At 41.9% G+C, this 288,358-nt stretch overlaps 1 protein-coding gene across 4 annotated transcripts; it reads left to right on the top strand.

The window, feature by feature from the left end:
- Positions 1-135,733: 135,733 nt before the first annotated feature.
- Positions 135,734-264,282, top strand: SMARCA2 (SWI/SNF related, matrix associated, actin dependent regulator of chromatin, subfamily a, member 2). 4 transcript variants are annotated; one of them, XM_063129294.1, is made up of 34 exons: positions 135,734-135,860; positions 148,561-148,819; positions 157,525-157,654; positions 165,213-165,533; positions 166,741-166,824; positions 170,912-171,161; positions 180,628-180,754; positions 183,825-183,998; positions 185,354-185,527; positions 188,213-188,387; positions 195,046-195,095; positions 200,554-200,684; positions 200,897-200,957; positions 202,616-202,716; positions 202,864-203,011; positions 205,184-205,347; positions 207,400-207,466; positions 208,356-208,466; positions 211,111-211,353; positions 211,606-211,719; positions 213,404-213,511; positions 214,635-214,721; positions 217,034-217,080; positions 219,151-219,317; positions 221,368-221,531; positions 222,460-222,687; positions 224,275-224,352; positions 227,589-227,807; positions 237,812-238,029; positions 253,473-253,578; positions 255,299-255,400; positions 259,553-259,682; positions 260,247-260,389; positions 263,375-264,282. In XM_063129294.1, exons 2-34 carry the CDS (start codon positions 148,595-148,597, stop codon positions 263,408-263,410), a joined length of 4,683 nt encoding a protein of 1,560 aa, XP_062985364.1. In that variant the 5' UTR covers positions 135,734-135,860; positions 148,561-148,594; the 3' UTR covers positions 263,411-264,282. The 4 variants fall into 4 exon arrangements, with proteins under 4 accessions (XP_062985364.1, XP_062985362.1, XP_062985363.1 ...); XM_063129292.1 differs by having other exon boundaries at positions 135,735-135,860; positions 188,213-188,383; positions 195,042-195,095; XM_063129293.1 differs by lacking the exon at positions 135,734-135,860 and adding an exon at positions 137,492-137,888 and having other exon boundaries at positions 188,213-188,383; positions 195,042-195,095.
- The last annotated feature ends 24,076 nt before the right edge of the window (positions 264,283-288,358 follow it).

Genomic DNA, 288,358 nt, shown 5'->3' with positions numbered 1-288,358 from the left:
TTTTCCTTTTCAGAGGGTTTATCTCGCTATTATCCCTCTCCCTCCCCAATAGGTTATCTCGACTTTACCGACCGGCAGACTGTTGACAATTCAGTTGTTTAGGAATGTTAACCTGTTTTGCCATCATTATCAGTCCTTACAAATTGTTATGAGTTTTGTAAATTATTATAAACTCTCGTGAGTTATGTCTATCTGAATACCCAAGGAATATTTCCTGTTTGAAATGGAATTTCACTGGGGGTCTGTAGCAGGAAACTGCCAGATACAACTGGTGCCCTGGAGACCTGGAGCCCGTCTACACTTGTCTAGATGAAACGTAACAAGCTGGCAGAGATGACGTCAGCAGTCACATGATGCTGTTGTTGTTACGTTTCTTCTGACTTTTAAAACCGTTCCACTTTCTGTTAAAATCGTTTTAAAACTAACAATGTGCCCCAACCTTTCGTTGTATTCAATGCCGTCTTTCAAAGTCATGTCTCGTGACCATGGTCTTTGCTTCCTGATTAGGACGTGAGGGCTTTTCTAGGGGAGGGAGAGCTGGCACAACGCGACGAGGGGGAGGGGGAGGGAGGGCGGTGAAAGAGGGGACAGAGGCTTAATTTTTTTAAAAAACCGCTGGCTTCCCTCGTCCCTACGCGTGGCCCCGCCTCCCTGCCGGCTTATCCCGGCAGGTCTAGCTCAGAGTCACCGGAAGAAGGAGGTTTACTTCAGAGCCAGTATGAGCATAATGAAGAACGTTCTAAAGAAGAGTGTGCCCGGGTAAAACGATAGAAGAAAAGGTATTTCGATTGACTGGGCTCAAGTTGCATTTTGTAACGTAGCAAGGGAGGACGCAACAATGCACTTAAACAACGGTGTAATGAATAGTGTAGATCCTGCACTGGGGGACCCTTTGGAGTGGCAAGAGAGGGGTTGCAGAGGTCTGCACTGGAAAGGGGGAATTGCTGAATATCTCTTCCCCAAGCCCTTCTGGATCAAACCTCACATCTTTATATACAAGTAGGTAAACCTACCTAATAAAGACATGCAGGGGTCACTAGACTACTACAAAATCCCTGCACTTTTGTTTAGCATACTTAGTAAAAGAATCCTGTTGCACCTTCCAAACTAACCGAAATAAACTTCTTGAAAGAGATTACACAGGCAATTATCTCGGGTCTGTTTGCTTGCTTGTTCCTTTATTTACAGAAATTAATATCCTCCTATTCTAGTCAGATGACAAGCCAAGGCACAATATTAAAACAACAAAACAACAAATCAAAGCATACTAAATTGGGCAAAACAAGCGCAATAAACCCTAGCAAAAATCAAAACAGTCCCCCAAATGCAAACTGCCAAGCAAAACAAGCTGTGGAATTCCGTCCCTAGAGATGCCCACTTAGTCACCTCTTTGATGTCGTTCCACCGACAGGCGAAGATGTTTTTATTTAGACAGGCCTTTGACCTGACAAGCTCACATAGCTTTTGAATGTCTGGCTCCTATGTTTTAATGTGGCTTCTGTTAGTGTCTTTAATTGGTTTTATTTCTTCTTTTTCTATATTTTATTGATTTTAGTAAAATATTGTCGTTGACTTTTTAAAACAACAACAACAACGGCCTTAGCTAGACCTAAGGTTTATCCCGGGATCGTCCCGGGGCCATCCCTGTTCATGTAAATGACACACAGGATATCCCGGGAGCAGGCAGGGACGACCCCGGGATAAACTTTAGGTTTAGCTAAGGCCAACATGTAGTTATATTTTTTATTATTACTGTCGCAAGCCACATGGGTATTATATGCAGGACAGTGCAATATAAAGGTAATTAATAAATGAATGCATGAATAAAACAAGACCACCCCTCCCCCCAAATAGGGGCTAAAGGAAACCAACAGCACAACTGATACCAATTCAGCCCCAAAGCCTTACAAAAACAGCCAGGTTTTAACCTGCCTTCTGAATCAATGGAGCGTATAGAAAAGCACAGACCTAAAAGCTGTCAAGATTACTTTCCACACTCTAAATTGATATTTAAAAGTAATTTGTGGGTTGAGGCTTAGATAGATCTTCTGGAACAATCCAGGCTCAAACACAAGACGTCTTGAGACACCTTCTCTGCCCATAGAGCAGGGCTAAATAAGGAATGGATCCTGTAGGAAAACACTAGGTCTATACTATCCAATCTGTGTTAACAGGACTGTATCAGATATTTGCTAGTGTGGAATATGCTAGACAATATGGGACAGATCAAAAGGAAAATAGTTCTTTAATAAATCAGTGTGAGTTATAATAACATTAAATTCCATCTCAGACAATAAACATCTGCCTGAATATCTGATGGTTACATAACATTAGAACTTGTTACACAGTGTAGTGCCACGAGTTAAATACATGTGCAGTTGGGAAAAACCTTTACAGTTGTGAATCTAAGTAAAACTTTCATTAATTATAACAAGAATAGAACGCACACACACACACACACACACACACACACACATATGAACTGAAAAAGCCTTAGCAATTGTAACCAAAGAAAACATAGAAGACTTTCATTAATTATAACTCTGCAATTGTAGACAGGAGAAAATGTAGAAAGCTTCCATTAATTATAACTAGATGGTAATTCCGGATAATATACCATTTCCAAACTTCATCAGTAATCAAAATTGCAACATTTTCTGAATAGCAGTTTCATCAGGGTATAGATCACAGGCTGGTTATAAATTTTAGAGGCACTGACTCCGGTGGTAGACAAGATGCTTCCTGAATCAAAGTTATCTATCTCTGAGTATTCCTGAATAGAATCTCATCTTCTGGTACTGCCTTATAACGACAGCGAAAGCCTAAACGTCCCGGAGGTTCCTTCCCATATCAGTTGTTGTTGTTGTTATTATTATTATTATTATTATTATTATTATTATTATTATTATTGATATTTATATACTACTAAACATAATAAAGTGCCTAAGGTTTACAACTAAATATTAACATCACATTTAAAATAAATACCAAATTAAAAACAAAACAAAATCGCATTCAAAATATAATATTAAAAGCGGAAAACCAAGTTAATCATCATATATAGTTTTAATAATTATAATCATAGGGTTATATTATTAAAATCAGGACCAGGGAGCTTTATTCCCTACTTCAGTAAGAGAAGTGAGAAATTGAAATCTACTGTGACTTCAGGACAAGCAATGGGTTTTCGCTATCTACCCCCAATGTCTGTCTTACCTGGAACTATTGCTATCAGCTGATCCATATACAACCAATGGCTGAATATTGGTTTCTGTTTCTAATTGTCTGAGCACCTCGCCAAAAACTCTATGCACATGTTGAGAAGGGGGCAGGACCAGTGTGACCCCCCTGGCATCGTGCACCCTGCTGGCCCCTCTCTAATGATGTGCAGACTGCATGCCCTGATCTTGAACTTTGTGCATAAATCCAAAGGTCTGAAAACCCCAAAGGCACCTACAATGCATGCACGTGTGTGCTCCACATGACCAGGAACCTTATGCAGTTGGGGTTTCCAAGGCCTTAGCTAGACCTAAGGTTTATCCTGGGATTGTCCTGGGGTCATCCCTGTTCATGTAAATGACACACAGGATATCCCGGGAGCAGGCAGGGAGGACCCTGGGACGATCCCAGGATAAACCTTAGGTCTAGCTAAGGCCCAACTCTTGGAATGCCTACGTTTGTACAGGTGTATGTGTGTAGATATCATTTTTCCAGACATTTAGGTTCTATGCATGAAGGTCAGGGGTGGGGCCAGCAGGGTGTATGACATTCCCAAGGGAGTAGCAAACCAGTCTCCACTTCTCCACATGAACATTGTATGTGTGGAGAATGTCTGAAGAGAGCTCCTAGCATACCGGGATGGACAAAGGACCAATGGCTCCTCTGGAGGAAAAAGCAAACCTCTTATTTGGGGGTGCGGGAATGCTCACCTGTAACCCAATGTTGGACATGGACTTGCGAGAACAATGGTGCACATTCGTCTTGGCTATGGAGGTTAGAATTCACAATTTCTCAACATCAGTTCCCTAACATTAAAATGGGAATTATAATGGACTATTTTATACAGCACTGAGGGTGAACCTGACAAAAGCTAGAGAAAGTCAGTTGTTCATAAGAGTGGGATTGCTTCCCATGAGGTACACACATGCTCCTTTTTGTCCCACTGCTGCCTCTGGTCAAGCAGGTTTGGGCGGTTTTGAAAACATAACACTCTGGAAAAACCTGTGAACCAGAGATGAAAGTGAGATGAGCATACAACACCACGAAGGATTGTAAATTATTTCCCACATCAGACTGGGTGCATGAATGAGGGGAACATGCCCCTTATTGCCACAAGCCCTGAAGCTGCTGAACCTGGCTATAGAAACTACCATTGACTTCGGAGGAATGGCTTGAATGCACTTTCTCACACGGATCATGACTTCATCTCATTCATTACAGCGTGCTTCCAAGGCTGGCAGTCTCCAGAAGGCAGTCATGATTTAGATTTATAGCTTCCTTGGCCAGTCTGTGCCAGAAGAAAAATGTTAACACTTGTAATTCAGGACTGCTGTATCCTCCAAGAAGGGGATCGGCAGGGCCTGGAGAAGAAGCTGACGACGTTTGAAACGGCATGCCTGGCCAGAGAGCCTGCCTCCTAGTGCAAAAAACAACAACTCCCCAATACTTTGAGGTCTAAAGAGCATGACCTCAGATATTGGGTCAATGAAAATAGGTACACATGGGAGAGCAGCAAGCAAGGTGAAAAGGGTTTTTTCTTCTTCCAGCAGACAGTGTATTCAGGGCCGGCGCTACCACTAGGCCAACTAGGCAGCTGCCTAGGGCGCAGACCTCAGAGGGGTGCAGTACTGACCTTTAAGGGTCACAGTTTTATACAAATTAGCTGTTTTAAGAAAAAACGTAATAAAAGGGAAAAATGTAATAAATAAATAAAATAAATAAATAAAATAATAGTTCAGAAACTCTTCTTGAACAGCTGAATCAAAGTTGGCAATTTTTGGGGGTGGTAGTGGAAGTAGCTCGCCTTGCCTAGGGCACAAAATAGTCTGGCACCGGCCCTGAGTGTATTCCCACCTGGGAAAACTTAACTTCAACAGATGACTAAGACCTCTGCAATGACTACTTTTTAATTTTAAAACAATCCCATTATCATCCCATCTTTCCTCCAAAGGCCTCAAGTCAGCATACACACTTCTTTCTTCCTCCACTCCTTTGATTTCACACCATGCCATGTCTTCGGACTGGAAGCAAGGGTGGGGGGTTACCTTACTTTTTAGGAAAAAGTGGCTGAGGGTTTTATTTATTATCTCTCTTTAACACTTAAAAAGAAAAAATAGCCTCCTTGGCTGCTCCTTGCAGCCTGTTCCTCTTCCAAGCACAGCTATGCGTGTATGTGCAATTGACTTACCTCAGGCTAAGCACGTTCCCCCACCCCCCAAATCAGGACAATGGTGATTTGAGGGGCAGGATTCAAGATTCTTCCTCCCTGTTTACATTCCGAAATCCTGCCCTCACAGGGAATGGTTAAAAAAATAGAACAAATTGAGGCATTTTTCTTTTTTTTAAACCCCCTCCACAGGTCAGGGGAATTTTGGCAAGAAAAAAGGAGTGGACACTTAACCCCTGCCCCGAATCACCATGATCCCGAATTGGGGGTGTGCATGCTTACCCAGACGTAAGTCATTCATACATGCATACATGCGTAGCTGTGCTAATTCATCTCACAAGGCGATAAAACCTGTTGCTGTCAAATGAAGTGCTGAGTTGGAGGAGGAGGTGCTGAGAGCACTGCAAGTTTGCCACTCTTGCCAGGCAACTCTGTAGCCTTTTCTGACAAAACATGCACAAGCCACTCTGCTTGTTCAGATGTCATGACAAGCCACCCTGAAAACAGGTCAACCTGAACAAACGAACAGCAAGCCACAGGTTCGCAAGGTGGCTTGTGCTTGGTTAACAAACCATCCTGAGGGAACTACACTGAATTTGGACTTTATGAGAAGTCACCCTGAAAGAAACAAGGGTGGCAGCCCACCATGGTATATTGTATCATGCAAACTAGGCCATTGAGTTTATAAACCCTTGGTCTGATCTGCAAGGCTGTTCTTACAAATGAATGGACTTTCTTACAGATGTCAAGCTACTAATAGCACAATGGTAGCAAAAGGCTCCTTGTTCTCACGAAAGCAGTTTTATGCCTTTTTAACGACACAATCCTATGCATGTTTATATTGAAAAAAGGCCTACAACTCCCAGCATTCCCCAGTCAAATCATTTTTTTCTGTAATGAGGAAGGAAAATGATTATTGCTAAAGGTATGTTTGTAAGGACACCTGGCTATAAATATTTTTATTCCCAGATAATGAATTCCGAAGCACTGTGGCTCCAAACAAGTTATTTTTAGCACCCTTTGAGTCAGGTTTGTTTGTGTTCAATGTTCGATGCATGTCAGTGCTGTTTTGAGGCATCTGTGACATGCACAGTAGTTCACATCTGCCCTGCATCTGCCTGGTATTATCAGACACAATAACAGTAGCATATGCGGCTCAGCATTAGCATATTGTAGACAGTGTCATGTCTCTGTACTGTCTGAAGGATGCGGTTGTTACTAATATCAAAATGGATCCACTAGCTGCTTCTGACACTTGTACAACTCATGCCAGCATCCTGAAATTATAATGGCGATAATGCATATCTGTGAGAGATATGGCATTTTTCTAGGTATAAAATTTAGGGCTTAGACTTTTTATTCTCCCAGTATTTTAACACTTAATTTTAACTTAAATTTAAATTTTACTGTTTTAACTCTGTATTTTAATTTTATATCAATTTTGCTGCGTGGTTTTTATTCTGGTTGTGCTTTTTATATTGTATTGTGTATTTGTGCTTTTAACCTGTTGGTTGTCTTACTATGATTTTAATTTTTGTGAACCGCCCAGAGAGCTTCGGCTATTGGGCGGTATAGAAATGTAATAAATAAATAAATAAATAAATAAATAAATAAATAAATAAATAGACTACTAAGAAAATGCAGCATCTCCAAACTCTGTAGTCATTTCATGGGAGAAAAATGGAGGGACTGTATGCTGCAATTAAACAAATAGTAATTATAAATAAGGGATCATGTAGAAAAGACTAAGTTACAACCACAGAGAGTAAAATCACATAGGCTGCAATCCTAAACACACTTACTAGGAAGTAAGCGTCATTGAACACAATGAGAATTACTTCCAAGTAAACATGTACAGCACGATTGCACTGTTACTAATGTAAATATTTTATTATTATTATTATTATTATTATTATTATTATTATTATTATTATTATTTATTTATTTATTTATATAGCACCATCAATGTACATGGTGCTGTACAGATAACACAGTAAATAGCAAGACCCTGCCGCATAGGCTTACAATCTAATAAGTTGTAGCATAGCCACAAAACATATTTACAGAAAAAATAACCGTTCATTATTCAGATTCTTTTTACTCCACTGGTCGAAGGATTTCTCTCAGGCTTGCTCCCTATGTTTCAAAATGACTACATCAAAACCATTGTAAGAAGTAACTTGTAATGCTTAGGTTGCAATCATATGCACACTTCTCTAGAAGGAAACCCCACTGAACTCAATGGGATGTATTACTTAGTTGATATACATAGGGTCACATGTAGATAATCACATGTAGCAATCTTGGGATATCACACATTGGATTGGATTTAACTTTAGTCATGTTTAGAAAAGACCCATTGAAATCAATGGGACAAATTAGTCATAGTTAACTCAGGTCCAGTCTAAACATGCCTAAGTCTGGATCCAACCCATTCACTACTACCTAAAAAAGTTTATTTCCCAGAGAGTATGCATAGGTTTGCAGCCTGGATTTATTATTTTACATCAGCACGCACATACAAGGAAAAGAGGAAAAAAGAAAGAAAGAAAAGGCAGCATGAGTAGAGAGATGAACCTGACGGATTTCTTTGCCAATATTGATTACTCATCACAATGAAGTGGTACACCTTGAGATCTGATCATCTATTTATACCCAATTTATTTGGGTGCAGGAAAGAGAGTTATAAACTATGGTATCTCCTTAGGGTGACCATATGGAAAGGAGGACAGGGCTCCTGTATATTTAACAGTTGTATAGAAAAGGGAATTTCAGCAGGTGTCCATTGTATGCATGCAGCATATCTGGTCAAGAGGGCAGGGCTCCTGAAGCTTTAGCTGTTGTGATGAAGACGGAATTTCACCAGGTGCCGCATGTATTCTCTTTTCTATTCAACTGTTAAAGATACAGGAGCCCTGTCCTCCTTTTCATATGGTCACCCTAATCTCCTTTATATCATTAGGGAAGAGCTGTAGCTCAGCGCTAGAGCTCATGTGATGTATGTGGAAGGCCCCAGGTTCAGTCTTCCAGTATCTTCAGTCAGGAAGGGAGGAAAAGGCTCCTGCCTCCTGCCCTGAAGCCGAGGAGAACCACTGTCAATCAGTGTAAACTAGGGTTGTCTAACCGCTTTCAGCCCAAGGGCAAAATTCCTTTCTAGAGGAGCTTTCAGGGGCAGCATTCCAGTGGTAGGCAGGGACAAAGGCAAAAAGGGGCAGGGGCAGAAGTCCCCCAAATACCTGAATATTTTAGCTTAATGGTCTTACTGCTCTTAACTAAGCCCTAGGAGAGGCATTTCAACATTTTAGAATGGAGAAAAACTGTGCAGAAGACAAAGAATCGCCCAGGGATCAGTGATGTGGGAAAGCTGGAGTGGCCCTCTGGGGAACCCGGGATGAAGTGGGGTAGATTGGGCCACAGGCCTGAGGTTCAACACCCCTGGTGGAGACAAGAATGAACTAAATGGGCCAATGGTCTGGCTTGGTACAATGCTACTTCCTGTCCCCTATTTCTTACTACCCAAACCTTCCCAGTGCTGGAAGGAAAAATGGACCCATGTACAGTACACACCTTTTAAAACTGTAAAATTTGCAAAGTGCAGCAAACTTCAGCCTCCTTCTTGCAGTGAACTGCATTTGAGTTTTACGCACCAGACATTCTGCACCTTGCTTGTTTTGATTTATTAAGAGTATATAAGATGATCCAATATTTGCCCACTGCCTTTAAATCAGTGGGGTTTTCATTCTAAATGACAACCTTTGCATTTTATTAGTATGGCTTAGTCTTTAATAAGCCTTTACTGTGCCAATATATCACATCAGCAGTGTAAGAACAAGCCCTTGTACCAGATATAAATTACCCAGAGGCAGTGGCACAACCCAGTTTCCCAGATCACTCACGGAGGGGATGCCGAGAAAGGAAGCCTATATTGTTACATGAAAAAGAGCCAGGGGTGTGATCATGGCTCACGCACATATGAAATCTACCATTTCCTATCAATGGGTTAAATTTGATGTTAGTTTCTGCCTGGAGTAGACCCATTGAAATGAATGGGAAGTCCCATTCTTTTCAATCAATCTATTCTTAATGGGACTAACATTGGATCTGTGCAAATAGAGGGGAACCAGTACCTCGCGCGGTTTGGGAGCTAGACTTCTATTAATGCAGCCCAAAATAGCATTTGCTTTTTTTTTGCAGCCACATCACACCATGGGCTCCTATTCAGTTTGTGATCTGCAACAATTCCAAGATGCTTCTCGCTTGTAGTATTGCTGAGCCAAGTATTCCCCATCTTGTAACTGGAAGAAACTCTGCTGGGCAACACTGAGCAGATCCAATGGTGGTGGGAGAAATAAGATTTCTTTGCCACCATCACTACCACAGAATAGGATCACAAATAGATTTATTTATTTATTACATTTATATACCGTCCCATAGCAGAAGCTCTTTGGGCGGTTCACAAAAGTTAAAAACAGTAAACATTAAAAATTTAAAACCATCAAAAACATAAAAACAACAGTATAAAAAAATAGCATCCATTTAAAAACAACATGTGTTGAATCATATTCGTGTGTTAACCTCAAATGGGCAGATGTTGTGGGGGTATGTAAACTGTATTGTGAAAGGGAACTGAAATGCAGAAAGTACCGACAATGATAATTACCTTCACACATGCCAATCACAAACGTTTTTTGGTGTGATAGATATAATTTCAATGGTGAGCAAACAAACAAAATCACTCTGACAACTGTGTTGCCCCAGGACAAGACAGTTTACATCCCACCTCACCCTGGCAGTGTATGTAGATAGATCTGCCCATGTGAGATGAACACTTCATGCACCTGATGAAGTGGAGAGTGTCCATGAAAATTTACGCCAGAATAAATTTGTTAGTTTTTAAGGTGCCACAACGAGGCTTTTTGTTGATAAAAAGCAGTATGACAATAAAAAGTAAGATACTGCATAGCTAACTTTTCACGGTTCCCCTAAGAGGGTGTGTTGAGAAAATAGAATGAAAATACTTTCTTACCTCAGCGTGAGAATGTTTAGGGTCTCAGTTCAGTCCTTTGTTTTGTGCTTTAGGGACTGGTTTATTTTTATTTTTTTCATATAGCCCCTATAGAAGGAATAGACACACTTAACAGGTAAGGCACGCAGCTGTGTGCCGGAAAATTATAGCTCAGAAGGAAGTCCCTCAGTAAATGAGATCACAGTCTCTCATGCTCTAGTCCTTGGTTCTGTCCTTACTACGTAGCCTTGCAGAAACTCTTATTACCTCATTTGTGAAATGAGGCAACAAATCAAGCTTATGGTCTAAATTATGGAAGAAAGGTCTTGGTCAAAAGGAAGGCTGAGTGAACGGCAGCAGAAGAAATAATAATAATAATAATAATAATAATAATAATAATAATAATAATAATAATATCCTGGAAGTAATTTTACTGGTTGAGCCTGTTTTTCTCAAGCCTTCTAAACACAGGGGAACTTCATCTGTGAGGCAATTTGCAGCATGCCCCACTTGCTAGCTCATTCTGTTAGGGCGGAAATTGTAGTCAGTGGAGGCTGGTAGCTATGGTGTCACTGGGACGGTGAATCAGCTTTGGGTTTCAGTCAGAACCAGGGGTCCAACACACCTACTCCCCACCCCCAGGTATGATCCATGGTTTCCATCTCCATTTCATTAGCACGTCAAGCTCTGGTCCCTTCCACGTGCCTTCCTGGTATCGCCATTGTATCGCCATTGTATCGGGACAGCTCAATGAAAACCCAGTGTGGGGCCACTGTAAAGAAGGCAAACTCCATGTTCGGCATTATAGGAATTGAGAATAAAACGGCCAGTATCATACTGCCCTTATACAAATCGATGGTGCGATCACACTTAAAATACTGTGTACAGTTCTGGTCACCACACCTAAAAGAGGATATCATAGAGCTGGAAAAAATGAAGAAAAGGGCAACTAAAACGATTAAGGGGCTGGAGCATCTCCCCTATGAGGGAAGGTTATGTCAACTGGGATTGTTTAGCTTGGCAAAAAGGAGACATGATATAGGTGTACAAAATTGTGCATGGTATGGAGAATGTGGATAGGGAGACCTTTTTCTCCCTCTCTCAAAATACTAGAACCAGGGGTCATCCCATGAAGCTGATTGGTGGGAGATCCAGGACAAATAAAAGGAAGAACTTCTTCACACAGCACATAGTTAAATTATGGAACTTGCTACCACAGGATGTAGTGATGGCCACCTATTTGGATGGCTTTAAAAGGGGGTTGGATAAATTCCTGGAGGCGAAGGCTATCAATGGCTACTAGCCCTGATGGTTGTGTGCTATCTCCAGTATTCGAGGCAGTAAGCCTGTGTGCACCAGTTGCTGGGGAACATGGGTGGGAGGGTGCTGTTGCACCATGTCCTGCCTTGTTGGTCCCTGGCCAATGGCTGGTTGGCCACTGTGTGATCAGAGTGCTGGACTGGATGGACCCTTTGTCTGATCCAGCATGACACTTCTTAAGTTATGTTCTTTTCACTTGTTCGCTCTTTTGCTATTGTGCCTCGTCTCCTTCTCCACGTCTCCACCTCGTCTCCTTCTATTCCCCCCTCCAGTTTATTGGTTCTTGTGGTTGATGGACATTGTGATGGGCATGGTCACCTCCCCCCCCCCGGTCTTGTTGCCTAGTGTTTTAGTGATTTAGCATTTTATTGGTGTCGTTTCTGCCTTTAGAGGTGAGATGATGCTCCCTTCTGGATAGGCTATTCACGCCTCCCTCTCTCCCTCCCTCCCCCTTCCCAGTTAAGCAGTTCTATGGATTGGGGAGAACTGCCCCTGCCCTCCTCTTTCATCAGCAAGACCGCCCTTCAACGCACATGCCCCCAAGAAGGGACGTTCTCCAACATAGCGCAAGGTCAGCAATGCATGGGGATGGAAGTTTTATCCTGCATGGAGGAAAAAATACTGCACTTTCCCCAGCCCAGAAAAACATGGAAAATGGAGGGGAAGAGGTGAGATGACTGCAAGACAGGGACAACGTCATGTGAGGGTTACGGGGCAAAATGGTAAACAAGGCAGGACAACAGTGCAATAAAATGCTGGTTTGATGGAGCCCCCAGTCAGAACACTAAACGAGCTATCCAAGGTTCAAAGGCCTGAGTGGGTTCACCGTTCCACTGACATTGGAGCCACCAGCCTTCACTTGTTGTAGTCCAACACATGTGGAGAGCACCAGGTTGGAAAAGGCTGTTTTATATTTTCCCATTCATTTTATATTTAGTGACTCTCTTTCTCTTGATACAAGAATTGGGGGGTGGGTTTTTAAAAAGATTTTATTTCCTTAAATACACTAATTTCTTCAGCGTCTACTCTGTCCACCTATCACTGCTCTTTTCCACTGGGACAAACTATGAAAACTACCTAAGGATATCTAAGTGAATTAAGGTGTCCTTAGCTTTCCTATTGACATCGATTGCCCTTAAAAGTTTTAATTGGACTGTGCTCATAATTTGCTCATGGATGGATATGTGACTGTTTTAATTGAAGCCTTTTCAAATTTACATTTATTATGGTATCCCCTTCCTGACTTTTCTGAGCACACTAAATTATCTCTCAGTATAATGAAGGACTACATTTCACATAGTATGCCATACCACTGATCCCATGGATAACACACAGGTGTATGCAACAAGCAAAGGGCTGGAGCTCAGTAGAGCACATGCAGAAGGCATGCTTTGCTTGCAAAATGGTTGCAGATTCAATCCCTGGAATCTCCAGGTAGGGCTGGGAAAGTCTGAGATCCTGGCAAGCCACTGCCAATCAGTGGAGTCAATACTGAGCTAGATGGACCAATAATCTGACAGGATATAAAGTTCCTATGATCACTAGAATGAGGGGCGTGTTGCAACTGTTGCTATTTTAAACCATGATGTACATAAAACGGGATGAATTCCTATTGAAAGGTTGTGCCAGATGTCTACCTGGTTTGTAATTTAGATGAGTCCTGCAACACAGCTTTATTGCTTTGTGAAGAAGAACCTTTATTATTATAATTGACAAAACTAGTTAGGAAAATCTCACTTTTTTTGTTTGATTAAACATAAATAAATCAAAACCTGAAAAATTATACTATGCCTCATGCCTACTTTTTCAGGCCAAAAATTAGGTCAGAATAAAAATTTCTAGAATTTCAGATATTATGTTTTCATCATATGAGGATGGAGCTGTATGCAATATATATTGCAAAGCACCAAATCTATCTTTCTCTTTCTCTCTCAATAGAAATTAGATGGTTCACTCAGATATTCATAAAGCTAACTGAACTTAGGTCTACCTAGTCTGGATCCAACATTCAATCTATTACTCCACATTTTCTGGCACTCTTGTGGGGGAAGGTTTTTTTGGGGTTTGTGTGTCAATCGGATTTAGAATTAGGAGGAGGAGGAGGAATTTACCAGCCAGCATAGGAAGCAGGGAAGGAGATTCTCCAAGACTCTTCAGAAGTCAAAGATGAATCTTCCTAGGAGCTTATTGCAGAGAATGCAGGTGGCTCAAAGATCCCCCCCACTCCTGAGAACTCAGCCTCTCTCTGACAGGGAGGGGGCATCGGAGTTGACAGATCCCAGAGTCTGCCGCAGGGTCAAACGAGCATAGTTGAAAGGAGGTGGGAGGTGGTTCCTTAGGGTAGCAGCTCATGAGAGGCTCCTCCCAAAAGACCCTCCCTGACCTAAAGTGCCCGTTGGACTATAGGAAACAGTTCTGCTTTAGTTGAAAGCAACTGCCTAACTTTGTTAGCCAAATTAACCTTAGCGGATACCTCCTAGCATTCACCCTCCTTTCAGATGTGAAGAGATGTTTATTTGTTGAAAGAGCTTTGTGGATCACACAGCAGACATCTTTATTGCGTCGCATCAGCGGCAGGGCTTAAAACCATGACATTTCTCTAGAGCTTCTCTACATGAGTGATTTATTGCACACTCATGACTGCTCACTCACGGAAGATTGCAGGTCTGTTACATGACATTGTCAACCTCCGGGAGATCTCCTGTGCTCACCCCCACCCATGATCTTGCTTTCGAAAAGATTAAAGATAATGCAGTAATTAAAACTATTATGGGATATCTGCATTGTGTAAAGGCGGTGTTGTTCTATAATACAGCCACTAGATGGTGCTGTTTCAGTGATTATATAGAGCATTACTGAGAGGGGAAGTTTTTTATTCCAAATCACACAGTCGCTATCTAAACGAACCCATCGTAAACCCAGAAAGATTCCTGAAGAAGAAAGCCTGGTAAGAGTGCAGGGTTTTCTTTAATGTAGAGACAGTCATAATGTCACCTTAAATGGGGCTGGTTATAGCTGTTATCTTGAATGCTAAAGGAAGGAATTGCATACACATTTAAATAATCACCTCTTAAAGCTAATCCATGATTCTTCCATAAAAACTGTGGAGCACAATTTATGGAAACCTGATAGTCCCAGAACATGCATGTTCATTTAAAGGAAAATAACTGGGATTGGGGGCAACTCAAAAGCCCCTTTGTTCATAGATACAACGTAGTTCAATAAAACAACATTCATGTCTGTTCTGGCTTTGAATAGCATTTCCTTCACATGTTAGTCACTATGAAAATGTAAACAGGTGTTGGGAGCTAGTGTTACATTTGGAGAAAAATCTATTCAAATAACATGCCTACGCTTGTCATAGTTTGGTGAAAATAGCCTTAGCTGTAATAAAATGAAAATAATAGACTGGTTCTCCTCCTGAAAGCCACTAAGAGTTTGGATGTGTTTTTCTGAGTTTTGCAAAATACCATACTGCAACTCCAAGACCATGGAACAGAGGTCCCACATTTCAAACGAGATTCTGTTGAAAAGCATTTTTTTTCACGAAGTCAGATTCCCTCCTCTCATGGCACACCCAGCCAATTAAAGTGGGGTCTTTCCCCCCACCCTGCAAAAAAAGAAAAAAAGAACCAGTTTTGTTTGGTAGACTGTGGAGTCTTATGACATCAACAAACTTCCTAAAACAAAAATGTCATCGGTTCCCTCCCACTCTCTTAGCCCCGTTTTTAAGTGCAGGAGAAGTCAATGTCTGAATCGAGGGAGGGGAGTGTGCCCGTGCCTGCATGCACCTTCCTCTCCTCCAGCAGCCCAAACAGTATACTCAGCAGGATCAGCCAGGCCATGGAAGCGGAGTGGGCAGTGCAATGGACGACCCGTTGCACTACTCTCTCCCTATAGCAGCAGCGGCACCCTGGGTTCCACAGAGGCCCTTCCCTGGAAGGAGGAGGAAAATTCAGCTGCACCCCAGCCTGACTGTTTTCTTTTCATTCCTCCCCTACCCCATGCTCGCACCTCCGTAGATGCGAAGAGGCGGAACTTCAGTGGAAGTCAATAAGAAAGCATGTTGAAGTCACTAACATTATGTAAAGGTGGCTACTAGCCCTGATGGTTGTGTGCTACCTCCAGTACCCAAGGCAGTAAGTCTATGTGCACCATGGGCAGGAGGCTGCTTTTGCACCCATGTCGTACTTGTGGGTTCCTGGTTGACAGCTGGTTGGCCACTGTGTGAACAGAGTGCTGGACTAGATGGACCCTTGGTCTGATCCAGCATGGCTCTTCTTATGTTCTTAAGGTGCTGAGCTCTTCCAGAAAAGCAAAGCTTCAAAGCAATAGGCATCCCCACCCCTCTCAGCTCTGTGTTGAATAAGTGCAGTAGAACTCAATGGGAATTACTTCTGAGTTGGCATGTTTAGTGGACTGTTTTCAGGGCAGAAGTGGAGATTTCAAAAGAACAAAAGTCACCCCACAGCCATGCGCTGATTTTAAGGCTCGTTTGTGGAAAAACAAAGCACGAACATGCACAGGTCTGGTCCTCCGATATGACACAGCTTTCCCTTCTTCCCATCAGTGTTGCACCTCGCAGTACACACCAAGGCAATATTGCTACTTGAGGTCACACGGACTCCCAAACCACACTGAAGCTGGTGTGAAAAGCTGTCACAAAATAACTTTGCAAAAATGTGGGTTTTACAGCATGAAAAACATGTATGTTCCTGTAGGGAGGGGCAAATGTCACATACCACGATCGTCTATGAGAACCAGAGTAAATCCCCTGTGTAGATGGGGCCAGAAATCTTCCAAAAGAGACAACATTTCAGTTTCTTTAGGAGTTCTGAAGTAGAGCAAAGTTCAGCAGCATCACTGCAACCCTCAGCAATTGCTGAACCTACAGCCGTAGAACTTGTGTCTGTCTTCACCAGAGCTCTTATAGGAGCACAACTCTTGTCACTTTAGGAAAGCTATCGTATTGACAAGACACTGTTGCAAGAGCCACTGGCATCTGGTGAGTCTAAACACAGCAGCAGGATTAGTCCTTTTGGCACCTGAACAATTGCTTTGCACTACTTTTGCTAGCATGATAGCGAGTAAGCCTGTTTTGACGCAGGCAAAAATTCTCTGTTTTGAAGAGGGCCAGAGGAGTTTGATGTTACTCAGCTGTGCTAACAGCTTTTTCCACTGACAGGTCTTCGAATGTGCACAAGACATTTGTAATCAGTGGTGTAGTGGTCAATTTTGAAGTGCAGCCACTCATCATGACATTCCCCATAGCCCCAACCCACAAGCAGAGTCCAAAAATGCAGGCAGCTGTGTCGATCCCTATCAACAAACCTGGTCTAGCAGTTTTCATTTCCACCAGATGTAGGTCTTTTGTAAAGTTAATGGGACTGAATTGCCCATTCAAGACTAAGCCACCCCAAAATACCTTGGATTACAATAGGGAACAATATATTGTTGCTGGGAAAATTAATTTCCTTCTAGCTGTCGTGAGGATTGCAACGTCCCCACTCATAAAAATGCATCGGTGCTGGGTCCCTGAGCCGTGGCTCCACTACACGACGGTTTGTAATTTCCTTCTTTCAAGCAGCCCCTGGGATCCAGCCACTGTGATGACAAGGCAGAGTCCACTTCCTGAGAGTGACTCATGTGAACACCACTGCACACTTTCAGCCACCTTGCAGGCATGCCAGTCATTGACAGAGAGCACTGGTTGTTTCTGTCGGCTGTTGGCCTCACAGCTGCATTCCCCAACCTGGCCCTGGGACTGCACAGGCTGCTTTCCTTTTCAGGTCCCTGTAACCATCAGAATATAAATGTCTTATAAAGGCATTTCAGCCATATATATGGAAGAAAATGACATTTTTGTGAAATTTGCTTCCCTTCCCGAATATATCTTCATTCTCAAGTGTTGCAGTACTTCCGATAATGGTAGAAAAGATAGTCACACTTTACCATAATGTTCTGGGAGATGTATGTTGAATTGCAGCACACATTTTAGAAACGAGCTGAGTTATAATTCCTTTCATTCACTGTGAACAAGTTTAGGGCGATTAATCTTGTTAAAATGCCAGCAGAATCCTTTATAACCAGACCATTAATTTCACATCTTTCAACCGGTAAGCTGTGGGTATATTTGTGCAGGCCTTGGTTTCTACGTGACCGTTCTCCATGTTCATGTGCTGTCTGAAAACACCATGAAGCACGTGTATCCCTTTGGTGGTCCACATAATATGCCACACTCCTGACTATGAGCACCGTCACACCTACTTTTTCCCCCTGGGTACGATCTGTGATTTCCACCTCCGGTTCATTAGTGCAACAACTGCTGGTCCTTTTCACATGCTTTCATTATTGCGCTATTTCACCATTGTTTATCTTTTCACTTGCGCCAGCTCGCACTTCCTTTTATCCCCACTGTCCCAGCGAAATGTCGTTTCACTTGTTCCCTCTCCCACTATTGCACACACCCCACCCCGCCCCTTCTCCTTCCCCCTGCAGTTCATTGGTTGTTGTGTTTGTGATGGACATTGTGATGGACGTGGGCACCCCTCTTGTACAGTGGAGGGGAAAAAGAAGGAAGTTGAAACAGGTGAATGAGAGAGCAGTGAGAGTGGGGTTGGAGCAGCGAAAGTCTGTTTGACTGACTCAGCACACTTCCCCAAACAGAATGAGAGATGGAATTCAAAGGGTACGCTGGAGGAGAACTGCCCCTGCTTCCTCTTTCATCAGCAAGACTGCCCTTCAAGAACACCACCTGCTAAAAGTGGGATGTTCCGCCATAGTGCAGGGATGGCAATACATGGGGACAGAAGAGTGGTTTTATCCCATGTGGAGAAAAAAATTCTGCACTTTCCCCACCCTAGAAAACATGGAAAATGGAGGGAAAGAGGCAAGATGAATGCAGGATAGGGAATGACATTGTGTGAGGGTTGCGGGGCAAAATGGTAAACAAGGCAGGATGACAGTGAGATGAAATGTTGGTTGATGGAGCTCCATATATAAAACCCTAAGACTTCATGGTTTTAAGTCCTGGTACTATTTAAATTGATTGCATTTCTATATGGTCCTTTGAAGAACCTTTGGCCACGAATATCAACTATGTATTTTTTGGAGGATATTGGAACTCTGTTGGGGAAGGCATTTAGAGTGAAGAAATGATGGGCCAAGAAAGGGTTAACTATTGTCTGCTTCTCTAAGGCACGATCCTATGCATGTTTAGACAGAAAAAGGACAGAGGAATGCTGGCTGTTTAAATATGCATAGAATTACATCCTAAATGTGATTTTCTTTGCTCCACATTCTCTTTCTCAAAGCTGTTTTTTTTAAAAAAAGCATTGGAGTTTTCTTCAGGACTAGTCCTACCATTAGACAAAATGAGCAAGATGCCTCAGGCAGATTATTGGTGCAATGAAAAGGCAGCAAATTGTCAGTTGTTATTATTGCATTTTTATTGCCAGGGATGTGGAGAGGCACTTGTGGGATTTTCTGCCTGAGACGCCAAAATAACTTTGTTGCCCCTGGGTACTAAGCACCTTGACTTTGGGTGCAAGTGGGACCATTGACTGTTCTGCCTTTGGCACCAAAATGTCATTGGCTGGCCCTGGTTTTCTTATAACTAACGTACAATTATCCTCTCAGCAAACAAATGATGCCAAAGTAGTTTTGGGACGAGTATCTTGGCAAAATTCAGTCAACACATTAGTTAGTACTTTATTGACAAAAAGCTATTCTTTAAATTGTTCAGCTTATTCTTGTGTATTGATTTTAGCATACAAAAAACTTGTTTACTTAAGGAAGGCTATTGAAAAAGAAGTAAGAATGTAAAAAAGAAAAAGAATGCCAGACTTTCCTCTTTATGGAAACAAAACAAAACATGTGATAATGGTTGCAAGCATAAGAGAGGCCCTGGAGGATGAAAACATCATGTAAAGGACCCACAAACTATCGTAAATGAGGAATCCCAAGTCACAATAAAGGCCTTGTGTAGAAAGATATCTATACTGAAAGCATAACAGAATAACATTGGGGTTTTTTTTAACCTGGTGCTGAAACAAAGAAAGGGCCAACCAAACCTCAGAGCAGAGAGTTCCATAGCCTGGGAATTTCAACCTGTCTTGTGTTCCCAACAATAGTAACTGACTGTGGCAGGACATGGACCATGCTCTCCATCAAAATCCTGACACGGAATGTGGGAGGAGGCCATCATTTAAGCGTCCAAAACTATTTAGGACAGGGATGGGGAATGGGTGGCCTCCAGAGCCCAGATGTTGCTCCCTCACCATTGGTGATGCTGGCTAGAGCGGATGGGAGTTGCTGTCCATCAACATCTGGAGGGCCATACTTTCCTCATCAGTGATTTAGGGCTTTAAGGCTGCAATCCTATACACAAATTACCTAGGAGTAAATCTCATTTAACTCAATGACAGTCACTTCTGAGTTGATATGCACTAAATAGAATGCTTCAAAAAAGCATCTTGGCTAGATCTACACCAAGTAGGATATTGCACAAAATGGTATGAAAACAGTATATAAGAGGCAGGACCCACACGACTGTTTTATAGAAGTATTGAAGTTCATTGACAACTGTTGGGGCGCATTGACACATAACATATACCACTTTCATACCACTATATTTTACTTGGTGAGGCTGCTGCCTCTTATAGTGCTTTCATACCGCTTTCATAGTGCAATATCCTGCTTGATGTAGATCTGGCCCTTGAAAAAGAAAACGGCAATGAAGTGTCACACCTCGAGTTTAAAAGGAAATCTGACTCTTTAGTAAATTGTTTGATTAAATTAACCAAGAAAGTCATAAAATGTACAAGAACAGTAAAGCAGTTCTCAAAATTAGCTATTCCAAATACTTGGCATTGCTTTTGCGGTATCATTTTCGAGCCTTGGCTTACCTTGGCATCTACCTACAAATTGTTTTGACATATTGGACCAATTTGTAATTATTCATCATATTCATTCCCATATTACATGGATAATGGTGACTAGACTTTGTGATAGCACAGACTGAAAAATCTGAATTAGCTGGTTTCCTAGAAGTGTTATGTTGTTTTCCTATGAATTTGATTTTTGTTCTGGCTTGGTATACTGGGCAGTATCCAATTAATTAATTAATTAATTACATTTCTATACTGCCCAATAGCCAGAGCTCTCTTCCAATGAAGTGAATGGGCCTAGTCTGGGTGGGACTACCATTGCATACTGCCCACTGTATTGAGTTTAGACAGTTTGTTACATGCAAAGATGAAAAGGTGATCTCCACCCAATTAGGAAACCAATTGGGGACTCTTTGAAAGGGGGCAGGTAAAAACAAGTAGTTCAACATTTCCTCTTAATGTGCTTTTTTATATATTAGACAAATTACCAGCTATTTGTGTGATGTGCAAGGAACGTTTACATTCCTATCCTTGTTCAGCCTAAACAAACTTGTTCTTGTGATGCCCCTTCTTTTATCATGTTACGTTGTGAGTTATGGGGTTTTGCTTCTCACTGTGCAATTGCTCAATGTGGTTTCAGAAGCATCTTTGTAGTAGATATTTGTGCTGCAATCTGGGCACAAAGTGAGCCAGTCAAAGGGCCTTTCTGGGTCCAGTGTTCATCATAAGCCCAGTAGCTCATGTTCTTGCCATACTAAAACGAATCTGTCATCAGTGACAACTTTTACCAGGTTTTTTCATCAGTGTCGATGGATTCATCAATGCTATCTTATATTTCCATGATTAGCTTCCCAAGAATTACTTCTTGTGCTAGCCCCTCTATGTGAGGGATCATCAGTAATGAGAATCTGACAGTTCAAGATAATCCTAAAATTCAACACCCTTTGAAAGGAAGAAAAAAAAAACTTGGTTCCTGTATGGGAATGAATGAGCGCCATCACACGGGGGGAAATCGCATTTGCTTATAGTTGCTTCTCCGCCTGCACGTTTGCTCCTCATTACTTCCTCCAACCCTATCCATCTATACCAGAGGTCCTCAAACTGTGGTCCATGAGCTCCATTCAGGTGGTCTACAAAAAGATTGTAGAACAGTCAAGAATATCTATACTTGGCTCTGCGCTTGACTTTTTTTCTCTCGCCCTGAGTTGAGATCAAGGCACTTTTGACCAAGATCTGGTTATCAGCCTAAGAAAGCCATTTGATAATCAGACGGTGGTGCAGTCTAATGATTTTTACTTAAAAAAATTACTTGTAAAATGGACTTTTCTCAGCATCCTGGCCTATAGGGTTGCCATATCCTGTATCCACAAAACCAGGATAATTTTTTTTTTGGGGGGGGGGACTTTTCTTTCTCCCTTCTCTCCTTTCCTCTCCTTCACCCCCTCACCTCCCCCTCACCCCCACAAAACTCTCTTTCTTCCCCCACAAATAACCCAGCAGCTCTGCCTGGCGCTTACCCTAAAGCTGTGACTGCAACCAGCCAAGCTCACCAAACTCCTTTGCATTGCATGAGACTCAGGCAGCCTGAGGAGAGCACGTTCAGCTTTCCCTACTGTTGTTCCTTTTCTATGCAGCCGCAGGCACAGTAAGGTGAATCGTGGTGAGAGATTGAGCTGAGCCTGTGGAGGAGCGGCAGCACTCTGGAAAAGGCACCAGATTGATGCATCTTTTTCTCTGCTGCTGCCACTCCACTGAGCAGGCTCAAGGCACCATTTCGGAGGTTGGAATTTCTCTGGCAGGCTGAACCAGGAATCCGGGATTCTTGACTGATCAGCTGGAACATTTTGGAAATGCTTGGAAACTGTGACATTCCCAGTTTTCCAGGATGTATGACAACCCTACTGGCCTAGCATCTGTGACTTTCATAATATGATAATGGGTTTGATGCTAATGATGGTTCTGAAGGGGGGGGGCGTTATTAAATGAGTTATGTGCTTTGATTTATAGAATAAAAAAGTTTATTAAGTGGTCTGCAGAGACCGCTAGCCATTTTCATCCAGTCTGGGTGTGTGTGTGTGTGTGTGTGTTGGGGGACGACAACTGGTGCACAATATGCATGCTAGTTTAAGTTTTGCATTGTTATGAAATGCAGTATCTTAGAATTGCTGAGATAACCAACAGCTTTAGTTCTTTTAAACTGGATAAATACAGACACTAACATTAACTTGAAATGCTACGTCTCTGCTATGGCTACACATTCTTATAACCTTGCCCAATTACCATAAAGCAATAGTTGGCTCTTCATATAGTTCCCACCGGGTTCCCTTTGTAAAAGATATTGCCATTTATATCTGTGTTGCCTAATTAAAGGGACAAGCTTGATAACCCTTGAACGAGTAATAACTGGAAACTAATGGTTAGACACATTAAATCCCTGACAACATGGACTGCACACTCTGCCAAATAGCTGATGAGATTTGGGTCATGAAGGGGTGGTGGTGAAATAATGCATAATTAACACTCGGGTCACACAACACTAGAATCATATGCATGAATGTGCCCCATATTCTGGGGTTGTTGCCGCTGTGGTGACCCTTCAGATAGGCTCTCATTTGCTGGGATCTAAATAGGTACAACGAAGCAACCATAGAGAGGCAGAGGCAGCCCTAATCATAGTCTTCACGGGATTTCTGTTTACACACATTTTGTTGTGCCCATAACCAGCGTTTGCAGTTTAAGGTAAAGGCAGGCGTAAACATTTTAGCAGTGGTCTCAGTGGCTTTTTCAGCTATGTGGTGTGAGCCACAGATCATAGCATGCTTTGCATGTGTACATACCATACAACCACACTCTGGTTTGGTTACCAGTCTTTTCCCTCCCTTCCTTCTTGGCTCACCTTTGGGTTTTTGTTATTAGCTGTTAATTCGATTTTCATTCTTCAATACCATACAAACAATAAACACTTCCCTCTTTCCTGACCTCCTTCTTCTTATTCCATCTTCTTTAGGTTTTCCCTTCCCCTGTCCAGTATTGAAACAGTATGTTTAAAGAGTTTCATGTATATAAGCAAAATCTTTTAGCAAAAACTGGATAAATAGTTACACAGAAATGAAGGGTTTGGTGTCCTGGACATCTATTTGCAGACCTGTCCTGGTTTTGCGGTGCACCACAATACTCTGCATATAATTCAAGACCATTTCCAGATATAAATTGGAATTTGTATTTTCTTTTGACAATTTAGTGCAATATACCTTTTTGTGGCTGGCTAAGGGCAATAGATCTTGAAACCAATTGTGTATATTTGAGATTTTACTGTTTTCAAGTCTTGTAGAATAATATGTGTGGCATAGCTTCACTTCTCTCTTTATTATACACCTATATGGGGGAGTCTACACCAGCCATTTATTGCAGGATTGTATCACAGTCATCACTAATGGGGCACATGACGTTCACCTGCTCCCGCAGTGATCTTGGCTCCACCTCTCAGTTTTCCCAGAATATCCCTGACTGCTTTGGCCGCGTTTTTTTTCCTGGCTCTATCATGTCCATTCTGTAGAACGTTTGCAGTGTGCCCCCCCTTTCCGAGATCATTGCTGTTTGCTGTAAGTTCCGGGCTCAGCAAATAGCCAATCAGCTGTAAGGGGCATGTGCGTGGGTATTGGGGGTGTGCAGGAATGGACCTGTCCGCCATTGCCACATATTTTGGATGGGTATTGGCATGTTTTACCACTGAGTGTGTGTGTGTGTTTTAAAATACAAACATATCTCTGCACAGGAGCGCATATTTGATGGAGTTCCTATCCCCCCATGTGTTGCTGTGCATCTGCGCTCATGCGCAAGCCTCATGAGTCATTAAAAAAACCTCTGCCCCATAGCCGCATCACCTGCCCACTTCTGCTGATCCACATGTGCAAGGGGCATAACAGAACACACGTGCTCCCGCAACAGCACTCCTGAAATTGCAGAACACATCAGTGCCGTGTGCCCCGTGAGCGATGATTGCGGAAGTGGGGAACGTTCGGAAGCAGCCCTCTTCCGTGCCAAAATACCTGCAGGTGTAGATTAGCCCTATATCACCTTATTTTTTAATTATTTTTAAAGGCAAGCGAAAATCACTTTTTCAAGCTGTTGCAATATTGCTCTGGGGATTCGTGTGCCTGTGTGCTGCTCATGGCACATACTGGTGTTCACAGTCAGCGAAATTGAAACATTCCCCTAAAACTGTAACACTGGTCTTTGCAGAGCTTGTCCCAGAAGAGATAAATGGTACATATCAGATCATCACAATGACGGCACTTCCAAGCAGCACTGCTCCCCCATCTCTAGCCCCATTCTACAAATATTATGTCCCTCTTCACACTTGATGTTCAGCTCAGGTAAACCAACTTACTTGGAACTTGACTGCATTACACTAGCTGCAGGTTCATCTTGATTCCTTTTTGTCTCCCTCTGAGACCATTTTAAGGTATATTAGTTTTAATTGCCAGCAGTATCCCAGTGCTATGCAGATGTGTGTTGTATTAAAGTAAATACAATAAAATGCCTGTTTGTTTCCTAAGCAGAGCTCTTAAATGAGATCTCTGCGAATTCAAAGGCAGAATGACAAACAGAAATACATCTCCAGATGGCAGTAAAGTTCGTTCAGTGTGAGCACCTGAGGCAGAAAATCAAGCTAAGAAAATTGTAACATTAAGAGCGTAGCACATGGCTGCAATTATTGTGCTGAGACAAATGCAAAATGGCATCATCAGAGGTAAAAGAAAACCTGCAAGACAGCTGAGAAATTTTAAGAGTGATTAAAATAGAATTTACTGGCTGTGTAATAAATACAAGGGAATGAGTAAATAATCATATTTAAGGGTGAGTTAATTATGCTATCCATGTGATAAATACAGATGTGACTTCAAAACAGGGCAGTCAGCTTTCAAAACAAGACCTTGGGGTTTCACTACCAAAGAGTGAGCCAACCAGTGGAACCCACTTGAGGCTGTGGGACCCACTTGTGGACTCTAGCAATAGGGGAGATTTTAACACTGCTTTACTGTCCTACAATGGGGATGAGCCCATTCAGTGGGCATTTTGATTGCACCGCTTTTCCTGCACACAGCAGGAAATGGTAGCAAGTTCCACTTTAATAATAATAAAAAAGGATTTTCTGGGTCTTATTTTGTCACAGAAAATAGAGCTGAAGAAGCAGGAGATGCGCGGGAGGCAGACAGCATCATCAAAGGGACCTGGGAACATCCGTAAGTGGCCAGTAACGAGTGTGCTATAAAATGCTTGTCTGATGATGCTCACTGGTAAAAAGATGAGTCCTGATTGGCCAACTGTATGACTTTTACCAATGGTCCAATTGTTGAGCTTATCCTGGACAACAGAGCCATAATTTGTCATCTGCTTCTCAGGTTGGTGGCCGGTTCTATCTGCCTGATGCTCTGTGATGAAGGAAAACATTAGCTGGATTCAGGAGCTGCCTTCTGTGGATGGGAAGGTCAATTTTCAGATAACCCCTTCTTCTTTATGGGCAATTCATGCCCAGAATCTGTTAATCATGGATGAAAATACGTCAGTGGCCTCACTCATGTGGTTCCTTCATGTACACTTTACTAGAAAACTCTGGAAAGAAGCCACAAGGAAGCAACCTTCATGCTGCTGTTTTCCAGCCCTCACCCTGGAAAATGGGAAATGACATGTCACAAATACATCTGGGCCCCTAAACAGTAGAGTACTTAGCATATGGATTAATCCAGCCTTGCCACTACACCAAATATGATATTCCTTTGGCTCAGGGAGGAGGGAGATGATTCAGCTGTTCAGGCTATTTGGATGTGACTGACATTCTGCTGATGCACTTTCCAATTTGACATAAACTGCACATCCGATGGCTGAAAGGCTCTGCAATCACACTGGCTGGTCATTTCAGAAGGAGTCAAGGGCATTATTGCATACAGCTTGACAACTAATCAACAATCCAGACTACCAGTGTCATCCTGTATCAGCTACGTGTGTGTGTGTGTGTTTGTGACAAGCCTTTGCTAACTGCCCACTAGCAATTGTTGAGCGACAACACATGTTAAGTTACCCACATGTTTATGTAACGATTCAGATTTATCTGACAGTTTTACACCCAAAGGCATGATGCACAGTAATTAAAATTAAAAATGTTTTGACAACTTAAACAAATGGCTATATAAATTACAAAGTTGTTTTTTTAAAAAAAATCACAGTGTCAAAATAAAGATCTATAGATAAATAAATCTGAATTTTACAGAGGGACCTTTTTTTAAATACAAGCATGTTGATAGGCAAGCAGGTCTTAAAAACCAGTTTTGCTTCTAGCTGGAGAAAATTCAAGGAAAACGAAGCATTCAGAGTTACAGAGTGAATCTATTAAAATTTAGTTGCTAAATGGAATTTTCCAAATAATAATAACCCATTCTAAGCCTCTTCCTCTGTCTTGACAGAGGAAGGGGCCCAGAATAGAACTTTATTTGAAAAATTCCATTTAGCAACTAAATTTTAGCTCAATTCCTCTATCCGCACTCTCTACTGATGTTCTTCTATGTGGATTTATCTTTGCCATGGGATCAGAAACTGATATAACATGAAAAAAAGATTCCTGTTTTCTTTCTTGCTCAGCCCCTATGTTATCCAGGCCTTGGTTACACCATGCTTAGACTGCTGCCATGTTCTCTACATGGGACTACCCCTGAAGAGTATCCAGAAGCTTCAATTGGTGCATAATACAGCAGCTAGGTTGCTAACTGATGCATAGTACCAGGACCACATTACACCTGTCTTTAAAGGCCTGCACTGGTTGCCAATGGCTTTCTGGGCTCAATTCAAGGTGTTTGTTTTAACCTTTAAAGTCCTAAACAACTTAGGATCTGGCCATCTAGGAGATTGCCTGTCTTGTTGTGAACATACCTGGTGATTAAGACCTGTAGGAGAAACCCTCTTGAGGGAACCATTAACTGTAGAGGCCTATTTTGTGAGGCACGTGTGAAAGGGCTTTCTCCTATGCAACTCTGAAATTGTGGAAGGTGTCCCTCAAGAACTACAATTGGCTCCCACTAGAAAGGCTGTGAAGATGCATTGTTTTAATTTTAAATTATGTAGTTGTTTTAACATTCTAGGGCTGGATCCAGGATATGCCATCTGCTAGAGGAAGGGAACATCTACAAGAGGAAGGGCTTCATTTGAGGAGGCTCCCTCTGCTCATTTTTGTGGGATCTGCTCTCTCTCCCCACATCACAGTTCATCCCATTCAGCAGGGTCTCCTACATGTAGCATTTCAGGGGGGCTGGATGGGCTGCCATGGGAAGGAGGGGGCAGGGAGGTCTACGTCCATCACTGCAGTTGATCCAGCTTAAATCTGGACCCAACCCCTAATATCTTACTGTTTTAATGGTCTGATTTTTTATTGTTTTAAGATTTTATTGTTTTAAATTGTTGTGCACCATCTTGATGACTTTTTAGCCACTAAGGATGTACATATATGTTAATAATAAATAAAAGTTTAAAATGGCAGCTCGTAGCCACCAGCCGCTGCCTCCAATAAACCTGTAGCTAGGCACCCACCGACGTGGAAGGACTCCCTCTCCTCAAACCTGGATCTGGTCCTGTGTGTTGCCTAGGATTCCTGTGGGGCTAATGGGTGGGACAAATATTTAATCTGTCCAGTGGGCTCATCCCAAACTAGAACAGAGCCCCTGTACTCTCGTCAGTGAACCAGAAACCACTTGTTCAACACCAGTTCAAACCCACTGGTAAATAGTTTCCACAGCTCTGTGATTAATTGCAGACACATTTATCTTCTTGCACCTATTTGAGTTTCTTCTTCTCTTAATAAGGGGCAATGATAGGCATAATAATATAGGCACTACAAGGTTAGGTGGTACTGGATAACCTCTAATAAATTTAAGGCACCATTATTTAAAGCAGTATTCAAATTATTTCAAGATTAAATTCCAGACAGAACATTAAAATGCATAATTCTCCACCTGCATAATGTCTTTGAAAATCACTCTTCCTGCTTATGAACTGCTTCTGTTTAGTAAGGATAAAAAATATGCCCGTTTTTAATTCTCCAGACAGGAACTGCTGAATAAATGCACATCACAAAGCAAAAGAAACAGGGTTTTTTTAAGCCTGTGTAAAAGTTAATAACAGCATGCTGATATACTTGACATTAATCAGTGTTTATTTAAAAGCAACCAAAATGATTGAAAATGTTAAAAGTGTCAAGAGGTAAATTATAGGGAATAGACAGATTGAAAAATGAAATGATATAAGCCAGAATGTAATAATGTAAATCCAATACACATACATACACATTGGGCTGCCTGATTAATATTTCCTGTGGAAGGCTTTCAAGTTTTAAAATATAATCTGATTTGCATGTTGGTTTTTCGATATAAGAAAATAATAAATGAATACGTAATTCTAAAAACATCTCCTTACTTGTAGTACAATTATAATCAGACTAATAAACCTAGACCTGACAATACTGCAGCTCGGCTTAGTTTTATCTACGTTCATGTCAGAGCACGTAATTATGATAATGCTTAAGGAACCAAGCTATAACCCATGTCTTCTCACAAGGTGATTGTAATATATGTGACATTATCAGAAAATCCTGTATGGTAAATGATAACACACATTTGAACTTCACTTTCCAAATCCAAGTGATGGGATATATGCAACACAGTCAGTTCTTCCCATATTCATTCCACTGGGAGTGAATACACTACAGATGTTCATTTACCAAGTGGCAATCTACCACAGTGTGAATACAACCATGTGGGAAACCAGTATTTCATACCACCCACCCACATGGCGTTCTGCTATAAATCACATGATTCCTTTGAAATTATTCAAGCTGCAAGTCAATTTTTTCTGTCATCTCTAATTCCTATTATCTTTAGTTCCTATTTTGGAACTTGATTTATTCTCCATTTCTTTCAACCCAGTCCTTGCATCAGGGCATGAAATCTTTGGGCACTTCTGGAGGCTCCCACACCCCAGCAGGGCTACCGCTGCTGGCACTTTTCATCTGGGGCTCCCTATAAACTCCCCCCCCCCAATGCTACAATGAGCACCAAGAGGCAAGGGGCCATCATTTAAATTTCCCATGGTGCACTGGAGCAATGCTACATTGGAGCATTGTGGGAAATTAAAATGGTGGTTCCATATGAGTTCTGGTGCTGTCTCTAGATAAACCTTCTCAGGGTGCACTGATGTAAAAGAGGAATCACCACTGGGCACTTTCTTCAGGGCTCTCTTAACCTGTTCTAGTTCTTAATCGGCGTCTGATGTCAGTAAAGGACTGGATGATGACAGACAAACTGAAACATAGGCCCTTTCTACACCTCCCAGCGTTCCGGGATGGAGGGAGGAGGCTCTTGCGATATCCTGATTGCGAGAGCCTCCCCCAGCATACACACGCAGTGCGTGACAACCCAGGAGGAAGCAGGGATGTCACGGGTACCATTTTTTTTAAAGCAGTGGGGCTGGTCGCGCAAGAGTGAGGTCCCACTCCATTGAAAAGGTAGGTTGTTTTTTTCTAAATTCCCCCTGAAATTGTGGCCCTTACCCTCCCCTGCCATCCCATGGATGGTGAAAATGTAATCCCCCTCAACCCTGATGGGCATGGAGCTGTGCGACATGGCTCCATGCCCATTTCTGGTGCGAGTAAGTGGGCATCAGGTGGGATGGGCGCCCACACCTCCCGCAGTTTCAGGTCAGTCCTGGGAATGCTGGAAGAATTGGGTTTTCCCAGGAAAACCTGTGCCCATCCCCCCTGCCCCCGGGAGTCCCTGTGCATCATTTGGATGCACTGGAACACCCAGGGACAACCCCGGGGAAAAAGGTTGGTGTAGAAACGGCCTTAATCTAGACAAGACAGAGGTGCTCCTTGTTAGTTGAAAGGCAGAGCAGGGAACAGGGATTCAACCTTTGCTGGATGGGGTTACAGTCCCCGAAGACTAAGGCTCATAGTTGGAGTGCACACCTGGACTTGGCCCTGAATCTGGATGCCCAGAATTTAGTGGTGGCTAGGAGTGCATTTGTACAGTTGAGGCTTAATACACCAACTGCACCCATTCCTAGAGATGTCTCCACTGGCCATACTCATGTATGCCTTAGTTACATCCTGTTTGGACTACTGTAATATGCTCTATGTGGGGCTGTCTTTGAAAAGTGTTTGGAAAGTTCAACTGGTTCAGATGTTCACCAGGGCCAGTTACAGGGAGCACATGACTCCCTTGTTACCATAGCTACCAGTCTGTTTCTTAGCACTTGTAAATATTTATTTATTTATTTATTTATTTATTTAATTACATTTATATACCGCCCCACAGCCGAAGCTCTCTGGGCGGTTTACAACAATTTAAAATAGTAAACATTAAAAGTATACAAAAATTTAAAAAACATAAAAGCAGTATAAAATAAATGGTCACGAGTCACCCAGTGAGTATCGTGATGGTAATTTGAACCTGGGTATCCCCAGTCGTAGCCCAACACTCTAACCACTACACCATGTTGACTAATCTCGCACAGTATACATTTGCTCCCATCTCATCTCACACATGCAGTTTACTATGCATGCATTCAGTCCACACAACGCAGTGCAGCAAATGCTGAGTACTGCACCAATTGAAAGAAGCCCAAGAGCTGTTTGTGAAAATCAGCCTTTTGTCAGCACCATCTTCCTCCTCCTCCTGTGGCAAGGGGTAGGACTTGGAGATATTCTGAGTGAACTGCCAGTTGGAGGTGTCAGGAAATGTAGCTTCAGGTGTCCACGTATGCTTCAGGTGCCCTCATATGACTGTAGCAGGGCGATATCCAAGAAAGGCCTGATGCCTTCACTACAACTTGTGCAAGGTTCCTTCCATCAGCTTTGTAGTAAGGGTAGAGAGCAGGAGAGAGAACAGAACATCAATAACCCAGAGTGGGACCAATGAGGAGGGAGGGGCCATGGCCTGGGGGGAGTCTGGAGGTCCAGCATGAGAGGCCTGGAGGTCCACATTTGATCCATGGGCTGGCGGATGGTTACCACTAAGGCCAGATCTACACCTTGTGTCAAATCATTACGAATGTGGCATAAAAAGCAGGAAACAGCACTATGAAAATGGTCTATGGAATGTGGATTGTGCCCCAACAGTTATCAATACTGCTATAAAGCAGTAGTGTAGATCTAGCCTTAGTGATGGTGGAAAGATTGTGAGCATTCAGAATTTCTACTTGCTTTAGCCCTCTTTGGTCTTGTCTACACAAGCAATTTATTCCAGAATAATATCGAAGTCGTCCCTACCAGGCTGCATGACGCACAGCTGATCCCGCTGTGATCTCGAGTCCACTGCTCAGTTATTCCGGGATATGCCTGACTGGATTTGACACCGTTTTCTCCCTCTTTTGCAACAATCCCAAGGCCTGCAACCCCCACGAAGTTGTTGCTGTTCATCGCGAGTTCAAGACTCAGCAAACAGCCAACCAGATGTGAGGGGCCTGTGCATGGGTTCAAGAGGTGTGCCGATCGCAGAAGAGGGGAACATTTGGAAGCAGCCCTCTTCCGTTGCAAAAGGGCTGCAGATGTAGATGAGCCCTTTGTCTCAGGGCAAGCTCTTTGTCACGAATGGTGCCCATCTCACGACTTCTCTCTTTCTACAATTTAAACCACCCCTCCTTTCACCCCCAACATGTTCTTCCACTCTCAGTAGCCATTCTTGTGGAGGAGAAATTGATTGAGAAGCAGATGCCAAGATGGAAAGGATGAGAATCCTGCACCAGAGCTAAGATAGAAGGAGAGACTTCAAGTCTCTTTCTCTTTGTATTTGATCACCAAGTTCAAGGGGCTTTGCTCTATAGGCTTGGGGCTCCATTCCCTGGGACTCAGAAACTTTGGGCAACCTAACCAGCCTTCCCCAACTTGGTTCCCCTCCAGATGTGTTGGACTACAATGGTCATGATCATTGTGGATGATGGGGTTTGTAGTCCAACACTTCTGAAGGGCACCAGGTTGGGGCAGATTTCCCTAGGTGGAAAGGATTGCTCCTGGGTACCCCTGTGGCTAAAACAGATCCATTTTGACCAGCCCACCCTACAGAGTGATCTGCGTCCAACCCCAAATGGATTTGAAGGGGAGAATTGCAGAAATGTGGTGTCGATATGGATGGGGGAATATCTTAGTAACATACTCTTTCATTGCCATGTGGTCTGAAACCAAGGTAGGGGCAGAGGGCATCACGATTAAATTGTTAGCAAGTACTCACAAATGTTTCTTTTGTTCTAAGCATTCAAACTCAGTAGGCTATCGCTTTTTTATATCTTCTGCATCTGTTCTGATTATCTCTTTCTTTGTAAATGTACGCCGTGTTCTGAAGCAGGGCAGCCTGTTTGTTGCTGACAGTGGGAAATTACAGGCACAACCTACCAAGCTCTGCTTCTGGACCGGCCCGTTGTCAGGAAGCACTTCAAGAATCTCAGCTTCTACAGCTTTCTCTTCCTGTCAATTTCATTCATTAATCTATAGTTTTATTTTATGAGATCTAGACCTAAGGTTTATCCTGGGATCATCCAGGGTTCGCCCCTGCCTGAGCACTGGATTCCCTGTGTGTCACCTAGATGAACAGGTTTGACCCCTGGACAATCCAGGGATAGACCTTAGGTCTAGCTATGGCCTTAATGGCCTGGGTTTGATGAAACATTAAACCATAGCTTAGCACTCCATGAATGAATCTCGGACTCATGCAGTCCTTTCGCACACTTCTCCAGTGTAGCCATGAGAAGATTGGAAACATTTGCTTCCTTGTTTTAACTGATTGCAGTATTTATTTATTTATTACATTTATATATTGCCCCATAGCTGAAGCTCTCTGGGCGGTTTTCATCTTATACCAGCTCCTTTATCTGAGACGACGTGAGCCTGTATGGAATTGATGTTCCTTGTGTATATCCTGCCTTTTGAAGTATAGTAAATTTCTCTCAAAGAGGACAAACGGTGATTACAGTTACAAACCACCCGTTTACAAATCAGAGGTGAGCAGTAGGTAGAACTGAATCTACTGGTAGATTCCTGGTGATTTACAATAGATCAGCATGGATTTCTGATCCCAATAGTTTAACAAAAGCAGCAACTAAATGACTCCCCCACCCTAAATTATTATGGGTGTGCACAGAGTGGGTTTTTCCTGAGACCGGCGAAAATGTAGGCTACAACTGTAGGGTGATATCCTGGGGCCAGGGAGGGATCATCCCTCCCTGCTCCTGGAATGCCCTGTGCGTCATTTGGGAGCACAGGGACGATCCTGGGGCGGTCACCGGGATATCGCCCTGTCTAGCTATGGCCAAGGACACCGTGAGAAAAATTATTGGCATTCCCTCCCCCAACACTGCGATTGGAGGAGAACGTGGTCACAGACAGCGCTGTGGCAATTCCTAATTGTTTAGCCACAGATGTCAATATCAATTATCAAAACTACCCTACCCCATTCACCCCATGTTCCTTATTGGGAGGTTTTCAATTAGACACCACACACACAGACACACACACACACACACACACACACTAAACGGTCAAATAATTTCAGAGATGTTAGAAGCTCTGATTGGGTGCGTCTCCACTCTGAAATTCTTCTATGGTTTTAGAGGCAGCCAATCTCTGCTCCATGGTTATCAGATATTTCCGGTGTGGAGTGCACACCCCTATAAATTATACTGTTGAAATGAAGAAAATGTGTGGTTACCCTGAGTAGATTTTTGTGTGTAAGGACAGAGAACTCAATTCAGTTCTTGTACTCAAAACAGATTTCTGAACTCAAAATCCTTTAATTTCATTCTAAGTGTATATCTTTTGCATTTAGCTCTGCTTGGTGGGTCTCAGGTGGATCTCAACATTATAAAAAAAATGTAGGTCCCACAAGCTTGAAATCTACTCCCTAACCCAAGATTAAATTGTGGTTTATTGAAACAAGCCAGGATGAAACCATGGTTAATAACCCTGGCTTATTTCAACAAACCACAACTAACCAGAGTTCACAGTTCAGATGTAACCAGTGCTCTTCAACATTTTTATTAATGACTTTGATAAGGAGGTGCAGGGAACGCTAATCAAATTTGCAGATGACACAAAATTGGTTGGGATAGCTAATACCCTGGAAGACAGAAGCAAACTTCAAAGTGATCTTGATAGGCCGGAGCGCTGGGCTGAAAACAACAGAATGAAATTTAACAGGGATAAATGCCAAGTTCTACACCTAGGAAAAAGAAACCAAATGCACAGTTACAAGATGGGGGACACTTGGCTCAGTAATACTATAAGTGTGAAAGATCTTGGATTTGTTGTAGATCACAAGCTGAATATGAGCCAACAGTGTGATGTGGCTGCAAGCAAAGCAAATGCTATTTTGGGATGCATTAATAGAAGTATAGCTTCCAAATTATGTGAAGTACTGGTTCCCCTCTATTCGGCACTGATTAGGTCTCATCTTGAGTATTGCATCCAGTTCTGGGCACCACACTTCAAGAAGGAGGCAGCCAAGCTGGAGGGGATTCAGAGGAGGGCAACAAAGATGATCAGGGGTCTAGAAACAAAGCCCTATAAGGAGAGACTGAAAGAACTGGGCATGTTTAGCCTGGAGAAGAGAAGACTGAGGGGAGACATGATAGCACTCTTCAAATACTCAAAAGGCTGTCACACAGGGGAGGGCCAGGATCCTGTCTCGATCATCCCAGAGTGCAGGACATGGACTAATGGGCTCAAGTTAAAGGAAGCCAGATTCTGGCTGGACATCAGGCAAAACTTCCTGACTGTTAGAGCAATATGACAATGGAAACAATTGTCTAGGGAAGTCGTGGGCTCTCCCATACTAGGGGCATTCAAGAGGCAGCCGTACAATCATCTGTCAGGTATGCTTTAGGGTGGATTCCTGCATTGTGCAGGGGGTTGGACTCGATGGCCTTATAGGCCTCTTCCAATTCTACTATTCTATGATTCTATGAAAGCACTCTGGTTAGTTTAAAACTGGATCGTAGATTTAATTTACTTCAGTTTAGTCTGGACGCTTCACAGCCTCCTTGTGGCTGTGCCAGAGGGACTGTGGTGCAATTAGGGCTGGACCTCAGGGGCCCTCCTAAAACCAATAAGTCCAAGGTCTAAAATTACCTAGCTACACCACCGCAAGTGGGGAAGTGGATGGGAGCACGCAAAGCTGAGGCTCATTCACATAGTGCTAAATTATGATTTAGTTTCTCATCCAAACTGAGCCAAAGAACACTCCAGCCTTGGGGTCTCAGAGAAAGAGCGACTCTCTGCTGCTGCTACTACTACTGTGACTACTGGTGAGGAAAGGCAGAAGGAGGTCAGGCAGGAGAGTAGGCTAGGAAAGGTTACCTGTGTGGTCACTTCTGCTTGACTAGGGCCTTAGCTAGACCTAAGGTTTATCCCGGGATCGTCCCAGGGTCACCCCTGTTCATGTAAATGACACACAGGATATCCCGGGAGCAGGCAAGGACGACCCCGGGACGATCCTGGGATAAACCTTAGGTCTAGCTAAGGCCTTGGAGCATGGGGGAGGAGAGGCCAGGAAAGGCTCTGGACGGCTGCTTTTTTTTTACTCACGGCAGGGAGGCCCCACATGCCTGCTGTGCTGCCACTTTGGTGGGGGCAGGAGGCCAAGTTGAGGAGAGTGGAGAAGTCTCATAATGCTCCACAGGGCTGCCACCTTGTGCAGAGGTTGCGTGGGAGGAGAGAGGCCTGAAAAGGTTCTGCACAATGTTCCTCCATAGAATATAAAATGATTGACTGCAATCTGTGAACACTTGGGGCCTTCCTAGACGAGGCCTTAGTGCGCCTTCTGTCCCGGCTTCCCTGCTGTGCATCCAGATGACGCACAGGGGAATCCGGAGACAGGCTGCGCTGAGACCTCCTCCAACGCACCATAAGCGAATTCGCTTATGGCGTGCCTTTTCCCCAGCTCCGGCCTCAGGCCGGAGCTGGGGAACGTCTAGGGACTTCCGCAGCTTTTCGCGGCTCCTCGCTTACTCGCAAGGAGCCACGAAAAGCCGCGGACCTGGCACAGCGCTCATAGGAGCGCTGTGCCCATCGGCGGGGGGGGCGAAAGCTGGGAGGGTGGGTGCCAGGGTGGGTGGCACGGGGGGAGGGCGGGTGCGATCACGCCGCGCGCCGCCCGGGCAATGCCTGGCGTGGGGCGGCAATGCCGCCCCATGCCAGGCATTGCCCAGGCTCGGGTGGCGTGCGGCGCGATCGCACCCGCCCTCCCTCCGTGCCACCCACCCTGGCACCCACCCTCCCAGCCTTCGCCCCCCCCCTGGTAAAAAAAACCAAAAAAAACCACACTTACCTCTCCGGAGTCTTTGGGCCACACCCGGCCCCTTTAAAATTAAAAAAAAAATGGCGGACGCCGCAGGGACGCAACGTCCCTGCGCGTCGTGCGTGTGCTAGCCTGGGGGAGGCGCGCTAACTTCAGCGCGCCTTGGCCCCGCCTCCCTGCCGGCGTAAGCCGGCAGGTCTAGCAAGGCCCTTAGAGCTTCATCCCATGTACCTGTTTCCCTCGAATTATCCCCTACAGCGCTAAGCTGTTGCCGTTGTTGTTGTTGCTACTGGGAGGCTAGATCCGTTGCATACCAGGAAATGGGTTTAAGGGGGGAAATGTAAAACAATCATAAAAAATCAACAGATGACCCAATCTGATTCAAATTTGGTATGCTTAAAGCTCTCCTTAATATCTATTACTGTGCCAATTTTGATGGCTTTATCTTTAAAGCTTACGCAGATGAAAGCATTTGTTTAATTTTTCTTTAAAATCCTGCTCCTACTCGGAAAACAGCAAATGATACGCTTGAAAACTAGTAGCAAAATATTGCACTTCTTTTGGTTAAGAAGCGCAATTAAAGCAGGATGCACGGGAGTACTTCACAATAAAAGCAGAATATAAACTGGAAAACTTTGGAGTCCTTTGCATGCAATTCGCAGTGATTGCACAGTATAACGCTGGTGTGATAAAGCTCTTAGTTGGCCGTATATTGCAGCAAATATAAATCTAAAAATGGGACTTACTTCTGAGGAATCAAGCAAAGTATGACTATAAACACCTTACTCAGAATATTGCTTTGTTTTTTGTAATGGAGTTACTTCTGAGTTGTGAACAGTGTCCAGCATCACAGTATTGAAAACATTTTTTAAAGTTGAAAAGTATAAATTCTTGAATTTAAATCAAGGACTACAAGCCACCAATGGCTGCACTTTCTGGTTCATCCTTCCTTGTTAAGCAGGTGGATTTGGACTTGGGAGATCTTGGTTTGAATCCTTTATTACTCATGGAAAGGTGGCTTTCCTTGGTCTCAATCTTTCCCTCCTTCCCCTTTCATAGCCTATCCTACCTCATAGGATTGTTGCTATAAGGATAAAATGTGATAACACATTTACATGTTTTTGAAAAAGGGACCTGGGTTCAAGTTTCTAATCCCTCGTGATGTTCAGAGAAGATGACTTTCCTTGGTCTCCCGCCCTCCAACCCTGTTCTTTTTCTCCCTTTCTCTCCTGCCTTATAGGGCTGTAAAGGTAAAATAAGAAACAAGAGGTCACGTTCACATATTTCCGAGAAGGAGGCTATGGCTTGAATCCCAAATTCCTCATGGGATTCACAAGAGAGAGCCTTCTCTCTTGTGGCATATTCAATCAATTATTAATCATTTTCCTCGCTAGACCAGGAGTTGGAGAAGGACCATGTCGGCCTACAGATGAACATCTGCCTCTTTGAGCCATATGCTTTGCTTTCTGCAAAGGAAAACCTTGAGAATGGAGATGAGGCGTTGAGCTTTGGCTGGAAACCAAGGTCTAAATGACAACAAACCACATTCCCCTCTCCTGAAGAGAAAAGACTTTGGCCTTAGCTAGACCAGGCTATATCCCGGCGCAAACCCCGGGATCGTCCCTGTGCGTCCAGACGACACACAGGGGATCCTGGGATCAGCGAGGGATCATCCCTCCCTTGCCCTGGGATACAGCCCTCCCCTTTGGGCCCAGGTTCTCCGCAGTCTTGGGCTGAGCATGTGGCCCGTTTCCGCAGGTTTACTCGGCTCTGCGCAATTACTCTCGTGGAGCCGGGAGCTGCGCCCATCGGGGGTAGGGGGGGGGAACGGGGAAAGTAGTTAATTTTTTTAAAAAAACCTCTTACCTTTGCGCATGAGCGTTCATGCACTCCGTCCCCTTTAAAAAAATTTAAAAATGGCGGGTGCGACGCCTCTGCATTGGTGTGGAATACCATTAAGAACTGCATACCCTTGCTCCTTAGCTAGGAAGTTATAAGAATTGCGAAAGGGGAAGGATGGATTTAAGGGAAGATGTGGTGCTTCATAGGTTGCTAATCTGGTCTGTCAGTTTTCACAAGCCTGCTGTAATGGAAGACATGGGGGCAAGGTGCTTTTTAGATGCTTGTTGAGGCACAGTTGATTTGAGGAGAAGAGAGACTATTTTGTTATACATGTTTAAGTGAAGAAGGGGAAACAACAGACAAATAGATAATCGTTGTAACCATAATACCTTGGATTGTTATTTGGCTGTTATGTTGGTTTTAGCTGGTTTTATGATGGGTATTTGCCTTCAAGTTATTAAATGGGTATCTTGAATTTGAACATGTTCTTACTTGGGTTGCTTTTAGCCCCCTCTGAGGTTATTTATTACTGTAAATGAAACAGCATAAAATGAAGATTTTCATAGGAGTGAAAGCCATAAAAATGCATGCAAAATCATGGGAGGTTATCAGTTACTAAAAGCCACACAGCCATCTCTATTTAACAAAAAACAAAAATCTACAGATAAACAAGTAACTTTAGTTTGCAACATATTCGTCGTATTTGTTTTCAAGGGAAGGTTATAAATATTGGGGGTTGGAGTTGGGTGGGCCAGTATGTATTTAGCAAATGAGCACAGATGGAAAACCAACAGATGGTCCTGCACTTTATTTTGTATGCTCAGCCCTACATTTAAATTTTAAAATTTTCATAATTAAGATGAAGGTCTGTTGCAACACTAGCTAGTTTTCCTATGATGGCATCATATATCACAGGTATCATTATGCAACATTTCCCTAACATGGTCTATAAACCAATACAAATTTTGCTACTTGCCTGATATAAACACAGAAAGGGAATATAATGCGGCTTAAGGAAGCCAATGGTGGAAGGAAATACACAAGCATACTTAATCTCTTGTGTAATGGAATAATCTGCCACTTGAGGAGGAGGAGGAGGAGGAGAAGCTAATTTAAATGTATTTGAACTGATTTTCAAGAGAAAAGCTACCCATAGACCACCCCCATTTTATAATCCAAATTAGATGGGCTTCATTCAGTTATCAAAATGCTCATTATTATGACAAGTGGGACATGTGTAGGACTTGCATACTGCAAGGTACCGAGGAGGCAACAATGGGTCTTTGTGCCCAGACACATAGTATACCCCTTTGTGGGCTCTCCATCCAGGGTTGGTTCTAGGATTTGATGGGATTTTATTTATTTATTGAATTTATATCCCACCTATATACAAAATACTCTAGGCGGCAATACTCGTCCAACAATACTTAAACCTGGTCTGTGCATAATGCTAACCCATAGTTATTTAATCCATGGTTAACCCATGGTTGGTTGCTCTACTCAGGGTTTGTCTGGCAGATGGTCGAAGAAAGCATGGTTCGTTTTCCCAATTCCTGCGCTGTTTGTTTCCCTCCTCCTTTGCCTGCTCCCTCCCTGACCTTTGTGCCCTCTTTACCTGGAAGAGCTGGAGTGTGCAGACCATGCCGGCTGCAGGCCCCACATAGCCCTCAGCTGTCTTTTGTGTGGCCTGCACTCCTCTCCCTGCTTCCCAGCTAATTAGAGCTGGAGACAGCTCTAAAACTGAATGGAGGAGAAGGTTGTGTGAAAGTGTGGTGGAGAGGGGAGAAGCACAGGGAAAGAATCCACTGTTGGATCCAGCCATGCACTCCACTAACATGCAGCCCAACCCACTGCCCACCACCACATGTGGCCCTTGGGGACAAAAAGGGCTGCCTATCCCTGGTGCAGACCATGAAGTGACTCCTGCCGTTGTTTGGGGGTGGCCTGTGCAAAGCGCGCATGGCATGCAGTTGGAGCAGGGGGCCTTGGCAACTGTCCAACGGCACCACTCTCTGGGAAATATTTGGGTTCTCTGGAAGCAGCCCTTTCAGTACAGCTCTTTAATTCCAGGCATTGATAGCCATCGATAGAACAGCTTTACTGGTCAATTTATTTTTTTTAAAAAAAGTCCACTCTACCAACTTCAAAAGAAGTGTGTAACCACAGGGCACATAGTGAAGAGGACACTCACTCATTGTTGTTCACTATGTACTTCAGGCGGTCCAAGAGCTACACTGTACCTGATGGGCAGTTCCATGGTGCCTCCTCCCAATTTATTTTGAATGAAAAGCAACCATGGGAAGCTGAAGTCCAGACTGGAGGACCAGCAGGGAGGGGCGAGGCTCTTTAGCCCTTTCCCCTCCTGCTGATCTGTTGAAAATCTGCTTTTCAAACCACAAGGAAAATGATAAGGGCTCCCTGTATGTTCTCCCACATGGGCAAGAAAGCAGCTGGTGGGGGGCAGTTTTCAGCAAGCAAATAGGAGGATGGGAACGTGTAAGGCAGACCCTTTTCCCTGCCAGTCCTCCACTCCTGCTTTTAGCCTCCTGCGGCTGCTTTTCGTATTGGCTGTTGCTGCTATTAAAAGTATGGCTGCTTTTCATTCTTCATCCTGTATTTCCTATGTAAGAGACGGTTCTAGTATTGTCAGTAACCAGAATGCTCCTTTGGATTTTTTACACGTATTTGACATTTAGAGTCGTGTATTTTAAAAGAACTATCCCCCCGCTTTTTTTTTAATCCCCATCTACCTGTGCCATCCCCGCTGATCAAATGGTTACAAAAACATCTGCTTCGTGCTGTGCACTCTGAATGTTAAAATCATGAAAAGGAATTCCCAAACATCTGAGCTTACATTTAGATTTCTGCCCTGAAGCACCTACACGTCCAGAAGACACACATGTATGTATATAAGCTCTCTCTCTCTCTCTCTCTCTCTGGCCAGATCTCTCTCTCTCTCTCTCTCTCTCTCTCTCTCTCTCTCTCTCACACACACACACACACACACACACACACACAGAGAGAGAGAGAGAGAGAGAGAGAGAGAGAGAGAGAGAGTGCTCAGATTTCATGATATTAAACTTTCACTCAACATTTTCTTTTTTCCATTAGTTTGGTAAGACAGGAACAATTTTTTCCTTACAGTTATTTATTTATTTATTTATTTATTTTTATTCCGAGGCTTGCCTGGCACCAACATTGTTATCTTATTGGTGCCAGGTGAAGACTTTTTGGTGCCAGGCATTTAACAGCTTATGCTGAGTTTTTTTAACTGATCCCAGAATAGTTGTTTTAAATGGATATTGTCTTTTGTTTGTTTGTATTTATGCTTTGTATCATTTTAAATTTTGTATATTTGTTTTTGATATTCACTGTTTTTAACCTTTGTAAACCGCCCAGAGAGCTTCAGCTATCGGGCAGTATATAAATATAATAAATAATAAATAAAATAATAATACCTCTTGGACAATTTATACTAATTCCTGTCAGATTAGTTATCTGTTTCCTTACCTGCCACAGGAGTACTTCTCATTTATTCATACTGGGACATATTGGATATAGACATATGATAAATTTTAAAAGAAAAATATATTTTAGTATAACTTTTTCCCTCTAGTTTTTCCTGTCTTTCTTGGTTGAAATAGTTGCTACTCCGAAACCATGAATTCAGAATAGGTGACTTGAAAGCATTAGAAACAAGATCACCTTACTCACAACACCCAGTTTTTGAGCTCTGTTCTCCCAACACCAAATGTGGTTTTATTACCTCTCTTGCCTTCATATTTTTGTCAACTTCAATGTCTAATCTTTGTATGGAATCTTTCTACACTTTTGACCTGAGACAACAGCTCCAACATAATTGCAGGTTGTGCAGAAAAAGACAAAGAAAAAGAAGAAAAATGCCCATTTTACAAATGCAAGTGTTCAAAAGCTTCGGCTTATTCATTCTTTTGTGTGTGTTTTGGCAGAGTTAATAAACTTTAAAAGCTTGGAATTGTAAATAAATAAATAAATCAAAGTTGTTTTTTCTAACCCTCTTGGGAAAAAGTACATCTTTGATTTGCTTTGCTTATCTTGAAATGTAAATTGGACATTCACTTGGATAAATCACATCTTTGAATATATGAGAATGTTATTGTACAGAACAGAATCATACAACTGTTGCATGATTTTGAATTTCACATTGTCTAATTGCACTGAGGCAGGTGCCTCATGAGCCTGACACAGGACAGCCTCTTTAAAGCAGCCCTGCATTCAGATTTAAAGACCAACTTCATGCTCATAGGGCAGGATAGGAAAAGCAAATCCAGACAGTGAGCTTCAGTTAAATTTGGACATTGAATGAGCAAAAGGCACTTAGTACTAGTCCAGGGGTCTCCAACCTTTTTGGGCCTATGGGAACATTTGGCATTCTGAAAAAGTTCTTTGGGCACCACCAAAATTGGTTGCTGTAGCGGGTAGAAGGACAATCAGAAACAATGTTGGGAGCACCTCCTTTATCTCTCTGTTTGCATGAATGTGCACCTTTGGTGTGTGTGATCACACAGACCATTTTCTCTGTTCTAATTACCCACATGTTTAGTTTTTAATCGGTTTTTAATTGCTTTATGTGTGTATGTTCTGTGTTTTAGAGTTTTAAATTTTGTATACTTGTTTTTACCTCAATTTTAGAATTTCTGTAAACCGCCCAGAGAGCCCTGGCTATGGGAGCGGTATATAAGTGTAATAAATAAATAAATAAAATAAATAAATTCTCTCTGGCTCCTCCTTCCTTCCTTCCTTCCTTCCTTCCTTCTTTCTGACTTGCTTCTCTCTGTCTCTCTGTCTCTCTCTCTCTCTCACACACACACACTTTTATATATTTTATTGATGTAAGTCACCTTGTTAGGGCTTCTGCCCAGAAAGACATCCAAGAAAAATAATAATAATAATAATAATAATAATAATAATAATAATAATAAGTGAAGGAAGTATTTCTTCACTCGTTGCACAGTTAAACGATGGAATTTGCTGCTACAAGATGCAACAATGGCCCACAACCTGGATGACTTTAAAGGGGGACTAGACAAATTCATGGAGACTTGTGGGCTTCCCATGGGCATGTGGTTGGCCACCCTGGGGACAGAACACTGGACTAAAGAAGCCTTTGGTCTGATCCAGCTTGGTTCTTCTATCTTTAACAGATAGTCAAAAAGTGTTTGTTGTTTTGTGTAACATTATCAGGTTGACAATCAACACACACTCCAATCTGAGCTTTCAAGGCAGGCAAATTTGACTGTAAATCGTGGCTCTGCCCAGAGGTTTGTATTTTCTATTCTTAATTACATCTGTGCAAATCTTCATTTGTTTATGGATGCCTAATATATTGTGTGGGCTATTTGCATTCCCAGATGGCACATTTCCATGGTGTGCAATATGGTGAGACAGAAAATGGCTCAAGTATTAATACAAATGAACTAAAATAACAATGAAAGTTTATCCTTAGTGAGAGCTGTCTGATTTATTCAACATTAGTTGTGAAAGATTATATTCAAACAAAATGATGTACCACATTTTCCTACTCCCCAGCCATGGCAGGCAATGACGTGGAGCAGAGGTGGATAAATCTGATACACTGTAACATCATGATATGAATAAAGTGTACAAGACATTAGGGAAAGGGAGCAGGCAGTGTGGTGTAGTTGTTAGAGTGCTGTACTGGGACTGGGAGGCCTGGGTTCAAGTCCCCACTTGGCCATGAAGCTGACTGAGTTGTGAGGATAAAATCATGCACACTGCCTTAGGCTCTGTGGGGGAAAGGCAGGATATAACTATAACAAACAAACAATAAATAAACTCACTGTCTAGTTTAGCCTTAAGCTTCTTGTAATCTCTCATCTATCTCTTCATTTTACTGAATCCTTGTTACAGAGGTGAGAAAAAGTTTGTGAACCCTAATGATAATGATAGAAAATCCACAGTTTTACCATGATAGCCTTTGTGAATCAAAACCAGTCCTTTTCTAAATATCCAATAGGGTTTATATTAACAAATTATTTAATTTATTTAACATTTGTGAAATAAAATGGTGTATAAATTAGGCAAACAATGAGAACTTAAGAGTCAGAATTTGTGCAAAAGTAAGAGAACCCCTGGTTGGAACAGCTTAATTAAAGGGAATGATTAGAATCAGGTGTTTAAGTAATTAGGTAGATCTTTAGGGGTTAGTTTGGGAGACCGCACCATATTAAAAGGTAAGAAACTTCATGAGTTTGTTCTTCACCATACAGTTGTCTGGAAACACATCATGCCATGTTCCAAAAATAACTCTGAGAACCTCAGAAAAGCAGTTATTGCAGCTCATCAGTCTACAAAGAGTTGCAAAGCCATTTCTAAGGATTTGGGATTCCACTAATCCTTTATCAGAGAAGGTCGAAGACCATAGTCACTCTACCCAGGAGAGATTGTCCTACCAAAATCTCTCCAAGAACAAACCAGTGCATTATCCAGGAAGTAAAAAAGAACCCCAGAGTAACATCCAAGGATCTGCAGGCCATTCTCGCCTTGGCTAATGTGAGTGTTCATGGCTCAATGATCACAAAATGACTGAACAAGAATGGTATTCATGGGAGGATAGCCAGGATGAAACCACTGCTCTCTAAAAAGAAAATTGTTGCCTATCTGAAGTTTGCTAAAGATCATTTAGATGTTCCTCAAGGCTTCTGGAACAATGCTCTCTGGATAGACAAGTCAAAGGTAGAACTTTTTTGGCCTCAATGAGAAATGTTATGTTTGGCGAAAAACAAGCACTGAGTTTGAACAGTAGAACCTCATCCCAACTGTCTAGCATGGCAGTGGGAATGTGATGGCATGGGCCTACTTTGCTGCCTCAAGACATGGATGGCTTGCCATTCTTGACACAACCATGAATTCTGCAGTGTATCAGAAGATTCTAGGGAATGTTAGGCCATCCATCCATGAGCTGAACCTGAATTGAGAGTGGGTCATGCATCAAGACAATGATCCTAAACATATAAGCAGATCTACAAAAGAATGGCTGCAGAAGAAGAAATTCTGTGTTTTAGAATGGCCTAATCCAAGTCTGGACCTAAACCCCATCTAAATGTTGTGGCAGGACCTGCAGTGACCTGAAGCCCTCAAACATCACTGAGTTGAGAAGCAGTTCTGCAAGGAGGAAACACTTGCTGCTCGAGGGGGTGCCACCAGGTATTGAATCTAAAGGTTCATTTACTTTTTCACACAAAGATATTGAATGTTGAATCAGTTGTGGATGAATACATGTTGAAAAAGTATCATATTTGTGTGTCATTTGTTTAATCAGGTTATCTGTTGCTCTTTATCTAGGATTATGGGGTTAGGTTAAGATCTATCAAAATTTTGACCCTTTTCAGACAACAAGGTTAAGCATTTTGAACTAAGCACTATGGCTTATAGTGTCGTGTCAACCATGACTTAGCCTGTTGTGTGAACCATTCCTAACCACGGTTTATACACACTCAGGGCTTTGCTAGACCTGCCGGGATAAGCCGGCAGGGAGGCGGGGCGACGGCGCGCTGACGTTAGCAAGCGCCGCCTCAGCTTCCAGACGCAGGACGTGCAAGGACTTCGGGATCCCTGCAGCATCCGCCATTTTTTTTTTTTTTTTTTAGTTTAAAGGGGCCACGTGTGGCCCGAAGACTCCGGACCAGGTAAGTCTGTTTTTTTTAAAAAACCGAAGCCCCCCCTCCCTGTCCCCGGCCTTGCCCTGGCAGCGCCGCTCGCCTGCTTGCTTAGGCGGCAGCGCCCGGCGCTCTCTCTCACCCGCCCTCCCCCCTTGCCATCCCCCCTTGCCATCCTTCCCCCTGCCCCTCTCTTCCCCCCCCCGGGCCGATGGGCACAGCGCTCGTATGAGCGCTGTGCCAGGTCCGTGGCTTTTCGCGGCTACTCGTGTAAGCGAGTAGCCGCAAAAAGCCACGGACCTTCCTAGACGTTTCGCAGCTCCGGCCTGGGACTTTGCTTATGGCGCGTTAGAGGAGGCCACACTGCGGCCTGGGCCCGGATTCCCCTGTGCGTCATCTGGACACACTGCAGGGAAACCGAGTCTCAAGGCGCGCTAAGGCCTCGTCTAGGAACGCCCTCACTAACCATTTGCTGCAAAAAGGTTAGTGGCCTAACCATGGCTTAGTGTGTTGTCTGAACAGGCCCATTTGATTGGAAATATGTGACAATCCTATGGGGTTCACAAACTTTTTCTCACCACTGTACATCTTCTTAAGGATGCCAGTCTCTGACATATGGTTGGAAAAGCTTTCTTTGTATAACAAAAGTGTTGGAGGGAGTCGGTAGATAGATTGGCATGTTCCTTTTCTTGGCTTGAATGGCAGATTTACAAGTCTTTTCTGTGTTGGTATTTATTGCTGAGAAGTGGGAGGCAACTGAATCATAAACATCCCAGTGATTTTGAATAGAAAGCAAAATAAATAAATAAAAATAAAATGTTGAGGTCATTATAACAGCTTGTGTTTGCAGAGAGCAGCAGAAGGTGTTAAAAAAGACAAATACCTTCTTCAGTAGAATCCTTGAAAGTTATTCATCATTATTTGTGACAGAGAAAGGGAGTAGGGGAAAATATGTGCTTTTTGTAGCTTGGAAGAACAATCAACCTGCTACCTTAAGGCAGGATACAAAGTACTTTAAACACTAATGCCTTGGCAGCCTTTCCTTGAGAACCTTCACAGAGATTTCAAATGTTCCTGAACAGATGCTCATTCAGCTGAACAACACATTACCTTTAATACATAGCCTGCAATTACACCTGTTCTTTCCCCCTATTCATAAGTAAATATGGGGACCCTACTGTAAGTGGGTGTGGGTGTTAAGGCAGGCTTTAGCCCTTTGCGTCCTGCTGTTGTCCTAAGCTGGATTGGGTGCACAACCCTTACTTCTGAGTAAGGGTTGAGAACAGACGTAGCTGCATCCTAAATATTAAAGGCAACATGTAATTTAGCAGTTAGAATCAGGACTGGTCTGTGCAGGGGTGACTGTGTGAATGAACCCATGTATTTTCTGGCCTATATTGTTGAGCAATAATTGAGGGGCAACTGGGGATGGGAGGGAGTAAGATGCACAGACATGGTGCCATGCAGAAGTTTTTAGCAGTCTGTGAAGGACAATGGTGATGTTACAGACTTGCTCCTGCGCAAGCTAAGGTTTTGTATCACAGTACCTACATCCTGTGAACCAGATCTCCCTCATCCTCATTTACAGTCAGTAGTGCCAGCTGGTAAGTGCACTGGTCCAGCTCTCTCCTAGGCCTCTGTTTGATAGAAGCACCCTGGAAGTACAGAGAGCCCTTGTGCACGAAGGGTCACACAATTGGTTTTAGTTATAAGGTATTTCTGATAGTTAATCTAAATCTAGTGACCTGGTACATTGACATCTGTTTGGGTGGAGGCATCTCTGAAGCTTCTTTGAGAAGCCTAGGGACATCCCTTAACTCCCTCATTTGCAGTTCAAAAAAGAGTAACAGAGAGGGATGGGATGAGACCCTCAGACAATAAACATAGACAAATTGTCCAAGGAATGAAAACATCCATGCATCTGATGGAACTTACATCTGGAGTAACTATTGGAGTGGCCATAGATCAGTAGAGCTCATACTTTGATTACAGAAGGTCCAAGTTCCAAACCCCTGCATCTCCAGGTAGGGCTAGGAAAGAATCCTGCCTGAAACCTTGGGGAGCTGCTGCCAGTCAGTGTCGGCAATACCAGGCTTAGATGGACTCAGTATAAGAAAGTTTCCTATGTTCCTATCTGTGAGTATATTCACATTTAGGGCAAATGTAATTTCTGCTAACCCTAACATATCAAGCCTAAACATATATACATTCATTCCCATAGAAATTGTGTCTCTCCACATGAGTTACCAAAAGCAACTAGTAGAAGTATATTTATGTGTTTACAAATATATTTACATCTGAATGAAACCTAGCTTAGAGAATTGAAGAAAATCCCATAATTAGATAGTATGTTGGGCTGGAACCAGATTTAGTTATGCTTGGAGGAGAAATTACATGGGACAAATAAGTAATGACTTGGGCCGTTGCTAGACGAGGACTGTGCATGCAGACGATGCACAGGGGATCCTGGGGTCAGGCCGGGCTAAATCCTCCATTGACCCGGGATAAATGGATCCGCTTGTGGCCCAGTTTTTCCGCAGCCCCGGGCTGAGCCTAGGGCTGCAGAAGGTCTAGCTACTTCCATGGCTTTTCCCGGCTGCTCGCTTACTCGAAAGTAGCTGGGAGAAGCTGCGCACTGGGCACAGCACTCCATAGGAGCGCTGTGCCCATCGGACCAGGGGGAGTGAAATCACGGGGGGGGGGGAGATGGGGGCCAGGGGGGAAAGAGTGGACTTAGCAGGAGAGATGGGGGGAAGAGCGGAGCCAGGGTAGGGAGAGCATGGAGGGGGGCGTGGTGCCGGCATCGGACATGGCGGGTGGGTGATCAGGCAGGCATGGCGAGTGGACTGGCGAGCGGGCAGGGGGGGCATCAGACATGGCAGATGGGGGGAAGAAGAACGGGGCCAGGGCAAGGAGATCGGGGACGGGCGAGTGAGCGGGGGGGTGGACATGGAGAGCAGGGGGAGGACGAGCGAGCGAGCGGGCAGGGGGGCATCAGACATTGTGGGGGGGAATCGGGGGCAGGGGGAGTGAGGAACCCTTAATTTTTTTAAAAAAAGACTTATTTTTCCGTTGGTGCGCTCCTGCGCACATGGCCCCTTTAAGATTAAAAAAATGGCCGACGCGACGGGGCTTTCCCTTACCCCATTGCGTGTTATGTCTAGCTAGGGGCAACGGCCCGCGCTATCTGCAGCAGGGCCTCGCCCCGACTCCCCACCGGATTATCAGGTAGGTCTAGCAAGGCCCTAAGTTAAGTTCCATTGGTTTCAATAGATCTTCTCTAAGAGCCACTGTGGTTTAGTGGTTAGAGTTTTGGACTGGGAGTCAGGAGATCTGGGTTCTAGTCCTCACTTGGCCATGGAAGTTCATTGTGTGACTTTGGAGCAGGCACAGGCTCTCAGTTCAATCTTCCCCACAGGGTTGTTGTGAGGATAAAGTGGAGAGGAAGAGGATCATGTATGCCACCTGGGTTAATTGGAGGGGAAAGACAGGATATAAATGTAATAAATAAATAAAGAAGTCTAAGTTTGGATTGAATATGTATGGGAGCAGAAAGAAGTCTCTATATTCAGAACTGAATATAAATAGTCTGTAGCCTTTAAATGCCCCAGGTCTAGTTTGGGGCTTTACTTTAACTGCCCAAGGTCATCTGTGCTCTTTAGTTGGGTATTGGTTTTCTTCCCAGTTCTCTGGAGGATCTTCGTTCTTCAATCAAAGTGCTCTTTAACCTTTCCAAAATTCATTGCTCAGTAATATTAAATGCAATCACCTGTCCTGACATTTGTTTAGACTTTGGCAAAAAGGTATACAAAGGTAAATAAGTTATTGATCTCTCATGGCATCTGGTGCCTCTGCAAATCCAAAGTTTTCAAGATTTATAGTCACCGAGGTTTGTGCATGATTTGTAATATGTATTCACAACATCTACTATAATCATTCTGAAGAAGCCCATATGTCAACTATTGTGCAACTGTCATGCCAAAGGAAAAAAAAAGTTAGTGTGAATTTTTCCATCAGTTCTTCACCACTCAATCAGTATGCTCATGCTCCCACCAGTATGAAGCTTTTTTTTAAAGTGTCATCCATGCTGAGATTGGCTGGCAGAGAGATAATTTGTTTCTCCACACTGGAATGTACCATGTATATAGTTCCAATAGGGAAGCTTTTCATTCTTCTAATTCCTTAGTTTTAAAGCAATACAAAATATACATCAGAACCACTTGATATATTTTTAAATGTTGGTGTTCGTTATTAACTACTGGTAGGACAAAGGAATTGAGCTTCCGTTTCTTTAAGAGCTCTGTGGAAGACAGAAGTTCAAAAGATGCAGCTTCCACCACATGATCCTGAGCCAGTCTCTGCATTATCCCCACAAGCAAACTGAAAATGAATATTGGTTAAACCCAACGTTAGTCCTACTTAGAGTAGAGCTACTGAAATGAATGGGATTTATGTTAGTCATGACTAATGTAAGTCCCATTCATTTCAATGACTCCACACTAAGTAGGACTTACGTTGGATTTAACTCTATATCTTAAAAGTGTTTTACTGTTAAGAAATCCTTGATACCTTTTGAAAAGGAATACTGATTTAAGAGTGCTTAATCAAAACACAATGTTAGGCAGATGATGGGTTGAACTAAGTTATTAACACTTTAATTCCTTTGAAATCAATGGGGAAAGTTAAGTAGGGTGACCATATGAAAAGCAGGACAGGGCTCCTGTATCTTTAAAAGTTGCATAGAAAAGGGACATTCAGCAGGTGCCATTTGTATGTATGGAGAACCTGATGAAATTCCATCTTTATCACAACAGTTAAAGGTGCCGGAGCTATACTAGAGTGACCACATTTGACACCTGCTGAAATTTCCTTTTCTATGCACCTGTTAAAGATACAGGAGCCCTGTCCTCTTTTTCATATGGTCACCCTAAAGTTAAGTGGCACTGAGTTAAAGCCCATTGATTTCAGGGCTACTAAAGCTTGACTAATGTAGTCTGGACCTAGCCCAATATTTCTAAGTCATGGTTCAATTGTTAACCATGGGTTGTTTGTGAGCATGTGGGGGTGACCCCTCTGTAATATTCCGTGTTTGAGGCAGGGTAAAAAGCCTTGCCTGAACGAAGCCTAACAATTTTCATGCTGGGTTCATAATTTTCATGCTCACACTGCAAAATCTGGGAATATTGAATTTATGTGTGGCGCAGAGTGGTAAGTGGCAGTTACTGCAGCCGAAACTCTCCCCACAGCCTGAGTTCGATCCCAGCGGAAGCTGGTTCTCAGGCAGCCGGCTCAGGTTGACTCAGCCTTCCATCCTTCCGAGGTCGGTAAAATGAGTACCCAGCTAGCTGGGGGAAAAGTAACTGTGACTGGGGAAGGCAATGGCAAACCACCCCGCTACAAAGTCTGCCAAGAAAACGTCAGCGAAAGCAGGCATCCCTCTAGGAGTCAGTAATGACTCAGGTGCTTGCACGAGAGGGTCCTTTCCTTTTTCCTTCAGTTTACCAATGATTCATGAATATGTGCAGGTCGGGAGCAAGGGCACTGTGTGTGATCCTGCTCCTCTTCCATATGTTCAGTATCCCCAGATTTCAACAGTGTAAACAGCATGAAAATAAAAGGGAAATCTTATTCTTTTCCTATTGAAATTAATGAAAATCAATGTGCTAAATACAGAATGAAGTTGCCATTTCTTGTTCTTTTCTCAAATCCCCTCAAAGTAATTTTCTACTTATTGTTTTAGCAACTGAAATCAAAGCTTCCCTGGAGAGAAAAAAATCAGAGTAGAATCACAGCTGGGAACAGCAAAAGAGTTCATGGGTGCTGCACACTTGTTTAGTGTAGTATAACTGTGCTTTGTTCACTCACTTTTTACAGGGCTTTTGTATAACACCATCACTAAATTGTTGTTCTGCATTTTCTCTGTTCTGTATTTTCCCTCTCCAGACCACAGAAAATCTGATTTTGGGGGGAAGAACAAACAGTGTCACAATCTCCACATGTGTAATTTGTCTTTGCGTTACTCTTCAACCTTTTCTAAGAGACAGGAGGTGGATTTTTTTTGACATGCAGTAACGTATTGGGCAGGTAAGACTGCTGTATGCATCTAATTCTGCATCTAATATATATGCCATTTTTTGGTGAGTTTATTTTTCATTGTTCTTTTCATTTGCACCAAAATAATGTTTTACCATGAAAGAAAAATTCATACAATAATGAAAAAGTATTTTAATGCAAAAATAAAACACTGAATTTAAAAATCAGTACTATTTTAGCATTTTTGCTGATCTTTAATTAATACTAAAATACCTTTTAGCCTACCTTTTAAAATTAATTATTAAAGGGATTCTGTAATAATGCCTAAATTGAACACAATAACAAATTGAAAAACTTATTTAAAAATAATTGGAAAATTTTCAGTTTAAAAAATGGCATGCTTAGAATTGTCCCCTTACCCACCCACTCAACTATGTCACACCCACTAGTGTTGGCTGAATAGAGGTGATGCACACATATTTACAAAGCAGTAACACCCCTGAAATGTGGTGCAGGTCAATTGCAGTTCCATGCGTAGATGATGATGATGATGATGATGATAATGATGATGATTGCATTTATATCCCACCTTTTTTCCTGCAAGGAACCCAAGGAGGCGTATGTAATCCTCCTCCTCCTCCTCCTCCTCCTCCTCCTCTCCATTTTATCCTCACAACTACAACCCTGTGAGGTGGTTGGGCTGAGAGTCTGTGACTGGCCCAAAGTCACCCAGTGGGTTTCTATGGCCAACTGGGGACTAGAACCCGGATCTCCCAACTCCCAGTCTGACACTCTAGCCACTACACCACACTAGTTTAGTCTGGAAGAGCAATGAGTCGCAAGCTCCAGGCATTCATTCTCTCTGAGAATTGTATGACCCCATACACTTCTAATTTCATTTATTGATTTATTATATTTCTCTACTACCCATTGGCCGAGGCTCTCCGGACAGTTCACAACATTTTAATCGTGTTGTATTTTAACCTATTTTGTCATGTTGTATTTTTAAACCATAAAATACAACAAGATAATAATATAAAACGTTTAAAAGTTTAAAAGGACCGTGTAAAACCAAAGCAAAACCCAGCAGCAGTTACAGCCCACAGAAAGCCTGGGTGAAAAGGTGTGTTTTCAGGAGGTGTTTAAAAGGCGCCACATTTTCTGCTTCCCAAACTGTACGAGAGTTTTCTAGAGGGAGGGTGACGCTATTGAGAAGGGCCTGCTGTTGGGGTTCTTCATGGTGACGTTCTGTTTATGTTGGAATGACCAGCAAGGCCTCCTCTGAGGTTCTTAAATACAAGGGAAGGCGGTCTGCTGGGTATCCCTGGTCCCAAATTGGCAGAGGAACTGCCCCATGCTGGGAGTTTTCTAACAGTCTCTCTTTTCCAACACAGTCGCACAAGGGATGGCCAAACTACATGCTACATTTTAATATTGTATTGGTAATTATATGCTCTTTTAACTAGTTTTATGTATTATATTTAATGTTGTTTCCTGCCTCAATCCAGAGGGAGAGGTGGGTAATAAATAAATGTATTATTATTATTATTATTATTATTATTATTATTATTATTATTAGAAATACATAGCTTGTAGCTCCTTTACTTCTTATTTTGCTCACAATCAGGTGTACAGGACTACTGCACATGGGGGAAGTGAGGTTTAAACTTCCCCTTCACTCCTCTTCACATATTCATATCTATCCCTCTGCGCAGGGCCCTAAAATGAAAAGAAAAGGAACAACCCTCTGTTGGTGCAAATTGCGGTGAGGTGTGTGTGTGTGTAGGGCAAATATTAGGGGAAAGTTCAAAACTCCCCTCCCTATGTAAAGTGATCCCAAACCAGATCAGGGGCCCATGTACTTACGTGTGAGTACTAGAGTTTTCCCCAGCCAGGTGGCGTCCAAATGCTTTGGATGTCAATCCCATCATCCCCGGCCAGCACGGCTATTGATCCGGAATGCTGTGAGTTGTATTCCAAAACATCTGAAGGCCACCAGGTTGGGGAAGGTTCTAACTTGAGGCAGAATCTCTGAGGTGAACAGAATGGCTTTAGAAAGACAATTAGACATTGTCAGCAGAGGCTGGTGGCTCCAATTTCGATGGGTCTGTGAATCTATTTTGGGTTTCAGTGAGAGCCAGCCAGAATTCTAAAGACACTATCCAAGGTGCTGAACCTTACCCCCAAAACAGGTTCAGCCCCTCGGATAGCTCCATTAGAGTTTTTTTGCTGGTTATGAATGAAACCAGAGGGGGGGCGGAGCTTGGCAGCCATGAAGCTGGTAAGAGTTTCTTAGAGTTCTCACCGGCTATGCCGGAAAAGTCAATTATCTCTTTTAAAAGGGCATAAATCTTAAATGAGTAGGTTGGAAAAAGACTATAAATATTATCTGTTGGTGTTGTTGACATTTGAGAAGTGGAAATGAGATAAGAAGTGTGAAAATTGATGCGGTCTTGGCTGTGGGACAGCGTCTCAAAGACTGGAAAGTGAAAGTAAGCTGTCTGTGTGCCGGGACTGTGAAAACTGCTTGTTATAGTAATGAGATTTCACAGCGAATGTTGACTTGATTATGGTGAATCTCATTCTTTATTTGAGAAGAATAAGTTGTTAATCACCGGAATTACAATAAGATAAAAGCACCCGGGCAGGATTGATAGACTGTGTTGACTACGGAGAGATAAAAATAGCCCGGACAAGGAGGAGAGCCCTGACGTTAAGAAACAGATTTATGCCCTATGTAGAGTACAAAGAAAAAAATTAAAACCGAATGTGCAAAAGTATTTTGGTCAAGGAAAAAACCCAGTAACCACAACCTCACACGCCTGGAGAACTTGGCTTCGGAAGAAGTGCAGGGAGAGACAGAGAAAGCAGCGGCAGATTTTAAAATGGCGGAAGGTGGCAAGGCACCAGTTGGCAGGGAGCCAGCCACCATGGCTGAAATTAAAAGCTTTATATTAGAAAACAATGAAAGTATCTTCAAGAAAATAGATCAACAGGCAGAGAGATCAGATAAGCGATTAGCAGTGCTTGCAGAGAAAATTGCCCAGAACGTTAAAAGTATAAAAGAATTGGAAGCAGGAGCAAATTTGATGGAGAAGAGACAGGACCTTTTGGAAGAAACCTCTAATGTGCAATTCCAGGACCATGAATTAAGGCTGATCCAATTAGAAGACCAGAATCGTCGTTCATCAATATGCGTTAAACATCTTATTCAAGCACCAGGAGAAAACTTAAGAGATATAATCCTGCAATGGTTCAAAGATATGATGCCTGATTTGGAAATAGAGGACTGCGATTTCGACAGAATTCATAGAGTGGGGGGCAAAATTATAAAGGAGCTAGTAGAGACATTCTGGTAAAATTTGGCAATTATTATAAGAAAGAGCAAGTTATGAAGAAATTGAGATCCATGGCCCTGCTACAATATAAGGGTAAACCAGTGCAAATTTACAACGATCTTTCTCAGCACACACTTAATTGGAGACGCAGTGTCAAGCAGATAATGGAAATACTAGTGAAAAAAACAATTATATATGCATGGGGATATCCTGTATTCTTAAGATTTACATATGGTGGGGGAGAGCACAGAGTAACCTCTTTGGATCAGGGTAAAGAGCTGCTGAAGAGCTTGGGTCTCTATGATGATGCAACTTTGGCTGGAACAGGCGGGGGGGAAGTGAGGCTGGGGCATCTGGGATATAATAGAACTGATAAATGCATTATGAGATAATTGTTGATGGAATTGTTAAAGTATAGAGACCTTGCCGGCCAGGCGAAGCGCTGCCTCCCCCCTCCCCCCTAAGTGATAGACTTGCGGGGATATGGGGGGGAAGAGGTGGGGGTGGGGTGGGGGGAAGGGGGGTGGAGCGGGTTGGAGTAAGGGAATGGAGGGTTGTTGTTTTTATTATGGTGTTTGTGTTTTTATGTATGTGAATTTGAGTTACAGAGCACAAGGGATTGGAAGAGGCATCAAAAGGGTGATTATGGATAAAAAAATAAAAGTATCAACACTCAATGTTAAAGGTTTGGGGGCAGTTGTGAAAAGGAGGAGAATAGAACAAATGTTAAATAAAGAAGGATCTGACATAATTATGTTGCAAGAAACACATCAGGGCTTCGATAATGTAAATCAGATAAAAACAAAGTGGTCAGTTTATTATGAAATGTCATTGGGGACTTCAAAAAAATTGGTGTGGCTACTTTGATCTAAAAAAAAAGTGGATTTACATTAGAAACTATAAAAAAGGATGACAATGGTAGATTCCTTATGATAAAAGGAAAAATGGAAGGTAAAGTATATACACTAATTAATGTTTACGCCCCAAATGAGAGACATAGAGAGTTTTTTATGAAATTATTTAAAGAAATAGAAGAATTCAAGGAGGGGTATGTTATCTTAGCTGGGGATTTTAATATGGTTATGGACAATAGATGGGACAGATCAAACCCCACTAACGTTGAAAAGAGAAATAATCTCACTATACTGAATAAATTAGTAAAAGAAAATGACTATGTGGATTGTTGGCGTTTACTTAATGGGGCTAAGCCTGGGTTCTCATATTATTCCCCAGTTCATCATACATACTCCAGGATAGATCATATATTTGTCTCAAAAGACTTTACAACTAAGATTTGTAAAATGGAAATGGGGGCAATAAAGGTAACAGATCACGCATTGTTAAATTTAGAATTTTCAGTTAAGAAGAATTACAAAGAAGCGTATAGGTGGAAAATGAACACAAAAATATTGAAATATAATAAAGTGGTAGAAAAAATTCAGAGGGAATTGTCAGAGTCCTGGGAAATTAATGAAAAGGGAGGAACAGCAGGGTCAATGGTTTGGGACACCATGAAGGCTGTAGCAAGAGGAATTTGTATTAGAGAAATGTGTAACTTAAGAAGACAACAGTATGCAGAGCAGGAGAAGTTAGAGATAGAGATTAGGAGTTTGGAGGAAGAATATTGGCAGGGTAAAAATAAATACAAATTAATAGAAATACAAGCTGAGAAAAAACAATTCAAAAATTTAAATTTAGAGGAAGTTCAGAAAAATTTAATATATATGAAAAGGGAGTATTTTGAAAACAGCAATAGAAATTCCAGATTGCTTGCCAGACTCACACAAAAGGAAAAAGCGAGAAATGGGATAGGAGCATTGAAGGATAATCAAGGGAATTATTGTCATTCAATGAAGGATAAAATAAAAAAAATTCAAAAATTTTATCAGGAATTATATAAGGGTAAAGATATTCAAAAAAAGGTGGAGGATTATATAGGAAGGTATATAAAGAAGGGAATAAAAATAGAGCATAAAGAGCTAATGGAGAACGTAATAACTCAAAGAGAAGTTGAAGATGTAATCGATAATCTGAAAGTGGGTAAATCACCGGGAGCAGATGGCTTAGGATCAGAATATTATAAAGTCTTTAAAGGGTTTTTAGCTCCGAAATTACTGAAACTTTATAACGCTATATCACAAGGAGAGAAGATACCAGAATCATGGGAACATTCACTGATAATATAAATTCCAAAACCAGATAAAGATTTGACTATCCCTGACTCATATAGACCCATCTCATTAATAAATCAAGATGCTAAAAAAATTTCTTCTATTTTGGCGAAACGGTTAAATAAATTTATATCTGAATATATAGAAGAAGACCAATGTGGATTTGTGGTGGGGAGGCAGATGCATAGTCTAGTGGGAAGAGTTTTAAATGCAATATATATGATAAAAAAATCTAAGATCAAGGCAGGAATTTTGGCATTGGATATTTTCAAGGCTTTTGATTGTGTGAGCTGGCAGGCATTAAAGATTATTCTAGATAAAATGGGATTTGGAAATAAATTTAAAATCATAATAGAACAGTTATATTCCCAAAATAAAGCTGTAGTGGTGGTAAACGACGGACTCACCGATAAGATACGACTAGCCAGAGGTACAAGACAAGGATGTCCGCTCTCGCCGGTCCTGTTTGTAATGGTTATGGAAGTATTGGCGAACGCAATAAGAGATGATGGAGAGATAGAAGGAATTGGTGATGTAAGAAAAATAAAAGTGAATATGTTTGCAGACGATACCTTATTGACTATTAAGAATCCAATAAGAAAAATAGATAGAATTAAACAACAATTGAGAGAATTTGAAGAGGCTACTGGATTAAGAATAAATTGGTCCAAATCAGAAATGATTTTGTTTAATTATACTAAGAAGGAAGAAAAGGAATGGGAATGAAAGGGAATAGAAATGAGAGTTAAGGAACAGATTAGATATTTGGGAATTAAAATTACAAAAAACTTAGATAATTTAGAAAAGGAGAATTTAACGAGGTTAAAAAAGAGGTTTTAGCAAAATTGGAAAAATATAAAAGATTAAATTTATCCTGGTTTGGAAGGATAGCATTAATAAAAATGAAGATTTTAGCAAAGATTAATTTTGTGTTTAGGATGTTACCAATAAAAATTTCAGAATCAGAGATAAAAAGTTGGCAAAATATTATAAACAAATATTGTAACGGAGATAAGAAAGCGAGGGTAAATAAGAGTAAATGGTATTTAAGCCAAAAAAAGGGAGGAATGGGTCTCCCAAATATAAAATTATATTATGTAGCAAATAGGTTAAGACACATCGTAGAAGCAATTATAGGAATAGGAGATTTAGATTGGATGGAGGATAAAACTACAAGTAATGTAGAGATGAGATTGGAAAATGTTTTTTTTAAGGAAGGAGGGAGAAAATGGGTGGAAAGTATAGATAATCCACTCCTGAGGTCTCAATGGGAAATTTGGAGTAAATGTAAAGGGGAGCTGCATCCGAGCAACTCTCCTTTGTCACCGGTAATAATGTTAAAGAATTTCCCGGAGGAACTGAAGGGTAGATTAAGTAAAATATTAAAAGAGAAAAATAAAATGAAATTAAAGGATTGGTTAAGAGAAATAAATACAAGAGAAGATATGGAAGAGCTTTTAAAGGAGAAAAAATTAACTTGGTTAGAGTATAGGCAATTAGAACAGTGGAATAAAAAGTGGATTAGAGAAAATAGAGTTTGTAGAGAAATGACGAAGTTTGAGGAATTAATAGTCAAAAGGGAAAAATGTAAGGGAGGAAGTTTAGCATTAAAAGGGTTAATGAGTGAAATATATAAAATATTGCTAGAGGAAGGGCTAATGGATAGTGCAGGAAAACTGGTATGGGAGACAGACTTGAAGGTACAAATAGGACGACAGAGCTGGGAGGGACTTTGGAAACAAAGAGTGTTGAGAAGTATGTCAGTGAGAATAAAAGAGAATTATTTTAAAATTTTGTGGAGGTGGTACCGAACCCCGATTAGATTGAATAAGATAAATAATCAGCATTCAGCAAACTGTTGGAGAGGATGTGGGGAAAAAGGAACGTATTTACATATGTGGTGGGAATGCAAATATGTACAAAGATTATGGAAGATGGTGTTTTTGGAAATTGAAGAAATAATGGGAATGAAAATAGAACAAACACCAAAAATTGCATTACTGTCACTATATGAAGATTTAAAATGTGGAAAAGAAATTAAAGAATTAATATCGAGTTTGCTGACTGTAGCACGATTGATGGTAGCTAGGAACTGGAAGATTCAAGGGGAATATTCTATTGAAGAATAGTACAAAGAAGTATGGGATATAGCTATTAATGATAAATTGACTTGTAATATTAAGTGGAGGAAAGGTATAACTAAAATAAACGAGTTTGAAGGAATTTGGAAACAGTTCCTAATATTTGTGTTTTCTAAGGGAAGTGGGAAACCACCAGCAGAAGACAGTATGAGATTTTGGAAGCAGGATTAGATCCCGGGGTGGTGGGTGCACTTATATATTAAGAATGATTATGATTATGTTATGATATGTTATGTTATAGTTAATATCTAATCAATATATATCTATTCAACATTTACTCATGTATGTAGTATGTTGTTGTTGTTGTTTCTTTATTGTAATGGTGTATGTTTAATTATGTGGAAAAGCAATAAAAAAAATTATATATATATATATATATATATATATATATATATATATATGAATGAAACCAGAATCTCTGAGGTAAACACAACGGCTTTAGAAAGACAATTAAACATTATCAGCAGAGCCTGCTGGCTTTGATTTTGATGGGGCTGTGAATCCATTCTGGTTTTCAGTGAGAACCACCCAGAACCCTAAAGGAGCTATCCAAGGTGCTGAACCCTGCCCCCCCCAAGTAGGTTCAGCACCTTGGATAGCTGTGTTAGAGGGTTTTTTTTGTTTTTTTTTTTTTTGCTGATTATGACTGAAAACCTGAATGGATTCACAGCTCCACCAAAATTGGAGCCACCAGCCTCCACTGGATGTTATTGCTAGTTACTGGAATAACTACAGAGAGATTAATGCCTCAGAGTGAAACTACCCATTATATGGGGTTCATACAGGCCTCATGTTTGCTTCTTTTATCTAACATAGCTGTTAAGGCTGCAGTTTGGAGAAGGCCAGGGGTACATCCTGATGAGGGGAAATCCCCGGGGTGGATCCGCAGTGGCAGCAGGTAATTTATATTTTATTTATTTATTTATTTATTTATTACATTTCTATACCGCCCAATAGCCGGAGCTCTGTGGGCGGTTCACAAAAATTAAAACCATTCAAAGTATAAAACAACAGTATAAAACCATAATATAAAATACAATATAAAAGCTCAATATATTATATGACGCAGCCGCCATTGTGGAGCCATCCCAGGGCTTTCCCCTGAAGCTCCGGTTTAAAATAATTGGCTACTTACCCTGACTTTTTTGGCTTGGGGCGAGGTGACGGCAGCATCTGCCACCTGTCGCCTTGATCTGGAGCTGCGTCAGGGCATGCCCCAGCCAGTGCCGATCCCTGATTGGTTGTAACGGCTGAACAGGACAGATTGCAGGCCAGCAAGCATGCTCCCCAGAGTTTTGCATTGAAAGGAAAATGTAAATAAATAAATAAATTATGACATGAAATGAGGCACTGGGTCACTGGGACACAGGGCAGAGGTGCCCAGCTTCACAAAGAAAGAAAAAATGAAGGAAAAAAAGAAATTATAGTGAGGTGCTGGCATGCACCTAGACATGGAGAAGGGGTGCCAGCAAGCCAAATGGGTGCTGGGTTGCCCACAGACAATCGCACAATTGCACAGCTAAACTCAAACGAGGAAAAACATTAAATGGTCCATGGTGCAGATTCCTTACAAACCTTGCATTTGTGCTCCTTGTCATTAGGATATTTATTTATTTATTACATTTTTATACCGCCCAATAGCCGAAGCTCTCTGGGCAGTTCTGGGCGGATACTGCTGGAGGAGGGGAAATGCAACCTCATATAGACATGGCCGAGGAAGGAGAAGGGCGTCTTAACTCTTTCCCCTAGTGCCCTTTCCCTCTGAAAATTACTCCGCAGGCTGCATTTACCCCTGCTGAGAAAAAGCTACAGCTATCTGTATCTTTCCCTCCTCAGGGTTCAAAGGAGATTGAGGAAGAAGCACCTCTCCTTCATGTTAGTGTTCCGCTTCAAATTGCAGCCTCAGCAGTGCCACTGGATGAAAGCAAGCAAAGCGAATCTCACGGAACTGCACATAGCATGCAGTTGTGTCCTAAGTGAACTTGTTGCAATGACTTTAGATTATCTTTGTAATATTTTCTGTAGATTTTCTTTGTAATATTTTCTGTAGGTTTTCTTTGTAATATTTCCCTTCACATAAGATTGCCTTTCCAGCGGAAAATTCCCCTCCAGGTGTATATTATGGGCATGGGAACTTGCTTTATGCACAAAAAATGGCAAAATAGGCACACACAAAAAAGATCATTGCAACCCCCACCAGAATTCAACAAGTACACACACCTGCTCACTCTTCTAGTAGAAGTATCTCTCAATTTGAGGGGCAGAGGATTGCCTAGAGAGTAAAGTAGGATTCACTCAGAATTCAATTCTGGAAAGATACAGGAACAAGCAATGTTGAAATGGGGTGTTGAAATGGGCCCTATGTTGAAATGGGGTGTGGGGAGTTTAGTTATTACATGCATGTTGTTTCCTCAGGAATTAAATAAAAATCGCTCCCCTTCTTTCTGTCAGAATTTCCCTATACCAGTGAAGATTTGGGGCTGTTGCATATAACATAATGTGGACTTTATGTTCAGGCTGAAATGAAGGACATTAGCTATGGCAAAGGATCTACATGACAAACTCTACAGTGGTCATTAATGTGGCTTCTCTGGATATTTTGAAGCATATGTCAAGGAGATGGCTAGGGCCAAATTTGGGATGCCAGAAGAGATGGAGAACATCATTTATCTTTAGGATTCCCAACAGTGGTTCTTTAAAATAGAGAGTAACGAGTCTTATTCTGCAATAGTTTGTTCAGTAATGTTATGTCTCTCCCTGGTATATAATATATCCAATCCAGTATTCACATTAGCCATGCCAGTAATGGTGTATGAAGAACAATATCTATGTTGCCTGCTATGAATCATTAACCAGAAAGTGGAGATGGAGTGGCACAAAGGGAAGAAAAAAGAATCCGAAGGATGAAATGAAATCGTTTCCTGTATGCCATAGTTTAGCACAGTAGGTCACACAAAATGTGCTGCCTTTAGTTGTCCATGGGAGGCCTCCTACCCATTGATCTTGTGTCCTTCAAATGCCCTCTAGTGGTTAAAGTTCTGCATGGGAGTTGTCATCGTCCCTCACGCCAAAGAATAACTGAGCACTTACGTGATTTAAGTCTTTGAGTGAGTGAGCAAAGTATTCTCTGAAAAGTTGTTTCAGAAAATTGTCCATGCATGTTGAAAGCCCCCTACCCTCTACCTGTTGTCTGTGATTTATATAATGCAATACACAACAGTGCAGCTTTCTGCTTCATGGAGCAGAGCACAGAAGCAGAAGAGAGCAGGCATACCAATGAAAGTGGATGTAAAGTTGGCACCTTGCTGGTTTTCCCCAGGAGAGGTTCTTCTGCTAAAAGTGATAATTTTAAATTTTCTTTCTTTCTTTCTTTCTTTCTTTCTTTCTTTCTTTCTTTCTTTCTTATCCCCCAAATGTATTGCTACAAAAGAAGCAAACAAAGTGTTAAAAAAATATACAAGATATGAACCACATTACCACAAGTAGCAGAGGTCAAAGGTTGAGAGACAAAGACTTTCTAGAGTTAAAAGGGAACTTGAGATATCCATAATGGATAATCATGTATAGATTGTATAGCGCGTTGCTATGGGAAGTGTTTAACACGGTGCACCATAACTAAGGTGCAGATAGATGAAGCAAACATTTCACGTAAAATATACAGATGACTTAAGCAACCCACCCATGCCAAATGCAACAGAGAAAGCAAATAAACTCCAGTCATCATTGCTGTGCATATTCTGCCATTTGGTGTAACTGTTGATTTTAGTGTTGGGTGCTGAACTCAACAACCTGAGGACCTTAACCTTCTGTTTACGAAAGGATGTTTCTAGCTGTCATGACCACCAAGATAGGCTTAGGAGTGAAAAAGGGGCCTTATACCAGGGGGCTGTCTAGATGTGCTGAAAGCCCCTCAGTGGCTGCAAATCTGCACTGTGTCAGTTATATGATGCAGCTGCAGATTCACAGCCACTATGGGGCTTTTCCGTGAAGCTGCACTGTTAAAAACGTCAGGGACTTACCCAACTTTTTTGGAGGGAACAAGGTCACCATGGCTCTTCTGCCATCTGACCTCGCTCCATGGCTGATCTGTGTGTGTGTGTGTGTGTGTGTCTTGGTGGCTGGTGTTTGGTCTCCGGAAGCCAGGAAGAGGGTGGGAGCGTAGCTCCAGTACCCAGATGACTTCCAGAAACCCTGCACTCCCTCCTTTGTATTGGGATTACCTGATGCCACCCTGGATAAATGAAACCATGGGGATAAAGGGGAGCGTGGCATCAACTCAGTGCAGTGAAGATAGCCCCAGGATAGGCTATTACCTATTCACCTAGCCCAGCACTATTTATTCTAAGTAGCAGCAGCTATTCCGGGTCTCTCAGGCAGCGTTCTTTCCTATCAACTGTTCTTTAAAAAAACAAAAAGAAAAAGAAGAATTCACATGCTTGGGATTGAACTTGTGACCTTCTGTGTGCAAAACATGTGCTCTACCACTGAGCTATGCTCTCTCCCCTTGATTTTGAAAATGTATGTGAGCAATGTCTGGTGAAATCTCAGAAGAAGAACATTAGCTAGGCAGGATTGTTATGGGGCAGAGCTTTGGTAGTTCCATTCTGTGCTTGGGAAGGCCTCCCAGGTCTGAACATAACACAATCCCACGTAGTTTACTAGGGTAAACGTGGGCTTCTTTGGAGTCCTGAAGGGGGTCACCACTCCACTTGGCTAAGAAACCCATTTGCATTTCATATTCATAAAGCAACTGTGACTGTAATAAAAGTTTAAGGAATTAAGAGGAAGGGCACCATGGGCCTGTTCAGACAACACACTAAGCCATGGTTAGGCCACTTACCCTTTTGCAACAAATGGTTTGTGAGCATTCATAAACCATAGTTATGTGCTCGAAATGGTTCACACAACCTGCTATATCATGGTTCACATGACACGCTAATGCATAATGTTTAGCTCAAAATGCTTAACCACTATGGATAAGCATTAGTGTGTCATCTGAACAGGGTCCATATATGTCTGATTTAGAAAGGTCTCAAATCTCCATGGACTTAGGCTGTTGCTAGACGAGGAGTTAGCCCCGTGTGAGGCCCGATCTCCCTCCTGTGCATCCAGATGACGCACAGGGGATCCTGGGGTCAGGCCGGGCTAAGTCCTCGCTTGAACCGGGATAAGCGGATCCTCTTATGGTCTGGCTTTTCCACAGCCCCAGCCTGAGGCCAGGGCTGCGGAAGGTCTAGCAGGGTCCGTGGCTTTTGCTGGCTGATTGCTTACTCATGAGTAGCCGGGAGAAGCCATGGACTGGGCACAGCATTCCATAGGAGCACTGTGCCCATTGGGCCGGGGGGGGGGAATCACGGGGGGGGGGGGAGATGGGGGCCGGGGGAAAGAACGGACATGGCAGGAGAGATGGGGGGAGAAGAACGGAGATGGGCATGGCAGACAGGGGATGGGCATGGCGAGCGGCGACAGGGGACAGGCATGGCGGACAGGGGACGGGTATGGCGGATGGGAGGAAGAACGGGGACAGGGCATGGCGGACGGGGGAAGAAAGGGGACAGGGCATGGCAGTCGGGGGGAAGAACGGGGACAGGGCATGGCAGACGGGGGGAAGAATGGGGACAGGGCATGGCAGACGGGGGGAAGAACGGGGACACGGCATGGCAGACGGGGAAGAACGGGGACAGGGCATGGCGGACGGGGGGAAGAACGGGGACAGAGCATGGCAGATGGGGGGAAGAACGGGGATGGGGCATGGCGGACGGGGGGAAGAACAGGGACAGGGCATGGCGGACAGGGGGAAGAACGGGGACAGGGCATGGCAGACGGGGGGAAGAACGGGGACAGGGCATGGCGGACGGGGGGAAGAATGGGGATAGGGCATGGCGGACGGGGGGAAGAACGGGGACAGGGCATGGCGGACGGGGGGAAGAACGGGGTCAGGGCATGGCAGACGGGGGGAAGAACGGGGACGGGGCATGGCGGATGGGGGGAAGAACAGGGACAGGGCATGGCGGATAGGGGGAAGAACGGGGACAGGGCATGGTGGACGGGGGGAAGAACGGGGACAGGGCATGGCAGACGGGGGGAAGAACGGGGATAGGGCATGGCGGACGGGGGGAAGAACGGGGACAGGGCATGGCGGACGGGGGGACTTCTTCAGGAGACTTTCTGCATTTACTAGGGGCTTCTTTATATGGTGATGACATGATTTTGAATTGAAAACTTCCCCTCTCAGCAAAGAAACACCATCTAGTAGTGAAATTATAGTGCTATGCCAGCTTTACACACTCTGGACACCCCACAAAATACTGCATTATCTTTTTTTTTTTTTAAGTGAGATTTTTGGGGGAAAGTGTGGGACATGTCCTGGAGTTTAACAGCATTGTGCAAAGGACACGCAAACTTCCATGAGTGGCCAATCACAAGCGTGCAATAAATCACTCATGTAGAGCAGCTCTTAGACACAAAAGCCTGATGTTTTTGGATCTGACTTTGGCTAATCTTTCCTCATGAAGCAAGGAGAAGTGTTAGAATTATTTTTTTCTCTGCTCTTCTTGCAGCGTTTAGCTTTTCAAAAGGCTTTTCCTGGACAAGAGACTTCTAAATGCTTCTATGGATTACTTTTACAGACTCTGCCCACACCTCTGACTAGATTCCCCTCTTAAACCCTTAAGGTTTAAGTTCTAAGTTTACCATTTAGCACCACTGAGTTTAAATTCTTTTCAAAGATCCGATAGATGCTTTTGGGAACACTTTGACTGGAAGCCATGTAAGAATCCTGACTTCTCCATTAGAGTGATAGCTATGAATTTCTCTTATAGCTAGGAATGAAGAAAACTTAGCTGGACTGGAGAATGTGCTAGACCAAGTTAAAGTTTAATACGGTTTTTGTTATATTCCATTTGCTGTCTATTATGCCTTAATTAGTTGATGCAATCGGTTTTATTTTTCATTTATTCTATTATCATTACTCATACCGTAGTCACATTGTAACGGCTCCATTTATTATGCTTTAATCATTTTCATGCAATGTATTGTTTATTTTCTACCATGCATTCACTCGTTTTCATGAATATTTATAACTCTTCACCATCTTGTTTGTTATTTCAATAAATTGTAAATTAATTTTATTTTTTTGTGTGGTTCTGACTATGACTTACTCTCTATAGGCCCACTGGAGCAACATAATATAGAGGGAACAATAAACCCACCATTTAGTGTGGGCTTTTTGTTGCCTGCACTTTAAACTTTATTTTACAATAAATTAAAATTCCAGGGGCCATGTTGGCTGGGTATGTTGGGGGTTCTAGTCCAATAACTAATACATCTGTAGGGCACCAGGTTAAGGAAGGCAGATATACATGAACCTGCTTATGAAAGGAGGACATCTTTAGAAACTGCCCATTATCTGAAATGATAGCAGGGTCACTGGGAAAAGGGCCTGCTTGGTTTTGGTACCCTGCCTGAGGAAAGCTCTCGGAAGGGATGCTCACCTGGTGGCCACTCTCTGTTTATTTTTAAGTGCCAGATGACGACCATTTGATTTCCCCAGGATTTAAATCTTCTGTTTACATTAATGCTTTAACTTTAACTCTTCTTTTATCTTTTTGTTTTTTATTTTATTTTATTTTTGACACTGAATGTCACCATGGAAATATTTATATTGAAGGGTGGGATATACATCTATAAAACAAATAAATAAATACAAGAAAGATGAGCATTGTGAGAAATTTCTCAACTGTGTAGCAGATTCAAAGTCTAAATGGACTTTACGTTTAAGTAGGCTTTACTGCACACCTTTCTGAAGACTGCTTTTAAAAGCAGTATAAGGTCTTCTTGCCTTCGGCTTCAGTGCTGTATTTATTCACTATTCTGTGAATCACCATCCAAATGTTATTACACCCCACAATACTCACACATTACCTTGGAGTATATGGAGGCATTTTTTCTTTTCTTTTTTAACCCTCCCATGGGGGGATTGCAGAAAAATGGCAGGGGGGAATTTAATCCTCCCCTCCTGGTGCACTGTGGCATCAGTCCAAATTGGAACCACATGCACTTACTCTAGAATTAAAAAAAAAAAAGATTATACTCAGCTACATGCTAAGCAATTAATTTAACATGTAGTTTGACCTGTAGTTTCAACACTTCTTCTATGGGGTGTCTGGGAACTATTATAAGATTCATCATTTGTGCATGACCTTCCTGATTTTAAGCTGTGGTTGTGTGTTTTCTTTGTGTTGTGGTAGCTTCCCTCAACTTGATAACCTCCAGTTGTGTTGGACTACAGCTCCCTGCATCTCCCAACTAGCATGGAATTATAGTCCAACACAACTGGAGGGCACCATATTGGGGAAGGCCGCTCTATGGTATGGCAGGACAAATAGGCCCATTTTTGGTACGTTAGCATTCACAAGTTGATAGTCTTGCACATTAAAATGCTTTAAATTAGGAAGCACTGCTTGGTAGCACAGTAGCCTGCCAATGGAAGCGATATAATTCCCTCCTTCGCCATCTCAAATCTAGAAGGGATTGAAAGACAGTAACTCAATGGCTGGTGTGCTGATTCCAGCTGGGCTTCATGTAGGCATAATCAGTAAAATGTGCATTAAATTTACACATCAAATTGAGGGTGATATTTGGCAAAACAGAAGCACTGACAAGCCCTGAGTCAGTCTCACAGCCCAGGTCTTCTAAACTGAGGTTGGAATGGGTAAGAGAGAGCAGGAAAGAGGCGAACGTACTCTCTTCCCTTCCCCACCACATATTACGCCTCTCCTCGTCCTTGAATGCAAAGTGCATTGTGCACTGCACTGAGCGGTAACCACTGTGAATGGTGCCGTGAATTAAAATTGTCTCAGCAAGCACCATGCTGCTATCCTTTTGCTGTCTCAGCCTTGACAGAGTTTCTGTGGAGAGAAATAATAGACCATCAGAGGAGAAAAAGCCAGCACACCAGAGCACTGCAGAAAAGTTGTTTTAATGCGTTTCCCTACCACCACCATGGACAAGATTATTTGCAAATTACATCTACTTTATCTGGACTTAGTAGCGTAATGTAGTACCTGATAATATTCTCTCTCTCTCTCTCTCTCTCTCTCTCTCTCTCTCTCTCTCTCTCTCTCTCTCTCTGTGTGTGTGTGTTTTAGGTGTACAGTGAAAACATGTAACATGTGCATACAAGAAATCCACAGTTACTACTGTGTCTGTCATACAGGTGCATGTGTTAGGGAGCTGTGAGAAGTTCTGGCTCCCTGCCACATGTAAACATTTACCACCACATAATGCATAGAGCAAGCAACCTTAAACCATCTTTTTTTAAAAGATCCACAGAGCCACAGAAAGGCTGGTTATATCTTAACCAGTCTTTCCCTTCTATTCAAGCCAACAACAACACAGTTAAAGGGCAGCTTTTCCTATGCTACTAGTAAATAACATTTTCTACTCAGCTCCTCTAACCTATTATTGAGCAAATAATCAAGAATAACTAAAGCAAAATGAAAACAAAAGATAAACCAAAGACTGTGAGAATGTCCACATAAACATGTACTGAGGAGTGAAATATCTCTCACCCCTTTTATCTTGATTAGATCCCCCTAAAAGTGTAAGCTAAGGAGCAGGTAAAATATATTAAGGGAATGGTTCATTAATTCAGATTCGGTGATGTTGAGAACACATCCTAAGGAGTGGAGTTGGTGAGTTTAGTGAGCACTATTGCTTCTAAGTAAGGATAGAGGGATGATATTTAACCCAGATTAATTAATTTAGAATAAAAAGAATGTTCACTTTTTAATGCTTTTTAAACCCTGTAGGACATCTACCTACGCACATTTTCAGTTGATATTCCAAACATCATTAGTAAAAGCATATATATATACATAACTGTCTCTTCCAAACTTACGTTCAGTCAACATTTGTTTTCATCACCTCTGATGTCACCACTACTGTAAAGTGCTGACATTAGGTTATTCATCTCCTTTTAAAAAAATGAAAAACAGGCCACTGAAAGAGAGAACAAGCCAGGTTTTCTACAGTAAAGGAACAGTGATGTCAAGGTCACCTTGTATGTGTGTTTTTGTACCCACTGAATTTGAAACTAGCTATGTGGGAGTTGTAGTCCAACACCTTTGAAGGGTACCAGGTTGGGGAAGGGCTGCTCTAAACAAAAAAAGAGAAGTAGGTGGCCCTAAGTTGTTCGTCATCAGTTTTCCACAACCCCACAGTCACCTCTGCATATCCTATTCTCCATCCTGTCCTCATGGTTTATCTGCTTTGGGAGAATGAGAATTTCACTGGCACTTTCTGCCTCCTTAGGGAGGATGTGACGTTAAGGCTTGTGAACTCCCAATTTCCCTGCCTTTTGGTGCTTAGTTGAAATCTATAGAGCCTTAACGTTGTTTTGTAAACTGTAGGTTTTTTGTTTAAAGAATAGGACCATGGATGGTGGGGTAATGTGTAAACTATCATAATATTATGATTAAAATGTAATATTTTTGTTGAGTACTTGTTATTTTGATATGTAGCTTTAAACACACTAGAATCCATTGTGGATGGAGGATAGTTTCAAAAAATAGAAATATATACATAAATGTAAACAAATAAGCCTACCCCCCTTTTCCAAGTTTAGCCCCATGCCCCCCCCCTGAAAAATTGAGAAGTCTACGCCCCTGTCTACACTACTGCTTTAAAATGGTTTTAATGGTTTTGAACACTGTTGGGGCCATGATACATGCCATATATAGTTCTCGAACCATTTATAACCTGTTTGGTGTAGATCTGGCTTTTGGGTGGATTTCTCCTCTCTTTTTATACTTTCTTTCCCCAAAACAGAAAGCACTATTTGAACCTGGAAGAAATGAAACTTAGGCCACAGCTAGACCTAAGGTTTATCCTGGGATCATCCAGGGTTCGCCCCTGCCTGAGCACTGGATCCCATGTGTGTCACCTAGATGAACAGGTTTGACCCCTGGATGATCCAGGGATAAACCTTAGGTCTAGCTATGGCCTTAGCTGGAGAAATGAATCTTAACTGGAAAATGAAACTACTCCTCTGAGGGACACCACCTCCCAACAGAATAACCTCAGTCTTCTAAGGCCTGTCCATGTTATTTTGCCTCTGTAAGCTTCAAATCTTCACAGTGGCTATTTCAGAATAGATGTAATAAGATAAATACCAACTTACACCCAAACTGAACCTAGCAGCAGCATTCAGAATCAGCTGAAATCTCTGGATTGTCTCTGTGTAGAGCCTCATCTAGAACTTATCACAATTGTCTACTTGAGAATATGTGAATCATAGTGGCCACCATGTCCCTGTCTATTCAACAACAGGATTGCTCCTCATTAAATATAAACCTGATTTTTTGTTGATTCAAATCTAGGTAAAGAACGTCACACTGCAGCAGCAACAGCGATTTATTTCCTGAATATTTTTTTTATAGTGCAGTTATAAATGCTCACATGCACATATATGCATATACGATGCTACAGAGTAGAGATGATGGAAACTATAAATTTCATATGTGGAGCTCCACAGATTCATGGTATAGAGAAACCAGGAGTGGGGGGCGGGGAGGAATGAGGCAGCAGAGAAGGATGCCCATTTGCCCTCTTTGTTTTAATAAGCTTTCTCTGCGGAGCTCTGCAGAATCAGAGAATTCAAAGGAAAAACGACATGAAGGAATGAGGCAGCCAATCGGTGGGAAATCAGGAAACTGGCCAATCTTACCCTCAAAGCTCCTCCCACATATCAAAATGCGATTTAACTCCCCCAAAGACACATAACCATAACGTGGTGCAAACTCGGATGTGATCTAAAAGTCACAGTAAATCGCAAATGTGAATATGCACATTATCGCGGTTAAAACCTGGCGCGGGGACGAATGGACGGCTGTGTCATGTGTCCTAAAATGCGAATCTGCGCATTTACTTCAGGGTAAAGAACCCATATAGACAAGCCCCATGTCTCTCTATTCAAACATTGGTCACATCTGATGAAGTTGGAGAAAGGAATTCTAAGCCACAGCAATGTTGGATCAAGAAGTATGCTCAAGCTAGGCTGCCCCTTAAGGGAGGTATGACACCATCCAAGTCAGATATGCCCAGTGGCTGATGCACTGAATGCTATACTGAATATTTACTGGCAACTTTCTGTAAAGCGATATGATGGTCAAATCACTGTACAGTCAACCAAGTCTTACTTGGTCCTGTATTAGATAACACAGAGGATTGCTGAAGCATTGCCATACACATGCTCTTTTCTGTAAAACACACTCTACATCTTCAATGTGCTCCGTGGCCTTTACACTGGTACTCCACATTTATTTAACACCTAGTGTGCCTTCTCAGAAAGACAATGGACATTACAGACAGTTTTTATGGTGGACAATCACATGTCATCTAGATGGATACTTGGAAGGTTTGTACAAATATAAGAACAATGAAAACCATATTTTACCAGATTAAGCAACCCTGGTATCCCTGAAGAATACCCAGGAGTGTGTAGTTACCAAGTAACCATGCATTCCAGTTTTCTGGCTTTTAATTTACAAGCACTTGTAGAATATGCAAGTAAAGGGTGAGTGATAAATGGCAGCAAATTACTCCTAAAGGCAATGACAGTAAATTCATGGTAATCTGTCATTCCATACATGGCTTTAAACAGTTGAGTGCTTAAGGGCAAAGAGGTATGACAGTATAAGTGGAAGGGTTGAGATATTCAGGCACCAGATATCCCTCTACCACACATTTTTGTTCCTCTCACCATAACATTTGTTGGACATTGCTGAATCACAAAGCAGGAAGTTGGCCAGTGGCTGAAAAATTAAAAGCTTCAAAATACAATGCCAACATGTCTGGATGCCTGTTCACATGTCTGAACTGGCACTCTCTATACTAGTAGCTAATGAAATACCTTTTAAAAATCAAAATCAAAAATCAAATGAAGAGTACATTATGTCAGCCATCTCCCAATCTAGTGCCCTCCAAATGTGTTCATGGTGGTTGGGAATGGTGGGAGTTTTAGTCGACACACCTGGAGCACACCAGATTGGGAGATGGCAGACATAATGGAATTCATGTGTTTTAGGGCCCAATCCTATGCCTGTTTAGACAGGGTTGGGGGAAAGGCCTACAACTCCCAGGAAGCCCCAGCTAGCTATGCTGCCTAGGGCTACATCGAGCAGGATATCTTTGAAAAAGAAAACGGTTTGAAAAAGGTATATGGAATGTGTCCTGGGCTGAAACAGTTGTCAAAATCGTTATAAACCATTATAAGCAGTAGTGTGGATCCTGCCCAGGAAATGGAGTCTCAAGTTCTGCATAGAAAAGAAAGATTTGGAGTCATCAAGCATGAGGAAATATGATACTTGCTGGGCAGTACTTTTGAACTAACAATGATAAGGGTACAAATTGTCATAAATATGACATCTGATTTTAACGGTTTCATTTGGGGTGGGGTCTTTTTGGAAAAATACCCTACTCCTAATTTTATCTGCCATTGTTTTAATATTTTTATGATTTTGTTTTTACAGTTTTATCATTTTAATTGCATTTTTTAAATATAATGTATTTTGTTCTTTATCTTGGGAGCCGCTTTGAAGATGGAGTATTAGAAAGGAATAAACAAATAAATACAGTGCCTAGTATGCTGAGTCAATATGCTCTCTCTCTCTCTCTCTCTCTCTCTCTCTCTCTCTCTGTGTGTGTGTGTGTGTGTGTGTGTGTGTGTGTGTGTGTGTGTGAGAGAGAGAGAGAGAGAGAGAGAGAGAGAGAGAGAGAGATGAGAGATTTCCATGATTGGATAGAAGCACACTGTCTCGCTCGCAAACATATAGAACAAAGGGGAAATGGTGGGGGGAAAGTTTTGAAATGGTGTGGAGGGAAGAATTTGTACAGTGATGTCACAACATCCAATAGGATCCTGTGACATTAGCACAGCCATTTTCACCATTTATTTTATTCATTTATAACCCACCTTGTTCCTCCAAGGAACCCAAACTGGCTTGTATGGTCCTCTTCCTCTTCATTTTATCCTACAACAACCCGGTTAGGTTGGTTAGGTTGAGAGTCAGTGATTGACCAAAGTCACCCATTGAACTTCATGGCTGACTGGGGACTAGAACCTGAGTCTCCCAAATCCCAGTCCCACACTCTAACTACTACACCACACTCATATCAGCGATTTAAGGCTTAAAAGGAAAAGGAACATGAGAACATGTAACTGTCGATCTAGATCCACAAACAAATATATTCACACAGAGAGACACACAGAGGTGTATATGATTCGGTCTGCATCTAGAACACAAAAATGGTAATGATAATGGAGCTAGTTACTCTGAAAACTGGCACTTGCAATGTATATCCAAGTTTGTACATACCACCATAGAGAGTTGTCAGTTGCAGCTGTGCATCCATGTCCCAGTATTTTGTTCCATACAGAGTTGTATATTTAATTCAGGTTTGGCAAAGGAAGAAAAACTCTGCATCTGTCAGGGATAGCAGTAGAATCTAGGAGTGTTCTAAACAGATTGCTCATTATCTGGAGGGAAACACAGTCCCCGATGTCTAATTGAAGTATTAATAATGAAAATGAATTGTGTGCATTCCTGTTTTCTGAGTAATTATCCTAAAGCAGGGCTTAATTCTGGCTCTCTTCCTCCTCCCTGGTGGAATGGCAAAGCAGGGAGTAGCTAGATAGTTATTTGTAAATCATGTCTATCTTTGACCTGGACAAAATGTCAGAAGCTTGATGCATTTCAAGAAGTACAGCAATATTCCTCCCCTCCCCACACACATACACAATACCCTACCACCACCAATAGAGCCACATCTTTCATTGCCCATTTCATTTCTCAGGTGAGAGGGAAAGACAGACAGACAGACAGAGAGAGAGAGAGAGAGAGAGAGAAAGAGAGAGAAGGGTGCTTCTAATTAATGTGAGATGTGCTAAATTATGAAATATGTTTATTTAAAAAGACACTTGATCAGAACTATAGTCGAAAATCAGAAGCTCTAGTGAGGACATTGTCTGCTGATGCTTAGTGGATATGCTGTTCAGATGGACATATTGCACAAAATGAATGCACAAGTAAGAGGTGTTAGCAGAGATTCCTGCTGAAATGATATGGTTGTGTATGTCAGTCATGCTGGCTCTGCTTGCCTGACAGCAGCTTCTAGTCCCATCCCAGCTGTCTCATAGGCAAAAGGAGTGGAGCTGCTTTCATCTTTGCTTCCCTCTTCCCCACAGAATTCAGGGTGCCTTTGTGCTCCTAAGCTTTTAGGGTGCAGCAAACATGGCTCATAATTCCACAAACACACAGGAGGAAGCTCTCATGTGTCTGTCCACTTGGCATGTGCCCTGCTCTCAACTCAAGCCACATTTCCTATACCATTGCCAGAATGGCCACTTATGCCTCATCATTGAAAAAAGGAAAGGCATCACCCAAAAAAGAGGGTATAAGAGGACATCCATTAACATAACATTTCTATGTGGACATTTAGAGAAATGCTGTATATGTTTCCACATATTTATTTTTTTATTACATTTTTATCCTACTTTCCCCCCTCTTGTAAGGAACTCAAGGTGGCTTGTTTGTCCTCACAACAACCCTGTGAGGTCTGTTAGGCTGATAGTCAGTGAGTGGCCCAAAGTCACCCAGTGAGCTTCATGACCAAATGGGGACTAAAACCCACATCTCCTGAATCCCAGTCCAACACTCTTCTCAGTTCACTGCACTGGCTGTCCATATCTCACCACCACTAAGTTTTTCCTAAGGTGAAACTTCTATAGTTTTGGGGGAAGTTAAAACAGTTTTGATAAAATGGATGACATTTCTTAGGGATGCTCCATGCACCCATTGTTAATATGTATACTTGAATGATTGCCCTAAGCGTCATGATGGATCACAGAGGAAGGATCACTTTCTAGAGATCAATTCTTTTCAATTCTGTATCCCATCCTTCTGGAAGAACCAGTGTCCCTCCTGCTTTGAATGGTGCAGAATAATATGGTGGGGACGGGGTTACCACCCAGTGGGTGGTTTGCTTTTTAAACTGCACCAGCTCATTCTCTTGTCTAATTATCTGCAGCTCTCACAGCCACAAGCCTCTTATTCCTTCTCTCAAAAGTGGGGTTGCTATTGCTTTATTGATTTATTTAAACTATTTGTATCCTGCTCCTCATCCAAAATAGTCCAGGAGTGACATACATATAATCAGTGAAGCAAGACACTTCCTAACTGCAAGCTTACAATATAAAAAGACAGGACACACAAGGAAAAAGGAACTGGGAAGGAAGAGGAAAAGGAAGCAGCCGCATGCATTGATCCTCCAGTTGCTTCCTGATTCTTCTTCCTCTAAAATAGCCATCGGTATTCACCCATTCCAGATGTCATTGTTGCCTGCCCATTGCATCCCTAGGGTGGCTACTTGCTGTCACCCCCCCCCAAAAAAAGAGGAAACACATCACCAAAAAGAGATCAAAGGAGGATACAGCACTGCATAAAAATTGCCTATGCTCACTTATGGGCAGTATCCAACAGGGTGCAACAGCTAATATAAATTACATTATGGTAGTGGAAATTACTCTAGCACAATGCCAATTGTGTTAGCTGGTGTGCTGATTTACTCTGTAATTCAGCATGCCAGCTAAGGCTATTGGCGTTGCACTAGGGTAGTAAACGCAATGTAATTTTCATCAGCAGTTGTGCCCCATTGTATGCTACCCAATGTTTACAAGTTTGTGCTGCAGAATAGTAAAACACTCCTTAAATGGCAGGGTGTGCAGGAATTCTGAAGGCAAATCCAACTTGCACCATTATAATTTTTAAAAGGCATTGGAACAGGGCAATGTCCATTGTGACTAATGAGTAAAATGAGCTGGAAAACTGGTCTGGAGCTGCATCATGCACAATTTCCAAAGAATATGCTTGGAGACACTCACTTCTCCCCCCCCCAACCTTAAATTCACAGATAACACTAACTGACATTAAAAATAATAATTCTGGCTTGCATGAATAAATCACAAAATGTGATCTAATCTCAGTGCTGGAAGCAGATGGCAAACCCAGCTGACGGTGACAGTAGCAGTAAGTAAGGCAGGAACAGTGGGGATAACAGAGGAATTTGGGCAGAGACAAGTGCCACCAAGCCAGTAAGGAGCTGATTTGATTTTCAAGGAACAGGAGAACAATACAAGACAAGGAGGATGGCTTTAATACCACCCCCAAATCAGTGCAAGTCCGATGTTCAGGATTACTTCCCTGGGGAAGAAATAATATTAAACATCAGAGTGTTAAACCGAGGCAGGAGAAAAAGAATAGTGATATGTTGAATTGTATTGGACACCTCAAAATCTGACCTAGGACAGAGGTAAGCCTGGATTTTTCAAACCATGGAAACATAAACATCCCCCTTCCCAATTAAAATCCCTTATACTAGGTTTGAGGATTAAATTAAAGCTGGAAAAAGCTCCTTGACTGATCTTGGGGGCTGTCTTCCTTCCTGATTATATGTCACCCTTCCTTTAGCTAGGTCAGAGCAGGGTGCTGACTAGACTGAGGACTGCATGGCGTTAACAAGGCACCTTCCTTTAGTGCTTCTTCCTGATAATTTGGAGCCGTAGCCCTGCATTATGGCATCACATGACTCTTCAAAACAAGAGGCTTTGCAAAAGGAATGCGTATCATGCCCCTTTAGATCCACTTGATATTTTCTTTCTACCTTTCACCTGCCTGCCTGGCACTAAAGAGTTAAGCGACAGCACCGAAATCACAAAAGACTCGCCGCATCTTTTCTCTTCCTTCTTTTTTTCTTTCCTTTCCCCCCCAAAATAGCATACATCAAAGTAAAAAACTGACATGTGGTGCCCCGAAGCACTCTCCTGCATGCTTTTAGGTTTGGGAAATTTCATTTTCTACCTTATGATGATTACATGAGAGAGGATGAAATGCTTGCTTTGAGGTCCGTTTTAGACAGGGATGTAATAAATGTTGTGGCTTTCCAGTGCAATGGAACTAGTTCTTTGTAGCCAGGGAGGAAGATTATATATATATATATATATATATATATATATATATATATATATGAATGTGTATGTGGCTTAGTTTGTATTCAGGTGGCTTGATGCAGGTGGGGACGTCATGTGTAAAATGGGGAGGAGGCAGAGGGAAAAGGAGGACTTGGTACCTCAGCAGATAATCTTCAGACGCTGCGATGAATATGGTCCCTCCTAAGTGAAAATGAGTTTCCCGGTCTCGGTCCCTGCTGAATGGCAGTCCACAAAAAAACAAAACCCATCATAAATAATTCACTTCAGGTTGACACAGTTTACAGCTTCTCCTCCACAAAGGCCCAGGAGCAAACCAGCCAGGAGAGTGAATTATCTCTTGCCCCTGAACAAGAAGTCAGTTCCTTCAGGGGGGCAAGACAAGATGGAGATCATTTTAATCATGCCACGCTGTGCAGAATTACATGTTTGTTTTTCAGTCTTTTGAGGCCCCCACGCTATATTCCCTCAGGACTGGAGTGAAGCTGAAAAGCTCAACTTGGTTTTTCGCAACTGTAGCAAAGCAAGAGGAATGAATAACTTCTTGGACTCCTGATGCTTTTATTCACAGGGCTTATTTAAACATTTAAAAATATGGGGGTGGGTAATCCACTAATTAAGTGAACTCTGTGGTATGAAAGAGAGGGGAACTTTGGGGAAACCATTCAGCTCATTTCTGAGTTGCATATTAATGGGATACTGCTGGGTGAAAGGTCGCCTTTTGGGTAAGCAAAAGGCATTGCTGTAGAAATGAATTTTTTCCATCCAGTACATCTAGTACGATATTCCTTGGCCCCTCTACCTGTACCTGAAACAGTGAAACACACTTTTGCTGTGCATGAGTTGCCTACAGAGAGACATCTTTACCCTTCATTTTTACTGTTTAAACTACAGACGTAAACTAGTTTAATAAGTATATTCTCTCCCCTAATACACACTGGAACTATAATTTTATGAGGAGAGTTGAAATTTCTAACAGAATTTTCAGCACCCTCAAAAAATTACAATTCCCAAGACTCTTTGTAGAAAACCATGGTATAAAACCAATATAAAGGTGAGGTGTAGATTTGCCCTGAGTGTAGCACACTACAGTCTGGAGGCTGGTGGCTCTTATTTCAGTGGGGCAGTGAATCTGCTCCAGGTTTCGGCCAGAACCAGTCAGAACTCTAAAGGAGCTATCCAAAGTGCTGATCCTACTCTCTAAAATGGGTTCAGCACCTTGAATAGGTCCTTCAGAGTTCTGAGTGGTTCTGTCTGAAACCCAGCTAGAATGTATAGTGCATGCAGGAAAGGTAGCACGAATTCCAAGAGGTCACCAGCATGGCTAATGGGCACTGTCAAGGAAGCTATTAGAAAAAAGGAGGCTTCCTTCAGAAAATGGAAGTCTTGCTCAAATGAGGAGAAGAAAAAGGAACACAAACTTGCACAAAGGAAATTCAAATTGACAAGATGGGATGCAAAATTATTTTGAGGAGCATATTGCTAATAACATGATGGCCTTCTGGTATATTTAAATAAAGAATTATTTAAAATAATTAAATAAAGAATTATTTAAGTATACCAGAAGCAGGAAACTGGCTAGGGAAGCAGTTGAACTGTTGGATGATAGCAATATGCTCCTCAAAATAGTTTCCCATCTCTTATTGTTTGCTTGCATTCCCTTTATATATTTTTGTATTGTTTTTTTCCTCCTCATTTGTGCAAGACTTCTATTTTGGCCTAGGGCAGGAGGCTTCAGGGGTGGAGAGTCAAGAGACCTGTGTGGGGTGGGGGTGGGGAGTGCATGAAATCAGCCCATGCGCTGTGATGGGGGAGCAGCAACGAAGCAAAGAGCAGCGTGATAGGCAAGGTTAGGGTGACCAACTGTCAGGATTTCCCCAGATTTGTCCTGGTTTTTGTTCTTTCCATAGTGTCAGGGAAGATTTTCTATAATTTTCAATAATGTCCTGGAATGACACACCTTCCCCTTTAAGGCTGCCATTAGCATGGCAGGAGGGAATGACATGCTTTCTTGAGGCACATCATTCCCCCACCCCGAGCTCCAATTGAGGTCTTAAAGGGGAAAGTGGGTCATTCGTGGATATTATAGAAAAGGCCCCAATTGGAGTGGATGGTGGTGGTGCAGAATGAAATCCTTTCCTCTCCTCCACTCCAATCGGGTTCTTTAAGGTGGCGGGGGAATAACGTACTTTTTGCAGGACTCAGAAAGCTGCTTCCCCACACACACACTAGGTGTCCTCTTTTTTGGTTTCCCAAATATGGTCACCCTAGGCAAGGTGCAGTGGTGCACGGCGCAGACGCTGGAAGGGAAATTGGAAGAGAGCAATGTGGGCCTGCACTGGGAGATTGGGCTGGCTGGGGGATTCTCAAAGTTGTAGTCCAACACATCTGAAAGGCACCAGACTGGGAAAGGCTGCTTTAACTTTTAGAGATAAGTATTCCTTTGGTCAGTTTTCACTAGAGCACTACTATCTTGTGTTAGGTTCTATTTTTGATGCTTTATTATACCGCATTATTTATTGGGGCTTACTCCCAAGGCAATATGCATAGGATTGCAGTCTTAATGTTACGAAAGGGCTAGTTCAGTGCTAGAGTCCACGCTTTTCATGCCAAAGGGCAGATATTCATTATCTATGACTCTGAGCACTGATTCTACAGTAGGCAGGATATAAACAACTTAACTAACAATTCTAGGTAGAAGGGCTAGAAATCACCCTGCCAGAGCTGGGGTCAGGCTGGAACGATGCATGATAGCAATAATGTGCAGTCCCTGTACCTATGCTGACTTTCGCACTGTGTGGGAACAAGGACCAGACATCTATATCTTTCCCCCACAAGACTAAAATTTGGGAACCTCCAGAAGGGCAGATTGGGACCCCAGGTGGTCCAGATTTGGCTCACAGGCTCAACACCTCAGCTTGAGAGAGAGAGAGAGAACATTTGGGAGAGGAACTATACATGATGTCATGTATAGTCTGAACCTATTGGCCACAATTGTGACAGTCACTCCCTGCCCAAAATCAGGTCTAAACAACAACATGGGATACAACACTGATAACACTGGGATGCAACAGTTTAATAACAATGTCCCTTAAAACGTCCCTGGTTTTATCCCTGTAAAAGGGGCGTGAACAAAGGATGGTAATTCCAGAGCAAGGGTCTAGTGTAGCAGCAACTTGGCACATTTTGTTTCTTGTTATTAAAACTATTCTGCGATTAGTAATAGTCATCGCAATGAAGGTTTAATAAGAAAGTTATTAGCAGAGTAGATGGAGCAATGGTCTCTCTGATTCATTGAGCCTGTTCAGATTACACACTAAGCCACAGTGGTTAAGCATTTTGAGCTAAACATTATGGCTTAGCATGTCATGTGAACCATGACTTAGTGTGTCAAGTGAACCATTCCTCACCACGGTAGCTACATAACCATGGTTTAAACATGCTCATTAACCATTTGCTGCAAAAGGGTTAGCGGCCTAACCATGGCTTAGTGTGTTGTCTGAACAGGGCCATTATGTCAGTCCATACATATAAGAAATCCTGAAAAATGAAAGCACTGCATTCTGAAATTCTGAAAAGGCAAACTAACCAATGGAAGTGTATTGACCATGATCCAGCGAGGTGCTTACTGCAGGGGCACTCTGTAGCCCAGGTAGTGATTATTTCTTTGAGATGAACATTTTTTTGATGCAGAACAGGCAATGCTAAAGAAGATTCACTTGTAAGAATTAGTTTATTTATTGCTTGTGCTAGGCCAGCATATTTAACACATGAAATGCAATCTCATTATATTTCCCTCCCGGAAGGGAATATTGCAGAAAGCATTGTTTAGATGAAAACTTTTCTATCATCTTAGCCAGGTTCTATCAGGTGCTTCAAATTAAGTCATCTCTCTATGGCATAATTGTATGCTGTGAAACAAAATGAAACAAATGTATGTAGTAGACTGTTAACATATCCTAACTTCCTTAACTCTGAGCCTTCCACAGCTAAATCCGTATCCAAATTCCGATGCACTGAAATTGTTCAGCTGCAGTATGGAGTCATAGGGCAGTAAGGGACACAAAGGTGAGATATATGTCAGTGCAAAAGGCTGATATAAATATATGCTAGACATCATGGAAGAGTGTCAGGGAATCCCATCTGCAGTTATGACAACTAGCCAAGGCCGTTCACATGGCAGTAACCATGTTGCTGGCTCTGCTCACATGTTAAAACTTAATAAGACTTAACATTTGTATAACTTTGGGATCTCCAATGTGTTGGCCAAGGGCACCTCTCTTGACACCCATGAGGCTCTCTGCCCTTCTTTTTAGGAGATGATGATGATGATGATGATGATGATGATGATGATGATGATGATGATGATGATGATTTAAAAACAAATGGAAAGCTGGCATGCTGCAAAGCAAAATATCAGCTACGGCTTCATCTTTATTTGGGAGGTTCAGGATAGATAAAAGGATAAAAGGAAGAACTTCTTCACACAGTACATCATTAAACTATGGAATTCACTACCACAAGATGTGGCGATGGCCACCAATTTGGATGGCTTTAAAAGGGGGTTGGATAAATTCCTGGAGGAGAAGGCTATCAAGGGCTACTAGTCCTCATGGCTCTATGCTACCACCAGTGTTAGAGGCAGTATGCCAAAGTACACCAGGTTCTGGGGAACAAGGGCAGGAGGGTGCTGTTGCACTTATGTTCTGCTTATGAGTTTCCTGTGGGCAGCTGGTTGGCCACTGTGTGAACAGACTTCCAGACTAGGTGGATCTTGGCCTGATTCAGTGCAGTTTTTTCTTAAGTTCTATGTTCTTATACTCAAGAATGCCTCTAGGTCCCACAGTCTCAGTGGTTTGCCTTCTGTGAAATGAGTGTTGGGGCAGAAAAATGTGGGCTCAAAAGAGTAGTTTTATGTTTTGGACTGCAAGTTTTATGTTTTGGACTGCACCTCTGCCATTTTGTGAATGGGCAAGCCCTCCATGGCAGCCATTTTGTGAGAACCCACATGACACTGTCTCAACCTTCCAGATGTGCCCATTGACCCCAAAAGGTTGCGGTCCCCTGGTATGTTGCTTTGAAGAATTCAAAGCCCTTCACATACATTATCTATTTGTTATCTTTACAACACCTAAGTAAAGTAAATCAGTGTTATTATTCCCAATATTAAATATTGGGTGAGGGGGCTGAGCCTGAGAGAGAGTGGCTTGCCTAGGGCCACCTAGGCAGTTCATGGCAAATGTGAGATTCCTGATTCAGAGTTCAGCCTCTTAACCACTACACTTCACACCAGCATTCAAGCATTTCCAGCAGCCAGCAACATGGGAGCAGCTACCACCACAGCAACGCCAACGCCATTGAAGGTAATGTACAAGCTGAGCCTGGAGCTGAGGTTCATGAGGATTTGAAGTTTGAAGTTGAGCATGGTGCGACTCAGTTTGTATCACAATGGGGACTTGCCTGCATTACAACTACCTTCATAGATGTCATTGCTAGCAGATTGTAAAAAGAATACTCACTTTGTGAAGGTTTTCTGGGTTTTTCCTAAGAGGATTATGAAAATGGATTTCTGCATGTGATTGCATTATTAATGTTGCATGGCTGTAGGACTATTGGAGAACTGTGATGCGATATTGAATATTTATCTTTGTAAGGCATTCTGTGATTATTTTTTTAATAACACATCTGGTTTTGAATATAGGATGGCCTGAACTTTTGCAGGGATCACAGCATCAGTACATATGCAACCATGATAGGAGAGACACACATGTGGACTTTTAACTATTTAAATTAACTATTTAACATTCTTATCTAAAGAAGCCTTCCCTGACTAATCAGCCACAGTTTTATTGGCATAATAAAATATCTAAGTCGTTCTGGAAATCTTAAACCTGGATGGTCCAAGGAATTGTGCCACTAGTTCTGTGTACTCAAGAAGGCTTTGGACCTCTGTTTCCCAAGCTGCAGTCTTTCTGTCACGTCATGATTCTCTTGAAACTCTTTTGAGAGAAGAGGTCTGTAGCTCAGTGGTAGAGCACCTGAAGAAGGTCCCGAGTTCAATCCCCAGAATCTCCAGGTAGGGCTGGAAAAATGCCTGTCTGAAACCCTGGAGAGCCATTGCTGCCAGTAGTGTTGACAATACTGGCTAGGTGGACCAATGGCCTGACTCAATATAAGGCAGCTTTCAATGTTCCTATGAGAGGGGTTTGTTTCAAAAGTGGTTGTTGTTGTTGTTGCTGCTGCTGCTGCTGTTTTGCACCCTACTCTTCCTCCAAGAGGCTGAAATCAGCATATCTGGAGGTTGTCCTATGTTACCCTCACAATGATCCTGTGGAGTACGTAAGGCTTAAAAAAGCATAACTGACCCAGAGCAATCCACTGAGTATTAATCTCATCTGTACTTCAATAGTTAGGGTGTCTCTATTCTACCTCCAGGATCAGATGGAGCCCATCTCCAAATACCAGCTGCTGGAGAACGTCAGTAAAGGGCTATTGTTTGTTTGGTTTTGTATGATTTTGCGATTTCAAATTTTTGTATATTGTTTTAAAGTGTTTTTATCCTATGTAAACTGCCCAGTTTGGCTATGGAGCGGTATACAAATGTAAATAATAATAATAATAATAATAATAATAATAATAATAATAATAATAATAATAATACTCTCAGGTCCTGCTTGTGGGCTTCCCAACACACATCTGGCTGGCCACTGTGAAAAAAAGGATGATGGTCTGAATAGGATTTTGGGCTGATCCAGCAGGGCTCCTCTTCCATTCTTAACATGGGGCTTCTTTCTCCAAGACCAACATTCTATCCACTACACATAAATATGTCTTTGGATCCTGCCATTAAGTTATTCAGAAGCTACTATTTTGAAACTGAAATGCAAATATATTTCAATATAACTCCAACCCAAAATCCCGGCTTCCATTTTATGGCTGCAATATAACAAGGTGTAGTCATCATGAGCAAACACAGCTAGTGGATTTTCATCTACTTGAATCCAAATAATAAGAATAGTTCTGTAGTTCAAGGATACAGTAGGAAGGGGCACAATCCCAGAGGCTACGCCACAATCTCAGTTTATATAACTTTTCATAAATCATACTCCCTCTTTTCCCCTTTCTTTCAAACACCACCCACACACTTAATTTGTTTGCTGCTTTTTAAAGAACACTGGCACCCTCCGTCAGAAAGCACTGAAGAAACTAAAGTATTGTTAAAGCAAGTTATTGTGCATGACAGATGCCTCCTGATGACTAGCGATGACTAATAATTTCATTTACTTTGAGGGCATTACTCATTGGCTGACAAAATGGATGAAAAAAAGTAAACTTGTCTTTGCTCAAACATTTTGGTAAGCCAGATTGAGCTCTGATAGATAAAAGCAGAGTAAAAATAGTTAATAAATATGGAAAGTAAGAGAAAGACAGAAGTGGAAAATAACTGTTTTGGTTGTTCTTGTACAATCTTCTGCACTAGGACAGAATTCCCTTATGCCTGAAGCATCCTTGGCTAATCTTTGCCCAATTTCCCCTTAAAAGTATCCCTTTTTCATACATTGTTGGAACATTTCCCCCTAATTTTGCGCCTAAACATGTGTTCGTATCACTGAGATCAGTTGCTTCTTTATATCCAATTAAATGAAGGGGAAATAGTTCTTCTTCAACATTTACATTTTGTCAAAATATCTGCTTCTGTTCCCTTTCTTCTTTTTTCCATCTCACTTTATCCTAGTCCCATTCACAATTCCTTCATGTCGCCTGCTTTCTAAAACCTTTCTCACCCTCATCATTCTTTTCTGACATTTTCCCATTTTGTCAACCCTCTTCAGAAACACTGGCACCTTTAAATGTGCGCAATACTCTAGTTAGTGAGATCATTCCATTGCACTCGCACTTCTGCTTTCCATTATGGTTGTTGCCAGATTTCATCATTTCCAGGTTTAGAATATTAATTTGTTTAGCTTGTAATGCTCAGATGTATTCCAATAATTGAGTATCATTTTCCCCAGAAGTTCTTTTCCAGTTTGGAATGTAAAATGAGATTCTGTACATGTGCCACCAGCATTTAGCAGACCAGTTGCCTAAAACCAGCTGCTTTGTAGGTGTATACAGAAAAATGCTTTCATGTTAGCCCCTTATTCTCAATGAAACTCTTGTTGATTGCTGTGAAAACATGTGAACTACAAAGCCAGTGGCTTTGTAGGCACATGCACAGATTTTTTTTTGGCATTAACTCCTTGCTTTTCATGCAGCTCCCATTGATAGCTGTGTAACTACATGGCCATGCATTGGGCTGGATTAAGACATCCTGGGGCCCTAAACCATAAGAATCTGACCCCCTCCATGTGTGTTGCAGTGCAAGTCCCATCATTCCTGGGAGTGCTGGGAGTTGCAGTCAGTGGAGGCTGATGGCTCCAAGCATTCTTTTGGTGAGGCTGTGACTCCACTCTGGGTTTTAGTCAGAACCAGCCAGAACTTTAAAAAAGCTTTCTACGGTGCTGAACAACTCTTTTGAAAGCTCACAGCCCCACCAAAACCAGAGCCACCAGCCTCCACTGGTTGCAGTACAGCACATTTGGAAGCCACCAGGTGGGAGAAGATCAACAGACAGTCAAAAGAAGCCCGTGGTCTTATATGGTGTACCCTTTTGCCCCTCCAAGAGATGAGTGGCAAGGCCAACGTGCATTATTTCCTGATACGCTGTCACCTCTTTTCTTCTGGCAAGCCACGCTGTTTAAGGTGAATGGGCAGCTCAGCAATTAACGCGCAGGCATCGCCGCAAAGAGGAATCCTATCTAAAGGCATTTTTAAAATGACTATAATGTGAAGTGATTCTAGGAAGCAGGCCCAGCGTAGGAGAAGCTTGCTGGCTGCTGTGTTGAGGCCATTAAAAATAAGCAGTTGCCGCGCCAGACGTGGGCCCAGGACCCTTCTTTTTCTGTCACAGTCACGGCTTTGAATGTAGCAGCTACCCCCTCTTCCCCAGATTCCTCTCTGGCAGATATCGCTGACAGACGAGAGCCACTGGAATAATTGCTGTCCTGCTGAAACATGGTGGTCATTGTCACTTTTGTAATTATTCCTCAACCATGCCATTTTGTTATGTCTTTTATGGAATTCCCAACGTATTACTGCTTGCTTGTATTTACTGGTATTTCCCGCTGTTTACAGCTATTGTACAGCCCTGATTAATCCTCTCTTTTCTATGTCGTACCAAAATGGTGGCATTCTAATATAGTTTTCATTATTTTGCTGCACATCCCCCTACTATTGCATGCCCCCCTCCAAAAGTGTAAATCATGGAAGTAGTCCAGGAGGTCCATAAAAATATAAGACTATGAATATTTCATCACCCTATATTTTATTTTCCCGTCTACCCTGAATCTTCCAAAATGTTGTTAGTTCATTTATGAGTCTACAGTTCATTTGAGATACCAGGTTTCTAACATGGGCTTTGGCCCAGACTTCCAGCTTCTTTCCTGGGTCTATCATTATATTTGATTGGTTATTTTAGCTGCCTTTCTCTGATAGGAATTCATCCCCCTCCTCCGTGTCTCACTGGCAAGTTCACCCAGTAGAATATGCTGATTCTTCTGCCTCATGAAAATTACTTGCTTATATTGCTTCAGTTCTATTTCTTGTTGGGCAAAGTAGAAAGTTGCATACTTGCGTTACAATTTCTCAGTACTGTATATCAGACAGCACAATTATTTTCAGTCCTGGCCTTGCAGTGAGCAATACAAATGAATCATTTAATCGTAGAGTTAGATACAGTCATTATAGGCTCTTGTTTGGTTGTTTGTGTGTTTTAAATACAGCACAATTCAGACTAGGGGTGTGATCCGCTTCGCTTAGAATCAGAGAAGCAACAGTGAATTGGGGTGATCCGCCTCCGCCTGAGGCGGAGGAGAAGCAAATGGGGGGGCTGGAGAAGCATGGTGAAGAGAAGTGACCATAAGCGGAGCGCTCCTCTTTTCGCGGAGTGCTCCGCCCGCCATTTTGGATTTTTTCACCCATAGGATTGCATTGCGGAAAAGATTAGTGGATAACTTTTTTGTTTTTCAAGCTATCTATTTGAAACTTGGTGTGCTTAGAGAGTCGTGGGTGGGGGTCATTTTGAGCCTATTTTTAGTACTCTGTGTGGTGCGGTTTGCTTGCTATGATTTTTTTAAAAATAGGGTAAAAAAAGCGGAAAAGGTACCTTTTTGAAGTGCTGAGAGGCAGGTTCGACTCCCAGTCATGATAACCTGATGAAGCATCCTCCAATCCCAAAGTTGGAGGGGGGGATAGGCAAAACAGGATACTTAATAACTTGGGATACTGGGAAACTTTTCTTTCTTAGTCTCTGAACGGACTTTTCATAGTGTTTTTTTAAACAGTAGCCCCACCAAACGCACAAATACAACCTGAAATCATATACTAAGCAAATAAATAACAGATAGGAAACACAGCACTGCTACCCACCCTAACCTTGGTGAACAACTGAATAGATGTGGTGCAAGGGGATGAGGTCCCCTAGGACACATGGACGTGCCCAGTGCACACACTGCCCTGCCCTTGGAGGATCATCCGAGCCCTCCAAAGATTAACCAGTGGAGACTGGAGTGGAGAAGCTAATGCCTGTCATGAGTTGAAGTGTCAGGTAGCTTCTTAAACACTGGTAGTTACTTAGGGCCAGGCAAATTGGCATATTCCCCTCCCCCTGGGCACGTCCACTTTCCTCTTACTGGTAAAAGACAGACATAGCCTTTTTTAAAAAAATCTTCTTGTTTATTCAGCAACACTGCTGCTTTTAATTCCACCCTCCTTTGTTTGTTTGTTTATTTATTTATTTATTACATTTTATATTTATACACCCCATAGTCCAAGCTCTCCTGGCTTTTCCTCTTCAGTGAAGTCAGGCAGGCTTTCATTGTGGTTCAACTCCTTATTGTTGTTGTTGTTGTTATTGTTATTATTGCTATTAATATTAATTAGTACTGCTATTATTAACATTATTATTTTGTTGTTGTTTAATAATGGCTGTGATCACAATGCAGTCAATCAACTCTGAAGCAAGGATCACAAAGCTTTACTCTTATCCTCCTAGCCTCCTAGTTATGGAATGCAAAAGAAAAGGCATCTCTCTGTGCTGCTCCCGCCTCACAGGGATGGTTTGCATTACTGGCTTTGAAACAATCCTTGGCTCACTTGCTTGTGCCCCCAGAAATGTCTGCTCCATGCCTGCCTTCCCGCCTCCGCCTGTGTGCTGTTGTTTTGGGGTATCTGCTGGGACTGACTCCCCCATAGATCTATGGCATCTCTGCCTGCCTCTCTGCCCGCCTGGTGCCTGGGAACTGTACTACATGATGGGCTTTGTGGTTCAACCCCACAAGCCTCTGGCATGCTTGATCCCAGTGCTGCCTGCCCTCCTCACAGGGATGGTTTGTGTGTGTGTTGCTTTGACTCAGGGGATAAGTCCTTCCTGCGCTCACTTAGACTTTTTGAAGTTTCAAATAAATTTTTCAAGTGTGGGAGAAGATTCATATTTAGGTTTATCTACTCCCCAATTCATGGCATGTTGGGATTTCCTTTGAAATGGCCCCATTGAGCTGTCTGCAGCTTTTTGTATTTGTGTTTTTAACCTGTTGGTTGTTTTATGATGGTTTTAATTTTTGTGAACCACCCAGAGAGCTTCGGCTATTGGGAGGTATAAAAATGTAATAAATAAATAAATAAATAAATAAATAAATAATAAATCCCTGAGATACTGGGGTGCCCGATTTTCAAAAATTCCCCCAAAATCAGGGGAGGCTTGGATTTGCTTGAGGCTTGGTATGCATGTGTATACATGCATCAGGTGTCATGGTGCCTAATTTGACATTTCTAACATGAAAATTGATGGAGTTCTAGCATGGGATTTGATTTGGGGTGAGTTAAAAGGTTAAAGCCCCGCCAAAAATCAGGGGATGATGGGATTTGCTTGAAACTTGCCATGAATGTGGATCTAGATGACATCTGTGAGGTTGCCTACTTCAAAGTTTTTTATCTGTCAAAATGTCAGAGAAAATCCCATGTCTGAAAATGGGGTGTTCGATTTTCAAAAATCCCCCAAATATCAGGGGAGGCTTGGATTTGCTTGGCATGCATGTGTATACATGCATCAGGTGTCATGGTGCCTAATTTGACATTTCTAACGTGGAAATTGACGGAGATATCAAAAGGGGTGTGAATTGGGGTTAGGGGTGATGCTTTAGAGGTTAAAGCCCCGCCATCAGGGGATGATAGGATTTGCTTGAAACTTGCCATGAATGTGAATCTAGATGGCATCTGTGAGGGTGCCTGCTTCCAAGATTTTATCTGTCAAAATGTCGGAGTAAATCCCATTTCTGAAAATGGGGTGTCCGATTTTCAAAATTTCCCCGAGAATCAGGGGATGCTTGGATTTGTTTGAGGCTTGGCATGCATGTGTATACATGGATAAGCTATCATGGTGCTGAATTTGAGGTTTCTAACGTTAACAGAAAAAAAGTTGTAGGCTTTTTTGGATTTCAATGCAAGTCTATGGGGGGGGGGGGAAGCGGAGCTCCGATCCGGATCCGGAGCTTCACAGTGAACCAGAGCGGACTATAGGCGGAGCAGAGCAGAGTGGAGCGGCCCCGATCCGGAAGTTGCGAATCTGGAAGAGAAGCGGATCGGGGGGTCCGTGCACATCCCTAATTCAGACCAGTTAGTAGATGGAGATATTTAATACCTGTTTCAACTAAACTATAGTAGGGGCGGAAGGAAGGAAGATCCAGATATAATGGTAGTTATCTGGGTAATTTGCAGTATATCAGCAAGGATTTCTGTCTCCCAGTTGTTTAGCAATAGCAGCAACAAAATGACTCTCTCTCTCTGTGTGTGTGTGTGTGTGTTTGTGTTTGTGTGTGTGTGTGTGTGTGTGTCTGTCTGTCTCTGTCTCTCTCATTCACACATACACATTTATACTGCAGAAAATAAGAAATCTTAGGGGAAACAGATGTGGGTTGTTGTTGCTGTTTGTATGGAAGGGTTCTGAGGGCTCTTCCACACGTCGTACTGAAAGCGCTTCCATCCGCCCCTAGTGCACCCCGAAAACGATCGTGTAGCTTGCCTGTAAAAGAGACGAGGAAGAGGCGTCCTTGCCGGCGCTGGCGCCGCCACCGCCACCCACCTCCCTCCTCGCCCGCCAGGACGGAGAGCTCGGCAGAAGACGGCGGGGCTCCACCCCGCCGTCTTCCGCTGAGCTCTCCATCCTGGCGGGCGAGGAGGGAGGTGGGTGCCGGCGCCGGCAACGGCGCCTCTTCCTCATCTCTTTTACAGGCAAGCTACACGATCGTTTTCGGGGTGCACTGGGGGCGGATGGAAGCGCTTTCAGTACGACGTGTGGAAGAGCCCTGAGTTCCATTCAGTTCCAGTACTCAGAATTCTTTCATTTGAAACGTCTGTCTTTTGCACTAGGCTCCATTTGGCAGATCTCAGGGTTCTACGAAAAAGCGAAGTATATGCCATGACCCCAGAATCTAGCAGGGGCCTGGACACAGACTCTGGGGCTGAAGAGACAGCAGTGCCAGCAGAGGAGGCACTGGGCCCAAGCACCACTCTGGAACTAGACACCCCCCCTCCCTGAGTCCTAGACTCTTGAGCCTGGACCAACAACTGCAGCCCCTGAGGCTAGCTCCAGCATTGGCCCAACACCACCCCCTCCAAAGCACCACAATCCCTGGACCCAGGTTAGCAACGCTGGCAGTGTGCACAGCATGAGCTTTTAGAGAGAGAGAGGAGTGCTAGGTTGCAGGAGAGAGGCCTGTCCCTTTAAGGCTTTCCAGTGTGCAGGAAGGGGTGCAGTTTGAGAAGGGATTTCTGGAATGAAGGATAAAAGGGCTCAGTCTAGGTTCAGACCTTGACAGAGCAAGTTGCTCACTAGGAGCTCTGCTTGGTGCTGCAGTATCTGGCCTGTCTTGAGCCCCTGCACAAAATGAGTAGATCCCCCAAATCTGAGCTACACTTTAACTGAGCTACTCCTGAGCTACAGTTCAACTCAGCGACTGACTTCCCCTTTGGTATTATAAGCACTCAATGGAAGTTAAATGTATGTCACCTAGATCTCATTGAACTGTGTCTGGGCTGTGCCACTGTAGACTATAGATGGGTAATCACATGATATAAAGCTTCCCCGGTTTTAACAACACAAACACACACACACACACACACACACACACACAGAGAGGAGGCTGGTGGCTCTGATGTCAGTAGGGTGGTGAATCTGCTCTGGGTTTCAGTCAGAACTCTAAAGGAACTTTCCAAGGTGTGCTGGATAGCTCCTTTAGGAGCAGATTCACTGCGCCACTGACATTGGAGTCATGAGACGAAGAAAGTGGGGCAAGGAGCCTTCTCCTTTCATTTAGAACCCATCCCCCTGCCAGGTGCTGTGATCTGCTTACATGAAGAAATATTAATCAATGTCCATTGCTGTCATTCAGGGATGGGCAACTTGTGGCCCTCCAGATGTTTTGGTTTTCATCTCCTCCTGGATCCCTCAACCTTGGCTGTGCTGGCTAGGTGTGATGGGAATCTGCTCACTAGGGACCATTAAAATAATCACCATTGCATTGGACTAAATTCTGGAGATCATCTTCAGCTCCTATTCAAATCTGGAGTTGGAGAATAAGGAAGAGAAGCAGGCAAGTTGTAACCAATCACGCAGTTTCATGTTGATTTAATGATCCAGAACTGCTTGAGCTGCTTGAGAGGAGAAGCTGCCACATTCAAAAAGACGGAATGTGGAAGCAGGACCTTTTGCATGGTCTGCTGGGGTGGCAGGGGGTGGGGGAATTTTGAGTTAACGTTGAGGTATATTTTTAAAAGTTAGCTGGGTGTTTATCTGGTTCTTCCTGTAAAAAATAATGTATGTTATCTCTTTGTGTTACAGTTGTGGGGACAATTTGCTGGTGCCTTTTCTCAGTGTTATTTGAAGCCCAAAGGACTTGTGACATCCAAATTTTTTGACAATGGCTCTATACAAAACAATTTAGGGACTTAGAAAGTTGCCTCATAGTGAGTCAGATCATTGGTCAGTCAATTTAGCCCAGTATCAATGACTAGAAACCTCTCTCCAGGAGCTTTTCCAACCTTACCCGGGGGCTGTCTATACACCCTGTATACCCTGTGGTGGCAGCACAGTGGCACTGCATAATTTATACAATGCAGTTGCGAATTTGCACCCATCATGGGCTTCCCCTCCCCCAAAACTATGCAGTTAAAAAGTTGTTGACTTTTTGTGACTTTTTCATTTACTCCAGGTTATCTGTGGGCGTTGTGAAAAAGTTCCAGTCTGGAGAGAGAGAGAAGCCATCCTTTGTTGGGATGGGAAGGCACGTGAATGCCCCCATCTAAATTTATTGCACTAGGGACCATTAAAATAATCACCATTGCATTGGACTAAATTCTGGAGATCATCTTCAGCTCCAATTCAGCTCCTTGCGGCAGTGATTCTATGCGCTTTTGACCTGAGGCCCTTCCAAGGCACTGTTGTGCTGACACCCCCCTGGTGATGCTAGGGATTGAATCCCAGAACTTCTGCATGCAAAACATGTGCTCCATCACTGAGCTACAGCCCTTCCCCTTAACATCTGGTAGAGAGACAAGCTTTCTTCTTTCTAATCCAGCTGAAAATGCAGGAAACTTCGTTTTGCTAACTCTGAAAGGACTTCTTACCAGAGAGTGGAAAGCAACATGCTTCCAACTCAGTTGCCATCTTTTAAATGCATGGGGTGTGGAATAGACCCGTTTTCTTTTCTGAAAGTTCAGTTGGTTCCATAGGGTTTAAATAGCAGTTTTAATATTAGGGACTTCAAGCTTGAAATATTGGGGACCTTCCTCCCCTATACAGGATGGAACCTGCATCATATTTATTTATTTATTTATTTATTTATTTATTTATTTATTACATTTCTATACCGCCCAATAGCCGGAGCTCTCTGGGCGGTTCAAAAAAATTAAAAACATTCAAAGTATAAAACAACAGTATAAAGCCATAATATAAAATACAATATAAAAGCTCAACCAGATAAAAACAGCAGCAATGCAAAATTACAAATTTAAAACACCAAGTTAAAATTTATTCATAGACAGTTAGCTACATAAGCCAGGGTGTGTGTGATCTTTAATAATAATAATAATAATAATAATAATAATAATAATAATAATAATAATAATTTATTTATTTATTTCTTACCCATCTCTCCACTTGGATCAGAGTTCGCAAGTGTAATCTGATGGACGAATCTCGCATTTATTCTTTTTGCCTGTGCAACGCCCATGCTGATGCAACTCCAGTTTTTGTCTGATATTTAATGGATCATTTTTCACTACACACCCAGCAATATCTTCAAATACAGAAATAATTACTCAGCTCTCAGAATACTTCTTGGAGAGCCATAGGCCGATGGGAAAATTACAGGAATAATGAAATCAAATGGACAGTGGCCCACTCTTGGAAAGTTAGGCAAATTCATGCATAAGATATTCTAAGTGAATTTTGGAGCCTTTCTATTTTGAAAGCTAAGACAAATATCGCCACTCACACCTAGCATTTGAAAAGCAGGCCCACATAAACATATAGATTAATCAGGTCAAAAGCACAATAATGGGGAGAAAATAGAATACGGGTAAGATGGTGGAGTCGATCTCAGGAATAGAATGAAGTTTAATTGGAAATAGAAAAATAGGAAATAGAAAACCAATGTGATAATGATCTCATTGAAAAAAGAAATCAGTCTGTTTAACTTAAATGTGGTGTGCAGTCCTATACAAGTCTACTCAGAAGTAAGCCCCACTGAGTTCCATGGGACTTGCTTCCACTTAAATGAGTATAGGAATGCATCCTTAAGCTATTAATTCAACTAATATTGCTTCGACTTGTTAATTGTACTTCATGGAAGATCTTCACACAATTATTGCTTAAAACCTGCTCTATGGGAAATAATGTAGGGAACATATACTGTATACACCTTCATAATTTCTAATAATATTGTGGGCACATTTGTATTCACTATGGATATGATGGAGTTAATTCAGTACTTTCTGCATGAACTGTTATAATACCCAAAGCAGTACATTATCAAGAAGGGATGTTCTGATATAAAATCCAGTGTTGCAGAGTTCATTTATATAGGAATATATCACTTCATGTTCTGTGTGCGTGAGAGAGAGAGAGAGAGAGAGAGAGAGAGAGAGAGAGAGAGAGAGAGAGAGGAGTTGCAATTGTCCCTCCTATCAAAAACGATGCCTTATGGGGTATTTTGGATTTTGAAACTATAGGAATGCAAAGAAACACAAGGCACCATTTTGAACTGCTTAATCCTGTGAAATGCTTAATGAAAAAAGAGGATGCTAAAAATCAAACTTTATCGCTTTGGGGGAAAAAACCCTAGATAGTTTATTGCATATAAGCATTTTGCAAATGCCATGTAAATGCTGCAATAGCAAGAATGATGGACTGAAATAAGCCCTGCCATGAAACTAATCATGTTTCCACCTCTCTTCCCCTCGTCCCCTTTACTAGTGATTGTAAATGCCTACCCAGTTATTTACCCTAACTAGACTGGAAACAGATTTTTGAGATGATTCTTTTTTTTTCTTTTCTTTTTTAATGGCAAACATCATTGTTGCCACTGTGAGATCGTATTGAATTAACTTGGGCAGTTCTTAAACAGAGAGTTTATTCCAGGCTGTTCGCAAGCTTTATTTATTTATTTGTTACATGTAGATCCCACCTGTCTTCAAAGGGAGCCAAGGCGGCACATACATGATTCTCCTCCTCTCCATTTTATCCTCACAACGACAATCCTGTGAGGTAGGTTGGGCTGAGAGTCAGTGATTGATGCAAAGGCAGTGGGAAAGATGTATGGATGAAAGTCCAATGGGCTCACTGAGGAACGTGGTGCTCTCTCTTGTCATTTGTTTGGAAAGAGAAGAGTTAGAATTGACAGCAGTGGTCTAGTGATATTTTTTTTTAAGTGCAGGCACTCATCATGACCATCCCAATAGCCACAGAAAAGTTCAAGCAGCTATGTTTATCCATATAAAAAAAAACAGTAAGGCCAAAAACCTGGAGGGCTTCTACCCAGAAGCATAGGGCATGTCTAGATGAGGGCTTATCCCGGGGATCACCCCTGGATCATCCCTGTACATCCACATGATGCACAGAGGATCCTGGGGGTAGGGAGGGATGAGCGCTCCCTTTCCCCAGAATAAGCAGGACAGCTTTAATCCCAACTTTTCCTGTGGTCTCGGGATCGTCCCGAGACTGCGGGATGTGTAGGCAGCTGTTCCGGTTTCTTCCTGGCTCCTTGTGAGTAAACGCAAGGAGCCGGGCATGGGGCTCAGGAGCTCCGTGCCCATCGGGGGGGGGGAGTTTTTTTTTTTTTTTTTTTAAAGCCTACCTTTTTGATGGAGTGCTCAAGTGTTAATTTCCGATTTAAAAAAAAATCCAAAATGGCGGGCATGTCGTCCTCTTCCTCCCGGGATGTCACGTGCCGCATGTGGACTGAGGGGGAGCATCTTGCGATCACCATATTGTGAGATCCTGCCCCTCCACTGGTAGGTCTAGCCATGCCCCCAGTCAACAGACCCTTATAGACTTCCAAAGTAGGAGTCACTAGCTTGGAGTTACACCAGCTGTGGGCAGACCTTGGCTTATTGAAGACTGCAGTCCTAAGCACACATTCTAGAATCAAATGAGATTCACTTCTCTATAAATGGCTCTTGATTTTGGGATGCAATAGGAGAGACAGACATTGCAGGATTATTATAGGTCATCCTTCCCCAACCTGGTGCCCTCCTGATATGTTGCTCTTCAAGGCCCAGCATTCCTCATTACTGGTCGCGCTGGATGGGGCTGATGGGAGTTGAAGTCCCAAGGATCTGGAGAGTACCAGGTTGGGGACAGCTGTTGTTGGCAATATAGCACTAAGCCAAATGCCCTGTAGATCCATGGTTTTAATTCCAAGTTAGCTGATAGAAAAGGAGCAACCCTTAAGCAGCACCAAAGGCAGTGGTGTAATGCAGCAAGGGCTCACAGGGATGCAGCAACGGCAACTTTTTATTACCAGGGGATGCTTAGGTCATCTCACACTTCCCTGCTCCCTCTGAGCTTAGCTACAATCCTCACCATAGTGGGGTTGTTCCCTGTTGAAATGCAAAGTATTTTAGGGTGGTTTGGTCTTAACTAGTGCTGTACCGATTTTTTTCCCCACGAAAATTTTGACCATTCTCATTCATTTTGATAGAAAAGAATTTGCTGTCGAAAAGAAATTGAAAGGAGGAGATATTTTTTTTGGGGGGGGGAAATCACATGGGCTTGGTTCTGGGTTCTTGTGCTTGCCTGACTTATGAGATGACTCTGTGTGTGTGTGTCCTGTCTTTCATTGTACAATTATCTCTCTGACAACTTGTAGCCTCATCGGCTTCCTGCACTTTCTGCCCAGGGGAAGACGTTATGAATTTATTCCTCCCATAGGGCCTTTTCAGATCAGGAAGTGCAGGCAGCCTGGGAGACTATAGAGCAATAGTGAGCTGTGTAATAGAAAGAAAGGTACCAACAGTACCCTCAGCCAACTCACAGTGATTAAGTAAGATCAAAAACACCACCAACACACATTCAAAATAAATTATGTATAAAACGACCTGAGAATGATGTAGAAAAATGGAGGCTTCTTTCATGGGGGAAGAAATCTTTCAGGAAATTGGAGGATGAATTTTGGCACAGCATTAGCTCCACCCTTTTTCTGGAACTGGATGCAACACTGCCCCCCCCTGCCCCCACACCTATGGCTTTCAGGTGTTGCCAGCACCTGCATTAGAGACAAGATGTAGCCACAATCACCTCGCAGAAATGTAACATTTGGAAGACCCTAGGGAAGGTGCTGAACCCTGAAGAATGACAACTAGAACTGAGCCGAAATTTCTCAGAATACATGTTTCGCAGAAAAGTCCTGAGATTTTTCTTTTCTTAACCCCTAGAAATAAAAGGACAGTTTGCAGAATTTTCTCCAAATTGTCTTCACCATTGTTTTGTTTGTGGTGGCTGCATTCCCTTCTCCACTGCCTGCCATGCCCTGGAATGATGAGGTATTGTGGAAGATGCAAAATGGGGGCCAGGCTGCCAACACAGTTGATGCTGTTGGCATTTGCAGTGGCAGTGCAGGGGTGAGGGGTGGGGAGCCATAGGGAAAAAACAAAGAAGCTGTTCTACAGCCCTTGCCAATGGTGATGCCTACCTGTGAGAAATCATCTGAGAATTTCTCCTCAACCTGGAGAAATTCGGTGAAAGTTTCTTCCCGATTTCTCTGCCCACAAACAGGGTGGAGAATTTCAAGATGCCACTTGCACACAGCTCTTGTCTTAATGGAGCAATTAAGTCCTATTGATTTTACTAAAGGTCTGCTCCTGGTGGAGATGAAAACTGCTTGAACTGGTTTGTTGATATGGGTCAACAGAACTGCTTGTTGTTTTGGACTCTCCTTGGGGGTGTGGCTATGAGGACTGTTATGATGAGCACTTGCATTTCAAAGTCACCACTGTGCCACTGGTCAAAGGGCTATAATGTGGAAGGGATGCAACTGATTCTGCACTTGGTTACTAGCCCTTCTCATGCTGAAGTGAAGTTTCCTTTGCAATAATAGTCTTGATTTATTTTATTGTTCAAATGCAAGGCAAAAACAGTGCTGCAGATAGAAGCATAACTGCAGGTGTGTTTGCAAATGCAGATTGCACTGCCGATGTTAATATAAGAAAGCCCATCTTCAGGATACATTGCATCCATTTTTACCAGAGGGGTAAAACCTTGAAAGATGCTGTTCAAGATTTCACATCAGCGTTGCCATTTAGCTCAGGTCGTTTCAGAAACGAGGGTGCTTAAAAATACAGCACGTCATAACTGAAGTGAGAGGAAGGAAGGGAGGGAGGCATGAAGCAGATGGGATGTGTTTTACAGAACTAAAGCCAACAGTACCAGGAGCGAAAATGGACTCCGGGAATGTTCACACAAAACATTGCTCCAGTTTAACAACCTGTTAATGGGTTTCCTTTTCTTTTCTCTCAGTGAGAGGTTATAAAGTGAGGGGGAGCAGTGATAGATAGGTAGATAGCTCTTTTCAGAAGAGCAGACACCACTTCCTCAGAAGTTCTTGCTCCTGTCTGGAGTAGGATTCTCAGCGCTCTTGTATTGAGAAAGATGAGAATAGCGTGGCTTAATTGAATGCAAGGAAAGTGTACACAGGTAGGCAGCTCTTGACTTCTCCTTAAAAAGGTATGGAATTGGCTGCACATCAAGAGTCCATGAACTGTACAGAACAACTAAGGTGCTTTCTCTTGAGTAACCACTATATAATTATCCATTTTCCTTTTGCTTATACACAGGGGTGTTCTCAACCTCTGGCCTTATTTTTTATAAAACAAACAGACTCAGCTGACAACTCAACTCCAATTCAGCTGTGTTGACAGTGAGCATCTCTACATTAAGGGGAAATCACATTGCTTACTCGTGGCTTTGTGCTCCTGCTTCTTGGGCAAGATTGTTCTGGGCTGGATTACACGGGCTGAGAGCAGCGACCATGAGGCTTGAATTGAATACTTCCCCTCTGTTCACTTCAATTGCGACAGCACCATCTAGTGGTAGAACATCCTTCTTTTTTTCTAAATATTACCACATTAAAAGTGGTTCTTTTAATAGTAGGATTTTCCAGGGAATAGCACAGGAGAAGTCCTGGTTGTTGACAATGTAGTGTAATAAACCCGCAAACTTCTGTGACTGGCCAATTATGAGCGTGCAATAAATTGCTTGTTAGGATCAAAGGAAGCTGCATTATCCTGACTCAAACCATTCATCCATCTAGCCCAGTATTGTTGACACTGCCTGGCCGCGGCTTTTCAGGGTTTCAGGCAAGATTTTTTTCCTAATCGTACCTGGAGATGCCAGGGATTGAAGTTGGGACCTACTGCATGCATAGCAGGTGTTCTATCACCGCACTACAACCCTACTTTTTATTGTTATGTCCCACTTTTTGGCCAACAGTCCTCAAAACACCTAGCAATAATTTCAAGCTGAGCCACAATATTACTAAAACAGTAATACAATTCAAAGCTATCTTTGTGACATGGCAAACAACAGATGACACTATTTACTTATTTATTTGAAACGGCTTTAAAACCTCAAGGTTCAGATATCTGGTAAAACAGGAACATCTTTTTACTGCCCTCCTAAAAGGGCCAATGACATGGATCTGACATTCTCTCAGTGGTGGACATACAATGGCCCTGATGCATTTCCTGTGTGTGTGACCTCTTTCATCATAATCAACAATGCAGACTTAATGGTCCATTATTTTCCACAAAGATGATGTCTTCCTGAATGCTGTGGTACTTGAATAGGCCATATATTTCAAGCTCCAGAGCCACCTGATCTTGTCCAATTCAGCCAGATGTGCTGTTCTGACAGTATATTGGTCTTCTCATGTGACTGTAACACATCTGAATGCACATGGGGATCACTTACTTGGAAGTGTTTCTGTTCCAAACGGCTTTTCTACATGAGGCTTTCAACCTGCCATCTTACCAAGGCTTCTGCTTCCAAATTTTTAACTGCTTCAGAACTAAAAAAAAAAAAAAAAAAAAACCACACAAATACAATCTGTATTAGAAAGAGCATGGACATCTGTCCTTATTGTTCATTTTTATTTTGGAGGTTGTGTCCATTCATGGCTATGTTAAAATCCTGGATTCTTCCATTGATTTCTATGGGTATTTCTTTCACTTCTGATCAGGAGGGATTTAAACATGGCTTCCAATATGAACCTGGAAGTTCTCAATGAGATAGGTTACTCTACCCTTTTCTTATCTTTGTGGGCTGAACTCCCTGCAGTTCCTTCATCTGAGGAAGCAGGAAACCAGCGCATGATCTGATGGGGGGCTGGAGCTGGGGGGCTGGTTTGAGCCCTGAAGTGCTTCACACTGGTTTTTATTCTTTGACAGTGTGTGGTTTGCTGCATTTGCTTTGCTCACATGGCACTGAATACCTCTTCTAAAGCTTACTGACTGTCAGTAAGAGCTTCATGCTAAAATATCATGCCTTTTAAAATTTTGGTTCCACTCACCACTGAAATAATCTCCCCAAGTGTTTTTTTTTTTTCAAAATGGAATTTGGCCCATGAGCTGAAAGAGGTTTTGTACCCCTTCCTTACAGTGTGGTGTGCTGTGGCGTGGATTGTGCACTTTTCTGTAGAGGGAAGGGAAGGGGAAAACACACTGGCAAGTAGTTAGTCTTGCTTTGTAGCAAAGTTTTGGACTTTTTCCAGCTCTATGGTTCTTTCACTCCACAGACCTTGTCGCTTCGCTTCTGCCTGGCTGAACATACATCAAACCAGGGCTCTTTAACACAACACACTTTTTTTGTGCAATGGGAGAGGACTGTCATGTTCTGAAAATGGAGGATTCCTGGGATCTGAGGCACTCCCGTGGAATGGCAGCCCACGATTCCTGCCATTCATCTCTCCCATTATATTATATTATTAATCATTAGCCGTGTCTAACTTGCCGTCTTTGGATTTGGCACCATAAAGGGAATGGATGACTGAGGGATTGTGGATGTGTGGCTTTCTAGTAAATGACCCCCCTGTGACTATTAAATCATTAGCCATCCTTTTCCGGCTCTCTTTTGCGCACATGTTGGTCTCAGATTGTATAATGAAAGCCATGCAGCATCTTGTGCATAGCACTGCAGTTCAGTTTGCAGCCATTATGCTGTTCTGAAGTTCCCCGTCTATTTCTGGAACTTTCTGATGTGTGACAGCTGTTCCCTTCCCCCGCCCCCCCCCAGCCCGCAACAATTCTAGCTCACCATATGAAAGTAATCACAAACATTAACAAGGCAATGTCTGCTGCTCTGAAGAGGTACTTCCTGCACTTAATACTTTGTAGGCAATAATACTAACCTATTAACGTATTCCCCCCTTTTTCCTCAAGAGTGTAGAAATATATGTTTACTGTTCTTATTTCCCAATAATATCTTTATTCAGGTGGCAATTTGACTACAGTACATTAATCCAGTCAGCATAAAGGTACCATGATTTCAGAGTTTTCCCCTCCCCCACCCCAAGGGAGGAAATAGTTAATTTTTAGTGTTTTCTTCCTGATATAGTGCACCCCGGGTAGTGCATTAATGGCTAACAACTTTGCAACACTAATGTAAGCAGTTACTGGGAAATGTTTCTTATATAGTACTTTATTATGGTAAGATTGTACTCTGTGTAAAGTAAATACTCTTGGCTTCCCTCCAGAAAGGGTAGAACATGGCTGAATTTCAGAAATTGCTCAGTCAGCATTGGTGTCCAACAATAAATTAGAGCTAAAATAAATCGGGCTTTGTTTACTGCAGCTATATCCCTAAGCACACTTACTGGGAAGGAAATCCCATTGAACTCAGGGGGTCTTTACTCAGGGTAAATGTGCAAAGAGTTGCTCTGTAAAGAGGGTGGGAGCTAAACTTATTAACAACGCCTGATAACAGTGCTAGGAGTCCCCTTTAGGTGACCCCCCTCCTAATAGCACTGCATGGCACAGAGTGGGGAGGAGCAGGCTAGGTGCACCCTCATTTGTCGTTACCCTCCACCAGTTGGAGGGTGAATGTCTGCAGCCGGGAACCTATTCTAGTTATGTAGGGTCCCTGCATGATTGGGAAGCCTGGAAGACCTAAGTTCTAAATCCCACGAGGAGCCTACATGAGTAGAAAAAGCTCCCCACTGGAGAAGTTCACTCTCCAGCTGGGGAAGAGTGACCAGGGGGGGTGTCTCCCCTCCCTTTGGGTGGCATCAGGTAATCCCAAAGCCGAGGAAGGAGCATGGGGTTTCTGGGCAGCCATCTTGGGATTAGAGCTGCCCCCACCTTATTCCTGGTGGAAGGCGACCAATTGCAGGTCTCCTTCCACCAGGCACCACCCAGCCACTCTGGTGGGACTCCAGAGCAAGGCTTTGGGGCTGTCTTGACGTCGTCTTGAGCGTCCTTGCCTTGCTCTGGAGAAAAAAGTCAGGGTAAGTCCCCAACTTTTTTTCCTGCAGCTTTGGCGGAAATCCCTGGGTGGGTGCACGATTGCAGCTGCGTCGTATAATCGATGCTGCGCCACCACGCACCCCCACCCCGGGGCTTTCCGAGCATCTAGACAGCTGCCATGACAACAATGGGGTGGGTGCTCACTCCCACTCTTCCTCATGCGATTCTACTCACATGGGGGGAATCAGCCTACCTGAAAGGGACTGTGGAATAATATTCCAATAGGGGCTAGTATGGCACAATTCAGATTTCCATTCACTGCTAACAAGAACAATTGAAATGGTTTTAGATATATGTTGTCTGCAGTTCAATGTAAATGCTTGTCTTTTTGTATTTTATATAATGTGTTTTTATTTTAATTTTTAATTTTTGTAAACTACCCAGAGAGCTTTGGCTATTGGGCAGTATAAAAATGTAATAAATGAACCAATGAAATTGTCTAAAAATTCCATCCTTAGCACATGAGTAGCTTTTTGAGACCCTCAACCAGTGTTGTAGTGGAGCCAGCTAGCACTTTTTGATGAGCAGGGATGCTGACGTCTTCCCCCTCGGACTTCCTTCCCTTTGAGTTTAGCTGCAATAATCATCACAGCAACTGGGGAGGGGGAATACATTTTGTCAGCAACAATAACTTGTCCCCTCTTGTCACGCAGAGTATTTTGGCGTGGCTCAGCCTTGCCTGGGCAACTAAGGCCTTAGCTAGACCTACCTGCTATCCCATGATGGAGGAGGGAAGATCTCGCGTTGTGTTTAATGTGAGATCCCTCCTCTGTCTACATGTGACACCCGACGACCTCAGCAGGAGAGGCATCGCGTCCGCTATTTTTTTTAAAGGAACAGCAGCGCACAAACGCTTGTGCGCTAAAGGTAAGTCTTTTTTTAAATTTAAATTATTTTCCCCACTCCCCCCACCATACCCCTGATGGGCGCAGCTCCCAGCTCTGCACGAGTAATCACGCAGAGCTGGGTCAACCCGCGGCACCTGGCCACACTTTCCGCAGTCTCGGGCTCAGCCTAGGACTATGGAAAAACCAGGGCCAAAGGGGAGGGCTATATCCCAGGGCAAGGGAGGGATGATCCCTCCCTGATCCCGGGATCCCCTGTGCGTCATGTGGATGCACAGAGATGATCCCGGGGTTCACCCCGGGATAAAGCCCCGTCTAGCTAAGGCCTAAGACCCATTTGCTTTACAAAAGACCTGACCCTAGTGGAGAAGAAAATGTCTAATACTGTTTTTTTTTATATATATATGGATAAACCGAGCTGCTTTAACCTTTCTGTGGCTATTGGGATGATCATGATGAGTGCCTGCACTTAAAAAAAAATACCACTAGACCACTGTTCTCATCTAACTCTTCTCTTTCCAAACAAATGACAAGAGAGAGCACCAGGTTCCTCAGTGAGCCCACTGGACTTTCATTAATACATCTTTCCCACTGCCCTTTAGTGTGGAGAGAATCTGCATGCCTAGGCTTAAAGTCTTCTCAAAATCACTCTTAATTTATTTATTTGTGACATTTATATCCTACCTTTCTTCCATGGAGCCCGAGATGGCAGACATGATCTGGTTCCTCTCCATTTTATCTTCACAATAAGCTTGTAAGGCAAGTTAGGCTGAGAGTCAGTGACTGGCCCAAAGTCACCCAGTGAGCTTCCATGGCCAATTGGAGGATAGAACCTGGGACTACTGAAACCCAGTCCTACACTCTAAACACTACACCACACTGGCTGTGTTATTGTTTGGCTATCTGAAACTTGTGTCTAGAATTTGCTAAGCTAAGATCTATCTCTGCTAAGCAATCTGTGGCAGAGCTTTGAGCTAACCAAGTTATTTATAATCACTTGCAGTTATGGGGGGGGGGAGGACACCAGACTTGTCCATTCCAAATGACTTAATTACAAGTAAGTAATAAGTAAATTGCTGTGCATACATGGACATCTCAGTCTCTTGGAGCTCTTTGGAGACAGAGCCAATTTATCTTCAAGCAGAAAGGAAATGTTGGAAATCCATGAAACTGATAAGAGCTCCATCAATCATTATCTTTCTTTCTATGCAATTTTCGTTCTCGCCAGTTGAATACTAGGGGTGCGCATGGACCCCCCACTCCGCTTCACTTCCAGATCCGCCATTTTCGGATCGGGCTGCTCCGCCCCGCCCCCACTCCGTCTATGCCCACTCCGCTCCGCTCGGAGCTCCGGATCTGGATTGGAGCTCCGTTCCCCCCCCATAGGGGGGGTTACCGGGCCCTGCCGCCATCGCCGCCCATGCCGCGACGGCGGCAGAGCCCGGTAAGGGACCAACGGGGAGGGGGGCCTTACCTGCCTCCGTCCGCGGTCCGTCAGCTTCTTCAATTGAGCCCGCGGTTCAACCAGGAAGTCTGGGCCGCAAGTGCAGCCTAGACTTCCTGGTTGAACTGCGGGCTCAATTGAAGAAGCTGAGGGACCGTGGACAGAGGCAGGTAAGGGAGAGGAGGGCGGGGGGGGGGGGTTACCGGGCCCTGCCGCTGTCGCCGCATGGGCGACAGCGACAGCGGCAGGGCCCGGTAAACCCCACTTACCTTTCCAGCAGAGCTCCGGATCGAGGCGAAGGATCTGCCTTCACCTCGATCCTCTTCGCCATGCTCCGCCAGCCCCCCAATCCTCTTCGCCTCCGCCTTAAGGGGAGGCGAAGCACCCCGCTCCGCTTCTAATTCGCCGGTCCGATTAGAAGCGGAGCACATCCCTATTGAATACCCAGTGAATGGCAATACCTTCTAACCCCAATTTAGTAGGTTTTCTTGGGGAAATGTCATGTGGGAAGAGTTTGGAAGTCCTGCTGTCCAGCAATATCAAAGAACAGATATTACTGGAATTGCTTGCCTATTAAACCACATTTCCTTTTCTGACATTTGTAAAATGGCACCTCGTGCCAGGCTGGGCTTGTTCCAGCCTCTCTAGAAAGGCATTCATTATTGTGAGTATAGAATTGGAGGGTCTGGTAGATATTCTGGATGAATTAATCTGGAATAGAAAAGTGAGTTGAGGGATATGCCGAGCAAGTCCTGGTGTTGATGGATTTCCCTTTTGGCCACTAGAGGCCACTGCCATGCGTGCCAACCTGACTTTGCTTTATCTCTCTCCCCTCTCATCTCCCCTTCAAATCCAAAGTAGGAGTGTGGGAGATCCCCTCCAGGGGAATGCATGTGCCACACTGGAGAAAATGGATGCTGCATAAACAAGCAGGCCAGAAAGTAGGAGGAAAGAGAACCAGCCCCCTAGACCTTGAATAGGGTGTAGAAGAAGGAATGTTGGAAGCTGCTCCTTTTCTCAAGATGCGCTTGACTAAATTGTCTTTTCAATGTAGCTGTTTATTTATTTATTTATTCAATTTATATACCGCCCCATAGCTGAAGCTCTCTGGGTAGTTTACAAAAGTTAAAAACAGTGGACATTAAAAAAAAAAAAAGTATACAAAATTTTAAACCATCAAAAATATATAAAAACAACGGTATAAAACAGTATCTATTTTAAACAGCAACAGCAACATTTTAAACAACAACATGACGAGATCAAGAGCCTTCCTTTGCATCTGTTTACTTGAAGATCTACACGCTTTCAGAAAACGTCCCCAATCCGGATCTTCTTGAGGTTGCCCCAGATATGCATTTATAACAGGCTTATAATGAAAAGTTACTTCCCCAGCTTCTATACTCACTCAATGTGATTGTCACCAACTAATATTCCTCCTCCTCTTTCTCATCACTGCTACCACTTGCTTGCTTGACAGTTAGGTAGCCAGTGAGCAAGTGGGCAGGGGCATCTACTAATTCCTCCTTCTCACCACCACCATTATCTGGGCCGGAGCAAGAGGCAGGTGAACAAGCAGGCTGCAGTGGTGAAGAAGACAAGCAACTCCAGCAGATTCTTGTCAGTGGGCCCCCACTGGGGCATGGACCAATCATGCCTCCCCTTGATGCCAGCATGATAACCAGTATTACATTTCCCCCTTCATTAACACTTTTGTCCTTTAAAGTGCTCCTCAGATGCCTTCATTTGAAACTTGTAACCCAGTTTGGAATGGCTGCCAAACACTATCAATTGGGTGTGAATGTTGTACAATAAAGACACAATTGTTTCTCAGTTGTTATGGAAAATTCAGATGCATTCCCATAAAAAAGCAGTTTTTATGTCCCAGAAAAATCATGCTTTGCAGTAATCACAGTATTTTGTTGCTGAGGAAATGTGACACCTCTTTTCCTCCACTCACCCACTCCCCCCAAAATACCTTACGGGGCAACAGGTTGAATGGTGATTGCACTGGTATTAAAAGCTGTGTGGCTTATTTTTCTCAGAAACCCCACATTAAGAACCCATGGTTTGTTCAGGGTGGATAACAAGCCACCCTGCAGAAAATGTCCTGGGTTCAGACAATTGTTTATATATAGCGCCATCAATTCACATGACACTGTGCAAAATAAATTAAAAACAAACAAACAAACAGCAAGTCCTTGACACAAAGTGTACATTCAAATAAAATAACAAAATAAAACCAAACCCATGGTTCAGGAAACAACCCATACTCAACCACTGAAAGTGGGTTACCATGGGAACAACTCCAAAGTGAGTGAGCTGGGATAGGCCTTTGCTATAGTGGCCTCAGCCTGTGGAACTCACTCCCTATGAAAATTCGCCTGCCCCTATTTCTGCTATTTTTTCAGTGCTAAGTGAAGAGTTTTTAATGTTTTATTCAAGCTTTTCAGGGTGTTTAGTTTTGCCTGTTAGGTTCATCTAATAGGTTCATTTAAATGCTGCAGTATTGTTCTGTTGCATTCTGTATATTTTTATGGATACTGTATCATTTTCAATGTTTTGTAAACTGCTTTTGGAAGTTGCATGCCTGACAAGTGGTATATAAATGTTTAAAATATGAATAAATAAATCATTTGCCTTATTTATGCTGGTAGATGAGAAAATGTTGTGTACATATCCAAGGGTTATATGACTGTGGTTAGGTGATAACTTGGTCAATCCATTTGGTTATGATTTTGAACCCTATTGACTTTTAACATCTCACAGTGCTGTGATCCTCTACAAGAAATGCAGTAAACATTTGTTTCTGCAGATTGGGAGTCTGGAAATCACCTGATGACTTCCACAATCATTCACATTGTTGTTGGTTCTTGAAAGCTGAGAAATTTCTCTTTGTACCTTCTAAACCAAGGAGGTTTGGGGGCTTTTTTCTAACCCCCATTCATCGCCTGCAAAAAAAAAGAAAGAAAAAAAAGCCAACTTCTGCTGATATTGTGCATATGCAATAGTAATAAATATATTGACATGCATTCAGTACAATCTCTTCCTGCTATTCACTTTCATAACATTGTCCTCCACATCTTGGTTGTGAGTGTTCTCTTCAAACTGCCATGAAGTTTGGAAAGCTAGTTGAAAGAACTGCAGATGACAGATCTTCAGACGGTTTTCAAGGTTTATTCAAATTGCCTCTTAGGAAGAGAGTCCTCTAGTACTAAATGACACAAGAAAAGAGACGGTCAAGGCGATGAACAGAGATGGGGAAAGTATCTAACATGTGTACAGACTTGGGCTCATCTACACCAAGCAGGATATTCCACTATGAAAGTGGTATATAAAAGGCAAGATCCACACTACTGCTTTATAGCGGTACTGAAGTGCACTGACAACTGTTGGGGCCCGTTGACACATACCATATACTGATTTCATACCACTTTCATGGTGTTATATCCTGCTTGTGTAGATGTGTCATGGGGCCCAACAGTTGTCAGTGCACTTCAGTACCACTATAAAGCAGTAGTGTAGATTCTGCAGTGCACTTCAATATTGCTATAAAGCAGTAGTGTGGCTCCTGCCTTTTATATACTGCTTTCATACCACTTTCATAATGGAATATCCTGCTTGGATTGTCTTTCTCTGTGTACACCAGCCTTCCCCTGCCCTCCAGAGGTGTTAGTCTACAATCCCCAATATCCCCCAGACAGACAGACAGGTCAGGGAAGAGAGGTGTAAACAAAGCCCATTCCAGCAATGGGAGAGGATTGGTTAACAACATGGTAGGTAGGGTTGTCTAATGCTGACAGACTAATGACAATATATGGCAAAAAAGGTATCCACTGATTGCCCTCAGTGTGCTTAGCCATCTTTTTGAAGTGAAACTGTTTTAGAAATGGTTTGTGCCTCATTAGGCTGCCTCAGTCTCTGCAAACGAGAAATTTGCTTTAATGGCATTGTTTTGAATTGCTGAGGGAAGAATCTATCAACCGCAAGGTGCCCTGCTGCTGAACTCAGCCAAAAGGCTGTTAATAACTCCAGCAGATGTTTCGGCTTTTTAGGCCAACAGAGTCCTCCCTTCCCCTTTTGAAGAATCTTTTGCCAATATGACACAAACCCAGAAGACGCTGCTGCTACAGCATAACGGAGGATCTTTCACCCGCCACTGACGACAGATGCTAAGACAAGAGAAGCAAAACCCCTCAATGTATTGTTTACGTCCCTGAAATTAACATTTTAGGTGTGAAAATAATATAGAGCAGCCTCATTCTCTCAATATACGTATCATCTTTATAATGCAGCATTACTGAACAGGAAGCATTGATAAAGTACAGCCCTCTTTTAAAGGTCTTTTTAAACCCTACTCTCCCCTTTTAAAAAACCTTGTTACCAATTCAAGCAATACCCAGTCCCTCTTTTGATATCAGTTTGGTATCTTTTTCCTCCCTCTCCATGTGTGACATATTCTACAGAGGGTCCCATCCATGCAAAGGTTTGGTGTGCAGCACTTTATTTCCTTTTTCAATGACTCTGGTTGCAATTGAGTGAAAGATAGCTGGGAGCACGTCAGCCCCGCTAAAATCAATTGATTTCTGTAGGACTTAAGCACATCTATATCTTTCGGGATTGTTACCCCTTCAAATGATGGGGTTACTTGTGAAACTGTACTGCAAGGGAAGATGAATTTTCATTATCAATGGTCTAGCAAAGCAAAATTTGCTTTTACCAGCTGAACAAGTAGAAAGCTGATAGCAAAAATCACTCTCCCAAAGTACTATTTTCTTTCTATTGTTTGGCAATTGGTTATTCACTCGTCTGATATAGAATGGACTCTGTTAGATTCCCTGTATAATGTCGCTGTTTTCTTTTAGCACTGCATGGTATTAAGTGCTCTGACCTTCGCAGTTCTTCAATATTAGAAGTGTGCTTTATAAATACCACTGTATCATTGTGTTGTGCATACAGTGCCAAAAAGGCCTTGACTTTCCAGTGCCTGAATAGATTTTTGCCATCATCTTTATGCTGTTGTGAACTTGAAATCTTAAATTACATCTATATTCTGAGCTTTTCCTAAGAATAATAACAGTGTCTTCATTTGGAAGGTAAGAGCTTGAAAGATAGCCCTTTTGGCAAGAGTAATGAACATGAATAGACCAGTGTGTCACATGTATTGAAAATGTATGACGTGCAAACTGTGTAGATACAGACAATAGCAAAGTTCTAATAAAGTCACTCACCATGCTCATTTTGAAACATTTCTAATGCTAAGAGTAGAGGCAGGCCCAGATAAGGTTCAATGGCCTACAACCATCTTTCCTTTGAGTATATTTCTATGGCATGAGAGCAGATTTTACAAAAACATTAATGTGATGAGTTCTCGTGGAAATACGAAGTCACACAACAGAGATCACTAGATCTTACATCATGGGCCAATCCTGAAGACCAAGTTGTTTGAGATTTAGGAGGCCTGGCTTTAGCAGGTGGCAAAGCTGTTGTATAATTGTCTGTTGCATACCTTGCTGCATTCTCACAAAGCTAACACAAGGAAACTTGGTCTGGAATCCACCTCTATGAAGAACAGTTAAATGAGCTGGGTTTGTTTAACACAGGAAAAAGAAGGTTAAGGGGAGAGGATAGGACTAGAACCAATGTGTAGAAGTTACAGGGAAGCAGATTTCAGCTAAACACTAGAAGAAACTGGCTGCCGATTAGTTTCTGGGCAAAGTACAAAGTGTTGGTTATTACCTTTAAAGCCCTACATGGTTTAGGTCCAGGCTACCTGCGGGATCGCCTTCTCCCGTACAATCTGCCCCGCACACTCAGGTCCTCTCAGAAGAATCTACTTCAGCTAGTACAAACTAGACTAACAACTGTTACCCAGAGGACCTTCTCTTCTGCTGCTCCCAGACTGTGGAATGGCCTGCCGGAGGAAATTCGTCAACTTGACGATCTTTTAGAATTTAAAAAAGCAATAAAGACTGATCTATTCCGGCAGGTCTATCCAGTGAAATTTTAGAATGTTTTAAAGATGTTTTAATGTTTTAAAGATGTTTTAACCATGTATGGTATGTTTTTAATCAATTTTAATGTGTATTTTATATCATGTTTTTATACTGTTTGTTTTATACTTTGAATGGTTTTAGTTTTTCTGAACCGCCCAGGGAGCTTCGGCTGTTGGGCGGTATAAAAATGCAATAAATAATAATAATAATAATAATAATAATAATAATCCTAACAGTGAGAGCTGAGGGTTCTTCTTCACTGGAGCTAATTAAGTAGAGTCTGGATGGCCACCTGTAAAGGTTGCTGTAGCTGCATCTTGCACTGCAGAGCTGGCATTGAGCAGAGAGTTAAGCTAGATGGTCTTTGAGGTCCCTTCCAATTCCTTGATTTTTATGGGTGTGAATAATTTTATAAAGTGGATGCATGCTGGAATTATTGAACATGGGCTTCACTCCATAGCACGTCACTACTCATCCCACTGGATTCTATAAATTGGCCAATGGTTTTGCAAATGCTTCTCAAACTCCAAACTGTGAATCACCATTCTCTGCAGCTTTGACCATTTAGATAAAAATGCTTGTCTACACTTGGATGTGTAACAAAAAGTTATAATGATAAATGCCTTAAACTAGCTGTCTTTGTTTCCCTGTAGAATGATGGAAACACTGCTGTGTACAAACACTTCCATATGTGGCTCCATGAGAGCACATCTTAGCCCCGATACATGTGTACAGCACCTGAAATGATACATGGGTGAACACTTTGATGTATAAATAAATTCTTGTGGTAAAGGATAGTGAGTCAAAACATGTTGAAGTCAGCCATTATTGTGTTGTCAACATGGAAGCTATTTTCAAAAAAGTAACGAACAGGAAATAATGTATTTTAAAGAGGATGAAAGCAATATAGTAAGTTTTTCATTCATTTGCCTCCCTCAGATGTTAGAATATTTGAAGATGCAGTGATGGGGAGGAAAAAAATATGTAGACACAACCTCCCCAAAATGTGACAGTAAAAAAAGAAAAGGAGGAAAAAGGAAACATCCTTCATTGCACTGCTAGTCCTTTTTTCTCCTTCAGGAAATTTTGAAGTGTAAATACAAGAAATAGTCCTGGAAATCCTGGGAAACTGCCATCTCACAGCCTTCTAATTAATTATCAGTAGTCTGTCGGTATCAGTTATTCGTTTGTGATCATTAGTCACTGCAAAAACAGAAACAGATTTTAGGCTTGCAATCTAGCAAACAATGTGCAATTTCCCAATCAAAATATTAGAAGTTTACAAAATTAAGCTAGCCCCTAATAAGAACAGCATTAGCTGATTGACTATCCACCACTGGATAGGAAGGTTCCTTCCCATAACACCTAACTACAATTTGAGCAGCAAACATATTTCTGATCTTTTGGGCTGCCAATGTAAAGAGAATTACTTTGTGAGTCACATATTTGTCCTTATCATCCAGAAAATGACATATTTTTCCCAGCCTCCCCTGGGTTAGGCATTCTGTTTAGAAATTCTGCCAAAATCTTTGTCTATGGGAAGCATATTATAGACACTACAATAGATAATGGACAAAATCTTCAACCTCCTGAAGGCCACATATACCAAAGGCGTTTGCTTCCTTCCAGATAAGCAGATGGCATTAATGGTCAGAGGAGAGCTGTAAATGTCCTCTTCAAAGGAAAACTGGCCAGTTCATTCGTGAATTTGAGGCTGTGTTCAACCCTAACATTTTCTAAGTGGTAAGGATAGTATTATGGAGCCCTCATTGCCTAGGAGATACACACACACACACACACACACACACACACACACACACACACTTACTTCCTGGCCTGTTATGATATCTGATCTATGAGTTTTGAACATTTCCCATGCAATTCTACTTGTACATGGGAAACCCAATTTATTTCCTTCACTAGGCTGAGGGCTGAAAATACAGATACGTTGCAAGCACCTATTGGCTAGTGACAATAGCCATTTTCACATGTTACTGAAGTGATGGGAGTCCTTGTGTAGAAAGGGACTGCCTTACTGTCCCCACCCCAAGTGTCATGCAACTTCCCCTGGGCCCTACGTCTATGTGGATGCTGAAGCTGGGAAAGCGTATGTGGAAAGCCCTCCCATGGAGGTCTACACATATATGCTTCTCCAGCCCACACCTTCATGACCAATGTGAGGACATTGGGGACAATTCTAAGGGAAGCCATGCAAAGCCAGAGGGGGGACCAGCAATGCTATCCCGCTACCCCTTTTTGTGTGTGTTGACTCCTTTCATGTGAGTGATGCATAAAGAGGGCTTTGGCCTTCACTTCCCCTTCCCAGTCCCGCCACATTAAACAAAACCCTGTGCTTTCTCTGCTGTGGGGTGGCGGTGGCTAATCCTGATGCAGAGAGAGGACACAGGGTTTCCAGCAGCCATTTGACTCATTGGGCCCACCCCCTGCCCTCTGCCCAGGTGGACAATGACCAATCAGGGATCATCTTCTGCCTGGGGAATGCCTCCGCCACAACGCTGGAGCAAGAATAGATGGCAGATGCACCATATTCACCTCACTCCAGTAAAAGTCCCTGACTTTTTAAAATTGTAGCTTCACAGGAAAGCCACGATGGGTGTGAGGTGGCTGCTGCATCATATAAATGACATAGCGGCACTGCACACTCACCACAAGCCTTTCAGACCATATAGGCAGCCCCCTGCAGTGGTTTTGCAAATGTTTTACAAAATGGTATTTAGTAAAGGGAAGTATGAAGATACATATGCATATAAACAGCCACATATGTGACTCTTCAAGAATCATAGAATAGTAGAGTTGGGCCTATAAGGCCACGGAGTCCCACCCCAGCTCAATGCAGGAATCCACCTTAAAGCATACCTGGCAGATGGTTGTCCAGCTGCCTCTTGAAGGCCTCTAGTGTGGGAGAGCCCACAACCTCCCTAGGTAACTGGTTCCATTGTAGTACTGCTCTAATAGTGAGGAAGTTGTTTCCTGATGTCCAGCCGGAATCTGGCTTCCTGTAACTTGAGCCCATTATTCCGTGTCCTGCACTCTGGGATGATCAAGTTTACTTGTGCCCCTGTAGATCGTTATTTATTTGCTAAGGACCAGTTTTAAAATAAAAAGATTAGGTTTTCCCCTCCAACAACAAGCCTAGCCCCTCTAAAGCAAGCCCCACCTCTGCTTCCTGTAGCATCATGTACAATTTCAGGTTTCGGTTCGCAGGATGCTCTGTGATGTGGCTTGGGCTGCAGGGTTCTGCTATTGATCAGATCTGAAATACGGGTTAGGTTTCTCAGGAAGCAAGACATAAAGAGATCAACACTCCAGAAAGCTCTGATTGGTGTTTGGACTGGAAGCTAGACAGGGTGGTCTAAAATGCCTGGGAAAACAAAACGGAAAACAAAAAGGACTGGTACCAGAAAGAGCACAACGTGTGCTGGACATGAATTCTGGAGGGCATAGTCATTTTGTCCACTGACATGCAGGGCACAGGGAGTGGTACAATGGAGCATACAGCTTGCTTGCTTTTTTTTTTAGGACTGCAGGATCAGTATGCTGAGATCCAAAGTGTTACCAGTTCACATGTAGGTATCAGGCCTCAGCAATGTCAGGCTCTAGGCCTGCCTTCCCCAACTTGCTGACCTATGTTCTGGGGAATGCTGGGAGTTGTAAGACTTTTTTCTGTCTAAACATGCATAGGATTGCACCTTAAACCACTGATGGTGCTGAAGCCTGACTTTTGGAAACTCTCAACTTAGATAGATGCACCTCACTCCTCACAATGCTTTATAATATGAACGATTTCACATTCATTCACAGTGTTGATAACTTTAACTTCATCGTGCAGAGAGATGGGCTGATAAATGGAATAGTGAAGTTTTGCTTGGTCTTATGGTTATGGACTGGTACTTTTTTATTAAGTGCATACCAAGAGATGATGATGATGATGATATTTTGTATTTTATGAGATTTATTTGGAGGACACTACAAAAATAAAGTCTACTTGTCTAAGTGTTCACCCATATACTTATTTTGAGTGTCAAACTCGTATGAAAAGGGTAATTATTATCTCAGTAAAGCAATGCTCTAATCAAAATTCCCCAGAGATCCTGGTATTCGCATTTTACACATACTACAGTTATAACCAGGGTGGGGGGAAGAGGAGTTGAACTGCTGTTATAGAAAATATGACCTTGGATCTGCCTAGCTATTTTTCTTCTTATGAGTATATAAAAAGATGTATTCCTAAAGCTACATGAGTCTTAGTTTCCAAAGACATAAATAACAATAGACCCCCCCCCCGCAAAGGCACACCCCCTCTGAATGGCCATATTCTGTGCTTAAATAGCACAGAATAGTGCTTGCCATCATACAGTAGCAAAATAATTTCATTGTAACTGTCTACAGCAGTTGTCAAAGCAAACACAGGAAAACAAAAAAAGCTACAAATTAGAAGCTGAAACTCATGGTCAGTTTAGTTATGAACATTAATCCATAAATCTCCTACATGGAGAGGGACAGTATTTGTATCAGCATACTGTATACTGTATATCACGAATTTCTGAAACTCTGCCATGGATGAATTCCACAGACATACTACCAGAATTTAGATGCAAGTGTCCTTCTGGGAGGCCTTCAAGAAGGACTAGCCAACTTCATATTATATAAGCAATCCAAAACAATATGATTAAATAAAGTAACTTCCTTTGTAACTGCAAGCAGAACTATCAATTAAGGTTATTAACTGCAGAGAACTAGGTTTTATCTGCCGTCTACTTTGCCATTTTGAAGCAGGTAGTGCACAGGTGGGATTATTAGAACAGCAAAACTTTGTTGACCTGTGCATGGGGGCAGGCTGCTAGTCTAGTTACTAGGCTTACTAGGCCATATTTTTCAGTTCTCATTTTGAACTCCCATCTTAGAAGATCAGAAACATTGTTGCGAGGGGGAAGACCCATTGGTCTTTTGGGCCAGGCCCCTGGAACTGCTGTGGTGGAAAGAGTCAGACATTAACACCACTTATTAGCCGTGTGGGGAAAGCACCTTCACCCCATGCCTTTTTTAAAAAAAACTTACGGAAAGACAAGTTGGCAACTGAGGTGTTACTGTTGTGCTCCATGCAGTGCAACCTATGTTAGGGCAGCCATTTTTCTCTAAGTACAATCATCCTAGAAAAAGAAGTGGAACTAAAATTGTTTCCTTTTTGTCATGCCCCACCTGGAGTCCCCCTCCTCCGAGGAACAGCTGGAGTTCACAGAAGCCCCAGGCACCCCAGAGCATGGATTGTTACCAGACCCACAAGAGCCTGAGCCCTGAGGGGACATAGCTACTGGGCCATTCCATTCAGGAGAAAGGGATTTTGCCTCTGAGGCAGAGGATGAGCAATCCCCTAATCATCCCCCCCCCACAACTTGGGAGCATCATCACCTCAACCGACAGGCTAGTAGAGCTCCTAAGTGAAGGAGTGCTCACCTCCAGAAAAGGACTCCTCAAAAGTAGAGCTCTGGAAAAGGAGGTCTGGTTATTGCAGCTGAGCTCTGGATGGGATCCAGCAGACTTTAGGCTTAAAACCCTTCCATTTGGCTTGCTTTCTATGAAATGTAAATTCTAGTAATTATTTCAAAACTTCTATATATACATATGAATATGCAAATTTGTACCTATAGAGCAGGGTCCTAGATCTTCTAAGTATCCAGCAATGCTCCTTTTGAAAGGCATCTGCAACTGACTCATAAGTGCTTCACCTACTATTCATCCATGCCAATTAGCTTTAATGATTCACAAATAGCATTGTCCAGTATGAGAGCTTCTCTACATGAGAGACTTATTGCATACTTATGATTGGCCAACCACAGAAGTTTGCGGATTCTTTACATGATGCCATCAATCTCCAGGATGTCTCCCAAGAGGGGAAGTTTTCAGTTCAAAATCACATGGTCACCATCTAAAGGAGCCAGTCACAAAAGTGGAAAGAGTCCAGAACAAGAAAGCCCAGTAAGGGTGGGTTCCCCCCTCCTCTTAATGTATAGACACCCTTAGTGTGATTCCCTCCTGGAGAAAACCAAAAAACCTCCCTAGATTCATGGAGCTGAGTTAGGCTGAATTAGGTGAGACATTGAAGATCCATAGTTGGAGCTCTAGTTCTTTTATTTCTAGAACATTCGAGAAGTAAGAACTGGAAGTTTTGCTGGACAGAACCATTTTCAATAAAACCTGAAATGAATGCCCATGTTTGATTGGTAAGTGACTTTGTTTTTATGAGACTGTACGTGTAGGTTGAGTGTACTTGTGATGAGATTTAGTTATAACTAGCTGATATACCCAGCATTGCCTGGGTGGGTCCCAGAAGAGCACTCCTGTCCCCTCAGTCCTCATGTCCTTCTCCCTCACCTGTCCAATGTCTTCACATTCACCGCTGCCGGTGCCATCAGCCCTGCCATCGATGTCAAGCAGGTAGGTCTCCATACTGGACTGGGGCCGCTGCTACTCTCCACAGCAGCTTGCTGCCACCCCTGCTCTACTTTCTATATTTGAGGTGTTGAGATTGGGTGCTAGCGAGTGGGCTGCACCTGCTTCCTCGGCTCTGATTTCTCTCCTTGGCCTGGCTCCTGAGGCGGTGGCAGGTGGCAGTCACAGCCAGGCAACCAACTATCAGCTACCATGCCTATGGCAGGCCGCTGCCTGTGTCCTCTGAGAGGCACTTCCCTCCTGTCATCGATGCGGGCAGCTCCAGCGAAGGCATGCTGAGCTATGTAGCTGTTACAGAGATCTTGTAAGGTTGGACTAGGAGGGCTGAAGCTCCATAGCTATTTTGGAGTAAGAGTGGCCAATGGGACATGCAAACGAAGAGGTAGCCCTGTACAATCCTACAGAAAACTTTGAAGGTCTCAAACCTAGTGGGGTAGTGCCTGAACTGTGGCCCTACACCACAGTCTATTGCATTATTACAAGGGTCATTATAGTGCCATCGTACTTGGCACTGGGCCTTTTATGGACAGCCTGGAATTTGATGAAGCCCTACGACAGCCTTCCCAAACATCTGAGGCCCTTCAGATGTGATGGACTGCAACTACCATCATTCCCAGCCAGATGGCCAAAGGCTAGGATTGATGGGAGCTGCTGTCAAATAATCTGGAGGGCCCCAGGTTGGGGAAGGCTGCCCTACCCTGAATGAGAAGATGTCACTGCTGGGGCTCAGTAGTTAGGCCCATCAATCAATCAGGGCCCTGTCAACTCCCTGGCCCTGGCAACCAATGGCACTGGGCCATCTCAAGAAAGAATAATCCTTTGGGCCGAAACAGACAGTACTTTAAAACCCTATCTAGTAGCTATGTTCTTTTTTCTTTTTCTTTTTTACTTCAGAGTAGGTGCAGGGAAGATGATCTGGATAAGGACCGTAGTGGAGGGAGTAGTTTTTTTTTTTTTTTAAAAGATCCAGATTGGAAGTCCTGTGCCTACTCTAGAATAAAAATAAAATAATGATGTACAGGAGCTACTAGATCTGGATTTAAAGTTTTAGCCATTAGAAGACAGGTCAGAGAATATTCCACAAGCCTTCCTGAGGTAATTTTGCTGACGAGCATCCAGGAATAGCTGGAGGCGCTCTGTTAGGTAGGCTCTGAACCATTTGGAAGATATTGGCATTAAAAAATGTAATGAGAAGTTTGGTGAGTTTAAAAGAGAATACTGTTTTATGAAGGTGTTTCCCTTCCTAAAACTTGCAGCAAGTACATTGCCTTGATTGATTGGTTATTTTTATCCCCCCCCCCTTTTTTTTTTCTTGCAGAGCTGTTGACTCTGTGCATGATCTGAATATTCTGAACTACTATTGGACCATTGGGGCACAAAGGTTACACTATCTCTGTCTTAAACATTGATGTTATATATAACATAGAGAACATTACTTTCAAAAGAGCTAGATAGACTGGCGGCATCCAAGGGTAAATTTGAACCCAGTCCCTCAAACTCAGCTGGGGAATCTTTTTCTAGTGTGAGACATCAGTTCTAGAAGACATTAAGTAATAATTAAGAGTGACTTTGCAGAATGCTCTCCCTTTAACACTACATAAAATGTAAAAGGAAGATCTGTGTGGTACAGTAAAATTCTTCCTCTGGGCTTTGCACTTTCAAAAAAGAAGAAGAAGAAAGAGGAAATGCAGCTATTTGCCCTAGAAAAAGATAATTTTTGCTTCAGAAATAAAACAAATCTATTTTTATAATAGTTAGCTCAGGATTGCTTTTTTTTAGGAGAATGTTTTTTAAACATTAAAACAAAGACAAATATTTTATTTTCAAGTACTCCTCAGAGACTGTGATCTTCAGCAGAGACATAAAATGTGCATGAGCTATTACTGCTGCAAGTTAGAAGAATGAACTTTATAATATCAGACAACAAATTAGCTGGGGAGCTAATTTGTATTTTCTAACCAGAACAAAGCCGACTGCCTTTATAGAAGATGCTTAAAGGAGAAAAAAAACCCTGCAGCAATTAGTCACTTCATGCACATAATACTGCACTTAAGTAAATATCTGTTAATGGGGAGGGCTTGATGCAAATCCCACCAAGTCCAGTGGGGAGCCCATAAGTTCTCTTTAACACATGAAATTTGCACCTGTTTTCGGTATCTTCACACATTTCTAGTTTCTCTAAGCACCTTTGCTCCGAGGAAAATCAAGTAACAGCTTTAAGCATTTTGGCACCTTAGGCAAAACATTAACCCTTGATTATAAGATGCTCCAAGAGCCTTTTTTGGATGAGCAGCAGGGTATAAATATGATTAATTAATTAATTAATTAAAATGTTATATACTCTCATTTTTCAGAAGCAGATATGCAGACAACTAAAAAGTTTTAAGCTGCTTGCATTCTAGTCTCTTGCTGAGTTAGGATGTTTAAAATCACATGAGGCTGTAATGATGGGATAATGGAGAATAAACCTTCAAAACAAGCTCAGAGGCATGAACACTAGTATAACTTGGACATTTCAGGTTCTGGGATCTAGCACTTGTGAAACACAATTTAAATTAAGCAATGACAAGCATTGTTATATAATGGGCAGTTTGCACAATCACCACAGCAATTGTGGTGCGTAATAGTGGCCATTTTGAATGTTCAACCCTGGTGAGGGGTTGCCATGGTTTGTTGTGTTGTTTGAACCTGGGCAGCAGGAGTTGTTTAAGGGTTAAACAACCCTCAAAAAACCCTACAACAGACCATGGGTTATTTGAAGGATGTTTAACCCTCAAACAACCTCTTTTGGGATGATTGTGTGAATCCTGCTAATGTGCATTACCTCAAGGCAAGTCAGTGACCCCAAACCTAACCATCTGTAGTGTGGTGTAGTAGAGAGAGTATTAGACAGAGGGAGATGGGTGCAAGGTCCTGTTCAGTTCTGAAGCTCATTGGGTGAACCTGACCCAGTCTGTTTCTCAGCCTAAGCTACTTCACAGGGCTGGGTAATGCCGTAGTGCAATTAAATAATTCTAAACTTTGATGTAATTGTTCTATGTAGAGTGTCTTTAGATTGCAATGCATTTGGGGGACCTCCCATTCATTCTGCTGAGTGGAAATCGAGCCCTCCACCTCAAAGTTCTACCCTGAATGCAGTACTGTTGTAATGGGATAATCCCATGTGTGACAATCTTAACCCCTTGCTAGAAGGTTGTGATACAAATATAATAAATAAACCTACTCAGATGTGACTTTAGTGGGAGTTACTCCCAAGTAAGGGTGATTACCCAGTAGAGTATGAAAAAACACCTCACAGTGCTAATGGGCCGGATCTACACTACTGCTTTAAAGCGCTTTATAACAGTTTTGACAACTGTATATGGAGTGTGTCCTGGGCCCCAACAGTTGTCAAAACTGTTATAAAGTGCTTTAAAGCAGTAGTGTAGATCCTGCCCTAACTTCCCTTCATTTTCTGACTTTCTCAGACTCAAATTGTTAGGCATGTATAGAACACAGGATGCTGGGAAAACCTTGATATGGCATTGGTCTATGATTCTAAAGCAGGGGTAGGCTACTTGTGGCCCTCCAGATGCTTTGGCCTATAGCTTCCATGAGCCCTAGCCAGCATAGCCAATGGTGTGGACTGCTGGGAGTTGTGGTCCTCCAGATGTTTTGGCCTACAAGTTGCCCACCTTTGATCTAAATTGTTTACATGGAAGATGTCTAAAGTTTGGGACAACAGTTTTGAATCACAATGAGTAGTATCCAATGCTAGTGTAAACCAATGCAAGTGCAATGTCATTAGTGCTTGCTAGGCAATGGGAAAAAGCAGTGATATTGTCGCCAAAATTTGGCAACACGGTGATAGGACTGGATATTGTCCAGTGTATTGACAAATACTTTTATTTTCCTTCACTTTCAAGAAACTGAAAAGTTTGAAAAGAATGCATGTCTTCTGCGAATCTTTACAAGATTGGAAGGGCAAAAATAGAATACTACCTATTTTACGTATTTCCCTTTTACATACGGAATTTGATCAAGTAAATGACTTGGGCTTGACATATTTTAGAGACGGTTTATCCTTATACGTCCCATCACAATCCACTCTGCGAGACATTCTTTGTGGGTATCCCTAGCCCTGGAATTCCCTCCCTCCCTCCAGAAGCTTTGTGCTGGCATCTGGTAGCTGACGTTTGAGTTATATAGTTTACTATATATCTCTTAATGAATGTACAAATGTTACTCTCTGCTCTGAGACATCTGGGTCACAGTGGGTTAGGTATCCAAATAAATCAGTGCATGATTGAAGGAGTAAACTTGCAGTGCTAGGGCTCAAAATAGAACTTACAAAATAAATAAAACAAACAAGTGGGGTCCTGTAACAAAATGTTGCAGTGAAGACAGAGCTTCTGTTCAGAGTTCTTGCTGCTCTAGTTCTCTCCCCCCTTCATTATTTTTCTCCGTTTGGAGGATGGGTTTCTGGAGGGAGGGTAGACAAACATGCAACCAATCCCAGGTATATTAGAATCTTGGCTTTCTCCAGTGATGTTTATCAACAACTCTAACTTCCATCCCTGGGGACATTTCAAAATAGCTTCTCAGTGTGAACCAGGAAATTATCTACCTATACTGTGAGATGTTTCTTTCTACCCTTTTAAAATAAATAATTAATTAATTAATAATCAGTGTCTTTTTCACACTCCTCCTTGTCCATTCCATTCCATTCCACTCCCCCTACTCCAGCTACTCCATTCCCTTCCCCCTCTCACCATTAGGATTTTTTTCCTACTGTGGGTGAATTTCCTCACAGGGCTTTTCATTGCATCGGATGCCATTTTAAATATTCAAGATGTGGGGGGGTGCTGTAACTCACTGTTATGTGCAAATCTGGCAAGGGTAAGTCGTTGGGGTGGTTGACAAGCCACTCAGAACCCATGGCATGTTTTAGGGTTGTAGGTGACTTGTTAACCATCCTAATGACCCATCTTTCTACTCTATCCAACTCTACTTCTCCTTTCCACCCAATTCCAAGGAAGCTGTTTTAGTGCTAAACCGGTGTCTGTCGGCAGTAACGGACTGGATGAGGGCAAACAAATTGAAGCTTAATCCAAACAAGTCAGAGGTGCTCCTGGTCAGTTGAAAGGCAGATCAGGGAATAGGGATTCAGCGTGTGCTAGATGGAGTTACACTCTCCCTGAAGACACAGGTTCATACTCCTGGATTCAGCCCTGAGCCTGGATGCCCAGGTTTCGGCAGTGGCCAGGAGTGCATTTGCACAGTTAAAGCTAGTGCGCCAGCTGTGCCCATTTCTAGAGATGTCTAACCTGGCCATGGTGACACATGCCTTAGTTACATCCTGATTGGATTACTGTAACATGCTCTACATGGGGCTGCCTTTAAAGAGTGTTTGGAAACTTCAGCTGGTTCAAAGAGCTGCAGCCAGAGTGTTGCCCGGGGTTGGTTGCTGGGAGAATACAACTCCCCTGTTAAAACAACTCCACTGGCTTCCAGTCTGTTTCTGAACACAATTCAAAGTGCTGGTTATGACCATTAAAGCCCTCGGGTCCAGGTTAACTGAAAGACTGTATCTTCAGGGGAGGCCCTTCTCTCAGTCCCACCACCATCACAGGCACACCTGGTAGGAATGTGGGAGAGGGCCTTCTTGGTGGCTGCCCCGGGACTCTGGAACTCCTTCCTACGGAAGCTAGACTGGCTCCCTTCCTGGTGTGTTTCCAGAGGCAGGCAAACACTTTTTTGTTCCGGCTGGCCTTTGGGGAGTAGTCTGAACCTCTGTTAATGCACTGTTTATATACAGCTGCTATAACAAGAAGCCTCACAGGCAAATTCACCCACAGTGGCTTCTCATTACGTACAAACCCGTCCAGTGTCTACAAATACCTCCCTCTTTTGTGTGGTTTTGGCTAAATTTGCACTACTGCAGTGAAACTTGAATTGCTATTAAAAGGAATAATGACAATAACTCTGAGTGTGTTCACAGTTCCTCTTTCTCACCACCTAGTAATAACTCCTAGGCCCGACACATTTAGAGGATCTAGATAGATTCAGACCACCAACTCAAGGGCCTTTAGTTTTACACAACTAACTACAGCACATGATCTTCAGGATGCCTTGTACTCTGTGTGAGCCTGAATATTGAATATGTCATAGATATTATAAGCCCAGCGGCTTTAGTCCTCCATTGGGAGACTATTAATTTTGCATTTTCCCTCTGAACAGTCATCAAGACTGTAGTTGGAACATGATTAATTATTTCTCTTCTCTCATCTCTGACATTTCTGCTCAAAGTTGTTTTCACCTTCTCCTCTGACCTGTCTCTTTTCTCCCCTCCTCAGCACTCTTTGGGCCAGATTATGATCTCAGCACCATGCTGTCACTTAGATAAGAAGCTGGCTAGGTGCCTCCACTTTTCTCTCCTCCGCTTCCTGATCTGTCTCCCTCTCTTTTTGAACTGTCTTCATTGTGGCTTCCACAGTGGGAGGTATACTTTTCAGGTATCCTTGACTACAGCTCAAGCGCATTCCCCAATTGCTGGCCAGCTGGATCGGTTCCTACGGTGATACCATGTTGAAAATGAAAGGGGGGTGACCGGTCATCATCAACAGAGTGAAACGTCGGCACATCTGAGATGGGACGGGCATGCTTTGGGCCATCTATCCGGGGCTTATACTATGCTAGGAGTTGCTGCGATTGGTTGCAGAGAGGGGAAGCCTGGAGAATTGTCAAAGGGATAGAATGACAAATATAGTGAAAAACAGACACCAGATTTATCTTCTCAGCAATGCCTCTTCAGTGCCAAATGGGCTGGAGCTGATACTGCAGTCACAGCTAGCTTGGAGGTGGGCCCACTAGAACTTTTTAATGCAAAACATGGGTACAGCAGGAGCGGTTTGCAGCAGTAGCCATGCTGTTAAAAAGGAAAGTGGTCTAGCAGTTGGCTTGCCTTGACCTTTGCTATTGTACTTGAGTGCAAAAAAATGACTTCTGTGTAATCAGATATTAATCTAAATACTGTGCTGGAGAATGCTAGTAATGTATGTAATTATTGAAACAATGGTTTTATAAAAGGCTTTTCGGAAACCAGTAGCCTTCTCATTTGGTGGGGTTTGATTAAGAGCTGATTTACATGTGCAATGACCTTCCTGGGATTATTGTATGCCAGAATGCAAATGGAGGATTCCATGTTTAAAAGCCAAACCCCCCTCCACACACACAACAATTTCCTGCAAACAGAAACCTAACATGGCCAAAAGAAAGGTAGGTAGAACTCTTTTCCTGAACATGCTAGCTTTCCATAGTGTGGAGTTTTTGATTTAGGCTGTTATTTGGTCATGAGACCCACACCTGCATAGTACAGGTGGTACAAACTCAAGTTATTCAATCTCAAGGGGGTTGTGCCAGGTGCTTCTTCAGAACAGGTAGACTGGCCCTAAGTTCATGGATCTTATGCAAATTCAAAAAGGAAGCAAATAAAGCCTAATGACTTAATATAACGCTCTACAAGAGACGAAGAATTCCAGGAGACAGAGAGAGAGAATGAGAATAAATGAATAAACTCCAGGCAAGCAGAAATTTCCCAATACACTCCAACATGTAATGATTGTGTCAGTATCTTTAATCGGAGTGTACTAATATTTAGGAATATTGGACACAAATGGTCATTGTTAGAAATTGTTAGTGTTTTCATGATACTACTAAAGAAGAGAAAAACATCTACAGACATATTTGGAAAACGTCTCAGTTCTTAAATACAGGACAATGCTTTCTCTCTCTAAGCAAATTTACTTTTTAGAATAACAAATAATTGAACACTTAGGCCATAGCTAGACCTAAGGTTTATCCCTGGATCATCCAGGGGTCAAACCTGTTCATCTAGGTGACACACAGGGGATCCAGTGCTCAGGCAGGGGCGAACCGTGGATGATCCCAGGATAAACCTTAGGTCTAGCTGTGGCCTTAGTGTCATAATAGCACCTTGAAAGTTCAAAATGGCCTGCAATAACATTTTTGACTATGATAATACTTATATTTGGCATGAGAACTGGCAGATTCTTGAGGTAGCAATAACTCATATAATGATGTAAGGAGAATTTTGCTCAGTTTAGGAATTTTGTAGGAATAGGAACTGGGCCTATTTTTTGTTTTTTGTTTTTAAAAAAATGAACCCAAGCACCGCAGAAGCTTGCACAGGAAATATTATCATGAGCCCACCTTCATCAGGTTTAGCACAAAATGTCTGTGGTGACTGTGGGAGGAAGGCAAGGGTAAATAAAAGGAGCTTCTTAATATAAAACATTACTAACCAGCTTAAAGAAAAGAGGCCAAATAAATCTTTTCAATAAACTTTGTTTAGCCTCTTTTTGATTTAGTGCAATATCAAGGCTAGAAAATGCGGAGAATGGCAATAAGGATGTCTTATCTCTAGCTTGAGAAATCCTTGCTGAAGAGGCCAATATTGCATTCTTCACCAAATGGAAGGAAAACACACTTCATAGTTGCCATGTTATGTGAGGCGATCACACACTGATAATATGGGCACACAAATGTAGCTGCATTTTGCTCCTTTCCCTTTATTCAGATGGAACTAGAAACAGGGAAATGACCTGCTGGTGGCACCTTAGGGGCAGAGGCAGAGAGAAATAAAGGCAGGAATTGGGATCTACCTGGTGCAGCAAGAGTTTTCAAAGTGTCGGGCCTAGTAGGGTGGGCAGGATGTCATTCTTTTTAGGTGGAAAATATTTTGGGGCTGTCAGGGACTGGAATCTATTTTCTTTACTCTGATAAATCAGTGACTAGCTTCATGTCCCAATTCTTTCAATGGGCTTACTCTATGACAGTCTGGATCTGACCCAATATTTCCAACAATATGAGCGTTTCTCATTCAGGGTTGGTATCTACACCTACCATCCTTGGGCGGCATCTTAGACTCCATCTCCTCATCAGGGCCCACCACTAGTGCCTACCTTGCCCACCCCCCTCCATTAAACGTTCTCTGATTAGTGCTTGGCAGCTAGATCTAGGGGCAAGTCTGCACCAGCCATTAAATCTGGGCTGGTCTCGTGTGGGTCCCTGTGCGTCCATATGATGCATAGGGAATCCCAGGGGCAAGCGGGGATGGCAATGGGTTTTCTGTGGGATATTGGGAACTGCGGAAAACCCAATGTTTCCCATGGTCCTGGGAGCATCCCGTGGACCACAGGTGGTGTGGACGCCGCTCCTGCCTCTTCCTTTCCTCCCCATGAGTAGCGGGGCTCTGAAAATGCGCATGGAGCTGTACGGGGAGGCTCCGTGCCCTTAGGGTGTGTGTGGAGTGGGTTCAACTTCTTATTTTTCACTTAGTTTTCGGTGGAGCTCAATTGCGGTCCGTCCCCCTTGTTTTTTTTAAAAAAATGGCAGCTGCGACATCCCTCTTCCATTCTGGGACATTGTGCTGCCATTTGGATGCTGGGGGAGGATCACGGAAGCAGGTAAGTTCGTGATCCTCCCACCTCCCTCCCTCTACATTCTTAGGTATAGACAAGCCCTAGGTGTGTTTTCAATTTCTCACAATGTCTGACATGTTGCTACATCAGGTGCATTATGCTGCCTAGTTCAAGAAGCTTAGTGCTGCTTAGAACATTGCTGCCCACTGGGTTTTATTGAAACAAAAAGTTTCAAAAACATTACAAATCAGGGATGGCCAGAAAATAGTTTTTCATATGTTTTGGACTTCAACTGCCAGCATTTATGACCACTGGCCATGCTGGCAGGGTCTTCTGGGAATTGAAGTCCCCCCCTCCCAACAAAAAACTCTGGAGATCTACCTGCTGTCCACCCTTGGTGTATTACATGTAGTTAGGCCCACTGAGATGCTCAAAAATGTGAATGGGTGATGTGCATACAAACAGGAATCCCAAATAGTAGAAACAGCCTCATGCTTTCCTTTTGTTAATCTCAGTGCCCACTAGCATTGTCGTCATTTTATGTCCACTGGTGCTGCTTCACTCGCAGGCAGAAGCTCAGCAGCAGGCGTGCCTTTTCGAGCAGTAAGCCCTGAAGCACCACAGAGCCAAGAGGTGTGCTATTGCTTTTGCCAGACCACCAGTAATCTTCAGTTCCTTCAAACCTTTCAATGCAATTCACTTTGAAGATGGAGAAGCCAGACCTAAGCTCCCATTGTATCAGCAGAACATGATAAACATCTAGAGTATTTTTCCATATATAAACCATGTAGACTTGCAAGAGAGTTCCTAAAATGCTGGAGGGTTGTCTCATACATTACATTCTCTCTGACAATCATAGATGTTCCTGATTCCAGGAAGATAAGGAGTCGCCTGGTTTACAACTTAGCTCTTAAATGCTCCATACTGTATCTAGCCTTCTGACCAGATTGCCTGTTTTCAGCACACTGCCCTTTTGCTCTGAACTGTAGTATTCTGGAGGTAACAGTAATAGCTAACTTGTGGGGATCACATGCATGTTCTATGCTCCAATTCATCCTGTACCCATATTCCACAATGTCAGGATATGAGCTGGAATTATGTCCCACTCCAACCAGTTCACTGTCTAGATTTCTATACTAAGCCTACTATTAGACCAGGGATGGGCAGACGTTGGGTTTGTGGGATCTGTTTTGGGTTTTACTAGGCCCAGACACAAAATAGCGGCTCAGAGGGTAAATTATCCACTGCACCCCATGAGCCATAGAGTGTATATACAAATATGTACGCAAGGGAGCAACCCTATGTCCTCAAGGCAGCTTTTAGGGGCATAGGATATTTTGGTACCCTGGATCTGAGCTCAGACAAGGCTCCAAATTCGGAACCAGGAGACTGTGCTCCCTGTCCCCTCTCCTGCCCCCTCAAGGCTGCTGCTATGAGTGAGAAAATGTGAGTCCTTGGAGGTCAGGGCGGGCATTCCCAGGGAGGGGAGGAGACTGGGATGGCAGCCATATGACAAATGTTAATAATCATTCGCCACTAATAATCAGTGAAAGACATTTTGTTGTTAAGAAGAATTCTGCAGACTACTTCCCACAACCCCCTGAGGAAGGCCTAGCAAAAATACAGGCTGAAACATGTCGGGTTTCTCAACCTAATATATAAAAATAAAAAGTTCAGCATCTTGAGAACTCTTTTCTCCCCTTTTTGCAGGTTTTTTATTTTATGCATTTTTCTATGAATAAATTTGCTTAAATTGCTGGAAAAGTAAAACCAACCAAAAAACAAAAAAACAACCAAAAAACTGGGCCACATGTCTTCAGAATCTGTGTGATTTGGGAACAGCCCACTGCGGAATTTGTGGTTAGATTCATAGAAATCTGAACTCATTTGATTCCATTGCAGATTTCTTCAACATCTCTAGTTCAAGACCTAAAATTACCTAGTTGCGCCACTGGACTAGGTCTGACCAAGCAAGGCACTCTTTATGTTCTTGTGCTATGTGCTCTCTACTTTGGGCATCAGTGTCTCTTTAATTATGCTTCTAAAGCTTGTTCTTCAGCCTTAAATTTGCACTACGAGGGTCTAAACTCACCATCAACGCCTAATCAACATGAAATGGGACCTGCAGCAACATGCTGCAGTGTAGAGTGCTCCTGTTCAATGCTCCAGCCAGTCATGCCTTTTGCCAAGCTACTCCATTCCAGTCTTCCTCTTGATGCCTGGGAGTGATGGGAATTGCAGTCCAACACAACCGTTCTGTGGCTACTGTGCACGTCCAGTCCTCATTAGGCTGGAGATTTGTTTTAATGCCTTAAGGTTTTATTTTATTTTTTTGTATTTTTTCAAGCTTTGTGGTTCCCCAAAGCTTCCTGATACCTCCTTCTTGTGCATGGATGGTGCAGTTTTAGCTACATAAGGATCGGCACTTGGGGAATGCATTTGCTATTAGTATATATGATTAAAACGGTTACATTTTCTATCAAGATTAAGATCTCATGTCAACAAAATTTGATTCCCCCCCTTTTGCAGCACATGCTTTCAATGCAGTGAAAATCATGCCCAGTCCCCTCCTTCCCAATGCAGGCATTTCTCATGCTGATTTTCTGTGGCTACAAGTAGCTATGAAATAAGCATGGGGCAATCAGGGTTTGCTCTGGAAACACCAAGAGTGAATATAGGCTGTCTCTTGGAACTAATAACACAACTAAGAGTGTTTGTTGCACTGCAGCAGTTCAGAAACCACAAATTTTGCTTGGATTTTGTTTTTTTTAATACCATGGGGTGTCATAGGTCTACAGGCCTGTGCAATCTATTCAGAACACCTATTTGCCAGGACTGTGCATTTGGGATCAAGCCATTTGTTTAGTTAAAAAACCCACCTGTGCCCATGCAAAGCAGTTTAGTTTCTAAACAAGTTGTTGCTGTAAGCCAAATTTCCTTCCATAGTCAAGGCACATATTTCAGGGTTGCATTAGTACAGGCAAGGCAGGCCTCAAGGGTAGGCATGATAGGGCACCTGCCAAGGCCCCACACCCCAGCAGGGGCCCACTGAGAAGGGCCCCCTGGAACGGATTCTCCTTTTCACCATTGCAACCTAATTGTTCATCCGCCTCTTGTCTGGTCCAAATAAGTGATGTGAAGGAGGAGCAGTAGATGCCTACTTGCTCACTGGGCATGTCTAGACCATGCCTTATCCTGGGGATCGCCCGAGGATCATCCCTGTACGTCCGCATGACGCACAGGGGATCCTGGGGGCAGGGAGGGATGATCCCTCCATTTCTCTGGGATTACTGGGATGGCTTTTATCCCACTTTTTCCCACGGTCTCGGGATTGTTCCGAGACCGTGGGACCTGTGGGTGGCCATCCCGGCTCCTTGCAAGTAAATGTGAGGAGCCGGGAACTGGGCATGGAGCTCCGTGCCCATTGGGGGTGTAGAGGGGAGCAGGGTCAGGTTTTTTATTGTTATTTTTACCTTTGTAATTTTCTCACTGTAAAAAAAAAAAAAAGGCCACTGCGACGGGCACGATGCCCAGGATGTCACGTGGCCCATGTGGACTGAGGGAGAGGATCTCACAATCAACGTATCACGAGATCCCCCCTCCCCTCTCCTCCCCTGGTGTAGACATGCCCACTGACTCTCCCTGTCAAGCAAGCAAGTAGTGGTAATGATGAGAAAGAGGATGAGCAGTTATGGCAGCTAGTGGTAATGGTGGTGAGACGATGGACTTACTGATGGAGAGGGGCGTTGAGAGTATTGCCCAAGGGGTCTCGAAAGCTTGGACTGGCACTGAATGGAGGGGCGCGCAACATATGGCTGGGGACTACACGCATCCACCACCATTTTGTGTAGCTCACACAGAACACCCTCAGGCAACTGCCAACCCAGTGCTTCTGCTCCTCAGCACCCAGCATAAACAGGGAACAGGCTGGCAAAGGAGGAGCAATGCTGGCCACTGTCGCTTTGCTGGCGGAGAGCTCCACATTTATGCTGGGCACCAAGAATGAATAGCCCCCACCTGTTTGAGCTGTGCATCTCTGCCTTAGTAGATCAGCAGGACAGTACCTCTTTGACCACTTTTGAACCAGCTGGTTAAAACGGAGTCCTTTCTAAGCTCGATGTTGTTGTTGTTGTTGTTGTTGTTATTTTCATTTCTAATCAAAGCTTACTGGCTGGTTCGCAACAATTCATAAAATAATAAAATACAATATAAAAACACAGCCTAAAATACAGCATAAATATTTACATATACAAGATTTAAAAGAATTTAGACAGCCTAAACCAGTTTCAATATGCCGAGGGGCTGTTGTGGCTCAGTGGCAGAGCACCTGCTTTGCATGTAGAAGGTCCCAAGTTCAATGCCCAGCATGCCTGGGTAGGACAGGAAAAGCCATTGCCTGAAACCCTGGAGTGCACTGTCAGTCAGTGTCAACAATACCGGGTCAGATGGACCAATGGTTTGACTCAATGTAAGGCAGCTTCCTGTGTTCCAAACCTTAGTTATTCCTTTAATTAGGCGTGTAACCTTACTTTCATCTTGATATGCCAAGATCATCTAGCATAGGAGTAATGTATCTCTTAAATTGTATTTTATGATTTTACATATTTAATCTATCTTTTCAGCAGGATTGCGGCCTTGTCACTGTCATTTTGCGGATGGAATACTTATTGCTTCTGCCCATTCCTCGCAGTATTTTATGCAGGCAGAAATGTCTCTGTACAGACACAAAACCAATGGACCCTATCCCATGGCCCTAACCAATGGAAAGATTGACATATACTACTTCAGAGTCCACCAATGAAACCCCCCTAGCAGCCTTGCTGTGACTTCAGCACAACCACTCAAGATCCCACTCTGTCCTCTAACCCTCAAAGAAAATCACCTCCCAGCATGATTTATAGCTAACAAAAGTAATCAGTGCTTTGACTCTCGCGTCAGTTGAACATTTTATTTTGCCTGAGAGATTAATTTCATATACGTTCCCTTTCCTGTATCCTTCTGACTGAAAGGAGTGGTCATTTGGTTTGATTTCTGCCAAGTTCAAGGCCAGTCCAGGCAAACTGTCTTGCATGGAAGCTTACCCCTTAGGTATGTTATGTTTACTCTACAGCCAGAGATAAAGGGCAGAGGGACTGCAGATGCACCTTGAATATAAAAAGGGGACAATTGTATATGCGGGTATGTTGGAGAGAAACAATAAAGGGGAGGGGAGCTCTTGTATTTGTACTGTGCTCCTAATTCAACTCCCTTGTCTCTAAATTATGGCTGATAGTGAAAAACAAAGACAAATATTCCCCATTTTATTTCAACCATTGATTAGCCTCCTCTCTCCCCACCCCACCCCATTCCATGGGGATCTTGACCACTGTATTGTGCTTGGTCACACTCTTGCTTTAAGACAATATAATTTAGCTATAATTTAACAAGTTATTTATTTGTTATATTTCTATCCCGCCCTTCCTTCAAGGAATCCAAGGCTGCATACATGACCCTGTTCTCCACGTTAGCCTAACAACAACCCTCTGTGGTAGGTTAGGCTGAGAGACATTGCCTGACCCACAATCGTTCAATGAGCTCTAGGGCAGAGTGGGGACTAAAGCTCAGGTCTCACCAGGCCTAGTCCAAAACTCTTAATCACTACAACTTTGTTGCCTTCTTTTCGGAGTCCACACCTCACCTCCTATGGCAGCTATAAAAGGTCCAAAATAACACACACACACACAGTTACATTTTATCATTGTTATTGAAGAATGGAATCCAAACAGCACATGCACAGAATTGGGCCCTTGCTTTAACGGCCCTGGCTGTGAGTACAATTAGGTTTTTTTTAAAAAATAAGAATCCTTAGCATTTATATAGCACTTAGAATGATCGAATCATTTCACATATACTATCCCAATAAACCTTGCCACAACCTTGTAAGGCAGCTTGTGTCATTATCTTTATATTGCAGTGTGTCTGTGTGTGCAAGGTCCCTGGAAGGATCCTCATAGCTTCCCAATTCTCCCTGAAACTCTAATAAGCCAGAATACTATCTCCCCAGCTATACCAGAAACTACACTTGATCCCCCCACATATTTCTCTAGGTGACCAAGTCATGCAATTAGTTTGCATTTGAAAAGAAAGGATTGCAGTCATGATCTAAATTACACCTGGTGAATGGGCCTGAGAATTACTTCCTCTGGCAAGAGTGAGCAGTAGTAGAGAAATCTGACATGGCAAATACAGCAATGTATAGATCAGTCAAGTGGAGAGTTACTGCAACATAAAATCAAACTCCCAATTTCAATTGCCTTGTGTATATGTCCTTATATTCTTGCATGTTTAGCAAAACGCCTCACATTTGTGTTTTGTTAAAACAGCAAGAACATATGGACCACCAGTATTGAGGAAAGTTGCCACTGCACAAAGCAACATTGGCAGTTTCTGCCTCAGCTTCCAAAATGTCTTGGGTCTGTTCTGTTGACATACTTATCCAGTGGAGGCTGTAATGCCTCTAGGATGGCCCATGGATGAGTTATCACTAACCTTCCCATCTCACTGCCCATTTATTTTCCTTGCATAAAAACAACACCACCACCCTGTACACTGACTACAGTGATGGTGGTTGTTAATAGAGCAGCATTTCTTCACCCTTTTGCATAGGTGACAGGGCTTAGGTCAGCTTGCACCATCGGCATAAAACATCTAGTTATGACATCTTACCCTTTAAAAATAAAATAAAATGGTATTTGAGATTACAATTATATTTTCTCCCCTCTGCAGCCCACTGTTCTGGGCTTTTCAAAAAATCTTCGGCTCTTGTGTACTCCCTCGCCTGGCTGTACAACACCGGCACCAAATCCCCCTGCACAGCAAAAGAGGAGGATTGCTCTATTAAGATGGTCATGGAAAACATATCTAGCCAGAGGGAAATCTTTCTGAATACTCAGCTTCTGCAAGTGATTGACAAGGATAGAATTTTATGAGTCAGGCAAGCACATTAGTCAGGCTCTGCACTAATAGGCCTGCTGATTTTAAAAGTCTTGTAGAACCATCCTTCTTGATACAGAACTAAGGGTACAATTTCCTGCCAAACACTATGATAAGTTTCTTAGACTTTAATGAGAACAAATAAATGATTCTATTCCCCACTCTCTTGTCACAAAGGGAAACTTCTGGTTTGCATCAATTAAATGAGGCGGGGAAGGGGGACTCGGCCCCCCATTTGTGAAACTGGCTCACCAGCACAGGCAGTTCTAAAGCATGTTGTGAGTTTTAAGGATGAGAGCAATGAGGAAAGAAGTGTACAAAATTACAGCACTTACTTTCGCTAGCCCTAAGCACCTGATTTCCTTCCTAACACTGCAGAAGCCTTTTTAGCATACAGATTGCATTCCTATGATAGCTTTCTGAGCTGCCTCCAAATCTCTCTCTCTCTCTCTCTCCGAGGGAATGTTTAGTAAACAACAGTATATGGCTCCTGGTGCCAGGACTTCATTAACGGGCACTTGAAAGTTGAAAGGGCGACGGATGGGCAGACAGATTGAGCTGGAATGTTCCCTTGCATACCTCCACAAAGGGAAGTCCCCGGCTCGCAGGTTTAGGAGAGAGGCTGAGAAGTTTTTTAGGATGCATAACAATGACCTTCCAGGTTTAACCCCCGCCCTCCCCTACCTACAGGCAAACAAACATATCAACACCAGATAGAAAAACGAGCCTTCGGCTTAAGCCAAATCGCTCCTCACAGTCCTCCTCGCCCCACTTCCTTTCTCCCCTCCAGGCTTGCACTGGCAGGCACTGTTAAAATTCCAGCACCTTCTTCACCTGACCCCTCCTCCCTCCCCACAACTCCTGTGCTGATCTCTCCTCTCCGTCTCCTCCCCACCCCTACGCCAAGGGAGAGACTCCAAACACCTCTGAGAGAAAAACAGTACGGATCTATATATCTATGCCAACTGCTCTGTGCACACGTTGCAGACAGAGAAGGCGGCAGGGACTCTCGGAGAGGCGCGCGCGCGGGCGCGCACACACACACGCGCGCACAGAGTACTGTCTATCTGTCTCTCCCTCTCGCTCTCCACATTCTTGATCAGCAGCAACCAACAGCTCCACCTTCTCCCGGCTGTAGCTTGAGTGGCCGTTCACAGTAGCGAATCCGCCCTTCCAGCCAGCCTCTCGGGCGGGCTCTCCGGCACTGCTCGGCCAGTCGGAGGTTCTCCCCTCCAACACGGTGGCTTTTGGCTGGGGGGTGGGGGCGGGAGGAGGAGGGCAGAGCAAGTGGGACGAGCCAGGAGGCGGGGCAGGAGTTTAGGAAGAGGAGGGAATGGCTGTCATCAATGAAGTCATATTCATAATCTAGTTCCTCTCGCTGGATCTGTACTCTGGGTGACTCATAGAGAGGGAGAGATCTAGCACACCACTCTTCCCAAGCAAGGTAAATACTGCTTACAACTCCTTCCTCCCGCCTCTCTCTCCTCATCATCCATCTTTTGCTTCGCCTTCCCCTCTACTCTGCTTGTTTGGGAATGGAGGGGGGGGAGGGAGGAGATAAATTAGTTCCCCTTTGCCTGTGTTCTCCCTCTTTACCCCCTAAAGAAAATAAAACGCCTCAAGCAGAGCCCCTTCCCCGCCGCCACCTACCCACACCCAAGTCTCCCCTGATAGCCCCCTGCCTTAATATGCATTCCGTCTTCTTCCCAGGCCTCCCCCAAAATCAGAAGAAAGTTTCGGATCGTGTATCATCGTCCCTTTTCCATAGAGCAAGCAGAGATGCTGGATCGTGACATTTCATAACAGGGGAGGCACAGCGTAGCCGCTGACTTTGTGAGTCAGCTGAACCCAGGGAGAAGGTCGAGAGAGGCTGCACGTTGCAAGGAGAGGGCTTTGGAAACGGAGGCGGCGGCGGGGGGGGGGGAGCCAGGCAAACAGTACATCATCAGCTGCTCCGGGTGTTTTGCTCCTAAATGGAGCTTTAAAATAAATAAATAAAGAGTGTGGGGAGGGGGAGTGCGACTCCGGGCAAGCAGGCAAAAGAGAGGGAGAAGGAGAGAGCTAGAAATAGATTACAAGAAGCTCCAAGCCCTCTAGGAGAAGGCTGACTGCTGCGATGGGGCCGGGAGGTTGGGTCTGTCGCCTGTTTTATCCTTCGCTTTGATTGACTGAGCTGTGTTTTGGCGGCTATAAATAAGGAGTGGTGCTGGGAGGAAAAGCTGGGAAACTGTAGGGAGGTGCTGCTGGGCGAAAATAGACCCGCCTGGGGCAGCACAAGCGGCTGCTTGGAGTGGCTGGAAGTTCGCACCCAGCGTCCTGCCGCGGGGAAGGCGAACACGGAAGCACAGGAGCGTTTGGCGAGGGGAAGGGGATGGTTGCTGCATGGGATTCCCCCCCCCCCTCTGCCACTCCTGTTCAGACACGGAGTTTTGGAGCTGCGGCCGAGGAAGGGTGAAGCAGGACGGGAGGGGGGCTGTCGCTCGTTAAAGAAGCTGCATTAACCAGCCATGCCAAGCAGGCCATGATCCGGATAATCTCCCAGACTGTCACACACGGAGAGGGGAGGGCACCGGAGGAGGTGGCGGTGGATCGGGCAAGCCGGGACTTGGATCCGCCAGAGACCGCTGTCCTTGTTGCCTTCCACTTCGGCCTCTTTAATATACTGGTAGACCGGCGGCTGTGTTGGTTTTCAGTCCACAGCCGGCGTTCCGTTCTCCTGCTGCGAAGGTGTCGCGATGCGTGTCCCAAAATAGCCTGCCTTACCCATTCTTCTCTCCCCGCCGAAAGCAGCCCCTTCCTTTGCAGTAAAAATGCACAGCGCGGTTTCCCCCCCTTTATCATCATCATCATCATCATCATCATCATCACACACATTATTTCCGGCAACGGGCTGAGAAATTGTAGCCGAGCGGTTATTTATTTCGAGACGCAGGCACGAAGCACAAACCTTTGGGGCTGTGTCGTGCCCCCCTGATCGGAGCAGCGAGTCTGATCGCTCGCCATGATTATTTTTGTCGTTGCTCGGCCCGCGAAGTGGAGGGGGGGAAAAGTTTTTTTGGTTGATGATTAAGTGGAAAGAGAAGGGGGAGGGAAGGGAGGAGGACTCAGCTCGAATGTTGCAGTTTGCTACTGGTCGCCGAGCATTTGAGTGAGACCGGAGGAGTAGGAGGACAGCTGGAGCCAGCCTCTCGCTGCTTGAGATTGCTGCTGCTAGGAGAGAGGAAGAGGCGAGGTTTCGCGCTGGTTGGGGTGGATTTCCCTCCCCCCACCATGCATGCTCAGCAGTGCAGAGAATCAGGAAGTCACAGCAGCCGAATAGGGCTCACTCTCATTCACAGACATGTTTGATCGCTATGACATGATGAAGGAGGAACTATAGGCCTAGTTTTGCCATGCAAACGCTCCTTCCGCGCGTCTGGCACCTAACCCGCCGTTTGCATGCCTAGATCTTCTCTGGTGTCACTTCTGTAAGGTAAAGGTCTCTCTCTCTCTCTCTCTCTCTCTCGTCGTTGCTTTGGGAACAGCGGAGGGGACGAGGGTGGGTGGGAGGCAATCTTTTTCAAAGCGGGGTTGGAGTTTTCCAACGATTTTTTTTTTTTTGAGGGGCGAAAACTTTCAAAAATGGCTCTGCTAAATGTGTGCATTCCCGCTGGTTTCTTAGCTTTCGGGCGTGTGCGTGTCGAAGCGGCAGGGCGTGTTGTTGCAAACAGAAAGTTGAGGCCTATGTAGTCTGCAAAACTCCTGGAAGAGTCCTGCGTTTTAAAATCAAACGTTGGCAACCTAGAGCAGCGAAAGGCGCGTGGTATCACGATCACGCATGGTTATGTTTACACGTGTTGAATTTGGAGGGGGGTCTTCTCCCCTTTTAAATATTTTTTTAATGTGAAGTTAGGAAACACATGTTCTTTGCCTCCTTGCTTCTTCCCGTGTATATTGTGCAACTTACAAGGCCTTATGGAAGCGACCCGAGTCCTCGATTTGCTTCAGGCACGATTATGAGAGCGTTGGGTTCCGAAGTGTTTCATCTATTTCATATTACCAGCAATTTAAAACAGACAAGACTGGTTGATTAACTACTCTCGCTACGGTGCTTTTAAGCCAGTGAGACATACTAGCTCCTTTCTGTGCTTGCATCTTAAATGTGATTGTGTCGATTGTATTTCTGCAGTTTTAATTGAAATACAAATCGCTTTGTGAAAGTTGGGAAGTTTTGCAGATTTTATGTTTAATTAATTTGCATAAAAATGTAATCAAGAACTTTATTAAATTTTTGGGTGAGGTAACTACTGTGTTTAGTATGTGTGTGGGGTGGACACAGCACGGGGGCAATGTAGTTAACATGGCATTTGACATTTACAGCATTGTTCTCTGGCCTTCATTCTTTTGTGCGTCCTTTAGTTGTTTTGCTTCAGCTTCCTTTAGTTCCAGCCACTAACTCCTGAGGTCTAGACAATGAATGTAAAGCCAGTCTTCCATTCCTTTAGTACTATAACAGCTACATGTTAGGAGGTGGGGCAGCTTTTGCTGTGTGAGTTAGTGTATTGTTATGCAAATTTAGGCACACTTTCTCTTTGTGAACCTAATTGCCCTATTATTCTCACTCTTGTACCCCCCTTTTTTTCCCCCTTCCTCTACAGTCCCTTTGTTACTGCAGGGGGAAAATGATGTAGCAGAAGGACAGAATTAGAGATAGATTTTTATGTCCATCTGTAATTCATCAGAATGTATGAAACAAAAAAAAATTCCTATCAGTTATGAGCATTTTAAAGCAAATTCAAAGTTAAGTGTATCATGTAACAGATGTAGGCTCGACAGAGGTGAAGGTAACGCTTCATTAAATAAGTATTTCTCCCGAGTTATGTATGTGCTTCAGGACCAGCTATACTGTAGGATTTCATAGAAACTATGCGCCACCAGAGCATGTTCAAAGCAGCCTCAGATCTCTTTTGTTCAGTTCTAAAGTGGATGGTGAGCATTCCTTGTCAAATTTGAAGAGTGCTTTGACCACCACCTGAGGCTTGAGACTGTCAAGAAAAAAGTCTTTTAGCTCACGTTGTTATATTGTTAATGATGCCATTCTATTTAATATATTCTTTACAGAAGTTTAACTGATATTAATATACACATACACACACCACACAATTTTGCTTGACTTTGAAGTTAAGATCAGAAGGTGGATAGGTGTGTGTGTGTGTGTGTGTGTGTGTGTAGTTTTGTCTGCACTTTTTATTTCTCCCTTAAACTGTTGAGTTCCTGATTTTTATTGCTGTAACCTTAGTGATCCATACATGGATAGTTCTCAGTAGGGAGCAAATGGGTACACTGACATGAATCCATTAACGTATTTGCATTGTAGTCTTGTGGTTTGTGTTATTTTTGAAGATAATTGTGTGTGAGGCAGGGTGCTTTGCTCTCTACTTGCTCAGAGTTTGCCTTAGTGGAGTTTCTTCAGTGCAGGTATTGTATGAAGTCAACTATTAAGGAGTATATCTGAAGTTGTCCCAAGATAGAACCAACAATTGGTCATGGCTGCACAAAAAAAAAAAAAAAAAAAGAAAGAAAAGAAAAGAAAAAGAAAAAAGAAAGATTAACAAGGCCTTCCTTTAAAAATTTTGGGCCCTAATCCTCCTAAGCAAATTTGGGAGTTGTGGGGGTGTGGAGTTGCAGAAATGAGGGGGAATCCCTTCCACCAGAGGTGTCTATTCCGATGGGTGGATACAGTTGGGTACAACTTAATAGTTTTCAAATATAGTATAATAATAAAGGTGGCAACTATTAAATTATATTTTCATTTGGGTTTTTTTATTTGTAATGTCCTTTTGGTTCATTGGTTTATATCCAATGTTAGTCCTACTTAGAGTAGATCCATTGACATGTATGGGGCTTAAATTAGATTCACATTGATTTTGTGAACCACCCAGAGAGCTTCGGCTATTGTGCAGTATAGAAATGCAACAAATAAATAAATAAATAAATCCATTGAGAGCTCTGTATAAAGTTTTTCTCCTCTACCATGGCAGAAAAGATTCATGCAAAAGCCGAAGTTATCATATCCTCTTAAATTTACTACTTTAAAGGCATAGTCCTATGCACATTTAGGCAGGAAAAACCCCTACAGCTCCCATGCTGCCTGGGGAACGCTGGAATTTATAGGACTTTTTTTCTGTCTTAAGATGCAAAGGATTGTGCCCTAATAGAGTATTCTCAAACATTATGAGCTGGCATCTGTTTTGTAAAGTTGCTTGATCTTCTCTGCACCCATCCCAACCTAAAAACCTCAGTGAATATGCCTGCTTGGTACCTTTGCTCTTACACTGCTCTCCTGTGCTGCTCCTTCCCCATCTGTCTGCTGTTTGTTGTGCCCCTTATGCGCTTTCTCCCTTCTGCTCTTACAGAAACTCTCCACATGAATCACAGTACCATAGTGAAGTAACTTGGCTCACAGCAGTCAGGGAGGACTTTTAACCCCACTCTTCCTTTTCTGCCATCGCCACCCCCACACCATTTGGAAACCTGAGTCCTGACTTGTTTGTAAGCCTATTGCCAATAACATTTGCAAAATTATTTGTCTCCCTTGGTGGTGTCTTATGCACCCTCCAGGGGCCCTGCCTGTCCCCAGTCTGCAAAATACTGGTTGCACTCACAAACAATAATTATTTTACCCCTTGTGTAAATGGCATTGTCAGTGGTTAGTGTTATGTGGGCTGTAATATAAAGTGGATAGTAAAGCCAGACCAAACTTGCTGATAAAAGCCTTGAAGAAAAGGAAGAAAGCAGTTGCCAGCTCTGTATGCCTAGATGTATCCATGTCTCATAGCATAGATTGTGAAGTGTCTTTGGTACATTGCTCACTTGGAATGATTTGTTGCTTGCTCCAAATGACTGGTCCCAATGCTGTCCCAATGTTGTGAGTGGAGAAGGAAGCTAAGAATAAAGACACAGACAACCAGAACTTGGGTTAAACTAGGGCCTCTTAATTTGAATAATATGGGAGTTTGTCCCTCCCTGGATCTGCATGTGAAAGTGCGGGAATCATTGGGTTCTTCCTCAGGCGACTTGCCTGGCTTTATGGGCGAGCACTCTCCAAAGCCAGGAGTCAGGTAAAAACCCACCCCCTTTCTTATATGACACTCTGTAAGTGTGGGGAGACTGCCCCACATCACCCCCACCTAAAGCCTCACAGCTCGGAGTAGGTGAGGCAGGAGGGCCTCCAAAGGCATACCAGATCCTGACATATGAGCCTCACAGCTCCCTAGGAGCAGGTCCTCTGGATATGCCAATCACCAAAAGGTGCCATAGTGCTCACCGTCCCTATTGCCAATTCCTGCACATTGCATCATTGATGTTGTTGCCAAAAACTACCCATTGTTGGTGGCTGGGGCTCTACGCAACTGAAGGAATTAATGTTCGAATCCATTTCCTATAATGGTCCTCTGAATTGCATTTGGAGTACATACTTGAATGCTGCACAGTCACACACTTGCCTAAATGTTTGACTCTAGCCCCAGTATTCAAATACACATATGCAATCTTTGAGGGCTGTAGATTTAAAGGTATGCAAGCTGATTAGGCCGTTTGATCTTAGCACATTGAAGGATAACAAGGCAATACTCATTGGAAGCCAGGTATTTTAGTTTAACTGCTAACATTCCATTGTTCTGGAAAAGAATGCCTATGTTGAAAGAAAATGGGGAAACTAGAAATGGTTTCTCTTTGTGATGCCAGACCCATAAGTTTAGAGACTGGTGTCATGGTGCAGTTGGAGGAACAGTTGAAAGGGAAAGTGGCAGGAAAACTGAATCGCAGCCTATATGCAAGCAATTATTAAGTACAGTTTTGAAAGATGAATTAAAATTTAGACATTAATGACTAATAATAGAGAATGAAGTTGGTGTCAGCTGTATGCCTCTGAAACTGCTCATGAACTTGTTATCTCAAGATTGCAGACTTCAAAATTAGGGCTTGCTCTTAAGTGTTTGTAATTCATTTTAAACTCACGAATCCTCAGCTTTTGCAGTTACCTAATATATTAATTGCACTAGCGGTGCTACGTCATATTCTGACATTGCACAGGGTATAGCTTGGGCACCTTCATGGCTTCCTGCTTTGTTGTGTAACAAAATTCAAGAATTATGTTTTATATCTTTTCAAATACTTTTAATGGTGCTGCGCTGAATGTTTGCATGCCAGTGTTTTTTTTGGTGGAAAAGTGTGCTTTCAAGGAGCTGAAGTGTGAAACAGTCTCTGATTACCCTTCCCCCCCCTTGCACTTCATGGGGAGCGTTTTCCCATGGATTCTGCTGCTTTTGTACCATTTCTTAGAGTGATCCCAGTCAGTTGTGGTTATGTAATCATCCTGATGATTCCATTTGATCCTATTTGATTTGGCTAAGTGAATATCAATGTGGATGAACAAAGCCAATTCAGAGTAAGGGCAATGCTTGCTGTATTGCATTGCCTACCTTTTACTCTGAATGGATCTTGAGTATTGAGGTGGCTGACATCCCCAAAAAGTCGTCCAGTGAGATGGGAATGTGGACACCTGATAGTCAGTGCCAGTGCATCTTCTAGGTCACTCAATTTCAAGCCCTTGCTCACAAAGAATCATCAAAAGGAGGAGTCATTTTTTGCAAAACTATTCCAAAAAAGTGGCCTCTTCCCATGTCAGCTCATCATGTCCTTCATTAAAAAACAAAACAAAACAGGCAGAAGCGTGTTTTCTTGTATAGGGTTATAATAGAGCTACTATGAAACATTCTATGCTGTAGGTTTTGCAGCATAGTGGCTTCAGCCATTTCTTTCATTGCGGGTAAGTGGCCCTTGAGTACATATCTTAAATAATGTACCTGCGAAGCAAATTTAGGATCACCTGTTGGTTTGAGCTTAAGCCAAACAACAGAACAGTGGGCCCTTTTAAATAGGTCAATGGGCAACCATTTTTGCCACATCTAGCTTTACATCACTTCTCACTAGATCCAATGGTGCACTTTTCTGTGCTTTCCAAAATCTGGGTGAGACAGATTTCGAACAGAGGCTCAGTTTACTATCTGAATAAGTGACTGTCCTGCTGGCACCAGAAGTTCTTTTGCAAGTCAGTCAAGTAAGTCTGTCTTCTGCACTGTTGACTTCCCTTACAAGTGTGGCTGCTGTTCGTTTCCAAAATGGATTTGTGTTTGCTTTTCCTTTGAAATGTGGTGTTTTGTCTTTTCCCATGTGGATGTTGTATCAGTCCTCTCCTGCCGTGACGTTGCAATTCAGTTTTGGGAACCATCTGAGAGGGTCTCATGGACTTCAACTGCGCTCAATGTTGCTCCCTTTGTTACAGTTGTGTGGATTGTGAGTACTAATAATGGACAACACTAATTGCATAGGACATATTTCTTCATTCAAAGGTGCTGAATCTAATACATCATAGCAAGCCATAAACCTATCATGCCGTGCTGGCTGGGGGTGATGTGGGTTGTAGTTCAAGACATCTGGATGGCATCGCTTTGGGGAAAGTTGTGCTAGGCACTGCCCATTGCAACACTCTCATTCAGTTCTGCTTTGCCTGGACATATCAAAGGAAGGTGCGTGCCTATCCTGGGAAGCTTTACAGGTTGTATTGGGGATCCAGGGACACTAGAGCATAATGGAAACCAGCCAAGCCTAGACATCCCTGAGGGATGGGGCAGTTTTTCAAAGAATAATCCAAGAGAAGTTGTTACAGGATATGCATTGTTTGGGAACACTGGAAGGGAGTACATGATGAGATGAAAGTTCTGGCAGCACTGCCAAGCGGCTCTGTAAAAAAGTGACATAACCTGTAGAACAGACTTGTGTGGAGAGACTAAAACTCAGAATTATATTTACTAATTTGATAAATGAATAGTGCTGAATTATCTGTAGAACTAGCACTGCAACTCTGACAGAATTGGTCCAGTTTTGAGCAAATCCGGACATGTTTTGCATCCCTCGTGCCCTGAACGCAGCTGCTCCTGTTGTTTTATGTGCTGAACACAGCTATTCAGAGTAAATGCTACATATAGGGATATGGTTTGCGTGGAGCTCAGTGGGTCACCTGACTTAATTTGGGGTGCAGGAGGAATGTATCTTTGTGTGTGGAGCACAAAGACATAGTGTGCCCCCACTCACTCCGCTGCCATGGGTCTGGAGCCCATGGAATTCCCTACCCATGTAATGGTAGCTAGTTTACTAGTTCTTCATGTAAAAGAAGTATACACTTTCTACAGTACTAAATAGTATATGTTATTGTTATCCCGTGAGATTAGAGGATCAAAATATTAATATAATTTTAAAAGAAATCATGCTCGGGTCTTATTTGATGTAACAGGCGTTGCCCCAGACAGTGATCATTTATACAGCTCCAGAAGTTGGAAATCTGTTAAATGTTTTTTTACTAAATTGATTGCAAGTCCTCTATATTTTAAGTGGAAGTAGTCTCAATCTTAATGGCGTGGTGGTCAAAGTTACTTTACAGAAAGTATACATTAAGTTTTCAATACCTTCTGTATATAAAAATAGTGCTTCTGATGGGCAGCTTTAACTAAATATAAATCACAACATGCTGTATCTCAGGATAGTGAAGATACTATTTCTTTATTTGCACTGGTTATATAGCAGTTTCTGTTTAAATTTAGCCTTCTTTGTGATAACAGAGCTACATCTCACTTTGATTTTTCTCAGTACTGGGAAATGTCACTATGCAAGTTTATCGTTTTTAATGGTTATATGTCTTGTAACAGTGAATTTGGCACTTGCAAAAGTCTTAAATAGCTCTGTTAAAACCTCCCCCTCACAAGTCATCTTTGTAAACACCCCATAACTGACCCAGTGGATACAGTTCTATACATTTAAAACGCTTCCTTTTGTGACAGTGGTTTGGGAATGTGGGGGACTAATTAGCCCCTGTGGTGTTCTGTTGTTGATTTTTGCCAGTATAGCTTCAGAGGCATTTCCATGTCTTGCCCTGCAAGGAATATGCTCCCAAGATAGTTTATTTTAAGCTAGTTCCACAGCTCTTGTTCAAATTCGTTGCCTGGCTTAATCAGAGGAAAGAAGTGGATACTAAAGCACAAAAATATAACCAAAAAAGTATTAAAATAGTGCTGTATCGTTGAGCGTTCAGTGTCAGACTAATGTGGTAGAACTGGAAGGAAATAGGTCAATCTTAGCTTGTGATCCTAAGGCTTCTGTGTGGTTTTTGTTTTTTATAGGATGAAATTGATAATGTATTAGAGCACTACAGGCACTTATGCAATGAAAGCCAGGTCCTCTGTCGTATGTTTTCACAGTACCCAAAGTGAAAGAAGACATGTTTGTGCTGCAATTGTTGCAGGGTTTTGGGCTTCAGTTCTGCACCCTGCACAAGTACAGCAGTTTGCGAAGTGGCTTTTTATAAGAATCCAGTATAGCCGCCATCCTTTCTTTATCAAGGTGCTTTTGCACACTTGGTATACCACTGTCTTGGGAACCTCATCCCTTTGGGTCTGGTGGGGTTTGGGCGTCAAATGGTCCGAACTCCTGGTCATGTGGAGTGCCAGCAGAGATAATGTGATTTAAGTGAGGTTTGGCGGTCAAGTACAGAAAGCAGCAGTGGTGGTGGTGGGAGCATCGGAGAAGGGAACAAGCTTGGTCTGACAGAACAAGCTCTGAAGTTTGGATTTTATAAGGCCAGGTGAAGCTAGATTGGTCCTTGAGGTCAACTGACTAAATGCTAAGTTAAGTGCTTGGGCTGGAATCTTTGCTTAGATGGTATCCTTGACAAACACAATTCAACTTGCAGTGGTTGTGTTACAACCCTGGTGGTACAGGAGGTGAGGTGCCAGAGATTGACAATTGGTGGAAGCTCCATCTTGAGACTCTCAACCCCTAATCCGCACCCCATGGCACCTTAAACCCTATAAATCAGGGGTGCACAACCTCAGCCCTGGGGGCTGAATCCAGCCCTCTGGGGTTTCCGCTGACCCCACCCCCTTTCTGCCAAAGGTGATTTGGGGGCTTTTGTGCAGCTTTTCTCGGTTCTAAAAAGTTGAAACGCTTCTCCTAAGGCCTAGTTACTGGTAGTAAGAGCTTTACCACCAAATAATGCTGGTATTTTGGCCCTGCTTGTTTTGCCTCACCCACCACTGGAATGCAGTGCCTGAGCACTTCTCTGAAATGGAATTTGGCTCTTGGGCTGAGAGATGTTTTTCTCCCCCCCCCCCCCCGCCCCACCATTTATTTATTCTAAATAAGCAGGCCTCAGCACTTTAGCTTAGGCCATCCAAGAGCCCCCTACCCACACACATATATATCTTGGGTAGAAACAGTCTGTTAGACAAGGCGATGGGTGGAGGGACCTCAGTTTAGAGCCACAGGCCTGCCAACATCCAGCATGTTTGGTAGGACAGAGTTATACTGAGCATGAAGCCTCAGGGAAGGATGCACGTGCGTTTTATGAGAGTCTGGAGCTTACTCCATTCACACAGGATATTGGATTGCTGCCTTTGGGACCATGCAACACAGATTTGCATCGTTATTTATAAAAACTGTAACATGTGAAGTAGCCGTTAAGTTAGTTTGATGTAAGAGGTCAATGCCTTAATTGCTCATTTTTGTCTATGCATGTACATTGCTGTTTTCTCTCACACACACAAGTACGTCCCTTGGAAGTCTTCACACATGTGCATGTACCATTATACAAACAGATAAAGTACACAGGTTATTGGATTGTACAACAGGTTTTCTTTTTAATGCGTTGTGGCTTGATTAGGAACATAGGAGCCTGCGTTATACTGAGTCAGACCTTTGGTCCACAAATATTTATTTATTTCTAAACTGTCCCATAGCTGAAGCTGTTTGGGCAGTTTACAGCAATTCATACAAATGCCACAGCGTTACAAAATACAACATAATAAAAACAGTCTAAAAATTTTAAACACAGAAAAATTTAAACAATTGCCCAATATTGTCGACACTGACTAGCAGCAGCTCTCCCTGGTTTCAGGCAGGATTTTTTCCTCGCCCTACCTAGAGAAGCTGGGGATCGAAGCTGGGACTTTCTGCATGCAAAGCAGGTGCTCTGTCACTAAGCTATGGCCCCTCCTACAGTTGCCATCCAAATTTTCAACATCCTTTGTCATCACTATTACATTTTTATATAATATCTGTGTTGTTCTGCATCATTATAGATTAAAAAGTGTATGAATGGGTTTGGATGATTGTGGCAGAGAAAGACACTTTCGTGGCTTCTCCCCCTGCGCATGCACAACCACTATTTGCATAATCCCCATGTTGCACCACAGGTTGACATGTCATCCAAACGTGGCCTCGCTTTGTTCCCACCCTACAACCTGAATACATGCAGTAGAGGTTGTAGGGTGAGGAATTATGCAAATGACCGTCACATGCATGGGGCAGGAGGAGAAGCCACTATGGCTTCTTTCCCCATCGCAATTGTTTGAACAGGCCCACAATGTGTTGGTGCCAGGGCTGGGTGTGTGTGGGGTGGGGTGGGGTGGGTGGGGGGGTGGGATCAGAGGACTGAATCAAAAACAGTCGCTATTAACAATCTGAGAAAGGCATTCTGTTGACAAGAAGATTTTTGCAGACATCTTCCTACAACCCCCTGAAGAAGGCGTTAAAAAGATACAGGCCAAAACGCGTCGGTCTCTTCAACCTACAAATAAAAAGCTCAGCATCCTGAGAATTTGCTTCTAACTTTTTTTTACCGGATCAGAGAACTGGCCTATCCTTAATGTCTTTCTTAAATAGCAAGATAGAATATAGTGGGTTTCTTCTGATAATCTCATCTTTCTTATTCATTTATAAATTCTGTATATAAATAGACAGTGCAAGACAGGGTGGTGGTCAATTTTAAACAAAAATAAACCATACATTATAGTTTTGCTCTGAAGGCTTCCATTTATTTTAAATTCCTTTCATTCATAGTGGACTACTGTTATAAATGAGAAATGTCATTTGACAGCTAGCTTGTTTTGATTCAGAACTGCTTGAAGCTATGTTTTCATATGACTTTTTTTGGGGGTAATTAGGCAATAATTGACATTATTTTCATAATCTCTGGTATATCTTTCTTTACGGACAGTAAAGAACTACCCTTAAAATTGTATAAATAATGTGCATTCTCCTTTTCCCTACAGCTCTACCATTGATTGAAAGAAAGACGGGGAATAGATGTCTACACCAACAGATCCTGGTGCAATGCCTCATCCCGGCCCTTCTCCAGGGCCAGGGCCATCTCCAGGACCAATACTTGGTCCCAGCCCAGGACCAGGCCCTTCACCAAGTTCAGTGCATAGCATGATGGGACCAAGTCCTGGACCTCCAAGTGTTCCACATCCAATGCCAGCTATGGGACCGAGCGATTACTCGCAAGATGGCATGCATCAAATGCACAAAGTAAGTATTTCTCACAAACTCACAGATTTTACACACAGCTGACAAGACTAAAAAGCAGGGGATATAATTTTGTGTTCCTGAATATCACTGTCTGCTTTATATTACTCAAGGAAATGCATAGAGATGAATATTTTGTACACTTAACAATATTTTTTTAATAGAGCACAGATTTAAATAACCTTAGGGCAGTTATGGCAAACATTCTGTAATTAGGTTATTTAGGCTGTAGTCCTGGGAGTAAGCCTGTTTAAATCCATTGGGGCTTACTTCTGAATAGACATACAGTATGTAGGATGTACCATAAATTTCCTTTTAAAGAAGGCTACATTTCAGAAAATAAAATAATAGCTTGTGATCCTAAGGTTTAAAAATACTTACTGGGAACTAAGTTCTACTGAAATTTGTGGAACATGGTAGGTAATGCAATTAGGATCCAGACATTACAAACACTGCTATGTTCCTTGTACAGACTTGTAAATTGCTGCTCATCTGGGTGTCTAGGGAATACGGCAACCGCTAGATAGTAAGGAGACAATCCTATGTATATTTAGACAGAAAAAGCTAGCTGAGGAATGCTGGATATTGTAGGACCTTTTTCTGTCTAAACATGTGTTTAGTGTGCCCTTAGAGAGGATAGCTTTTGAAGATTTTCCTTTTTTCTCTTGGTGTGCCACAAATTGCTGACATAGTCATGTATAGTCAGCTAGAATATTATAAATTTGGGGGCTTTTCAGTTTTGGGGACCTAATAGGCAAAGCTGGCCTTGAATGTTTCTTGCATCCCAATCCTAAATTAATTTAATGGGAGCAAGTTGCACAGGTGACTTCCTCCCAAGTAAATTTGCCCATGCAGAACTTCAGTGGAACTCAGATGTGCTTAGTTTGTTTCCACACAAACAAGGGATTTACTCCACTGTTTGTTTGTTTGTTTCGGTCATAGACCAGCACAGCAGAAAACATCATCACTATAATATTAAAAACCTCTCCTGGCCCCCACTGTTGCATTCAGCGCTACATAGGCAGTGAGGAGGCATCACAGAGGTGTTTCCCACACTAAGTGAAAAGGTAGTTCTATTGGTGCATTGGAGCATCTCCATATTGGATTGGGCTAATGTGTATATGATGGACTGTGAGTGTTTTTCTCTTCTTTTGTTCAAACCATTCAGTAGTGGAGGATTTGTACCTTGTATGTGGCTGGACTAGCTTATTGCAAGTTTTGTTTCTGAATTAATCTGCATAAACTGCAGTTTATCGTATTATTTGGAGTGTGCATTTAATTTAAAGTGTGTTTAATGGTACTTGTGTGTTTTGAAATTATGCATCTGATTAGTGTACTCTGATTCTTAAAAAATCGTTAAAGCCTTGGAACAGAAAGTGTCCCAAAAATAATTGGGCTGCAGTGTAACCCAGGGGTGGCATCCTGATACCCTCCAGATGCTTTAGACTACAACTCCCATAAGCCCCTGCCAGCATGGCTAATAGTCAGATTGTGGGAATTGTAGTCCAAAAACATCTGGAGGAAACCATGTTGCCTAGTCCTGGTGTAACCTTTTGAAGAGGAAATGTAGTGCTACATTGAAGGCAGGTAGAGATCAGTTAATTTAGTACTTGTTAACTTCTATTATTTATTTATTTATTTATTATTATTATTAATTTACATCCTGCCTTTTTCCCAGTACTGGGACTCAAGGCGGTTTACAAGATTAAAACATGTACAATTAAAACATATAAATATAAATTTACAAAAGTAAAATAGAATTAAACCTGCAGTAACATTAAAAACATGTTAATTTTTTTAAAAACAGCAACAGAGTAAAAGGGGCGGGGGGAAATCCAATACGTTAACACAGGTCCAGAGTAGCTCCAAAAGCCTGCCGGAACAAAAAAGTTTTTGCCTGCCTCCAAAAGTGTAGCACAGAGGGAGCCAGCCTAGCCTCCCTGGGAAGGGAGTTGCAGAGCCTTGAAACAGCCACTGAGAAGGCCCTCTCCCTTGTACCCATCAGGTGTACCTGGGATGTTGGTGGGACAGAGAAAGGCCTTTCCAGAAGATCTCAGAGCATGGGCAGGCTCATATGGGAGAATACAGTCTTTCAGAAAACCTGGACCCAAGCCGTATAGGACTTTATAGGTGATAACCAGCACTTTGAATTGGCCCTAGAAACAGACAGTCAGTGAAGCTGTTTTAACAGGGGAGTTGTATGCTCCCTGTAACTAGCCCTGGTCAACTAAAAAAACAAACCCAAGCTCCCTTACTGGGTTGTGAGTCCTATTGATTTCAATGATTTACAGATGTAATCCTGCTCACATTTAATAGGAATTAAGACCCATTGAACTGATTGACAGCCTCTGTCACTTTTGCTCGCCACGGCAAATGTGCTGTGCGACTCTGCAAAGCTTTATGAGCAACCAGCCTTCCTCCCAACTATGAAGCTAGAGATGGGGATGATTCTGGCAGTTGGGTTCCCTAACTCCAGTTTGGAAAGAAGAATGGTGTTGCTGAGGTGCCCAGCACACCTTGCCTTGGAGCAGCCACGTGGGCACTTGTTTGGCCACTCTGAGTCAAGGCACCCAGTGTGCCTCGCCTCTGAATGGCCAAACCACTCCCCCCCCAGCCAATCCTGATTCAGAGCAAGGAAAGTGGGTTGGAGGCTTTCTTGGCTGCTCAGAGGTGAGTGGTCAGTGTGGCATTTCCTTGGCAGAAGAGGGTGAAGGGAAGGGTCCTGGTGACCACAATTGTTGGCATGGCTAGCAAGTTCAAAGTTTTTTGCGGGGGGGGGGGTGGAGATTTACACATCAAACTGCTTACCCTTTAAACTTCTTGAGATTGGAAAGTTGAAGAATTTGATTACAGGAAAAGTGGACTAGCAGTTATCCATTGACCCCATGGAAGACAAAATGTTATATTCCATTTGCTAAGTAGGCAGATTCGTTATCTGGATATTTTGTTCTCTGTAGAATTTTGGAGTTCCATACCCTTTTCTTTTAGGCAGGAACCCTTTATAGGAGAGAAAGAATCAGCTGAATTGCTTTTGTGGATCATAGTAACATTATATGCTGTCCTGTACAATTAAAGACTTGTCTTCAACTAGAGTCCTCACTGTTTTATTGTTTATTTCTTTTAATTACTTCTACTGTGTCTTTCTGCCTCATCTCTAAACATCTGAAGCAGCATTGAGATTATGACTACGAAAATCCCTGCTAGAAAATCTATTGGGACAGATTGAATTGTATCTACCACTGTGCCAGCCAAACAAACCTCATGGGTTGTATGCAATTGTGAAACTATTTGGTGATATTACAAATTCCAGTGGCTGGGATCTTGAATTTGCTCCTGCTGGCAGGTGCATTTTCTGGACCAAGTTATTTCTGTTCAGAGAATGCTCTTACCAGTGGAATGGGAGGAGGTGACTTTCACCAGTATTCCCCTTCCTCTTGCAGCCCCTTTTGTCCTTCCCCCACCTGCTCCAGATAGCTGGGGAGGGGGTGGCTTTGGAAGAGTATGGGGAGGGGGAATCAGCAAAATGGCCTCCCTTGTCTTGTAGCAGGATATCTACTTGATCCTTATTCTCAACTGTGAACAGAAGGAGTTCTCAGAGGCCTAAATAGGATTCAAGCTGGTGTGTGTTTTTTTTAAAAAAAGTTCCAGGTCTTGCCTTCTGCTTGGTAATGTCTGTTAACTTGATTATTTATATTTAGCAAGCAATTTACATACCATTTCCATTGATGTTTTTAACAAGACCCTGTCATGGTATTCTTCATAGAATGGCTTTCACAAATATGATTTGCTAACTTTTTATTTTTATTTATTTATTTATTACATTTATATACCACCCCATAGCTGAAACTCTCTGGGCAGTTTACAAAGATTAAAAGACTGAACATTAAAAAACAATATATAAAATTTAAAACCATAAAAACAGCTAACATTTAAAACAATTTTTTAAAACACTCAGCCAGGCCAAAGCTAGTTCTGGAGTCAGTTAAACTCAACATATGGTTTTAAATGCCTGGGAGAAAATAAAAGTCTTCATCTGGTGCCGAAAAGATAACAATGTTGGTGTCAGGCGGGCCTCATCGGGGAGATGGTTCCATAATTGGGGGGCCACCACAGAAAAGGCCCTCTCCCTTGTTGCCGTCCTCCGAGCTTCCCTCGGAGTAGGCACCCAGAGGAGGACCTTAGATGTTGAGCGTAGTGTATGGGTAGGTTCATGTCGGAAGAGGCGTTCTGTCAAGCCATGTAAGGCTTTATAGGTTAAAACCAGCACCTTGAATCGGGCTCGGAAACATACAGGCAGCCACTGCAAGCAGGCATGAGTCGGTCTTATATGTTTGAACCTTCTGGTCCCTGTTACCAATCTGGCCGCTGCATTTTGCACAAGCTGCAGCTTCTGAACAGTCTTCAATGGCAGCCCCACATAGAATGCATTGCAATAATCTAACTTGGAGGTTACAAGAGCATAGACAACTGAAGCCAGGTTATCTCTGTCCAGATAGGGGCATAGCTGGGCCACCAACCGAAGTTGGTAGAAGGTACTCCATGCCGCTGAGGCCACCTGGGTCTCAAGTGACAGAGATGGTTCTAGGAGAACTCCCAAGCTACAAACCTGCTGCTTCAGGGGGAGTGCAACCCCATCCAGAACAGGTTGAGCACCCTCCATCCAGTCAGAAGAACTACCCACTAACAGCATCGCAGTCTTGTCTGGATTGAGTTTCAGTTTATTAGCTCTCATCCAGTCCATTGTCGCAGCCAAGCACCGGTTCAGCACATCCACAGCCTCACCTGATGAGGATGAGAAGGAGAAGTAGAGCTGCATGTCATCAGTGTACTGATGACAACGCACTCCAAAACTCTGGTTGACGGCACCCAACAATTTCATGTAAATATTAAACAGCATGGGGACAAGATTGACCCTGGTGGAACCCCATACTGGAGAATCCACAGGGCCAAGCAATGTTCCCCAAGCACCACCTTCTGGAACCATCCCGTCAAGTAGGAGCGGAACCACTTCAATGCAGTGCCTCCCACTCCCAACTCAGACAGTCGTCCCAGAAGGATACCATGGTCGATGGTATTGAAAGCCACTGAGAGATCAAGGAGAATCAACAGAGTCACACTCCCCCAGCCTTTCTCCTGACATAGGTCATCATACAGGCTGTTTCCATGCCAAAACTAGACCTGAAACTCGACTGAAATGGATCCAGATAATTGGTCTCATCCCAGAGTGCCTGTAGCTGGCCCACAACCACCTGCTCAAGGACCTTGCCCAGGAATGGAACATTTGCCTTCGGCTTGTAATTATTAAGATTTTCCGGGTCCAGGGAACCTTTCTTCAGGAGTGGTCTCACTACCGCCTCTTTCAGAGGCCCTGGGACCACTCCCTCTCGTACAGAGGCATTAATAACTTCCCTGGCCCAGCTGGCTGTTCCATCCCTGCTAGCTTTTATTAGCCAAGAGGAGCAGGGATCTAATACAGAGGTGGTTGCACGGACCTGTCCAATCACCGTGTCAATGTCCTCAAGCTGTACCGACTGAAACCCATCCAAGAAAACAGGAAAAGGCTGTGCTCTGGATACCTTGCTTGATTCACCTGCTACTGTATAACATTGGAGTCTAAGTTCTGGCGGATGCCAAAGATTTTATTCTAGAACTTTTTCATCCACTATAAACACTGTATGGAGAAAACATTTATTTGCTTGAGAATGGCAGTTTCCCCCCTTCTTAATACTTCCATTATCTGCATTTTATATAAATTATTCACCCAGACATAAGCACTTCAAAATCACTGGGACTGTTCACACAACACAACAGCCCACCATGGGTTATTTAACCCACAGTGAGGCTATGACGCCCACAGCCACCATTTTGAACATGCAACCCGTGCTTGGGGGTTATTGTGTCGTACGAAGTCGATGAGCATGGGTTATGCAAGAGTTAAACAACCCTCACATAACCAGGGTTGTTTAAATAACCCATGACAAATCAGTGTGTGTCATCTGAATTGAGATTTAATTTTAAAAAAAAACTTGTTGAAATCAGTGGGACTTAAAATTGCTTATTTTTTGCAGGATTCTACCCTATATAGGAAGTTAATTAACTTTTAAACTTGCTGAAGTAGTAATAATTTATTTGACATCGGGGTGTGCAGAAGATAGATCTGGATCTACTGGTAGATCTCTTGGTGATTTGTAGTACATCTGCAAGGATTTCTGACTCCCAATTGTGTAACCATAGCAGCAACAAATTATGCTGCTGAAATGAAGAAAGCCTAGGGTACCGAAGAGTGGATTTTTGTGTGAAAGACTGTGAATTCCATTCAGTTGTGGTGGTCAGTCAAATTCCTGGGCTTCTAATGTTTTATTTCTAAGTGTATATCTTTTGTCCCCAGGCTCTGGGTGGTGGATATTAGGGTTCTAGTAAAAAAAAACCTCAACTGCTTTCTGAGATGAATTTTGAACTAGATTATCTTGGAAGTGACTAAGATTCCCCATCTAGAGCAGATGCCTATTGTAACAGAAAAAGCAATTGAAAAGATTTATCGAAGGCAACTTTAATTATTGAAAGCAACCTATCTATAATTACTGAACAGAAGCCTAAACCTGAATTTAAGTGGGCTTGAGGTAGAGTTTTGTGTCCCAGTTCTAAGAACCAGTGCACTGCTGAACAAATGCTTAGGATACCACAGCATTTTTTTATTTATCTTAATAGCACACATTATAGCACTGCTTGTTCCTTGCTTTTTAGCAAATTAATCCTGTTTTTTGTAACTGCTTAAGCTTTCTGATTGAGATTATACCTGGTTGTTGAAGGGTGTTAAGGAGTAACTAATTGGCATTAGTTTGTCTCCTCTATTTAACCCTGCAGAGCTTTCTCTCTCTCCCCCCCCCCCCCCCGCCCGCCTCCTTTTCAATTCCTAACTGATTTACTAACTGCCATGGAACAATCTGAACCTTTAAGTGGCAATACTAAAACATGGAGGGGAAACCTTTCCATTGCATCAGTTAATATACCATAAAATTCCTCATGCCCTACAGAGAAGGTCATTTTCTATCTATCTCAAGTCTATTTTCCAACAGGAATTAGAAATTTGGTCCTGTCACTTCAAAACACATTGACCTGGATTCACCTTTGGTATATCTCCATTGTAACCAGCTGAACTGCTGTTTGCCTCAAGGGCTTCTTCCTTCTATCATGTTCTTGATAGCTCTATGGCTGCCTCAGTCTGTTTTCAGTAGTAGCAGATTTGTTCAATATTTGTGAATTGCTAGCTCTTTCGCTGTAATTATACATTGTTGTTTTGTTTTAGAATACTTTGTCTTCAAAATCAAGGAAAGAATTGAGTGTCCTCGCTGGTAGTTTATAAATGCAGTAATGTATAAAGCAAAACCTCTGGCAAAGTTTGTTCTGTACTCCTCCACCCCACCAGTGCCCCAAATCTGGAATCACTTATTATTATTCTTTTCCTTAGTAGACTTCTAATTTTCCTCACAGCTTTTCCCCCTTTAATCAATCTTCATTTTTCCCGCCTCCCCCCACTCCTCAAAGCATTCAGTACATACACATGCATTTTGAGATCTAAAAGCTGCTGTTGGTGGGTGTGGGCTGGCCTGAGAAAAGTTCTCATGAGAGAAATGTGAGCACTTCAGCTGTGTATATGTGGAAGGGACCGAAACTTCGGTCCCTCTCTCTCTCTCTTTCTTTCCTTCTTTCTTTCTTTTTCTCCCTCCCTCGCTGAGCAGCTACCAAATGCTCCTTCTCCCTTAAATAGCAGTTCTCTGCACTCACAACGGGCAAGTGAAGTAAGTCTTTTATTTCACCCTGTGCTATTGTTTTTGTTTTAAAAAGTCCAGGTTTGTAATTTGAAGGCTTCTTTTCCATGGACTTGCTCTCTACCTCTCTGCTGCTCCTTGTGACTCCCTGTATGGATTTCATCTTATCTCCATATGGCAGGCTCTCCCCTGTATCCTGTTGCTTACCTGTAGTTTTATTCTGATTGCTCTGATACTTCCTCTTCTCTTCTTTGGCCCTTGTGAGCTGAGCCTTGAACACAGCCCTTACTTTCTTAACACGTAACAACTTTTCTGGTACGGAGCAGTGTTGGGAAGAGTTGATTGCTGCAAAAGAACATTCACTTTCAAAGGAAAAGGACTATTTGGATGCCCTGATGTGGAAGTTACTGCTTACTGGTTGAGGTTGGGCCTGGGATAACAAATTCTCTCTTTATACTGAGCCACTAATGTTTGCTTCCGGGTTATGTAAGTGGCTTTTGTGGTCACTGTCTTTTGTTTGGTTGGTGCCAAAATGTAGAAGATTATTGCTGGCAGCACTCTTATCCAAATGCATAACAAGAGTGATTTAAAGACGAAACAGGAGTGTCAGGGAATGGCCTTTTAAATAACTAAAGTTATGTTAGAAAGGATAAAAGTAAAACGTTTGACTTTGTGCATAAAAGGATGTGATTTCGAAAAAGTCTGGTGCCATGTCACATTACATTCAGTTCTGTTCTTGTTGACTTGATACGATTATTGCCACTTGTGTCTTTTGTTTTCTTTGTGTTTTTTGCACACATTTTAGATTTTGGTCTACTTTATTACTTTATATATGGTGTGTGTGAGTGTGAGTGAATGCACGTGTATTGATGGGGATAGCAGACTAGAAATGTATATAAGTGAAACAATATGAATTTTTTTATTTCTTTACTCTTACAGCCCATCGATGGTTTGCACGAAAAAGGAATGGTCGAAGATCTGCACAACAGCTCTATGAAGACTGCAAGTATGCGACCTCCTCATCCTGGCATGGGACCACCTCAGAGTCCAATGGATCAACACAGCCAAGGTTTATATCAGATATATTTGATATATTTTAGATCTGTTTTAAGATGTGAGAAGTCACAAGCCAGTTTCCCAGTTTTGACAGGATAATTGTGTCTTTTGTGACAATATTGTGTATGTGTTTTAAATTTTAACTCGGTTCATGGTTTAATCTGTTTTTAGCTGTTTATATTTATTGTTTTATACTGTGTGCTTTTATCTGTACGCCGCCCTGAAATCTTAATGATATAGGGTGGGATACAAATGTTGTAAATAAACAAATATTTGCAAGAAACTTGGGATTAAAAACAAATACAAAAAAGGGATGTTTAAGGGATTTGTTTTGTGTTTTTCCTAGGATCCATCATCCTGTGTGTTGAGGGCCAAACCTAAAGTCTAGAGAAAGCAGTCAGTGGTAGAATAGGTGCTTTGCATGCAGAAGATCATAGGATTAAAATCTAGCATCTCCAAGGAGGACTAGGAAAGAACCCTGTTTGGCTGATACCATCTCCCTAGGTTTTAAATGTAGACGGTACTGAGCTAGATAGATCAATCGTCTTACTCTGTATAAGGCTGCTTCGTATGTTTCTGTGTACTGTCGGACCATTGGTCTATCTAGCTTAGTATTGTCTGTTTTGATTGGCAGGGCTCTTCTTAGACATCAGGCAGTTCTGGGATTCTTTTCAATTGGAGGTGAGAATTATTAAAGCAGGGTCTCACCCATGTCTCTTCATACTTGCCATGTCAGCTTGTCAAGCACGACTTCATATATAATGTCCTCTGTATACAACCCAGGAATTGCAGCGTGACGTGCAAACCAGGCCTTAGTTTGCATTCCTGTGGGACACGCGGTGAAGGGAGGGGATCTCTGTGATATCAGGATGAATAAATCAGTTTTTATACATTTCTGCTGAGATGGCTACACACTCCCACATGTAACGTTCATTTTCAGATAGATATAAAATATTAATACTAAGGTGTGTAGGTTCTTAGCAGCAGGGACATACTGCTTTCCCTGTGTCCCTTAGGAACGCAGCCTAACAGGACCCTAAGGTGTGTAGATTGTGTTAGACGAAGGGTGAGGGGCAGTAAACATCTCTGCTTAAATTGGTAGGGAGAAGAATATGCATAGCTAAGTCCCTTAGGCTTGATCTGTACAACCAAATAACAGTGGTGTAATTGAATACTACTGATAGTATTTGATGATATATACAAATTGATCAGTGATATTACCAGTGATATATTGATGATGATAACCGAACTTGTGTTAGAGGAGGTAACTGCAATGATAGTATAGTCTGGTATAAGTCTGAATTGGCTGTGATAATACATCTCTTTGCTAACTAAAGACAGAGATTTCTTATTTTCCCAGCTCTGTCATCCATGCAAAACAATTCTTATTTTTCAGAATAAATACCTGCTTATGAATTATTAACGTTAGATACCTGATAAGGATGTAGCATGTTAATGTGTTTACATTTATTCCAAATTAAGTGGAAAGTAACTACAGACTTACTTTACATCTAGATCTTGTTTAGTGGTGTCATAATAACTTGATTATTGTTGAATTCAGTGCACCACAACTATACAAGTTTGGCCCACCAAGTTTAATGCAACTTAGCAAGGGCCATATATACTTCCTGTTTTTGCTATGCGTTTGGCGCTGCAAAAATGGGGATTCAAAGTATCGGACCGGTGTCGCAACACATGGCTGTGGGTTTCATCTGGGTTGACGGATCCCAAGTTATGTATCCCTTGTGCGTTACATTTGCATACCTTAATGCAATCTTTAAGCAAGGGTGGGCATCTTCTAGGTGTTTGGGCCTATGACTCCCATCGGCCCTTGCCAGCATAGCCAATGGTGAGAAATGATAGGAGCTGTAGGCCAAAACATCTGAATGGCCATACAATGCTCACCCCTGCCTGAAACGAATAATGCTGGGGACTAGGGCTGTGCAAGCCTCGAACCTTGGATATCCGAATCCAAGGCACAGAGGCCATTTTATGGTGGATCTGCCATTTTATGACGGATCCGCCATTTTCTCGCATTGTGCTAGGCCCCTGTACAGTCTGCAACTCCCAGAATACAGTGCCTGGAAGGGCTTTACTTACCGGGGCCTAGGAACAGAGAGCATACGTGTCCTCCATGCCGCCATTGCCTGTTCCTTGGCATTATTGCGTCCTTCTTCCCAGCGCAGTGATGTCCTTTCCTGCACGATCAACGGCAATCTTGTGGGGAAGCTGGCGATCGTGTCGGGCGCCAGGAAGAAGGACGCGATTGCACTGGGAAGGATGCGATTGCCCTGGAAAGGAAGCAGTTGTGCTTGGAAGAAGGATGTAACCACACCGAGGAGTGGGCAGTGGTGGTGCGGAGGACATGTATGCTCTCTGTTCCTGGAACCCGGTAAGTACTGTCCTTCTAGGCACTGCAGGCTGGGAGTTTTAGGCTGTATAGGGGCCTAGGGCTATGCAAGAAACTGGCGGATCTTTCATAAAACAGTGAATCCCCCATAAAATGGCCTCCATGCCTCGGATTCGAATATCTGAGGTTCAAAGCTTGCACAACTCTACTGGGGACAGACAGATGCTTCCAGGACCAAATGGTATCTAAAGACAATACAGCCTATGTGGATTTATGGATTATGAACACATTCTGTGCTACATATATTTTCTTTTAGTAATTTATATCTCTGGGCCCCATGTTAATAATGCTGGCTGCCTTCTTAGAGCCTTTGTGTTGCATTGCCTTGGCCAGCATAGCTGCAGTTGTTTGTTTTTAGATACTTATGGAAGACAGGGAAGGGCTCAGAAAGGTCAAATGTTATTGTAGCAGCATATGCTGTATGGTTAAGCTCTAAGAACAGAAGGTAAGTATAAAATACTGTTAATCTCTGGCAATTAAAAACAAAACAAATGAGCGCTAACAGAAGCGGGACATTCATGGTGCTTTCCCCAAGGAATTCACAGTTGAAACCAAGCAGTTGCAATACAGTTTAGGTATCTATATAAGGCTTACAAATGTCTCATAATTTGAACAGTTGTCTCACATTCCAGAAGCTCCATGGAGCAGAATGAGAGCTGCTTATTTCAGAATGTGACTGTGCTGTTAAACTCTGTAGTAACTATGGTATCACTGTGTCCCCTTTAAAAATGTTAAAAGTTGCAAGCTGTAATTATTTAGTGTATGTATTCTCATTCTATGATACAATACTGATTTCTTTTTGTTCTGTTCATATAAAAAATAATTTAGGAGTGATCTTAAGATGTGGTGGGCTAGTTGCATTCATCCCTGTATCATACGTAGCCCCAGACTACCTGAGCAAACAAGAGTATGTACGTACAAGAGTATGTACGTACACTGTTCCAATATAAAAGCATGACCTATGATCACACTAAATTGGGTATATAATTGCATTATCTAGGACATATGTACAGTTGCATTACCTAAATTGCAAAGAATTTACCCAGATTCTGTACTGATAGTTTACAAAGATTTTCTGTACAGGCCAGAATATTATGGGAGCAATAATTGTAGTGGATCACAGTGGATTTCCTGAAGTAGAAGATCCAATTATCCCCTTCCTCCAAATAACATGGGACACAACCTGTCAGAAAGTTTTCCTGCACAAGCCTTGCTGTAATTAGTGATCAGCTAGCTCCTCCCCACCACCTCACATTGGATTCTGTTAGAAATAAACTGAGTCACTTTTACCAGAATCAGGAAACAGCTCTTGTTTATTTTCAATGATATCCAGATTTCTTCAATCCTACTCCCTTGAGCCCTCCATCTCTTAGGTGACCCAAATTCCCAACCCTCCTTACATACCAATTCCCAAGCTTCCTTACCTTCAGCCTCACATATTGGCCTGGCACATTAAGCAGAAATTCTCTCAAGGAAGTGAGTTCCAGGGAGAGAAATGGCAGACGGCCATAAATAATCCTATGGAACAGTAAGGGTCACTGACATTGCCACATCCCTTCAAAAAATTACATTTCCGGGGGCCTACTTGTGGCCTGATGTCCTGCTATGTAGGGAGAGGAGAGACTAAATATGGCCTGTTCCATCCAGCCAGCTGGACCAGCCCAGTAAGTGAGACTGAAGAGGTTTGGGAAACAGTGGGTTGGGGGAGAGGTTGGAAGATAATTCTTCACTGGCTCAAATTAATATTCAAGAATCCAGAAACTGTAATGCTTTCTGAGTAGAAGTACGAGTTCAGCCACATCACTAACTGAAATGAAGGCTCTGTGCTGTTGTGCAGATAATGTTCATTGCAAGGTGCGTATGCCGGAGAATTTCCTAATGGATTGAACCTCATGGCTCACATTTGCCTAGTCTTCCATTCTGGACCACATTTGCCTAGTCTTCTATGGTGTCCAGAAGAAAACTTGAAATCGGCAAATCTACACTGATCCTGCTGATAAATGGGTGTCATTTCAAAGCCTACACTCCTATGTTTTTAAAACAAAAGATAATTACTTAAATAAGATATGCTACTTCAGTATTTCTGGTGTGCTTCCTCATAAGTTTAGATAAATGCTAATCATGCAAAAACATTTGTTGTGTTTTTAACCTGTTGGCTGTTTATTATGGTTTTAATTTTTGTGAACCACCCAGAGAGCTTCAGCTATTGGGCGGTATAAAAATGTAATAAAATAAATAAATAAAATAGTTAAGACAGTGGCACATTTTTAGTACAGGTGTACTGTGATGCTTTTGTGAACATGTGATATTATAGTGAGTGTTGAGGGTAGAGAGAAGTGTTTTGAACTGCCGTGATCCCCCCCCCCCCCCGCCCCACTCTCTCTCTCTTGCTCTCCTTCCTCTTCTATCTGATTTGAGTTAACATTTTACTTCCTGGTTAACATTTAAAACCATGTAACTTCTAGTGAAGGATTGAATTGATGGTGTTTTTTCAGATAGGTTGCATACTTAAAAAAAAGTTAGTGGGAAAGATAAAACTATTACCCATTAACCAAAGTTATTATATAAAAAGCTACTTTAACTAATTCTATACTGCTTTAGCAATAATACTCTTCTGCTGAAAAAAAGTATTAATTTCTACACATATCATTTGGGATGGTGCTTGCAAAATGTTAAAACTGCTGAATAGGTAGATACAGAGAATTTTATTGACTTGGTTTGCTTAGGAGAGAGAGGAGCAACAGGAGGACTTGGGTACTTACTATTAGAAGAGAGATGATAAACCTGCTGAGCAATATTTGACTAATTCAAAACTCCAGGGCTTGTTTAAAATTGGTGAGTGGAGTGGGCCATGATGGGTGGGGGGGATGAAGGAGAGTGTACAGAAAATCAGGCGTAACACCTTCTGCCCAATTCACAGAAGATGTCTTCACCCAATTTTCTGCAAGCTCCCCCTTTGCTCCAGGTGTTACAGCCCACACTGCTCTGCTAGGTCCCTTGACACCCTGAGCCCATTTTTGGTGGCTGGCAGGGAGAAGAGGGGTCAGGAAAGTCAGCTTTCCATGCTCCTTTCAACCCATTGTTCTGCCTGCTAATTAGTGTCTTTATTTTGAACATTACTTGAAGTGATTCAGTGCTTTCCATCTCATGCCTTTTGCAGATGATAATGCTGGAGCTGGTTATCACTGCTGCCTTGTATTCCAGTTTGATATATTATAGAGGTTCTTCCCTTTAGTTTGGCTAATGAAGGTATCCCATGTATGATAACCTGTTCAAAAGCAGCTCTTGTTAGAAGTAATTATATTTCTTTGTAGCTGATACAATATTTAGTCTAAATTATTATTTTCTCTAAAATCGTTATGCCGAACTATCCTTTCTTCCTAAGCTTTCCTTTAGAAAAGGTAATAATTAACCAATGGAAAGCTAGTGAAATGAGAAATCTGCATTTAGGCCTCCAGCCCTACATGGAAGCCTTCATACTATGACTAGCCTCAGGGAGATTAATTAATACACAAAGGACAAGGATGCATTTGTTGCTTTTGCAAGGTCCATACAATAGGCCGATAGTGGCCCCACTGCATATCATGTATATGGGTGGAGCATTGATTCATTCTTTAGGTGGCATTCATGTTTACAGGCTGTACACTAGTGTTTGCCCATCCTTACTTGCAAAATGCAAAGCTCCTCTCCAAATGCTCAGGTAAATTTGATGAACATGACTGCAGCTCTCTGGCACGCATATCTAAAAGTTTGAAAACATGTCCCGCTTTACATGCACAAGTGGGAACATTGCTACATAAAGTGGCTCTTGGGTTGCATACAAGCAGTAGCTTTTGAGAGAATTTAGAGACTGCATATTTTCAGGTTTTGTGCCTTGCCATAATATCCGGTATAAATGCCATCTTCCCTGTTTAAACAGCACTTCAAGAAATATCTGGGAGAAGTGTTACTAGATCCTAGCAGCATGACTAGATAGATACATGCTTGTTTTTGTGTGGGCATCTATGGGATAGCATACTTCACCCAATTCTCATGTCTGCAACAGTTTTGACTACCTCTCTCATTCAACAGTGCCCTTTGAGTCAAGGTTTTTGTTGCAGTTGTTTTCCTTCAGTCCTACCCCGCTTAGAAATGACATTCACTAAACCACCACCTGTTTCAGTTCAGTATAATCAATTACCATTTCCATTGCCTTGTGGATTTCCCCTTCCTCATTCCATTTGCACAAGTATTAAGCTACCAGATGCTAATGCCATGGCAGTATTAAGCAGGACATTGTTATCATTTTAATGCATTGCAGAGGAATGTTAGGGATGGAAAACCCCTGGCCTGTGAGCTGAACTAGGCCTGTTAGGCTGCTCACCTGGCCTGCTGAGAGTTTGGGCAAGGCCCCTCTCCCTCCCTGTAGCCCCATTTTCCTCCAAGAAGGCGAGGGAGAACAACTATGCCGCAGCCTTGAGAAGGGCTATAGCTTAGTTGGCTTTTGTTTTTCCATCTCCTTACCTGATTGGTAAATGGGAGAGGGGAGCAAAGCCAGCAACCCCTTGATGTCATCTGCACCCCAGGAGGCATTCCAGGAGGTAGTCTGCCCCCCAGGTCCAATTCAGCTCCCCAGCCCTGTTTTAGAGTGTATAGTGAACAGTGTATACTGTATACATTAAAAATATTATAAGGTCTTAGAGCAGGCAAGCTTTATATGTATATTTAATATGTTACATTTTTATATGGATTTGTTTTGTAAGCTACCTTAGAAAGGTAACCTCTCGAAAGCTGAGATATAAACCCTATAAATAAGTAAATCAAGCTCAATTGCCAATCTAAGGATGACATTTCCAAGCAGCTACCTGATGAATTTCAAATGATAGGAAGGAAGAATGTGGCATTGATTAACAACTCATTATTTTGCTTAGTATTTGTGCCAGTGATCATTTCAATGGTTGTTTTACAAAAAGAACAAAATTAGTTGAGGTAAGAACCAAAATGATCTCTGCCTCAAGGAAAGACTGCTAATGCTTTTTCAGAAGTAGGAGTGTCTGTTGGGGCAATGGTAATCAGTGGGAAACTGTGCTTACGTCAGATATTTTATTCAAATATTGGATTTGTAGGGCTTAACAGTTGGAACCCCAGAAATGATAAACTTGATTTTTCTTTTCTCCTCCAGGCTATATGTCACCTCATCCGTCTCCACTGGGAGCACCAGAACATGTATCTAGTCCAATGTCTGGAGGAGGTCCGACTCCACCTCAAATGCCACCAAGCCAGCCAGGACCCATGATGCCAGGAGATCCACAAGTTATGAGTCAACCCAATAGGGGCCCTTCACCTTTCAGTCCAGTTCAGTTGCATCAACTCCGAGCTCAGATTCTAGCATATAAAATGCTGGCGAGAGGTCAGCCTTTGCCTGAAAACCTCCAGCTTGCTGTACAAGGGAAGAGGACACTGCCTGGGATTCAACAGCCACAGACTCTTTACAAGCCATCTGGTAAAATAGCTGGGTGCTATACTGTTGTTCACCTCCATTTATACCTGTGCAGTGATGAGTGGGAAATTGTGGCACCTATTTATTTATTTATTTATTTATAAACACTAAACCATAAGAGTGCGATTCTTCCTAGTGTGAGGATGCAGTGCCTGCGGTAGAGGTCTCTGTAAGGCACAACAGCCCAGATTCTTTCCTCCTTCCACCTCGGTGCATGTGCATGAGCACACCCAGAAGCAGTGCACCAGGACATTATGGACAATGGAGAGCTTCAGGTGCACCTCCTCTCGTATCCCCATCCAGCCTGTCTTCTCTGTACACCACTCATTACATTACTCAGTATCTGGATCTTGAGTAATTTGAATGGCATGGAAAGGAAAGGCTGTGAAGGGGTATGAAAATTGCACACAGATCTCCCATTCCCTGTAATGAGCTGGTGTTTTGTTTTTATGCATCCCTGTGTGCCTACACCAAAGAAGTGTGACGGAAGAATCAGGGCTTTATTGAAGGCTGTGGGGATCCATCCAGGTAAGGATTCTTCCCCTAAATTAGGGATAGTGGCCTCCTTCCTTGGTTGTGATTAGTTTTTAGCTTCAAACAGATACATAGTGAAAAGCATATATTATTAAAACAAACAAACCTGAAATTATTATTATTTACTATTATTACTATTGTTGTTTTTGTTAAATGGAGACCTGTGTTAAACATATGTCTTCAGGGCCTACAATATTTCCTCACCATAATTGTTTTTTCTTGCAAACATTTATCCCTGACACTTCTTGCATTCTTTCACTTTTAAGGATTTTAAAAAACAAACAAACAAAAATATCAAGTATTAAGTGTTTTAGTGAAGATTTTGCATATTCTAACAACCACATTTTTCAGTTTACCTGTTCAATCAATATGGAGTTATGGCACACTTGCAACTTTCCTCCCGATGGAAGAAGTTTAGTTTTCAAGCTACCTTCACAATTACGACAAAATGTAGTTGCTTACATATATGCAGGCACATCCCCATCCCCGACCTGCACAAGAAGAGAGGAGTATGCAGACTTTTATTTTTAAGTGAACAATTTATGTATATTTCACTGTTTAATTTTCATACTACACTATTCAGTAAAATCCACAACTGAGGTGCTAAAGAAATTCGCCATAAATGTTCTCTTTGTGTGGCACATCTAATAAATATTATTTCTTCTGCTTCTTGCAGTGGTTGTACCCCTAACTGGACCAGGAGTTCCTTCAGGAATGCCAGGACACACAGCTGCAATGGCCCCAAAAACGTGGCCAGAAGGTAAAAAAGAAAAGATTTTATACCGAATCTTGGCATAGCTGTGGTCTGTGAGAAGGACAAGAAAGAAAGAAAAGGCAGGGCAAGGTCCTTCTGAAAACTCCTGCTTTCTATATCATGTTTATGACATATCATTGCAGTAGCAGGTAGTTACTGGGGTTCTTCCACTGGCCAAAATACAAGTGGCCGGCTGTGGTTCTGAAGCATTTTTAGTCCCTTTTTCCACTTTTCATGCCAAAGCCTCTTTTGTGGCATATCTGCAGCACATGAGTTTCCTGTGAGTATTTGTGCAACAGTAATAGCTGTCTGTTGTACGTATATGGGAAATGACACTGAGTGGCAGAGCTGGGGCAAGAGAACATGTTTTCCTTTCTGGGAGCACACCAGAATATTCTACTGGAGATATCAACCCAAGATTTTTGCAAAGATTCTAAGGTGATAATCTTGTCTGAAAAATGCTGTCTCGTTATAGTTTTTCCTCTCAGCTTGATTTTAATAGATTCCGCGTTGTCTCTTCTATTTCTGCCTTTCTTTTTGGAAAGGAAAAGGGCCTTTAATTCTCTGATGGAAAGTTCTTCCAGCATCACATAGTCTCCTTTGAATAAAATTTAGAAAACCATATTTTTTCAGTTTCTGAAATCCCAAGCAATTTTATTTACAGTATAATCAGATGTGTGAATAGCAAATAGATAGTTCTAAAGCCTAGCCACCTTCTCCTGATGGATTTCAGGATCTTGACTCAAAAATAAATTAATTGGATGACATCGAACAGAAGCTGTTCCTTCATTTCTATTGTATTCTGTCTGAAGTCTGTATGGCTTCACTGATTTGTCCCTCTTTCCTGCACTATTGGTTGCACAAACAATAATATAGGGATAATTAAGGGACAATAGGGACAATAGTCATAACTTGGGACCAATGACTGACAGCAAGGGATTAACAAAAGAAAAAAAGTGAAAAGTGTCAAGGGGCAGGAGCGTGAATACATTTTCCAATGCTAGGAGAACGGTTTCCTGCTTTTCCAAATGACTGCTGAAGTAAAAGAGCTTGCTTCTCTTGCTGCATCATGCCTCAGGCAGACACTCTGACCCCTGCAGCTTTCTAATTTCCTTCCAGCTGAAATTTGTGTAGGGAAGTAAAAATACTCAAGTGACTGCAATGATTTTAGTCGGCAATGATTAGTAAATTCATCAGTAGTTTTGTAACAACTTTGTAGAAAATACATGGAAAAGTTTTAGGAGCAGTGTGTTAGGTTCAGTACTGACCATCTACCAGTGGAAAGAAAACCACTATCAAAACAGATTTCCCCTCCCACCATGCCAACTGTCTGCTCTGGAAGGGTGGGGTCCTACTGGAGCAGATTTGATGCAGGGTATGGGATGGGATACGACATTGGATTTAACCCAAAATCCTTTTCATTGTCTTTTGCCTGATAAATTATGAAAATGAGGGTTAAATCTGGTCATAAATTGAAGGAACTGAATATTCTTGAATGGTACTGCTAAACGGCAGAAGATATCTTAAGAGATTTGTTTTGGACATTTCTCACTAAATGAAATCTTGTATGGTAAATGGTGGAAATGAAAATAACATTTCATGATTAGTCAAAGGCATTTGATTGGCTTTCACATTCATTGGCAAATAGCACTTTCTGTTTGGTTTGATAAGGCATCCAGCAATGGGTTAATTCCACCTATTTCTCAGAAGGCAGGAATCATGTGACCTAGACTTTTGTCTCTTTGCTTAGTACTGCTAGATTCTGCCCAGTTCTTCCCTGCCTTTACCCGGACAGAGCTCAGCTATGGCAAATGAGTTAATCTCCTCAGAGCTCACAGATCAGCAGATCTGATGGACTTGGTACGCACCCTAGACCCGATATTTTCCTCCATAGAGCTACTCTCATGAACACATCTGCATTATTGCCTCCACCACATGAGATCACCCACAGGAAACACTGAAAAGTCATTCTCAACATAGAGGTAAAAATATTCCAGTGGCTGCTGAATCCTTGGAACCTGCACAGAGTGGTACCTCTGTAGGGTCCTTTTAGGGTCATAGCAACCACAGATGCAAGCCTGTCCAACTGAGGAACATCAAGGCCAGGCAGTGCAGGGTCCACTTTTGAGACTCGCCACAGTATCATTGACTGGAACTCTGAGTCACCAAGTTTATCCTAATGTCCTTGCCCCCTAATTAGTATTCTGGTCCTGACCTTTCTGAACCTCAGGTGAATCACAACTCCCTTTTTACCAGTTTTCGGACTACCAATGTAAAGTCCATAGATGTCTTAAAATCCCTCTGGCTGAAGAGTCTTTCTTTTCACCTCCCTCCACCCAATATCCAGAGTGCCCCAAAAGATTAGATTAGTCCCCTATTGGCCATGATCCTTGTGGATCTTCCACATGACAGAGGCAGATCCATGGTTCATCTGCATGGTAAGAGATCTTCTATTCCAGGGTGCCATACTTTACCCAGATCTTGGATGGCTGTGCCTAGCCACTTGGGATCTGAAAGAGTTCTTTGATACCCAGAAGAGATAGTCTGGACCCTAATGTCTTCTGGAAATTTACAATACACATTCACGAAACAACATGGATGCTGTTCACTAGTCAGTGCATGCACAAACCAAATACCTACAAGATGGTGGGCATCAAAGAATTCCTCAGATTCCTACAGGTGGATCTCAACCTAGGCCTTTAGCTCAGCACCAGTCAAGCCTCAGCTCTCTCCAAAGTCTTCTCCAAGACTGCTTGGTTCGCAACTTGCACCTGAAGACGTCCCTCAGAGGGACAGCACTTGTCAGGTGTCTTCCAGTACACAGGCTCCTCTCCTGGAACTTTCACACATTGTGTAAGGCTTTGACAAGGTTGTGTAAGGCTTTGACAACCAAACCAAGAATGAAATATTGGGACGCTTACTGTGAAGGTTTCTCTGTGTTTGCTCTGATGGAGGTATCAAAACCATACCCTAAACAATCCGTGGTTGACTCACATGTGGCATAGCCTGGAAACGTAGGTATTGTCAAGGATAAAAATCCACTTTGGTTGTAAGGCAACTCTGTTTTATTGAGCATAATGCAGCTGTATGGAGAAAGTCCTGCAGACAAAGATCTTCTCAACTGGCAGTGTGAAAAGCAGATATATTTATACATCTTAACCAATTAGCAACCAGCAAAATGCTAAAGGAAAACAAAGATAGATCAAAGAAAACTTCTTCATTATACGCTATCAACAGACGGCCCATAACTCTTCTGATAATGTCAGATTGACCTAGATTATCAGTTCTGTTTATCAAGCTATCTTATTTGTCTTCTACTATATCAAGAAGTCTTGACAATTAAAAAATCCAATTAAGCATTTCCTTGCTGATATAACACTTTTAGTATTACAGCACATTCAAGCACATACATTATTCCAAATCCATCATGCAATTCACTTGCAAGAACCAAACTACATACAGAGGCCTACATGCAGAGCAGCTATAACAAGGCTTCTGGCCTTGTTTTCTCAGTATGCTGACCCTTGGTTCTCCACTTTCCAGTTTAGACCATGCAATCAGGGTGGGAATTTCTCTCTCTTCTTCCTCTGTCCTATGGATTCCTCAGGATGTATTCTGTCTCAAGCTCAGTCATGGGATGGAATTGGGCGGAATATAGCATCACCAAGCCTAGAGACAAAATTCTAGGTGAAATGATCCCTGCCTTCCTGGGCAATAGGGGAAAGTTAACCTATTGTTCGATACCTCAGTCAAACAAAACCAGAAGAAACCTTCACAGTATGTGTCTAGTGTTCCATTTGGACCTTTACCTCTGACCTTCTATGTTGAAAATTACTGGTAAATGCTGACACTTACACTTATTGCAACAGACTCACATCTAACATGGCAATTTACTGCTTTGTTGATACATTTAACATTTTTCTTTAGACCTAGTTTCCCCCCCCCCCCAATATCTGCATCATCTGGTTACATAAACTGCATCATTAACATCCATGGATACTAATGGTTTTCATGTAGTTCTTAATATTGAGATACTTGTTTTAGGTATTTTTGTCTAATATTTTTTTTACCTTCAGTACCTTTCATTTTCCAGGGCAAGGTGCAGATGTGAATGTTTCTAGTACACCTCAAAAGCTTGCTGTTCCACCCCCTAGTGGAAGACCTTCACCTGCCCCTGCAGCTGCCCAGCCTACCACAGTAATGCCTGGTCCTTCTGTACCACAGCCCACAGCCGGTCAGCCTTCACCTATTGTTCAACTACAGCAAAAACAGAACCGTATCAGCCCCATTCAAAAGCCCCAAGGGCTGGACCCTGTTGAAATTCTCCAGGAACGGGAATATAGGTAATGACCAAACTGGAATGCTTAAAAGTTATCATTTTGCTTTGTTCAATTCATATATATATATATATGTATATTGCAGCAATCATAATGTCATATTGTCTGAAGAAGGATTGTGAATCAGCCAAAAGTAGTGAGTGTCACCAGGCTGTGCAATTGAGAGGGTCCCCAACTTTTCTGGACCTGTGGGTACATTTTAGAATTTCAAAATTTCAGCTTGTTCCTCACCACGTCGTTCCATGTCCTCCGCATTGCACCCTGCTGTCCTTCCTGCAGCCTCTCCCACTCCCATCCCCGGTAATTTACCAGGTGCCAGCAATTTTTTTTTTTTAACTTTAAAAAATATTCAAGGGCAGCTGGACACAATGTGAAGTGCAGTGCCAGCCCAGGCTCCAACCACCTCACCCTGTTCATTTCCTGAAAGTGCTTCTACGGAACTTGTGTTGTCTTCATATATAGTGTTGTATCGTCCATTGTCAGCAATAGGATACTTACCTTCAGTGCAGTCTTAAGCATGTTCACTCAGAAGTAAGTTCCACTGAGTTCAACAAGGCTTGCTTCCTGGTTAATTAATGTAGAAGACAATCTGGTGTTTGGTTTAAGAAGTCATTTGTCCAAAGGTGAGGGGAGCTCTGATCACACATCCGCATTACTCCCTCCTCATGCACCTCCCTTATTTGAATATGATCCAAGATGTCCGGTAATATGTTCTAAAGGCATATCCTTTATATTATCAAATTTGTGTTTATAAATTATATGCTTTTGGAAATTCTTAAAGTGTCAATTTGAAATGCAGACATCCCTGCCAAAACAGAGTTACAGATGAGCCTCTCTTTTTCACTTGTATTGTTATTTTACAGAATTGGTAACACCTTTTAAAAACTTTTTTTCTTTTCAATTTTAGGGGTAGCTCTTAAACACGTCTTCTTTTACCCCATTCTAAGGTAGACAGACGGCCAGAGCTAGTTTTATCAAGTCTTTGGGCTGCTTTTCGCTTGAGGGCTTAGATATTGTGCACGTCTGGCATATTCATATATTCATCTATCTTTTCATTGCATAAGGGTTCCTTAAACCCTTTACATATTATGTAGAAAGCAATTCCAATTAAAACTATAACAAACTTCTTATCCTGGTTGAAAAAAGATGAATGATTAAGAGTGCAGTTTGGCATAATAATCCCACTAAAAAGTGACTGTGGTTAAGCTATGATCCTACACACACTTACTTGAGTAAGTGAGTAAGCCCTATTGAACTATTGCATAGGATTGTGCTATTAATGTTGTGAAAATGTGGTGTTGGTTGGACAATCTTCTGAGCCGTTCAGAATTTGGGTATTTTACACATGGTACAACTCAGTTTAAGTCCTGCTGACCATGAGGCCCCTTGTTCTCGGGTTGGATCTGTTGTTATCACTCTATTTTGTGAACAAGCAATGCTGGCAATTGTCTTGAGTGCCCAGCTAGGTTTGGTTTATACTGGGAAGTCTCAGCCCAGTGTAGCTTGTGGATTGTCACCTTAACGGTGTCTTTTAAAAGCTGCAGTCTATCATAGAGATATATTTGATATCAACTGCAGTGTGATCCTATGTAATGTCTGCATGGAACTAATTGTGCTTAATGGACATTGGTCTAAAATGGGATTATTAACTGTTGTTAGTTCGTTAAGGACTAAGAAAGAATATACGTAGTGAAACATACATCTCTAAAAATCTGTCTAGAAAACCTTCATATTTTTTAATAAGTCAAGAAAAGCTCAGTTTGTTTTACTATTTGAAACTGGGCCAGAATGATAAATTTATGCCATAGTTCTTATAAAGCTCTCCTAGACTTTAAAAAAGTGCTGCTTTAATCTTAATGAATAAGTCTTGTAAAACCAATAATATGCCGTGTAATTTAATGTCATCCTACTATGTGTAAAGCTTCTTTTCTTCTCACTGCTAATAAAAAAAATGCACACACCATTGTCTTCAAATTATGAGCACAGTGGATTATGTCAAATGGATCCCTTTTATCATCTGAAAAAAGTATCCCTAAGTAGAAAGCTCTTCTGGCTCCTGGAATCATCAGTCCTGCTGTATGGTACCTATTCCAAAAATCCTGCCACTCTTTCATATAACACTTGTCGTTGTGCTCGGTTCGTTGAAGGGGATGCCCTTTTGCAAGAAGATCTTTATCTTCTGTTCCAATTCAGAATTCAGTTTCTGCATGGATGAAGACAAATAACTGCACTGTGGAGATTAATTAAACGTATTTTGGGCAGGGTTAGATTAAATCCCCAAAGCACTTCCATGGCAGCTTCAAGAAACTGCTTTCCACTTTGGCCCTATCTTATGATTGAATGGCTTAATAGCCTTTAATATTTTCCCCTGGATATAAGAATAGCTTTTTTCATCTGCTTGAAGGATTAGGCAGTGAGCATGATTTAGGTATTTATTTGAGGCATACATTTTAGGTAAAAGTGGCTGTCATAAAATCTTTTTCAGATATGGCATTAATTACTATTTCATGTATAGGATATTACCAGTAGTAATTTTAAAACAAAACCTAAAACCTGTCAGTCCCTTTTTATTTTTTGTGAAAGCTGTTTTGCTTCTTCTTTATAAAACGTGAAGTTTGTTTTTTTAAGCAAAGCCAGTATATACTTCATTTGAAATTAATGGCAGTGTAGGTAATTTGGTGTTATTGGTGTGTGTGTGTATATATATATATATATGTATATATATATATATACACATACACATACACACACACACACACACACACACACACTGTTCTTAGATATATGTGTTTCAGTTGGTTTACAAGTGTTGTTTTTCTCACTTTTACCTTTTGGTTTATATGGATGGTCCTTATGAAGATGAATAGGCTAATGTAGCTGTAAGATGGGCTCCCTGTTAAACATAATTAACCAGTCAGGAACCATCCTTAGGGAGGTGTGTTCCTTCCCTAAATTCAAACAAACAAATGTTTAAACCAACAAACAATATCTTCCTTCCTGGGGCAAATTCCCCCTGTTTCCTAAACAGAATTAAGCTGTTTGTTACCACAGACTTTAACCACAGTTAAGGGTAAGCCGAATTCCCATTTTTAACTAGAATGTGGAACTACTATTTGCAGTGGTTTTCAGATCATGAATTTAACTCAAATTGCATCTATTGTTGATGAACTGTTTTAACTACTGTTAAGAGGGTATAGAGTCATAGAATTTATTTATTTTATTTATTTATTTATCATACTTATACCCCGCTCCTCAGCCAAAAAAGGCTCTCGGAGCGGCTTACACTTAGCAAAAAAGACAGTCCCTGCCCTCAGGCTTACAGTCTAATAAAGACATGACACAAAAGGAAAAGGAGTCAAGGAGGGAGGGAGGGAGGAGAGAGAAAAAGAGAGAGAGAGAGAGAGCGAGTCCAGCAGGAGCAGGCCCCGATGTTACTTCTGCCTGCTCCTGTCCCCTTGCTCTTTCTTCTTTCCCACAGGGCCAAGATGGCAGTTTGCCCTGTGGGGGGGGGGGGAAGAGTCCAGCAGGAGCAGGCCCCGATGTTACTTCTGCCTGCTCCTGTCCCCTCGGTCCTTCTTCTTCCCCACAGGGCCAAGATGGCAGTTTGCCCTGTGGTGGGGGGGAAGAGTCCAGCAGGAGCAGGCCCCGATGTTACTTCTGCCTGCTCCTGTCCCCTCGGTCCTTCTTCTTCCCCACAGGGCCAAGGTGGCAGTTTGCCCTGTGGGGGGGGGGGAAAGAGTCCAGCAGGAGCAGGCCCCGATGTTACTTCTGCCTGCTCCTGTCCCCTCGGTCCTTCTTCTTCCCCACAGGGCCAAGATGGCAGTTTGCCCTGTGGGGGGGGGAAGAGTCCAGCAGTAGCAGGCCCCGATGTTACTTCTGCCTGCTCCTGTCTCCTTGGTCCTTCTTCTTCCCCACAGGGCCAAGATGGCAGTTTTGAATCATAGAATAGTAGAGTTGGAAGGGGCCTATAAGGCCATCAGGTTCAACCCCCTGCTCAATGCAGGAATCCATCTTAAAGCATAGCTGTCCAGCTGCCTCTTGAATGCCTCTAGTGTGGGAGAGCCCATGATCTCTCTAGTCAATTGGTTCCATTGTTGTACTGCTCTAACAGTCAGGAAGATTTTCCTGATGTCGAGCCGGAATCTGGCTTCCTGTAACTTGAGCCCATTGTTCTGTGTCCTGCACTCTGGGATGATCGAGAAGAGATCCTGGCCATCCTCTGTTTGACAACCTTTCAAGTATTTGAAGAGTGCTATCATGTGTCGCCTCAGCCTTCTCTTCTCAAGGCTAAACATGCCCAGTTCTTTCAGTATCTTCTCATAGGGCCTTGTTTCCAGACCCCTGATCATCCTCTGAACGCTCTCCAGCTTGTCTGCCTCCTTCTTGAAGTGTGGTGCCCAGAACTGGACGCAATACTCACGATAAGGCCTAACCAGTTCCAAATAGAGGGGAACCAGTACTTCGTGCAAGGGTCTGTGAATAGGAAGTTTGTTTGCCAGTTTAACTATGATTAACAGGAAACCATTACTACATCTGCACCAATGTGATGTTGACTTATATTTACGCATACTGTTTCAACTTGTATTTAGCATAAACACTATGTTAGATGACAAGGCCCTGGTGTAGAGGGCTCAATCTTAAGAGTTTCTTCATATTTTTAAAGATAAGTCTGTATGTTTTCATCATGGATTTATTGCATCTTTCAATGCTGTTTGTGGTTTTTTTCTTGCTCCATTCGGTTTTGCAGGGCTAGTCTTCTCTATGCCTCTTGGTTGCACCCATAGATTCCATGTTGTGAGTCAGGGATGCAGAATGGGAATGCTTTCTGTATTTGTTGCTGTCAGACACTGGGAGGCACTCCATCCACTAGGAGGCAGCAGACTCTTTAAAAGAAAGACTTTGCTTGGGACGAAGAACCCCCCCTCCCCCCTTCCTCTCTAGAGCCACTTTAGGAAAAGCGTTCATTATACAGAGAGCCATTTTTTCACAAGGCATAATAGCATGAAACATATGTTCAGTTCCACATGCAACAGCAGTGTGATATGAGAAGTCTGTGTTTCCAGTGTAAGGAACATTTTTGTTATCGAGCAACTCATAAATATGATAAATAACCAAATATATAAATAATATTTGAGCTCTTGCCAAACCTGACAAAAAGGAGGAAATTCTGGTCTAACCTTCTGAAGGCTTTCTGTATGCTAGAAAATATTACGATATTTTAAAATGCCTGGTTTACGTAAAACGTTTCAATTAAACGTTAGATAGTTTACGCCTGTTTAGGCAGAAAAAAATTGCTAAAATCCCAGGATTCCTCCAGCCAGCCATATTGGCTGGGCCATGCTGGGAATTGGAGAAATTCTTTTGTCTAATTATGCATAGGATTGTTCCTTTAAATATCTTTAGCTCTTTTATATCGGATAGATGACCGTGCATACGACACCACATAGCTTATAAAATGGGTTAATAGCCCTCATTTAGTAGTTTGTATTGAAGGTATCCAGTGATAATTATTAGACACCAAGCCGATCAAGCCACTGATGGATACAGAGGAACTCTCCCCATCCCCAATTCTGTCCCAGCTTTTTAAATACCTGTATTGTAGAACCAGGTTTTCTGAAGTGGCCCAATATGCACTGCTGAATAGCAGCTGCATTTGTCAATTACATCTGGGATACTCAGAGCAACTTTTATTTTCTTTGTGAAGTCATGTGGCAGAAAAGCCACTGAACATGTTAATTTTATAGAATAATTTTCTTGCTGTTACTGCTCTATTTTTTTTTATTTCTGCATTCACCAAGCAGTCCAGTTACAGAGGAACCTAAAAATCATAGTTTTTTTAAAGTGTCATACACTTATTTCAAGGAACAAAACGTACCAGCATCATTTTCTGAACAAATAACTCTCCTACTAGGAATCATAAACTTCTCCTCTGGACCTGAACAAATATCGGTTGCCTTTAATGGAATTCTTTCTTGCCAGAACAGTAACCCTTCCTTGATTTACTCTTCAATCTGTATGAAAAAACCCTGCCTGACCTAATTTCGCTGCAATTTTCTGTACTCCTGAGGATACCAAATGAGGCTCCTGTAGTTATTCAGTATTACATCTTTTTTGTTGTTGTATGAGAAAGTTTAAAATTCTCTATGTACCTCCAATTTCCCATTGAAGTTAGGAGAAATAGTCTGGAGAGAAGCAGTACTTTAAATACAAGGATAGTTAATATAGCTCCCAACCCCTGGCAAAAAGCATGTAATCCTCCCTTGATTATAATAATTTCCAATGCCTATACAATTCTGATGTGCCCTTCTTACTCCTGACATGTTGAACCAGACCCAATTAATACATGCACGAGAATAAATGGTGGTGGAGGGGGTTACATGTTTGAAAGATCACTGGATGGGGGGGTCTGAAGATTTTTCCCTGAAATGCTGTGTTCTATGAGCAATAGTTTTATCCATGGAAAGTATTCAAAATACGTCATCTCCTCACCTATGGTGTGAAGTGATACCATCCAGGAAAAGCTGTATGTAATAACTGGCCTTCAGATACTTCTTGGATTGTACATTCAAAGTCCTCCTGTATTATTCTCCTTCTGCTTCTATTGCAGTAGCTGTTAATTTCAATTGCAGAAAGAGCGTTTTAAAAATGGTATTTTACTGCATCCACTGCTCCGCTGCATTTCAAACAGAGGTAGTCATTGAAGCATATGAGGGCCGTATGGAGCAAGTGCACTATAGTTTTCTTCCAGCAGTCCCACAAACGTCTGATCAACAAATCTAAGGCAGTTATCTGTTGTAGACCACAGCCTTCTTTCAGAAATGCCTGTGTGTAGTAAACATGTCAAATTGCTCTGTTACAGTAAGGAAACATCTCTCACTTTTTATTTTTTTTTAACAGCCACGGAATTTCCTTTTCCTAGTAACACAAGATACAAAATCAAACACTCATAAAGGAAAAAAAATGGATTAGGGATGCACTCTGGCAAAGGCCATACGCTGTTTTGCCTGAAAAGCAGTATTTTTCTTTTTTCAATGTTGCCTTGAATGTACATGACTTTTGGTTTTCACTATTCCTGCTTATGAGTTTCACTTGGCTTACAAATGTTGCTTTCCTCTCTGTTGCATGTTAGTTTGTGTGGCTACTAGTCAAGATGAGTGGACCAAAGCAGCTGTTGTATCCCTGTTAACCTGTCAGGAGCTGACCTCAGGGAGGTGTGCTTCTTCCCTACAGCCTTTTTCCTGACTGGAGGGGGTGCTGGAAGCCTCCTCGCTAAACACAGCACTCTGTTGGCACAGATCTAAATCACAGTTAAGGGGTGAGCATTTTAACTAGGAAATGAAGCCACAATTTGAAATAGTTTTCTAGTTGTGGGTTAAGCCTTAATTGCAGCTAAGGCTGATGTTGAGCAAAAGCTTTATACAGGTAAGGGAGGGAGGGAGAGATTTTTAAGATTTTAAAAGAATGTATCCACTTTGTCTAGTTTTTATGTTGTCTGACACCTTGAGAGGGTTTCAAGGAGCCCTAGAAATAATTTTAGAAAGAGGAGCTGTGAGTAGGAAGTTTGTCTTTTTTTTGGAGGGTGGGAGTCCTTTGCCCGTTTGTTTACTATGGTTAGCACTGGAACTCTTTGGGTTTAGCAAGATGGTACAATGTCTAAAAGGTAATGCCAGAAAGATAGAAAAGAGATTTCCCAATGAAATGTTAAAAGTTCAGATTTTCATTTTGTAGCTAAATGCTGTTACAGTCAAATCTGTTTCCACTGGGATCTACAGAGGGCCTTCGAACTGTTATTTGTCTTGGGCATCTGGGTCCTCCGAAGTTCCAAGCTAGGGCATTTTCATTTAGTCCAGACTGTTAATACACATCTAAACTATTAATACATATATTTGGCTTTGAAGGAAGCAAAGAATCCTGGTTTTATATGTTAGCTCTTTGAAGGTTTAGAATCTCTCTGAAAATGAATTTGAATGAAGAGACTTTAATAGTAGAATTTCTAATGGGGATCAATAAGCAACCCCACCCAGTGGCTTATTGAAGTTATGGGAAGTGTTCACATATGGAGCTCCTGTGTGTAAAGATGCTCCCTATGTACTTCTGTGGAGGGGAGTGGCCCTGCAGGGAACACTGCTAACTGTAGTCATTGCAGCAGCTCCCAGTCAGGAGCTGGAAGCTCGTGATCTTGTGTCTTCCCCTCTTCTCCCGAAATCTTCTCTTCATTTTGTGTGGACCTTAGGGGGAGCTATTGCAACTGCTCCAACAAGAATTGGCAGTACAGCTGTTGGGCCGTGTGATGTCCCGCTTTCCAAGCATTCTTGGCGATTGGAGGGGCTTGGCTCCATGCTCCAGCATTGAGGAAGGGGTGCATTAGGATTCCTAGTGTATATGTCATGTTAGTATTCAATTGGCTTTTAGAAGTGTTAGATGTTTCAGCAATCTGTCTGGTGCCAGACTGCTATGGCTCTTAACATTTTGCTTAGTTAACAACTTTTCATACCACCGCTGCCAACTGCTTCATTAACATCATTAACATTCATTCTTTCCTCTTTGTACTGTGATAAAAAGATATGCAAGGAACAGCACACAATTGTGTTAATTTATTGATATTTGAATGGAGCACCTATAAATTGCCATTATTGGCAATGACATTTTCCTTATTTATTGCCAGACATTTGTGTGTATTTTATGTCCAATACGAGAAATGGGGTGGGATGCCATGCCACTTCTTTTCAGATGGACCTAAAACCATCCCACTTCTTTTCAATGGATATAATTGGGGCTGGTTTAATTTGAAATCAAACCAAACTGATTAGAAACTATGGCCTTAGCTAGACCTAAGGTTTATCCTGGGGTCGTCCCGGGGTCATCACTGCTTGCTCCCGGGATCCCCTGTGTGTTATTTACATGAACAGGGATGATCCCGGGACGATCCCGGGATAAACCTTAGGTCTAGCTAAGGTCTATATCATCTGCTTTCCTTCTCTCTCTCTTCTCTCTCTCTCTCTCTCTCTCTCTCCATCCTTACCCCAAGTGTCTTCTGCAACAGTGTGAAGGGGGAAAATGATTTTGAGATGGTTAGAGGATTTCCCCTATTTTATTTTTACCTTAAATTCAACAAACATACTTTGTATGGTTAAAAGTGTTGTGTGGTTTCTTGTTCATACTTGTATGGTTAAAAGTGTTTTCAGATAGATTGTTAATTTTCAAGTAATTTATAATCAAGCTACTTTGGATATAAATAGCAGGATTTGAAAACACCACATGTTTCTACATCAAATGTGTATATGAGTGCAGCTCAATGCTTTCCATGTTTTCTCAAAAGAAAGTCTTCCTGAGTTCAATGAAACTTACTCCTAAATAACTGGAAAAGGATTGCAACCTTAAGAAAGGTCAAGACACTGTCAAATAGATCTGTAATTGGTAAATTAATCTAATCTCTTTTCTAATTCCCTGTCTTGTGTCCATACCTGTTTAGGCTTCAGGCTCGAATTGCTCACAGAATTCAGGAATTAGAAAATTTGCCTGGCTCTTTGCCTCCAGATCTGCGAACCAAAGCCACAGTGGAGCTGAAGGCACTTAGGCTACTGAATTTCCAGCGCCAGGTAATGCATTCTACTGGGGGGAGGGGAGTTTTTTTTCTAGTTATGAGATAAGTTCTGTTAAGTGGACTGATATGTCAGGCAGAGGCATTGTATCATAAAGTTCAAGGAGCACATTCATTCTAAATACTTGTTGTATCTGCATGTGATGCCATCTTTGTGGTGCCTTTGTAATCCCATGGGGGCATGATCCCATCAGAGTTAGGCACTTCTAAGTTCTCTTGATGCCACTGGGAGAGACGGGCAGAGCAATACTATACACCCATTCTACTGAAGTGTGGGCATCTGTGGGGAGGAGATAGGTTGGTGGAGTGGTCTCTATAGCCTGTTTGTGCTCAGCTTGGAAGTGGAGGGGGAACATATAGGATAGAAAACCCAGGATAGCAGGTGCAGTATCCCTGATGGCATGACATGCATGTTAGGAACACTTTCGCCTGTTGCATAGCTGTCTGAAAGAGCTTCCCAAGGGTATAGGAAGGAGCATGCCTGAAAGAAGCAAGTTGCAAGCTCCACAGAGGAATAGCTGGTCTCTGCTGTTAGGCATGGAGGTGACCTCCCTCATGGTCTGCATGGAGCAGGCTTTGCAGGATGGACCCTAAACCTGTCGGAGAGCAGCCAGTGAAGAATAATGGGAGACAGAGAGAAGTGGACAGTGTATGTGTGCATGAGAGTGTGTAATGAGCAAGAGTCAGTGGTTGGACCACATAGTCCCTAGCCCTGGATGCACAGTAGGTGTTTGTGAAGGAATGAGATGGAAGCAGGAATGGTGCCCCTGAGTGCTCTGTCAGTCCCAAAGCGGGAGGGGGAAACTGCAATGAGTAGGATATTCACTGCTCTTTCCTTGGGAGTTGCTGTGGAACTATGTGTTCAGGAACAAGGCACAGTGTTCACATAAGGGAAAAGGGTTGGGTGACACTTATGGCAGTCATGCTTTGCAACAATTCCCTAGCTTGTCTTTGGAATGTTCTGTTCTGGCACCCCCAGGCTTTTGGAGTGGGGTGGGGGTGGGCCACTCTTGGGTGTTTGTATTTAGAGTCCCAAGGCAAAGTGCATATTAGGCAGAGATGCTTAAGTTCTTCGGAGTGTTCTGAAGACAGGCTTGCTTCGTCCGAAGTTCTCCCTTTGTATGTACAGTGTTCTTTTTTCTCCCTGTTCCTCATAACCAATGATCCTCCTTGTGAAATTTTGTTTTTAATCAATGTTTTTAATGTTATGTTTTGTTAAGGCTTTGTTTTCATCTCTATTTTATTATCTGCCAATCCTTACAACCCCTCAGCCAGGGCAACTTGAGTGTAGTATTGCGCCCTTAAGAACATGCTTATGTCTCCTATTAAAACCAATCTGACTGAAAAGTGCTTAGCTTTGATTGGATCATGGCTCATATGTTTTAGTCATGTGTTGATGTAGCTGCTTGTGCATCTCGCCGTTGACATTTCTGAGCTGACACACAAGGCAAGGCGGGTCTTTCATAGCAATAAGCTTATGTCAGTAAGGTAACTGAACTTCACTGAAAGTTGTAATTATGGCAATACTATACTTTTTTGGGAGAATGCATTTTATTTGAACAAGAAACTATAATAAGAAAACAAGAAAAAATATTTTTTATGCAATACGCATATCTGATTCTTTGGGTGCTTTCTTTGCTTACCTGAAATATATTCTTTAATCCCATATTTGGATCCAGTAGTGACCTACGCTGGTGGAAGGACACTTCTATTTGCACAAAGTGAGGTTTCTGATTTTTGCTGATTCGCCTGCAGACCATTGCGTGACACATCAATCACCATTCTGGAAGGTTCCCCATCCATCTGGAGGGTCTTCTTGGGGAGCACAGTTGGCTACAGCAAAGTGGAGGAGGCATTACATGATTGGAAATTTGCTCACAGTTTATAAAACCTAACCCAGTGAGTTCACATGACATAGTACGGCTCATTGTGGATTATTTCATCCATGATGAGCTGTGACACCCACAGGAGCCACTTCACATATTCAATCCCTGGTTGGTGATTGTCATGTTGTGCTAATCTGACGAAGTATGTGTTATGCGAGGGTTAAATAACCATCACACAACCCATACTCATTGCGTTTGCATGCCACGACAGCTCATGCATGGGGGTTGGATATGCAAAATGGCGTCTGCACACACTGGAAGCGATTGCACAGAACTCTTATACAACTTATTGTACAAGCAGTTGTGCATTCTGTGCAATGACACTGTTGGATACTGCCCTTTGTTTTCTCAGTTTTTTCCAACTTCTGTGTATTTCAAAAGACTCCATGTCATGGGACATGTACCTTCTTGTATGCAGAGAACATTCATTATGTTTGCACAGATGGCTCTTTGGATCCTGGCTATGTGGTGTGTGTGCATATGTGTGTGCGCGCACGCTTGCTGTTCATCATTATCACCCTTGCTATAACACTTTACACATCTCTTATAATTTGTCAATATTGAATTTTAGTATTTTATCTTGCAAGCCATCTTGGGAGGACTACAGTCTTGGAACTCAGCTAAGAAAAATATTAAATAATACTAAATAATTACTTTCCCCCATGTTTATATTAATGAGTGATGACTGAGTAGGTATTTTAAACCTGGATCTTCCCTTTCCAAACTCAGCACTCTACCAGCTATACACTACTGACATCCTGGTCTCTTTCTAAGAATATTTTTTATTGACTTTTTTTGTTTTGGCAGAACCGCAGCAACAAAACAAGTGAAAATAAAAGAAAAATATACATACAAAGTCTATGAAACCAAAGAAACAATAGATTATTTGAATTACACTTTTATATTGTATATAAATTTGAGAACCGAATGAATCATGCTTGTTTTCTTTCAGATTAATTACTACTTTGGTGATTTCTCAGATTCAACTATTTTGGGTAATGTGATCAACAAAACTGTGTACTAGAGTCTAGAAATCCAGTCATGTTTAGATCTAGGATTCCTAGAACAGAATGGATGGGAAAGGAAACAGCTCTTTTGCAAAACTCAGTGTGTTCTTTTGTCAGTTAAATTCTTCTGGTGGAAGATGATTTTCTTTTAAAGTCTGTCTCTTCTGATTCACAGTTAAGACAAGAGGTGGTGGCCTGCATGCGTCGTGACACAACTTTGGAGACTGCTTTGAACTCTAAAGCCTACAAACGCAGCAAGCGCCAGACCTTGAGAGAAGCCCGAATGACTGAAAAACTAGAGAAACAACAGAAGATAGAACAGGAGAGAAAACGTAGACAGAAGCACCAGGTACTTTATTTTCAGCAACTGGTCCATTTGTGTATTTTATTTAATTTGTCTGTTGCATTTAGTGTGTAGTAATCTGGTAGGGATCCAGCAGTCATTCTTATGGAAAGCTGCCTATATGGCTAACCTGGAATACTGTTATCTGGTTTCTTGCACAGTGATGGAAGAGCTGTCAGGAAAGGCAACAGTGAACACCTTGTTCTCCTATGAAAACAGCTTGAATATCTCCTTCCTGACAGGAGTTTGCACCCCGTCTCTCCCCTTAGACTTCTTGATTTACAGTTCTGAGCAGAAGAGGCAGGATTGTGGGCCTCCAATTTCAGAGACCCTGCCATCCTCATTTTCCCTTTAGCTTCACTTCTGAATTTTGTTTGGTTCTCCTGTCCTTTTATTTCATTCCCCCATTGTTTTGCCTTTTCCCCAATGATGTTTTTCATTGGGAGGCAAGCAGCTATTCCAGAATTTAGACACTTTGACCTCCTTGACCCAAGTGCACAGCGACAAACCAGACCACAGCTCCATGGTTCTTTTCTCCCCATTCCCCTTTGTGTTGCTCATTAGGTAAAGGATACTATTCTTACACAGACAGGCCTGGTAGAACACAGGGTTCCTTCCCTTACTGCCTATGGATCAGCATCAAGCAGAAGGACCCCAATGAGATAAGAGGCTCAGTGTGAGAAGAAGGAAGAGGCTTTCCATTCTAAGGGCACACAAGATAATTTGCTAGAATGCCATTGGCAGTCTCATTCAGAGACAGTGCCATTGAAGAATTCCCTTCCTTGGATCTGAATGGCAAAGAATGCTAATTCTTAGTTGCTAATACACAGAAAGCTGCTAGGTGGAGGCAGATCTCCATTTAGTTCAATACTGTTGATAGTGACTGGCAGCGTCTCTCAAGAATTTCAGACAGCCCCACCCGAAGATGCAAGGGATTAAACCTGGGACTTTGTGCATGCAAAGCATGTGCTCTTCTACTGAGCTATGGCCTGTCCCCAAAGCTATCAACCTACAGTTGGCCCAATGAGTGCCTAGTGGTTTGGTGACGAGATCATGGTGTGGCTTGTGACCAATGTGGAGATTTCCTTCCACTTTTTAGACACATTTTATTATTTATTTATTACATTTTTATACCAATAGCCAAAGCTCTCTATGTAGGAGTTTTGAGATCATCTTCTGGAAGCAATTAAAGTCCAGAGAAGATGGATATTTACTGAATTAGTACAAGGGAATATATCTAACTTCTCTACACTGAGTGACAAGAAGAGCTCTGGCTTGATGTGCTTGAAGTCTGTGACTATACTCGGTTTTTGTGGGGTGTCTGTCCCCACCCCCAATTGATGCTTATTTTCTTTTAACAGGAATATCTCAACAGCATCTTGCAGCATGCTAAAGATTTTAAAGAATACCATCGGTCAGTGGCTGGAAAAATTCAGAAACTTTCCAAAGCTGTGGCTACTTGGCATGCTAACACTGAGCGTGAACAGAAGAAAGAAACGGAGAAGATTGAGAGAGAGCGAATGAGAAGGCTGATGGTAAGGGTGACATTTGGCAAGAGACCAGTCACTGAGGCTTTCAGGATGTACATACTTTGGTGGTGTGGGAAGGGAGAAGCTTGAAAGCAATCTTCAGCATGAGGGTAGCTTATTGTTTTTAGTCTGTTTGAAATGCCCAATATGAAAATTAATAGGGCCATCCTACAAACTATGATCAGTGACGTGGGCTTTAAGCGCAGGTTGGTTGACATGGAATACTGCCCAGCTCCTGATAATCATGTTTTGTTCTTGTCTTGTGCTACATCATTGCAAATCCAGATGCTCAATTGCAGGTTCTGCTCATCGTCAGGTCACCCGACTACCTGACTAAAAGAAGAAAATGTCAATGGCACAAAAGGATGTGGGGGAGGGAAGGTGATTGCCACAAACAGAACAGTTGTATGAATTAGGTTTTTTTTTTTAATAATCATGTTTAATATCACTTTAATATTATTCTACTAATGGATAATTCACACACGTAAGTCTTTTTTTACTCTAATCCCAAGAGATTTCAAGGCAAGTTTCACTGTTTATTTATTTTATGAAGGTATACCACACTTTTCAATGTGAAAACAGTCCCAGGGCAGTTCGTAGACATCAGGCTAAAAACAATTTAAAAAAAAGAAAAATATACAGGAGCAATACAATAAACATAAAAGCAGCAATTAACACAGTTCAAAGACTGATGAAGAAGTCAAAGGATTGGGAAAATAAAAAGGTCATCTTCTGGTTCCTGAAAGACCTCAAAGGAGGCTGCAGGCGAGCCTCCTTGGGAAGCGCATTCCATAAGCAAGTTCACCACTTGTGAACATGTGTCTTTTTCCCCTCCCCACACGGTTCCTCCTGTATATAGGATCGCAGGGACAAAGCCATTTCCAAGATCATGGCTGCTCACTTTTTGCTGAGCTTTTTTTTTTTGATCATCTGGTGAAAATACAATGCCAGTTTGAACATATAAACCTTTCTTGTATTTTATATGAATTTTAAAGTGGTGGTGAAGATGTCAGTTGAATCTTTTTCACACAATTAATTGCAGTACTTTCATATTACTGTGTGGTTCCAGGTATTTGAATTGTGCTGCTCCCTTTTAGAGTTTGACCCCATTACTCATAACTTCTGAGTGACACCAGCTACTCTTTTATCATCATCTATTTGTAAGGATTTATAATTTTTTAGTAGACAGTACAGTAATTTCTTTCCAACACTTATTAGTATTCATAATATAGATATCATTTTCCTAACCTTCCAATTATATTTAAGCTTCAGTATCACTTCCACCTTTCAATTATTTACCACACCAATCATATTCTGAGAATGATTAACATGACACTGACAAGTGGCAGGATCATGGGAAAAGTTAAGCATGTTGCAGACTCACTGATTTTAAAGGAAACATTTAAGAATGTTCTTAATTCTTCTATTGGTATCAATAGGATGTAAACATACTTAAATTTGGTGTGTTTGTACTTATCTTTTCCAGTATCTCACCAAAAGTTAATTGCTTAGGAGTCTCATTGATTGTATTGGGAGATGTTTAAGTATGCACTTTTCAGTTGAAATCAATAGGATGCAAGATTGCTGACTCTATACATTCTTGTTTATTCTTCCATGTTTTGACCTCAGTCCATCTTGCCTTTTAATACACCCCTTTAATGTTTGTCTGAACTTTCCCCTGATATTTAATTGCAACTCCATCTACTGCTGCTGCCAGTGCCTAGGAAACGAAGACCTCATCACACAGTTCCCTATCCTCGCCATTGTACACCTGTTGCAACATTTTAATAGTGTTTTTAAAACACAAACAGAATAGAGAAATTACTTTTATTTGGGCATTTTAACCATTTTAAGCTTGGCACATCACGGTTTTGGAAGCAGAATGTGACAAGTATGGTTTAAGTAAGTCAAGTACCCTGTGGGGAAGAAGATGCGAGGGAGACTGGAGCAGGCAGGCACCATCAGGGCCTGCTTCAGTTGGACCCCCCCCCCCCCCAGGGCTAACTGACATCTTCACCCTGTGGGGAAGAAGATGCGAGGGAGACTGGAGCAGGCAGGCACCATCGGGGCCTGCTTCAGTTGGACACCCCCCCCCCCCACAGGGCTAACTGACATCTTCACCCTGTGGGGAAGATGTGAGGGAGACTGGAGCAGGCAAGCACCATCGGGGCCTGCTTCAGTTGGAACCCCCCCTCCCCAGGGCTAACATCTTCACCTTGTGGGGAAGAAGGAGCTGTTGGTTTGCTCCTCCATTGGGAGATGAGAGGATGGAGCAGGGCCTTCCCACCAGCCTAAACAGTCTCCTTAATTTCTTTTTATTTTCTCCCTCTTCCCTCCCCATCCACTTTTCCTTGTGTGTCACGTCTTTTTTTAGAATGTAAGCCTGAGGGTAGGGACTGTCTTCTTTATTGATACATTGTAAGCCGCTCCGAGAGCCTTTTGACTGAGGTGCGGGATAAAAATACTCTAAATAAATAAATAAATAAATAAGTGGCTAATTGGTATGCATGATTTCTGGAATGGCTTCCAAACCTATAGAAATGATTGAAACCACCTCCCTTACCCCAATTAAACCATTTCGGATGTAGCATTGAAATTCCCCCACCCCCTTCCCATTTATCTGGATCTAATATGGGTGAGTATGCAGTGAGTGGTGATGTTATGTGAATTTTCATTTCCTTGAAATGCTAGGCTGAAGATGAGGAAGGCTACCGTAAACTGATTGATCAGAAGAAAGACAGACGTTTGGCATACCTGCTGCAGCAAACTGATGAATATGTGGCTAACCTGACTAATTTGGTGTGGGAGCACAAGCAGGCACAAGCTGCCAAAGAAAAGAAGAAGAGGAGGAGAAGAAAGAAGGCAAGTATATAATTCAACTGTCACTGAGAGACTTTTTAAGTATCTCCCTTCATCCTTTACTTTCCTCACCCTAAGAAGTCTCGCTCTTAACAGAACTGGCTCTCAGATCTTAAAAACGTCTTAGTCATATAATATGCTAGGTAAAGAGCACTCCATTTTTAACAAAGCTGAATCCCCCTTGAATGTCTCTTTACACAGTTAAGAGCTTTTTCTATTTTCAGCTGTTTCTGATTGGTTTCTATTAATTATTTTATAGATATGCATTTATATCCCATTGTCACAGAGCCATGATGATCCATCAGAGTTTTCTCTCCTCAGCTCAGATTTAGATATACGTGGTAGGGCATAAAATATGGGAGTTCCAACCTGACTCTACATTTGTAGTTCAGTTGCTACTATCTTTACCTTGTTTATTTCTCAGGTAGAACAAAATCCTGAGATCCTTTTGATAATGCAGGGGTAGCCAGCAAGGCAATATGGCTAGGCCAGCAAGGCAATATGGCTAGGGCAGCAAGAAGATTAATCTCCTTGATAAACTTTGCTTTTTTAAGAAAACTAGTTTTGAGCAGTGTTTACTTTTAGACAGCAATGCTTTCGAGCAAATTTTCAGATGGCAGAATCTGATACATTGTGGCTATCTGAGTGAAGTGCTGTTCACTGGCACTTCCGGGCACAGCCCCTGTGACGATGTACTCCTATATTCCCGAGGGCACGATCTATCCTCTTCATTCCCCATTTCTCCACCCCACAGCAGGATGGAAGGAGCAGATGTATAACTCTGGCCCTTGGACTACTCCCCACTGGTGTCACACAGAAACAAATCCAAAGCTGTGTGCTGGTTAGGGACATCTGTCACCTAGTGACTGTAGGTAGTACTGCAGGCTTCAAACACATAGAGGCATTGATATTAATTAAAATCAATTAATTCATTTTAAAAACCCAATAACCTTGAGGTGCTGACCCTATGATCCCCTTAGTATGCATGTCAAATTGTAGGTGTCTAGCTTTCACAGTGTTGACACACTGGCACAAGACGTAGATTTTTTTTATTATTATTGAAGATTAAAGGGCAGAAGAGTAAAAGGCTCAGGTGGAAAAGAAAAGAAAATTAAGACAACTCTCTGTAGCAGTTCATTTTACTTCCTGCCCCTGACTTTACTTGGAGATGCCTATGTTAACACTTGATTGGTTATGGTACCCTGTGTTCCTGGATTTGGCATGGCTGCTAGCAAGTAGATCATCCATACTACAAAGGTCACAAGGCATCAGTGGCTGCATCTTCTTCAGTTATCAGCATAGGAGAGATGCACACACACACAGAGAGGGAATGAATGTGTGTGTTCCTATCCCAGGGACATTCCATATAAAGTAAAAATATTGAAAGAAGATGTGAGAGAAGAAGATACACATTCTTAATTTGTAGTGACTGCTACCTAGGGCCACTTAAGAGTGGAAGGAGACCACTGGTTGTTGCCGTGAAAAATCTTAATCAATTCAACCTGCCATTGGAAATGCGCTTTCTTGCAGCTCGTGTTGCTTACAGAAAGAAAACAAATGAAATAATGGCTTTTTTATGTCAAACAGATTATTAATCATATCATAATCATAAATACATTAGTCCTCTTCTCGTGATCCAAGGCACATGCAGTCAATGCATATAAGTGAGAGTGGCAACATAGTAGCAAATCCAGCCATATGTGCATTTATTTGCACTGCACAACCCTGTGTACAACTCATAGGCATATACAACCAATCAGAAGCCTTGCTGAAAGCTCAGTCTGTGGCCATGTATAAGTCTAGGCATGTCTCAGATGTGCAGATAACTCTGGGGTGGTGGTGGTGGTGGTGGTGAGTGTTACTGTGATCCTGCTCCTTGCTATGGTTTTTGGATTATGAAAAGAGTTACTGCAGCTGAAACTCTCCCCATGGCCTGAGCTCGATCCCAGTGGAAGCTGGTTCTCAGGCAGCTGGCTCAGGTCGACTCAGCCTTCCATCCTTCCGAGGTTGGTAAAATGAGTACCCAGCTAGCTGGGGGAAAGGTAACTGCGACTGGGGAAGGCAATGGCAAACCACCCCGCTACAAAGTCTGCCAAGAAAACGTCAGCAAAAGCAGGCATCCCTCTAGGAGTCAGCAATGACTCAGGTGCTTGCATGAGAAGTTCCTTTCCTTTTTTCGTGTACTGGAAGCCTTAGGGCAGGCAACAAGATGTTGTTTGAGTTACATTTACAGTACAACCCCAAGTATGTTTACTCAGAAGAAAAAGTCCCACTGAGTTCCACAGGACTTTCTTGTAGGTGTGTTGAGGATTGCATCCACGGTACCCAGTATTAAAGTTAATAAGCTCCTTCCTTGCTGCACAAATTGTATTCTTGAACAGTCTTAAGGATTGTGAGGGTACATAAGAAGGCCACTAAGATACTTGGGCTAAAATCCATTTAAAACAGGAATGAGCAACGCCCTCCAGGTATTTTGGCCTACAACTCCCATCAGCCCTAACTAGCACAGCCAATGGCGCGGAATGATAGGAAGAGAAAACATCTCAACCCTGCCCACACTGATTTAGAAGTTTTGAAGTCACGATTAGCACATTGTATTTTGACCAGAAGGCTATAGGGGATTAGAGCATTAATATAATAAACATGCACACATAAACACACTCTGTACCTTCCAAACAGCCTTCTGAGAATAATGTTAAATAAAGGGCATTTAGTGGTTAAAACTTGAGTTTAGAAAAGCATGAATATTGCCTGAGACCCTGTCTTTTTATCTCCTCAGTCAGTGGATATTTAGCACCATCTGTTTTGAATGGTGCTTCCTATAGAACTGAATCTTGGGGAAAGGGACCCCAATATGAGGTGTGCTTCTAATTCTGGAGAAAAGAAATTTAAATGGAAATGAAGTCTCCTATGCGTTTCCGTTTATAGCCTCACTCTTCATTGGAGTCTGGCCATGGCTCATTTCATAAATGTCCTAGTTTTCAGTGTGCTGTTAAAAGGAGCATCTTGCTGTGTTTTCACTATGTAGAATGGATTAATATGCAGAATGAGCCTTTTTACCCAAAAGAGTCTGACACTTTTCATGCCACAAGCCAGGATTTTTCTTTATCCAACAGACATGTCTGTGACATGTACTTGACATTGTTTTGCAATATGTCTTAGGGTGGCATATGATTTGCTAAGCCCAGGAAAACAAGACACAAACCCATTGCTTTATTGTGACAGTGTCACCTATGTCTAGCTAGTGAGTTGGTAATCAGATCAGTTTTGTTAACCAATCCTAGGAGCTGTAAGTACAAACACACATAACTTAACACATGATTTGTAACTATATCAATTCACTTTTCTCACCTCCATGACTCAGATCTTCCAAGTAAATAATCTCCCTAATTCATTTTAATTACACTGTCACTATTTTGACACTGCTCCCTTCTTCAATAGCAGCTGCATAACAGGGGATCTTTGAGATATGCCCTTGGGAAGAGCATTGATGAATTGGTGGGCACTGTGATATGACTCCCTTCTAGCCTTCCTATGTATAATTAAAGAATAAGGGGATGGGGCCATAGCTCAGTGTAATAGAGCACATGCTTTGCATGCAGAAGGTCCCAGGTTTGATCCCTGGCTTCTCCAGGTAGGGCAAGGAAAGAATCCTGCCTGAAACACCGGAGAGCTGCTGCCAGTCAGTGTGGACAATACTGGGCTAGATGGACCAATTGACCAGCTCAGTATAATGCAGCTTCCTATGTTCCTGTGTACCTAATGAGTCCTCCTTACCCAAGTGAAAGAATTATGGAAAATTATGGAAAATTATGGAGATGTAAAATATCTGGAAATAATGAAGCCATAGGGAAAAAGTTTTTTTTAATCCTCTCTGTAAGATTCCCAGCATAGTAATTTCTTTTATTCTGTGTTAAAATTATTGATGTAAAGTATATTTTACTGATAGGCATTTATGCTCAGTTTCTCAACATGTGAGTAGAATCAGCATTGTATATTCTTGACAGGAAATCTGCATTCTTGACAGTTTGGTTTTTTTCCCTGTAGAGTCCTGTGTTTCTGATGCTGTAGCAGTCATTTAATGTAGTTCTAATCTATTACTACAGTGATTACAAATTTACTGAGTTTATTTTTTAAAGTTTTAAAATATAATGACAATTTTATGAGCAAACTAAGTCGTACATAAAATAACTTTAGGAACAGAAAGGCTACTTTATGTTCCTAAATCCCTCCCCTAAACTGGTACCCTCTGGATGTTTTAGACTACAGTGCCCAGCATTCCTGACTATTGGCCATGCTGCCCGCGGGTGATGGAAGCTTAAGTCCAAAACATCTGAGGGGCACAAGGTTGGGAAGGCTATCTTAAAGCAACAAAGTGACTGGATCTGCAGAGAGCATTAAAATGAAGTATTGCTTATTTTTCCATTATTCCCAAAATGTCAATTTTCCCCCACCCACCCCCACTAAAAAAAAAGCCCATTTCTTTCTACATGGCCTCAAAATTTTCAAAGATTTTTCATCTCCATTGACATTGCATACTACATTTCAGTGGATTACAGCATGTGCAGGATCTGTTTTTTACTCAGATTGTCTCAGCATAAAACAGTAGATACAGAGATTAAATGTTTTATGGTTATGCAGATAAAATGTAAAATGGAAGAAATGCTAATATATTAAACAGAACACAATATGTATGTTTTCAGTTTGATTTTCTTTTCTTTTCTTGCCAAAAAGAAAAGATAAAATATTGGATTGGATCTAAAGTAGTGTGTTGCATCCAAAGGAGCCTTTCTCTAAATAGAAAAATTGGTCCATAAATGGCACGTTCAGATCAAGCCCTCTCTCCTTTGGAACCAACCCATTAAAAACTGAAATATCTGACAACAATTATTAATTGGCAATGTCATATAATCTGAGCTGTCGTCTGATTCAAGTACTCACATACCCTTAACAGCAGTTATCAGTAATTTTGGCCTTGCCTTCGCTCTGTTCTTTTCTTTACATTGTGGTGGCCAAGAGGTGCCTCCAGTGGAGCCTACTAAGCTCTTCACTGTCTGCCCTTTAAAATAATAATAATAATAATAATAATAATAATAATAATAATAATAATAATAATTTAGTGCACCAGGTTCTCTTTCCTGTTCCTCAACCAGCCATTGATCAGCTGTTCAGTGGGAATGAAGAAAAACCAAGGCAAAGGGATAGAGGGGGAGAAAAAAAGCAAATCTGGAAACTAGGAGTGGAGGAGAAGGTTGGGAGTGGAAACAGCAAGATGAGCCAATAAGTGGGAGAGAAACAGCAAGACTAAGGGCTAGGAAGGCAGAGAAAGAAGGCTAGGGATGGGGAAGGGAGATAAATAGTGAGGAAAGGGGTTGGGGGATGCTAGAGACTGGGGGCATGTCTACACTATGGGAGGGAGCAGGGAGGATCTCGTGATATGTTTATCGCGAGATCCTCCCCCTCAGTCTACATGGACTGCGTGAAGTCTTGGGCATCGTGCCTGTTGTGGTGGCCATTTTTTTTAAAGAGAGAAGAGCCTGAGTGCACTTCCTTTCCAACGAAAGGCCAGTCAACAGAACTGCAGTGGTCAGATCAGGTGGTTGGGTGTGCCTATGTGTGAACAAGTGTGTGTAAGGTTTTCCCTTGGGCACAATACATTCTCATCAATTCAGATATTTTCTTTGGAAGTAAGAAATGCAAATTGTCCACATTTTTCAGTACTGGATAATATGGATGCTTGTTGCTGCTAAGCAGCAGAGTGAGAGAAATAGAAAATGTAAAAAGGAGGGAAAGTAAGAGCTGCTCCTTTTACGATATTTTATACTTCGCTTGCAGTACCTGAATTCAAGACCTAATCTTGTGCCACATTTGAAGAACTTGTATGTGTAAAAAGTGCTGTGTTCCCTTTCAAAATACATATGACACATCTACACCAAGCAGGATATAAGACTATGAAAGTGGTATGAAAGCAGTATGTGGTATGTGTCGTGGGTTCCAACAGTTGTAAGTGCACTTCAATACCATTATAAAGCAGTACTGTGGCTCCTGCCTTTTATATACCGCTTTCATACCACTTTCATAGTGGAATAACTGCTTGGTGTAGATAAGCCCATGGTTATAAGAAGGAATGCGCAATTTGCATATGCATGAACTCAAAATATGAAGCAGGACGTGCTGAGGGAGCAGGAGGAGGAAGGCCCCAGAGAAACATCACAGATGAAGCTGCCACAGGAAAATTACCCATTTGTCTGATCTAGTCTGATCTAAATAATAATTTAGGACTAGGAACCAGTTTCCATTTGCAGAGGCAAGAGGGGCAGATCCTAAGGTATCATTGCATTGTTCTGCTGGTTCAAATAATGGAGCCTATATAGACAGAATACGGTTTGAAGATGGCTTATTCAATTTGAAACATGGCATTTATGAGGCTTACCTCCCCGCCCCCAAAGTTCTCTAGACTCCTTGTGGAACAGGGAAAATATGCTCAAGTAGTGTGACCTGCACCCATGTCCCTGAAGAACAAACAACTGAATGTACAGAATGTACTATGCTACTTCTCAAGTCCACAGCTTGAAGGGTATATTTTTTAATATTTTTATATACTCGCTTGAACAAAACTTTAGCTTGAGTATAACTTTTTGTGTATGTGTTTTCATTACAGAAAGCAGAAGACAATACCGAAGGAATAGGATCTGGGCTTGGTCCTGATGGAGAGGTAAGAATTCTAGATTCTGTTTAGAAGGCATTTCAACATACTGCCCTCAGTTAATAATGAATAAAATGCCACAATCTGTACACCAGCATGGAGAGTGAGTTCAGAACTGGACCAAAAATACACAAGACAGGGGTATATCCCTTAGTACAGTTTGTCCATGAATATTTCTAGACTGCTATAACCCATTTATCATAACATTGTAAATTAGGAAATATATCATAAAATGATTTTTAAGAGGGCTTTTTAATGGCTTGGATCCTGAGTTTCCCTTCCATTCGCTGAAGGGCCTTTGATCCAATGGAGGCTGCTGGTGGTGAAAATGGGGTTGGGAAGATTTGATGTCCACTGATTCTTCCTTCACCCTGCACAACCCTCCAGAGCAGATTTTTAAGGGTTTGTGGAGGAAAGGGGGAATCAACAAAAATCACTTACCCACTTCCATGAGTGGAAGTACCCTGCACATGGAGTTCACTGTACAGGATCTCTGGTTCTATGCCAATCTATTTATTTTAAAGATTGATGCCTTGTCTTTTGATCACATTTCTTCTTCTTCACAATGAATCTCTTCTACTTAAAGATCACATGTAAATGTAAGGTTAAAATTTAAAAGATACAAAGGTTGATGTGAATTAAAATTAGCCTTAATTTTATGAAATGTCTCCCAAACTTGCTGCACTCATATTGGTTGTAAAGGACAGATTTGTGTGTGAAGCAACCATTTCATGTATACCCAATGTAAATAAGGAATCTTAGTAAGAAACTTTAAAAAAAATTTTTTTACATAATTTGAAGGTATCCATTATATATAGATAGGAAATAATGTATTTCATGTTAAAGTTATGCATTTGACATTGCGTAAGTATTACATTCTAGAGTCAGCTGTGTTATATTTTTGTTTTGTAATGTGAAGAAACCCTGTTTAGCTTTTAGTTTCACAAATAAAATTGGACTCTTACACCCTAGCTAATCAAGCAAATATACATCAGTAGATTTACAGTTTGCTGTCCTTTCTGGCATGCAGTAAGAAGTGTGGTAAGTTGGTTTAATGGAAGACACTTTGTCCAACACATCTAATTGAAGATTTTAATGAGCACCCTTGCAGTTAATGAGCTATCTCACTAATGAGCGTGCTAGAATGCCCTATAAATGACTCCAGAAAATTTCTGTGTGCATGTATATTAGAATCTTATGCTGAAAATATGGCACAGATATTATTTTTTTTTCAAAAAACATTTTCTCCAGTATTGGTGAAACCTATTGAGCTGTTCTCTGTAAGTCATTAAGACTGCAATCATAGACATAATTCCCATTGAAATCAGTGTGTCTTACTTCTGAGTAGATGTTATAGGATTGCACTGTCAGAAACAATCAGTTTAACAGTGCAGTGAAATATGTCCTCTCAGAAGTGAGTTCTCTTGAGTTCATTGAGACTTACAGCTAAGTGTATATAAGATTAAAGTATATGATATTTATAATAAGTTTCTTTACATATAAATACTAAGAACAAAACAAATTAAATTGTGTGTTTTTACATCTTTTGGAAGAAGCTGCTAAATACTCCTGGCTTTATAATATACTTATTGTAAAATATTTAATAAAGTTAATATTCCTAATGTACTTAAAGAAACATGTGAATGGTTTTTATTCATGCTAACTGACAACTGCATTTGAAGTCAGGAAAGAACTTTCCTTGAGTTCAAACTTTTTTTTTTAACCCTCTTTTCAGTATATGGCTTGGCTCACTTCACATAAATCATCTAGAGCTGATCTGGTTTGCATGTAACATTAACCCATGGTTTGTTGCCCTACACAGGGTTTGTCTGTCAGACAATTGAACAAAAGGTGGCTTTTTTTTCTCAATACCTGGGTTGTTTGTTTCCTCCTCCTTTACCTGCTCTTTCTCTGTATCCCAAGTGCCTTTGTGGTGCTGTAGTACTAGCATATTCAATAGTTGTTTGTTTTTGGTCTTTTTTGTTTTTTTACCCCTCTTGCTCACTGCTGAGGAAACAATCCATAAACAACCCACAGTTCTAGGTTCATACCTAATAATAACCCATGGTTTAAAAAAACCCAAAGTTCACAACCCAGCAACTATTATCCTGTTTGGACATAACTGCAGCTTTTGGATTCTTTGTGAGTTAAACAACCCCAAGCTAACACAAGAACAAACCATGGTTTAATTTGGGATTCTTTAACCCACAAATAACCCCAAGTGCCTGAGTTCAGACATTATGGAATCAAGCTATGGATGCTGTATTTGAAGATTGTTCCCGGAAACCAAACATGGGCACCGCACACCTTTGCAATTGCTGCTGAAAGCTGCCGTTACATCCTAAGAGGGCTTACGGCTTCTCTTGCTGGGTTGTTCATAATTAACAAACCGTAGTTTGTTAGTGTGGCTGGGTTCGCACATCACAACAACCCAAAATTCATGGGTTAAATAAACCACGATTTAGCGTTAGATGCAAACCAAGTCTTTACTGCACACCAGCTCACAGCTTGTGTCACATTGTGGCCAAAATTGTATGGGTTGGTTTGAAGGGGACTAAGGATCCTGCCTTGGGTAGGGGGATTTATGTCCTTTTAAGTCCTTTCCAATTATTTTACTATAACATCATAACCTAGCATTGGCAAGGATTTCTGAGCAAGTAGCTGGTACGAAGTTCATCACTTTGAAGATATTATACAACAGGAGTTTTTCAGATGTGTTGAATAACCCATGATTTGTCATGGTGCATTGATGGGCATGTTCTGCAGCTTTTTTGAATATTCAACCCCCTATCGGGCAGATCGAGAATTGCTGTGTTACATATAAACCTGGACACTAGAGGTTAAGCAACCCACAGTCAACATAACTACTTGTTGTAGGTTAACTGTGTATTGTTGAAAATGGCCATAAAACACGACTGACATGCTCCAAGGCAAATTGTGGGTTAAGTATCCCATGATTTGTTGCTGTCTTCATTATTATTATTATTATTATTATTATTATTATTATTATTATTATTATCCTGCCTTTTGCCCAATACTGGGCCTCAAGGTGGCCTTACAAAATTAAAAATATATACATTTTAAAACCTATGAAAATAAATATACAAAAGTTAGAAATATATTAAATATATTACAATATTAAAACATTAAACATTTAAAAGACAATTTTAAAAGTCCTTAGCATAGACGGAGGCCCAGATTATTTGCCAAAGGCCTGCCGGAACAAATAAGTTTCTGCCTGCTTCCGAAAGTACATCAAGGTCTGCAGAGGCCACCAGTGAGGGAGGAAGCAGCAGCCAGGCACCTCTCCACCGTGCCTGGGTCCAGCTCCAGCTGAGAGCCCCCTCCCTCCTGCCACCAACTGTCTGCAGAGGCCACCAGTGAGGGAGGAAGCAGCAGCCAGGCACCTCTCCACCGTGCCTGGGTCCAGCTCCAGCTGAGAGCCCCCTCCCTCCTGCCACCAACTGTCTGCAGAGGCCACCAGTGAGGGAGGAAGCAGCAGCCAGGCACCTCTCCACTGTGCCTGGGTCCAGCTCCAGCTGAGAGCCCCCTCCCTCCTGCTACCAACTGACACTGCAGAGGCCACCAGTGAGGGAGGAAGCAGCAGCCAGGCACCTCTCCACTGTGCCTGGGTCCAGCTCCAGCTGAGAGCCCCCTCCCTCCTGCTACCAATTGTCTCTGCAGAGGCCACAAGTGAGGGAGGAAGCAGCAGCCAGGCACCTCTCCACCGTGCCTGGGTCCAGCTCCAGCTGAGAGCCCCCTTCCTCCTGCTACCAACTGTCTCTGGAGAGGACACCAGTGAGGGAGGAAGCAGCAGCCAGGCACCTCTCCACCGTGCCTGGGTCCAGCTCCAGCTGAGAGCCCCCTCCCTCCTGCTACCAACTGACACTGCAGAGGCCACCAGTGAGGGAGGAAGCAGTAGCCAGGCACTTCTCCACCGGGCCTGGGTCCAGCTCCAGCTGAGAGCCCCCTCCCTCCTGCCACCAACTGTCTGCAGAGGCCACCAGTGAGGGAGGAAGCAGCAGCCAGGCACCTCTCCACCGTGCCTGGGTCCAGCTCCAGCTGAGAGCCCCCTCCCTCCTGCCACCAACTGTCTGCAGAGGCCACCAGTGAGGGAGGAAGCAGCAGCCAGGCACCTCTCCACCGTGCCTGGGTCCAGCTCCAGCTGAGAGCCCCCTCCCTCCTGCCACCAACTGTCTGCAGAGGCCACCAGTGAGGGAGGAAGCAGCAGCCAGGCACCTCTCCACTGTGCCTGGGTCCAGCTCCAGCTGAGAGCCCCCTCCCTCCTGCTACCAACTGACACTGCAGAGGCCACCAGTGAGGGAGGAAGCAGCAGCCAGGCACCTCTCCACCGTGCCTGGGTCCAGCTCCAGCTGAGAGCCCCCTCCCTCCTGCCACCAACTGTCTGCAGAGGCCACCAGTGAGGGAGGAAGCAGCAGCCAGGCACCTCTCCACCGTGCCTGGGTCCAGCTCCAGCTGAGAGCCCCCTCCCTCCTGCCACCAACTGTCTGCAGAGGCCACCAGTGAGGGAGGAAGCAGCAGCCAGGCACCTCTCCACTGTGCCTGGGTCCAGCTCCAGCTGAGAGCCCCCTCCCTCCTGCTACCAACTGACACTGCAGAGGCCACCAGTGAGGGAGGAAGCAGCAGCCAGGCACTTCTCCACCGGGCCTGGGTCCAGCTCCAGCTGAGAGCCCCCTCCCTCCTGCCACCAACTGTCTGCAGAGGCCACCAGTGAGGGAGGAAGCAGCAGCCAGGCACCTCTCCACCGTGCCTGGGTCCAGCTCCAGCTGAGAGCCCCCTCCCTCCTGCCACCAACTGTCTGCAGAGGCCACCAGTGAGGGAGGAAGCAGCAGCCAGGCACCTCTCCACCGTGCCTGGGTCCAGCTCCAGCTGAGAGCCCCCTCCCTCCTGCCACCAACTGTCTGCAGAGGCCACCAGTGAGGGAGGAAGCAGCAGCCAGGCACCTCTCCACCGTGCCTGGGTCCAGCTCCAGCTGAGAGCCCCCTCCCTCCTGCTGTCACCTGTAACTGCTGAACTTTCCAACTAAGATTGTAGTGCCTGAATTTGCTTTCCTTTCCCCCCTCCTCCTCCTCCCTCCCATTCCCCTTTCCTTTTGTGTCATGTCTTTTAGATTGTAAGCCTGTGGGCAGGGACTGTCAAGAAATACTTTTGTAAGCCGCCATGAGAGCCTTTTTTGGCTGAATGGCGGCATAAAAAATCCTTAAATAAATAAATAAAATAAAATCAAGGAGGGAGCCAGTCTAGCTTCCCTGGGAAGAGCATTCCAGAACACTGGAGCAGCCAATGAGAAGGCCCTCTCCCATGTTCCCACCAGGGGTGCCTGTGATGATGGTGGGACTGTTGATGGTGGTAGTCTCTGAGCTTCTGTCTTGAATGTTCCTCTTAGAAGGAGATAATTTTATGTTCTCTACATAAAGTAATCTGTACATTTCCTCTTAATTTTTAGCCCATAGATGAGAGCAGTCAGATGAGTGATCTCCCAGTCAAGGTAACTCACACTGAAACAGGCAAAGTTCTCCTTGGACCAGAGGCTCCTAAAGCAAGTCAGTTGGATGCTTGGCTAGAAATGAACCCAGGGTGAGTAATCAAGCATGCCCTTAAAACCCACAAACTGTTGCTTTTGCATTACATTTATACATTTGAAATAACTGCAGATTCTTACTTTGTTTCTGTACTTTTTTTGAAAAGCACTTTTATTCTGATTCTTATACAATTATTTGAAAAGATGCTAAATTTGAGGGCTGTTACCAATCCCTCTCATATTCTCTCACCTGCTTCTTCCCTACCAGCTATGAAGTTGCACCCAGGTCAGACAGTGAAGATGAAAGTGATTCTGAGTATGAGGAAGATGTGAGTTGAATGCCTCATCTTGATGCATATATTTATCTAAAAAAAAACCTTTTTAAAAAATGTAATTTTCACTCCAGGGACCAGAGAGTGAGAAAAAGCATACGGGAAGGTAGCTCTGACCATTAAAGTAACTACTGCTATAATACTGCAAGATAAATAGTAGCCTTATTAGAATAGCATTCATGATGTATCATTTCCCCTGTACTGTAATGAGCCACAAGGTAATGCTAATTTGTTTGGCTTTTCTTGTCTAAACAAGGAGCTTCAATGTGATGGGAGGGAAATTTCAATATTATAATACAATTAATTAACAGGTAAGATGGACTAGATATAAATCTTTAGGTAATGAAAGAGTACAGATTTCACTTCAATTACTGATGATCATGAATTGCTATAAACAACGTGGTTTACTTTTTAAGAAATTGCAGTCTATTAAAGCATATACAGGTTGTCCTTAATTTAGTTAGCAACCTGTCTGCTTGGATCAATTTTATATTCTTACTTCAACTTATATTTCTCTGAAAGATGCTATCTTTTTAATCAATACCTTGTTAAAATACAATGATACTTCAAAGAGGAAGAAAATGAATCTGAAATACAGCTGTTGGTGTATTTTGGCACTTCAGCAATCAAGCATAGATTCAGTAATATTCAAAATTGTATTTAAAAAGCATTGTCAATAAGAGCTAGGAAAATAGATGTGCATAGTTAGAAAACAGTGCTGGGTTTGGGATATGCTTTCTAGCCCTCTAAAGGCTGTGACTTTGGGGGAAGAAAAGGTAAAAGGGATTCTATTAAATCAGTAAGACCTGTTTGCCGTGGTTACGTTTTCTGTCTTGGCTTGGGATCCAGAACTCATGAAGAGCCCACCTGATTTCTGCTTGGTCTCCTTTCACACTACAGCTCCCTACAGTCTTTGACCCTCCGGAATGGTTTTTCACTGTGCAGATAGCAGAGTTGCAGCTCTGCATCTTTTTGCATCACTATGCCCAGAGCCAGGTTCTTAGTCACATCCTGCTTATGGTCAAAGATGAAAATGATTAAGCTGTCACTTTACCACTTACTAATAAGATGCTTGAATATTCAGAAAATTAGTATAAAAGGTAAAAATCAGAGGAACAATAGTTCCAGAATTATAGTGCTTGGAGCCTTTTCTTGTTTTTGTTTTTAAACGAAAAAATGTTCTGTAGTCTTGTGCGGCAAAGTACTCTGAACACTTTTTGACTATCAACATTAATATGAGATTAGTAATATGATTAATGCTTTATTTCTTCTTTTTGGATTCTGATTATCCTGGTATTATGTAACTCTTAAAATCTCCTTCTGTCATGCACTATGACATGGGTCTATGATCATCTTGTGAAACAGAATTCTCTTCGCATTAGGTTTTTTAAAAGCACAAGGAATTAAGAAAAGGCAACAAATATTATAAATTTAGAAATACTGCAAAATTGTAAGGCAAAATGTCCATAAAATCAAACTTAACTCTTTTTCCTGTGATATTGTTAGTGCTGAGATAAATGTTAGTCAGACAAATTGTAATGAAGATGACTTTGTTTTAATAAAGCAAAAGGAGAACGTAGTCTTCCCTTTACAAATTTGCTTGATAAATATAGTACTTGTGTAGGTTCGACATCTGGAATACTGTTTTTTTGTAGGAAGATGAAGAGGAATCAAGTAGACAAGAAACAGATGAGAAGATACATCTGGATCCAAACACTGAAGATGTGTCAGAAAACGATGCTAAACAAATCATTGAGTGAGTAATTTGGGAAGGCAATGGAAAGCAAACCATTTTGTACATTGTTATTTCTGCAGTCGATTGCTGTATGCTTGTGTAAGTGCTAAGATTGCAAAGTAGTTAGCAATCTAAAGTTAAAAGTGCCTCTGTTCACTTGCTTCATAGGACAGCCAAACAAGATGTGGACGATGAATACAGCATGCAGTACAGTGCCAGAGGGTCTCAATCCTACTATACAGTGGCTCATGCAATTGCTGAGAGAGTGGAGAAGCAGTCTTCTCTACTCATTAATGGCACACTAAAACATTACCAGGTAAGCATCCTAGATGGAGATTGCTTTTGTGGTTGCATTTACAATATACCTTCCTTCGGTGGATCTTTACTGTAGAGGTTCTCAAACTATGCCATAATGAGTATCCCTAAAATCAAGACAAAACGTTTCAGTCTCACCAAGTGGTTTTGATTCTTAAATCCTTCACTTGGATGCTTAAAAAAAAAATACCATATTCCTTCCCTTTCTCCACTATGTTGTCTGGTTCCTCACATGGGATAAAGAGTGAGCTCTGGTTGCTGAAAGGCAGACATATCATTTACTACTTTACTCAACAAGACTTACTATGACAGTGTTTGAGAATTCATTGTCGTTCAGAGTTCTCTGCAAAGCTGGAACAATTTCAGTGTCCATTCTCGTCATAACTGTTGTGATAGGAGCTCATGATTCTTGATTGGCTTTATACCACAAAGCTACACAAAGTCACTCTAAACACCTGACATTGCATATGTTTTGTATGTTTAAGTCCCAACTATTGAGTTGGGTGATGGATACCATGGACTAGGTTCAAGCTTACCGGAGTACCTTCTTTCCTAAATAACAGATGGCAACGTTGCATCTATAACTGGTTGAGGCATAAAGCTGGCTCTCTACAAATGATGGGTTCCAGGTAGTTTGGAATACACATGCCCTCTTCTCTTCATAAGAACCATGCTGGATCAGACCAAAGGCCTATGTAGTCCAGCATTTTGTTTGCACAGTAGCCAACCAAATGTCTATGGGAAACTCACAAGAAGGACATGAGCACAGTTATAGCACCCTCTTGTTCATGTTTCCCAGCAGCTGGTGTTCAGAGACTTACTGCCTCTCTGATAATGGTGGTAATATATAGCCATAATGGCTAGGAGCCATTGATAACCTGTGTGAATGCTCCTTCCCTTGTCAGCCTTAACTACAGTTTAGTGTTACATCTGCACCAGTGTTAATCGTGGTTAATGCTAATCATGTTCTCCTCTTAAGCAAACCCTCTTCAAATCATGTTTCAAACTGGTTAAGATGAGAACCCTGATTAGTATTGGTGCAGATTAATACTTAGGCCCGATTTAAATGTCATAATGGGAGGATCAGAATATAGAAAGCTGCCTTAACTAAGGCCTTAGCTAGACCTAAGGTTTATCCCGGGGTCATCCCTGTTCATGTAAATGACACACAGGATATCCCGGGAGCAGGCAGGGATGACCCCAGGATGATCCCAGGATAAACCTTAGGTCTAGCTAAGGCCTAAGTCAGACCAGGGGCAAGTCTAGCTCAAAAATGGTTGGCAGTGGTTCTCTAGGATTTCAGCCAGCGGTTTTCCCCAGTTCTACCTGGAGTTGCCAGGGGTTAAACCTAGGACCTTATTCATTCAACATGTGCTCAAACCCTGAGCTATGGCACGCTGTTTACTTCCCCTCCATTCTTCTCTCCCGTGTATGAATTCTGTCCTCCAGAATTATTGGGTTGCTGTAATCTTAGCTGGTTAGAGGTCTGACTCAGGCATGGTTTTGTGGATAGCAGTCACCATAAATAGAAAGGTTAAAGCAACCTTAGTAGATATGGAGGAGAATGTGTTAAGTTTTCCAGTCCTACAAACTTTGGTTTTGAAATGTCATCTAAATTAAGCCTAAACTATTGTCAAAGCTGACATTGAAGGTGAACAGGGAATTCAAATGGGAGAAGGGAAGAGGGAGTGGGAAAGAGTGCATGTTCCTATGGGTGACTTCCAATTTTAAAACTATAGTTAATTTGTGTTGGAACTCTCCTGGAAATTTCTTGGAAATTTGTACATTCCAAATTTCTTAAAAATTAGCAGTTGAGTGCAAGAATACTAAATTGATTCTATAATCTATAATTTGTTCCCAGAGAATATTCAGGATTGCTTTGTTGCCACATGTGAGTTGAAGGTTAGATAGTGTGGTGTTCTGAAAGACAAATATAAGACCTTTAAAATATAAATTCAAGACACATACAGACTGTCTAGAGCTTGAAGTGTGCCATGGTATGAGCAGTATTAAGCTTTGGCCTACATAGCCGCACTGATTCTTGTGCAGGCTATTTTTGTGGCTCCTTTTTCATTGTGTCGGCTGCAACCAGCACCAAAGCAAAAATGTTAAAATCAGAACATTACTGTGTGCACAGATATTGGATAACTGAGGTGATTCTCCTGCATTTCAGGTCCAGGGCCTGGAATGGATGGTTTCTCTGTATAATAACAATTTGAATGGAATTTTAGCTGATGAAATGGGGCTGGGAAAGACCATACAGACTATTGCACTCATCACTTATCTGATGGATCACAAAAGGCTCAATGGCCCCTATCTCATCATTGTTCCCCTCTCGTAAGTAGATGAACTCCTTCTAATGATATTTTTCTACGCTATGCAGATCTGCTCATTAACAACTTGCCCCTTCCCCCCCTTTTTTCTTTTTTACACTTAATGGCTAGATGAAGCATGCAGTAGGGTACTGTGACTGTGTACTCTGAGTTTAATCTTTGAATGTCTTCCCTGTCTTCCCTTCTTTTCACATGGATGGTCTGGCGTTGGGGACCAGACGGCTGATAAAAGTGCTTAGCAGTCAAGATTTATTATATTTCTTAGTTACTATAGCTTGTCCCTGTGATTCACAAGAGAGAAAAATTATATATTTCCTGTCTGATTTGGCATGGATAATATTTCCCTTCCATTTCTGAAAGAATTTCTTACAGCTACTAAAACTTTTAAAAGGCAGCTCCTAAAGGCATCCAACATAATATTATGGCACAGTTTGTTCATATTGCTCATTTTCTTTGGTCTAAAGTATTGACTTGTTGTTCATTATTTTTACTCGCTGACTCATCAGCTACCTTTGCAATTGCCCATAAAGAACATTGGATTTTAAATAAACACAATAAGACCATGTTGCTTGAATATCTCTATTGGCATCTACAAGAAGGAATGTTATTCTTGGAAACAGTTGACTTTGAAAAGACCCTTATTAATTGTATTAAGGCTAATGATTTTAATTATAGCCAGTAGGCTATTAGTTTGTAACTCAGATGTGCATTTATACAGATGTGACTGTGGTTGTTCATGTGATAAAGTATTCTGCAGGCTCTATTCTTTACACCCCCAAACATCAAAAGTATAGAATGAAATTCTGCATCAGAATAAATGCTTTAACCGTCAGTAGATCATATCATATTTTGTTATGGCTGCTGTATTTGGATTGTTGGACAATTAAATATATTTCAAATCACACATGTGATGTAGAGAAAACTGAAAAAGCAAGGTTGACTTTGTAAACAAAATGGTAGGAGCATGAAGAGGATGTCATCTCCCAAGCCTGATTTAGTTTTTTGTTTAACATTTATAAGCTAGGGATGGAGAAGAAATACATTTTCTTTACATTTTAATAGAAACCTACCTAATTTACACTTCCCAACCTAATACATAAACTAAAACGCAGATCCTTTGGTTTTTGTATTTCTCTGAATTTTGTGATTCCACTCTATGATTTAAAAAGTACATATACAAATATGTATATTAGGGTAAATTGCATACAAAATGTGTACATTAAGGGAAATTGCACACAAAAAGAATATTCTAGGGATAATTGCGGAAATGTATATGATTTTTTTATCTAGACATTTTTTAAAAAATTGCAAATCGATGCAGAAACAAGATGGAATGAACTTGTGCTGGAAAAATGTGAACATTATGGAAAGCAAAACAGAAAGATTCATCCATCCCTATTCACAGTGCACTTCTAACACATTCAATGGTGTTCTATTCATAAATATAGGAGCTAGGGTCACCGTTCTATATAAAATTGAAACCTGTAAATATGTACCATAGCCTTTGGTCCTCTGGCTGTACTGCCACATTATTTAAGAAAAGGGGATATATATGCACAACAGTGTTTCCATTTTCTGTCTTTAGAAGAGTGCTAAGAAGCAAGGAGCTAGGTGTAAAAATAAACCACAAGGTTTGTAATTACATGCCTACTACACTAACTCTCAATTTTATAAACAGGTGCTTTAATTTAAATCCAGGCTCAGATCCACTAAATTGTTCCCTCTTCAGCAAAACACTAAAACATATTCCAATAGTTCATTTGATTTAAATTGGGCAAGTTTATGCATGCATACAACAGTTTTGGAGAATGAGGATGGAATCCTGAGCTAAAATACAGGCAGTATTTTCTCTCATGATTAGAAAAGCTTCCCCTGTAGCTCTCCCAACAGCGTAGCCCAATGCAGTCTGCATGTTTCATTTTGCTATTCATCTTGAAGATTAAAAACAGGCTGAGAAATTTGTCTTTTTCATTCTTACTGTAAGAATGCTGAGTACTAAATAAATATATTGGAAAATGCACTTTAATATACTTCGTATTTTAAATCTTTTATATAGGACTTTATCCAACTGGACTTACGAATTTGACAAATGGGCTCCTTCTGTGGTGAAAATTTCTTACAAGGTTTGGATGTCCAGTATATATGACTATAAAGCCAGCAGTTTATATTTCTTTTCCTTTTCCATGGTCATCTAGTAACAATTTACTTGTAAAGTTTTGCTATGCACTAAAAATTGCTTAATCATTATCCCTATCTATTACTAATCTAATATCATCAGTATCATACTAATCTAATAACATCAGTTTCAGGTATTGAAATGTAGTATGAAGTTCATGCTCATATTCCGAAGTGTTCTGATGGAAGTAATATAGATGACACTGTTTTTATTTATTTAAAACATTTAGATCCCAACTTTCATCAGAGATTTGAAGGTGATTTGGTAGTAGTGAATTAGTTCCCCTTTGAACTAATTCAGTCACAGTTATTGTTATGAATGTGAGGATAAGAGATAGGGGCCCTGAGACTGCCTAAGACATATCTGAGCAGTGCTCTTTAGACAGCAATTTTCAAGAGAAAGTTATTAGATTGTATCCAGTTGGTGCCCCTCCACTGTTGTAAGGATCTTTGATCCAGCAGAGACTTCTATCAGTGGAACAGGGAGGGAGGTAATTTTGGGTGATTCCTCACCCTCTGCCATCTTTAACACTGTTCTGATAGGAACTACAACCCTCTGGAGCAAATGGGGGGGGACTGCAGGGGGAGAGGGGAATCACTGAAAATTGCCTCTTTCCATGTTCTGCTGATGAAAACCACCACTGGATTGAAGAGCCTTCCCCCACCAGAGGGACACCAGTTGGATAGAACCAATTATAATTTATTTTCTCTTCAGCTTCTTCTACAAAAGGGATTTGAATTGTAATCAACGTGTTAATCACATTTTGCTGCAGGACACTGATATCCTTGTTTTAGTAAACTATAATTAGAGATCATTATGGTTCTTTTCTCTTTCAGGGTACACCTGCTATGCGCCGATCACTTGTTCCCCAGCTTCGTAGTGGAAAATTTAATGTTCTTTTGACTACTTATGAGTACATAATAAAGGACAAACACATTCTTGCTAAGGTAATGCTATATTTCCAACCCTACTTAATGACAAGGTACCTCCCAAATAGCTGGGATTGTACTGAGCAAAGACATTCTTGGTACCGTGTCCATGATCACTTTTGTTCTTAAAAGCGAGTTCTTTGGTTTTTCCCCCCTGAATTGAGGCATTCGGACTTTCTTCCAATCTATTCACAGTCTCCTCTCCTATCGTGGCACTTTCGGGATTGCAGATGAGAGAATGGTTTTGCTACCTGTGGATCCCATCAATACCGCACAGCCATCTCACTAAAGAGAAGCATAGCTATCTCTACATCATTCTGCCTAATAACATTTATCCTGGAACCCTGCTATTCCATTTTTATCCACAGCTCTTCTCCAGTTCTTTGTTTCTGAGCCGAGGTGAATATGGGTAGAAAAGGAGCCAGGCTGTGTAGTCTCTTTCCGCACGTGGAAAGATAATAGAGACTAGACTGAAACCTGTTATGCTCATTTTCAGTTGTGCACTAAAAACCAATAGCTCAAAATCACTGCTTTGATCTAAATAGCTGAATAGCTAATAGACTCTGAATTGTGGGGACTAATCTTTGGAAGCTATTGCATCAGTGGAAGTGGAGGTATTTAGTTAATTGAGCTCACTTTGAATGATTATATATAACTCCAATCTGACTCGTTAGATTTCAGAGCATGTAAATGTCTTAATGAGATTCATACGCTTGCTATAGTCACCTTTTGAAAAGTTTCTTAATACTTTTTCTTTTCCTGGCCTAGAATTAAGTAGATGGTACACATTCTTGGACACAAGGAGCTTCTAATATGCTTCTAACAGTTTTGGTTTTCAAAGATTTTCATCCTTTCACTTAATTTTTTTTTAGCATACCTTTTGATACTTCTCTTTTAATTTGCAATGTGTTAAATTGCTTTAGTTTCAGCAGCTGCTCTGATGCTGTTGTTGTGAGAACTAAAGCTTCCTGGGATGATGCCTGTTGTGAGGTTGCCCTGACTAAAGATGGCCATCATTGTGTACTTCATCAGTGTAAAAATTTGGTGAAATTAGAACAAAACATTAAAAATTGTAAGAACAACAAGACATTATTGTTTGTTTTCAACTGATTTGTGTTCAATTACAATCAAGTGTATTTTGAACTGTGGGCCACTTCATTTGATAGATTGAGCATGTGACCTGGGTCATACTTAATGCTAATCCATGGTATATTTAGCCTATCGGTTGTTATATTCTGGGTTGTCATGATGTGCGATCCTAGCTGCACAAACAAACCATGAACAACACAGAAAGAGAACCCCTGGTTTGTTCTCGGTTTGTGAAATCTGGGTTGTTTGAAACATGCCATTATGTGTGAATCCCAAAATGTGGGTTGTTCATCAGTTGTTTTGGTACAGAAGCAGTGTTCAAGAGTGCTAAAAAAAACCCCAAACCAGCCACTCTACATGCCAGTACTACAGTCCCATAAAAGCATTTGGCATTCGGAGAGGGAGCAGGCAAATGAGGAAGGAAAGAAACGACCCAGGGATTGAGGAAACAAACCATAGTTTGTTTCCTATCACCTGCCACTCAAATCTTGCGTAGGGCAACAAATCATGGGTTAACTGGGTTAAACACTGGGTTAAACACTAATATGAGTTAGTGTTGTGTCGAACAAGGTCTGTATCTTCAGCGCCCATGCAAAAAGCATAACAACTTCCATTGAAAAATGGAAGTTAAAATGTGTTGATATATATACAGCTTAAAGACCCCACATCATGAATGTAGCAGCAAATATACAGTTGACCCAACTGGAATTTCTTTTGAGGTCATGAAACTAGCCAGTATTTGTAATTACGTATGGGATGCCTGGTAAAGCATACCAAGCAAAACAATTTTTTCAGGTTTGGGGTATTAATTTATAAACAGTAATGTAAATTTATAAACAGTAATGTGAATTGGTACAATGGCACTTGGACAAATCAATGCCTCATCTAACTCAGAATACAGCACATAGGATGCTCTATGCTAATCACCTTCAGCTGTCCAGGCCTGAGACCCACCTCGGACTCCAAGCCTCCAACATGAGACCCACTTTCACAATTGCCCAACATGCTGGCAACAGCTTTGCTGCAAACCATCTGGACTTACTTCATGACCCACTTTTGGGCCATGAGCCACCAATTGAAGACCACTGCTCTATTCCACTTTGCATATATTCTTACATTTCAGTGGTTCAGAATGTTAAGAGTAATCTTATACAATAGAATGCATACCCAGTTGCTACCTAACAATTTGTCTAATCATTTTAACTTTTATTACACAGGCCATTACTGCTATTATACAGAGTTGTACAGATCAACTGCATTGTGTGTAGAAAAATATTTTAACCTGAAGCTCTTTAATTTCATTTTCTAATATTACACAAACGGTGAACAAATTATTCCAACTTTTTCAAAAATGTTTTTATCATTTTTTTTAAAGCTAAAGAATTATAATTGTATTATTTATTTAAAGTATTATAAATCACTTTTCTGTCCATTGGGCCCTCAAAGAGATGTATCATTTAAAACAATAGTACAATAAAAGCAGTAACAACATATTATTTAGAACACTATTAAGATCCAGCTAAACAGTACAGATTTTACCGGCGGTCTCAAACTCATTTTTGCATTTTCATAGATTCGGTGGAAATATATGATTGTAGATGAAGGCCATCGAATGAAGAATCATCACTGCAAGCTGACTCAGGTGTTGAATACTCACTATGTAGCCCCAAGAAGAATTCTCTTGACTGGAACTCCATTGCAAAACAAATTGCCAGAACTTTGGGCTCTCCTTAATTTCCTCCTTCCAACGATTTTCAAGAGTTGCAGCACCTTCGAACAATGGTTCAATGCCCCTTTTGCCATGACTGGAGAAAGGGTATGACCTCGTTTGTTCAAACTTAAGCTCACAGAGATTACATTTCAAACAACCTAAAATCTCTTTTATAGAGATGGCTATAGTATATTCTGAAAGCATACTTACTACCTTAACATAGTACTGTTACATCTTTAAATTAATTCACAGAAATATATCAAGATTCTCGCTCTTCTAAATTGTGTAAAGTGTAGCTCTGTATATATTGAAAAATAATGAATACATGTCATTTCTTTTATCATGATGTTCCTTCAGGTGGATTTAAATGAGGAAGAGACTATTCTGATAATTCGGCGTCTCCACAAAGTTCTACGACCCTTCTTGTTAAGGAGGTTGAAGAAAGAGGTTGAATCTCAGCTGCCAGAAAAGGTTTGTGAATGGAAGGCATTGCTGAAGTTTCCTAACCACCTATATTAAATCAAGGTTACATTGTGTTGGTTCTGGGTGACTTCAGCTTTCATGCTGAGGCTGTTTCTAGAGCTCCAGCTTGGGACTTCATGGCCTCCATGACAACCATGGGGCTGCCTCAGTTTGACATCGGCCCAACACATGAAGCAGGGCATACCCTTGATTTGGTTTTTGCTCCAAGTGGTGAGTCGAGTAAACTGAAAATTGGGGTGGGTGGGTTTCCAAGTAACCCCATTGTCATGGTCAGATCAGTTCCTGGTGAGATTTGAAGTCTCGGCGTTACTTCTCTCCTGCAAGGGTGGGGGACCCATTCGGATGGCACGCCACAGGAGACTGAATCTAGTGGATTTCTGCTTGCTCTTGGGGACTTTCCAGTGGAGAGAGAGCTGGTGATCCAGCTGAGGCACTAGCATCACTATGGAACAGTGAGATATGGAGGGCCATCGAGTTGGTTGCATCTGAGTGCCCTCTCTAGTGCTGTGGAGCCCACTCTGTTCCCTGGTATACTAGGAAGCTGCAGACAATGAAACAGGCTGGCCGTCAGCTAGAGCGTAAATGGCACAAGACTCAAGGCGTAGATGACTGAGCGAGCTCTAGAGCACATAATTGTGCCTGTTGTGTGGCAGTGCGAGCAGCAAAGAAGGCGTATTTTGCTGCCTCTATCGTGCCCTCAAGTGGCCATCCAGCGGAGCTCTTTCAAGTGGTCTGGGGGTTGTTAACATGCTCCACAACGAATGGGACTCTGGTTCCCTCAAGGACCTGCTGTGACCTTTTTGCATCTCACTTTGAGTACAAAAATGCTTGTTTCTGCAGCAAACTCGACACTGTTATTAGCGCAATTCCAGTCAAAGTGTCTGATACCTCCATCTGCCCAATTTTGTGTGATCGGTTTCAGCTGCTGTGGCTTGATGATGTTGATAAGGTGACCGACCACGTGCCCCCTCGATCCTTGCCCCTTCTGGCTAATAAAAGCTAGCTGAGGGGGGTTGACTGGGTTGGTCCAGGGTGTGGTGAATGCTTCTCTTCTGTACTCTGCCATCCTTAAAGTGGTAGTAGTGCGACCACTCCTGAAGAAACCCACTCTGGACCCAGTGGTATTAGACAACTATTGCCCAGTTGCAAATACCCCTTTCTTAGGGAAGGTATTGGAGAGGGTTGTGGTGGAACAATGGCAGACACTCTTGGAGGACACTGATTATCTAGACCCATTTCAATCTGTATTTCGACCTGGTTTCGGAACTGAATAAGCCTTGGTCGCCCTGATGGATGACCTTTATCAAGAGAAAGACAGGGGGAGTGCAACTCTATTAATTCTGTTTGATCTTTCATTTGCTTTTGATACCATTGACCATGGTATCCCCCTTGATTGACTCTGTAGAATGCGTGTTGGGAGGCACTGTGTTACAGTGGTTCCAATCCTACCTGCAGGGTCAATTTCAGAAAGTAACATTGGGTATAATTTCTTGGCCCCTTAGCAATTAAGCTATGGAGTACCACAGGGCACCATCTTGTCCCCAATGTTGTTTAACATCTATATGAAGCCTCTGGGGCAGTCATTAGGGGGTTTGGAGCAGGACATTGGCATTTCTATGACTGAGATATTTTGAGAACTCTGTATTATTATTTGCTTGTTTTTTCACACTAGGTTGAATATGTGATTAAATGTGATATGTCTGCACTTCAGAAGATTCTGTACCGTCACATGCAAGCCAAGGGAATCCTGCTCACTGATGGTTCTGAGAAAGACAAGAAGGTGAAAAGGCTCTTAGTACTTAGAATAGAGATTCTCAATGTTTTTTCTGAATAAACCTTCCCTAATCAAGAGGTTTGATCCTTCTCAACCGGGACTCGGAAAAGACAAAGATAACTTAGCAGACAAATTTCACTACATCCCAGACATAGGTTGTCACAAATAGATGGAGATAAAAGGATGAAACACGGAGTGTTTTGAAGTCCCTAAGACTTAGGAAAACCAGCATTGTTAATTAACACAAATAGGAGGCTACCTGTATTCTATCATTTGGGACTTTGAGGTAAGATATTTTACAAGGGGCATACATTTTGTCTCTTTGGTGGCTGCATGTAGGCTCTAGAAGTCCCTTCCAAGTGAGGCCTGTCTCACTTCCTCATTATTAACCTTCCAAAAACTAGAAAAGGCCTTTTTAAAGAAGACATTTAGTGTGATTTTTTTCCTCTGTCTCTTTCTTTTGAATATTGAGAATGCAATCCTGTGGAATTACTGCTCTATCCATCTGTCCTAAGCCCTGTTGGAGGGAGGAGTTTTTGCCTCCTGTTCTAGCATATTTAGCTAGACAGGCCTTTGAGCCTGTCTAGCTGATTTTAGAGGACAGGGATGCGAATGGGAATGGAGAGGCTTGTGAATCCAGCAGATCCATGGCTCTCCTTCCCCCTCCCTGCCCACCATCTCATCCTCTTTTCTTCTTTCCTGCCCCTCTAAACTCAGAAGAGGAGCTGCCATGGATCTTCTTGCAGCTTGGGTGCAGGGAAATTCCCTCATGAGGTTTTTAGTGCATCTAAGGCCTCAGGAAGTATGGGAGATCTACGGTATGTTATGGCCACTGGGACGTTCTCCTAGATTGCTCTGTTAAACTATTTTGATTGCTTCTGTGTTGTTATTATCACTGCTGTTTTCATGTTTAATGTACATTTGAGAGGATTGTTAAAAGTTTTGATTGATTTATTTTTTTAAAGTTGTTGTTAGCTGCCTTGAACTTATACTAGTATAGGTGGGATATAAATATTTTAAAAGAAATAAATGTATTATATGACAATACAACAAGTATGTTGCAGTGTGTGAATTTATGCCTTTCAAAATTTTTACTTGATTCATGAATACTCTTTTGTTACTTCCTCAGGGAAAAGGAGGAGCTAAAACCCTTATGAATACCATCATGCAGTTGAGAAAGATATGCAATCACCCATATATGTTTCAGCATATTGAGGTAGATTGACTGTGTGTTTTTGTTTTCTTGGAGGGTGATATGATAGAAGGGTAATCTTGTGCTTTGTTCTGATCTAGCCAAAACAAGAGGTGGTACAGGAAGGAAAGATATTTCCCATGTTGCCAAGGCACTTGGGTGATTCTTCACCATTGCTCAAGTGTTCCTGTCTGTCTTAAATTGTGTTTCAGTCTTTGGAATACTTTGTAAATCAGGCCATTTTATTTCATAAAAATAAGAGCCAAAAGCTGTTAAATATTGTACATGTTCAATTCAAGAATCTATTTCTGAGCTGTGGTTCGTTGTCTAAGATAAGCTGCAATATTATTTAAGTAGGCTTGTTTCAGGAGTAAAGAACGCTCTTGAGATGCAGAAGAACATGTAAATATTTCTGTTACCTCATTTGTGTTCTCTTTTCATGTCCAAACATAAAGGCGTAACTGTTGGGGTGGTGGAAGCAATGATATAAATGAGAAGGATGAAGTTATATTAAGCAGCGAATGAAATAGCTCTGAATTATTTGGGTTCCTTTCAGCTGTTGTGAGAGTGTAGTGTAGGTATTCTGAATTATTTGGGGCTGTGCAGTTCTGTCAATTATTGCACTGGAAATAAGTGTTTGAGATGGGTTTAACATTGAGATGGGTTTAACAACTTGTTTTCAGTGATGATGTGAGCCAACTCACTTGATGATGCAGTATGGATCAGTACTGCTATGTCAGCAAAAGCCACATTACCAAATAGATTGTAGTACTGTGCTTGATAAATGGTGGTATGGTGAGAGTGTGGCCGGGTTCTCACACACACACTAACCCACCAGGGCATTTCATGCAGGGTGGGTTATTGTGTTGTCTAAACGCAGTGCTTTTTCCATGGTGTAGGTTAGCGTGTTGTCTGAATGCAGCATGTTTTCTTGTTAACCATTCTGAACAGCCCAGCAACAAGCCATGAGTTCTCAAAGTGGCTTGTTCAAGAAAAATAAACCACACACTGCATGGTTTAAAATAAGCCACCCTGCAGACTGAGTTTGCACGACATGACAACCCCTCGTGGGTAACAAGCCAGGAATGGTTGTTGTGGTATCTGAACCTTGACTGCTTCCTGCAAGGTGGCTTATTTTTTTGGCAACAAACCACCCTGACAACTGCCATGGCTTGTTCTAGGGATTGTTTGGTCCATTATTATTATTATTATTATTATTTATTTATATAGCACCATCAATGTACATGGTGCTGTACAGATAACACAGTACACAATGAGTTGTTGTGTTGTCCGAACCTGGGAGAGCAATTTCTTTGTGGGTTGCAGGAATTGGCTATAGAGCCTCGCAGCAAGAGCAGAAAAAAACCCTGCTGCTCTTTGCAATCTCGCATGAGAGCCCTTCCACCAGCGCCCAAGCAGCACTTCGGAGCGACCGTCACTGGTTCACCACCCTTTTTAACATGATTTTTTTTTTTTTTGCTCCCAGAAAACAGCACAGATGTTTTCATATTTTTATTATTGTTGTTATTATTTTGTCGGTCTTTCGCAAGTGTGCTCTTATGGCTGTCAGATATGCGTTATTTCTTGCCTGGCCAATTTCTTGCCAAAGGCAGCTCTGCAGAGAAGTATGCAACATACAAGGAAACTGACAAGGCAAGACTACATATAAGCTAACATGCATTGGAATCACATGCATTTGAGACGATACATTGGCTGTATTTGTACATGAGGATGACCCAGAAGTACTGGCTAACCCTGGTTTACTGTGAAATGTTTGTTCCCACTTTGCCCAAGGGGCTATTGTTTGGGAGCAACAAACCAAGAGCCCTGATTTGGATGTCACTTGAAACTTATCTTTGCTAATCTGTTTTGACTGCTCATGTGAAGGGAAGGACGAAGTGGGAGCAACAATCTGTGTGAAACCAGCACACTGCTCATTCACAAGTAAACCAGGATAAGCCAGCAATTCTGGCTTATTGTTATGTGTGAACATGACTATTTAGACAAGAGAATACCTTTTCATTAATAAACCATTATTTTTTACAAGCATACACTTATTCATATATTATGAAAATGTTTGTACATTGGTACGATAAAATATACTTTATATTGGTCATTTATTTACTAATCCAACCATTTGCCAGTTAATTCACAAAAATAAGTATATTTATTTTAATGTAGTTCATGCATTTGTAAGAAAAATGCCGTTCCTAAAATCCATTATTTAAATAACAGCTGGATTGAAAGTTTTTGTCTTTTTTTAAAAAATAATAATCATAGTGTTGGGTGTCTTTTAATCTAGAAATGTTAAATAATTCACTCTTATAATTTTGCAGGAATCCTTTGCTGAACATTTGGGCTATGCAAATGGTGTCATCAATGGGTAATTTTTTTTCTGTGCACCTATCCAAGATTACTTTGTCCATGTGTTCGTTGTCGTTTTTTTAGTTTCAAGAGGAATTATTTATTAAAATAATTAATTAATGTATTATTCTCTAATATCCTCTAGTGCAGGGGTGGGCAGAAAGTAGATCTCCAGATGTTTGGGGATTCAACTCCCAACATTCATGACTTTGCTGGCAGGGCTTCTGGGAGTTCAATTTCCAAACATCTGAAGATTGGCCTGCTCACTCCTGCTCTAGTGTATCATCCAGTGGAGGGGTGGGCAACAGGGTGTCTGTGGGCAACAGACACCTTGCTAGGTGTCTGTCAAAGAGCCTTACCCCTTCCACTTAAAAAAAGAAAAATAATGGAATGAACACATATTCTTACCTGCCAATGGGATCGATGTGAAATAGGCTTCTCTTGGTGCTAAGACCTGTGGGTTCAACTGAGTTGTTTAGTGTGTTGGGGCTCAATCCTCACCTCTGCTTTATAGTCAGTCTTTTGGCCAGGTTACTTGTCCTTTGTCATGTGTCTCATGGCAGCCATTTTTTGGAGGTGCCCAGGAGAGTTTCTCAAATTTGTCCCACGGGCACAAAAAGGTTGCCTACCCTATTGTTTTAAAAGTAACATTCTTTCTAATGAAGATATGGCTGAGTCAGGATGAAGCATTCTTTTCTAGTAGGCATCTGTTATCAGTGCTGGTGAGTGAAGAATGAAAGAAGTTATCAGTTTCACCAATTAAGATAAAATAAATTACAAAGTAAAACCCATTGGTTTAATTGAGGGTAAATCCCTTCCAGCTCACTGGGTGACTTTGGGCCAGTCACTGACTCTTCACCTAACCTACCACACAGGGTTATTGTGAAGATAAAATGGAAACGGAGCCACCCTGGGCTCCTTACAAGAGGAAAAAAGGCTGGGATATAAATGTAATAATAAATTAATGGGAAGTGTGCACTCTAATATCTGAGAAGAAAGCACACAGTATTAGCTGTCCATATTCTATTTCAAGCTGCTAGCTTAACTGCATATAAACAAGAAGTATAACCTGCATAAAAATGATAATGTAGCCAGCATTATTTCATACATGCACAAATAATATTTCGGACATGCATCTGTCCAGCGAGGTGATGTTTGCCCTGTCCTGGACGGGGTTGCACTCTCCCTAAAGGATCGGGTCCATAGTTTGGGGGATGCTCTTGGATCCAGAACTGTCACTTGAGGCACAGGTGAACTCAGTGGCAAAGAGCACCTTTTATCAGCTTAGGCTGATATACCAACTGCGCTCTTATCTGGACAGTGATAGCCTAGCTACAGTTATCCATGCTCTGATAACCTCTCGCTTGGATTACTGCAATGCGTTATACGTGGGGCTGCCTTTGAAAACGGTCCGGAAGCTTCAGCTGGTACAAAATAGGGCAGCCCGTTTACTAACAGGGACTGGCCGGCGAGATCATATTACCCCAGTCCTTTTACAACTTCATTGGCTGCCAGTCCAGGTCCGGGCCCGATTCAAAGTGCTGGTATTGACATTTAAAGCCCTAAACGGTTTGGGGCCAGGTTATTTGAAGGAACGCCTCCTCCCATATGTACCTGCCTGGAGCTTAAGATCATCTTCAGGGGCCCTTCTCCGTGAGCCCCTGCCAAAGGAAGTGAGGCAGGTGGCTACTAGGAGGAGGGCTTTCTGTGCTGTGGCACCCCGGTTGTGGAATGAGCTCCCCAGAGAGGTCCGCCTGGCGACTACACTGTACTGCTTTCGTCGCCAGCTGAAGACTTTTTATTCACTCAGTATTTTAACACTTAATTTTAACTTAAATTTAAATTTTACTGTTTTAACTCTGTATTTTAATTTTATATCAATTTTACTGCGTGGTTTTTATTCTGGTTGTGCTTTTTATATTGTATTGTGTATTTGTGCTTTTAACCAGTTGATTGTTTTACTATGATTTTAATTTTTGTGAACCGCCCAGAGAGCTTCGGCTATTGGGCGGTATAGAAAAGCAATAAATAAAAAAATAAAAAAATAAAGCATTATTGATTACATTTGTTTTCTTCTTCTTCTTCGCAGAGCCGAGCTTTATCGGGCCTCAGGGAAGTTTGAGCTACTTGATCGAATTCTACCAAAGTTGCGAGCCACTAACCACCGTGTGCTTCTCTTCTGTCAAATGACATCGCTCATGACCATTATGGAAGACTATTTTGCCTTTCGAAACTTTGCTTACCTGCGACTTGATGGTAATGTCCAAGATGAAAGAAGCTCAGGAAATAAATCGGGGCATATGGTGGTCACGAAGCCTGTCATCTTTGGCTAGGTCCTCCCATCTCTTAATACTTATTTCTTCCTACTGATTACCAGTCCAGTGGTCTGGGACACTGGGATGCTCTCCTCTCTTCATCCACTGGTAGAGCTCGAGTGGCATGGAGTAGAGTGGCTAGGAGCGTAAGGTATCGGCCAGGAAGTCCCTTGTTCAGATCTCACCTGAGTCAAGAACTCATTAGATGTAATTAAGGCAAGCTACTGCTTCAGCTCCCGTCTGCATTCTTGAAGTAATACTGACCTACCTTGCAAGGGCGTTGTAACCATTACTGAGATGAAAAATGGTTTGAATATTCAAAAATTGGTTATATAAACAAGTATTATTCCTTCTATCATATCATTGTTTTAAGTAGGGCTTTGCACACACACACACACACACACACACACACACACACACACGCACACACACACATTTTGCCTCCGAGGGCAATTCAGAGCTTCCAAATGAGCCCCAATTCGACTCAGGGCACCTCAGAACCACCCCAACTTTGGATTCACTTCCGAATCTGAAGTGGGGGCAGCTGTTGTGGTTTCCCAGCCACCTCCCCTCCTTCTCACCCCACTACCCCTCCTGTTCACCTTCTGAACCCAGTGAGCTGCTGGCTCCTGCCCCTGGGACTTACCTGGAGCCTCCACTCATGCTGGTGAGCTTCCCGTCCTCCAGGAGAGCCGCTCTGGCCTGCCATAGTTCTACTGTTGTAAACTACAGTGGCCGAAAATGACCATTTCCAGCCGTCGTAGTTTACAACAAAGATTGCATTTTCAAAATGCAGATCTGGCAGAAATCCAATGCTAAAGTCTTTTCATATTCTTTTATGCAGTACTTTATACAACAGAGTTCTAGTTTCACACAGGATTTCCAAAGATACTATAGAATCAAGGTAAAATCGCATAAAAATTAAGAAAAAATACATTATTGGAGGGCTGTATATCTGAATGCCTCTCTCATTTGGCCCCAATTAATATTCTTCAGAAAGGCATATAACAGCTTAATCCTTAACTCAATGATTAATTTAGTAGCATGAGATGTTTTGTTTGTGATGTTAACTGTTGTGGTCTGACCAGTTTTAGTTGAACTAATAAACTTTCAGAATTTGTCTATTTAAGCAGTAGATGATGTAGGGCCTTTATGTTTTCTCCTAAAATAACTTGGGAAGTTTAATTCATTAGGGCTGGTAAAATGTTTTATAGTTCTTAAAGGAATGTTTCTGTAGAAATACGATGTTTAAATACTTTTAAAAAAATTAAATCATACAGATTGCATGCTTGTTAATTTCTCTCTTGGGAAGAGTTACTTAACTAAAGGGACCTTTTGTTGGTCTGAATATATATAGATATATAGGTATATAGAGTTCAGTGAATTTCAGCTAAATGTTCTTCCCCTGTGCTTTGGAATAATCACCTCTGTTTCTATCTGAGATCGAAATGTTGATTTTTCATCTTCCTTCAATGAAAGAGAGAGAGAGAGAGAGACAGACAGACAGACAGAGAGAGATAGGAATATATTAAGCAAAACAAAAGACTTCTGGAAAAACAGCAGTTTCAGCCTAGTTTAGCCCCTGTGGTTTCTGATAACTACTGCCCAGTATCAAATCTACCATTTTAGGCAAGGTTCTGTAGCTTCTCGGCTTCAGGTAGTGTTGGATGATGCCAATTATTTGGATCTATTAAACATGAGTATGTCCTAAAAAGTTTGCAACCCAAACAAATACTGTGCAAAAAATGAGGAATTGATGTGTGTTCATTCTAGTTATTTAATGTTCACCGATAACACCCTTTAACAAAGGTATAAAGACTCCAATACAACTGAAGTTGGTTACAACTAAGTTCCATTGAAAGCAGTAAGAATTAACTCAGTTGTAACTCCCCTGTTCTACGGATTTCCATGAGACATGGGAAATTTTGATAGGACACTTTTTAAAGAAGCGTTTGAGTGACATGTGTCATTTTAATGACATCTCTTTTCAGGAACAACCAAATCAGAGGATCGAGCAACTCTGCTTAAGAAGTTCAATGAGCCCAATTCACAGTACTTCATCTTTCTGTTGAGCACAAGGGCAGGAGGTCTGGGCTTGAACCTTCAGGCAGCTGATACTGTCATAATTTTTGACAGTGATTGGAATCCCCATCAGGTTAGTTACTGACCACTATTTACTGTGCTTTTGTTTTATGAAGAAACTGTTCCCTTTCTATATTGAAAATGTTAGCAAAGTATTGTTTTCATGTATACTTTCAGTGATCATGAAAAGACAGTATGCCAATCAGTCAAATCAATCTTTATTGTTATGTTCTGTGACCAACGTCAGTATGCCAATGTATTTAGTCTCTTTTGAACAGTGGGATCTTCTGTGTTGATTCTGTAAGTTGGATTTTTGAATTCCTTCTGCCAGAGAAAGAGTTCCCCCTTTTAAAACATAGCTGCCAACATCTAGAATTGCTTGATGTTATACTTGCAATTGCCTAGAGAAGGGGTAGACAACCTGCAGGCCAAAGGTGGCCTCCAAAGGCCTGGGGATTGGGGATTGGTGGTGGTGTGGTGGAGAGCCAGGTGAAAACCTCACTTCACCCCCAGCATGATCACGGAACGTGCTATAAATGATCAGAGAACTTGTAATGGAATGAATGTGCGTGGAAAAAAATCTAAATAAATTCATCTTTGACCTCTAAGATACAGACTTATACATCTAATTGGATTTGAAGGACAATTGTAGTCTACTTATTAGAGTTTGAAACTCAAATAGTTGGGCACCAGAATTGGATTGTTTGAACTTACGTTGGCAAAAATGAGCCCCATCCTTTAAATCCACATTTGAGTTAAATACTTAAATACATTAATTCAATAAAATTCAATAAAATATATCCATTGCGTTAAGTAACCCGTGCACTTTCATTTTATTCTGTAAATGAGAGCTTAAGATTTAAGCAGTTTCTGAATTTATGATTATGGTCTTTAGCATCTTATCATTATAGATGTAGAAAGTTAGTGCTGGTGTTTTACTTTGGTCAACCACCCTGTGGCTCCAAGAGACTAATACATTGAATCTCTTACATTTTTCACAGGACTTGCAGGCACAAGACAGAGCTCACCGAATTGGACAGCAGAATGAAGTCCGAGTCCTACGACTGTGCACAGTGAACAGTGTGGAGGAGAAAATTCTTGCAGCTGCCAAGTATAAACTGAATGTGGATCAGAAAGTTATTCAGGCTGGCATGTTTGACCAAAAGTCTTCAAGCCACGAGCGAAGGGCTTTTCTCCAGGCCATATTGGAACATGAAGAAGAAAATGAGGTATTGTGTAAACTTGTTTTAAGTGCTAATTATAGAAATATATTCACCTCTTCTTCACCCCACTCCCAGTATCCCAGTATTCATTGGCTTGGATCCTAACTAATGTTCCACCAGCGGGAGCATCCCTTCAGCAGAATTCTGCTCATGGGAGAAGAAAGGCCAATGGCAGAAGAGAGGAAGAGCCATTTTTGTCAGTTCTCCCTCCCCCTTGCAGCCCCATGCAGCCCTGGGGTAATTTCTGGAAGAGTGTTTATAGGGTGGCACAGAGGGCTGAAGAGGGGAGGAGAAATGGGTGAAAATTGCCATCCCACTCTCTTCTACCAGCAGACGTCCCCTAAATGTTCTGCGTATATGTCACACAAGAATTGTGTGCCTGGGCAAATTTTGTGACCTGTGTTAATTATGCAAGTTGGACAAATCCGCATAATTGTTCTGATCTTTATATTTGACATTTATAATATTTAGCAAAATTTATGCTGGTCATACACTGGACAAGGAGTCCACCTGCTAATCACTGGATATCTTATTCAATCATCCCTGAAAGGACTATTTTATTATATTAACATCATCTAATGGTTTTGAATATTATATTTTACAAACATGGCTATGTATAGTGGCAGTCCTCAAACAACTGAGTCTTACTTTTTTTAAAACATAGTTGAGTAATGCAGATTGGAATTTGATAAAATTAAAAACAACAACAGTATTCCTGAAAAACACAAAGGGTGCAGTCCTAGGAGATAGTCATCAGCCCTGAACTTAGAGGTTGATGACTATGCAGTGTAGGGTGTCTGGAACACAGTAGTGAACCTTGCCTCCATGTGCCAGACACCCTGCATTTTCAGTTAGATGGGTGATTTTGCCTGTCTAGACAGGGTGATTCAAAAAGGGAGGGGGAAAGGCCACATGGTGCATAGAAAGCTGCATAACACGGTTTCTGGGTTTTCCTCCCCTCCCTGGGACCCTCACTTTTCCCCGTGTCTGAACTGGCTACAGAGGGGAGGGAACATGGTTTCTGAGGACCATGGTTTGAGCCCTGGCTCTTGCTTTGGTTTCCAGAAAATGAAAAATCCTATGGCCATCTAGACAGTGCCTAGTGGCCATAGGATTATGCCCTAAAAACATTTTATGGTATGTACAACAAATAAAATCTAAATTTGGTGTAGTTCTGGAACTTAAAGTTTTCTATCTGTATTCTAATGATTGATTGGGGAAGGATGTAGAAGGCTCATCTGTTCCTCCCAAACTGATCCTAAAATTGGATTTCCCCCCTTACATAAGAAAGTACAGATTTCATCCATTTCTGACAAACAGGGAAAAAGCTATAGTTGTGTATTGCTTTCCAATGATAGTCAATGGGAGATAAGAAGATCTGGATTTCCAAATTGAGATTTGGATCAGAGTCGAAGTAGGGTGGCCTCCCAATTGTTCCGAGACTAAGTGTGCTGTTTTCCGAATTGAGGATCAAACTGAATACTGGGGTCAGTGTACACCTCTAGTATCTTCTACACATGTCTCATCAACTTCTATATATTTTTATACAGGCACATGCATATATAATCTTACATTTTTTCTCTTTATCTATAGGAAGAAGACGAAGTTCCAGATGATGAGACTCTGAATCAGATGATTGCGCGGCATGAAGAGGAATTTGAGCTTTTCATGGTAATCACATCTCTATTGCCTTTGATTACCTTCACATCTCAGTTTCAAGTCTAGTGATGGAGTTCCATTACAGTTTCTTAAAGTTCTGAAGTTGAGAAATGCAAGGGCAGTCTGTACTAGGTAACATTTTGCTACCTAGTAAAATGTTACTAGGTAACATTTAATAATTATAATAATAATAATTATTATTATTATTATTATAAAATAATAATAATAATAATAATAATAATAATAATAATAATAATAATAATTTTTCTCAATCCGTTTGGATTGAGGCGGGTAAAAACAATAAGTATAAATACATAAAATTGATTAAAAACATAGTACACATTATTAAAACATCCTAAAAACATCCTAATGCTATAGAGTATCACTGTTGAAAATATATAATTTGAACTAGTAAAACGTTGCGTTTCTGTTCTGAAAATAGCCTCTGTGTTGACCGAGATGTAGGGAGACAAATGGATCTGTTCCTTCTATTGTCTCCATATACTTCACTCAACATGAACCAAATTAATGGTTCTTTTTTGCCTTCCTATGGAAACCGCATTAAGTAAAACGTTCACCTGTCTGTTGGATTGACAGGAAGTCTTAGAATGCATTTTTTCCTATGTGCCACAAGAGGTTGCTGTGGCACCTGCTCAGTTTATAACCCAACTGGTTACTGTCCTTTGTCTGTTCTGTCTATTGCCTACCCCTGCCCCTATCTGCTGGTTCTCAGCTGCAGAGCTTGATCAGAGGAAATGAAAGCAAGAAGCAGCTGAGAAACAATTGTTTCGCTGTAACAGGAGTGATTGAGCGATTGATTAAAATTTGTTTACTGCCCTTATTCAGCAGTACTAAGGACATTGTACAAATTTAAACATCGCAACAATAATTAAATTTTTTTAAATCATTTTAAAAAATCAACATAAATAAAGGAGACGTGCATCCAGATTATATAATTAGTCATGAATAATAGGAAGGGCTAAGAATGTTGGATCAATGAGGAAGGGAAGCAAATGAGGAATTGGTTATATATATGAAGTAAGGAATGAACAAGAACTGGTTTAGCACTGAGGTGCTAGTCAAAGAGAAGGCGCACATTCACTTTCTAGTAAATCCCACCAGTTTAGCAGTCTTTGGGGTTATCCAATGGTACATTTCAGATATCCACAAACTTGCTGCTTTATTTGGGTAATTTCCACAACAAACAAAATAATACTGGTCTGCAAAGGCCATTGAGTATGTCCTCCTCCTGAGAGCATTTCTTCAATGAAATAAGTCTTTAATATCTCTAAAAATTAAAAATAACTCTTCCTCTGTCTTCTTTTAAAAGGACCGACATTATAGTAATATGGATTTTTAAAAAAGTAGATAAAATTATAAGACAATATAGTTCTTGTGACTTCACAGTATGTACAATTAGAAATGTATTAAAACCATATTAGATTCCCAGCATTCGCAAGTATTTTCATGTCTCATCATTCTCGTAAGTTAAATTCATATTTTGATTTGGAAAAACATTACAAAGGAGTGTTTTGTATAAAACATTTTGCGGTGGGGCTGAACAGAATTCCTCACATTCTACATTTTGATTAGTTGATCCAATTTGTGGGACTTGAGTGAAAGTTACTGCGCTCAAATATACATAATTAAAAACATTTCAAGCTAAGCCTTTCAATCCATGTTTTACAAAAAGTAATTCAAACATTTTCACTAAGAGAATAACATCCTGTGAATTACTAATCTATGCATCTTATGGTATCAGCAGTCATCAGCACCCTATGCAGCAAAGGAGTTTGAACTCTGTGTATGCCTTTTTTCTGTTGTCAAACAATTCAAGTTTTCAGTTAGTTCATTTGTTAATTAATTAGTTTTTAAAAAACAGATCCAGAGTTCACTTTGAAGTCTGTAATCGGAGATGTAAGAGCACTAGCAGGTAGAATTTCATAGTCAAGGCTGAGATTCTGTAACTCCATAATTATTTCTAAACTGTAAGGGAGTGTTGTGTCCAGATTGCATTTCATGCCATGCCCCTACATAGAGGACTGGTTTGCACATAACACCAAGCCATAATTTAGCATTATGTGCACAAGCAGAAATAAGCCTGTGGAATGGGCTGGGCTCACACACTTGTACCATGCAGATGGGAAGAGGAATAAAGCAGAATTTAGTTTCACCTTAGCATATTCCTGGTTTATCCTTAACTGCACACCAGGAATTGCTAAACAATGCAGTTGTTTCTAAACAAAGCAGAAAAACAATCCAGGGTTTGAGGTTTGTTTGTTCAGCAATTGACTAGAGTTTCTTTTAAGCCACAATCCCTGCTCATGTAATGACAGCCAGGTATCGGCTAATGTGTAATGATTCTTATTCTTTCTCCTGGTTGTGCAGGAGGAGTTGCCGGGGGGGTGGGCGCACAAGCCCAGCACTTCATATGGGCATGTTCATGTTTGGTCATGTAATGCAAAGTCTTGGCTTAGAGTTATGTGTGAATTGAGCCATAAGCACAACAGCTTAGAATAGATTGTGGGAAAGTTCATTGTTATGACACATACTTAATAGCCAAAGCTGTAACAGCTCTTAGTGTGGCAGATCACCTTAGTAAAGGGCTGATTTTGGAGAAAGTAGTAGTGTTTAAAAGATTACTACTAATTAACAAGTGGGACCAGCACCAAAATGTTGCAGTGCATCCTCCCTTTTAAAAGGAGTGCTGCTGTTCAGTGTTTCCTTTCAGCCAGTCCTCCAAGCAGGGCATTCCACTCTTCTTCCCCTCACCTCTGTGTTCTGAGCATAATCAGTCCCATTGGACTGTTTTCCAGAAGGAATCTCCCCCTTAACTTTTTTGTTGTTGATGCTGTTGAAGTTCTTTTGTCCTTTTGCAAACCTCTGGGTTCCCGTGATCATGGCTGATGTTTCTCAGTGTCTCTGTTTTGGCTACAATCCTGTCAGCACTCACCACCTGAGTTCATATTAGCCTTCTTTAATTTATAATTTTCAGAGATGCTGATTAACTTCATTTCCCATTAATATTAGCAAGTGCTCCCAAGTTCTCAGGATCTCAGAAGTCCATTCTGTTTTAATCCAAGTTTTATCATTTGATAATGACACAATGCAGGTAACTTCATTGAGGTAGAAGAAAATGGCAGGACATGCTGCAAAAGCTTAAATGAGTTACAACCAAACTTGCTAGTAAATTTAAGAAAACTACTTGCTGGTAGTTCTCTTAACGATCACATTTATTTGTCACACAGCGAATGGACATGGACCGGCGCAGGGAGGACGCTCGAAATCCAAAACGCAAACCACGCTTGATGGAGGAAGATGACCTGCCATCCTGGATAATCAAAGATGATGCTGAAGTTGAAAGGCTTACATGTGAAGAGGAGGAGGAGAAAATATTTGGCAGAGGCTCCCGCCAACGCAGGGATGTGGACTACAGTGATGCCCTGACAGAGAAACAGTGGCTAAGGGTATGTTGTATAATATTCCTTTCTGTATTAGTTGTGTATTAGGGGAATACATGTTGGGGGACCAAAAGGAAACACACACAGGAGATGGGGCGGGAATGAGCAATTGGGACACACCCACCCACCCTCAGTAGCATCACAGTGTAAGACAGCTGAGCTCTGTTTGTTTAGGTTTGGAGTTAGGTGAGCAGGAAGCTGCTCATCTAGCTACAAATGTGAGTAGTACAGTGTGTGTGTGTGTGTGTGTGTGTGTGTGTGTGTGTGTAGGTTATTTTTTTCTACTTTTCTCTTCCCATAGTGTACAAGAGAGTTTATTTTGTCTGTGAGGTGGAGATGGGGAGATGTACAAATCTCAGCGCACATCCCTAACCCCAGTTTTACCCTCCCTCCCAAGATACTTCAACCTGTTGGAGCTCTGCATCCTAATTCCCCACCGCTGTCCAGGATATTATAAGGGACTTATGAGGCCAATTCCCCCTTGCCCTTTTCTAGGCAATTTCCTGTGTGTGTGTTTCCAACTGGCTTTAGCCATCCACGCTTTCTGGCAGACAATGAGCATGTTCAATCTTTGTTGCAGATTTTGGTTTCTTTCTTTGTTTTTAATTTTCAAACTAATATTTTTTTAAAAAAACATACCTAGGAAGTTGCCTGAGTATGCAGAAATCCTTATCTTGCCTGTGGACAGTCCCATTTGGCTGCCCTGCTGATTTGACCAAAAAGTTGCTATTTGAAGGATAGATTTTATTTATAGAAAATAAGACATCTCTCTACTGTAATTAAGGTCAACGTGGACTTTTCAGATGGTTCATATAGTTATTCAGAAATTAACATGAAGCCTCTTTGCAAAAATCTAAATTATTGCCAGAGTAATGCATGTCTGCATCATACATGTCTCTTTGTGTGTTTCACTCCTGAAACTCTACATAGTGCTCCATGCATCTGATGGAGTGGGCTTTAATCCACTAAAGCTTATGCCAGAACAAATTTGTTAGTCTTTGAAGTGCGACAAGCCTCTCAGTTGTTTTTGATATAATTTTAAACATTTCTTAATTGGATACTGACAGTTCCTTGCCATATAGAAAATCACTAATTACTGTGTGTTACATTTCTTGGGAAATGATTAAAAATCTCCTTAGAAGTTTTAAAAGGCATTCTTTCTATATTTCCATTGCCTTGTGCATGTTTAACAGTGCTGTGATTCAACAACATGGCTAAGAATGAGAGGTTGCAGTAGACCATTAAGATTTAGATTCTTGTCTATCTGTGTGTTTTAATTCTTCAGAGAATCCTCCTCATCACAATATCCCCAAATGCCCTAGCCTGTCAATTGTGCGTGGTTGGGACAGAATGGGTGTTCGATCACCTGAGAATTTCAACACAGTTGCATCCCCCATCTAGGAAAAAGACTCCCCTTTGAGAATGAATAAGAGACAAATAAATTCCAGCTATTTAACTATTTTGAAATTGTCATGGATATAGGGGCAGAAGTCAGACTGCAGTCTGCTTTCACTTGGCACAAAGGCAGAATTGACCTACATGGCTACTTCCCAGAAACAGTGGGCTGGATCCAAAGAACTATTTAAAAAAAAACAGCTGCTGGCATTGTGCAGTTAATAACTTCTACCAGAGCTTGTGCTGGGTATTCCTAGCCATTGAACAGCTGTGCACCTGTACTATTCTTATTCCAATCACCCTTAGGAACGTAGGAGGTTGCCATATAATTATTGGTCAGTCTGTCTATTGTCTACACTGACTGGCAGCAGTTCTCCAGGATTACAGACAGGAGTCTTTTTTTTTTTATCCCTACTTGGCGATGCCAGGGCTTGAACTTGGAATTTGTGCATGCAAAGCATGTGCTCTACCACTAAACTACAACCCTTCCTCTTGCTTTTGCCTTGACTGCTGATCTATATGTTCTGCCAGTAAGGGCATTAAATAAGCAGCAGTGACCTCTTTCTTCCCAGCCACATCACAGCCATCACTGATTCTGTACACATAATATGGCCCTACAAAAGGAATTGCCTGAAATTCCTCCCTGGTCTATTCCCCCCCCCCCCTTTCAAGTTTTTGTACATCTTGGTTGGCCAAGCATAATTATGAACAGAAAGCTTCTGTGGTCATATAATTTATAGGAATTAAGCCTCAGCCTGACAGCCTGTAGTAGTTCAGAACTATACACAATAAACATTTTCCTTGGAGTATGATCTTGTGGTGGCCTCAATTTGATAAGATGGATTTTTATTTGGTTTGCCCAGAAGGACAGCTAGCTTATATTTAATATTAGTTTTCAATTTAGTTTTATCCAAAAACTGTTTTATTTATTAAATTCTAATGAAGATGTATTGTGTTCTGGTGTTGTTACTTGATGGGGTGTTAATAACAAACAACTTTTTAAGAAAATTGATAGAAAGCAGTAAGATGCAGAATTTCTTCATTAAATGACATCTGTATATATATGTTTGAGAAGCCAAATCCAATTTTGACCTATCTTTTAACACATGGTCAAAAAGCGATGATGTGCTAGCAAATTAAAAACAAATATGAAGATTTTCAGGGAGGAGATGGTGGTTTTTCCAGTTTATCCTCAAAATTAGATTTTTAATTAATTGTTTTTATTTAAAATTATTTTAAGCCACCTTTAAGGGTAAAACCCTTAAGGGTGGCATGCAAAATGAAAACCTTACAAGACAAATACAGTAACATTTAATAAATACATACTCATTAAAAGTTCAATACAAACAAAGGTTACTGATAAAAAAAATCAATATAGATGTTACCTAGAATCAGTAGCCCAAGAACTTACAGAAAGGCCAGTGAAAAGAGTTGGGTCTTGAGAGATTTCCTGAAAACCTGCAAAAATGGGCCTGATAAACACCTGATGGAAGCTGATTCCAAAGGTGCAGGGCCACCACCAAGAAGTCCCCCTCTGTTGTAAGAACTTTTGGCAGAAAGAACATCCTTCAAGTAACTTGGGCCAAACCGTTTATTGAGCTAGATGAGCTCAATAAAAGGGAAAAAACCCACCAAACAGTGGTTGAAACCTCCATAGCTATGGGCTGTAAGGGTCCTGGTTTCAGTTGATTAAAATGAGCCCTCATTGGCCTTAGTTGTTCAGGTGATGTGGAATGTTTATGTGTTCCAAGTATTCAGAAGTTTAGAAACTAGTACACAAAGATGAGAAGGGGCTACATGCCCTTGGTGGAAAAATGTTGAGCCGAGATGAAGGTAGACAGCACTATCACAGTATTGTCAGGTATTAAACTGTTTGTCTGAGAATGGTAGGTAAATGAGTAGTCTGTGTATATGAATGTTGAGTGTGCATAGTATGAATCAGGATATGTGCATGGGGAATGTGTGAGGATAAAAGGAAAACATAAAATAAGACCATAAATTTACATCCATAGGTTTTTTGTTTGTTTTTAATGTTTATGAATTTCCTTCTTTCTGTACTCCTTTCTGTGAGAAATATGTCGTTTTTCATCACGAGATATGCTGAGTTTTGGGGGGAATGTAATAAATTAATCTGGGGGGGGGGAGAAAAAATTTCAGTGTAAGTGGTACTCCGTGTAAAGAATCTGCTCTTTCCTCTTCACCTATTTCTTGTTGTTGTTGTTGTTGTTATTTCAAAATATGTTACTGAGCAAAGCCAGTATTATTCTACTTGGTCATCAGGTTGTCAGTCAGGTGGTTTCATACAATCAATTAGTAATGGTTAACAGTGAGCCTGAATTGACATAAACCATGGGGCATGTCTAGACGGGGCGATATCCCAGGGATCGCCCTGGGATCGTCCCTGTGCATCCACACAACGCACAGGGGATTCCAGGAGCAGGGAGGGATGGTTCCTCCCTTTCCCTGGGATATGGCCCTACCCTTCCATCCCGGTTTTTCCCATGGTCTCGGGATGATCCTGAGACTGCGAGATGTGTGGCCTGCCGTCGCAGTTTTGTCCCGGCTCCTCGTGAGTAACTGTGAGGAGCCAGGCACGGGGCACGGAGCTCTGCAAGCGCTCCCTGTCCATCAGGGGTGGGGAGAGCGGGGTCGGGGCTTCTTTTTTTTTTAACTAACCTTTGGACTGGAGTGCTGGTGTGCTCCAGCTCCTGTCACGAGATCATACCCCTCCACCCCCTTCGTCTAGACATGCCCATGGTTAAAGGATGGGGGAATTTGTGCACAGGAGTGGGTCCATGTGACCCCTTCACCATGATTAAGGAATTAGGAATGTTATACCTGCACTAGTTTTTTTAGAGAATTCAGTGGTTTCCCTCACTATGCTCTGAGAATTGTAATCTCATTTTTTATCTACTTTTCTCCATTTTGTAAGCAGAATACATAGAAAGGGCTGCTTGGCTTTTACTCCTTCGGACAACCAGGTTTGTTGTCTATTTACCTAGGCTATTTAAAGGCTATTTACCTAGTTAGAAATGCATATCTTTCTGTAGTTACTGATACTTAGTGAATATAAGTAAGTGAATAATTCCTTTAAAATGTGTGGGAGAGAGAATGCTACCTTGGATGAATTTTATTTTGCAAGTTAACAGTCAGAAAACTTAGTTATTATTACTGCAACTTAGCATGATTGGTTTCATTGCTGTCTACAGTATATGTTTTAGATATTTTGCAAGTGAACAGTCAGAAAACTTAGCTATTATTACTGCAACTTAGCATGATTGGTTTCATTGCTGTCTACAGTATATGTTTTAGACCAAGGACCAATATGAAGAAGATAGAATGAGTTCTTGTAAAACTTTTTGTCAGCATGTACTGAGATGGCTTTCCATGTGATGCCTTTATGCGTTTTAGGAAGCTCTGTAGGCTCAGAGTATCACAGACACACCGACTGGGTTTGGACAATCATAAGAGAAAAAGAAGTGATGTGGCTTCTTTTTCTCACCCCACACATGCTGCTCGCACAAGCCATTTTTCTAATTACCGGTGCTGGAGATAATTATGGAAACCACCCCAAAGGGAAGCCATGGGTTGGGGGTGGTTTGGAAGCCACCCTCACCCCACACATCACCATGTTTGGACAACATGACAACCCATGCCACATAGCGGCTAATTAGAGAAATGGTGGGCACACGAGCAGCATGCAAGGGGTAGGGAAAAGAAGCCATAGTGGCATCATTCCCTCCAATGGTTGTCCGAACCCAGCCACCATGCACCTGGATAGTGGCTCTCTTCCTGTGTCCTGGGGCTTGTGTCCCAGCCCTTCTATATTAGTTATGCTTAGGCAGTTGTTGGAGAAATTGGACACTGTTAAATTAAGCTCATGTCTTGGAACTGTTGTGACTTCTGCAACCAATTGCAGTAACCTTGGTCCAGCTGCTGGTCTATATAGTAACCTGCATGGAAACTTAATGAAAGCTTTCACAATACAACTTTGTAGAAAGGCAGACATTTCTCAAGATGAATTATTAACAAAGGTGTCCTTTTTGCATTTTTCAAAACATTGGAAGGAAACATAACCTCATTTTGACTTTTGTGTGCTGTGCTTTTGTATGTTGATTCTCTGCTATTTGGTGTCTCAGATCCTTTTTTCAGCAGTACAGCTGTAAGTACAACATGAAGAAGACTGTTTGAACCTTTTGAAATGTCCTATGCCAGATGTTCATCTGAGCTGGACTGGCTTTGAAAAATACCACAAGGATTAGAATTTAGGATTAGCGTTAGACAACTGAATTAAATTTCCTTGGTCATTCACCCTTTCTCATTCCTTTTACAATCCTGGAACTTGTAGACGTTAACTCCAGGCATAATGTTTAACTAATAAGAAAATATTTCTTAAGACAGGTATTTGTATCAAACGGACATAGCTGCCTGTTGTAATCCATAAGTTTTTGGCCTAATAGAGAACCCAAGACTCCATCCTACCCCAATTTGTAACAAAGGCATGCTGCTGATATAAAATGTAGTCCTCTTATTGTGGAGTAATGGGTATTACGTTGATTAGTATAGGATAAGTATTATCAATTAGTAATTTCAATCTGCAGGATTGTTTTCTGTGCTCAGACACAATGTCATTGCCCAGTTGACTGGTGAGATAATTTGGAGCAGTTTTCTTTGTGGATAATGTGCAGTATCCAATGGGGTGTTGTGCCCTTGCCAGATCTGTTGCGTCCCCACCGATTCTGTTCCGCAAGCAATTTGTGTCACTTGCACAGTGGAGATTTAGCACTTATAGGGACAAATGGAAATAAATGGAAATGTTTGTTGGTGGAATGGTACAGGTCAATGGAGCTCACATAAGGGAGCTCTGCTGACCTGTCCCAATCTAGAAATGAGCATTTCCACTTGTTTTGTAGATTCCTATAGGAAGCATTACATCTTCGTTGCACAAGCAGAGCATCCCACTTGCACAATGGCATCAGGGGGCACTTGCACAGTGGCTCTGTTGGTTACTGCTGAATGGCTTGTTTAATTGTGGTTTAAAAAAACCACCAAGGTTTTTAGGGAAGGAATGTGTTAAAGCCCAGCACTTTTTGTGACTAGAGACACCCAAGATATTTTGGTGTTTGCGACATAAAATCCAAATGGCACTTCCTCTCCCACCCCAGGTGGTGGTGGTGGTAATAATAATAATAATAATAATAATAATAATAATAATAATAATAATAATAATAATAATAGATTGTTTGCTACCTTTTTAATAGTACACCAAAAACTGCCTCATGCTGCAGGTTATCCTGCCTGATAGTTGGTCTGGTCCTAACTTTGTTTTGTCCATCGCAGTTGCTTTGAATCAGTTGAGCTTAGGAGAGATGGCAGAGCTGTGACATGTCAACAATCAGACACTGGTTTGGGGGTTCATTTCATTACTATGGATGAAATCCAGCAGTGTCCCTCTACCAAAAGAACTGACATCATTCGCAGAATAGATTCTGCAGTCCCCTGTGATCCGCAAATCTGCAGTTGGTTGAGTTGGACGCTCCACAGCAGATTTAGGCGGGGGGCGGTGCAGGGAGGAGAGGAAGGGGAAGTTCCATTGCATAAGAGGAAGTCTGTGCATGTGACATTAGATGGAACTCTATGCTGGTAAATGTTTGTAAGTTTACACTGTGGCACACATGCCCAAAATAATAAAATGATGAAGTTGAATATAGCTCTGCAAGCGAGAGAATAGATGAAATTATCACACACCAAGAATAAGTAGGGCGCAATCATATTTTGGCATTTTTAAAAATAAAATTTGAAATTGACTGTAGTGTGCAAATAATTAATATGTCATTAACAAATTCGCATCACCTCCACTACCTAGCTTTGTGAATTGTGTACCTACACAAAAACTTGAATTTGATTAAATATGTGAACTTGCATGGATTGTCAACAAAATGCAGAGAACCAATTTTGCTGAACTTCAGTTCAAATTACAGAAAAAACATTTTTAAAAAAAAAAACCATTATTTTTGTAACTAGCTTATCAGCATTAAGCTGTTGTCAACATGTGTATAAAATACATAAAGTCTAGTGTGTGTATATCTGCCTTGTGGAGAATTGGTAATATCAGTTGTAATTTTATCTTTACTTAGATCCTTTTAAAAAAATCTTGCCAACAAGTGATCAGCAAAGTGATCATTCAAGTCGCCTTTTAGATGTGGCATATGGAAGTATTGGAGGAGCAGTGGGATGTTGTTATTTTCTGTTTGTTTGGGTGGGGGGAAATACTAAAAATATAGAAATATTTCATTGCTTAAAAAACACTTGCAAAGACATGTTTAGTCAGAACACATTAAAAAAAACATGACAGTGCTTATAGCAATCCCAGGAAATCCAAATCATGATTTCCAAAAAGAACAATGGAGCAGTTTGTGTGTAATACAGCTTTAAAATGCTCACTTCACTATTTTGCTTTTAAAATATATATATTTATATATCAGAGTTTTTAAAATATTGATACTATAATTAAAATGTTTCCAGGAATCAATAACTGCCTTGCCAAAAAAAAAATCCTGATTTGAGTTCCTGGAATAATAAGGGGAAAATATGATAAGTAGTTGTCAATATTAAAGCAGGCTGAAGGAAGAAGGCTTCGGGCCTTGTGGTAGGTAGAATGAAACAGCAGATTTGGGTATCTACAATCCTTTCAGTATTACATTTTCAGTAAAATAAAATTACTTGTATATGAAAACATAGCCTTTCCCCAGCTCTCTTTTTTTTCCTGATCAGCTGATGAAGAGACTAGCAGCTCGCTGCTTTGCTGGCTTGTTAATTTTATCCCCACTAACTGTGATTTCCGATAGCCGGCCTGCTGATAGTGGTAAGGTAAATATCCTTTTTCATTGCCGTCTTGAAGATTCAGTAGAACTACATCACAGGCATGTGTAGGTGTGTAACACATCAAAAGCTGGTGTTCTCTGTGTTTTCTGTGTACAAATGAGTGCTTAAGGAAAAGCAATAACATTAACTGTTGACAGCCTTGCATGCTGTATTTATTATTAGCATTTCTAGCTTCCAAGATTTGCAGAACAGTTTCCTTTGCTTAATCTTCTCTAGCTGCTGTGTTGTATAGTGGGTGTCCTGCGTTAGCCAAATGAATATTAATGAATTTGTGTGCAGATATTTTTTTTTTGTTGCCTTCCTTTCTTCCTCCTAACTCATCAGAGCTCAGGCTCCTTCATAGTGGCTTTCTGAATGCTGTGGAAGCATGATGGAAATTGTCTTTTGATTATTAAGGCCTGGGTTTCAGGCTCTCCCTCAGGATTGTACGTTCATGTTTGTTCTGTGGATTTGCACATCGACGGATGAATAGGAAACAGATTCTGAAATCTCACTGGCGTTTTTAACATGCCAGCCTGTTTTGTGTGGTGCACCAGGTTTTATGCACAAAACGCTTTGCAAGAGACGTACCCAAGTGAAAGAAATTGTGTCTGGGATGTAATCACTCTTTGTATATTGATTGTTACACTCACATGATCATAAATATTAGCCATGTTTGGTGCTGTGGAAAAATGAAGGTAATTGCCTTATGATTAGAGCTCTTTCAGCTCTGAGAAAGGATTGATTAGCATTTGCATGTATTCTAGGCAGTACAGAGAAGCAAAAGGGACAATATCAACATTTATGTTTTGAGAAAGCATTCATCATAAAGGTTGATGTGATTTATTTTAAAAATCAGGGTTTCATTTTTTTCCCTTTAACATCTTTTTAATTTTTAGTTTTATTTAAAACTGAACTGCCCTGTATCTCTGGCTTTTTCTTTTGTTTTAAAACCAAAGAAAGTTCAGCTTCTCTGCTTGTCACATGGATTTCTGAGATAGAGTGTGAACAGATTTCTTTTAAACCAGGTTTGTCTTTCTAGCAATTTGACTTTCTCACTGCATAGTGTTGTTGACTGTGATTTTAAGCACACATTTACAGGTAAATTTTGTTCTAGTGGATGTTGTTTGGCTGTGTATGAGTTGTGTTGTTTTCCCCATCCCATAATGCCAGCATTCTGTGCTGTCCACCTCTTCTGCATTGTCAGGAGGTATTTTACTAGGTGAAAATTACATGGCTCTTAAGCGATTTGAGAATTCTGTCTGAAAACTCTTCTGAAAAAGTATCTGGCTTGTTAATTTTTCAGAGGTTATGCTTGTGGGGAAAGGGAGTATATATATGGAGGTATGGATGTAATTTGAAGGGGATGGTTTTTTGCCTTCTAACGATTGCTTTTGTCTAGAAACATGCATTAAAAAGGATATATGAATGTAACTATTAAAATACCATGTTGAACATGCTTTGCATGTACACTATTGTAACATCAAAGGCCTTTTGGGGTGTGGCCTTGCCGCTCTACTGGATACAATTAAATTATTTGGGACAATACTGTTACTATGCTTTTAAATATAGTCCTGCTGATTGCTCCTAATATTGTGTGTGTGTGTGTGTGTGTGTGTGGTGAACCTGTGCTTCTAAATTGATTTAGCTCATACTGCAAGGTTATTTACACCTTGCACTGTTTTCAGTATATACCTTCTGTTGGTGTCTTTGATCTTTCAAATATATTTTTCTACTCCTCTAATTAATAGGCGATTGAAGACGGCAATTTGGAAGAAATGGAAGAGGAAGTTCGGCTTAAAAAACGAAAACGGAGAAGAAATGTTGACAAGGATTCGGGTAAAGAAGATGGAGAGAAGGCAAAAAAGAGGAGAGGAAGACCTCCAGCAGAGAAATTGTCACCCAATCCCCCTAAGCTGACAAAACAGATGAATGCCATCATTGATACTGTGATCAATTATAAAGACAGGTGAGCTCATGTTTACCTCGGCCAGCTCTTTGTTTTCTTTGTAAACACTTGCTTTAAAAAAAAAATACATTTTTCAAATCTTTGACATAAGTTTGATGTCCAGGGATCCTTGGATATGGTCCTACAAATTTCTTGCATATATAACCCCCATTAATCTCAGTAGAAGCATCTTACAGATTTAAAGTAAAAAGAATACAAATGTATATACATGCACATGGAAAGGGCTGTGTTTATGTTGTGTAAATTCTCTCCTCCCATTTTCATTATTACTTGCAAATGCAAGATAAGGATGTAATTCACATCCCAGGATCATAGTTGTCCTCTGAGCCATGTCCATTTTACTTATTTATTTATTTAGCATCATCTATGTACATGGCACTTGACAAAAAATGGGAGAATAAGCCAGAGAGAGCGAACATGTAAAAAAAAAAATCCACATGAAAAAAATGCTCATGACCATGATCAAACTTTATGGTTTCAAAAGAGACTAAGGGCAGTGTGGCATTACTCTACTACCTCCTATAATAAAAGCAGGTCATATTAGATAGAGAGGAGATGTTATGTATGACTGTCAGGGACTGCTGTTCGTGTTTTCTATGGGCCCTTCATTATCTTATCTTAGGAGTTTTTGAAAGATTTAAAGAAGACTTACTGGCAGCTCAAAAGGCAACTCTGATTTTTAGTCATTTGCTTTTAAAAAGGAATTCTGGCTTCCTACAATGCAGTCCTATACATGTTTATTCAGACAAAAGTCCCATTGTGTTCAATGGGGTTTACTCCCAGGTAAGTGAGTACCTAAGTGCTTAAATTGCAAGTACAATTAAAGTACTTTAAATTGCAAAGTACTTAAATTGCAACCTAAGTGGCCTGGATTTGCTACTTGTTGATCAAATGTTTCCTCACAGGTTTGTTTTTGAAAACAATGGTTTTTGGTTGAATAGATTAATTGAAATGAACTCTGCTATACTTCTCTGAGGTAGACAGTAGCAGTGGTACTTCCAACATCAGTGCCTTTTTAATAATTAAAAATGCCATTTCAAATTCCTTTTAAATGCATTCGCAATATTTGGTATTTAAAAGATAAAAACAAAATGATTGCCTTATCTTCGTATACAACTTCTAAAGTATTTCTTCTAATGAGTACACACACTTCTTTGTGTGTGTACTAGAAGAAGGCTAGCAATGGCTACTAGTCCTGATGGTTATGTGCTACCTCCTGTATCAGAGGCAGTATGTCTATGTGCACCAATTGCACATGGGTGGAAGGTGCTGTTGCTCCATGTCCTGCTTGTGGGTCCCAGGTTGACACCTGGTTGGCCACAGTGTGAACAGAGTGCTGGACTTGATGGACCCTTGGTTTGATCCAGCATAGCTCTTTTCATGTTCCCTTGTCATTGCCCACTGCAAATGACAAGGATAGTCTTCCTTTAAAGTTACAATAGATCACTGTTCTTCACTGCAAGGTCTGAGGGCCACTGGCAACTCCCCAAAACCCCACTGGCAGTTCTCAAGCACATTTCCGGCTCCTCTCTCCAACGTTCTCTCTGTCGGCCCTCCAGACAGTGCCATAGAAGTGGCCGCACTGGCAACAGCGAGCCAGATGGAAGTTACACTTGCGGCCACATTTAACTTCAAACATTTCTCTCAGCAGCCACAATAGCAATGAGCTCAGCCAGACTCCACCTTTCTGGTCCTGTAGCCATGTGGACCCATCACTGGTCCAATGGCCTCCTGGGTTGCGTGACCTGAAAGGTGAAGTTCAATTGGCTGAGTATGCTGCCACTCTCAATCTGAAGGAAATACTTTAAAATAGAATGCAGCTGCAGCATTGGAATCGGTGCTGCACTTCATGATCTAGTATGTGCCAGCTAGCAGCAACCTTTTCTGCTTTGTCAGGAAGGGAAACCCAGCCTAGCCCAGCCCCCCAAAGAGCCAAGCTTCTCCCAAGGTTTAAAAAGAGAAGAAAAGAGTAAAGTAGAGGAGAGCAGAATTGCAGCAGGGAGGGAGCAAGAAGAGTAATGTAATACCAACAAAAGGTAAAAAGAGACACTGTGACTAGGTTTATCCTCCTCTATCCCCTATAATAGTAATCAGTGTGTAGGTGACCATGGTAATTTGTAGGTGGTTTTCTTGTGTTGGACAGTCAGCCTCCCTACCCTCCTCTGCCCCCTGCAAACAGTTATAATTTCCCATCACTCTGCAGAGGAGTGAACAGTGATTTAGGAGCTAGACCTAAGGTTTATCCCGGGATTGCCCCTGGGTCATCCCTGTTCATGTAAATGACACACAGGATATCCCGGGAGCATGCAGGGACGATCCCAGGATGATCCCGGGATAAATCTTAGGTCTAGCTGAGGCCTTAGACTCCCTTCCATTAGTGCCTCCCCCCAATGTTTTGGACTACGACTCCTAACATTTCTGACCATTGGCCATGCTGGCCGGGAATTGAAGTCCAAAGTAAGTTTTGCATGTGTTTATTCTGTGTGTGTTTTTTAGTTGTGTGACTCAAGCATTGAATTTATTTTGCCAAAGTAGCTCCCACTTGAAAATTAGTGAAGATCACTGCAATAGATGCATTTTTCACTTGTGGTTCTAACTTACCAAGGTAAAACTTACTCAGAGTTAAACATTGCAAAAGCTAATCTCTACCTATAAAGCGGTAAGTATGTATGTGTGATGTATGTCCAGAAATGTTTACTCACTTCCAGATGAGTTAAAATCTTGAAATTTGGCGTGCTGATAGGTCTGATTGTACCATGTACCAGAAAAATCTAATAACACAGAATATGGGGTTTTAAGTATTTTTAAAGAATTTAATAAAAACCAAGGCTTATGCCTACAATTCCCAGCATGCATTGGCCTGGAGGCCAGACTTACTGGCCTTTGGTGGCCATTGTGAGTGCTTAGACAGGTTGCCGCTGCATGTTTTTCACAACCCCAACTCCTAAGATTGGTCTTGAGCAGCCAACCCAATTCCACATAAAAGGAAACAACCCATATAAATGGGCTGCATCCATTTGTGGTGCCTCCTCCTGCCCTCTGTTTAGTTATAAAATCGTAACTAGATACAACAGCATAACTTTGAGGGGCTGTTTTCACAGAATCTGGGGGAAGCAAGTGCACAGCCTCCGCCCTATAAGAGGGAGGAAGAGGAGAACCTCTGTGCATTCAGGTATCAAGCTAAACTACAGTTGAACATGACAGGAACAAATCTAGCCTCCCTTAGGCATACACATTCCCCTTTCTCCTCTCCTTCACCACCACAGCCTTGAGGAAGAGTTCAGAGGTTTTCACTTCTAATTTCAGTTAACCACATTTTAGCATTCAAACATTAAACTGTGATTAAACTTAACTATGGAATGTTTGAAACGTGCCATCTTCATCAACCACAGTTTAAAGTTGGCTTGTTTCAATCAAGTTACGATTACCATAACAACAAACTGCACTTAATCAAAAATGGAAACAAAAGTTTCTGAACTCTTTGTGGCTGTGCCAGAGGAGTGGGGTGGGGGGGAATGCACAGTAAGCTATGGTTTATCATGACATCCAAACAAACTGGTTACAATCCTATGCATGTTTAGACAGAAAAAAGTCCTACAACTCCCAATATTCCCGGACATGCTTGGAGTGGTAGCATTTTTTCTGTGTAAACATGCATAGTAAATCTCTGCTCACTCTTTAAGAGATCTAGTGAAGCCCTTGGAAGAAAAGTAAATAATAGTTTCATAGCCAGCTATATAACAAAGTATTCAACCATTCTTATATGAATAGTAAGAAGCATTTTACAACTGTAATATGAAAGTATTAATAAACTATATATGTAGTTAATGTCCTCTGACTCCTGCAGTGACTTTGCTAGGTTTCTCAAACATGTGTTAGTTTTGTGTTTAACATTATCTGTTTACTATTAGATTTGAGGTGATTTCAAGATGTTATATGGTATAAAGTGGAAAGTATTTTTAATTGTGTATTCAAAATCCTTATTCTGAAAAACAAGCAATCAACAGTATACTTTTGGAATTTGCATACAATCCATGTTAGTAATAAAGTATGATCCAAGTTTATATTATGCTGTCTTGAATATTACATTGGCTAAATTCTGTATTCCTTGCTGTGATCCATTTGTTAATGAAATTGTTTATCCCCCTTGGTAGTAATGGCTTCTGTAATATAGAAGTTTATTACTCTAGAAATGGATCAATGTCACCTGTCTCCTCTGTACAATTTGTCAAACTGAAATAAGAGTGGCTGGGTTGTAAATATGATCACCCTAATTACAGAAATGAGTGATCTGAGAAATAGTAAACAAATAGTACTCCCCCATGGCTGAATACATATTAAAATTCTGATAGTGCTATCTAGTCCCCTGACAAGGTATTAAAACAGATAATTTATTAAGTGGAGCTTGTTGGAAAATGTAATGAGAATTCAGGCATGTCTGAGATTATTTAGAAGTTTTAAAACAAAAATCCGTTAATATTTTGCGTAGTTTTAGAAATTTGCTTTGGAAAAAAAGAACACCTTTTTTTAAAAAATAAACAATGTTTATTGGCAACATCTTCAAACTATTTACTTTCCTAAGAGAAAAACCACACAAGTTCTAGAACGCTAAATGACATACTGCATGCTATTGTTACTGCTGAAAGAAATGTGTCACAAGGCCTGCCTCACATTTTATGAGAAAAGCACTTATGTGATCAGATGTATCCACATACATCTTCTCTTGGGTGAGGCATTTGACTTTTTATGCTCAATATCTAGAAGCGTGAAAAGAAGATGCACAGCTTCCAATAGGATCTCTCACTTCCATTTTCCTCTGAAGGCAAATGCTGTCGCTAAGATAACTATTGTACTTATCCAGGTCTGAATAGATTATTCTTCCATTGGTTCTTCAGGCCAAATTTGGCCAAGTATAACCAATTTTCTTAGCTAAAGAACAAAGCTTGAACCAGTTAATCAGTGTGATGAATCAACTAGAACTTTTAATGTCAAGATTTTAAAAAAAACATGGCAGTTGGTTGGGCTGTCCTTAGCCTGTATGACAAACTTTTCTCTCCCTAGTGGCAACAGGGTAATTTATCATCTGGGATTATACCTCCTGCTATCAGACAGGGTCTGTGAATCTTTGAAGCCGTCCAGGGAGAGGGGCCCTACTTGTCCAGATAGGCAGTATAACAGCAGCAGAACACAAAATTCTTGGCAGCTCCCAGTAAATTAGTCATCTATTTTCTCGTTAAAGGAAATTCCCTCCTCATGACCATAGTCAGAGGCTGGCAAGGAATATTTTTAGGCTTGAATTCTAAGATCCTGTTGCTTCCCGGCCAAGGAAGGTGGCTCTACAGCACTGCATCTTAGGTGAGGAGCAGGCAGGCTTCATTTTCCATACTCACTCTGGCTCTCCAAAAAGCTTCCCCCTTCCCCACCACTGGAGAATGATACCTTGCACAGCATTGAACCACTTTTCAAAGCACCAATTTTTCTTTACCTCACAATGGGGAACAGAGTGCTGTGACATCTCTGACCAGCAGACATGGTGTCTGGAGCAGTATGGCTGAAATTACCACAGCAGTTCTTAAACTTTGCAGGTAGCCCTACGAGAGCAGCTGGCAGAGTGGCATTCTTTCTGCAACTTTTCCAAGAGCCACAAGGCAAGACCTGAGAGCACAAGCATCCACCTCATATGTTTTGGCCCTGTAGCTGCAAGCAAAACTTGCAGGCCCTGGTTAATTTTGGGGGACAGGCAGATAAAGCTCCTTTTTAGGTCCAGTTTTAAAGACAAGGTCAAAAGCATCCCAGGAAAAGTAAGAATCCCTTTTTCTCTTTTAGTCCCTTTCTGCACTCTCTCTTCGAGATACCCCTCAGAAAGCTCTGCCTTGGGATTCTGTGGGGGAAGCTGATGATAGTAATGATTTCTGGAGGACAGATCTCTGGGCAAGTCTGATGTTTCTGAAGATGGGAACTTTCAGAGGAAGACAATTTGTGACTTGAGACAAGGAAGGGCCAGCTGTTACTTTTTTATTTTTTATTTTTTTATCACTTCTTCTCCAGATTTGGTACACTATCCATTTAGATCCTGTCTGCTGCGATTCAGGCAGCCCTTTACAGTAGACGAAGTGCTGAGTTCTTTAGCCTGAGAAAGAGAATCCAGTGGTTTCCTTTCCAGACTTACTTGAACAAACCTATCCTGCTATAGTAAGAACTCCTGTTAATACATTTTGCATTCCTGTCCCTGAAGTAATGGAATGGTTCGGGGTTCTCAGCAACTCATTTGTGAAAGGGTGTTCAGAATAGTTATGATCACTAACACTGCCAGTATTAAGCTTGTGCAGTTTTTTTCAAACTTTTCACATCAGTTAATCTAAAGAACCCTACAAGTCTGTCATGGTGACATGGCAAAATCACAGAAGTTTCTGGGTCATGTTCAAGGATGCACACAGTGTGAGTAGACCACTGTCCAGGTCTGTTGGGCCTCACCACGGCCCTGCTGAAACAACCGATAGCACACCCAATACTAATTTGAGGCTATGTATTGCCAGGAAAGACTGCTGATAAATGGGCTTGCTATCTTTTATTTGCAAGAGTGAATTGGCTGGAATATTTTTTTAAAAAACTGGCTCTTATTGAGGATTTTCCACCCTTGTGGAAGTGTTACAATGGTAAAAAGAAAGAAAGTATAATAATTGCTAGGGAGACAATATTACTGCTCTTTGCCATTTTTGTTGCCTCCAGAGATAATCTTTTTGAGATTCCATGCTGAGCTGTGTGTGGGTCCAGAGAAATTAGTTGTGAGTGAAATGACCCATTCTGCTGTGCTGAACGATCAATAATAACAAAGTTCTACTAGGGGATTTATGCTGGTTTCCAGGAGAAAAGAATTGTACCCACTGAGTTTCTTTAACTCTTGCAAATCTGTTATAGATCAGCATGCGTTCTGTAGCTGGAAACCCCTGAAAAAAAAGTTCCAGTAAAATGGCATGGGGCACAAAACTGGTGGAATGACTTGGTAAATGCAAACTATAACAGACATTGTGATCTATAATAGCTGCATTATAATATTATAAAGTGATGAATTGAGCTCTGGTTTTCAGAGTCTGAAACAGAGGTTCAACTGCTCTGAGACTAATGTAAGCTGAAATCCTAAATATACTTTGTAGTGTAGGGATAGATAATTTAAGTATTTCTAGTCCGTGTTGGTTTTCCATGTATTCAGTCATGTCTGTTTTATCCAGTTTCTATGTCAGTCTGCATTTTTTGTAAATGCATGAAAATTCATATATGCACTTTCCTCAAAGATTTTGTATGCAATATTTCCTAACATACACATTTTTGTACCCAGTTTTGCCCATTTTTGACCTGAAAACTGCACCACAACATTCTGAGGAGAGCTTGATCCGAAGGCTAACTACATTCTCCAGGTTGATAAGAGGAAGACATCCCACAATGGGTTAACCCCCTATTACCCAGGGAAAAGCAGGGACCCATGTGAACTCTATCAGTCCCAGGCTCCTCTTCGCCAATTTGTCCTTCATTGATTTTTGCCTAGGAAAGAGCTATCTCTCCTTCTTAAAACAAACAAACACCTACTTCTATTATCACTACCGTTCTTCTGACTATAAAAACATTTATTTTCTTACGTGTAACTTCCAAACTTTCTTAGCTTCTCCTTTAAAACAACAACAAACGCTTTCACTTTCTGTTTCTTCTTCTGTTCTTTTTCACTTTTTGTCATGGCTCCATGGCGAAGAAATCTGAGGCTGCAATCAAACAAAGCGGTTAGTCAGAATACCACAGAAAACAAAGAGAACAAGTGTTCTCATCTCCCACAAGGTGTGTGCTTTGCCAACGACACCCAAGATTATTGGCCCTGGAATAATCAGCTTGCCTGCTCACACCCCTTGTGTGTCTCACCAAAATGGAGTGGGAAAGCTGCAAGCCAACTGCAAGGGAGGCGGCTGAGATCAAGGGAGTTGGGGCACTTGTGTCAGCCAACCACACCACTCTCACACATGCGTGCAGCCTGCGTTTAGGCTTGATTCAGACTCAGAAGAGGATGAAAAGGGGCAGCGGAACACTTAATGTTTCCCACCAAACTAGATGGACGGCCATTTTGGAAAGTGGTTTTGATTACTCCCAGCATTAAGAAGCTGCCATTCCCTCTACCAATTCTGATCTAAAACAGGGGAACAAAGCTGCTATATTTTATACTGTTTTTATGCTGTACTTTGTGGTTTAATTTTTTGTGAACTGCCTAGAGAGCTTTGGCTATTAGGCAGTGTAGAAATTTAATAAATAAATAAACAGCCACCCATCCATAACAAACATTTCTTAAATCGATAAATCAGTACTTTCTCAACTCACCGTGGTAATACTAGATGACGTGACTGATCCTTTATTGGGTAAGAAAGCTGTTAGAACAGAGCACATGGATCTGATTCTTCTCCTTTGCCTCCAAGTCTCAAGAAGGGGGAGGAATTATAACTCAAGGGTCCCCACCCTATTACCAGTCAGTATTCCTCTGCAGACTCCAGGAAAGGTTCTCCCAACACATGTTCTATAACCATGGATTGGGCTATTATTATAGATAAGCCATACTCAGATAGTGGTTCTTCCTTGGCTTCACAACAGGAAGTCAAGTCCGAAGTGGAAGAAGTGGAATGGCCAGACATAGAAAAATAGAGGAAGCTGCATTTGACAGATTTTTTTTTAATAGAGGTGACTTTATACCTTTGTTGTTGAAAGCAATTGCCTCCTTAGCCACTCGGCCAACAGAACCAGTGGGGGGACGGGGACTATCCAGAGGAACTGCAATGTTCTCAGAGCCTCATAAAACCACCAGAGAGATACCCTGTCCTAACTCTTTTTAAAAAATTACTAAAAAAGGAATGGAAAGCATCACTTCAGAAGAAGAAGAGTGCTAATACAGCACAAAAAAATCATACGCTTCCACAGGTCATGGAAGAATTTTAAAAAGCTTTTCGTAGATGCTACTGTGGTGGCACTGTTGTCAGAAGCTGTCATGCCAAAAGATGGAGACGCTCTCTTTAAAGACCAGGGCGAAAGAAGTTCTGATGTAGCATTAAAGAAAGTTATGAAGCATCAGCTGTTGTCCTGTGGAATGTAGATATTGAATTCAGCAGGACCTACTTGTGACTGAACATGGCTAAGATTGTGCGTCATATCAGTTGCATTGCTTGCTATCATCTTATACATGTGCCTGGAGCACTGATCCATCATCTGTGTGCCGGACAGTTTCCTTTTCTACACTGCCTTGCCAACAGCAAAGGTTACAGAGTTCCTTCTATTTACAAAAATCCTAATCAAAGCAAAATCTGGAACTCTGCCCCTAGCTACAACTTTTAGTTTTAATTAGCTTGTTGTTGACATTAATTGCCCTTGAAGAAGGCACTGAAAGTGCAGATCCATGTTGTAGATAAGTTACTTTAAAAAGGGGTTTACAGAGGATGCTGTGAATTCTGTTCATTCTGACTTTATTTGAATGCTGAGCAAGTGCAATTGTCCTTTATTAGACTTTGTTTCGTTAGGATCAGATTGCATTGGGAAGGGCTGCCTAATAGATAAACAACAGACATTATAGGTTCCATGAAGAAGAGAACAATGATCACAGAAATGAAATACTTGTTTTTATTCCTGTATTTTTCTCGAGTACTTTGTTAATAATTATGGCTATCAAGTTAAAGTCCTCTAGCACATAGCTAATTAACATATATGTCAAGCATAAAAGATAAAGTGCCTCTTGTAGCTGTTACATCTAGGTATTTTCACATCTTTAGGGTTGTATCTACCGTATTTCTTCGATTCTAAGACGCACTTTCCCCCCATATAAACATCTCTAAAAATGGGGTGCATCTTAGAATTGCGGGTGCGATTATTATTCTTAGTATCAAAGTTTTTTTTCCTGTTGGTGGTACTGAAATTAGTGTGCGTCTTAGAATCGATGGCATCTTACAATCGAAGAAATACGGTAATACTGATTGTCTGCCAGCAGTATAGCAGCCATTGGTAGAACAGTTCCAACCCCACTCCACCAAATTTCCTCCAGGAGTTGGGGAACCCTTGAGTGGATTTGAAAGTTTAGTGGGGATTTTAGGATGATGCCCAAGAAATGCCAAGTGCTTTGTTTGTCAAAATATACGTAGTTGAGTTTCAGAAAGCATAACAAAGCAGTCAGTCAGATGTTATAGATATATCCTAGTGAACTTTTTCCAGATGATTATGATGTTTGAACATGAAACGAAATTTCCCCAAATGATACTAGAGCAGATTCCACACAGAAATAGAACAGAAATACTAGCTTACAATCTCATGATTTTTACCTTTGGGTATGAAGTTTGTAATTTATCAGCAAAACAAGCCTCAGGCTAAACCACTTCTTGAGTAAGTTCCCTTAGAGATCACCGCTCTCTCTCATTTTATATCTATATCTATGACGCACATGCACATACAGATACATACACGCACACACCTACACCTTCTTAGCATGGTGGGTAAGAATGGAAGGTCACGTTTCATGTACCAAGCATTTCTTTTAATCATGGAATGCCTGTTGGAGTTAACAATATTTCATTATTGTACTGCACACTCTGCTGCATTTGCTGCTTTATTAAGCATGCATGAAGAACGAGGATCAAATCCTGTTGGGTCCTGTGCAGTATACTCTGGTTAAAGTTGTTAGTTTCTGTCTACTCTGGCTTTGCCCTTCAGAAATCACTCCTGACAAGGTAACAGGTTGATTAGAAGGTTAAGAAGCACTATTCCACAACACTGGAGTTCTTTCTTAGTGCTTTCTAGCGTTTTGAACGATCATAGTTTAATTAAAACATTGTTCTCAGTACTTGGTGAGAAGGTTTTCCTGTCCAACTTTCTTTGATGCATGAGGTGCTACTCCTGAGAGCAAACCCTTCATATACTTCCACTCTGCCTGTGTCAGTTTCCCTAGAGGTTGCAGAATCAGATAGCCCTGGGAGGACTGGAGATTTAACTCTAGTCTTCCTGGATTTCTACTTTGCACAGCTTCTTTAAGTGTTTCTCTCTGTGTAGTTCCTACTCCCTAGGCACTCCACTCTCAGCATATGTTGGTGGCCTGCGGTGATTTTGGCGTGGACACTTTGCTCCACTGCATTGAAATTGGTACAGCCTTGAGAAAACTGAAGATTGAGTGCACAATTTTGAGGAGCCCTCAAGTTTCAGATGCTGCTGCTACAGCACCTGCTGTATGCAAACAGTTTGCGTTGCTGCTATTAGAACAGTGTTCGGCTTATGGAGTGGAGTCATCCAGCTTTGCCCTACTAACATGGCTGCTGTTTAATATCTGTTTAGTGCCAGTTCAGTACTGCACAGAGCATAGAGCTGGGTTGTTTGGTAGAGAGCTAATGGGCTGAACTATGCCTGTCTTTAGAGCATAACATGAAAATCAGCCATAAGTGGGCTGTTTAGAAAATCACACTTGAGACACAGCCACTGCCTTTCATAGGCAGTCTAATAGAGTGAATTCTTTCAAAGCAACATGAACACTGTGTGTGTATCCACAAAATGTTCTTTTTGGATTTTAAATTGATATGGCATTAAATTGATTACTGAAAGAGTCTTGCTCAGTTTTTCAGGAAAGGGAGATGGATAGTTCCTCTGAGTGCAAGTTGCTCAGAGAACTCAACCTGTCAAATAAATGTACATCTTACCATACATTCATCACCTGTTAATACCAGGAAATAGAGCACAATACATTGCTTTTGAAACATGAGAGATGCATCGCCCACCAGTGTAGCAAGATATTGTACAGCAAACAAAAGGAGGTTTCGATTATATACACTTGTGTGTGTGTTACAGTTTGATTTGCTTATATGTGTGAGGGGGGGAATGTGACCGAGTGCAGTTGTAAATGGCACTAATCTTTCTGTAGATTCTATTAATTTATGCAGGTCCTATTGCTCTTCAGCATATAGTCTGGTAGTTGCTAGGCAACCAGAAAAGAAATGGTGCGCATGCTTTTTGTATTTAGTAGATCTTTCATTTGCGTGTGTGTGTGTGTGTGTGTGTGTGCGCGCATTTTAAAGATATATATGAAACGAAGTATAGATTAAAAGCCAGGATAGCCTATTCATATATTATAATTTGCTTTCCGTATATCCTTAGTTGCAACTCCTAGAGGTTTTTTCTTAGAAAATAAATATTTTTTTAGGCTTTGGTTCCTTTTTTTAACCATATTCACATTAACCATTCCCAAAAGGACTAAGCAATGGAATATTTTCTGTGTAAAGGAAGAGTCAGGCATTTGGCTTGTTTTTGTCTTTTTAAAAGGTAAATTTCAATATTCTATTACTGTTGCAAGAATGTGATCAAGGTAGTCTGCGTAATTTGCATATCTTTGACAGGATATCCCTCCTTAATGCATTTTAAATATCATTAGACATGACTGCCCTTTAGTTAGTCCAGATTCCTCCCAGCTAAGGATTTTACTGATGCACTGTATTTCTTGACCTTAAATAAAATCTTAAATAAAATGAAGCACAATCTTCTTTTTTCTCTTCAAATATAATGGTTCCTACAGTTTCTTTTTAGTAATTATTATGTGCTTACAAAATAGTGCCCCACAGCTTGAATATCCAGAGTCTGGCCAGTTTTCAGCAGTCTTGTGTAGAGATGTAAAATATCTGGAAATTTTAAAACCGCAGGGGGGGGGGAATTTTCTCCCAGAAAAAAGCCAAAATTCTTGTGAAAGTATGCAATACTTACATATCTAGCATCACTTTGTTACTTTAAGATTATAAAAATAATATTTATTATACCAAACAAGGTAATTTTATTACCAAACCAAATTATCTAGAATACATTTTAGGTTCTTATTTATGTTTGGCCAGAGGGAACTTGAGCAAGCAGTTCCTGAAACATCTCAATCATCGTAGAAGCCAGAAAGCACGTAAAGCTGGAAGCCGAGGAAGACTGGGGTGGAGTTTAGAGAAATCTGGTCTGAAGGAGCTTATTTAGCAGGCGAAGACTCTCCTACCTTTTAGCAATGATAACTAAGCATGTTTAATATAAGAACCTTTATGCAATCTCAACCTACTATTTCAAGAGTAACATTTTATGCTGTTTTGTAAATACTTCCCTTTCACATCATAGAATGCAATCCTGTGGGATTGCTGTCTATTAGATGGAAGCCTCTGAGCTCAGAGGCTTCTGGGACTCCTATGCCTTGCTGAGGTGTTGCCAGCAGGGCAGGAGAAGGCTTCCATTTTGCCTTCCATTCCTCCTAAAAAAACCATTTAAAAAAACCAACCAACCACAGAGCCCATCTAGCTTATGAGCCCATCTAGCTCACTCACTTGCAGTGGGTGGCAAGAGCCATAGGATTCTGCAGATCCTGGCCTCTCCTCTCCTACTCCTTTTCTAGCCACCAGAACACTTCCTTTTCGATCTCTACGGGGTCTCCTGATGTCGCTGTGGCAACTTCAGAAAGGAGCCAGCATGTGGCTGTGACTGGAACACAGAGTCCCTTACTGTGGTCATAGCAGTATCTATGGCCTCGTGAGGTGGACTCAGAAAAATCCTATATTCATTTTGCAAGGTTGCCCCTAATGGTGATGTCGTTCCCATGCCTATGCCATAGGAAAATAAAAGAAACATTGTTTATCACATGTGGTGGGATACACCACAGTATTTCTCACAAATGTGAGTTTTAGAACTACTTTCATTGACTACTACAGCATCTAACCGGAACAAGCCCAGAACCCAAGATTCTATAGAACAATACCCAAACTACCAAGAAAGCATATTTTTTCCACATGTTATCATAGGGAAACTCGAATCACTTGTTGGGAAATTAGCATGATGTGGAGCATCCTTAAATGTCTATCAGTAAAAGATACATTAGAACAATAATTTTAGTAAATATTGCAAAACAAACAAACTCTGCTGGGTATTTTACAGAGAGGATTAAAAAATAATCATTTTCCCCATGGATTCAAAATTTCCAGAAATTTTACATTTTTAGTATTACGTAAAAGACTAGATATTTCATAATTTAAAACTGTTCAATTTTTCAGACCCCACCACCACCAATCAAATGCAAAAAACCTGGTTTTTCCCAGGCCTTCACATTTCTAGTCTCACCCCAATTGTTAGAACCTGTTTGTTCATACAGGAACTCAGGGGTTCCTATATCCTATGTACATAGAGGGTGCCCCCCTTCAGGCTGAGCCTATCGTGTGTGGCTGACATAAGCAGCAGCATTGAGGGGTTAGGGCTAGCACTTGCCTCTTTCCACTTGCCCCTTTCAGTACCTAATGCTTGAACAGGACTGAAGTCTGGTACTGAACTGGGCCAGATTACCCTTCCTAGGCTCCACCCCATTCCTAAGATTCTCACAAAGGTAGGCCTCTTAATTGGAGCACTGTATGTTGGTGAGCAGAAACTGAGGGTGATGTGTGAGGCTGCTGGTCTAAAGGGGGGCACTTCCTCAGAGGAATCTCTCTCAGGGGGTTTCATCTCCTGATGCTCCAGTTCTGAGTCCTCTGGTTCAAGGGTCTCCTGGCTGACAGACTCCAAGCTCAGTCTCAAGCCTTTAGTGTGGGTTTAGCACCTGTGGCTTTCACTGCTTGTCTCCTTGATCCAGCTGATTCCTCCTCCTCCTCCTCCTGCTTAAATTGTGGTCATGATAATGGCTAGCTCATGTGCAGTGTCTATATTCAAGCTCAAACCTCACTATGACTAGAAAACGAGCCAGCCTAAAGAAGGACTTTCCCAAAAATTTACATGATCAGGAGTAGTTAAGCTATGGAGGGTCTCATGCACAGGTCTGTATTACTGCCAAACTGTAGCTTGTATTACTTATGCAAATGTGGTCATAAGCTGCAGAACTGCTGATGAGATTTCCAGGAATGACACTGTTGAGTTTGTTTTTTGTTTGTTTTAAAAAAGCATGGTGCTGCCACCAAAGTAGTAGAAGTTTACAGCTTATAATTAGGCTTTCTGTCACATTGAGGTTCATAAAAAAACATGCAACTTCTGGACAGTTTGACTGTGGCTCCTGAAATTCAAAATGAGGATTTGTTCCCACTGAGGCACAAATCCAAGATGTCAGCTGTGTATGTTGTGGCAGAAAATCTGCCATGCATTTTAGATGCCAAAACAGCAGGCGTCTCCTTTTTAATGGTAGTAACACTGGGGATATTTTAATATTTTTCAAAAGCTGTGTTTTGCATATAATGGGCCAGGGCTGGCAATTTCCCAAGGAAAACTAGTTTTGAATCAGGCACTTGTAATTGATGGTTTTTACTTAGATATTCCCAATATTTATCTTGGCACTTTCTCCTATGAGAACATACCCTAAGAATGCTTGGGGAAGAGAGATATAATCTTTATTGGGTGCCATCTCTTTTCACTGACTGAGTGGTAATGTTTTGGATTGTTTTTATCTTTATTAACAGTTCAGGACGACAGTTAAGTGAAGTCTTCATTCAACTGCCTTCCAGAAAAGAATACCCGGAATACTACGAGTTAATTAGAAAGCCAGTGGACTTCAAAAAAATAAAGGTGGGCATAATTTCTATTACAAGGTAATGTGGCTTTCCAGCATTAGATCAAATTATCAATATTTGGATTTTATACTCCTGCACATATTGTAAATATAAAATAGTGCTTTCTCTGAATCTTCCATGCCTGTAATATTTCACTGTCAGTGGCTTACTGCAAACAAATTCTAGAAAGCACAAACTAATCTATCAGCAAAGCGAGCTGTGTGAACTCTGGAAGTTTGCTCTACAATGGCAGGTTATCTATAGTGGCGTCAGAAAAAGGGAGAAACAAGTTCTCAGGATGCAAAAGATGTTTTATTTCAAAGCCCAACGTGTTTCGGCCTGAATTCTTTCAAAGGCCTTCCTCAGTTGCCATTGATTATCATAGGAGGCAATTATCTGTCCAGAAGTATTGCTGCAGACATCTTCTAACAACCCCTTGAGGAAGGCCATTGAAAGAATTTAGGCCAAAATGCCTGAATTCATACAAAAGCATGAAACCAGGGACAAATTTGGAGAGGGTGTATTGGACCTGCATTTGAACATAGGGGGTTAGATCCAACATATGTTTCTTTACCGGGTCCCCTGATGCCCCCTCCCTGCAAATCTATTCAGTAGGTTGGGGGCCCTTTTGGGACAGTGGGGGGAGTGATGCTGGGGGCTACAGAGGGAGGGAGAATATGCAAAAGTCACATCCCCCATTCTGCTGGTGGGAGCATTCTGAGCTGGATCCAACCCATGTAAATCCACTTTCAATCCACTTTCTTCCATTGTAGTCCATACATGTGGCATAACAAAAACTACCGCATTTTGTAAAAATACCTAAACTCACAGCAGTCACTATAGTAGCATTAACGTATGTACTGTCGTGGTCTATTGGTATTTCTAATATTTAAAAGTGTAAGCAGTGATTTATTGATCCATGGCTGCCAAATGAACACTGTAGCCATATACCCATTTATCTGGGAGTAAGCCCCTTTATACTCAGTGGAGTGTGTTTCTGAATAAATTTAAATAGCTAGATATGTAAGATTGCACTGTGAGAAGATTATTGTGGTGCAGAGTGGTAAAGCAGCAGTTTCTGCAGCTGAAACTCTCCCCACGGCCTGAGTTCGATCCCAGCGGAAGCTGGTTTCAGGCAGCCGGCTCAGGTCGACTCAGCCTTCCATCCTCCCGAGGTCGTTAAATGAGTACCCAGTTAGCTGGGGGAAAGGTAATAACGGCCGGGGAAGGCAACGGCAAACCACCCCGCTAGAAGGCCTGCCAAGAAAACGTCAGCGAAAGCTGGCGTCCCTCCAAGAGTCAGTAATGACTCAGTGCTTGCACGAGAGGTTCCTTTCCTTATAGCTGCATTAGTTTTTATTTTCGGGATTTGCATGTGAGAATTATCCCTGAATCAGACACAGAGCCTTTTGTTGGAGTACCCGATTTCCATTCCTGTAGTAGACTTGAGAGCACTGAAACTGATAGCACTTCAAGCCCTCTGGCCCAACCACTCATCACTGTTATCCAGCTCTTCCACTCAGCATATGGAGAGCTTTTATTCTGCTTTTGGCTTTTATCTGAATGTGCCTGTTATGTTTGTGCTATATAATTAATCCATATTAAAAGGATAATAGCAATTTTATTTATGATACAACTGCATCTGTTGTGTTCAGGATTACAGCACATTTGTTAACCAGTTATCCTATCTTTAATTTTCCCCTTTCAATCTCTTTTTTAAAATATATTCACATTAGGAAAGAATTCGTAACCATAAATATCGGAGTCTCAGTGACCTGGAAAAGGACGTCATGTTGTTGTGTCACAATGCTCAGACTTTCAATTTAGAAGGATCACAGGTCTGATTCAAATTATTTATTTGTTGGTACTAAGAATATTTATGTGTGCATGTGCATTAAATATTGCACACTATACTCTGTGTGTGTGTGTGTGTGTGTGTGTGTGTGTGTGAGAGAGAGAGAGAGAGAGAGAGAGAGAGAGAGAGAACATGTTGCATTGGTCACTGATAATTTTCAGTACCCTCTAATCCTGAGTCTCTATTGTGTTTGCCCAGTAATTGGGCCATTTTTTTCCGCTTTTACTTTTAGCCTTTAGAGTTTCTTATGTAACAAGTTATTTTTGTTTTGTAAATTCGGTACGTTGGAAGAAATTTGCTTTAGAGGATTCACTCCAGCTTTAAAACCACCCTATTTATTTATTTATTTATTTTATTACATTTATATACCGCCCCACAGCCGAAGCTCTTTGGGCGGTTTACAGCAATTAAAAATAGTAAACATTAAAAGTATACAAAAATTTAAAAAACATAAAAACAGTATTAAAACAACTCTTTTTGTGTCAGGAGTTTGAGATGGTCTATAATGCTTTTAATTTTAAAAAATTATTTTGCTGAAGGGGATATAAGATACATATCATATCTAAGTATTGCTTATGAATGGATATGTATCTTGCCAATATTTAGCTTGTAACTAATCACCTGTGGTGGATTATTGTAACAACCCATTTGTTTGGAGATGTTCTTTCCATCTGTAAGATCAGTATTAATGGTCTCTCCCATTATACCAAGGATGGGCAAACTTTTTCAACATATACCCACCCACACCTACTTCACACAAACAAAGGCCAGACGATCTCCCCCCAGAGAAAGAGATACACACACCCTCACAAACACACACACACACACACACACACACACCCCGGGTGTGGGGTCCCTTCCCTCCAACCCCTGCAAAGCCCATAAAAATCTCTCTTTCCACTAGAAATCTTGTAAAAAGGGAAGGAGCGAAGGAAAGAAAGAGGATCGCATTCATGCAAATTGGATTTTTAAAAAACTAAGCATCTTAAGTGCAGGGTGATTCTCAAACTCAGTGCTGGATAATGCTCTAACATCTGAGCACAGTTGCAGCTAGCTTATCTTCTAGCAATCGCTCTAGCAGCCAGGCTCACCCATAGAAAATACAGCTGCTAGAGCATCATTCCATCACAGTTGTGCTCCTTCCATTCCAACAAATACTGGTTTGTGAGCTAGTGGAGTGCAGTTTAAAGAGGGAGGGAGTTTGCAGGGATACACATCACAATCGTGCTCCCCCCACTCCAGAAAACATGTTTTTTCTGCAAGATGAGAAGCAGTAGTGTGGCTCCTGCCTTTTATATACTGCTTTCATACCACTTTCATAGTGCAATATCCTGCTTGGTGTAGATTAGGCCATGATTTACACTGGCTTGGGAGAGCATCTGCCACAGTTTGGGCACCTGTGCAGCGTACAGTCTCTGAGGGCCACATGTGGGCTTAGGGCACTCAGCATGTGTAGTATACCCTGTTAAATTTATACCCTGATTTATGCCCCCAGCAGAGGACACACTTCAAAGAAGTCCAAAGGCAGTTAAATCTCATTCAAATCAATGTCACAGTCACAGTTAGGACATTCAGTAGGACATAAGATTGCATCTCACCAGATTGGGTCTAAATCTTTAATCTTATACTCTGCAGAATAATTTCACACTGATTCTAGTAGATAAATGCTTTTGTAAAGCTGGCTAATATCTCCCATATTGTGCTTCTTCACAAGGCTCATTACCCAATTTGGAAGACATGTACCCTCTGATATAAGGTCACTGCTAGCAGCAAGGGAAGAGGCATGTATGTGCCTGGGGGGGGGGCTTGCAAGCATGCGAGCCCCCCAAGCCATGATCACATGAAGCCCTTGGGGCCAAGCTGATTCTAATAGCAAAGTGGGTAGCCCCACACCAGCCACCATGGGGCCAGGGGTGAGGTGCATATCTATGGAAATGTCAAGGTATGAAGACAAATATTAGTATTGGAAAAATATAAATGGGAGTGCAGAGGGCTAAAATTTGAAAGACTGGGGACTATTATTTATTTATTTATTTTATTACATTTATATACCGCCCTATAGCCGAAGCTCTCTGGGCAGTTTACAAAAGTTTAAAACAATGAACATTAAAAACACATATACAAAAATTTTAAACCATCAAAAGCATAAAAACAATAACGATTTCAAACAACTATTCTGGGGTCAATTAAAAATTCAGATGCTGCATTCATCTTGCAATAAAGTTATGGCAACATTAGAACATAGTGTAGGTGCAAGCCCTCGGTTTGCCAGGAAGCAGACATCTTAGCTGTTGCTTCCTTTTAGTGGAGAACCAATGGGGAAGGGAAATTTTGGTCAGTGATGGTATGCCATTAAACATTTATCCACGAACCTCAATTTCTTCCTTCCTCTCCAGGATCTTTTAGGTTTATTAGGGTCTCTGCTCCCTACATAGCCCAACAATGGTGGGTATTTAATTAGGATTGGCAGAAAAGTATTTCCTCTGATCTTAATTACCCCTCCCCACTCTTTAAGTTGCAATAAGGGCAGATACTCTTAACACCTTAAGGGATCCATCCTAGATAGGGTGAATTAAAGTTAGGGATGTGTGCCATCAGTCATAGGAAGCTGCCTTAAAGTGAGTCAGACCATTGGTCCGTCTAGCCCAGTATTGTTGACACTGACTGGCAGAGGCTCTTCAGGACTTCAAGCAGATTATTTTTTCAGCCATTCCTGGAGATGCCAGGATTGAACCTGGAAACCTTCTACATGCCAAGCATGTGCTCTATCCCTGAGCTATGATACTTCCCAAATGCAGTCATACTCCAATATTCCCCGGAACTCTCCTATAGCATAAGGGGAAGTGAAAATACCTGCCTCCCAGTGCCCTACTATTCAGGTTTACGGGTATACAGTCACCCCAGATACAAGCACTACAGAAAGAGGAAATTTTCATGAATTAATAGGAAAAGGGGCCACCATATTCATTTTTCCTTCCTGAAATTCCCCCGTTTGTTCATAGTTTTCATTATTGTCTCAAATACACATTAAGTGTATACGTATCTATAAGGTTCCTTTGGTATTGTCTGGAACTTGTAGGGAGAAATTATTTATCATCCCTTACAGAAGGTGCCAGATTCAATGCTTCTTTTACAAATATAGTTGTATACAAATATAGCTTGACAGCTCTACTTGAATCAAAATGCAGTTCTTTCTTTTATAGATGTCTTTCAGATCATATTATGTTGTAAAATAATAATGAAAAATAAGGATTTAAAAAAGAAAGAAGGAAATCCTTAGGAAAGTTGAGAGATCAGGAATGGAGTGCTGGATTAAGTGTTCTCTTCCACTGTCCCTTCCTCTCTTGTGCACATATCCTCTGTCCCTCCCTCACTGTCTTAATCATGAATAAGAGGTGATGTCTGTACTCCAATTTGTCATGGTTAAAAACCAACCAAGGTTTCTAGCATAAACCCCTATAATGGAGGATCTAGTTAGCATTAACTATGGTTAAGGTCAGTTGAGTCCTAACCCTTAATGATATGTAAAGCTCTTGGGGGAAGGGCAGAAAGAATGTGCATGTGAGATGGGAGGGGCTAGGGAGGCAGGGTGAAATCCTATAGCCCATTCATAATCTCTTAGCCACAGATAAAGGCTAGGGGGTATTATGGCTACAGCAAGTCATACTTCATACCACAAAATTCTGTTATTAGCTAATGTGAATGGTTTTGTTTTGTTTTTACTACTAATAATTAGCATCGGAAGAGTGCATTTGTTTCTGCCAGAATATATTGTTAGACTATAACCTAAATCTTAATTAGAGGTCTCTGTTGAAGACTCTAATAGCATTAGTAATAATATATTAAATAATTCAGGCATAGGAGTAGGTGGTGCTTGGAAATTTGAAAATTAATATAATATAGAGTTTCATTTTGCATTGGGTTGTCACTGAAGGTTATTTTTTTACCTTCATTTAATGCATGAAATATTCACATTGGCATTTCCTGTAAAATTCATGCAACAAGACTTATGACTTGTAATGGGGGGGGGAAGCCATGCTCTCTGTGGGTTTGCATAGAAAATAACATTCCATGCTGTGAATTTTTGATGAAGCACAGCTTGCAGTTCTGATGCAGGTTTTCTTTCATGCTTCAGATCTATGAGGATTCCATTGTTCTCCAGTCAGTGTTCAAAAGTGCGCGGCAGAAGCTTGCCAAAGAAGATGAAAGTGAGGAAGACAGCAATGAGGAAGAAGAAGATGAGGAAGATGAGTCGGAGTCAGAATGTAAGTCCCTCCTTCCAAACAGAGCACAAGAAATAGGGGTACTTAGGGTGCAAATTTAGGCAGAAATAGCTCTTGCAACTTCCAGCTTTCCCCAGCCAGCAGTTGTAGGACTTATTTCTGTCTAAACATGCATAGGGTTGAACCCTTTGTCACTTTTTGCCAGGCTGAAAAGCTTGTTGCAGAGCAGGTCTGATTGGGCCTTTCTTGACTTTGTCCTTTGCCAGCGACTAAAACGATATTTTCTAGAAAGCTTCACTAAACACATATAAAATCTGCTGCCTTGTTCTTGTTTTTTGAGTCATTGTAAGAATTGGATTCCTCCCTCTCAAGCCTTTGGGACCCATAAAAGAAAAGTCATTTATGTTCAGAATGTTTTAAACTAAGCAATATATGTTGAAGTGTTAGCTGTTCTCCCGTGTAATTGTGTGTCTCAGAATAAGAAATGTAGAGGAGGTCCTTTTCAGGGCAGGATGTATAAGATTGTTTAGTTGATGTTAACAACTAAGAAAGTATAAACATTCATTCTGGCCTTTAAGTCCCTCTGAATTTTAACTTTTCTTCCAGCCAAATCTGTGAAAGTAAAAATCAAGCTAAACAAAAAGGATGACAAAAACCGAGACAAAGGGAAAGGCAAGAAGCGCCAAAGTCGGGTAAAAGTCAAACCGGTCGTGAGTGATGATGACAGTGATGAGGATCAAGATGAAAACGTAAGTTTTGCTTGCAGAAGAACTGGTTGGTTGGTTGTTTTTCAGTGGTTTCCTCCACTATGCCTCTAATTGCAATCTGGGTTGCATTTACAAGACTTTGAAAGCTAATCATCAACAGTTTTCAGGACGCATGAAAATTTTGAGAGAGAAATCATTTGTGAAGTGTACAGCCTCATCTCCATATGTTTATTAAGGTACTTCGCAATTGGATTAAATGGCTGGGATCAAAAGAACCCTACAACTTGTTCTGAACACCAAAGGTGCATTTGGGGTTGCATTTCTCACACAGCAGACCCCGTTGCCACCTGGCAAACTATAATGGGAAAGGAAAAAAGTGCTGAAATCTCATGGGGCAGGACCGAGCCTTCAACTTGCCTGAAGTACCTCTTTAGATTTCGCCCACTCCATTTAAAATTTAGTACTAAGGCTTAACTACTATATGAATAGCAGAAGGAAAATCTCTGTTGTGCTAAATTCTGTTCTGTAGCCAAGATCCAAAGAACCACATGATACCAAAATAGGGCTATGGACTTGGCTTCTTTGAAAAACAGCATCCCTATTCTGAATGGCAAACTAGTTTTAAACTTGTTGTTCCAAAAACAGCATATGGTTCAAATGAAAAAGTAAAACACACACACAAGGGGTGCACAGCCTTTGGATGGGCCTAAGGTTGCTTTTTGCAGCCCAGCTAATCTTTTCTTTGTGTTACATCTAAAGACAAGCTAAGACTGCACTCTTGTGCATGCTTACTTTGATGAAATCCCATTAAACTCAGTGGGATTTGAGTTAACATGCATAGGCGAATACAGTCTTTCAGATAACCTGGCCACAAGTTGTGTAAGACTGTATCATTAATAACAAGAACTTTGAAATGTGCCCAGAAGCAGACAACTTGCCTGTGAAGCTGTTGTAACATAGGAATCATATGCTCCCTATAACTGGCCCCAAACACTCTTCATAGGCAGCCCCATAGATACCATATTATAGTAGTTCAAATGAGGTGTAATTAAGGCCTAATCTACACCAAGCAGGATATTGCACTATGAAAGCTGTATATAAAAGGCAGGAGCCACACCAAGCAGGATATAGCACTATGAAAGCGGTATATGGTATGTGTCAATGGGCCCCAAAAGTTGTCAGTGCACTTCAATACCACTATAAAGCAGTAGTGTGTGGCTCCTACCTTTTATATACACTTTCATAGTGCAATATTCTGCCTAAGGCATGTGTCGCTGTAGCCATACCTGACATTTCCAGCAATGGGCACAGTTGGCAGATTAGCTTTAACTGTGTAAAAGCACTCCTGGTTTCCACCAATATCAGGACATACAAGTTCAGGGCTAATACAGGAGTATACCCGAACTGCGACTTGAGTCTTCAAGGGCAGTGCAATCCCATCGGAGACAGGTTGAACCGTGTTCTTTAAACTGCCTTTCTCTTGTATCTTTGTCTTGTCTGGATTTAAGCTTCAGTTTGTGAACCCTCATCTAGGCCATTACCAGTATTAGTTATTGATTGATTTCAGAACTAGAACAGCTTTCTTGGCTTTAGATGCAAACGCGAGAGAGAGAGTGTGGTGTCATCAGCATATGGAAGCAAAATCATATGAAAAGAGAATTCTTTCAATAACTATCACAGTTTGTTAAGACAAAACACTAGGCCAATTTCATCTGCAGAGTGAGTGACGCTTACCAGTGATCCTCACTTTGGTGACCACTTCTCTGTGAAGCCATTAGAAATACCCTCCAGATGGCAGCTACGTTCACAGAAAGTATCATTAAAGTAGCATCACCCCAAGATCTACCGGTAGGTCCCAATTTGAGAAGGGCTTCCCGCTCAAAATGCTTCCCTGCTAGCCCTTTATTGCTGTCTCCAGTCTTCTCTGAAGCTTGTTTCTCACTTTCATTAATAACAAGAACTTTGAAATGTGCCCAGAAGCAGACAACTAGCCTGTGAAGCTGTTGTAACATAGGAATCATATGCTTCCTATAATCATATGCTCCCTATTTTCCTGGAACTTTTCCTCCAGCAACAGGGCAGGGGAATGCAGAGGAAGGCTGCCCCTTGAGCAAATATGGGGCAATGATATGGGGCAGGGTAAATTAGAAAGAAGTTGAGTTTTTTTAGAAGAGAACACTAAAGTTCATTTTCCTTATTTGTCATGTCATGCCATGTCATGGCGGTCCAAATCACTGGGGCACTCTCCTCTCCATTCACATGGTCAGGTGTGGTCAGACTTCAGATTTGCAGGATCTACTTTTTTAAATAGAAATCCAACGTCCACCAACTGAAGCGAGGTGCAAAATAGCTGCTCAGGACGAAGCACATACCCTTAAAGTTAAGAAACAAGGGTGCCTCTGAGCACATGCTCCGCCCAAGAATTGGTTTTCAGTGCCAGAACTGTGTTCACAGTCCAGCCACACAGCAACCCACTCTCCCACAAGCTTTCTTTCATCTCAGCAGCCTAATTTAGAAGGGAAGTGGAATAGAGCCTTTTTGGTTATTATGTTGTTAAACAACTGGAAGTCAGTAACCCTTGGTGAACTACAGCAAATCACCCCAAGATCTACCGGTTGGCCCTGATCTGCCTTTGCCACCTCTGCACTAGAAAATGGGTTCTCCTAGATTCAGCCAGGGAATGGACTCAGAGACACCTCCTCTGAAATGCTAGTAGGGGTCATTCCCCTCCATTCCATAACTTAGCATAATCACTACGAGACACAGATTCATCCTTGCAGATGAAATACATAAAAGCATACTGCATTAAGAGAAGAAGTCCAGCAACCTTGTAATTGATATGCCGTCTCTGTGTGAAAGCCTTTACGTAAATTTGTGTATTTATTTCAATAGGATATGTATGCCCAATTATCTTTGGTTTGCACCTGGTTTCTTTATTACCATTCTAATATGTCTATTGAAATAATTTCCAATTTTTTACCCCCTAAAAAAAATCTAATCTTTCCCCTCCCTGTCTTTTACATCTAGGACCAGTCAGAAGCAAGTGGAAGTGACGACGAGTGATCCATATGGTCAAATTTTCTTAAACGAGAAGCCTACTTCTCTTCTCCCATTTTACACACAGTGAATTCACTTTGTCAGATAGGCATTGGGGTGTTTCTGTATTCACGTCATCTATAAACTAGGTTTAGGATAGTGCCAGACAAGCATATGATATCATGGTGTAAAAAGGAAAAAAAATGTAATATACTGTGACCAAATGGGCCTCAAAGATAAAATAACAAAACAAAACAAAAATCTTTTGATGGGAAAAAAAACATGGGTTGATAGTATATTTCTATGGGTTGGGTTTAGCTTACTAATGGTTTGACTATTCCTGGTTTCAATATTTGATTAGATGCTATCGAATGGCATCAGAAAGATTTAAACAATGTCTTTTGTAGCATTGCTAACCAGGAGCCATTAAAAGCAACTGGTGATTTTATTTTTCATCAGGCAATTTTCAAGGTTTTATTAGTTCTGCATTTGTTTTTACACTGTGGTACATATATGCAATTTTGTTTAAGAGCTTCTAAATGTACAGTAGCTAGCTTCTACCCTGTCTTGTCCCATTCATTGCTTCACTTTATGCTCAATGATCTCTTGAAAAAGGAACTGCTTTTTGAACTGTATACATGAAATTTATGTCTACTGTAAACTTTCCTTTCCTTTTTTCCTTTTTTTTTTTTTGATGATAAAAAGTTGGATTTAAAATGCTGTTGAATATTGCAATCTTATATAGTATAAAGAATGGCTTCTTTCATCGGATTATCTTTTGTGTTACCAATATGGTTTGCCACCTTTCCCCAAAGTGTACTTAATCTTTGCTTTCTTTGCACAATGTCTTTGGTTGCGATTCATAAGCCTGAGGCAAATAAAATTCCAGTAATTTTGAAGGATGTGTCATTAGAGTTTTACCAACAAAAAACAGTTGCAGCATTGGGCTATGTCCATTTGCTCCTGCTAGGGCCTACCCTGAGGTAAATGGCTTCTATGTCAGGGTCAGCGTCACAGACATTTTGTTATTGCTACAGAGCTGCTCTAAACATTGAAGAAGATAACTTCCTTGTGTAGAAATTCCATGTGCCCAGCTGACCACATACAGAGCTTTTAGGTACTTTTTGAAAATTCTGTTTTGGTAGGTTTTGCCTAGAGTAAGCGAATGACATAAAAAATGACTTAAACCCAAATAACTTGGCTTTGATGAAATGGTAGATAAGCAGAGGATTGATTCAGATATCTGTCTTAGAAAAAATACAGTAGTGAACTTCAAATATATTAATAACAATTTGGAACCCTTTAAAAACATATATGAATCCACTTTAATATTTCTGCCACCCACATAGATGCTCTTCAAAACTATGCAAAGGCATTTGCTTTGACTAAAATGGGACCAGCCACAAGAATATCAATCTTCAACTCGTCTGGTACTACAGCAATTTTCTTTTTCTTTTTTAAAAAAAGTTTAAATGAAACCACTATTTGAAAAATAAGTCTCTTCTATTAGTTGCTCCTTTCTTCCCTTATTTCTCTAATATTAGCAATTGGAAAAGCAACTGAAAAGTGAAAAAAGAAGAACATTGCAATTGCCTGATCTTCTGAAGTTGAGGTTTCTAATATACTGGCAAGAGTTGCTGTTGATCACTGCTGAATTCGTTAATATCCTTTGGGGCTGTGTGAATCATTTCTGTTCTGACTGGGGCTTCTTTTAACACTAGTGTGGGACAGGGTAATTATACTTGCCGTGCTGAGGTCACAGAAAAAGGGAAGTAACATGGCTGAATAACTAAAACTGAATACATTCTCTAAATGTAGTCAAAATAGAATCATCCACAAACATGGTGTGACAAACGTGGGGAAATCAAGGCTTGATGAAAGAGAAATTCCCCATAGGTGATGGAAGACAGAACCCAGAAATAGCCCAGTGAGGACTGAGCATGGTCAATGGCCACAGAATGCTGATCAATTATTGAGGAGGATGGAATGGAAGAACTTGGGAAGCTCATGGCTGGCTGGCTAGAACCGTGAACACGAGCACTTCACACTGTAACATTTGTTGCAGGGTTCCGCTTGTGAAGAAATAATACAGAAGAAGGTCCTTCCTCTCACAGTTGAGTAACCATAACCAATCCCAGCATGTCTGGGGGAAAATGTGCAGGCTAAGGCTAAGCATGAAACTGAGCTAGAAAAAGATTAAAAGACCACTGCACTTGAATTACGCTTCATTTTATTAACATATTCCTTTGCCTCTACTGAAGGTGGCCAAGGGTTTATCTGCTTCTGCATCCCATCTCCCTCAAGGGAAAACCAAATGGCTCTGGGAAACCTGCAAGTAGGGCATGAAGCCAGCAGCCCTCTCGTTTGGTCTTCAGAAACTTGCCACCTCCAAAGTCAGAGGTTCGATACACACACACACACAGCTAACTTTCCCCTACCATCATTAAAATACTAAATCTCAATTTTTGCCTACCCAAAGTTCTGATAGGCTGTTCTTTACATATATTCTTCCTGTAATTCCATGAAACCAGTTGTGATTTAGCATTGTTCTACTGAACGTTGTGTTGTTTCTATCACACACAGCATTTTTGTATCTGTTCCCTTGCTGTCTGATCCCTTGATGGAACCCAAAACTTCCGATTCCCATAACAGGCAACAATGGCAGGAGACATACATGGAAAAGTTTTTTATTTGGGGTATGCTGCCTCTGACAGCCTCAATCAGGTGGTGAGTGATGACAGGATTGGAGCAAAAACAGAACCACTGAGAAATATGTATCAGCATCATAAGAGATCCCTGAGGTTTGCCAAAAACTTTTTAAAAACCATGTAAGGAGCACTGTGACTCAGCATGTCCGACCATCTAAATGAAGGCTTCTCTGAGCCTCACAGCCCACATTTTCGTAGACCACCTGCATACAGCTGCTTTCCAGTAGAAGTAGGAACCATCCTACACAAGAGGGCCTGGTATGAGCAAGCTGCTGGATACTCTGTGAAACATGGAAAGGCTTCCATTTAAAGGGATGATCCTAATTTTACTATCTCAGCTGAGAACAGGTGCCACTCATGGACTTGAATGGGCAAGCCTAGGAGAGCAAGGCTGAAATCTGAGGCAACAGCAAGGACTTAACTATGTGATTTGGACCAAGTCTGAATATCTATGGACTGATGTGGAGGGGACAGAGAAAACACCTGTGTAGTCCTCGCAGCATCCCTGAGAGATAGTGAATGCCCAAAGTCAATATAATGGCTGGGCAGGTATATGAGCCCAGATCTCTGTGGGCAACATCTGGTACCCAAGCCACTCCACCTAGGTAGGTCTTGCCACCCAAATGCAGGGAAGTGGGAGCTCACCGGGAGGCCCTGTTTATTGCACAAACACCCATACTGCTTTTTCTCTGCTAATATTATGACAGTACCAGCCCCTATTCCACCTCGTTTAGATACAAGTTACACACTTCCAGCACCCTCTGGCACATCTGGTGGGGCAGACCTGTTTCCATTCTCATATTGGATCGGTGCACTGGTCTGTAGGGATTATCAGGGCTCCAGGTATGTCCCACAGCAAGCAGAAGAGGGGTGAGCTAGAGACCAGGGATGGAATGGGTTGCCTTATCTGCCACTGTATCAAGAGGATTATATGGCCATTCTCTGGCTTTGAATGGGGCTTATGTATGAGTCTGCAAGATTGCCAAGTAGTTTCACTGTGAAACTAGGTAACATCTGAGGCCAGCTTTATGGTAACTGCATGTCTAAATCCTGAACCAGCCCCAGAAACAACTCGTAAATACCGTCTGAGAGATGGTCATCTGACTTTCAGGAATTCACTGTTTGGTGTGTGTTTCTGCAAAGCAATGGTTCTTCCACGCTTCCTTTCACCAGAACAAGTTTTTTTGAGGCTGATTGTTGCACTGAAGTTTGGGCTGTACATTGAGGAACTAGCTTGGACAACAAGGCACTTTATTAGTAAGTTGTTTATTTACTGGTTACAGTTTCAACACACCTTGCAAATAAATGCAGGAGAGCATTACATTTTAAAGATTTTTTTTTAGAATACGAAGCGCAAACTTCATAGCAAAGGGCTTAATTTGCTCTTTCATTTTCCTAGTGTTTCCTATACTAAATCTCATAACTTCACCCTAAGCAATTGAAATGGAAGAGTCATGTGATGATCCGTGTTATGCAGAAAAATTCAATAATGGCAACAACACAAATACTGCTCCTTTAGATATACTTAACATATCTTACAACATATATTGGCACAAAGGAAGTTTAATTGACTGCTGTATTGTAAAAGAGTTCACAAACTTTTTGACAGCTTTTGCCACCTTCTTTCCATTAGGTGGAGTCATAACACTTTCTGGTCTCTCCCATGTTAGGATCCTAGAATATTTTATTGGAAAAATTCAATTTCCTTTTCATCTCCTGCCCCTTTTCTCTATATAATATCATGTCCCCTTTCCATCAACTAAATGAATGTGAAAGAACAGTTTTGGGTGGACATGGAGAGGATGGCATGTCCTGAAGGATTCCTTGTAGAATAAGATCTGAAACCAACCACAATATTTGCATGGAACTGAAAAACTGGTAATGGAGATTATGACCTTGCCTCCTGAACAGCATTTGTTTAGGAATCATCATATGGATAAAACACATTTATTGCATAACCATGAGTTAAGTCACTGACCCCCACTCTGGTTGGTGTTTAAAAAGAACTAAAGAAACTGAATGATTTATCCAAATAGGTGGTTCAAAGGTACACTTAGGAAAAGGTTCTGAGTTCAGGGACAATTTCAGGGGGCATCCAAGCGAGCACTGTGAAAAGGACAGTTTTTCTAGTCTACTCTTCACAACTTCCTCTGCATCCTTTGAGAATCAAATCACAGTTTCCCTCCTGTATAAGTATCCAGTGAGGAGCACAATACATTTCCCATTAAAGTAAACAAAGTTCCCACTGATTTTAACAAAGCTAAATTTTGCACCCTAAGGCTGAAATCATATGCACATTTAGCTGAGAGTAAGTCCCACTGAACATAGTGGGACCTTCCTCTGGCTTAAGATGTCTAGGATTGCACTGCAATTGTAATATTTTGTGAGTGAGGGTATTAATGAGTCAAACAAGCTGTGACATCTGCTGCTGTTCGGACTCAATTTTGTTGATTTATTAGTCCAAACAACATTTGCTATTCCATACAAATGAAGAATTTGCTCATTGATCAGGCGACAAAATTTCAGTGTCCTGTCGAGCTTGCCATTACCAATTATTAGCAGAAGCAGAATACATTATGAAGATAAATATATGAAAAATTACTTTCTATGTGTAATCAGTGGATAGCAAAAAAACCTGTGTTTTTGGCCACAACAAGTGATGCAGAAGTTTTATTTTTCTAACCAGTGCTAAGTCCATACAGTGTGGGCTACTTCCTGCAGTCATTAGCTGCATATTCATCCCATTGTTCTACAGTTTAGTGACACTCGTGCTATTAGGAATTCCGTTCTAATTGCAAATTAGGGTGAAAAATCAAGCTCTATTAAAATCAGAGGGAGTTTTCACATTTACTTTGGTGGAAGGATTAGTCTTTCTTAATCAACTCCTTGGGTTTTTTTTGTGGGAGGGGGGAAGCACTTTGCAGACCTCTAAAAATTTATCATCCCAATTCTCTGCAAACTTAGCTCATTAAGTTCCTTGGTTTTGAAAATGGAATGTGATCTTTATAAGAACAAATGTCTGGGGAACAATTAAGGTCCTATTAAATAAAATTATTAAACCATGAGGAAATGGAAACTATAAAAAATGGTTGCAATACACATCTCTTCCCATAACTTACTTACCTTTGCTTGGGACCTACATTGAGATTTTTCAATATACAAAATGGGTGAAAAAAATATTTCAAATAGGTAAACGGTTTAAGAACCCTACCTTGATAACCCTTTTAAGACCCCTAAGTGTCTAGAGGACATCTCTTTGCCATATTCTCTGACAATTTCTTTTTCATGTATTGGAAATAACATCCCAGCAGGATGAAGAAAAAGAAAAGTGCTTCCTAGAGCAGTAAAGTGTGGGATATGTGAACCAGCTGAAGCTGCAGTTGTAAATGCACTTTTTGCCCATTCCTATCCATGCATACCTGGGAATAAGTTCTATTGTGTCCAAAGGGACTTTCAAGTGTGTTTGCTATTGTAGCATTAATCATTAGTAGTTCCCATTGGCAAGTGTTTATGATCACATTCTGAAGGCAAAACCAGAAAAGATGCAGAAGAGCTAGATGTTTGTGAGGAGGGGGGTTATATTGGGGAAAGAGTTAAACCATACTCCCCCATCACCATCTTGATCCATTTGGAGGAGAGGTGCAGCTTCGTTTGAGTTAAAATGTTAGGAGATTAACTGCAAACATTTACATGTCTATTCAGAAATAAGACCTATTGAGTTCAATCAGACTTATCCCAGGTAAGTGTGTACGGGAGTGTGTCACTGATCAATTCCCACATCTCGTCTACTATCATAGACTAGGCATGTTATGGCCTTGACATTAACAAAATTCCCTGTGGCATTTTACCAAAAGGGCACACAGTTTTCTAGATTTCAAAATGGCACATGGGTAGGTGGCTTGGTGCCTGCCAGATGTTTTGGACTACAGCTCCCAACAGCCCCAGTCAGCATGGCCAATGACCAGGGATTGAGGGAGTTATCATCCAAAACATCTGGAGGGCATCAGATTGCCTACCCATGCTACAGAATAGGAAGAGATGTCAACCTTTTTAGCTGTTAATCTATGCAATGTTTTAAATATTATAGCTGCATGATGAGAATATATGACCTCAACAGAAAGATTGGATGTCATTCACAAATCAGTTCTTATGTGAAAGGCACTTTGTTTAGAATTGAAAATTGCTTAGATTTCAAAATCAGCATTCCTTTATGAACAGGTTATGACAGACTATTAATCACTCTGTGATTACTTACCTGATGATAAAAGGGAGTTAGCCAGAGTCTTCCAAGCGGAAGCATTGGCCATTGCCAAACAACAACTCAGTACTGCTAGACACCAGACAGACTGTGACTCTAAAGCTATGATGGGCTCCATAGCCTTACGCAGGCATGCATGGCTCAGGTCAGCAGGGTTAAGTCATGAGACTAGAATGTGCATTGAAAACTTACCTTTTGATGTCAAAGGTCTTTTCAATTCCAAAACAGATGAGGCGATGGACTCCATACATAAAGCTCGTATGATGGTGAAAAGAATGGGTTTCTCGGCACCAGCCATTCAATACAGACCAAGATGATGGTCTAGACAACCCTACACCCAACAGCAGCGCTTGCAGTACAATAAGCAGCCTAGACAGCAGCAGCAGCAGCAGCTCCAGAGGAAGCGATCCTACCCTCCTCGATACCAGCAGACCCGTCGCCAACCAGACTTTGGGAAGAAGTAGCGCCTTTGCCTTTACCCGTACTCACCACCATTCGGGAACCGACTTCAACAATTCATCCAACAATGGGAGGTCATAACCACGGACTCTTGGGTTCTTACCATCATCCGCAATGGATACAGTATCGAGTTCGACACCCCTCCTCCTTTTTTGGGAATAAAGATAACGGCACCCTCGATTCCACTTTTCCAAGAAATACAGACTCTCCTCGAAAAAGGAGCTGTCTCTTACGTACCAACTTCCCAGATCAATTAGGGCTTTTATTCCTGTTACTTTACCATCCCGAAGAAAGATGGGGGTCTTCGACTGATATTAGACCTAAGGCAACTGAACACCTTTATCACTCCCAAAAAATTCCATATGATTACGGTGGCATCTGTTCTGCAACTACTACACAAGGGTGTCTGGTTTGCAGTAATAGATCTGAAGGATGCTTACTTCCATATTCCCATCAGGGAGTCAAGTCAGCCTTTCCTCCGCTTTTCAGTTGGGGACCAGCCATTCCAGTTCACCGTTCTCCCATTCGGACTCGCAACAGCCCCTCGAGTGTTCATGAAGGTCATGTCGGTAGTCTGCGCATATCTCAGGCAACAAGCCATCTCTGTATACCACTACATCGACGACTGGCTACTGGTGGCAGAGGACAGCGCTACCCTCCGAGGGAATATTGCCATTACCTTGCAGCTCCTCGACAGTTTGGGGCTCTGGGTAAATCTAGAAAAATCTATCCTAACACCTCGAATGAGAATAGACTTCATAGGTGTCACCCTGTTGTCGATGGATGGGAGAGCCTACCTCCCGAAGTCGAGAGCTACAGTCTTACACAGACTAGTCCTCAATATCAAACGTCGCCCCTTCACTACAGCATGGATGATACAGAGGCTACTGGGATTAATGTCAGCAACTACTGCAGTCATCAAGTTTGTGAGTATGGATGAGAATCCTTCAAAACTGGTTTCTCAGGACCTTCAATCTCTGTACCAATGCCCGACGAACTCGACTGTCCCTACCACCTTCGGTACGGTCATCCCTCCTGTGGTGGCTGCTAGACAAGAATCTCCTCGAGGGAGTTCCCTTTCACAGTCCCACACCATCAAGGACGGTCACTACCGATGCCTCCTTAATAGGATGGGGCGCTCACTGCGACTCTCTCCTGGTTCAGGGCCGATGGTCCAGGTCGCAGAAGGACGAGCATATCAACCATCTCAAATTGCTAGCGGTGGAGAGGGCGTTGAAAGCCTTCGCACTGATCCTGGAAAGACGCAGTGTACTCGTCACTACCGACAACACCACTGTTGTTTGTTACTTCAACAGGCAGGGCGACACAAGATCTCATCCCCTGACACGATCAACCCTACGCATCTGGAACTGGTGCATAAGGAGAAACATCCATTTGACTGCCATCCATGTAGCAGGAAAGAAAAACACTGGCAGATTTCTTAAGCAGATCCTTCCATACTGAACACGAGTGGGAACTCAATCTCGGGACCAGGGAAGATCTTTTTCGATACTGGAGGTTCCCGATGGTCGATGTCTTTGCTTCGGAAACCAATGTGGTATGTCCCAAGTTCTGCAGCAGAGCAGGCAGAGGAAGGAACTTTCTGGGGGACACATTCACCAGGACGTGGAAAGGGATACTGGTCTACATGTTTCCACTCCTAACTCGTGTACTAGCTAAGATCCAAATGGACAAATCGGACTGCATCTTGATAGCCCCTTGGTGGCCTCAACAACCGTGGTTCTCCCACGTCTTACGGCTATCGAACTGCAATTACATAAAGCTTCCATCGATACCGACACTGCTGACTCAGGATGGAGGCAGGATTCGACATCCAGACTTGTCGACACTGAAAATGATGGTGTGGAGGATAACTCCTCACAGTCAATGCACACCGAGGCACTAACAATCGATAAAATATTGCTAGCATCTCATAAGCCATTGACCAGAAGATCATATGCCAGCAAATGGAAAAGATTATCTATTTTCTCTAAGAACAAAAACCTTCAACCCGACTCTTGCACTATTTTTGACATTTTGGAGTACCTACTCTCTTTGCACCAACAGGGTTTAAAGCTGTCATCGATAAGGGTCCATCTAGCAGCTATCTCAGCGTCACATAGGGGCATCGACAACTTCTCACCCTTCTCTCACCCGGTAACAAAGAAGTTTTTATGGGGACTGAAAAACTTGATACCGACAAGTTCCGGCTTGGAGCCTGTCGGTAGTACTGCATGCTCTGAAAAGGAAACCGTTCGAGCCATTGGCTACTATCGACCTAAGACTGTTGTCCTTTAAGGTCGCGTTCCTTGTAGCAATAAATTCTGCAAGACGTGCAAGCGAGCTTAGGGCTCTGAGAGTTGATCCACCTTACCTAACCTTTCATAGAGATAAGGTTGTACTCCGTACTGACATAGCCTTCCTCCCTAAGGTAGTGTCGGCTTTTCACACCATGCAGGATATTGTGCTACCTACTTTCTTTCCTAATCCTACAACTCCAGTGGACTCTACGTTGCATCTGTTGGATGTGAGAAGAGCTCTTGCTTTCTATAAGGCACGGACTGAAAATTTTAGGAAGACAAAGCAACTTTTTGTTTGCTATGGGGAACCCCGTAAAGGTCTCCCTATCTCCTGTCAGCGACTATCACACTGGATAACTCAGACTATTGAGATGGCCTATTCTTTGTCAAGCATGCAGTTGTCAGACACTGTGACAGCCCACTCAACTAGGGCTGTGGCAACTTCTGCGGCTTTTCGTAGGGGTATCCCTCTACAAGATTTATGCAAAGCAGCAACGTGGTCAACCCCATCCACGTTTATCAGACATTATAACCTTGACGTCCGTGCAAGGCGGGATTGTTCCTTTGGGAGAGCGGTCCTCTTGGAAATACTAAGATGATAACCAACCCATCTCCAGGTAGGTCAGCTTGTTAATCGTCCATATGTGTGATGCATAGAGACCACGAAGAAGAAATTCAGGTTGCTTACCTGTAACTGTAGTTCTTCGAGTGGTCATCTATGCATTCACACAACCCACCCACCATCCCCTCTTGGTGGTGTGTTTTGATACTTTCTTTGATAATATTATATTATCTTTTGTACATATGTTTATGGGGCCACAATGTCGGACTCCTGTAAACTGAGGTATGGGTGGGAACCACGTGCACATGTGCAGTAGCGCTGGGGGATGGTTTCCGCCTAAAATGTTATATTTAGCTATTTGAGGTTCCGGTTCAGGTCTCTGCGCGGGCGCAGAGCCCATGTGTGTGAATGCATAGATGACTACTCGAAGAACTACAGTTACAGGTAAGCAACCTGAATTTTCCTCCCACAAGTGTTAACTAAGAAAATAAAACAGCTGCAATCAGAAACATCACTGAGTGGAGATAAAAATGTATATATGTGTCCTTCATTTGAGACAACTGTGTCCCCAACATTGGAGACATGGACCAGACTGGCCTCACCTCCATCAACAGCATAATCTTAAGCATGTTAAGTCAGAAGCAAGGGGCTGGAGCATCTCCACTTTGAGGGAAGGTTACAGCTGGGATTATTTAGCTTGGAAAAAAAGGAGGGTTCCAAATTATGCATGGTGTGGAGAATGCAGATATGGAGACATTTTTCTTCCTCTCCTGTAAACTAGAACCTGGGGTCATCCCATGAAACTGCTTGGTGGGAGATTCAGTACCGATAAAAGAAAGGACTTCTTCACACAGCACTTAGTTAAACTATGGAATTCACTACCACAAGACGTAGTGATGGTCACCAATTTTGATGGCTTTAAAAGGGGTATGTGTGTGGATAAATTCCTGGAGGAAAAGGCTATCCAATGGCTACTAGTCCTGATGGCTATGTGTTACCTCTAGAAGCAGAGGCAGTAAGCCTATATACACCAGTTGCTGGGGAACATGGGTGGGAGGGTGCTGTTGCTCCATGTCTTGCTTGAAGGTCCCTGGTTGACAGCTGGTTGGCCAATGTGTGAACAGAATGCTGGAGTAGATGGTCTGATCCAGCATGGCTCTTCTTACGTTCTTATAGAAGTCCCATTGAGTTCAGAGTGACTCACTCCCTAGTAGGTAGGACATCAGCCTGTGCCTCTGCAGCTATTTTTTTTAATCCCATTTGTGTGATATAATTCTCAGTTTGACTGTTTTTGTTATTTCATTTATTTCTCCCCAGAAATGGTAAAAAGAAGGGAGTGGCTCCAATCAATGTTGTAATGACAGCCAATTTGCTAATATTAGACACAAGTGGAACCTGCAACTAAATGTTGCAGTGTGGAGAAGTGCTCCTGTTGACGGTTCTAGCCAGCCAGCCACATCTTCTTTCAAGACACTCCATTCCATTCTCCCTCCCCGCTGTCCAGTTTCTGCCCCTGCTCTACAACAGTCATTCAGCATTCTAGAGCCACCAAGCACACTCAGTCCTCATCGTGGTGCTTCTGGGGGGATGCTATCCCCTTATTTTTTTGTACTTCAAACCCTGGGGTCATCCCCCACGATCCTCTTGGGCTTAGATGGAACCATTTGGGCTACATAAGGGTCTGCAATCACAGCCTGAGGTTGCTATTAGTACATCGGATATGGCAGAATCCTTCTGTTCCCATCCCAACATGTTACACCTGAGGGACCTGCTCCTCTTGGTTTTTCTTTCATACTTGTTACTCTAAGATTTCTCCCTTCCTTTCCTGTGCTGCCCTCACCTTCTCACCTAAGGCTGTTTCTTGATGTGTCCTCCCGACTCAACGTCTGTTGGTAACAAAGCACTAGTTCAATAGATCAGGTTTTCTCCTGCAGTGCTGAAAATCCTTTGCAACTTCAGAGCTCAGTTTCATCTGACTCTGAGGTCAACCGCAGACCAGAATGAAATAAAATTAAAGAGCAGTAATGAAAAAAAAAATACAAACCCTAAAGTCATCTTACTTGAGATTATTGGAGGTGACTGAAGGGCAGGAGAGAATTACTAGACCACATTAGAAGTTCCATAAATTGGAAGAGGGGGTGCAAAATAAGCTGGGGAGAACGTATTTCAGCTTGTTCATTTGTTAAGGGTTTATTGTCATCAAATATTGTTTTGTCTAAAAGGAATGTACAGTTAGACATGAAACTTAGCTGAACAGTTATACATCCCATGGAAGTCTCAGGGAGTTGCACACTTCTGTCTTTGGAACCGAGACACTAACAAGGTGTGACCTCTTCCTAAGGCTTTCTTTAGAACCAAGAATATTTGAATACCGAAGATGATGCCCAGTACGTTTCCCCAGAATCAATAGCATTTATAACATTTTTGAATGTGTTTGCATATTTGTAACAAATGTTTGGGAGGGGATATGTCTGGCTTGGGTTAAAATCTGTAGCAAAAATGGTATGCAGAAGAGTAGCCATGTTGGCCTGCTTCAGGGACAGGGGAAAGGTGCTACATTTGGACATGAAACGGAACCATAGTTGAGTTGGTACATGAACACACCTCAAATTCCTGTGCTCCTTTTACCGTCTCCTCCAGCACATCTGTGAGGAGGAGATTGGGAACTTTGGTTAATGTTTAAAATTGATCAGCCTGTCATCCGTTTAAACAATGGCTTGTCTGAATAAGCGAAGATCAAACCGTGGTTTCTGATCCTGGCTTGTTTAGATAAACCAAAGTTCAAACTAACCATGTCTTGGTTCAAACAAAATAACAAGGCAGTTAGTTTAAAATGGAAACAGATCTCCTTGCAGCCACGCTGAAAGAGTAGAAGAGAGAGTGGGGGGGAGGCAGCTTGTGCACATATGTTTTAGCATTAAATCCAAACCAAGTCAGAGAGACTTGTGGCACTTTAAACAGTAACCAATACGTGCCAGATAAAATAAAGCCTGCAAAACACAGGATATAAAGACTGGTTGTATCTAACACATCTGTGCAAATTATGAGAGCCCACAGGCTCTCTTCCCTTCCTGAGCCATCAGAGCATTCATCCAATGTATCTTGTTAAGCTCCCAAACACTGTCCCAAAGATCATTCCTCAGGCTGGTTAGAAACTTATTTTATGAGCAATGGTGTCTTGTAATTATAAGGCTCCTTTTAACTTAGCATGGCTTGACTATGGTAAATGCATGTGAATTAATGGCAATCAAGACAGCAGTTGGCAGAGCTCAAAACTACAGAAGAGGTTGTACAACAGGTTTGCTCAGTTGGGGTGTGGGCAGTACTTGAGGTGGGCAGTTTGAGAAGTAGCTGAAAAGTTGCCAAGAGTTTTCTGGCTGCGAAAACAGCCATGGAGATTTTGCTATTACATTGGGACTGGGACCATGTGGTTTGCGTTTCTTTCTGCAAAACATCACCTATAGCTTCCGACATCAGCATACAACCAACCTTCTTCAACCTGGTGTCCTCCAGAAGTGTTGGACTGCAACTCCCATAATTCCAATGACCATGGTAGCTGGGAATCCTGGGAGTTGCAACCCAGCACAACTAAAGGTCCCCAGGTTGGGGAAGGCTGGCAACAGCACACAGACTCACCACTGCTCAGATGCCTGACTGAGGAGTCCCATGTTCAAGCAGTAGCTCCGAGAACCCCTTACTATTCTAATTTCCCACAATGCCTCTGAGGTACAATCACTCAGCATCAATGTGGAAAAAGGGAAACGGCCACTTCAAACCACTCGTGTTGAACTCAACACTTCTACTGCCAAAAAGGAAGCCCCAGCTGGACCACCATCAGGGACCCCACAGACCTGGAGCCAGCCCTGCTTCTCCTCCATGTTCCCTGTGACTCACACAAGTGGGCTATGCACCTACGCAAAACAGTTGTTCATTACATTCCAGAACTGAGCAGAGTTTTAGGTGGGAGCCCCATCTCTGCGCATGCGCCCGCTTGCTGCTCAGTTTACTTTTGACTGCTGCAGCAACTAGCAGCGTTTGGAACATTCCCCATGTCTCACAACCCTTTACTGCTGAATTTATTTATTTATTTATTTATTTAATTAAATTTATATACTGCCCCATAGCCGAAGCTCTCTGGGCATTTACAAAAGTTAAAAAACAGTGGACATATATATATATATTAAAATATATTTATATATAAAATATAAAAATATATAAAATATATATTAGTACCTTAGCTGGGCAGAGCTCTCTCCCTCTTCCTTTCTTCCTTTGCTATCTTCTCTGAGTTTTTCTTCCTTTTCATCTTCGCCCCTCAGGTGCATAGCTTCCAAGACCTTCTTCAAAGAGTGCAGCCGCTGGGGCAGAAAGATACCACTAATAGCCATTCCTTCTGTCTCCTGTGCTTAGGAGAAGTAGATGGAGTGGACTTTTGCACCCACTGCCAGGCCTCTACTAAACAAGAGCAAGAGGAAGGGTCTTCTCCATGCCCTATTGTGGGAGCAAACCCTCAAGGTGGCTTTAACAGCAGGGGTTAACTAGGAGGCTTGATCCACAGTGGAAGATCTCCCATTCAGTGGAGAAGGATTCTTTAGACCATCCACGGATTCTAGAATCTTCCAAAATGACTGTTCTGCGCAGGTGAATAACCCAGATATATGAGTTCACAGATGACCACTTGAAGAACCACATGTGAGCAACCCGTCCTTACCTATATCTATAACTAAAGTTATTATAAATCACCAGATATCTTCAAATGCTCAGTCAAGCAAAGGAAATTTGATCCCCCAAAGCCTGGAACTCTGCCCCACTTAAGAAAAAGGAGAGTGTGAAATGGTACCTTCTCACGACCTTGCTTGCTGCCACAGTCTTAAATATATGCCATTGACCCTCGTAGGATTTCAGCCTGGATGCCAGAAGGATTAACACCACTTCTGCCCTCATCACCCATGTCCCTTACAACAAGGCATTCTGGGAACTACTGAGTATACTCAACTCAGCAGCTCAACTGGATTCTTAAAGGCTTTTTTAAAAAATTCTGTCTCCACTTGCTGAACAGCGCAAAGTTCCCAACCTTTCTCTCTTGCTCACAGGGAACGCATGGCCCTTTACAGTCTCCACGGATTTGAAGAGGGATTATCATCTTCAGTAATCATTTCTAAATAGAAAATTACAAAGCCACTACGTGGTTGCAGAGCATGGATGCTTGCCGGCAAATAAACAGCTTGGCTTCCCAACCCTGGGCCCCATGGGCCTGTAATTTTGCAATAACTGCCTAAGGTATTAACCTTATCTTCCAATTACATCAAATAACTATTAGGACAACACAATAAAGGGAAACAGCAATATACTTTGTTTTGTTTTCGCCAGGCAGCCTTCCAAAACCTGGCGCCCTCCAGATGGGTTGACTGCAAACCCCATCAACGGCCAACTGCAATACTGTCTGGAGATGATAGGGGCTGTAGTCAACTCATCTGGAGGGCTCCAGGTTGGCGAAGGCTTAGTGCAACTAACCATTAAATGTCTCTTCCTTTTCCATCCAAAGACCATAGGATCTACCCTTTTTTGATATCCATCTTTAAAAGATCTATTTTGATCAATTACTGACTTACGGTATGTCTAAATGAGTATAGGATTGCCATGTAAAATTTGAGACATACAATTAACAGACAAATAAGGGCACAAGGTTAGCTTCAGAAAACAATATTACAAGGCAGAAATAAACAATCTCTCAGTTTCACCACATAATACAGCCACTGTTAAATTCAGCCTCCTGTAGCAGTTTTTCTGCTTTGTGTTTCCTGTGTGACTTAATTTCTTCCCAAGGGAAACTAAAGCTTCTAGCCTCTTTCATTGCTTTGTAGTTTGCAGTCTTAAAAGGGACACCAACGTGCATTATATTCAGGCATTTTACATTACCATAAACACAATTTTCATTTCAGTTATTTATTAATTGTGGGATGGTTTGGGAAAGGGGATGTTGTCACAAAACAAGATTATCTGGATAACGACAAATAAACCAAATATGTGGTTTCCCAGTTGCCTGAGAATTATATCGTTTCAGCAGAAGAGTCCATTTAAGATAAAACCACAATTTTGGAGAAATGTTACCAATACCGACTTGCCTGGCTGGTAGCATGGAGGTCAGTGCACACAAAATGGCTGGCACATGCAGGTTGTGTTTACGGCTCCTGTGGTGGTGGTCACTACAAGGGGCCGTTCTTCTGTGCTGCAACTCACCGCATGGACTGAAGCACTTTCTCCACGACAACCCTTTTAAAAATATATCTGTAGCAGTTGTACAGGGGAGCTGTTTTATGTGCACCTACCTTAAGCAATGAAAAAAATGGGAAATTGGTTTTGTTACAGAAATCAGTTTATCATACTGGTCTGAAAACAATTTGATCTTTTATGCATAGATCTTACTCCAGTCGCCACTGTTCACTGAATTAATCCTTGTTTAAAAAAAGCACAAGACAACTCATTGGAGTACATTTAGGGCCTTGCTAGACCTAAGTGAGAATCCGGGGGAGAGGAGGGGAGACCTCACGTTATGAATAACATGAGATCTCGCCCTTATTCAGACGCAAGCCGTGATGAGCTCTGGAGGAGAGCTGTCGCGGCCGCCATTTTTTAATTTTTAAAGCGGCAGGAGGCAGGAAAGGTAAGTAGGGTTTTTTTTTAAAAAAAACTCCTTCCCCCCATCTGCGATCTCCCCCCCCCAGCCCCATTCTCCTTCTCCGCCCACCCCCCGCCCGCGATGTCCGATCCCCTGCCCGATGTCCCCCCTGCCCTCAATTCCCCCCCAATGTCCCCTGGGCCACGATTCCCCCGATCTCCCCGGTCTCCGTTTCCTGACCCCCCCATGTCCCCACCGTAGCCCTGATGGCCACAGCGCTCCTGTGGAGTGCTGCGGCCCATCCGCCGCTTTTCTCAGCTACTCGGGAGCCCGGTAGCCGGGAAAAGCGGAGGACCTGGCTACACACCGGCGGTCCCGCCTCAGCCCGACCTGAGGCCAGGACCACGGGAAGAACCGCGCTACATGCAGTTCCCGTTAGCGGGGTGCAAGGGCGGCTCGAGGCCTGGCTGAGGCTGGGATCCCCTGAGCGTCATCTGGACACACAGGGACGAGCACGGGCCTCACGCTGCGCTAACCCCTGGTCTAGCAAGGCCCTTAGCCTACTACAGCTGTGTTTGCTCAGTGCTAGAACAGGTAGGTTCCTTAATACTTCTCAGGCTTGTGCTGCTGTTTTGCACAATCTGTTGTGCAAGTAGAAAAACATCTTTTGGTTTACATTTCACTGTTCTCATGCTGCACTTAGAAGAGCCCTTCTGTGTTTGGAATACACCTTCCACATGTGGAAGGGAACTTTTCAAACCAAACCTGGAATATATGTTAGAAACAGGGCTAGCCCAAGATGTTTTGCTGCCTAGGTCATGATATGCGCCTCCCCTACAGTTCACTGCACTGGCAGCTGGATCTTACTTCAACACTGATCATGGGACAGTGTCCCTTATCTCACCTGAGGTCATTAGGCTAGCTTAGGGAGTGCAGGACAAGTTGCCTGCAACCACAGCCCTGTCTTCCAACAGAGGGGAACAGCCGAGGAGCTGCCACAGCACCCAGCATCTGCTTCCTGAGGCAACCGCCTCACTCTGCCTAATAATAGGGCTGGCCCTGGTCAGAAAGATTGGGGGCAGGCAGTTGGTCATCCTATAAGACAAAAATTAAAAAGAATTTTGTTAAGCAATGGGGAAACATTTAAATTATTTTTAAAAATGCATACGAAGGTGGTGTCAGTACAAATACAGAATGATAAATTGTTAGTAGGAAATGGTTATATACCCCAATCTCTCTTTCTCTAACACACACAGACACACACAAACATCATGTGAAACAGAGAATGGGTCACCCTTGTAATCCGGAGAGTTTTAGTTGTTCGCATGAGTGTACATGGGACTTTGGATCAGTGCAATGCTAAAAATAGTCAGATGATTTTTATATTTTATATGCTGTTCTAATGGGACCCCAGGTTGTTCCCCAAACAAAGGTTAATTTATTTGTGTAAAATTAAATATTTCTCTATCTCTGATCCCCAAGGCTTCAGAGAGGGGCCTTTTTTATGGTGGCCCCAAAGTCATGGAATTCTATTCCAGACAAGGGGCACATGGCCCCTTCATTACAGGCCTTTAAGCAAGCTTTAGACCTGTGTATTTCAGTTTCCAGAGGGGTAGCCATATTAGTCTGTTGCAACCAAAACAACAATGAGGCTTGTGGCACAACAATAAATTAGTTACTCTTTAAGATACTTCAATACTTCATCTGTTTTATCTTCCTCAGGCTGAATTTTCCTGAAACAATACTGTGGTCCTATTGATAAGAACCACTTCAGAAATGGTATTAAAGGTTTTACCTGGTTTAAATAGTATTGTGCAGTTTATATTTCCATTTGTACTGCTAAGGTCATTTTCATGGTTGTTAGATTTTACTGTTTTAATGATTTTGTTCATGAGATTGATATTGCATATTGCATATTGTATTTTATTTTTTATAGAAGCCACCTTTGGAGGATGTTTGTCATAAAATGTAGCCAATATATATCTCAAATAAATACAGAAATTCAATTAAATAGGGCTTATGTTGCACCACCACCACCACAAAAGTGGAAGAAATATAACAACCATTTAAAGTTAAAGTATCTGATGCAGAACTTTTGAAATGCACGATTAGTGTGGCTGTATGAAATATTCTAGAATTAATTCCAAAGACATGCGATTCTCATTTAATTAGTTCCATATTCAACTGTATATGGAGGGAGAGCCTGTCATGCGTAGTTACAAATATTCCCAGACGCCTGTGCCATATGTCAAGCGTCACTGCATTTTAGTCATTCCACTGCCTTCTGCTGTGGCTAACGAGCAAATCTTCCAGCCTTTTCACTTGAAATCAAAAAGAAAATACAAGATGTGGCTTCCAAACTAAACACTGGAGGAAGTTCCTTAAATGAACTCTGAAATCAGAAATAAAGATGAAACCTACACAGAACAACCAATTTAACCCATGAGTTCATGCAACATGACAACCTCTGAGCAAGGGGTGGATATGTATAGTGGCCACATGCACACTGCATGCACCACAGACTCTCCATGCATTATTTAACCCTAGGACAGGCCATGGGTTATGTTAGGGTTGTTTAACCCTCACATAACCCCTGCTTGCTGGGTCCACATGACACGACAATCCCTGAGTGGGGGTTAGATATGCAAAGGCAATACAGCTTGCCATGGTTGAAATAACCCATGACAAGCCATGCCGTGTCATGCGAACCAGGTTATGGTGTATGCCAGCCTCCCCCAACCTGGCACCCTACAGAGATTTTAGACTAAAATTTGGCCGTGCTGGCTGGGATGATGGGAATTGTGGTCCAGCACCTTCAGAGGGTCCTAGGTTGAGGAAAGTTGCTGAATTATTACATAAAAGCTCAGGCAATTGGCTCTGCCTGTACTCATGATGACACCCCCCAGCCAGCTAAACCATGAGAATACCCATAAATTGGCAAATCCAGCACCCTGGTGGGAAATAATGGTCCCCTTTCAGCCCGGGGTCTGTAATTCCATTTTGGAGAAGCTGTTGGGGGGATGCATTCCAATGGTGGGTTGGGGCTGAAGGCAAAAGCAGTGGGTGAAAAAAAATACCAGACATACCAGCATTTTAAAACTTTAAGCTCTTACTGCCAGTAACTAAGCCTTAGGAGAAGGGGGTGGGCAGATTGCATAAAAGCCAGGAAACTACCCAATGATTAGTGGCTGGGGAGAAAGGGGTGGGGCCCAAGGGAAGGGCACATGGCCATCTGGGGAATTCTGGAGAATTGGATTGGGACCCCAAGAGAGGCGGATTTGGGCCATCGGTAGGAGACAAGCCATCAGTAGTCCGCTGACACCTGTTTGCTTGATTCTTCATTGATAAAAGCTCCAGTCCAACTCAACTACGGTTGAAGCAGAGGGTGCCCCCACACTTTGCATTTAGCATGGAATTGACATGCTTCAATCATTCCCTTTTAACGGTTGTCTACATAACATTGTCATCAAATTGTTCTCTTCCTGTTTTCATTATAACAAGGAGCATTTTGCTTCTTGAGTTGTACGTTACCTAAAAAAGGCCCGTTACATTGTGGTTTTGGTGCATGCAGTTTGAAAGGCAGATGATCAAACAACTAAACGTTCTGTAATTGATTGACAGCCCTGGTTTTGTTCAGTGATGATGCACTTTTCATTTATATTTTCTTTATATACCGTATTCTTACTGTCTTAGGATCATAAAATGTTTTGAAAAGTATTCTAAAATAACAATTGTCACTCTATTCTCATGGATATAATTTATAATCCTGTATTTACTATGCAGGAATTCAAAGAACTCTACGGCTTCTGTTTGCTGACTGGCATTCCCCTGCTAAATAGACCAAGCTGCTGTCTCCTTAGCAGCACAAGAAACTGCTATTTCCTTGCACCTCCTAACTGATGGAGCTGAGAGCAAGTCACGTATATTAATCCTATTAAAATATAGAGCTTGACCTATCCTGAAGTCTCAGACTGGACAATAATAGAGGAAATCCAAGCAGTTGCCCTTGGGTTAAAAAGCCCCACCTACCATACAAAATTTAAACAGACTTGCTTATCTAAAGAAGACAGAACACAAAAATGCCATTTTAATCTTGTAGAGTGTTTAAGAGTGGGCTTTTGCTGTCCACTGCTTGCTGCCTAGACCACAAAAGCAGTTCAAGAAGCAAAATATCCCTTGTTATAACCAAATCCTAATTGAAACGATAAACAGATATTTGCCAATGAAGTATTCCTCCTGCCCCTGCACCAGTGTGTGTGTTTGCACCCCTCTCCCTTTGAGAATGGCTGTTAAAAGAGGCTGCATTTAGGGTGCATGGACCAGCTGCTACTGTTGCATTGCTATTCAGAAGACAGCTTCAGAAGTGAACAACAGAGATTGTATAAACTCTTAAGTTAAAGGGGGGGGGGAGGGAAGAAAGGAAGAGAGAATATCTATTGCAGAGTCTGAAAAAAATGTCTCAGATGTATAATAGCTAACCCTGAAACCAGAAATTATTTTACAGGTGCCAGTGCTGTTGCCATGGTTTCCAAGAGGCAATAACTCCAAGGTCATTTCCTGAAAATCCTTGACTATTGATGTCAGCACAGTAATATCCTCAACCTTCTAAATGTGCTCTTCCAGTCCTTGACAATGCAGGCCGCACCAAGGTTCAACTGTAGTTGCCACACTAAAAGGTTCAATGAGGAAGATCTGAAATACTTTCCGCAGTCAGATCAATGACATCATTAGACAAGAACTTGCAGTTTCTGGAATTTCTCCAAGTACCAGCATCTGACCATTTCTTCAGATCTTTTGGAAAACCAAACAAAACCTGTATTTTCTGGTGCCTCATCTCTGGAATGGACTTATCCATGAGAACCAGTAGACCACTACTTAGGATTGCAATTTGTATGTAGCAGACTACAGTTGAGTGAATGTTTGCTGCAACAGCATGTGAAAATAGGCTTCCCTTCCTGATGCTGCCTTAGCTTATCTTCAGCCCTGGAACAACAGGATAAAGCAGCTGATGCCACAGAGAGGCAAGGTCTCCTCCACACCCCACCAAAGAGATGGAGAATTTTATGATCAATGAAGGGAACAGGTAAAGATTCCAGTGGCTCTCAAGCCAGATGAAAGGAATGCAGAGGGAGCAGAACCAGCACGGAGTGGCTGATTCTGTCTTCTGTTCTGAAGGAGTCCTCTGTTCGAAGGGCTGTCCAGCTCCTATAGGATTTTTCAGCAGAGCAATGGAAAGAGATATCATAGAAAGATTAAGCGCACCCGTGATCACCTTGCAGCTATTCGGCAAACTCAAAATCACCAGAAAAATAAATTCAAAGAACTTTCAAAGAAAGTAGCTATGCTACACCCCCTGCCAATGGTGGGCCCTGTGAGAAACTATTGGAAAACTTCTCCTCCGCCTGGAGATATCCAGTGAAGTTACCCCCCCCCAATTTCTCTGTCCACAAATACAGTGGAGAATTTTCAGAGGCCATAGGCGCACAGCTGTAATTAAAAAACCCAGTTACAGTCCTTTATTTATACTACTTCCAAACATACTGGAAATACAGGTACAAGTATATAACTAAAAGATATCAAGGATATGGAAAAGAACAATAGTTATTAATGTTTATTTATGGGGAAAGTGATCCACTTTTCTAGAACAGATGAGGAAAAGTAATTCCTGTTGCTTCATCGTCATTTGAAACTTAATATGGCAAAGACTGAATTGCTTGTTTTTCCGCCTAAACCTTCTCCTCATCTCTCATTCTCTCTTACTGTCAATGATGTTACACTTACTCCAGTCAAGGAAGCTCGTAGTCTTGGCTTTATATTTGATTCCTCACTCTCCTTTATTCCTCATATTGAGGCAGTAGCTAAATCCTGTCGTTTTTTCCTGTATAATATTGCCAGGATTCAATCATTTTTGTCTGTCTCTTCTGCCAAGACTCTTGTTCATGCATTGGTTATTTCTCGGTTGGACTACTGCAACCTTCTTCTCACTGGCCTTCCTTCTTCTCACATCAGTCCATTGGTTTCTGTCCACCACTCTGCTGCTAAGATCATCTTCTTGGCTCGCCGCTCTGACCATGTTACTCCACTGCTGAAATCTCTTCATTGGCTTCCAATTCACTTCAGAATCCAATATAAACTTCTCCTGTTGACCTACAAAGCTTTTCACTGTCTAGCTCCTTCCTATCTCTCCTCTCTCATCTCACACTATTGCCCCGCTCGTGCTCTTCGCTCCTCTGATGCTATGTTTCTCGCCTGCCCAAGGGTCTCTACTTCCCTTGCTCGGCTTCGTCCATTTTCTTCTGCTGCCCCTTATGCCTGGAACGCTCTTCCAGAACGTCTGAGAACTACAAGTTCAATCGCAGCTTTTAAAGCTCAGCTAAAAACTTTTCTTTTTCCTAAAGCTTTTAAAACTTGATTTTGTTCTGACTTTATACTGTTAGTTTTACCCTACCCAGTGCCTGTTTACCCTACCCTGTGCCTGTTTGCATTCTCTTCCCCTCCTTATTGTTTTATTATGATTTTATTAGAATGTAAGCCTATGCGGCAGGGTCTTGCTATTTACTGTTTTACTCTGTACAGCACCATGTACATTGATGGTGCTATATAAAATAATAATAATAATAATAATAATAATAATAATAATAATAATAATAATAATAATAATAGGTGATTTGTCATGTTGATTCTCTCAAGACCTATCGCATAAACTGAAGCAAAAGGTGTCTGTCTAGGGAATGAGGGTGCATGAGTTACGTGGCCCTTCCTGCCACGATTCTTTCTTGTGGCGTGATGATAGGCTGCCTTTCAGCCAATGCAGGTTCCGACATCTCCGTCCACAGTGTGTTCAGATCAATCACCAATGGCATGAAATCAATGGCCACAAAGGTCTCATTAATTTCCATCACTGTCAGTTTGGGAGATTTATGGAAGACTGAATGTGACCTGAGAAACACTTGCGCTAAAGCAACGGAAGTAACCGTTTGCAATGGGCCTCAGAGACATGCTTTTAAAGGGTGAGAGCACATCAAGAATATGACTTTGCAACTGAACTGGCATCTTGAACACAGAAAAGGTATCAGACCATTCAGTATTGCCTAATATCTTGAAAAATTTGTCACAAAGGAAACGGATACTGGGCTATCGTCCAGCATAATTCAGCACCAGTTATACAGGTAGTGAATGTTTCTATATATATTATTTATCTTAGTTAATTACTAAACTTTTTTTTTTAAATCTGCCAACAAGTCCAAACAAGACATTTGAGGATATTTTGATAAGAGGGGCAAATTGTGCATTGATTTCACTGGAAGCTAACACATACTGAAGGCTGTGCCGGATTAAAAATATCTCCAAATAAAAGAAACTAAAGGAACCACACTCTTATAGTGTGCATATGCAAGCGTGCGCATATTTAAACACTTATTGGAGCTTAGTTCCTTACAGGGACTGGCTGCTTGTGTATAAATCCGGGGGATTCATAACATAGGGTTATTGCAGTACATATTAACCTTGCATCCTGCAGCACATTCACCACTTTTCTATACAAAAAAATGTAATAGTTGTTAATGATGGTGCAAAAGAATCTAGCAGCCAAGCCCTCCTTGCCCCGAGGTCATTGTTGCCAAACATCAGGCGCATTGTGACTGTACAGCATTTCCTAGAGCTGTTAAGGGGATATACCTACAGCACAAGCGGCGATCAATTTTATACTAGTTTAACTCCTAGGAGATTGTCTTAATGCTGATGGGTTTTTCCATCTCCTGTTTTATCCATTTCTTTTTTGTTCTTATTTTATTGTAAGCTGCCCTGGAAATATGAAGGGCAGCATTTCCACTCATAAAATAAAATAATTCTGCTAAAGAATACTATGGAGTAGACATTTACTACAATCTGGGTGTGTGTGTGATTCTCCTGAACTTGTAATATTCTCTGCTACCCAACTAGAGTCCTGTGTTTCTAGCTGCATTCGTATGCACACTTACCTAGGAGTAAGCCCCATTGGACACAGTGGTACTTATTTCTGAGTAAACAGGAATAGGATTGCACTGTTAACCATTACACATGTACAAGTG

Source organism: Elgaria multicarinata, chromosome 6 (genome assembly GCF_023053635.1).
Source record: "Elgaria multicarinata webbii isolate HBS135686 ecotype San Diego chromosome 6, rElgMul1.1.pri, whole genome shotgun sequence".
NCBI lineage: Eukaryota > Metazoa > Chordata > Lepidosauria > Squamata > Anguidae > Elgaria > Elgaria multicarinata.
The sequence above is the reverse complement of the archived record's forward strand: the minus strand, read 5'-3'. Positions and strand labels throughout refer to the sequence as shown.

Coding starts and splice junctions, on each gene's coding strand:
- SMARCA2 (XM_063129294.1), top strand. CDS start 148,595: ATGTCTACACCAACAGATCCTGGTGCAATGCCTCATCCCGGCCCTTCT. Junction 208,467..211,110: donor ACAAACACATTCTTGCTAAG/GTAATGCTATAT, acceptor GCATTTTCATAG/ATTCGGTGGAAATATATGAT. Junction 260,390..263,374: donor ATGAGGATCAAGATGAAAAC/GTAAGTTTTGCT, acceptor TTTTACATCTAG/GACCAGTCAGAAGCAAGTGG.